The sequence below is a fragment of the Dryobates pubescens genome, chromosome 10 (genome assembly GCF_014839835.1).
Source record: "Dryobates pubescens isolate bDryPub1 chromosome 10, bDryPub1.pri, whole genome shotgun sequence".
NCBI classification, from domain to species: Eukaryota; Metazoa; Chordata; class Aves; order Piciformes; family Picidae; genus Dryobates; species Dryobates pubescens.
The window spans coordinates 24133123-24349126 of NC_071621.1; the positions used below are offsets into that span (position 1 = coordinate 24133123).

At 41.4% G+C, this 216004-nt stretch overlaps 1 protein-coding gene across 7 annotated transcripts; it reads left to right on the top strand.

Annotated features, from left to right (window-relative positions):
* The first annotated feature begins 58722 nt into the window (after positions 1–58722).
* Positions 58723–212513, top strand: SPATA13 (spermatogenesis associated 13). 7 transcript variants are annotated; one of them, XM_054164531.1, is made up of 13 exons: positions 58723–58974; positions 165897–167693; positions 180768–181127; positions 184108–184252; positions 196224–196360; positions 196888–197067; positions 198123–198308; positions 200881–201060; positions 202208–202440; positions 204738–204867; positions 205419–205791; positions 210044–210118; positions 211341–212513. In XM_054164531.1, exons 1-13 carry the CDS (start codon positions 58897–58899, stop codon positions 211520–211522), a joined length of 4056 nt encoding a protein of 1351 aa, XP_054020506.1. In that variant the 5' UTR covers positions 58723–58896; the 3' UTR covers positions 211523–212513. The 7 variants fall into 7 exon arrangements, with proteins under 7 accessions (XP_054020506.1, XP_054020508.1, XP_054020510.1 ...); XM_054164535.1 differs by lacking the exon at positions 58723–58974 and adding an exon at positions 151138–151159; XM_054164532.1 differs by lacking the exon at positions 58723–58974 and adding an exon at positions 164109–164160.
* The last annotated feature ends 3491 nt before the right edge of the window (positions 212514–216004 follow it).

Consider the following 216004-nt stretch of genomic DNA (forward strand, 5'->3'; position numbering starts at 1 on the left):
CTATAAAAATTACCAACACGGCCATGTAAAAGAGAAAAGGCTGTTCAAAAGCTGATGCCATCTTAAATCTAGTATTTAAGAAGGTTCATTAAAAAATAAAAAAGAAAAGACAAGTTAGGTCAGAGATGTGGAGGTTTTCATCCTGTATTTTTATAGGGTGTGTTTTACTACCCTTAATGTTGTAATCCCATAATACAAATTTTCATGGAACAAAACCCTCTAAAGGTAATGAGCACATGTATCTCCTTAGAGACAGGGAGAGAGGAGTAGACGAGATTAAAGCAGACAGACTGCAAATATCACCCAGTCACCAATTTCTCTTAGATACCTTGGCTCTGCACTTGACAACAGGTAGGCTAAATGATATTCCTGGGTTGTCTGTATTTAAAAACAAGCTTCAAATCACATTTTCTCAGTAGAGAGAGCTTTTATGTAACACATGATTTTTATCAGTAATTAAAATCGAGCTAATGCCTTCTTTATTCTACTCAGCCAGTGGGGCTAGAAAATAAAGTAATCTGTCTCCCTTTTAATTCGATTTTGACATGGGACTCATTGGTGCTACTTGGTAAAATCCCTGCATAGAATATATATATTGTTAAAAACAATGAAACAAATGCCCTGTATACTGATGATATCTCGATAATACATAAAATCCATCTATGTGCCAACTTTAAGTTCCTGATCAAATCAGAATATGTGACCATTACTTATAGAGATGTCTGTAAAAACATCAATAGAAACATTTTGAGGAAAAACCACTCAGTCTCTCATGACAGTATGAAAATATAATAATGATCTTTTTCTATGAATTCAATCAGAAAGTGATTTTCCTCACTATAGGTGGTTGTACTTCCACTAAGGCTCAAAACATAAAATGATTTAGCTACTGCGTTCAAAGTATGGCAGGTGTTCCCATATATTAAATTGATCCCAGCGCCCTCCAGAAAGAGTCCTTTATTCAGTACAAGCTGGAGTGTATTACAACAGCTTAAACCATTCTTATTTATACTTATTTTTATATATATGGCCCTATGGACAACAAAGGCTGGATGTCAGGAGGAAGTTCTATACAGAGAGAGTGATTACCCATTGGAATGGGGTGCCCGGGGGGGTGGTGGAGTCACCATTGTTGGAGATGTTCAGGAGGAGACTTGATGGGGTGCTTGGTGCTATGGTTTAGTTGATTAGGTGGGCTGGATTGGTTGAAGGGTTGGATGCGATGATCTTGAAGGTCTCTTCCAACCTGGTCTGGTCTATTCTATTCTATTCTATTCTATTCTATTCTATTCTATTCTATTCTATTCTTCAAAGGCAAATTGACTTCTGTGTATGTGCATTTGGTCTCTAACATCTTGATTCCTTCATCTTCCTTTGGGTGCTGAGCGTCTGTATCTTTGAGTGCTGCACTCAAGTCAGCATGTTCCTGGTCTTACCATGTGGTGGGACAGGATACGTGCAGGAGGCTTCTCTTTTAGTTTCCCCAGTTTCTTCTGTTTCCATAGGAGATGCCGCTGCTCACTCCCACAGTGATGCTACGCACGGAAACACCAGCAAACCTTCATGTGAGTGCAGGTCCAGGGAGGCAGGGGCTATGTTTGAGGCACAGTGGGATTTGGTCTCTCAGAGAAACAAAAACATTGTATGAGAAAAAAACTGTCAGGGAGCTGCTTAGGGAATCTAAACTTTGGATGTTCATTTCAAACTGAACTACTGACTATGGAAAAGAAATGGATTTGAGATTCTTGTCAATTTTCAGATAATTATCTCAAACTCTCAGTCACACCACTGGTTCTTTATTTCTATAAGCTTTGATAAAAATCTCTTTAGGACTGAGAGATACTATTGCAGGAACTTTATTGGCATTGCACACAAGGCAAGAACTTCACCACCCACAGTCAGAGCTGGAGAGCAGCCGATGACATATAATCAAGTATCTGTGGCAGGCGCTTGATCACAGAGTACAGTGCAGTGATTGCAAACCAAGACACCCCTAGATCAGAAATCTGAATTTGAACTTTTAAAGCTTCAAGAGTAGTTTAAAATATTAATCTGAGCCCATTTATCCATTGAGAATTTGGAAATAAACCACATTTCTCTCCGTATAGATAAAACTTCAGAGTGATGAGTATTTGGACACATAATCCTTACCTTGGTGCTTATGTTACTGTTAATAGTTAGACTTCTCCATAACACAGGGGAGAATATTATGGTTAGTGGTAATGCAGCCTCTACCTGCAAGGCCTGGAATATTGCATTTTCCACATTTGCGTTGACTGGTTGGTTGGAGTTGTGAAAATAGGATGTGACATCTGCCTGGGCTTGTGTGTGCACAATAGCAGCTGTGTGAGATGTGATAGGCAATAATTGGCTGCCTGCAGAGCAAGAAAACACCCATGTAAACGGCATCTCTCTCTCGTCTAAAACATTAGGTGAGGGAGCCTTTCAACAAGGGGCAGGCAGCCTCTCAGGAATTAGCTGTCAAATCTGCTTACATCGTTGTGTCTCATTAAATAGGGAGAAGCAACTCTTCTAATCATTGGTTCAGACAGTGCATCATCCTACCATTCATCAGGACAACATTATTCTAATGTATTATTTGTGTCAGTGCTCACTATAGTAGAGTTCTTGCAGGCTCCTGTAATGCAGCCTTTTATTTTCTATTGCAGAAAGGCAAGGAAACTATTTAAAATTAGTGATTCTTGAGGAAGAAATAGAAAATAACACCAAAAGCATTATTATGTTGCCAAATAAATCCATAATACCCCTATACTTTCAATGCTGTATGCTCTCCAAACCCCTTTGCCACAACAAGGATATGGAAGAGTCAGAAAAGGGAAGAAGAAGAGACCAAAGAAAGGACACCTCTATGAGTATATTATCCAAGTGTCTTCAAAGTAGAATCATAGAATCAATAAGGTTGGAAAAGACCTCAGAGATCAACAAGTCCAACCTATCACCCAACACCTCATGACTAACTAAACCATGGCTTCAAGTGCCACGTTCAATCCTTTTTTGGACACCTCCAGGGACAGTAGAAGAGAAACCACTTGGCAGGAGAGAGGTGGGTGTCATATTAGTCTTCTTGTCTCAGTGACAAGAAAAGATTAAGCATGGGCTGTTTTTCACCATTTCTCATAATTCAGAAATCACAGCTATGAAATGAACTTGCTATGTTCAACACATTTCAGTTTCAAACAGTCAAAAAGATGTACTTTCATAAAGCACATGGCCTAACAGTGGAATTCATGCCACAGAGTACTTTGGATGCTGAAGGATGAGTTCATTCAATGAGTTTGTAGTATACAAAGCCACTGACAACAAAAATAGCTACTATTACAACCTCTTGATGAGAAGCTGAAACTTGGAAGGTGCCACACACACCCTACTACTATTACACCCTTCCTTAATCACTGCTCCTATGAGCTAGCTGAAACTTTAATGTGAACCAATAGACTCATTTGTATATTCCAATGGTGTAAAGAAATGCTTACTGTTGCTATTATTAGCAACAATAGTGAAAGTGATAAAATAGTACCCTACACTAACAAAATAATTTATTTTAAAACCCACATAGTTTTCACAAAAGCAAAAGAACTCAATAGCCTCTTTTCCTGCAGCAAAGGAGTAATATGGAGCTAGGAAGAACTGATATTACAATTAAGGCCTTGGATCAGCAGCAAAGGCTGCAAGAAGTCAGTTTTTATGTGGCTCAGTTGCAACTGAGATATGGAAGTGACCTGACTGCCAACTTGTTAGTGGCAGCTCTTGCTTTAGTTGTAATGGCTTAAAATGAAATTATTTTTCTCCATATTTTTTAAATTCTTCCTGATTACATATATTTTTAAAAGATTTAAAACCTGTAGTATTTGCCTTTTTTTCCCTTTCTTTTCTTTTTTTTTTTCTTTTTTTTTTTTTTTTCTGTAGTTCTCAGCTGATTTAAATTGTTTTTATTCACAAATCTTAAAAACCAACTGGCTCAGACTCTAGGAGCATCTGAAAGATGTATTTAAGAAAACAGCTCATCACCACTCAGCTGTGATGCCAGAACAAGGTATGTCAATGGCTGTGATGTCTTAGGCTGCTCCTGTCTAGTGCCTTCATCCACTGTGGATGCTTTGGGACAGGGCCCTTCTACAGTCTGTGAGTGATACTACAGTAGAATCCCATGAAATGTAACACCTGAAAATTACCCTGAGCTTGCAAAAGCTCTGCTTCTTCTCAGTCATGTGAGGCATCCTCTGAGATCTGAGGTCATAAAAGAAAAAAAGAAAGAAAAGTGACTCAGTGTGACCTTCACAGCTGCAAATCTACTGGGAGCCAGAAGAAATTGTATCCCTATATAGGAAACACTGCACAGATAGAGACCACAGCAGCAGCTGGCCAGCCAAATCCATCTGTGGCGACTAAATGCCAGGTAACTGATAAAACAAAGCATTATATTTGCGCTCCATTTTGGCACCCTTCAGGCCTGCATGTCAATTTTGCCAACAGGCACTGTAAAGTGTCAGAATGTGCTCCCTTGTGCTGTGTGATGGTTGAGGAATCAAGATCAGCACCTGCCTTCCACATTCCCATTCCTACTGTGTGACTGTCTTCCCCAGGTAAGGAGGAGTTGTGAAAGGAGGGTACCAGGCTGGTGAGAAGTAATGTGCACAAAGTCTGTGTCTTTAACATTCTCCAAGACTACAGGAACAGAAAATTCTTTCTCTCCACTACTGTCTCTCTATTCTGGCTTTCCTTTCTGTAATGGGATAGCATTATGAGACAAGAACAGGTTTTGGCCTGATCTTGCAATTCGTCATTAGCCCAGCTTCACTCGTGTGACAGCAATGCTGGAGGGCAAGTAGGGACCGCTTACTGCTGAGGGAAGAGATGAGGCTTCTCACAGAAAGTGGTGTGAGATGGCATGAGGTTTGTCTGTGTGTGTGTGATAGGTGACTGTGTCTTGGCAAGTGGGAAGCAATGGGATATTGTACTTTTGGAAAATGGACAAATATAGGAAGGGAAAGGAAATATCAAGTAGTTATTTTCCTCTAGGACTTGAGCAGAAAAAATACCCTTTTGGCTGTACAGCTGAGGAACTCTGGACTGGCTCTTAGCTCTGCAGAAATAGAGGAGAAGTCATTCATACCCTTACACAGTAATCTTAACAGCAATCATAAACTAAACTGTTAATATAAAACTAATGACCTAATTTTTTATGTTGCTGAATATCACAAACTCCCACGGAGCTGTGGATCTTAGGAGGCACTTCAATGTGTCACAGCCCTGCAGTACTGTGGCGAGCGGTGAATCTGCTAGTGCAATGCAGCAGAAGACCTGGGAAAGTGCACTGGATGGGACCCAGGGGACCCAGATGCATGCCACCTGGTCACTGAATGACTGCATGTGGATGGGAAAATCCCTTCCCCTTCAAATGCTTCTTTTTGTCCACCCTTGTAATGGGCATAAAAGTACTCAACATCATAAAAGTCTTTGAGAATTATGACCACAAGGTAGAAGCAAGGCATTTCAATGAATGTTCTGGAGTTATCCATGCTAAATGCATTTTGTATTATTTCAAAGTCAGAGTCAACCATAAAGCTAATGTATTAAGAATACGGTCTGGGAGCTGTGACTGCTGAAGTCACTGTGTGGCACTGGGTACAGCCTCTTGGATGTCCTTCCTGTTAGAAAACTCTGGTGAAAAATATCTCAGTGCACAGCTGCAAGGTTTGATGTAAATGATTATACACTGTTTTGAAAGTTTGGGCATGCTATGAGAGTACTGATATGTGGGTCTGAGCCCATATGAAATTAAATTAGGCTTTTGGTCTCACTGCCAGTGGGGAACAGTGGCCACTGACAGTTTTTGAAGGAAAACTGTCACAAAAGCTGCCCTATTTGTTCAGCTACACAGGTCAGGGGCAGTCTGCTGGTGCTGTCTGGAAATATTTGTGTTAAATGTGGCTGCACTACCCACATTTAGCAAACACAGGGGTTTTTTTTCCACTCCCTCTCAGCACAAAGTTCGTTTGGAAAACAATAAAACATAGTCAAAGGAAAGTCCCTTCCCTGCAAGTGAATGTCCTTGTATTCCCAACATGCAGGTCACGTGCCTTAGCTCGCACAAGCAATGTAGGTCAGTCTAATTCAGGGATCATGCCAAATACCCCTTACCTGTTCTCCCAGATGGCCAGGCCATTTTTTTCCCAGTTGAACATGCTAGAGTAAAATCTGGCAAAAAGACCAAACAATCATACACAACGTGGTGTCCTGTAGTCTTGAATTATTAACAGCACAGCAAAATTCATTAACTTAACATGTCAAAGCACAACAGCCCAGAGTACACACAGGCCAGCATAAAGAATTAGGGCATGAAAGACAGCTTATGTGGAAAGTCACCAACAATGGGAAAAAAAGAATATTGAGCTTGGGGCAATACTTATTCATCAGAGTCTTGTCAGTATGGTTAGAGACTACAGAATAAATGTGTCTAACCACATTTTGTTTGGCCATACTAGAAAGCAAAGGTTATGAGTGTATCCTCCATTTTTTCCTACTCAGCAGTAGCAGATGTGTATAGGGCCCTCTTCTTTGTCTCATCAGCAACTTCCTTTCTGCTATATAGTGCATGATACCATACTATATAGTAAAAGATATAGCAATTAATCCATTTTCGGACTCTCTAGATTGAAGTATTTATTTTCTCAGGCAGCATAAATCACTGCTGTCTCCCTGAAGTCATCAGAGTAACGTACATTTAGAGTGTTAGGCCTCCAGACCAAAGCCACATGTGATCATGGTGCAATTTGCCAAGCTTTTCTGAGCTGGTGCAGTAGCTGTTCAGGTGATTTTAAGAATATTCTTTTGTTATAGATACTGGTGGTGGTAATTAACTGTATAGCAGTCTTTTATGGGTCACTGGTCTGTGAAGGGTCATTTCAGTGTAAAAGTGTGCTCAGGTGCTGTATATGATGCTTTGCTGGCAAGACATGAAACTGTGATTTGCATTTGCAATAACTGTTCCATGAGGAAGTGTCATGCTAATGAAGCCTGTCATCCTTCTTATATCCCAAAGTGGAAAATTGCTGCTCTGCCCGTTTGAAGATGTGTTCGTTTGCAGTGCACAGTTCCCTTTGAGCCCTATGCAGGAATAAGTTGTTGCTGTTTGTAGTCAGAAAACTGCTTTCTTTTTCCCCTAATGTGATGGCTGCCCAGTCTCCCACTGGGGGTTGAGAATAGGGTACATCCTCCTTTAAAACTCATTAAGTATCTCTGAAATCAGGTTGTATGGCTTTAGGAGCACTACTGTTTTTTTATCTGTGCGAGGTTACATGAAGTTAGAGGTTGTTTCACTGGCGTTTATGTTCAGTGGAACTGGAGCAGGCCAGTATGAAAAATGGATGTTAGTTAACTAGCAGGTGTTAGGTATGAGTAATGAAAGAAATGTGGGAGGCAAACTTTGCCCTCTCACTTTGTGTAATACTTGTATCCCTGCAAAGAATGGCCTCTTTGTGCAGGCACAAACCTTGCATTCATTTCCTGGTCTGATCTTATCTAGAGAATTTGAGTGACCATGATATGCCATTAAAGTTGGGTCCCTATACACTGAATTATTCCTTCCAACTTAATTCATGTCTTGGCATTATTTGGCATCCTATTTTTCTCCCCCACAGATAGATCAACACTCTGTAATATCCTTGGGCTAATTTTGTGTGTAAGTCAGAGTACAAACCAAATGTGATCTGGTAATAAGTCACAGCTTTTGAAATGGAGCATACTGTAATGTGATCACATGTGTAGTTAGATGTACACTGCTCTGCAGTATCCTCAGAGATTCATTATTTTAAAGATACAAAGACTGTCTGTCTGTAACCTACCTGCAGTCTGAATACCATCTATCTGTAGTCTACCGTGCAATATCTCTAATTTACCTCTGTGCTGTTTATTTCCCAATGAAGTGGAGACATGATTCTCAGCAATTTGAGCAGATATGCCAAGTAAGAGTCAGTTCAGACCTTTTTAGTGTCAATGGATGCTGTTAGATATAGCGTATTCTGAGACCAGAAATGATCATAGAATCATAGATTTGCTTAGGCTGGAAAAGACCTTTAAGATCATCAAGTCCAACCATTTAAACAAGAACAGAAATCATTTTACCCTGCCTAATTTGTTTTACCTTACCAGGAGAGGGGGAGGAATCTCAGTCTGTTACCACTTGGGCTTTTAGACTCTGGGTAAAGCTCAAACCAGCACACTTCACCAGGGCAGAGCAGAGAGGGAGGAGAACTTCTCTCGACCTACTGACCACACCCCTTCTAATACAACCCAGAATGGCATTAGCCTTCCTGGCCACAAAAGCACATTGCTGGCTCATGGTCAACCTTCCATCCACTAGGACCCCCAGGTCCTTTTCCCTTGCACTGCTCTCCAGCAGCTCAGTCCCCAACCTGTACTGGTACATGGGGTTGCTCTTTCCCAGGTGCAAGATTCTACACTCACCCTTGTTGAAAGCATTAAATTTCTCCCTGCCCAGCTCACCAGCCTGTCCAAGTCTCTCTGAATGACAGCACCACCCTCTGGAGTGTCAGCAGCTCCACCCGGCTTGGTGTCATCAGCAAACTTGCTGACAGTGTACTTGGTGCCCTCATCCAGGTAATTGATGAATATATTGAACAGCACTGGTCCCAGTACTGAGCCCTGTCCCATTGACCACAACTCTCTGACTTCTTCCCTTCAACCAGTTCTCAATCCACCTCACTACCTGATCATTCAGACCACACTGCCTCAGATAAGCCGCAAGGATGCTGTGGGAGACAGTGTCAAATACTTTACTGAAATCAAGATAAACCACATCCACTGCTCTACCAGCACTCTCCCAGGATGTAACTTATTCAAATGATAAGTCATTCTTCATGCTGATAAGTACATCTTCTTTCTAGCCTGGCTCTTTTGAGCCAACTACTCGGTCTTCCTTTTTAAAATGTTGTGTTATAATGCTCTTCATTACTGAAACACCCTGCTCTATAAACCTGTAGGACTGTGATCAGGCCATCTTGTCAGTCAACCAAGCAGAAGTTCTATGTTTGTTTTTTGTTGGTTTGTGTTGTTTTGGGTTTTTATTAGGTAACTACTCATGCCCAGAGTATTGAATATCTCCAAGAAAGGAAACTCCTCAGATTCTTGGGGCAACCAGTTCCAGTGTTTAACAACCCTCCAGTAAGAAAAGTACTTTCATGTGTTTAAATGAAATTCCTGTATTCCAATTTTCTCATTTCTTAGATGAGCTCTTTGTTCTTAGATGAAAGGCTTTCCCTTTTACTTAGATAAAATGCATTTCAGTGATCTTCTAAATATAATTAGAAGCCAAGATATGTCTTTGCTCCTGTCCTCAAGGAATCCGTGCTAAAACTAAATACACAGCAGGGTGGTTTACATGACACCAGGCCTGCTGGCAATAGACAGGGTACACCTGTCTCAAGGTGGGAAAAGCATCCTAGCACAGGAGCTAGCAGGGCTTACTGAAAGAGCTTTAAACTGCATTTGAGGGGGAAGGGCACAAAACAAGGCCTGCTAGAGATAAGCCCAAGGGCAGCACACCAATATTTGGAGGATGATATTCGAGTGAGGTCTTTCAGTCAGAAATGCGGTGCGATGTTTCACATGACTTGAGGGTGTTGATCAGCAGCCAGATGAACAGGAGACAGCGGTGTGCTCAGGTGGCCAAGAAAGCAGACAGCATCCTGGCCTGTATCTGGAATAGTGTAACAAGCAGGAGTAGTGAAATGATTGTCCTGCTGTATTCATCACTGGTGAGGCCACATCTTGAGTACTGTGTTCAGTTTTTGGTCTCTCACTACAACAGAAAACATTGAGTTGCTGGAAGATGTCCAGAGAAGGGCAACAAAGCTGGTGAATGGTCTGGAGAGCAGGTTTTATGAAGAGTGGCTGAGGGAAATGCAGTTTTTAGTCTGGAGAAAAGAAGGCTGAGGCGAGACTTTATTGCTCTCTACAACTACCTGAAATCAGTTTGTAGCAGAGTGGCTGTTGGTCTCTTCTCCCTAGTAATAAGTGATAGGACAAGAGGAAAGGGCCTTAAGTTGCATCAGGGGAGGATTAGATTGGATATTAGAAGAAACTTCTTCACTGAAAGAGTTATCAAATACTGGAAGAGGGTCTCCAGGGAGGTGGCTGAATCACCATCCTTGTAAATGTTTAAAAGATGAATAGATGTGGTGCTAAGAGACATGGTTTAGCATCAGACTTAGTAGAGTTAGATAATGGCTGGCTGGATGATCTTAAAGGTGTTTTCCAACAAAGATGGTCCTATCATTCTAATCTGCTGTACTGCAGCTAAAGAGGTTTTGATTAAATAGAGGGATCTGATAGTCATCATCTTGAAGTTCAGCAATATAAAACATTTGAACTATTTAGAACTTTGTGTTGTCTTGTTCAGTTTGCTTTTCTAGTTTATTCCCAGATGCTGTGATACTTTAACTTTAGCCATTGCCATTACTGTCTGCTTTGTCTGATTTAGATCAAAGCACTCACACCACACCATTCTCTCAATTTTCATTACATATGTGAGAATATATGAATGAAAACACAGGATAAGATGTTCTGTTTGCTTATAATTTTAATATTCATTGATGCTCCTTTTATTTATTTGCTGATTGTTCTAACTAGTTATTACCTTACATAGATTTAAAGCAGTGTTTGCATTCCAAAAGATGAGGCTCAAAATGGCTTATCAGACTGTATCTTTTAGACCACACTTTATATGAGCCATTACTCTAAAACACAGAAATGAAATATATATTCATACTTAATATTCTTATAGAGAATCATGAGAATGCTTCCCCAAAAAGTGTCTTTCATAAAATGTAGCTTTAAAGCTCTGCTAATAATGCCAAAAAAAAGAAAACTTCAAAGTACCTCACAGCTTCCACTGACAGAAACGAAAAACTGCTGGCTTCATTGACAGAAAAGAGAGACTTCAAAGTGGATAGTCATCTTCAAAAGCTCAGAACAAGCCAGATGCTCCCAGTGTACCTGGTATGTGAATTAAGCGAATAGGTATCTTTCCTTGGCTGTCAACCTCATTCTTTTATAACACTGAATTCTCTTAGAAGCAAAAATGCTGAAAGGACTACACAGATGTCAAAACAGCATAAACTGCAGTGGTTTTTTTTAATTCAACCACTTACAAAGCATTTTGTTTGTTTGTTTGTTTGTTTTCATTTACCAGATGCAAAATATCAACCTGCTCACATGGACTGTAAAGGCTTTCTCTATTAGTTAAAATAATAAGCCTATTCTATCAATACTAGTGATCACAGGCTCCCATTTTTCAGCAAAAGAGGTGGACTAAGATGCTGTTAGTTTTCTCTTAAGAGTTGCACACTTTGATACTTTTATGGACAGTGGCTGACCCACACTGCTGCAGTCTCACACATCCATGAGTTAGTTGGGCTGCACTCCACTGTTTAGCAGAGCCTTCTCTTTTCCAGTCAGAGACCTTCTGCTGTGATCAGCAGTAAGCAGTAAACCCCCTCATTGCTCTGGATTTACAGAAAGGCGTTAAGGGCCAAGAGTAGACATGAGTACTCTCTACAGTTCCTGTAGAAACACATTTCTGTTGATAAAGAATACCATCCAGAGAAAGACTTTAAGGCACGGGCTTCCACTAGATCCCAGAAGCTGCCTGATTAGTAAATTTCACAGTGCCTGGGAACTGGCTTTAACACTACCCTGTGATCATCTGTACCATTTAGCTGTCAGTTCTTGGCCTTCGTATTTGCTAGTAAACATCTGCTGACGGGGTGATACTTCAGCTTCACAGTTGTCATTCCCTCAGGGAAGCTGGAAGGTCTGTGGATGGAGTATGCTTCTGCGTAGTACATGTGCTAACGGTTTGTTTCCTCCTATAATCACAGATAGGAAAATATGATGGGATGGTCATTTAAATTTCTAATCTGCATTCACTGCTGGAGGAAGAACAGAAAAGAAAGGGAGTGAAGCAACTTTCTTCTGAATTGCAGCAAGATATAAATGCTTCCTGTAAACCTATAAAGAGGGGAGAGATACCTGAGCTAAGTGATAACGTTTGCAAAAGAGCAAGAGACTATTAACTGTAGGAAATTACAAAATGATTTTTAACAGGGCAATCTGACTTGAGAGAAGCCTTCTTCTACAGGTCACATGGACAACCCCCCCCCCAACTATACTATTCTGAAGACTAAACTTCATATACCATGAAAAAGACTTGTGATGTCATGGTTTCCTGTGACAGCTGACAACTGAACAGGGTGTCTCAGGAGTTCCCTTTTAATCTTGTGCTCTGTAGATACAGAATGAGTTTATGCAGTCATTACATGAACTCTGTTTCTTAACCAGGACTTCCGATATCCGTGACCTTCACCTTCATGCTCTCCACATGGCTGCAGTTGCCCTGTGCTGTTCCGTTCAGGAATAGCTTGCAGAGACACACTATGCTTTCTCTCAGAGAAAGTTTATAGATGTTCTTTTTACTTGTTAAATTCACAGTGAACAGTGGTATTTATAACTCAAACATGTGAAGCTTGTTCAGAGAGCTTTGATAGTTATTTTTGGAGCAAGGCTCCTAGATGAAAGCTCCCAGATCTTGCTTCTTTGCTGAGGTGGTAAAGTCAGATTTCATGGGAAATGCAAGACCATTTTTGAAAGTGGCAGTTTTATCACAATATAGGTCCATGGAGTTGCGAATTCCAGTCCCACCTTCAGAAAATGCATATGTTTCTGGCCCAGAGGGAATACACTGAGTCTCTGGCACACAAAGGCAGGTTTGGAAGGAGCAGTCAGTATCTGAAATGTGAGTAAGTGCCCATCATGGTGACCCATGCTCCTGGCTTTGTGTAGGTATGGAAATGCCTGTGGGAGGTTAGCAAAGGCTTTTGTGCCCCCTTCAAGAATCAAATGAAAACCTTACAGTTCTGGTGCTTCAGTGATGCCTGGCTTACTCTATGACACTGAGTGCCTTGTTTGGAAAGTCTTTCCTTCAAGAGTGCATATGCAGAAAGAGAAAAGAACTGCCACAGTACATACACTGACCAAAGCTTCTAGGACTCATCATGAGTGAATTTACTGAGCAGATGGATTTTTTTCTCCACCTACATATTTTTTTACAGTTCAGGAGCTATCATGCATATACATTTATGTATACAGTGCTCAATATTCTATTAGCATTGCATGATAGGGCAAAATATTTTTGAAACCTTCAGCTCTTCAAGAACTGCTCCAGAATGGGTCCTTTCCACAGGGTACTGTCCTTCCGTAACAGACTGCTCCAGCATGGGTCTCATGTAAGGCTACAGGTCCTGCCACGAGCCTGCTTCATCATGGGATTCTCCATGGGCTTCAGTTTGAATCTTCTCTCCACTGTCATCGTCCATGGGCTGCAGGGGGACAATCTACTTCAACCATGGTTCTCTCCACAGGCTGCAGGGTAATCTACTCCAGCATCTGGAACACATCCTCCTTTTTCACAGATCTGAGTGACTACATGGAGGTGACTGTCACATTTTTCTCACTCCTCTCTCAATGCTCCTGCTCAGCATTTATTACTCTTTCTTAAATATATTATCACAATATTGCTGATGAGCTTGGAGTAATGGGTCCATAATGGAGCCTGCTCCAATTGGCTTTGTACAGCACAGGGGCAACCTCTTTTCAGAGAAGCCACCCCTGCAGATCCCCTGCTAGTAAAACTTTGCCACATAAACCCCAACACAAACTGCATGGAAACATATTTCAAATGCACAAAATCTGAATATGATAAAGGTCATTCTCAAAGAAATGTGATGTTTTTACATCACTTACAGAAGGTTTATGAATATTAGAGCTGTCCAGGGCTGCAGAGGTGTGGAGGATCTGCAGATTCTTTGAGTCTGTCAGGAAGACAGTACCAAAGGAAAACTTAAGTCCCCAGTTTCAACAGTCCAGTGTGGCCTGTGCGAAAGGTGAATGAGTTTTGCTGATGACTTTCTGACTCTCCAACTGACGAATCAGATTCTGAATGGGCAACAAAGAGTCACGGTTGGTTCTGTATTGTCTGTGATGCACAGTCTGAGAAGCAACCGGCAATTTAATGTCCTGAATCTTGTGTTGTCCCACAACTGCAGATTCATCAGAAAGCTCAGGTCTAGCAGACAGCTTCAGCTTTTGTCCATCAATTTCTCCAGAGGCTACTCCAAAAGCCCATTTGTAACCTTTAGGGTCTTTGAAACGCCCTTCTCTCAGAAAATCAATTCCCAAAATACAAGGTGCATTCAGTCCGGTCACAACTGTATGCTTCTTCCACTGCTTACCAGTTAGACTTATATTAACCTCCACCTTACTTAACTCTTGAGATCCACCAGTGACTCCCAGAATAGTTATAGGCTCTGATCCCTGATAATTTGATGGCAATATGGTGCACTGAGCTCCTGTGTCAACCAAGGCCCTGTACTTCCGAAAGTGTGAAGTGCCAGGCCACTGGATGTACACATCCCAATAGATTCTGTTATCTCCATTATCCCTCTCCTCCCCCTGGCGGGAGGCAGGGCACCCCTAGTAATGGGGAACATGTCCACAGGTGCAACAAGCACACTGTGCAGTGTTAGAACTGGAGCCACTGTTGGAGCTATCATAGTTGTCCTGGGGAAATGTGGAAGTAACAGCTACCCTTCTGGTATTGCTACCTCGGGTTCTGCCACTTTGCAGTTCCCTCAGTCTCCTGAAAAGATTAGAAGTTGGTTGGCCATCCCACCTGTTCATGTTCTCACCAAACTGATCACGCAGAGTTTTCCAAATGGTCCTACGTGATTGCCTTGGTGGTCTGTTTTGGTTTGGTCTGTTTTGGAATGACCTCCTTGGAGGACGTCTATTCCTCACAGCTGAAACCTGCACCCACCTGGAGGAAGAATTGGAATTATCTCTTTGTGCCAATTGGGATATGGAATCTTTGATTTCATCCTTCAGCTCTCTCATGCAATCCTTCATCTCACTAGACAGAGCTTTAATGGCTGAAACCAAAGAAACACGTGTCATGCTATCATCCAATTGTCTCAGTTGATCAGTGAATTGGCCAACCATAGGAGGAGCTCCACCATAATTTCTTGCCACAATTCTGCTTGCCAAAATGTTTGTATAATTGGAAGGAGCAAGTTGGATGAGCTTTTTAGCAAGACCAGCTGCCACAGGAATATTGTCAGGATTCAGAGTATCATGGTCACCATAGAGCATCTCTCTAACAGCAAATTCTCTCAGACACCTAATTCCCTCATCTATGGTAGTCCAGGGCTTAGGATTCCATGGAAGGTCATCTCGGGAAGGGTATCTCAGGGAAACCACCATTAAAAGGCGTATCCACAGATTAACCTTACCGAGAATCCTGGCTAGATGTCTATCTATTCCATTATCCTTTGAGAGCGTTCCTAGCTGAGCTGCTGACTTGTCTCCAAGTATTAGACCTGGAGCACCTGTATCATAACACCTAGCAAGCCAAGATAGGATGGGTTCCTTATCTGCTCTGAGGTAATCCTTACGCACGTTACGAAGCTCCTCCCTAGGGGAGGAGCATTTGGTAATGTCATCTTGCTCTCCATCTATCACATCTTCCCTGTGTTTGTGGTGTTACATGTAATCTGCTTCCTATATGTGCTTGCAAATACAGTCTGGTTTTTTTTCTAGTTACTGAGTTAGCCACGGTTTCTTTCTCAGTGGGGGAGGGAAAGCGGAGCCTTTCCTTTCAACCCACCACACCCAGATTCAACAAGGTCTGAAAGGCAATGTTTGCTACCCCATGCCCTGGGATCTCGGCAGGATGTGATGCAGATGTGCTGTGCACCTCTAACATGCTAGACTGCTATTCCTGAGCAGTAGAGGCATCTGCATGCTTAGTGTTTAAGCTTCCTGAAGACAGCCTTGCAGAGCTCTTTTATAAAGGAAGAGGCTTCAGTCCTCTGTGGCTCAAATTGCCTTGTCTATATACTTATGACATGGAAAGTAGAGGAATTGTATGAATCTAAAAGACTGAGTTCTAGAGTGAAAGTTGCTAAACAGACAAAGGCTTAAGTTTAAATCCCTCGTGGCAGGCGTTACTGTTTATTTGTCAAATGGCACTCCTGTGAGCACTCCTCAGTGATAACAGCAATGACAATGGAAAACATACTTTAGGGTTCATCAGTCTTATAGTTTAGCTCACCTTGTGGCAGCAAATTTTCAATGTGAGCTGTGAACCTGCAAGGTGCTTTGCACAGATCTCTTTATCCACAGAATACTCCATGAGTGTAGGGCCAGGTATACTTGGAAATGTGGGAACAGGTTTGTAAAAAATTGGATTAAATGGATTATTTTTCATGGGTCTTGGCATGTACTTAAATAGTAAGTTGTACAGAAAGAGTACTGCTTGCTTGGAGAGATGTCATGGAGCAGTTTTTTTCCCATACATGAAAAGGAATCTTACAAAACAAATGCAACTTCCCCCCCGCCATAAGTTTTCAAAAGCACGTATTCCACTGAAAAGTGTAATTCTGTTAATGAAGGACAGCTAGAATGAAAACTCCTTGAAACTAAGACTTTGCCAGAATGGAGAAACTTTTTTCCCTTTCTATAAGTTTGCTCAGGATAGATCTAATCCTCAAAAGACTCTTGGTACTATTTCAAATTCCAAAGTAATCACTGAGTTCCCATCCCTAAGATATTAAAAGGGATGAAGCCTGGCTCCACCTTTCGATGCATTATATATCATCCCTGGAGGCAAAAAGATGGTGAAAGATCAAGCTTTCAACCAGCCTCTGAGTAGTCCTTGGAGTGTTACCTTGATTATGGGCATGCAGCAGTTGCTTATTGTGTGAACACCCTTTCTGTATGTCCACTCCTATGTGAAAGCAGCCAGAGTAGTCCAGGTCTGCTGCAGCTTGGAGTGGCACAGCTGTGGGGACAGTGCCTTCTTGATGCTGTCCTCTTGCCATGCAGACAAGGACTGGAAATTCAGCTGACCACAGGGACAACAACTATCTCATCTCCAAAGAGTTTTCTGCAGTCACGAAACTCTTTAATTGGTTTGGTTTTCTTGCTTGGGGTTATATTTTTAACTCTTTTTGTGGGGTGCCTTAACTGCTCCAAGGATCAGCCTTGCAGCCTGCATTGGTAATGCTGGGAAAGGTAGGGTGTTGTTTTCTTAAGCCAAATATTTCACCTGTGGAGGTGAAGGGGGGTTAGAAATAGGTAACTTTGTGCATGCAGTGGCAGAAGTTGTGGGGCACAGGTTTGGAGGAGCCCATCACACAGAGTTGGGATGGCAGGCAGAGGCAGAGGGAGCAGCTGCCCCTGCCTGTCCTGCAAAGCCCTTGCAAAAAGCTGCCTGGCCAGAAGCCCAGCCAAGGAGTGGGTGGCCATGGAGAGGGTGGCCATGGAAACAGAGGCTGTTAGCCAGAAACTCTATCACATCACTGGGGGCCTACCAGTGGGTTGCTGGGGTTACCGAGGGGGTGGCATATAAAGGAAGACCCCAAAGCCTGCTGAGAGTTCCAGGCCATCAAGAGTTGCCCTCTCCCTCTGCCCAGCTTGATCCTGCTGAGGAAAAGCCCCGAAGCAGCCGCGTGATTTTCTTGGTTACGTTTCCCTTGACCTTGTGTTTAAAATGACCCAGCTCCTTTCCAGGTTGCTAATTAGGAAATGCCAAAGGACTCACTGGGGGAGGAGGGGGGAGGGCTTTTTCTGGCAGGGTGTTACTCCAGTTCAGGCTGGATGTCCCACGGTAGGTGTTAATAGTTAACATACAGATCTCTAAACACCAAGGGACCCAGGGAAACATTGCTGTACTCCTCTGTGAAACCAGGCTGTTTCTTTTTTGCTTAAAAAGCCTTTGTTAAACTGCTTTGGACTAACTCAAACTTGACAAAGTGGAACTAATTGATCTTCATCTACCCAATCTCATACAAAACAACTTTGAAATCAGGATTTTTGAGTCCCTGATATGATATGGAGTAACGCATAAATATGGATTTTAAGAAGTTCAGTGTGGCATAAAATTCAAGTGATAACTTTGCACTCTGGGAGACGTCAAAACATCTGCTAGGAAAGCCAAGGATGTAGGCTACCTCTCTGTCAAGGGTGGAGGTCACCTCCAAGTGGTCAGCATGGCCCTTACAATAAGACACTGCCTTGTGGGTACAAACATTCTTTAAACCTCTTCAGCGTATTCCATGCATTCCCTATTGACCTCTGTCATTTTTACATGTTTATGTCATGGGTCTTAGAGAAATTTGAGCTATATTATTGTTTTCTTGTGCTCAAAGGCATGGCATGGAAGACAGTTTATAGTTGTTTCCTGATTCTAAGCGGCTACAGATCTCAGCAAGTAAAGTGTAGAAGATAAAACAGAGTGTTGAAATTAGATGATCCAGCAGATCAATAAAAAACCATCAGGTTTCATTATATACAGGTCTGTATTGTTCTTGGTACACAGTATCTATTCCAGTTCCTTAGTAGTAGTATGGCTTCAGCATACTTTGTGCCACAAACTGTTATGCCAGGACTGTTTGGTTTTTTACATAGAGGAACATATCTAATTCCATACCAAATCATCTTATTTTTATGTTTCCTATTGGGTGAGCTCTAGGGTCTAATTCTACTTCTACAGAAAAAAGCACAAACTTCTCCACTGATTGAAAAATATTTTTAATTACTGAACTAAAGGCAAATAACAGTGTGTCCTCAGTGTACATTTTGCAAAAAGGGAGAAAGTCACAGGCACACAGCATTAGATTCAGTCATCAATATTGAAGCTGCAGATTCACCTCAGCTTCTACCACCACGCACTGCATCGCTGACCCTTTGAACGCCATGAAAGTGAAAAGATGTCACCAAAACATCCCTCACGCTGCAAAGAAATGTGAAGGAACTTGTTCAACACCAGCTGAAGAGGGGCACTTATCTCAGATGAGCTTCCATTCTCACCATGAATGATTAAAGAAAGATCTTCACAGTTAGATCTCAGGGGGACAGAGCACTCAAGAGTGTCAACTGGAGTTACAAAAATGAAGGAGGGATTTGGGGTGGGGTTTTTAATGCTTTTTTAGACAGTAGCACAATGAATGACCATGGGCTGAGGCCAATGGTATGAGACTCAACAAGGCCAAGTGCAGGGTCCTGCACTTTGGCCACAATAACCTCATGCAGGCTACAGACTGGAGGATGAGTGGCTGGAGAGCAGCCTGGTTGAGAGGGACCTGGGAGTGCTGGTTGACAGCAGCTGAACACGAGCCAGTAGTGTGCCCAGGTGGCATGGAAGGCCAATGGCATCTTGGCCTGTATCAGGAATAGTGTGGCCAGCAGGACTAGGGATGGAATTCTGCCCTTGTACCCGGCACTGGTGAGGTCTCACCTCGAGTACTATGTGCAGGTCTGGGCCCCTCACTACAGGAAGGATGTTGAGGTACTGGAGAGGGTCCAGAGGAGAGTGATGAAACCGGTGAGGGGGCTGGAGGGGAAGTCTTATGAGAAAAGGCTGAGGGAGCTGGGGTTGTTCAGTCTGGAGAAGAGGAGGCTTAGAGGGGACCTTATTGCCCTCTGCAACTACTTAAAAGGGAGTTGTAGTCAGGTGGAGGTCAGGCTCTTCTCCCACGCAACTAGTGACAGGACAAGAGGGCATGGTATGAAGCTGCACTAGAAGAGGTTTAGGTCAGACATTAGGAAGCACTTCCTCACAGAAAGGCTGATAGGGCACTGGAATGGACTGCCCAGGAAGGTGGGAGAGTTGCCATCACAGGAGAAAAGAAAAGAAAAGATTGGATGTGGCACTTGGTGGCATAGTTTAGCTGATATCATGGTGTTAGGTCATGGGCTCAATAATTCTGTGATTCTGTGAAAACAACTGTCATATCTGTCACCATCTGGAGAGAAGCTACAGGGTCTCCCAGCCACTTACCTGGCTAACAACACTTTTGTATGTTTCTGAGGTGACTTTGGCAGCATTATCTATACCATGCTTGCAATTTATAGCAAGGTTTTAAAGAAAGGATTAATGATCAATTACTGTTTGTTAAAAATAAGTGTAAGGTGTTAATAAACCAAAGAGTGGAATCGTTTGCAGATTGCTTGGAAGCAGCATGCTGTTCTATTAGAATTTACATTAGACCAACTACTGGTTGGTTATTAATTTCTTGGGGAAGAGAACATTTAATGTCAAAGGTGATCAGAGTGGTGTTGTCCAGGAGAAAACCACAAGTTTGTTGTTTTGGTGTTTTTTTCTCTGATTAAAATGGCTTTCTGAGAAGGAATTAAACCTGGCAAGGAGGTTTGGAAGGAAAAGGTCCCCTGTGAATTAAAGCGTGACACTTTTCAGGAGTAACAAGTCCTTAATTAGTGTGGGATGGATGCCAGAGGCAGCTATTTTAAAAATAAACTTGAAAGGAGGTGCAGGAATTCCCTGAAACAAAGGTTTTTTGTTGCCATTTTCTGAGGGCATGTTGTCTTACTGGCCTGTTTGGTAGGCTATTGGGGCTGGCACCACAGAGGCATCATTCTAATTGTCATTTAATAAAACAGCTTTTGGTTTTGGTTTTTGTTTTAATCCTAAACCAATTTCATGAATCACCCATCACCTAAGCTTGGCATTAAAGAGAATTCAAAATCAAATAAGATACTCAAGAAATAATTGTTCTTTGACAGAACTGGGGCTCCCAGTGCATTTTAATTTTCCCATAGTCTGCATGAAATAGAAACAGGAGTTTCTATATCTTAATCTGTGAAAACTGGGTTCTTACCACATAATAAACAAAATACTTGATGTAAAGGTTGAGGGTAGATCTGTGTATTCAGCATATGGGGATGGATGGGTTTAGCATAAGGATAGGTGAATCTACATATGCAAATACTGCAGATGACAGAGACAGTGACAGACTATTATTGCCTTTGTAAAACTCGATTTTCAATGTACCACATATGACCAAATAACGAAACTGTTCTGGCTTTTCACAGTGGTCATGCTAGAGGAGAACAAAGAGACTGCCAAGAATTACATTTGCTTTTTGCTTACAAAAATCTCATGCACAGTTAATTACATATCATAAGTAAATTAGCCACTTTATTTTCCTTACTGTCTTGATTTTGCTGGGACAGAATTCCAGCCCAGCCATGGGTTGCAGGCCATTAACATTTTAGAGTCATCCAGGACAGGTGACTTGAGTTAGCTCACAGGTGTATCCCATGCCATGAGCATCATGCTTGGTATAAAAGGAAGTTGGGGGAAGGAAGCCTACTGCTTTGGTTGTGCTTACTGTTTTGGTTGATCCTTGTCCTTTCCCTGCTCTTGAGGGCTGCCTTTGTGGATATTGTGACTGCTGCACAGTTGCTGGGCTGAGTATATCTTCATATATCTTGTATTAATGTAGGTATTGATTTGACAACCTTATTAATTACAATTTTGTTTCAGCCTGTGGGTCTTCTCTCTCTTTCTCAATTTCCTTTCCTTTCTGGGGTGGGGTCATTGGGTGTTGGAGTAAATCCCAGAAGTGGGCTGCATATAGGTACTTTAACTACAAGAATTAATCCTGGATTTAATGAGGTGAAATATTGCTATTAGTGAATGAGAAATGCAGTGCTGCAATGGCATCCTGGCCTGCATCAGAAATAGTGTGGCCAGCAGGAGCAGGGAAGTTGTTGTGCCCCTGTATTCAGCACTGGTTAAGACACACCTTGAGTCCTGTGTCCAGTTCTGGGCTCCTCAGTTTAAGAAAGATGTTGAGTTGCTAGAACATGTCCAGAGAAGGGCAACAAAGCTGGTGAAGGGTTTGGAGGACAAGCCCTATGAGGAGAGGCTGAGGGAGCTGAGGTTGCTTAGCCTGGAGAAGAAGGGGCTCAAGGGAGACCTTATTGCTGTCTACAACTACCTGAAGGGAGCTTGTAGCCAGGTGGGGGGTTGGTCTCTTCTCCCAGGCACCCAGCACCAGGACAAGAGAACACAGTCTCAAGCTGTGCCAGGGGAAGCTTAGGCTTGAGGTGAAGAGAAAGTTCTTCACAGTACTCAAAGTACGTCACTGAGTAGAATGGGAGAATGACATCTTTATCCCTTTAATGTATCAGTACTGGTACATTATAATTTTAGTGTGAAGCAATTCAGTGGAGGCTAAATAAACTTTCAAGAAAAATTGAGTGAAAACCACTGTTTTCTACCCTCTGAGTTTGTTTTTTGAGCCAATTTCCTACCAAGCTCACAGATTGCTCATCCAGTCTGTACCTTGCTAGGTTGTTCAAGGGAAATCAATGGAAATCCAGTGGTGTGAAAGGCTGTCTGCCTGCTGCCTTTCAGCTAAAAGTGGTACTAGAGCTATTGGTAACTGTGCATGAAGGAAGAAGGGCTGTGTAGGGATTTCCCTTAAAAGTGGGCACAACTACTAACAAATGCAGTAGTGTTCATACTAGTCACATGTTCCTCTCAATATACTGCCTTTATGGTCATTGTTTGGTTACTTGTGAGCCACATAATTCTGCTTGCACAAGTACTTGGAGAAAGCTGATTGTAGTCATGCAAATAACTAGTGTTTCACAAACCCTAATTATGAATTTGCCCTTGGAGGAATGATTAAATTGCCATCCAATTAAGGGACAGAAATAACAAATGACTTATGTAATTAATTGCCTTAGGACATAATTCACATTTTCAGTATTCATGATCAATATGGGAAAATCAAAATTTTGCACCCATCAAGTTGGGATGATTACTGTATTTGAGGAAATTAATGTTTATATACTTCATGAATTGACAGGGCTACTTGATGTTCTCTTCTGATATATTTCCACCCCCCCTAAATATCTGGTTCATCATTCCATGCCATGTGAGAAAAGCAGCTTCATTTTTTCCTTTAGATGCCAAAGGCTATGTGTAGTGCTCACTTTATCAATGTTTATGGTGCAGACTAATGAGCTCTTAGCATTTTACTTGAGAACTTAATTTTCCAGCCTCGGAGTATATCAAGGTTTGTGACCTTCATTGTAAAAGTAGTGTTAAGAATGTATAGCTTGAATTCCCCAAATGATACAGGTTTGTTTTCATGAGTTTTATTGGAATGTATATCCCTAAACAACTCTGCAGAGAGCTGGCTTGAGTCCATGTGAAAATGTAATTAGTGTAAATTGCGTGTCTACTGGCACTTGGTTACTGATGAAGTTGCAATCATGAATCTGACAGATGAGGGATTAATTCCCCAGAAACAGGGTTTCTGCCTGCTCATGAATGTGTGTGGGGGAAACAGATCTGAATATGACACATGAATAAATTAAGAAGTCTAGGATGAAACGGAACAGCTGGAAATCTAACTGGTGATAATTGGAAGCTAATCAACTTCAATGAGCAATTTTCTGCCAGGTGTTCTATTAGCCATGTAGAGAGGGAAAGTAGAGAAATTGCATGGTGTGCATTTTCATTCAGAGATTTGATATGAAGTTCTACCTACACAGTAATTGGAAAATGGCTGTACTGTCTGTTATGGTCGTAAATATTCATGTGACTGGTTTGCAAAAATGCTTTCATTTCTTTTTAAGCACAGACCTGTCTTAACAGATGTGGGTCTTTCTTCCTTTGATAATCAAAATAAAGAGTCTAAATGAAGAATCTACTCCTAAGAATTTTCTTGAACAGTAAGGCTCTTGCTCAGATTTGAGCAAAATAAATAAAAATGGAAGATGTGATAATTTGCCTTCTGTTGGTACCTGCTTTTTTCTCCCTTAACTGAGGAGTCTCTAGGAAGTTGGTCAGTAACAGGCTCCCCAGGGAAGTGGCTGTGGCACAAAGCCTGATTACAGTTTAAGGAACATCTGGACAATGCTTTTAAGTCATATGTTTTAAGTAGTCCTGCAAGGAGCAGGGGTCTGAACTTGATGATTTTCATGGGCCCCTTCCAACTTGGACAGGTAAATCCCATTGTATGGTGTACAGGCAAACAGGGATATCATTCCATTTGAGAAGAACAGCCAGGAAAGGCATGAGGCAGAGGTATTGCTTTCTGGTCTCACCTTGGAAGCTTAGTTTTGGCTTTCATAAAATGCTGAAGTTTTATTTCTTACTGAGGTGGTCTTAAGTTTTTTACAAAATCACTCTATTGCAAAATGTTGTTGTGCTTATGGAAGGAGCTTAGAATTTACAGGATTGTCTTTCCTTTCTTTTGCTATAGCTCATGTCATAGATATCTTTTTCTTTTCTGTCCTTTTAAAAAAAGAAACTCTGCTTAAGAACCAACATCTAATGACTGTCGATCTAAACATCACTCTTCCCCTCTAGTAGCTGTTTGTACTTTGGGTTCAGGGATAGGAAAAGGAATATTTAAATTGCTATGGGAGATCATGATACTTATATGATCAAAGACCCCTTCATCTACAAGGCAAGTAAAAGGATCAATGTAATTCTTATTACTTGCCACAACAAAGGATTTTAAAAACAACTAAGAGTTGTCCTTTTTTGGAAAGCAAAAAATCTCCAAGCTCCTGTAATTGTCGGAGGTATGGTACTCTGATGTTTATTAATGAGACTTCTGGAGAATGAGTTCTTGTCAGAGTTGTTGTGAATCCTGAAGTTTTGATTAAATTTCATTTTTATTACAGAAAAAGATGAAAAACTGACTGTACCAATGAAAAGGTCACTTCTGTAACACTGTCAGTGTAGGGAGATATTTACTTTATTGCCTGTAAGAAAATTTCTTACAAGATTCAGGAACATAACATTTTAACTACTAATAAATATTGCTGTGGTAGGAACAGACATGCCAGAAGCAGAAGTATACAAAATTATTCTGTGTTCCTGAGAAACCTAGCTGTTTAAAAGGCTGTTTGATAGAAAGGATGGGGATCAAGAGCTGTCATTGGTCCAACAGAAAATGTATGCAATTCATTTTATATCATTCTTGATCAAAAAAGCACAGAAAGCTTGGTATTCCAAGTAGCCCAAACCCTAAATACTGAGGTTTTTTATGAGAATGCTTTAGCTTTGAAAACTGGGTAGGAGCCACCCAATTATGGTGAAACAATGTTGAAAATACCTCCACTGCTGAATGTTTAGTTAACAGCTAGCCAAGGATTTTTACTGTCTTTTGTGTTCATACTTTTGCTGATAAGGAAGTAGTGTCATCTGAGGGACAAAAGGAAAATGTAAAGTAACAGTAGGATAGGGTAAGGGTTTTACAAAGTAGGTTAAAAAAAAAAATGGCAAGGCATATTCCTATGGTGATCTTCTAGTGTCTTGGAGTCAGGGAGAGAAATAAGGGTTCCTACAAGAGATGTGCAAAATGTGCAGGTTTTGCTAAAGACTTGATTGTGCATTTGCATGCACAAGTGATCCCGAGGTGAAACCATTGATTGGTGTCTTGCACAAGTGATTGATGTGCATGGTAGTGTGGGGGTCTCTGTGAAAAGCCACAGGCATTTCTAGGACATATCTTTGGCTTCAGACTTCGGGGGACAAGGGCTCTCTCTGTGCATTTTGGTTTTCAATACTTTGACAGCTTTTGCTGTAATTTGTTGCCCAAAGTTTAGTTGAGAGTACAGCAAGCCTTAGGACCCCTTAGACAAAGGGGAAAGAATCTTAAAAGAACTTCGAGGAGTTTTTTTAGCTTCTGGTACCATTATTAGAGTGGCTGCCTATTGTGCTTACATCTCCAGCAGCTGAGTTGCCTCAATATGTGAGCTGTACAAACAGATAAAAAAAGGAGCTGGAAAATACCTAGTATATATTTTTTCTGTTCTTCAGAAATGCTTTTGGTCTCCCCCCCCCCCCCCCCCCCCCCCCAAATGACATGCAGGGTAAAAATCCATCCTTTTATAATGTTAGTGAAGCAAGAAGTCAGCTGGAGATTATTTTTTCCCAAAGAGTATAAATGTTTAATACTGAAAAAGTCTTTACAGACTGTTCCATGGTCAATCAGACTAATGAGGATATTTCATTCATATAAGAACTACTGGAATCTTGTTTATCACTTTTTTTTCCTCTGGAAGGCTTCACTTTCACACTGTGCAAAGAGCTGCACATTTGATTTTGAGACTCCAACTCCATTTGAAACTCTGTAATAGTCAAAATGCTTGTGATGTCAATAAAATCATTCTAAGGGGAATAACACCTGGAAAGTAGGGAGGCATTACAAATAGGTACACATAATGGTTGCATGTTCTCATATACCCAGAATTTTTTTATTTGGTCAACATCAAGAAATGAAAATTGAATGTTATTCCAACATTATAGTGGAAATCAAGTAACAATCGTAGTCATGATCAAAAATGAAACCAGCAATAATTAGCACTTTCTTTATTATAACCATAAAAAAATGCAGCTGCATGCTGCAGCTTAATCTCTAGAGAGCTTTTCCATATAAATCAGGAGTGAAATCCCTCTTTCTAAACATTCCTCGTCTCATTATTAGGACTTGAAGAGGTGGTGCTCTGATCAACAGTCTCTTTCTATTTTATCATAGCTTTTATCTTGCAAGGGAGGACTAAGCAAATTGTTTGGAGTAATTCCAGCAACTCAACATCTTTCCTAAACTGAGGGGCCCAGAACTGGACACGGTACTCACGGTGTGTCCTAACCAGCGCTGAGTACAGGGGCAAAATGACTTCCCTGCTCCTGCTGGCCATGCTGTTCCTGATGCAGGCCAGGATGCCGTTGGCCTTCTTGACTGCCTGGGCACACTGCTGGCTCATATTCAGCCTACTGTCAACCAGTACCCCCAGGTCCCTTTCTGCCTGGCTGCTCTCCAGCCACTCTGACTCCAGCCTGTAGTGCTGCATGGGGTTGTTGTGGCCAATGTGTAGAACCTGGCAGTTGGATGTGTTAAACCTCATGCCATTGGACTCTGCCCATCTGTCCAGCCTGTCAAGGTTCCTCTAATCTGCCAATATGTATGAAGTCTGCAGTTAGGAATAATTATGGAAACAATGTACATGTCTGTGGATGGAATGCCAGAAATCAAACAAGGTTAATCAGTGCCCACTTCTGTGTGCAGAAATCTTAACTTTGCAGCCTGTTGTGAATTAGCAAGGCAACCAAACTTCAAAAGGAAATGTATGGTCCCAAGGCTCAGTCACACATGTGCCCTGGGCTGGTAGTGTTTGAAAACAAAATGTACCATGTAGAAGCAAGAGCTGTCAGGAACATTTATGCCTTTAAATGCAGTATTGCATTCTTGCTTTGAATTACTATGAGCAAAGATATTGTTGCTTGAATCACAAAGGTACAAAGTGTCTGTGTATAATGAGTGTATGGAAACCAAGCCAAAAATCATGGAGCATAGAACACTGAGGCATGAAAAGCCATGGTTGTAATTAATCTTAAAAATGTTTTAAAATCTAGAAATTAGTGCTCTGGACACACCGTGGGATTTGTGGACTATTTGTAAGAGCTTCTATCAAGCTTAAATTAGGGTTAAAACTACTGAGCTTTTTCACATACATAGTTTGAATAGAGTATTCAGAGGAAAATCAACAACTGTCCCTATAATAATTCACTGATGTGCTTAATTGTAATGTTTCTAATGTGTTGGTAGCAAACAATAATATGGCAAAGCTTTATATGTCTATATACACAGCTACAAAATGTATCTATAAACAGATTGTCAGAGCTACTGTTACACTGGTAAGAGAATTAAGGTGCTGTGGTGGTGTGACTGTTATTTCTCTAGCCCATTTAAAAATTGTATGAAGAGAGGTGTTTTTTTAGCCAATTCAGTTTTAAAATTATCCTGTGTGCCTTTGCCACAAATCTTTGTCCCAGGAGAAGCAGGTAAATGAGCTATTTATGATTTTACTGGTATTGAGACAAAGTAGTCATAAGTTTGGTAGCAGCAGGCCCTGTGGTTTGGTCAGGAAGAAACCACAGCTCCATGTGAGAGAGAGGGCACAGTTCTGTGCAAGATGTAAGGGGCAAAAGAGAATCAGGCAAGAAAACAGAATGAACTGAGATGGAAAAATCCATAACCTATAGATTTATCAGTTTGGTATCAAGGAAGTTTTGGTTTTAAAAACCCTGTATGGGGGATATGATCTACATTTCAGATATCTTTCTTTTGGAGAAAATTGTGTAACTGCTCTGACTCTGCAGAAATAGCTTTTTTCCTTTTCCTCCCTGGTATCCAGCCGGGCCATTGAGGAAGCACAATCAGCCAGTATGGGATATATACCTGACTTGATTTTGGACAGTTTACATGTTGATAATTGGAACTAAGCTATCTGTCTGCATTGCCTTCGTAGTCAGTCATATATCACCATTCTCAGTTAAAATAGGTACTGATAATAAACTTCTAGAAATGTTGATCGTAAAGAGAGCCAGTGATAACTGACAGGGACAGAAATTGTAAGTGCACAGCATAATTCAGGTTCAAAGAGACCTTCTGTCAAACCTTCTGTTCACTGGGGCCAGGCCAGGTTTCTGTGTTGTGTCCAGTCAAGTCTTGATCACCTCCAAGGATGGAGATGGTACAACCTCCCTGGGCAGCCTAATTTTTCCATTTGACTGTCCTTGCAGAAAATTCTTTTTTGTATCCAGTTTTCTTCAGTTTGCACCTGAAGTCTCTTCTCATCCCACCATGCACTGCTGTAAAGAATGAAGCACCATCTCTGGGCTCACATCTTCACAGGCACTGGGAGCTGTTGTTAGGTATCCCTGAAACCATTGTTTCTTCTGGCTGAAGAAACTCTAGTCCTTATTACCTTCCTGAGGCCCAAATGTTTCAGCCCCAACTCCTCTTATGGCCTTCCACTGAACTCATCCCAACTGGGGAGTCTAACTGGATGCAGGATTTCTAGAATCATATAATGGTTTGGCTTGGAAGTAACCTTTAACGACTATCTGACCAATCCCTCTGCTGTGAGACAGGGAAAGTTGCTCAAAGCCTCAGCCAACCTAACCTGGAATGCTTCCAACAAAAGAGCATCCACAACTTTTTCTGTGCAGACTGTTCCCATCTCCTACCACCCATGTAAATTTCTTGTGTCCAATCTAAATCCACCCTCTTTCAGTTTAAAATCATTGCTCCTTGTCTCATCACAACTCATTTTTGGTAAAATGTCTTCCTCCATCTTTCCTGTAAACCTCCTTTAAATATTGAAAGGCTCCAATAAGGTCTCCTGGGAATCTTCTCTTCAGCCTGAACAGCCCTAACTCTCTCAGCCTTTCTTTACATGGGAGGTGTTCCAGCCTTTTGCCCATTTTTGTGGTCCTCAACTGGGCCTACTTGAGCAGGTCTGTCATTCTTTTACTTGGGACCTGAGAGTTGGGTGTGGTATGCCAGGTGGGGTCTCATGAAAGCAGAGTAGAGAAGGAGACTCGCTTCCCTTGACCTGCTGGTCATGCATCTTTTTATGCAGCTGAGGATGCAACAGGCTTTCTGGGTTACCAGTGTTCATGTCCAATTTTACACTTATTGATATTCCCAAACTTGTCTCTGCAGGGCTGCTCTCAATCCATTCATCACCCAGTCAATATTGATACTGGGGGGGTTGCCTTGACTGAGGTGCAGGACCTTACACTTGGCCTTGAACTTCAATAGGTTCTTATTAGCAACCATTTCTCAAGCCTGTCAAGGTCCCTCTGGATGGCATCTCTTTCCTCTAGCAAATCAACCATACTATTCAATGTGTCTGCAAACTTGTTTGATCCCACTGTTATCACTAAAGATACTGAACAATATATTTAAGTAGTGTCCCTCAGTTGTGTCTACCAATAAGGCCCCTGAGGGACATCACTTGTCACTGATCTCCACTTGGACATTGAGCTGTTGAGGGCAATGCTTTGGGTGTTGCCATCCAGCCAATTCCTTATCTGTCAAATAGTCCTTCCATTAAACCCATATCTCTCCAATTTAGTGGCAAGAATGTTGTGTGGGACTGTATCAAAAGCCTTACAGAAATCCAGATAGATGACACCAGTTGTTCTTCCCTTACCCATCAATGTAATCATTTTATCATGAAAGACTACCAGATGGGTCTGTCACAGGTTGCACTTTGAAGCCCTCTTGGCTGTTTCTTCTCACCCTCCTGTTGTCCTGGCATTCAGATGTGATCTAAAGTGTCAAGTGAAGCAAGAGGTAAATCAATTCCCTTGACCTACTGGGCTCCTGTTAATGTTACTCTGGATGCTGTTGGCTTTAGTATCAGGGTTCACTGCTGGCTTGAAATTACCTTGCTGTCCCCTAGGGATTTCTTCTCATAGCTTCTGCTCCCCAGACCACTAGTCCTCAGCCTGCATCACTGCCAGAGGGTCTTCCTTCCCAGAGACAAGATTTTGTTTGTTCTTGTTGAATTTAATGAAGTTAGTCCACTTCCCCCTGACTCCCCCCACCCTGCCATGAGTCTATCTAGGTCCTTCTGGTTTCCAATCGTCCACTGGTCCCTTCAATTTGGTATCATCTGCTAAATTTCTGAGTCTTATGTCTATGCTTTCATGACAAATTCAAAAGAGTTATTTCTGTCTTGTCATAGATTTTTATCAGTTTCTATCCTTGGGTTTTCACTTATTTCATTTATTGCTGCCTTCTAGATCAGCCTTCTTGACCTGTATGTTTCAACTCTAATAAAGCAATGGAATCAACTAGAATAGACTTTGATGTGGTCAGCTGTTTGCAAAACAGTTTACCAGAAGGAAAACTACACTCTTTTCCTGCTTCATGCAGTGTTGTTTCTCATGAGTTGGAAGTCTTATGAAACAGTTTCAGTAAGAATGTCAAAAATACAAGTGTTCAGATGTATTTTGCAGTATGAAAACATATTAAAAGGTGGTGTGGGTTGTGAGGAGACCATTAACTTGCAGTAAAACTTCTATAAATTAGTGAACCACTGTAAGGATAGTCCTGCTGCAGTTTTTCCAACTTCCATGTCTCAGGTAGGAATGTTTGCTGTTCAAGAAACAAATGCATCACATGTTTGTGGATATATCTGTGATTAGCAACTGAGATTCAAAGCCTGCTGCTGAATAAAGATCAACCCTACACTGTGTTCTGAATATTGTGTTTTGTTGCTCTTAGTCATTGGGCATGCAGCAATGTGTCTACACAGTGATATATACATAGGAATACAACCTCTGCTTTGTCCATGTGGCTGAGCCCCTAAAAGAAGGACAGCTCTCAGAAAACATGTGAATGCCATAGATTTGTTAAACTGAATGCTGTTTGCTTGTGGCTTTGATTTACCATCTCTTGACTGTGTGTGTTTTTCATGCAAAAGCTGGGAACAGCAGGGCAAGAAGTTGCATGTTTGAAATACATAGGCTCATATTATGTATCACTCGGTGTGGTTTCAGTGCTCCTGCCTGGATGGGATGCTTAGTTTTGAGAGACAGGTGGGGAGTAAATGGGATCAAAGAGACTTAGGAGTGTTTAATACATATCTACAGCTATTTGCTTGGCAAAGATGACGACGTTCTGTTGCATGCTAATTCTTTTTGCAAAGCCAATAAAAAGAGAAGGTTTTTCCTACAGAAACTGACTTAGAAGTCTAACAGTGTAGGCTGTTACTGTGGAGTTTGCTGTAGTGCTGTGACCTTATTCTTTTCCATGCTGATGTACAGGGGAGGCAAAACTTAAGGATAAGGGGTGAAGTACAATTCAGAAGGGTGCCAGTACAGTTACTTCTGTTTGAGAGTATGATTTGATGAAGAATAGAGTAAAGCAGAGGAAGATGAGCAGTGGTGAGTAATATTTTTCTGTACTGACAAAAGGGAGAATTTACTTGGTACAGTAAGAATGTCTTGAGAGAGGACGCCAGCTTTTAAAATAATTGCTGTCTTTAAGATTGAAATTTGTCTTCCACTGCAAAGGATTTAATAAAGGAATAACCCAAACCAGGTCATATTTAAATTTCACAGGGGATTTCTGACTTCTGTGAAATCATTGTATGACTCCTCCTGACTGTTGGAAATGAAGGTTTTTTATGGTTTGTTGAAGAAAACTGTGACATGCTTCCAGAATCTAGCAGAGAACAAAAGAAAGAAGGAATTGTGATGCAAAACCTGTTACTTCTGCAATGATAAACAGGACAGGTTAAATTACTCTTGGCTGTGGTTAAGCAATGTGATTAGGTATGTTGAAAGTCTGCTGCTCTGTTGAGGACAAGCTTTAAAAAGCCCACAAGGCAATAATAAAAATTTCAATTTGTAGCTATTACTGACAGGGATACACAGAATACAGTGCTCATAATGACAAGCCATAATGTTTCAGAAGTGACAGTAGGCAGTGGCTTTAACTTATGTCTCAATTAGCTTACATTTTGATTTTCTACTTAATCAAACTGAGTTTTATTTAACTTTGCTGCTGCTGACTGACCTGATTTTCCTCCTCCCATAAAAGCAGATGGCTTAATGCACAGATGCTCATGAACAGCAAAGCTGAATTTGCTTTCTCTGATTAAATATTTTCAGAGAATACCTGACTTGTCAGATACTGCTTTGGTTTTGATGTGCAAACAAATTATGTGCTTTCTAAATAAGGAATTCAACAATAACTTTGCAGCCCTCTCATATGATCTTATATAAGTCCATACTCTATAGCCAGCAACTATGATGTCAATAACTTCATTCTATTAAGAAAGAGGAGAGATGATCAGTGTTGGAACAACTGAGGTAGTTATCTACAGAGCATTGTCTAGCAAATAGCCATGTGTTTGCCTGTAAGTTCTTTGAGGCAAGGATTATCTCTTTGTTCTGTGTGCTGCATCTAGCACAAAGGAAATCTGTGGCACGACTAAAACTCATAACACTGCCGCCATAGAAATAATAATGACCCATATAGGGGAGGATTATATGTGGTTTGGAAAGAAAAACTAGTTGTTCACCTAAATGTATTTAAAGTTCCCTGCTCTCTTCTTTCTCTCTCTTCCCTCCTCCCCCTCCCCCCAATAATGTCAAAGTAACCTTGAGACTTTTTGTGGAACTAGCTTGTAACAGACTGCTGAGAGCAAGAGTGTTTCAATATGTCAAATGCAAGCAGTTATTTGATGTTGGGATTTGGCCTGCTAGTTAAATTCAATACAGTGATTCACACTGCAATATTCTCAGCAAGTATGTTACTTGTACAATCCAAAAACATTGAAATATTTCATTAATTAACTGTATTAGTGTTGGAGTTTTTTCATTTAATGGCACTAAATATTTGTTCAGCTACAGTTTAATAATTAGAACATATAATGAGTGCTAAATTAGCTTTTGCAGATTTTCATTCAGTAAACTGACATTTCACAGCTTGTCTGGCTGAAATCACTTTCAACTAATTGAAGATTCTGATTCCATTTAGCTGTTAAACCCTGGTGTATGAGCTTCTGACCAGTTCTGCTATTCAAACAGATCCTCAGAGAAAGCCAGCAGTGAAAATAATGTAAACAAACCCCTGGTTCAGGTAGTTAGGAAAACTTATTGCTCATGCAGACAATTCTGGAGCTGTCCTTCACTCCTCAGAAGAGGATTTGATGGCAGCAAGAAATGAGCTTCCTATACTACCTGGCTATCTGCTTAGGAGTATTTCTCAGAGGCAAAAAACAGCATAGCAACATAATGACTGCTAATTAAGTCTTGAGTAACAGCATCTCTGTAGCTGCTGAAGTACAGTTTGGTAGTATGCTGCTACTCAATAGTTGCTGATGTACTCCTCAGCAATTTGGCATGTGGTGCTTACAATCACCTAGAGTTTATTTGGGGAACTCTAGTTCGTGTGTGGTTGTGTGTTTTAATGTGTGTGGTGTGGGGTTTTTTGTTGGTTGGTTGGTTTGGTTTTTTATTTAAGAAAGGTTAAGGAGAATAAGATGAGTGTGGCTAGAAAGTTCTCATGTTTCAACTATGTTCTTTCTGAACAAAGGAAATCCTTGTACATCAAGTCTCTTAGCTACTTGGTGTTAACTAGGATGAAGCTTCTTCTGAAAAGAAATACCCTTCATATGTTAAAGTTTTTCTGTTAAGCAATATTACCAAACAGCACGGTCTGCTGTTGAAGAACTGAGAACTTCAAATATTGTAGTTCATCTAATGTAACTGGGAATTGTAAAAATGGACTGTAGCAGCAAAGGTAACTGAAACCTGAGCTGACCAGTTTATTCTTATTTTCTCCATTCTCTTTGTGCTGAAGTCAGGGATGACAGAACTGCTTTGAGTAGATACAGAGGCTGCCTAAAGTTTAGTGACCCTATTACTGAACTGAATTTGATTGACTTGTGTTGTGAATAATAAATAGAATGTATTTTCATGTGTTTGCTATCTTACAAGTGTGGCAGTTTTAGGCTATGCCTTTAAAATTAGCTGCAGGTTTTGAGCAGAAAAATATAAATAAATCACTGTTGGGTGTAAAAAGGAAAGCAAAAGATTATTCTAAACAAATTCATTGGATGAAATGTGGGATAGGAGCACCTGCACCATAACAATCTTTCACATTTCATTTCTATACCCAGTTCTCTTCTTTTTCTCTGGCTTGGCTGTTCTGCTTTGCTCAGGAGATGATAACACTTCTGGCTGGCCTTGAAGATAGGAATTAACATTCCTTCCTCTCAACTTCTCTTTGTACTCTGGTACAGTGGGGGAGAGGGTGGTGGTGGCGGGGTAGGGTAGAGGAGCACCTTCCCTGCTCTCTCTTTTGGGAGCCAGGGGGATTCCGTGTTATTTGCTAATTGTAAATATCTGTATAATATTGCAAATACTATATATATTTCATATATATTCATTGCATTCCATTGCAGAGTGTAGTTTTTGCTTGTAAATACAGCTTTCATTTGCTTCTGAGTTAGTCCATGGTGAACTAATGCTGGGGGGGAAACTTCAACCTACCACAAGAAAGTTTATATATTGGGGAAAACCTCAATTAACTTCAGTGAGAAGACTTTAAAAGAAGTTGCTGTAAAGCGATTGAAGTGCTATTGGTGACATAAATGTGTCCAATCCATCAATTTCCCACTCAAGACTAAGATTTATTCTAGGGTTTTTGATTGAAATAACATCTTAGAGTATTTAATAAAATATTTCCTGGTAATTCCAAGTACAGAGATCTGGAGTGTACTGTCTGCTATAGTTACTGTGCCAGTAGGGTGGGAGATAACATCAGAACTGAATTAGATTTAATGAATTTAGAGAAAAGGACACTTTTAAGATGACAGCTCCAATATAAGAAACAGGTATGAATAATAATGTTTTTTTTCCCCTCATAAAAGGCTGTTATCATTGTCTGAAAGGGTTATTTTCAGCAAGCTTGATAATACAAGTCTGTCTTCTGACAGTGTGGGATGTTTCCTATATTCTATAATAGTTTGTGATGGACCATTTAGAAATGAATATTCATAATGTTTTTGTTGCCTTCTGGCATAGTTTGGTGCACTGTCCATACAAATCCCAAAGCTGGGTTAATCGCCTGAAAAGGTTTAATTATCTGAAAGTTAATTAAGATCTCTCTAGTCATGCAAGTATTGAACCTTTTCACCGGACTTAATAGGCCTATTTCTATCAGTAAATTAGGATAATTATTATGAATCTGTAAGGAAAGCAGTTTAAAGGAACATTTTCATGTTGCAGAAGGCTCATTAAATTATCCTGCATTGGAGAGCTTCACAGCTCAGGTAACTGCTGTGCCTGGAGAGAAGGAGAAGCATATGGTGCATATCCAGCAGCAGATGTGTCAGTGACATTGAGACTTTACCAATGAAAATGTAGACAAGTAAGGAAATTAGGTACTTCAAAGGACACCAAGGAATGGAGAAAATCTGATATGAAATGGCTTTGAGGATTTGATTAATGTCCAAAATTTGAACTAATAACCTTAAATCCACAATAGAAAGATGAAAACCTCTTACAGAAAGTTCCCTGTGGTAAAGTACACTGGTAGAAGCCTTCAGTTTACGGAGAGAATTGAGAAGTCATCAGTTTTAATGTGGGGAAAATAAAAATGGAAGATCTGAGAAGAGGACCTGAGACATGTTTGGCTTGGTGTTCCTTTACCCTACATCAACAGTACAGCACAGGAGCCTGTTGTGCCAAAGCAAGGTTGCAGAGTCAAAGCTGTATCCCTCATTTCCAGTTTAGAAAAAAATCTCTTTGCTATAACCTTGGCCCTTCAAATAGGAACTCAGGTATGCAGAGGGAATGCATGAATATCTGGGTTTGGTTAATTTATCCTTTGGAGAGCTACTGATATTCTAATTGAATCACCACGGTGGTTTAACCTTTGATACTACCAACATTTTCAGCACAGAGATCCACTGCTAGAGCTTATGGAATAAATTATACCGGTAGTTGAATAGCTTTTTAGAACATGAGGGGTTTATTATGTGAAACAGTTTTCCCGCTGATAGGGAAATCTAGAATCATCTCTATGTCCTATAATTCAGAATTTTACTGTAGTTATAGATGCTTTCACCTTGAATTTCTCTCCTTTCTCTCTGTTCAGGGCATATAGGTGCTTTTCTTTGTCTGTTTGACTTCCTCTGCCACTGTCACTTGCTTTTATCCTGTTCCTGTAATTCTCCTTGCTTTTCTTATCACTCTGTGCTCAAATCCAGCTTTTTCCAGCTCGCCAATAAAGCAAGTTGTAAGAACACAGGAGAGAGCATCTTTGCTTCCAGTACAATAACAAAAGCCTATGCTTGGGGCCAGAAAATTCACTAAAACCAAATTTCAAGTCTGTGTCCCAAAGAAAGTGCTGCTAGAGGTTCTTAAAAAGAGTTCTTGAAAAGATTGTAACTTTCTGTAATCCCAGTTTGAGAAAACCATGAATTGTTTTGATTAAAACATCCAAAAAAAATCAGCCAGAGGCAGGCATCCTACACAGAAGATCTCTAACTCGGTGACTGACAGCTGGCAAACACTGAAGGCCTGGAAAAAAGGCTCCCAGGATAGGAATTATCACAATATCAGATCTAGCTGGCAGCTTCACTTCTCTTGCCTGTGTAATAAAAAGTATTGTTTCTGCTAGTTCTGCAGGTGCAGTCAAGTGGAGAGAACTCTTGTAGGGTAAAGGGCACTCGTATGAGAGCTCTTTTGGCCATTGCTACTTGTATTGATGTGCCTCAGAGCAGCCGGAGTGCTTAACTCCAAGCAGCACCAGAAAGTCTGCAGCCCTGCATAAACCAAAATCATTTTGCTGGTGGTTATTTTATTTCACAGAAAACTAAGACAAAGAGAGGCATTTTTAGGCACCTGATTTAGATAATTTTGAAATCAAATCTGTCTGAACTTGAACTCTCAGAACTATTAATTCAAGCCGAACTGTGCCATATAATTATGTTAACTACTCCCTATGGTGCAACATTGTCTGCAGAAGACGCTGATCACGTGAGCATAGCACTTTCAAGCAATTATGACCTGTATTGAAAATTGTTGAGGCTTAACTAATGATCTAGTGAAAACTAAAAAGGAGAAAGCTCCTCCTCCAACTCTACATTCCCTTCCTTCCTAGTGAAATGATGAATGATTGAATCAATGGGAGATTTGCTACTGATTTCTGCAAGTCCAGAGAACATTCATGAGTATTGCTTTATTCCTCTTTTCATTTTGGGTAATAAATTAATTTTGTCATAAATCCTGGATAAGGTAGTGAAAACTTCCTCTCCAAGTTCCATGGAAGTTTTCCTGTGTAAATATTACATATCACATGTGGGGCACTGATAATCATGTCTGTCTGTTGTTGGTTGGTTGGGGATTTTTGCATTTTAATGCAGATGACAGAACTTAAGAGTGGCTTTTTTGTTCTCCTGATTCCAGGTTCAGTGACAGTCAGATAGTATTTTGACTCGATATTTTCTCTGTGCGGGTGTGCATGGAAAAAAATGTGATTTCTAAATGATCAGCTGGACAAAATAAATTATATTGGAGACTTTGGGGATAACTTTCTTTGAATTCTTGTAGTTTATTAGGGGCAGGGACTGCTAAGTACAGTGATTATATATTTAATATTCTTCCTCTTGTTTCAGCAATAAATAAGGCTTCACATCTTTAAACAGCCAACATCAGTGTCTGAGAGATGAATGGAAGAATATTTTTTCCATAAGTACCTGAAGAGCAAAGTATCATTTTCATTTGTCTGGTCAAAACTGCTTTGCATTCAATTGTCTCTCCAGATATTACAGAAACATCCAGGTTGGAAAAGACCCTTAAGATTGCCAAGACCAACCCATAACCCTACTCTACGTGGTTCAACCCTAAACCATATACCCAAGCACCACATCCAAACAATCTTTAAATACATCTGGGGCAACTCAACCACCTCCCTGGGCACCACATTCCAATGCCTGACTCTTCTTTCAATCAAAAAGCTTTTCCTAATCTCCAGTTTAAACATGCCTAGTCACAGCTTGAGGCTGTTCCCTCTTGTTCTGTCACTAATTAGCTGCAGAAGAGACCAGCACCAGCCTCTCCACAATGTCCTTTCAGGTAGTTGTAGAGAGCAATGAGGTCTCTCCACAGCCTCCTCTTTTCCAAACTAAAGAGTCCCAGTTCCTTCAGTCACTCTTCATAAGATTTATTCTCCAAACCCTTCCACAGCTTTGTTGCCCTCCTCTGCACTCACTCCAGCACGTCTACATCCCTCCTGTATTGAGGTTCCCAAAACTGAGTGCAATGCTCAAGGTGTGGTCTCGCAAGAACTGAGTACCAGGGGACAATCACCTCCCTACTCCTGCTGGAAGATGAAGACTTAAACCTGTTGAGGAGGCTACTGACCATAATCAACTTTCAGATTGTGTTCAGCTGTAGTTTTTTACAACTTCAATCTGTGCTGAAGCATTAGGGAAAATATTCATACTGTTGTAGAGTTGAAGTTTGAATATCAAGAAGCTAAAATAAATAGTTTATCAGTTAACTTAAAATTCTGCTTCTGTATCACTCAGTTATAAGTAACTTTTAAAAATATTTTGTAGATGGCTTTAATGGACAGAAAGAAAATCAGGGAAATAAAGTTCATTTTTACCTCACTAAAATCTGATTTTTTTTTCCTTTCCTCAAAGGTATTAAACAGTGATGCGTGCTGAGAGAAACAATTATTCTGTTGTGGAAGGAAACAAAACCACATTCCCTACAGCTAGATACCCATGGGTATTAATCACCTCCAAAGCAGTCAACATTTAACCAATCTGTAATGCTGTTTGTTTAGTCCTGTGCTAGCCAGAAGGGTTTTCCGTGCCATGAGCCCCACGGAGTGATGCTGGTTCGTGCACACTGCTAAATGCTTTAATGGGATTTTTCTTAATTTAATTTTTGTATAAACCACTGGTGCTGCCCTCAATGGAGGCTTTATATCTTTAATACCTGCTGTATTGCCTGCTGTAGAGATATGCTGCAGCACTAGAGATTTCTAATCCTGTCCCTAGTGTCTTGGCTAAGTTGAAGTAGAAAATTGGCATGCATTAACAGACTTCAGTTGTAATAGAATTTACAATTACTTTGCTGAAATTAATTTAGATTAGAAGATACCTAGTCAGAGCTTTTAGCATTTAAAAAACTAACTGCAAACCAGTCTGTCACAGAGGTTTCTGCTCAATGCCAAGCTCTCCTCAGGCACAGGGATGAGCATGCAGGTGTCAAGCTCCCCTCTGGAGCCAACGCTGTCCAGTGCACAGGCAGGAGCCTAGCTTTTGTGAAGCTGGAAGCTGTGCTATCATCGTGCTGGCCTCAGGAGGGGATGTGGCAGGTTTCTGCACTGGGTGAATAGGGGCAGAAGGTAGCATATTTGTTTTCCTCCAGAAACAACCTGAGGCTCTCATGGCATCTGGGAAAACAGATGTTGTCTTGGGAAATATGCCTAGTGGAGCAAAGCATGTGATTTACTGCACCAGGAAAGTCCTGATCTTATTTAACATGTTTATCTGCTCTGGACTACTTGCTCGTCTTGTTACAGAAACATTTTCTTGCATGTAGAGCACCTCAAGGTCAATTTAGGTCATATAAGCAGTTTGATGTGATTAGACATGACTGGAGCTCATATGACATTTCTGCTGGACCCTTGCCTCTTGCCTGTCCACTCTGACTTGTGGCAGAATGGATATTGCTTTCAGAAGAAAAATCCACTGCAGTAATGGGAAGTTGCAGTGTCTCTGTCATATTACCTAGGCAGGCTGCACCTGATGTCCATAAAGAAACCTTTAGTGTTTTTTCCATCCTTAGAGTGGATGGTCTTGCCTCCAGGAATTTTGATTTTGGAAAAAAGAACATAAAATGAGGGATGGTGACAATCTTTCTGCAGCCTGTGCCTTGTACACCACAGACAAATCGTAGTATTGTTTAGGTTGGGAAAGGCCTTTAAGATCATCAAGTCCAACTATTAAATGTCAGTTGATAGAGACTGGATTGAAAGACATTGCAATTCACAGGCCTAATCTTGTTAGCATTTTAAATCAACCTGCTTGTTTTGTATGGAGAATGCACTTTTAATAGCTGCTTTTAAACTTATTAGCACTTTTCTATCTCCTTTTCTGTGGCTGAAGTACTTTTCTTATCAGGAACACTTGCAAGAGTATGAAGTTCAACTTCTTTAAAGGCTAATAAGGCAAATATATGCTTGGGTCTGGTGCCTGTCAGGTCAGCTGCTGCACTGGTGAGGGAATAGATTATCATTGCTACAGAGGTCATTGGTAGCTGATTAGTTATGGTGTCTATGAAGAAAAATTGTTTCCTTTTTTACTCCAATGAAAGATTGAATCTGAGATTGTTAGTATGTACAGACTTACTGTAGCTCAATCTCCTCTCACATTTTACTGATTGTACTTATGCTGGCATCCTGTCTTACTGTTAGCCAACACTCTCTGGCCTGATCATGCTCTGCAATATGGCTTCCTATCCCCTCTCTTCCTGGGTTTGGATGTGTTTATTCTTATGTCCCAGGGTGTGATGATATACTTTATCCAGAGTGCCTGATGAAGACTGTAAGAATGAAATGAAACAAGAGTTAAGCAGCAGATTCAATTCACACAGGTAATTGTGAAAAACCCCTGACACCTTCAGTGAAAAGTAAGGAAATGTATTTCAGAAAGCCAGAGCTTGATCTCTCACTTGTTGCTTCTTAAGTGAGTAATGAAAAATGCCTACGGAAATCAGCCTGGGAACTAAGAATCACACCTTCAGTAGATACTGAAAATCACAGATTCAATAGAAAAACTGCTAGGAAGTGTTTTCTCCATAATATATCTTCTATGAAGCTTTCACTCTTCTGTAGGCAGTAATTACTAATTTCTTGTCCCACCGTGCCTAAAATATTAACACTCCTGTTTCTGCTAATATTCTGTTATGCTCCCTTGGTATCAACTGCCCTCCTTCTTCAAATTAAATTAAAATCAGAGTAATGATTCATGCTTTTGGTGTAATTTAGCTATTTAGAACTGAAAAAGGCTTATGTGCCTGAGTGCTTTTGAATTTTTTCCATCTCCATCAAATTCACCTTTAGAAACATTTGTTTGTTTATATCCTTGGAACATCACAAGTTGCAACGATATTGTATTAGAATAGAACAGAATTAACCAGGTTGGAAAAGACCTCAAAGATCAAATCCAACCTATCATCCAACACTATCTAATCAACTAAACCATGATACTAAGTGCCTCATCCAGTCTCTTTTTAAACACCTCCAGTGATGGTGACTCCACCACCTCCCTGGGCAGCCCATTCCAATGGGCAATCTCTCTTTCTGTGAAGAACTTCTTCCTAACATCCAGCCTAAACCTCCCCTGGTGCAGCCTGAGACTGTGTCCTCTTGTTCTGGTGCTGGTTGCCTGGGAGAAGAGACCAACCCATACCTGGCTACAACCTCCCTTCAGGTAGTTGTAGACTGAAATAAGGTCTCCCCTGAGCTGCCTCTTCTCCAGGCTAAGCAGACCCAGCTCCCTCAGCCTCTTACAAACACAACACATAACTGGTGGTTTAAAAATATATTGTGTGCCATCTGAAATTACTGAAATCCCAGCTCTTGTGTGTGGACTTGATATGGCAGCTGAGAGGTTGCACGATGGATAGAGCATGTCTGACCTGTTGTGAATTAGCTTTAACTATGCAAACTCACAAGTGGCTTTACAAACACCAATCATCGCTTTCTCTCTTCCTCTTTCTGCCCTCCCTTGGTTTTGTTAGTTTCATTGTTTATTGATATCTGTTCATGTCAGCATCTGCCTGTGACTGGTACAGATAAGATGGGCTGACGGATCATGTGCAGGGAGCTATAGGTAGGGGGTGAAGAACAGCTCTGCCATTGTCTGTTGACCAGATTTAGGTCAGTAACCTATATGATTGTTTTAATCTAAAGAAAATTCATCAGTTACAATGAAATAGTAATTTCTGTTTGAGATCATCTATATTTGTAATTCTGAACCTTGTGTGAGGTTTGCCAAGTCTTTAGTGGTAAAGAATTATGTTGTTACTAGCTAAGATTCCACACTGTATTAACTGAGCCTTTTCCTGAGCTGCAGAAACTCCGTTTAGATGAATTTCATGCTTTCTCCATTAAAGTCCCAGGGCATATTCTATATTCTTAAGCTATTTTCTTAAATCATATTTTGTGGAGGGGAAAAAAGTGAATGTTAATTTGTTTAGTGCTGATTTAAAGCCAGGAGGTAAAAATCCTGCTATGGTTCATTAGAGATTATTTTACTTTGTACATGCATGACTGTAAAGCTGAGAGATGCATTTCATATTGGTCTAATGACAACATACATGATGATCTTGAAGGTCTCTTCCAACCTGGTTTATTCTATTCTATTTGTACTAGTGGATGAAACAAGGACAGGACTTGCTGACTGCAGGGTGAATAGTGTGATTCAGCTTGCATTCCTGCAATTAAGCTCTCTAGGCCCCTTTCCAAAACGGAATGCCTGCATTTACAATAGCAATTGGGCATTATTTGTCTCCACCCTGATGTGGCATATGAAAGTGGAAGCTGACTTAGGCCAAAATCATGCTACAAGGTGTGTAGATGGACAACCTGCTCACAGGACGGTCACAGCATGACCTCCAGCCTGTGCCTTGACCTTGTTTATCCCATGGATGCATTTTTCAATCTCTCTCTTTTATCGAGGAGTTTAAACCTGGACACAGTAGTTTAGACGTGGCCAAGAGCAATAAGCAGAAAGAACAGATCATGTCCCTTAACTTTTTAGTTATGTGCCTGCTAATGCAGTGCACTGTGTAATAACTGAAGGAAGAGGTTACACAGATTTTCAAAGTCATTTTAATCAGAGAGTTAAAATGTAAGCTTCCTACATAGAAGAGGTAGAAGAAGAAAATGGTAAATATAAAATTCTGAGTTGATTTTCTGTGTGGGGAAAACGCAGTCAAGCTAATGCATTCATATATTCAAATAACAGATGTCAGCATTTTAATTTATTATTAGATACAGCAAAGTGGATATCAGTGTGATGAGCAGCTACACAGCACTAAATGATATTCATTCAGACATTAATTCTTGATACCTCTCTGAGTTGGTTAAATAGCGGTTGAGGTCTTCTTTCCCCCTCCCACCTCCTCCCCAAAATCCATTTAAATAGGTCTTGTAACCTTTCTTTTCTGACTTCACATGTGAGCCAAAAAAAGCCCCTGTTAAGTCATCCAGTGTAAAGAGGTAGTCAAAAACAGTTCAATGAATGACTTGACTAAACTCGCACAACAAAGATAATTTAGTATCTTTATTTGTGAAGAACCTGGTTGTGGTGGTTTGAAAGGAAAGGCTCTGCTTTCCCTCCCCCACTGAGAAAGAGACCACGGCTAAACCCAGTCGGAGAAATGAGAGTATATTTTACAAGGAAACAGATTATATGTAACACAACAAATACAGGTATTTTACAGTATATACAGGAATATACAGCAAATAAATTCAACCAGAAACCAGACCCCCCACAGAGGGGGCTTCCCCCTGTGCCCCCTTCACCCCCCTACCTGCCTTCTCCCCCAAAAGAGGTAGAAGAAGAGACGAAAAGGGAGTTAGCACAGCAGACAGAGGCCTATGCACAGGGAGTTAGTTCTTATCTTAGTTGGCCAGAATCCCAGAAGCAGATCCAGCCGAAAGGGACAGCAAAGGAAGGAAGACTGAGAGAAAGTTCCCAGCTCCCCTGGGTCCAATCTCTCCTCCCACAATCTTACCAATGAAATTCGTTTAGAACACCAAAATATTTTACAAACATTTAGCCAGTGTGCCCCTTTCTTAAAGGCACAGCGTCAAACGGCCACACTGGTCTAGCACAAACTGTATTGCAAGCCCAGGAAAACTAGGGTGCAATTGGTGGAACTTGAAGTTTGTAACGTTTGTCCAATCCACTATGAAACTGTCAGAAACTGATCTCACCAATACTGTTTTACTCACTGTGGCCTGATTTCAGCATTCTGATATAAGACCTAGCGAAGCACTGATGTTTACAGATTGTATGTCATTATTTTTCAGATCTCCTGTTCTTCAGGAAAGTGTTCTCAAAATGAAAATAATCTTCCTGGGTACATCATGAATCATCTAATTTCTTGGATCTTCTAAAGCAAATATTGACCAAGAGAAATATCAGTCACTGGCAGCAGATGGGATGGGATGTTTAATATATCTCTTTCCCCCCAACCCCCCCTTTTTTTTTTGGTTTTCCTGTGATTAAGTTGTATCTAGACATCTCAACCATGCAGTTTTCCATTTAAAAAGCTACTTGTAAGGCTATGAAGAGATTTTCAGGGATTAGCAAGTGCTGTCTGGGACTTTCTGTATTACTTAATACGCTGTCTCTCTATTTGCATTGACTCGTTTCTTTTGTCTCTTTCCAGAGTTTCTCCATGAAAGCCATCAGTGCTCCTGACTTGGTAAGAATAGTCATTTTTTTCCCCATGTGATTATTCTCCTATTGATTTTAACAGAAACACAATTTTACTGCACTCACAGATATACAGAATGTGTCTCAAGAGCAGTGAATTTGCTCAGTCTTGGCATTTTCCTTCTTAAGAGCCTTTTCAAAATGTAAATTAGGGGCCAAGCCTACAGCATCAGAAATTTTAGAGCACATGCTAATTGCAGAAACCTGAGATGGTTGCTCTGAATGGTAGGTTGTCAGTCAGGCTTGCATTAATGTGAGCTCTGAGGATTTGTATCGCTAGCTTGGAGTACCTCAAAAGGAAAGATGAATCTCTTCTCTCACAGGGATGGCAAAGCTAACTCCCAACTCTATCCTCTTGTCCCTGAAGCTTTTTTAATTACTGTGATCTTGTTAGCATATTTCAACAACTTTAAAAATTAATTCAATGTATGTCAGTTAGGAGATGAAATAATTTTTCTTACACTTCAAAATTATAATGTTACATAGTGGTCTAAATCACCAGAAAGCTACAGGGCAAACCAAGTGGTTTTAGGCTCTTTCAGATCACAGTATTTCTTAATCAATAAATTAACATTAAACAGACTTCATAAACCAAACTAAGAACACCTCAAAAATCTGTAATCAGTGTTTGCTTCTTAAGCTCTAGGTTTACAACTACACGTACTTTTATATGGAGGTGTGGGTTCCTGGGCAAGCATTTACTCTTCAGTTAAAGTTCATCTTCTAGGTAGTTTAAGTATGTTCAGATAGCCACATTTGAAATGGTAATTTTTAGAGCTCGCTATAAACATGATCAGACAGAAGAGCAAATGAGTTGAGACACACGGTGCTCTGGTCATCACTTGCAACTAGCACAGAAGTGGTTGGGCTGAACTCATCGCTACCATTGTATTCCTATGCTACAACACGGCTAATGGAACCCAGGCTGTCATGTCTTCAAAGTGACAGGACTGACCAAAGGGTTGTTTGTCTGTCCTGGAGGTAGACGCAGCAGGAGCCCTGATGCTCCAGGGCTGACTCTTGTTGAGAGGCAGCTCTGCATTCTATCAGGCAACTTCACAAGGCAAGCTCACAGGCTTGCTTACACGTTTTCAGGGCTGACTTGTGGTCTTAACGATATTGCTTTGTTATCATGACAAGGAGGTTTCAAGAACTGTCTATTGACGTAAAGACAAACAAGCTATTCTTACGAGCTGATGGCAGGGCGAGAAGCTGTGCAGCTGCTTTGGCTTTACAAAGAAATAGAGGAGTGGAAATTTCTGGGAAAGCTAGAATAGTGGGCAACAGCAGGGGAAATTCCAAGCCTGATTCAGAGCAGACCACAGACTGCCAAAATGTTGTCAGCATCCTTGCCCTAGTCTTTTAGGAATTACATAACTAGAAACAAGATAAATCAGTCTAATTTAAGTCTTGCAGAGAAAGGCTCAAGATTTAGAAGCAGGTTTGGAGGTTCTGCTCTCTGGCTCTGTGGGACTATAATAAACCTTCCTATTAAATTTATTTCTTAAGCCTGCCTCCTGTAGAGAAGACAAAGAGCACAGCAGTTGGTAGTGTTTGGTAGCACAACAGACATTCTGTGTTTGGGATGATGACATAAACTCTAGGAAACAATGATACAAAATATCTACTGATGGAGGGAGGAAGGGGATGTCTCTTACATTCTGCAGCTGTACAAAATAGTTTCACTATCTTGTGCCAGAAGTAAATGTACAAAGAATGTCTTCACAGAGTTAGGTCCTGTGGAATTCTTTAGTTCACCAGCTCAGTAATTTTTGGTGTGTAAGGGTAAGCTACTCCAAAACTAATCTGCTTAAATAGTGAGCTGTATGAGTTGTCATTTCTGAGATCTCTGAGTACCAGCATGTGATTTGCCTCCATCATAGCAGTGGGACATGTGAGATTACATTCCCTGGAGTGAGAGCTGAGGGAACTACTGATGTGTGTGTAATTATGTAATCCTTTAGAGTCGTCTAGAAGAAACATTAGCCATGCAGAATAGGTGAGAGCAATCATACACAGCAGCGAAGAGTACCAGAGGATCTTAAATGTTAGTGCATTTGTGTTTCTGCCTTGTGAGACTGTTACTGACAGCTGAGCTGCACAGTGGGGATGGAAAAAGCACATGTATGTATGCATGGTGAGCTGTATTTGGGACATCACCTGTAAGTCAAAGTCTGTCTGCTGGCATCTAGTGAGAGTAGTTATGCAACCACTGCAGAGATGGCAAGAGGCACAAGACCGTAAATGCCTTCTGATGAGGATAAAAGGTGAACTGAACTGGCAGACAGGAGCTCTTCTGTCTCATAAGAACGGTGGAAGAGAAGATATTTTCAGCATCAGCATGAAGAATGTGTGAAGGAAAGTGAAACAAGAAGTTGGAAGAAACAGACAGCAGAACAAGAAGGATGAGATTTAAGGCAGATTAGCCAGGGATATAAATTAAGCCTGGAGAGACGGCACAGTTTATATTAGGGAAAGAAAAAGAAAAATAAAGGCACATGAAAGGTGAAGCAGGTTTGAAAAAAACTGCTTTGCATGGGGATGAGGAATGAGTAGGAAATTAGAAATAAAATATAGCATGGCTTGTATATTGCTCCATTTATGCAAACATTTGGGCAGTGAGCTGTTCCATGGTAGCCAGGATCTTACACACAGCAATAAATGCTATTACACCTACACGTTTCCTCTCTGTTAGCATAGAGAGGACTCAGTGCACACCCTTGACCAAAAGCAGCAGCAGCTCTTCCAGATAATTACCACAATTCCTGACATTGATTAGCTGGTGAGGGAAGTAAAGTTGAAACTACAATGACTGGGCTTTTCATTCCCAGTTTTTGTACTTTGGGGGACTGTGTTATCAAGGAGGATTCTGTGTAGTGTGCTTTGGTTTATCTTCTGAATTCTTTGCATTAGTAGTGGGTTAAGCAATGGAACTAGCAGCTACAGGATGTCTCACCAGGGACAGTGCTGTATCAGTGGAGGGTTTATTATAGATTTTTGTAATAAAATATTACTGTTTTGTGTGAAACAGGGCAAGACTAAAGAAATTGTCTCTTTGGGGTCTGTGATGCTCTTACACTTTCTGTGGATGTTTATCCTTCCATTCTTGGATCAAAACCTGAGAGCTGTATTTGCTACAAGTCTGGTTTTGTACAAAATTCCTTTGTATTAGAGGACTAAAGACATTGTTTATAGCTTCCATCCCTGTCTGAAAATCTGTAGTAGTTCAGGGATTGATGCAATGATTCAGGTTCTTTTATTCATTCTGCAAGTAACGAATATAATTCTCCTTTGTTGATCAACTTACTCACGGGGATGTCTAGACAACCATGAGACAGATTTCTTCTCTCTGTGTGTGGAGTTACTGCTGTGTAAATATTTAAGCAGTTCTTCATTTATCTGATCACATCTGTTTGTTGTCCATTTTAGCTAACATTTTATTTTATCCATGTGCTAACTGTGCACCCAAAGTGTAATCACTGTCAGCACCCTCTGAGTTCACATTCAGATGTTTCCTGGTCTGTTACCCTCATTGTACTGACACTTTAGTCGATGAGATAAGCCACACTAAAGGTTTCTTGTGTAAACTTCTGATAGTTCTTTGATGGTTTGCAGACACCTTGATCATTAATCCATTACTCATCTGCTTATCTCTTAACAATCTCGAGCCATTCAGTTGCACAGCTTTTATAATTCTAAATACAAGCTTCCTGTGCCTACTTTGCATTACTGTAACAGTTGTAAACCCCAGTCCTCATACTTGAGCTGGGACCAAGACAAAAAAATCTTAAGGATGAGAACAGACATCTAATCAGTGTTTGGGAAGTGAAAGAGTGAGAGTGAAGCACAGGTTCTGTCTGTTCGTGACAGAAACTTGGTCAAGGAGATAAACTGAATGTGCCCACTGGATTTCCAAAATGGATGCATGCATAAATCCTCTGATCTCGATGAATTCTGATGAAGACATGAGATACACAGAGAGTGTCATCACTTGTTGGGTTGAAAGAGAATTTTTATGGCTTGCTGGAGCAGTAGCAAGTGTAACTTGTGGTGCTGTTTTGAGAAAACCTGCACTAGCTGTGGTTAGCTGTGGATGCAGGAGTGCTCCGAGATGACACGCTGCAACAGCCAGCTGTGGATGCAAGTGCAGATTCCAACCAAAGAAAGTGTAACTATTTTTCATTATTTTTTGTTTCACACTTACCTGTGACAGCATCACTCACATCATTTCTTAATCTCATCTTCAGTATGAATATCTTGCTCTTCATCATCTAAACCAGACAGTGGGTCACGTGAGTGGCTCAAACACCGTGCTAATGGCCAGTAAATTGAAGAGGTAGTGTGCTAGGTTTTGTTTTTCAGTTTAGCGGCTAAGGAGTGATGCATTTGGAATGGCTTAATTTAGCTTAGTTTGTGCATGCAGAAGGAACACAACATTTATTTTTAGAACAAGGAATTGACTCTTTGATTCAGAGAATGTGCTTAAATCTCTCTTCTTCAAACCAGGAGAAGTACAGCTCACAATCCTACGTCAAGTAGACAAAGAAGTCCTTCAAGTTGTTTAGAACTTTTAATGAATGATTTCTGGAAATGTAGATTGTTGATTATCCAAAGATCCACATTTTCCTTAAGGTTTGATGGTTGAGAGTTCCCCCCCCCCCCCCCCCCCCATCTATAATTTCAATAAAGATGAATGATTCATTTTCTGGTGCATTATTTGGCTATAGGGTTTAGATACCTGTGACTAATTTTAATCACCCTGTAGAGTTTCTTAGATTGTAATTCATCAGCTGAAGTAAACATTAGAAATAGGCTTTTGTCAATCATTTAAACCTCCATGCTAGGCTGTCAAGTCAGCCAGTCCAAATCATAAGAAATTTTAGCCCTCATAATGCATTTAAAATGCTACCAGAGTTTAACAAACTATCTAAAAATTATTTGGTTTGTTTCTTAAAGGAATCTTTGTTTTCAGAGGCCTTTTTCTACCAGTAACAGCGGAAAAGAGCAAGCAAGATAAAAATCTTTCCCAAGAATTAATAGAAATTATTTGCTGAAGTAAAAGTTAAAATCCCTGGTGATTACAGTTCAGCTGATATGAAATAAATGTATTTTGACATACTAATTCTCCCCAGAGTCACAGCCATCCTTCTAACACATATACTGTCATTTACTTAAACTCACTTTAGCTGCTGTCAACATTGCTAACCTCTTATCTGTTTTTGGCTGGGATAGAGTTAATTTTATTCCTAGTATCTGGTAAAGTGGCTGTATTTTGGAATCATTGTGAGAGTAGTGTTGATAACTCACTGATGTTTTAGTTGTTGTTCAGCAGTGCTTATCCCATGTCGAGGACTTTTCAGTTTTCTATACCCTACCAATGAGGAGGCGCACAAAAAGTTGGAGGGGAGCATGGCCAGGACAGCTGACCTCAACTAGCCAAAGGATACCATACTACAGAATGTCTTGCTCAGTATATAAAGTGGAGGGAGTTAATTTGGGAGGAATGGATTGTTTTTTGGGGGTTGGTCAGTGGGTAGTGAGCAACTGCAGTGTGTGTCAAATGTCTTTTCTTGGGGTTTGTTTTTCTGTCTTTTTGTTCTGTTCCTTTTCATTGCTATTACAATTCTTACCATAGTTTTGTTAGTGTCATTATTGTTATATTTTAATAATTCACTATTCTCATCTCAACCTGTGAGTTTTACCTCTTTTTTATTTTGATCCTCCTGTTGGTGCTTACTTGCTGCCTGGGGTTAAACCATGACACTTTTTAAGACCATTGTGCCAGATGTCTGGTTTCAGACTAAAGGTGTTTTGACACACAGATTTCCTCTTGCACATTCTGTGGAGGGAAGTAATAAAGCCTTGCAGGTAAGGAACTGAACTGCAGAAAGTGTCTGGGTTCACCACCTATGCTGCTGCAGGCTTCCTTTACAGCTACAGGCAATCTATTCTGTCAAAAAGCACAAGTCTACAATCCCATTTTCCTCAGTAGGTTTCTCTGCCTTCAGTGACACAATGGCATAGCTCGTGGGTCTGCTTTTGGATGTGCACAATCAGGAGACTTGCTGCTGAAATTCATGGCCTTGAGTTAACCCTCCCAGCATCCCAGCAGTAAAGTATTGCACAAGAAACAAGCCTTACCTTTAAAGAAGTTTTACAAAGGAGTGGAAGAGAAGCAGAGAGTTGCAAAGTGGCTTGTTTTAGCTCATCTACCAGGTCAGCAATAAGGAGAAGAATGAAATTAGGTTGGACTTGATGATCTCAAAGGTCTTTTCCAACTTGGTTAATTCTGTATTCTGAAACTCTAGTCTGTGATGCCTGCTGTTACTGATCTCACTATAACACCCTTCCAGTTATTGAATGCCTTGTTCCCTCCCATTCGAATCATCATACATACAACTTGGTTTTTACCTAGATGACTGGTGTTACATGTTCTCCTTAAACAAAATTTTACTTTTTGCAGCTTCTCACTGGTGTGCCCTTAGTAGATGGGCAAATAGATATGGCACAGGGGAAAAGAGCTGTGATGGTTTTCTAGTGGAAAATCAAACTTCACAAATATAGCAGGGTACTGGAGTCAATGAGTGTGTGAAAAATAATTATTAGGTGAGCTCAGCATACTTTATTTCCAAAAGTCCTGTGATATATTCTTGCCCAGAAGCTCTTTAAGGAACAAAGCAGTTAAATCAAAGTACAAATAATGTATAAATGGTCAATTTTCATGATGGAGAGGTAACTGTAGTCTGATTTTATTACCTGCTGGCTCAGAGGATGATTGTATCAGTCATACCAATTACACATCTCTCAAAGACAAATCAAAAGGAGTAGGGCATCCCACTGAGCACAGTGAACCCATTGATCTCAGCTTTGGTCACTGCTCTTGGAATAGTTTGTGATAATTAGGAGAAACAAATGGACTCTCACCTCACCAAAGAAATGGTCTACTCAATGGTAGTTTAGAGCTGGACCTCTTGTTCATTAGGAACATAATGAGCTAGATAAATGTCTCTATGAGGAAAACTACTGCAGCTCAATTTTCTTTTCAGGCTAGAAATGAGAAAACGGAGTAAAGGTGTAACAGCTATCTATGGAGTTATGGGTGCCATGTGGAGGTGGCATAGAAAACCATGATTTAGTGTCCTTTAGTAAACTTACCAGGTATCAAGCCAGAAAAATAAGCAAGACAGAATTCTTTTTTACAGTCTCATAAATCACTCCTAGTGCTAATCATCATACAGCTACAAATGTAAATGGACTTAAAGAATATGTAGATGGCATCACAGGAAGAAGTTTCATTAATTTACTAAATACAAAGACGCTTCAATAACTTTGCTTTTGGAAGACCCTAAGCGAATACTGCTGAAAGCTGGAGTGATCTATTAAAAAAGCTGAGATAAACTCGTCCTCATCTTTGCTTTTTCCTAAGTCCCCAGCAGTGGCTACTCTAGGAGTCTGAAGACTGGCTAGGGAGACCCTCAGTTAGCTAATAGTGATTTGACGTCACAGAATAGAATCATAGAATTTGTTTTGGCTGGAGACTGCATCTAAGGTCATCAAGTTCAATTGCTGACCTAACACCACCACCATGGCCATTAAACCATGCCCCAAAATGCCATGTCTACACTTGTTGTTTAGCACCTCTGGGGATGGTGGACTTCACCACCTCCCTGGGCAGTCTATTACCATGCTTGACCACCCATTTAATAAATAGATTTTTCTTAATATCCAGTCTGAATCTCCATAATTTGAGGCTATGTCCTTGTGTTCTATCACTTGATACGAGGGAGATCAACAATCAGAGAGCAATGAGGCCACCCCCCAGCTTCCTCTTCTCCAGACTAAATAATCCCAGTTCCCTCAGCCACTCCTCACAGAACTTGTTTTCCAGATCGTTCATCCACTTCATTGCCCTTCTCAGGAAATGCTCCAGCACCTCAACCTCCTTCTTGTAGTGAGGGGCCCAAAATAGAACCCAGTATTCAAGGTGTGACCTCACCACTGCTGAGTACAGTGGCACAATTACTTCCCTGTTCTTGTTGGTCACACAGTAAACCCTAAACAATTTTTTACCCAATATTCTGAGTGGGCTCCTGACAAAATATTAGCATCAAGTTAAAAATGAATCACTATTTAATGTGTGAGATTAGGTTTCCTTTGGTACTTAAGTGTTGGTATCACCCAGGCCATATCCTTTCTTCATAGAAAGAGTGACTGGCCATTGGAATGGGCTGCCCAGGGAGGTGGTCAAGTCGCCATCACCCGAGGTGTTTAGGAAGAGACTGGATGGGGTGCTTGGTGCCATGGTTTAGTTGATTAGGTAGTGTTGGATGATAGATTGGACTCGATGATCTCAAAGGTCTTTTCCAACCTGGTCTATTCCATTCCATTCCAAAATTCACAGTGACATCAATGAGGGCTATTGACTAGAAAGACAAGCAGATTAGAAAAATTGAACACTTGTATTTTTAAATACTATTTCCCTTGTTGATGTCACTTGAAGCTCTATTTGCTGCTTTGTTTAAGCAGAATCTAAGACAATAGGGATCCAGCTGAGTGGAGTTATCACCCATGTCCTGCTGGAAGTAGGATGTGAAAGATCTCTGGAGACCTCTGACAGCAGCAGTACATGTCTTACCAGATAAGTCTTAAAAGGACCATCAGATAGGAAATACATTTGCAAAGCCCTAACAGTGAATTTTGTTAAAGACAATACACCATTCAGAAATAAGGCTGGGTACTGCTGATTATAACTCCCGAGGCAATGTTTTATTTAGGTAGCTGGGGAGGTCACTGAGAATGGCTCGGGAGCAATGCATTCCCTGTAAATGCTGTGTGATGGTCACCCTTTCAGAGGAGTCCCTAAAAGAGGATAGTATCTGTCTTACCACTGGACAATCTGAAGATAAAAAGGAAAAATAAAAGCTTTTGAGCATCTCGAAGTCTGTTGATCAGACACTTTGTAATGTATTCCTTCTAGAAAATGGTGTCCCTGAGCCAGACCAAAAGCACTTTCCCATCGGTCGCAGAGGTGACTGTCTTCTGCATGGTTTGGATCAAATCCTTCTCCTATAAGGTGACCATTCCTTCAAATTCAGGCCTTCTCCTAAATTTGGTGGGTCAGTAGTCCTGAATTGGTGACTCCTGCCACTTTTCATTTGGTCACATTTCTTTGTGTGTCCTTAGTCACCATATGGAATAGAATTCATCATGATATTGTGGTGAAGTGGGAGGAAAGGAGAATTTCCTGGAAACCCTGCCTCCTTTTATGAAAGTAATGTGGAATATAGTTGCCATGGTATATTTCTTCAATCATGAGTTTAATGTTTGTTTTACTCCTGGCATAACTTCTAACTGTTATTTATACTTAAGATTGCTGACTGTTTTGTGCATTAAGCCTGGATTACTTTGAGGTGACTGTAACCAAGCATTTTCTTTCAGACCACCAGAAGGAGCTATTGAATTCAAAAAGCTTTTCCTTCAAAGCAGGAATTCCCGATGCAGCAGGGCAAGCAATACAATAATGGAGCAGGCACACTGTCTTCCTTGGAAAGTCCAGCTTTGAGCCACAGAGCAAATTCTCATTTAGAGTCTTGCATATTTTTCTGATCCACTGTATTGCAGTAATCAAAGCTGACTTCACAAGGCTTCAAATGCTTCAAGGAGAGATTTTGGGCATCATCCCTTAAACATGTGCAAACAAATACTAACCAAATGCAAATTCACTGAGGCAGGTTTAACCATTTATTTTCAAAGCACAGGGAGTGAGGAAGCTGCCATTCTCCATTAGGTCAGGTGGGAGACGTTAGGCTAATAAACCTGCAAAACACTTCAGAGAGCTAAGGGCAATGTCCATAAGGATAAATGAAACTTAAAATTCTACTTACCCAAGCTGACTGGCAATCAGAATACACTAGTCACTTGCTATGTGTTTTCTGAGATGTGAAAATGTGCAGTTAGTTATTATTAGCCTAATACAGCTGTATCATGATTTGATTCATAGAAAATGAGGTATTTGGGTTTATAAGTAGCCTTTCCTCTATGAGATTTGTCCTTTATATTTGATCAAAAAAGTCACACCAACAGAAAGCACATTATATTGCTTCTGCCTGTTTTCCATTTACACTTTCTTTTATGTGACAGCAGCTTAAAAATTTGTGATGGTGGTTTGTGGGTGGCATGTTCTGTGTCTTTAAATCACTGTTGGGACTAAAACCTTAATCAAGTCTGTCCACTGCTATTCATAGCCTACTTTGCTATTATAGCCTTGTCTCTGGAGGAAGGTCACACTGCTTGTCTGTAAGACATTATCAAGAAGCAATCCTGCACATATTTCACAGAATAAAACTCACAGCTATCTATGGGAGAAGCAGGTACTAACACAAAATACCAGTGTCTCAGTTAACCTTTGTTGTATGCTGTAGCTGATAAGAGCTCTGGCTCTCTGGGTGGATCTCAAGAACTATGCCTTCAGCTGTTACTGTGTTGGGATGTGCTGCTTGATCTGCTAATTTCTTTGGGAAGGAAGAAAAGTATGGGGTGTCATGGAAAACCAAGATGCATAGGGACACGTGGGCTGTAGGCAAACAAAGGGAAGTAATGGTGGTTATTTCTATGCCATCAAACAGCATTTGTCTCTGAGCTCCCAGTTGTGATGTCCTATACAATTTGCTAAATCAATGTATCCAGCATGCTAAGAGAATAATTGTTTTAAATGTATGTATTACACATGTCTTTGGATTAATAAGAGGAGAAAAGGTGTCTGAGGAATAACTTTTCTAAATGCTTTTAGGCAGTAGATCAGGCTGAATGAAATCAGAACTGGCTTTTCTTAATGCTGAGTTTCATTTTAATGGATTTGCACTCAAGAGACCCTGCTAGTACTCAGGCATAATTTTGGGGCTGTACGTAGGATAAATCAAATATTGCCCTGAGGAAATTATGGTGCAAATGGTTAGAAGACATGAAAAATAGGTATAAATCATAATGCAGGAGTGGAGAAAGGAGCACAATGAAACTGAGTGATAGCATGGAGGGGAGAAGACGATATATAGTTGTTTTTCTTACCGTGACCCTTTCAGAGATTATGACCTTGTGCTAGATGCTTTGCTGTGAAAAGATGGAAATCAAAGGTGGTCTTTGTCTCAGATTTAATTTGTATGACTGAGATCCAAGATAATAAAGTCAGAAAATTATTATGAAGAATAGGTGCTACAGGCAATGAGTTATATGCCAAAACCACTTTCTAAATTTAGCAGTTCCAGAATAAAATGCATTTTCCATCTTATTACAGCTAAAATCCTATTTATTTATGCAGTGAGACTGTGTAACATATAAATATTTTTGCCTTTATTTTTTTCTTTGTAGCAGTATCTCACAGATATTTCTTCTCCCCCCAAACAATTTAGCAAGCCCTGATCTCTGTTTTTTGGGAAGCAGGAACTCATTACAAGCAGCTATGCATCTGCAATGTCTTTGAATCTTGATTATGGTAGTTTTCTGGAGTTATGGATTGTTGCTTTTATTAAAGACATAAACAATGACTGTTGTTAACTCTCAACAGCACAGTAGGCAGTAAGACTGTACCAGCCTAAAGCTCACTTGTCTTTATGGCATGGATTTTCATCCCCAAGGCTCTCCCAAGTTGTGCCAGGGGAGGTTTAGACTCGAGGTGAGGAAAAAGTTCTTCACTGAGCGAGTCATACGTCATTGGAATGGGCTGCCCAGGGAGGTGGTGGAGTCGCCGTCCCTGGAGGTGTTCAAGGGGAGATTGGATGTGGCACTTGGTGCCATGATCTAGTTGTGAGGTCTGTTGGAACAGGTTGGACTTGATGATCCTTGGGGTCTCTTCCAACCTTAGTTACTGTGATACTGTGATACTATCAGTGTGGAAGAGAGAACCAGAGAACTGGCCTCAACTTGAGCCTTTCTGTGACAATTGCATCTCGTACGAACAACAATTGTTGACACTTGGAAGACAGTTTACAGGGAAACCATCTTGGAAATACCTTTTCTCACAAGTGAAACTTTCTACTTCAGATTCCCAGTATGCCTGCACTTTACAGAAATGAAAGAATGTAGGCTTTTTAAAACTAAAGCATGAAGATAGTTCTTACATTTTTTTGCTTCTACTTCACTGACTGGTGCTTAAAGAGTCTTACAAGAATCTGAATAGACAAGTCAGTGAAAGCATATTGTAGGAAGCTGGTTATGAACAGGAAAGAAACACCTTCCAGAAATACGTCATTATGAATAGATTATTTACAGGAAACTGAATCTTATTCTATTTTTGTTATCTTGGCAAATAGATGATCTCTGTCTCTCCATTCAGTCCTGATGTGACATCACACATCATTCTGTCCTTTAATGGTGTGCATCAAAGCCTGTGTTCAGATGGGATTCCTACAAAGTTCTCTCTTTTTTTTTTCCCATCTTGAGCGTAATTGGACACTGACTAGTTGGTTTGTTGACCTTCTTGGGAGGGATCCTGGTACTGGGAGTTGAGTTATGGGGTTGCTTTGTTAGGATTTCAAGTAGTGGTTTTATAGCATGACTCTTGTGCTCTTTAAACACTGTGGGGTTTAGTTCTACCAGTGCAGGCACTAATGCATGGGAATCCAGCTATATGATGTCATCAGAAGGTTTGGGGCATTCCTTAGCTTTTACAGGGTACATGGCTGCTTCTGTGACATAAGAATTAGACTATTAGGATAAGTGAACTCTTACAGAATCAGACTGCCAATATTGTACTCCCTTTGGTTCCATGTCTCATCTGTCCAGTGCCAGTACAACTTTGTATGAGTAGATATTCACTGGCAAGAAAAAAGGGTTTTCAGTCTGGTTTCTTTCCAACATTGCAAATGTGTTACTCTAGTTACTGACTACTAGCATAAAATATACTCAGGAAATGTTGATGGTGTTCTCATTTGGTAGCAAGGATCTGTCTAGAGTCACAGACCCACAAGGAAGTAAAAGAAGGTCAATGCATCTTTGGACTTGGCTTTAACACTCATTAGAAGTTTTAAAGGGAGGTATTAATCTCAAGTCACATCAGCTTTCTGAAATGTCAATGCAAACTTAGCTAGAAACATGGTTTTTGAAAAATAAATATAGGTGAGAGACAAGCTACCTTGTCTCAAACTCAGTCTGTACCGTGTGTGCTGGTACTATTACATGATGGTATCAGTCAGAGCTAACTGTGTCCGCCGTGTTCATGAGGGAAGTGTCTCTCATGTACAGCATCTTTATGCATCCAGACAGCCACTGTTAATGTTGGCTATTGTGCTACTTGATTTCCCTTTTTTCTTTCTTCTTTTGAGTTTTAATTCTCAGGAGGCTAAATCTTCCTCAGCCAGTAATAGAGATGGAAGAAGTACTCTGAAGCAAACTGAGGATCATGAAGTAGTATCTTTCTTGTCCTGTCTTCTCTGGTTCTGTCCCTCTGACCCTTTTGCCCTAGTCTCCAGATTAGGCCATCTGTGAAACTTGTTATCTAGTACTATGCAGAGCAGATTGTGTGACTGATCTCTTGGCACAGCCAATGTGTTGCCTTGTTGGGTAGTGTGGGATGAAAAATGCACAATACATGCTTTTTCTCTCTGAGACTTGTTTATCTGTGCAACATCAAGGCCACTATAGGACAGCTCTCCTCTTGGTGATCACTGGCAACCAAAAACGAATCAAATCAAGGCAAAATTAGAGACATTTTCCTATACAAAGAGCTGCTCTAAAACAAAGCTGCATTTTTGTGGTGCATTGTCCTGGCTCTGTGAGAGTCCTGTAGAGAGACAAAGGCGAGCAGGAAGGAAATCTCAGCTGCTTAGTAAATGCCCTAATTTGATTTATTTACTCCTCCCTTCCCCCACCCAAACTGTTCTGCTAACCTGTTAGTCCCAACTCAGACAAGTAAAACCAGCTAATCTGATTAGTTCTGACACACAGGAGCCAGGCTGCTGGGAAAAGCTGGACCCTTACAGCTGTTTCAGGCTTCAGCTTAGATCATAATGTTATGGGTTTACTGAATGTATAGCGCAGTGTGACAGGAGCCTGGCAGCATGTACACAAGTGAGCAGTGTGACGGTCACTGAAGATTTCTACCCTGGGTCTGAGGCCACCGGAATACAAACCATGTTTCGTGTCACCTTCAATGTAGTGACAGAGAAAGTTACCTTCACCTTGGCAGCCTGCCCCTCCGTCACATGGAAGGTAAGCTCAGTTATGCACCATATATGAAGGTTGTTGGCACAGGAAAATGACTATCTAAACTGTTTTCCTAAACGCAGGCTATGCTTACAAAATTTTAAGGGGGAGTAATAATGTTTTAAGGGAACTGCACTTCAAAGTATCATATGCATGACTGGTTGGAGCTAGACTAAATGGATCTGGTTCTGGAGAGCAGCTTATTCATTGCCTTTTAAAGCTTTTGTCATCTGACTTTTAAAATAGTCAAATTCATGTTCACTTTCATCATTCTGGTCTGGAAATGCTACTGTACTGAGAGCAAATCCAGAGAGGCACAGGTTCCTTATTTCTGTAAGGAAGGGACATTGTTTGGGGAAAATTTAGGGATTGCAAAGATTTGTGAACTGTACCAAGGTAAAATAAATTAGAAAAACTTGCATTCCCATGGTAAGAGACTTGAAGCAAAAGAATCTTAGTTGTGTAATTTGCCTGACACGGCAGAAGTCAGAGATGCTTCGCACGTCAACTCCTTCTCCCATGCCGCAATTCAGTTCAGATCTTCATTTCCTTGAGACAAGTGTTAGATGAAGATTAGATGGGACCAGGTTCATTGAGTTTTCCTTCTAGTGAGAGTGTGCTTTCAGTGTAGTGCAGTTTGAGAAGACAGCTTCTCAAATGTTGCTTAAAAGCCTTCATTTTAGAACTGGTATCTTATACAGCAGTTACTGTAGGAACCTCACTTCTATCTGTTATTATGACTTTCAGATGTGAGACAATTATGAATAATGAGATACTGTTGCAGAGCAGGGTAACTGCTCTTAACTGTTCGTGATTCATTATGCTGCATAAGAAGTTGTCATATCTTTTCTGTATTGTTTTCTCATTCTTGGACACATCTTTTCTCTTGACTTTTGGGGTAGACACTGCTCAGAAGCTGTTATTGGAAAATCTTTAAAGAGCCTGGTACAGTGTGTCTGTAGCCCAGATTTATTCTATTTGTAGTATCAGACAGTAAATGAAAAACTGTAGTGGGGCAAAGAATGTTTGGAGTAAAATCCACACAAAATTAATTTTACTGGATACCCTCTCTTTCTGGAGAATTTTTAGTGATTTTGCTCTGGTTTCCCTACTTATTAGGAAGGCTTTCCTTCCCAGACCTGTATTCACTAAACAGTAATGAAAAGATAACTTCAACACAACACAGAATGGCCTTACCTGTGCTTGTTAATGATGTGCTTAGATTTTTTTTTTTCTGCCTTTGTATCAGAGCTGTAAGGACTTAGAACTCTCTGCCTTTAGTCTGCAAAGCACTTAGAAGAGGGAATTGAAATGGAAAAGGTAATACTGGATCTTACCATGCTGCAGTGTTCCCACCTGATCCTGACTCATAAGCTCTTGTTACAGCAAACATGGATGTGAATATAACCCAGCTGGGTGCTGCATTTCAGTGCTCATTTTTTTACATTGCTGAGGGCTGTTAGATGTAAGTGCATTGTAGTAAATCCTTCTGGAACAAACTGGCAAGTAATGAAAAGTGCACCCTGGCACAGTTTTCCAGTTTTCTCTCTCTTCTGTTATTTACATAACTTAAATGGTTTGGTATGTGCAATGTGCAAACATGGGGAAAATGGTTAAAAGTAAAGAGTTAAAAAGAAATGTGGTACAATAGAATTTCCTGAAATTTCCCGAAGAGCTAAGTAAAAAATGTCAGAAAGTGGGCACAATTATATGGAAACCCAAAATGGGATGCCAAGCCAGCAGGAGGTGTGGTGCTGCAATAAAGCTTACATAAGTAATGCTAATTTAATTTAAGCAAAGCTTTATGGAGGGAAGTAATATTTTTCCACTGACCAACTCTTACAGATGAAAAAATCTGACAGGCTTTCAGGCACACAAGCCTTCCATTTTGAGAGTAGGAGACTAGGGAAAGATACTGTTTCCCTACAACCTTATCTTGCTTATGTCCTTATACCAGCCATAACACCGTTGGCATTGCAAGTTAATTTAAAGCCTTTAAAGCTGAAAGAGGTCACATCACTGCTGGAGAAGGGAGAACAGAGACATCTGCTTTCAGACAGCAAAGTCTTTTTCTTCCAATCATTAAGTGTCCCAGACTGCAGATTTTCTACTTTTTTCCACATACTACAGGACAATCATGGTGTGGTGGGGCCAGGAGGATATGGCATCTGTGTAGCAGACGTCTTGAAACCAGGAGGACCAGTACAACTTCTGTCCCATATTGTTGTCTTTCTGCCCTACGCTATGCAGTTTTCATGTCTGTTAGAAATAGATTTCTCAGTAGAAGTATTGGTGAAAAGTATTCTGACTAAAGCCTATTCTAATTGCATATAAAATATTTGCATGATATTTTATTGTAAGAAAGATGGGACTCCTGTCCCAGACATTTCAGTCTGTAGGGGATAAAGCCCATTGCTTTTATCCAAACATTGTTTTGTAGAAACCAGCTTAATTAGAAGTGGGGGAGGGTATGAATATAGGACAATGAGAGGCAAGTGACAGACAAAAAGGCTGTTAACGTGCAGAGGACTCATTGTTGAACATGCCTTTTCACATAGGCACCAATGCTTGAAAACCAAAGCAAGAAGCAGATTTATTATAGTATATATAAAAATTATAATATATATATATAGAGTATATTATAAGCCAAGCCATAAGCATCTTTTCTATAAAACCTGGAGGAGGGGGACTGGGCTGCTTTTTCTCACTTCTGTGTGTCAGTATGCTTCTGCTCATCTCCCTGCTCCTTAATAGAACAAACTGCTGGTACTTCTTGATCTGTTGGCAGGCATGGAGCTGCTCAGCAGAGCAGAGGGCTGAGCACTCTGACAGTTACATGGTTTGCACAAATCAAACCTCAGCCAGTATCACTTTGGCCAGAGTCCCTCTTCAAAGGCCTTTTCAGGTGTCATGCTTGTGAATTGTTGTTGAATTTGCAATCAGTTGCTGCTAATATTTGGGGAATCTCATGAGTCCTATACCTCGACTTCAGAATAGACAGCAAGGTCAGGCAGTTACTGGTACACCAACAAATTCCTACCACTCATTTTCTTACCTGCAAATAGATGACCTGCTCTTTAGATGTCTGCAATTCAAATTTGCAGGGTACCAGCAGATTTAGTTACAGAATGTACTTGCTTATTGAGGACTAAGCTACACTCAAATCCTATTGATTTTATCTTATCATCGGTGGCTTGCTTTTGTAGAATTCTGTCTCAGCTGTGTGGGGAAAGCAGCAAAAACTACTGGCTTGTGGCTTTCTATTCCAGGCCAGGAAATTCACTTGATGGGAGTCAGCCTAACTCAGGGCTTTCTTGCCAACTGATGCTGTGCTTTATCTCCCTGATATCAATAGATAAACGAGCTGAGGGCAGCTTTGCAGGCAGTTGGAGGCCGACCCAAACACGTTGTTGCCAACGTTTGAAAGCTGCACAATGACTTGCTCTCTCTGGCAGTTACAGCCGTTGGGGCAGGGACCTGACATCTGAATGGCTGTTAAGAAATAATGATGTAAACTCCTCCCAAAGGATATGGGAACAATGCTTAAATCCTATGAAGGGAGCAACACCTGTGACAAGGAATCCAGAAAAATCAGGATCTTAGTGATAATTTTCTTTCTGTGGTGAGTTGAATGCAGTGCTTCTGCTTGTGAAGGGCCTGTGGGGAGGTAGGATGCGAGATGTGGGAAGTGGGCAGCAGCAAGCAGATTTCCTGGCTCAGAATAACCTTCCCTGCTGCTGTTTCAGAAATCTCAGTTAGGCTTACATAGAGCTATGGTCATATGCCCTGTTCAGCAAGGGGAGGTGTACATTAATGAGCAGTTTTAGTACTGTCTTGTGGTAGTGCCTGAAAACACTCCCACTGTCAAAACCCACAGCAGTAAATACGGTACAGAGACAGGCCAATCTATGGATTTAGTGCACCCTAGTAAAGGACCAGACCACGAGCAGAAAGAGTGTGGTAATGATGACTGTCATCCCCATGTGATGACACCTGGGAGAGAAGTGAGTGCAGGAGGAGAATAACATGAGTGTGGTACATGCTGTGATGGATTGCTCTAGGGCTGAATCCAGGAAGGTCTTGCATTAGTCCAAGGAGCTGCTTTGCTACCAAGATGATGTTAAAGCTGAGGAGGTGACACAAGTGAGGAGGCTTAGCACCTGTGGGGAAGAATCACAGCTTGTTCTTTACTTGAGCATTGTTTTCAGCTTATAGAAAGGTGCAGTTCCCATTGAACTTAATTTCTAACCCTTAAAAAAAGAGCTGCTAAATACTTCCAAGTGTAAGTTCCCTGAAAAAAACAACCCCAGAAACAGCTATTACACTCAATCTTAATTTGAAATACTTTTTTTCCCCACCTTGCTTTTAAAGAGTACCCCAGGATATATGTCAGACACTTGTACACTAGCTTCTATGAACTTTGTTCAAGCTCACAAGCACTTGAGACTGTTTTTTCCTGTTTGGTTGGTGGGGTTTTTTGCTTTCTTTTGTTTGGGGACATGTGTAGGGGTATTGTTTGTTTGTATCTGTGCTTGCGATACTTGTCTCAGCAACCCTGAACCCAACTGCACTTTGACACAGGCACCTTGAGAATTATGAGGTCTGATTTGGGAGCTACTGCAATAAAAGCAATACTTTTTGAGGTGATGACTTCTTATTATCATTTCTAGCTATATTTTCTTGGCCTATGATAAGGTTTTCTTCCAGATGCCAGTATGCATCTGGGAGTTCTGTAGGTCCCACAGGTCTTCTCAAGTGTCTCACTAGCAGAGATTTGCTCATCTTTAGAGGTCTGAAATCCCTTTCTCCATTTCTCCCTAATTTTTTCTTACAGTGTAACATGCCCACCTTTGCTGGCTTGTTACCACACAACAAAAATATCAGTATTTGCTTAGCCTCCTACTAAATCCTTAAATGAATGTGACTCAAACGGATTATCAGATTCTTGCTTAGGAGTCGGGTAGAGCAGAAAATGAAGTCTGATACTTGCTTGATCCCCAACTGCAGTTCACCAGTAGATGGTAGCAAACATCTCCTTCCCTGTGAGCCTCATGGCGATTCTGAATGAGAAAGGGCTGGAGTGCCTCATCGGAGTCTTTTGTTTCCAGCGAGAAGAAATAAGCTGTAAACAAAGTAATTGTGCAACTCGGAACTGGGAGAAGAACCACGGAAACCATGGAAATATTGCTGCAGTCAGGACAGAAGAATTAAGTAGAGGACGGAATAAAACCATAGCAGTGACTTGCACTGAATGGCATGAGAAGCATTTCGGTGGCATGATTATTGTTCTTGTGGTGACAGAAAGGGACCATTATTTGCAATGTAGCAAATCAACAAGATTCAGAACAGCATGATAAAATCGAAACTGCTCTGGGTCAGCTCTGCCAGCATATGTTGACCCTTTGTCTTTGCAGGGAAGAAGTGGAAAGTTCAGGATGGGTATTTGTACTGAGGCTGTTTCTGGTCATTTATTTGTTTTCCTTCTGAGCTGTATCAGCTCTAGTTCTTTTATATTTGAGATGGGCTGTTGATTACCACTTTCTCTCACTCTGTATGCTATGCATTCAAATGGCTTGTTGTGACAACACTTCTCAGATTCTTTTTCCTGATAGCAGCTAAACTAAGAGACAGGAGAAAGGGAGAGGATAAAGTGAAAACTGCTAAACTGTGGTGTAACTCCCAGAAGGAAATGTCTTTTCATACTGTTATAAGTGTACCACCTCTACTTTCAACTAATTTACTGGAGATTTGACTCCTTCATGCAAACATTGTTCAATTCTGTAAGTGGTTTCTGGGAAACATTCTCTTTGTGCTCATTTCTCCAGCAGTAAGTGGTTGGTGACCAAAATCCTAAGAGTTAGTTCTATTGTCTGACATTGAAACTGATTCCTATCTTAGTTTCTTGAAATTGAGGGAGGGGGAGAGGCAAGGGGGAGGAGGGGGGAAGAGGTGGGGGGAGAAGAAAAAAAAGTCATTTAAATCGAATTTATAACAAGGCTGGCTTTTTATGGCTATAAAAATTATGTACAAATGTACTACTTTTCCAGCACTTGCTGTATTCTGAGCCAGAATGTCTCTATTGGTTAAAGTTTAAGAATAGAAAGGAATAGAAAGCTGCCATATTTTCCTGCTCTTTTCACAGGGCAGCTTGCTCTGGAAAGCAGTGCAAAATGCAAGCAAGACTGCCTATGCCTCTGTCAGTGCTTATGCCATGTATCTGAGGATTTAATCTGAAGTTGTCAGGAGTCTTCTTTGAGCTTAAGTATTTCTATTTTTTGGCAATTATTAGCAATACCTAAATATCTTCCGTGCCCTTGTCAGATATAGCTGGCCTCGGTCCTTTCAGCTCCGTTGGCATCGGTCAGTAGTATTGGTGTTCATCCATGTTTGTGTTGAACTACATGGACAGGGAATTAAAGTCCTCCCTGTGCAACAGCTCTTGTCTCCTACAGCAGAGCTGTGTTCTTGGCACAGGTGATGATCAATCAGTTCCAGAAGCTTGGTATTTTTTGGTCCATATGCTTTGGAGAGGGGTGCACTGGGAAAGGTTTGGATATTAAGTCAATCTAACAACCTAATCTGACAGAGCTAGAACTGGAAAAGGGCATGTATCAGTGACTTGAACATAATGATTCAGCAGTTTGGTAAAGCTGCCTTCAGGGATCCTCATATTTCATCAGAAATGCCGTGGACATCTGGAGCCAAACTTTGATCCAACACTAACTCACTGCTGATTCATATTTGTTCAGAACCACCGATGGATCTGTTTTGTACTCTTTATGCCCAATCAGATGTATTTTCTGTATATATTTTTGTGCTAGGTCATGGGCCATCTGCCCTCCTGCAGCCGACATAAAGGGTGAAACCGTCACACAGCTTCAGCTCTCTCCTCTATACTGTGTTTAATTTGGCTGAACTGCAGTCACGTTCTCTGACCAGATCAATTTTATACTGTTGGCAGTGCTTAGATACACCATTATGGAACAACAGCCTAATGCAGAAATGCAGCCACCCAGGAAGCTGACATCAAATGCAAACTGAAGTCAAATGTTTGCTTAATCACATTTGATTGTACAAGTGATGAGTGCTTTGTTTTCCTTCAAATAGTTTAAAATACAAGCACATACGTGGGGATCTGTTAAGAGATGCAAACAATACAGTTGCAGTAATGTAGAGATGGGTGTGTGCTATTTCAAATACTAGACTTAAACTGTGTCCATTTACTGGTTAACATCAGGTCTCCCTTTCGTCACCTCTTACAGGCTTCATGACATATTAGAAAAGGAGGTTGTAGGTGATAGTCTTGTTAGGTGGGTAAGAATCTGTGTAAGAAACGGGAAGGAAAGAGCAAATATAGGGGAACTGAATGCTGTCATTGGAAAGAGTGCCTAGAAAGCCAGAAAATTGCCAGTGGAAATTGCAAGGTCCTTGCTGAAGATAAATAATTGTTGATTTGAGCAGTACCAAGGCTGGAAAATGTGATGACACAGCATCAAAACAAACAGATGTGTATGGGAGAAGTGTAGGAGTTGTCTTGTCGAAGTGAAGTCTTAGATTTTGACCAAAAAGAACAAACTTGCTCTATGTGAAACACTGTTTGGTGTGGTTTTTTAAATGACAATACATTATGAAACAATAGAGCAATTATATTTTGTCCATGGGAATCACTTTCTGTTCCAGGGCTTATGTTTAGTGCTTGGTAATTATAGTAATACTTGGATATTGTAGCTCATTTAAACACTTTATGCTGTATTTAATGACATTTGAAATTATTCTTACTATTAATCTAATAAAAAAAGCAGTTGCAAACTTAGGGCAGAGTGTAGAAATCTTTTCCCATGGCAGTGATAATTCATTCCTCACTATATAATATCCATTTTCTTGGTGCAATGAAAAGTAGCCTAGGTGCTTTACACACCATAAAAAGACATGGTCCCTGCTCCAAAGTGCTTTCTGCTTTAGCTCGGTCATGACAGGAGACATGATAAATGGGTGCAAGATGGTGCAGGGATGAGTGAGACCCAGAGTTCCTCTAAAGAAAGCACTCTGGTATGATGTTTATAGAACCTGGGCATCAAACCATGTCCAGATCTCCATTTCCTTTTTGAAGTCAGCCTAACTTTGTTACAGAAGCAAGGACTACATGACATTATCTGGCATTTAAAGAGTTCTGACTGATGGCAGTCTCGATTTTTACTTTTGATACAAGCTCTTGTGAATCACATTACAACCTGGAATATAAAAGAAATATGTGTACATTTATCTTAATATGCCATGCAGTAAATCACAAAGATTTTCTTGCAGCTTTAGAAGATTTTTGGCAACCTCTGCAGCTGGGATGGGGACCTCCAAGTTCTGAGGGTAGGACAGTTGAGAAAACAGATATTACATTCACAAATCAACTCTCAATGTGGTCACAAAACGTGGAAGAAATATTCCCTGAGATATACTCTATTCAAGCTTCATATAGGGCCAGCAACTTCTAATCAGGCTTGTAAATCCTGGTGAGTCTTTGTAAAACTCTTCTCAGCAGCAGGGAATATTTAGCAGTGTCTTTGCTGCATTGCTAACAGCCATTTCAATAAAAAAATGTTCCCTGGCAACATCTCCTCCCCAAGAGCCAGACAGAAAAGTATAGTTTAAAAATCTTTATATACAACCATAAAAAAAAAAAAAAGGAGCCTTTGCCTTGTTGAGCTTCTGAGCCTCCACAGTGCAAAATACTCACTTGTTTCCCGAGGAAACTATCTGGTTTACCCATGTGATCAGACTATGCTGGTTCCCCTGCTGTTGCTGATCCTAAGGGTTAGGAAATACAGGATACTAGATGGAGTTTCTTAGGTCTCACTACCTTCATACTGAGATGGAAATGTGTCCCTCCTATTGGCCATGGCGTCCTCTGTGGGCAGACAAGTCCTTCCTTGGGTAGGCAATTTTAGGTTCAGTGACAGAAGTGACAGGCGTTTAACTCTCTGGAAAGACCCTGCCATTTCTTTTGTGCCTTTAAGCATCCTTCTCTCTGTCCTCTATGGCTAGCTAGCCCTGTATGTCTCTCATTTAGATGTAATCTAATCAAGACTGTAACACATAACACTTCCCAAGGGAGGATTTCGGAGGACCGTTTTGATGATGGCAGTGGATATTTTCTTAATGTTCCTGAAGAAAGATTTACATCCTACAGTGATCAGCAAGTAGCTCTGTAAGGATATTATGCTGGGTCAGCCTGGTCACTGCATCTCATTTATCTCTGATTTTCAACACCTAAGCTGAATGAGGAATCTAACCCAAGCAGAAGCACAACATAATTCTCCAAACACACTCAGAGTTCCCTTATTTGACTCCATACAGACCTTCAAAAGCCTCTGAGCATCATCCAGCAACATGCTGGCCTCCACTGGCCAGCCCCAGACATGGCTTGTGCTAGCTTTGCAGGCTCTATTGCTCACGCACAGGTGGTGGCAAGAGGCTGTGGGCAGTGCTGAGCTTATGTACAAATTAGGAGGAATTTTTAGAAAGGGTTCTCCAATATAAACTTGTTCTCTCTTGTTTTCCTTATTTCCCATTGAGATGGGATATTTCACCTCTCTGTCATTATCTGCCTGCTCATTTCCAGGCTGGACAGAGCTAAGGCAGGCTGTACACTTTCAACTAGTGCTGCCTGGGCCCCGTAATAGGGAGGAGGAATGCTAGCTCTGCTCACATGCCACATATTTCAGTAAAATAATGCTAGGAAGAAAAAAAAAAAGGTGCTTAAAGGAGGGGAGTAAGAAAAAAGTTTGCCATTTTCAGTTCATGTATCATGAGATAAAATAAACAAAACGGTGAGCTGTGCATCGCCCAAGGTGTACAGTATGTGGTATGACAGACTTGTTATCTCATAGAATGGCCTGGGTTGGAAGTGACCTCCAAAGCTCATCTAGTCCAACCCCCTCTGCAGTCAGCAGGGGCATCCTCAACTAGCTCAGATTGCCCAAAGCCCTGTTGAGCCTCACCTTGAATATCTCCAGGGATGGGGCCTCAACCTCATCCCTGGGCAATCTGTTCCAGCGTTCCACTACCCTCATGGTAAAGAATTTGTTCCTAACATCCAAGCTAAATCTATTCTTCTCTAGATTGAAGTCATTGCCCCTCGTTCTATCACTGCAGGCCTTTGTAGACCGTCTCTCTCCATCTTTCTTGTTGGCCCCCTTAAGGTACTGGAAGGCTGCTTTTAGGTTTCCCTGGAACCTTCTCTTCTCCAGGCTGAACAAACCCAGCTCCCTCAGCCTGCCGTTGTAGCAGAGGAGCTCCAACTCCCTGATCATTTTCATGACCCTCCCCTGGACCTGCTCCATCAGGTCCATGTCCTTCCTATATTGAGGACTCTAGACCTGGACACAGTATTCCAGGTAAGGTATCACCAGAGCAGTGTAAAAACCCCTCTGGATGAACACTTTTAACTCCAAGTAAGCTCAAAGATAAGCTGAGAGGCTTTTGCCATTTAAACTTCTTTAAGATCCTAATGCATTAAGAGGAGATTTACATAGACCAAAAGTTACATAAACTGTCACTTGCAAAAATGTTCTTTTTCATTTGAGTGCCAAAATTTGACTTCTCTTTGAGAGCAAAGGTGTTGTATTGTCATTTAACACAATGATTGCCACCTCTTACCCTGCTGACAGCAGAGAGCTCCTGCAATTACAGAACCCTGAAGTTGTGTTTTGGGAGACCAGTTACATGTCTGTAATCTGTGGAGTTTGCTTTGTTAAAACTGGAGAAGAGGTTGAGGGGGACCTTTATTGCTCTCTACAGCTACCTGAAAGGAGGTTGTAGAAAAGTGGGTGCTGATCTCTTCTTCCAAGTAACATGCAGTGTTATAACAGCCTCGAGCTGTGTCGGGGAAGGTTTAGATTGAATCTTAGGAAAATTGTTTCCACTGAAATGGTTGTGAAGCATTGGAATGGGCTACCCAGGGAAGTGGTGGGGTCACCATCCCTAGAGGTGTTTAAAAGAGGTATAGATGTAGTGCTGAGGGAAATGGTTTACTGGTGACTTGTTAGTGTTGGGTTAACAGCTGCACTTAATGATCTGAAAGGTCTCTCCCAACCACAATGAAATACTTGTTTGATTCAACATTAAACCAGGCATTTCTTCACTTTAAAAACCTGTCTTTTGGCTCATCAGTATATTAAAGCAATGACAGACCCAGCTGTTTGCAGGAATTGTTTACCTTCCACAAGCTCAGATTAGCTATTCCAGTAACACACTATTATTGTACATACATATTATAACCATTAATTAGTGACTCCTCAACACAATGAATCCCTGTATTCCAAAGAAACTGGAGCACTGAGCGGGTCCAGTGCCCACCACTTCAAAGGATTCTGGACTAGGATTTATCCCTGAATTACAGAAAACATTAACCATCCTGAAGCATATGTATCATTCTCTTCAGTCACTGAGTCCTTGGAATATTTGCTGATATTTTGATAAAATATAGAATGTCTTTGCAATTTTCTCTCAATATTTTTCAGGTTAACAGCTCTGAACTGCTTGCTGATTTCAGACTTTATTAACTGAAGAGTCTCATTAAGGGAAATCTCTAAGGACCAAATTTCTAGGTTAGGAAGCACACAGTAGTTTCACTTCTGGAGCAAAGCTAGGAAGGCCTCTGTGTATGCTTAGCCCTCTCCTACTAGATAAAATAATTGCTGTTTCCAAACTATGGGCCTGGCTTGCTCTACAGGTATCCCAAAAGCCATAGTACCTTAGTTGTCTTTATAGGGAGGCATGTTGGACTGTGCAGGGGATCCCACCTACTCCTATTTTTTCTAGTGGAAGTTGTGTGGCAGTTCAGGGCCTGGACAAGCAGTGGTATACATTGAGTACATCCAATACTCAGCCAGAGAATGAACCTTGATGCGAGAGGTGGGAAACATTCCCAGATCCTAGGACAGATATTGTCAAATATTAGATTTGACTTTTCTACCTGGGAGCAAAGCACAGTTCCCTTGACCAGTAACTGAAGGACTGGTTGACTAAACTAATGAATAATCTGGGCCATTGCTTTTCAGAGCTCAAAAATGTTACTAATGAACATTAGTCATAACAGTGACTAATGTTCTTGTTTGTGCCAAGGTTTAGCCAGCGTGAAAAGATATAGGTTTAGTAAATGATCTCCAGACTTTGAGATTCTGCCCAGCTCTACACCCAAAGCTCAGTAGGAAAAGGGAATAATTTATACCACACCAAAGTGAAGAAACAACAAAGTAACCCTATTAAAGCAATAGGACAAAGACTGGCTTTAGCCAGGGCATAGAAAAGTATTCAGCTGCTTTTCAAAGCTGCCACTGCCTTGCCCTCTCAAACGCACTGCATGCATTGCAAAGTAACTCTTGCTTTAAATGGAGGGGGATGGTTTATGATTTACTGAATACATAATTTAGAAGAATTTTGACAAAGTATCATGTAACATACCCTTTATCATTTGGAATATTGTAATTGCCTCATTTCAGATGTAAAACTTTGAATCCGAGATTGCAGGCTGATCTCTCGGAGGAATGAATTTTCTCTGATTAGAGATCTTATTGCTGTCCCTGTGTTGTGAGCAGTTCAATTTGTTCCATTCACTGTTCTTTGAAGTTTTGTCAGCAGGACAATTTACTGCAGCCAGTCCATGTGTAGTGAATCCATAATGAATTATGGAAATTCGCTGTGAAAGCCTGACCTTTTCTGATGTTTATATTAGGATTTTCCCAGTACCTTTGTTCTTGTACATTTCAATGCTCTAAACAGAAAGTAATTTCAAATATTGCTGAAGAAATTAACTTTAAACTCCACCCAGACACAAGGAAACTCATCCTTACAAAAATTGTTTCTGAAAGCATAAATTAATGCCACTGTTATTAGCTGAGATAAACTTCTGGAGGACATAACTGGCTCCTCGTTAGGTTCCTACCAAGGCCAATAGAGTTATTACAAACACAAAAAAGGCTTCAAGCTGTCTGTTGGTCAGATATGCACTGCCCAGCATATGATCAGCTTTAATTGAGATTTCCAAAAGCATGGTTTTATTTACTCACGCATCCAAGATGGATATTCATATAAACAGTCATATTAATGCGATGAAGTATTGTAATTTCTTGTCCTAATCAGGGATAGTGCAAAGCTGGAGCAAGAATGGAACAATTTATCCAAGTTTCTAAATATTAACTGATATCCAGTATTGGTTGGTAGCTCTCACAGTATCTTGGCAGCTTTTCCATTCTCAAATCTATGTGCTTTATATAATGAAGAGCAGATTCCAAGAAATGAACCGAGCTCATCGCATCCATGGTTCACACATTTGATTCTGAACTGGCCAGTTAACTTGGGAAAGATACCCTCTGACAGCCATTAAATTATATGGCCCCTGATGGGTACAGGGTTGAATGTCTCAGCTGGTGAAAGGGGACAGCCCTCTGGACATGTGGGGTCTAATCTAAAGCCTTATAAATCCAGGCAGAAGCTTTCCAGGCTTTGTATAACTCTTTTTCAAGATCTACAATGTCAAGTCAGGCTGGCTCTGTTTCCCAAACAAGAACACAGATGCAGGCAGACAGCAAAGAGCTGCTGTATTCTTTTAGGTTAGCATAGAGGGAGAAGATTAATTTCAGAAGCCTCGAGATAATGCCTAGTTTGAAGAATCAGAATGGATGGGCAGATATATCCTCTGAAAATTGTTATGAGCACAGTATTTCTTAATTTACTGACATCGTGGTCAGACAAGCAGCACAGATCCAGCATGATAAGTTACATAGGAACTGCAATGCAATTTGAAATCCTTTCCACGGAAGCCTGTTTAAGCACACAGACTCACAAGGCTTCATAAAGGATTCAAAATGCATCCCTTGGACAATCTTTTCTTCTAGATAAAAGGAAGGCCTTCTTCAGCTTTAGGGTGTCTGTGTTGGACCATTTGTGCTTCTGACCCTGAGTGTCATAGGACATTTAAAATGCTGCTAATTAAAAACAAGCTGAAGTTACAGAGATAGTAAATGGAGCAGGAAGATGTAGAAACCTACAGCACCCTCTGCATTGAAGACCTTTGTAGCTTTTAATGTTGTTATGTCAGTGCAAACCCTTGAGGTTAATGAGCCATTCCCTGGTGCTCTTGTTACTCCAGTAATCTGTAAGACTTGTCCACAGCAACAAAAGTCTTCTTTTGTCCCTTGATGAAGTACTCTATGTAAGAGGCTTGTGTTAACGGTAGTAGGAACAGTAGGCAGGGATGATGCTGCTTTGTTATAGGGGGCTGGGTTATCTTCTACCCTAAAAATCCTTGGTGTAGAACACATTTGATGTTTTAAATGTACAACAGTTAACTGCTTTATGTGGGAGAAGAAAGCAAATGGAAACTCAGCTGCTCTACTTCCAGCATTACTTGCTGCAGCATTACTTGGTTGCAGTCTAAGGAAGATAAACCTTGAATATTGCAACATTGCAAGGAAATACACCCACCAAATAAGGGAAGATATCTACACTTGTATATGTAGAGGAAAGGATACACCCCCTGCTTGCTTAAGAGCTGCAGAATGAGTTCTGATGAATGACAGAAAAGCTAATAGCAGGGGCCAATAATGTTTGGTAGAACATGCTGACCTGGATAACATATGGTGCTTTCTGAAATATCTATGTGTGGAAATCTGTTTCACTATTTAGTTACCATTACTGTGTGGTTTCCATCCACAAAATATGTTCATAACTGAGCTGCATTCTGTTAGATGCTACCCACGTGGATGTGAAGAATTTCTACCCCAGAGGATTTACAAATCAGTAATTCTAGTTTGCCTTGAACAGAAATTATTTAGTAAGCAAAGCCTTTAGAAGTTTGTTTGCCGCTTATATTCTGTACAGACAACTGTATTTTTTTACATGCTGGGAAAGGAATGATATTTGAAAAGTCGTGGCAGTGAGGTGAAGACCCTGGTGACTGGAAGAAAGGAAACATCTCACCAATTTTTAAAAAGGGTAGAGAAGAGGACCCTGGGAACTACTGAGCTGTCAGCCTCACTTCTGTGCCTGGGAAGATCATGGAAGAGATCCTCTTGGATGCCATGCTAGGGCATATGGAGGACAGGGAGGTGGTTCAAGACAACCAGCATGGCTTTACTAGGGACAAATCCTTCCTGACCAACCTAGTGGATTTTATGATAAAGTGACTATGTCAGTAGATAAGGAATGACCTATGGATGTGATCTGGACTTCTGCAAGGCCTTTGACATGGTCCCCCACAACATCCTACTTGTCAAGTTGGAGAGAGATGGATTTGATGGGTAGGTTGTTCAGTGAATAAGGAATTGGCTAGATGGAGAGCAGTGACAAGTGGTGTCCATCAGGGGTCCATACTGGCACCTGTACTGTTTAATAACTTTATCAATGATATAGACAGTGGGATTGAGTGAACCATTAGTAAGTTTGCAGATGATACCAAGCTGAGTGGTGCTGTTGATATGCCAGAAGGATGAGATAGCATCCAGAGAGACCTGGACAAGCTGGAGAGGTGGGCCCAGGTGACCCTTGTGAGGTTCACCAAGAGCAAGTGAAGGATTCTGCTCCTGGGCTGGAACAATCCTCACTATCAATGCAGACTCGGGGAGGAGGGGATAGAAAGCAGACCTGCGGAAAAGGTCTTGGGGGTGCTGATGGATGAGAAGCTGGACAGGAGCGGGCAGTGTGCATTTGCAGCCCAGAAGACCAATTACATCCCGGGCTGCATCAAGATTCAATGCCAGCAGATCCAGAGAGCTGATTCTGCCACTTTGCTCTGCTCTGGTGAGACCTCACCTGGAGTGCTGTGTGCAGGTCTGGAGCCCTCATTATTGGAGAGACATGGACCTGATGGAGCGGGTCTGGAGGAGGGCCATGAAAATTATTAGGGGGGTTGGAGCACCTCTACTACAAAGACAGGCTGAGGGAACTGGGGTTGTTCAACCTGGAGAAGAGGAGGCTCCAGGGAGACTTAATAGCAGCCTTCCAGTACCTGAAGGTGTCCTACAAGAAGGATGGAGAGAGACTGTTTACAAAGACCTATAGTGACAGAGCGAGGGGCAATGGCTTCAAACTAGAGAAGAGCAGATTTAGATTGTATGTTAGGAACAGGTTCTTTACTATGAGGGTGGTGGAACACTGGAACAGGTTGCCTAGGGAGATGGGGCCCCATCCCTGGAGATATTCAAGTGAGGCTTGACAGGGCTCTGGGCAGCCTGATCTAGTTGAGGATGCCCCTGCTGACTGCAGTCCAGGTTGGACTTGCAGTGGTCCCTTCCAACCCAGGACCGTTCTATGATTCTATGAATTGCCTGAGCTAAATGATCTGAACAAGATTCTGACCTGCTTGTCTAAGAGTTGCTAGATGTACTTAGTTCCAAGTGACCAAGATTTGTTTCACTTGGAGCTGGAAGTCTAGGGGCTTTGCAAGGCTAGTGCCTCAGTTCCCGTTAGCAGAGTTCCACTAGATTACAGCTAGCTCTTGTGAAAGCCAGACCGTATCATCATGTTTCACCCTTCCTACACAAGCCACCGTCAATTTCATGTAGTTAGAGACAAGAAAGATCTCATCTAAGGTGAGGATTGGGAGATTGTTCTGTGAGTAGGCTTATTGATGGGGATTTAAAATTTTTTTTTTCTTTTAAGGAACTACCCCATGGTCATTGTTTTTAGGAAATTCCCTTCGTTATTTATCAGGGCAGGTTTTTTTTTCCCCCATTTACTGAACTTTATCATAAGGTCTGTGCCATTAACACCTGCATGTGAAATCATGGTAAAGCACCTTTTCTGCAGTTTATTTTCAGAGTACTTGAACATGAGATTTGGAAGCTACATGCAATCAGCAGATTTTATTATTGATGTCGTAGAACTGTTAAAATCTGTAGCAACACTCCATGCCTTGAATAGGTCCAGAATTTTATGTCTGTAAGGAAGACAGTAGTGTTGAGGTTTTTGTCCCTGTATCATCCTTAGAATTAGCTGACGCTCATATAATGCAATTGCAAAACACATTGTGTAGAGAAGTGTGGATAACATTTGCAAAGATCAAGGGACAGCTTATGTGAATTCTGGTAAGAAACATTTTGCTACCAGATGTGTTCACAATCTTTGTAAATGTACCTTCAGAGCTTGCTGGGTATTTCTTCCTTTAGAACAATCTAGCATTTTGCTTTATGAACTTCTGAGATGCAGATGTCCTTTAAGAAGGCTTACGGCCTATTTCAGGAGTGGTGCAGTTCTGTGCATTTGTGGCATGTGATCTTCCCACCAAAGTGGGACTAGCTCGTCTCCTGTGACAGAAATACAGACCTGGCAGCCAGTTCTGATTTCACATCCCCATAATACAGTGGGTATTTGTATTGCAGGTTCAATATTTGTGAACTAGACCACTGAGCTATCGCTACAGTGTGAGTGATTTGGACTCATTGGGTTGGGAATTGCTGCAGAGTAGCTGTGAAGCATAATCCTTAAACATTGTGACAGCATTGCCTCTACTGGTACAGTAAATAACATGACAGCAGTGAGAATATAACTACTAAAAGAAATATATCTCAAAATTTTTTGCTCTGGCTATGACTGTAGGATACGATGGCTTATCATAGCCTTTCTGGAATATTTCCTCTCGGCAACTGTTTTGGATGCTTTTCAGCCAGGAATTTTGATTCCAGTATTAAGAATAAATACACGTTTTATTTCTGAGGTGTTTTGATGTTTCTGAATTTGGTTTTGAATAAAGCCAGAAAATGAGGAGGAAAGTGGGAATTAAACAGACATGGTATGGAAACATTTTTTTCTCACCACCCTATAAAAGTAGCTGTTTCAAATCAAGTTAGAAATGGTCCTTTCAGACAAATTATTAATTGAAATGTGTTCTCTCAAGCCTATTAAGCTGTCATCTTCTCTGGAGTGAGGATAGGCACAAATGAAACGTGCAGATCAGAATGACCCTGGTCAATGTGTGGGAGTTCAAAACTCTTTTGATGGAGGGTTTGTGCATGACCTTTCGCTTTGTACCAGGCTGCATCAAACTCTCCAGTCAAATATCCACTCTGTTCTTAAGCGTCCTTAATCTAGTGCAGATGAAGTAGTTATTTACATGCAAAATGCTAAACATATGTGCAAACCTGAATTCTCAGGCTGCTGCTCATGCGCTCTGACAAAGCCTGAAGCTGCAATTAGCTGGTGCATCGCTAGAGGTCGCGGTGGGTGAAGCGCTTCGCAGCGCGTAGTGTGGGATCGCCAAAGAAAGGTTCCTTTTGTTTTCCTCCTGCTTCTGGCTCCTCAGTTAGATCTGTACGCGTTACATTGCTGGAAGCGAAACTTGGACTTGTTTCAGAACCTCTGAAATATTTTTTTTCCCCCCTGACATTAACAAATTCTTCATTAATTTTTCCCTCATGTTTAGCTTTTCAATGAGTCATACATTTCTGAAGCGCCTTGTTCCCGGCATTATGCTTCTCAGACATTAATTAGAAACCATCAGAACAATAGCAGCATTTCCCCTGCTGCTTCTGGAGGAAAATAAAATACGGATCCAATTAGTTTGAATAATTCTGGTTCTGGATAATTTTATTTGTCACAGGTTTTTTTTTATCTCCTTGGTGCAGCATTTTCTAAAGTCAGATTGAGTTGCAAAAATAGGAAGACTGGAAGGAAGAAAGCGGAACAACATCCTGTGAACACCATCGGTATTATTTTCTTCTCTTTGTCTTCAGAAATAAGCTAATGAAAAGGCTCCTTCAAAAGCTAAATACCTTGTTGAATCCTTTCTCTTCTTCGGAAGCTATTTACCAGCACAAAAGGCTTTAGCCTAAGAATCAGCACAAAACCCTGAAGATGAACAAAGATCAACGCAACAAATATTCTCCCAGTCTAGTGCATAACTGTTAATTGCTACATAGCCACTGGCTGAGGATTTTTGTCTTCCTAAAGGTCAGGATTTTGGCATTTTCTGAAGTTCTGAAGACCTGTTTCTTATCTCTCTATTTAGCATATACTAGGAAGCAATACATTTATAATGGCCTTTAGAAGTACTCGTACAATTTAAAGCACTCTGAAATCGCTGGGATCAGAGACAGGTCTTCAGAATTTAAGAAAACGCTACAAAAACAGGCTGAGAGAGTTGGGGTTGCTAAGCCTGGAGAAGAGAAGGCTCTGAGGAGACCTTACAGCGGCCTTCCAGTACCTGAAGGATGCCTGCAAGAGAGCTGGGGAGGGACTATTTGCAAAGGCACGTAGGACTAGGACAAGGGGCAGTGGTTTTAAACTAGAGAAGGGTAGATTTAGATTGGACATTAGGAAAAAGTTCTTTACTATGAGGCTGGTGGAACATTGGAACAGATTGCCCAGGGACATGGTGGAGGCCCAATTCCTGGAGACATTCAAGGTCAGGCTTGGTGGGGCTCTGAGCAACCTGATCTAGTTGGAGATGTCCCTGCTTACTGCAAGGGGTTGGGACTAGATGACATTTAAAGGTCCCATCCAACCTGATGCATTCTATGGTTCTACTCCTCTCTGTGAAATTGTTTCCTGCTGTTAAAGGTTTCTATTTATTTTATTGATTCCTCTAGAGTTTGTACTTTTCTTTTAGACAACCCCTTAAGACAACAGTAGCTTGAGCCTTATATTTTTCATCAAACCTATGACTACACTGTGAAAATACAAACTTCTACTAATGCCAACAGTAGGATCCATGTCCATTTTTTCAGGTGGCAATATTAACAGCTCCTGTAGAGGTGATGTTGTAAATTCAAAGCCAGAGTAACTACACTCTCTGCTTTATTTGTGCTTCTTTCACCCTAATTCACTGTGACGGTGAACAGACGCGATATGCTTATTGTGATCAGTGATTTCCTGTCCTCAAAGAGCCTTGTGAAATTGCCTCTCCTTCCCATTTCCAGATGCTCATTGAGAGCTTCAATTAGGTTCTGAAAATATTGTCTAAACGTTATCTTATTCTGTTCTCTGTGATTATGTTTTTCTTACCTTTATGAGAAGGGGCTGCTGAACCCTCTCTGATCAGAGCGTAGGCCATTTTTGCCCAGGACCATGATGGGATGGCACTTCATACTTCCTCATACTTTTGCAGCCAAATTGGTCATAAATGATCTAGAAGTTTATAATTTATGAGAGAATCTTAGACTCTTTTTGCTTAAGAGAACTCATCTTGCCACGTATCTCAGGATCTTTGGTTCCTGCTGTCAGAGTCTAATGCATCTGTGTGCTGAAGTGCTGGTGTTATCTCAGTAGCAGTAGATCTGCAGCATATGTTTGGGTTATCCAGTAGCTTCTTTTGCACAGTGACATGGAGAAAATGCAAGCAGAAGCACTCAATGGATTTTCATTGGTAAGAAAGAGCATCACCAGCTATGAGTTTTCTAAATTTCCTGTCCACATTTTTCCAGTTTTCCAGAGAAAGTTTGAGATGTGGGTCACATTAACTGTCTTCTTTGACAGGCCTCCTCTTGATGTTCTTCAAATGTGGAGAAGTATAGAGGCTTCTGTTTCTCAAAATATTTCCATGGATCATGTTCTAATTAAAAATTTATGCATCTTGTTATATGCATGAGCTATCTCCCCTGAGATGTGAAACTTGTGACCTGCTTTAAAAGCAGCACTAGTGAAAAGTTTCCCAACTTTTGCTGAACTTACTGTCTCATTATCTGCAGCAATTTCCTTCAGTATGTTGACTCTGCTTTGGAGATATGACCTGTTGGCCTATTGCTTCTTTATGGGTCTCTGGTTTTGGAAGAGAGTGAGGGAATGGGCTGTTTTCTCTATTTGCTCATTTAAACAAAACCAAACAAACCAGACCTTTCTTCTCCAGGTAAGGCTTATCAAAGAGTCTCTGGCTATGGCACAAATGTCACTTACTAAAGACTTTGCCCAAGTACCTGAGTTGACAGGTCAGTGAGTAAGGTGTTAGTAAAGAAAAGTGCTGTTGTGTTGAACCATTCAATATGAGTAACCAGACTTTTGCCAGGAAGTGCAGGACAAGTTTGTGAAGACACGCTGTATCTGACTGTCCTAGTTTTGCTGGCACAGAATCCCAGGCCAGCCATGGACTGCAGGCCACTAGTGGTTCAGTCAGCCAGGACATATGAGGTGGCTCATAGGTGTATCCCAGATCATGAGCATGACATTCAGTATAAAAGAGGTTTGCCAAGGAGAGGGGAGCCTTTGGCTTGAGCCTCCTGCTTGGCTTCCTTATCAACCTGTTTCTCTTTCCTCTTCTGCTCCTGAGGACTGTCTTCCTGCATATCATGACTGTTGCACTTTAGCTGGAATGAATATAACTTTGCATATCCTGTACTGATACTGGTATTAGTTTGGCCATCTCTTTACATCCATTTTTATTTCAACCTGTGGGTCTTTTCTCTTTTTCCTGATTCCCCTTCACTCAGTGGTAGAGTGCAGTTTAACCCCAGATAAGGGCTAAACGTGGACACTGACCACAGAGCAGTAGTACTAGAGAAGTATTTAATATTATAAACAAAAAAAATGTGATACATTTTTCCAGCACAGCACATAGTTGGATGGGACTATGGCCTTTCACCCTGACATTCTCAGCAAGAGTTGCACTTTGTGTAAGTGGCTTATAAAACATGCCAGCTTTGGTAGTTAGGAAACGTGTCTGTGCCCTCTGGCATTGTTAGAAACCAATATGCAGAGTGGTAAACAGAATACAAATTTTTGACATTTTGGGTAAAGTTGCTTTTAAAATGTTCCTCTGTGTTTGAAAGGAGGACATGACTCAGTTAGTCGAGTTGCACTATAAATGCTGTCTTGAAAGTGTCCCATAATAGCTCTTTTCATTGCAGGCTTTCTGCCTGCAGGGTCTAGGAAGAGTACACCCTGCCACTCAGACCTGTTGTCCTTTTTTCCCTTGTTAAAGCAATGCTTTGATGCTGGCATAGAGACAGCTGCAAACTTAGTGTGGCTGAACGCCAGTCTTCCCTGATCAGACTCTTTGCCGGACTCTTTGCACATCAGCTCTCAAAACACCCACAGGAAAACTTCTCTCGAACAATGTGAGTGTGACTGTGTGACTCTGCAATTTAGAGCACAGTCATAAATTTGTCAAGGATGAGAAAAGTAAATGATTAATTTTTTTTTTATTCAGTAATAATATGAAAATACAACTTAAAGCTGTAAACAATTGACAGGCTCAAAATGAAGGTCTTTAATAAGAACCTTATGGTGGCTGCTTTCTGAGCCAGTACAGTGGTTAGTTCCTATTTATGTACCTGTGATGCTGCAGACTGCTAACTTCTCTGGCTTTTTACTGCCCTACCAATATATTTAAAGGTTTAGATTTAGAGGAGCTGAGCACTTGAAGTGGGCAAGTGACAGTGAGTGGTCTTCACATTTGCATTTCCTGCTCTGAAAACCTATTGTTTTTAACTGTCTTTGAATTGCCAGACAACTTAATTGAATTTATCTCATGAGGAAAATTGTTCTGAAAATTGTGTTCAGTGACAGGGCTAGAGATTGTGGTGGAAATCAATGGGCAAAACAGCCACACAGGAGGATCAATATTGCTGTGCATTTGAGATGAAGATCGCTGGGATATGGAATTGAAAGTCATGCTATTTATTGCAAATCAATAGTTATACTAGAGGAACCACAAAGAGCAGAACTAAGACAACTTTCTGCATCTACAGCAAATCCAATGCAATTAGCAAAGTTAAATTTGCTTATTTAATGTCAATGTCCAATACTGAATAGGAGCAATGAATTATTTCAGAAAATGCACACAAATATGTATGTGTAATGTAACTGTAGAACCTAGAGAACTGAGCAAAAAGGCACTAATCATAAATGGTTAGCAATCTGGTAGCATTATTTTGCATTACATGAGCAAAATTTCTTATTGAATATCTCTGTTCTCAAAGAATGACAATTTCTAACCAGATGCACAATGCTGTTTATGATGATATAAAAAACTAGTAAAGCCTTTGAGGGGATATGAGAATAGTACAGTTAAGAACAAGGGAATGTTTTACGGTCTGCAAATATGAAATTTTGGAGGCTTTCTCTTCCACTCTGCTCTTAGGCCAGCTAGAAAGTTTGGTCAATGTTCAGTTGCCATCAAACTAATGTAACTGGTCCCACTGAGGTTCAACACAGAAGGGAAAGAATTAATGTAATTTCTGATCTTTCATTGCCTGTGTTCAGAACAGCTTTAATGATGATCACACGGTATTGCTGCTCATGATGTTGTAGCAGTAAGAATATCAGGAAAACATTTGGGATGCAAGTATTTTAGTAGCATGGCTCACCTTGTTATACCTGCCTTGGAGACAGGGATTATGGACATTTTTTGTTTAATCTGAGCAGGCATTCAGGCAAGGGATTGAAAAATTTTAGCACCAGAGACCACACTTGTGTGAATCGTTTGCTTGAAAAGCCACTTTATTTTAAAGGGAATATCATAGATGTATTGATATTTTCCGTTGGCTGTTCAGCTGCCAAATCAACTTTATTCCGTAGGTCCAGGTCAAATATAAATCAGGTCTACTGGTTTTTGAGACATACTGTAGGATAACTTAAGCAACAGTAGAGTATGGAACCTGGTTAAGGTCTGTAGAAACGCAGGATGCTTCAGAACGTGTCTGCAGGGACTTTTCTAAGAGTTTGAATGAACTTAGTTCTTCTGGTGTTATCTTCTGTTTCCTTTTCCTTTTGCCTGACGTAGTCCTAAGTAAAGATAAAACATTTAATTTTGAAGTGAATCTGTTTCTCTTTAAGCATCTAAGTGCTTGCTATACCGAGTTGTGCAAGGAATCTGTAGTATATTAAGAATGTGGATAAAGGTGACAAACTGGGCTTAAATATTATCTTTAGTGACTATCTACATGAAACTTTAAAAACCTCAAAGTCCCCAAATGTGTTTTTGGATGTTCAGCTAAACCTTGACATGAGAATGCTGTAAGCAATATCAGTGTTAGGCACAAACCCAAAATATTTCTAGGATATGTACAGAATCATTTTGCCTATGATTTACTGAAGGAAATATCTACTTATACTTTTGGTCTTTAGCATAGTGAATATGTACCCTTTAAAAATATCTGCAGCTGGATGTCCTGTTTAAATAAAAAATAAATAAATGGCATTATATATTTCACTCAACTCAATAATTCGATCTTTCACTCATATTAAGCTGAAACAGCATATACTTCTCTCTTCTAAAGATATGAATCCAACAAGTGAATTGCAAATATTGAGAAACAAAATATCTAGAATATTAAGGGAGGAAACCTTCTGTAAAGGAGACATTAAAAAGAGTATAATCAAATAATATAATGCTGTTGGAAGTTCCATTTTCTAGCATTAGAGTCTCTTTTGCCCTTGGATTTCTTGTGACATTTTAGTTATGAGGACTGAAATGCAGACTGATGGAAATCAAAACCTGAATTTACCCAAGATTCTTCAATGAAAATTGTATTGGTGAAATTCAGTGAGAACATGGTCTGTAAACAAGTAAGACTGGATAAAACCTCTTTCTTGTCCCTGGAGAAAGATTGCTCAATCAGGATATGTGTTGAGTAATAACAACTGTGTTATGGCAGCTCAGAAAAAGTCATCAGTTCCAGCTGATGTTCATTCTGTGCTTCTAGCTTCCTTTGAATGCTGATCACAAAGTGAAACTCCAAGTCTTCTTAACACTATGAAGCCAAAAAGCAAGTCTGTTTTGCTCACACATAGAGGAGCTGAAACCACCAGCTCTCATACAGCTGCTTCACCAATCAGTTAATGGTTTTGCTAACAAAGATGGGAACTGATTCTCTTTGAACATTGTCAAAGATGGGAACTGATTCTCTTTGGGCACCATCTGTTTTCTGCTTTGTACCCAAGAATTTCTCTCTACTGATTTGCTTATTTTTCTTGTGTTTTCACTTTGCAACATGTGCAGCGACTGGGTAGGGAAAAGGACACTGAATGGGGCAGGTTACTGGATCAGCTGGGAGCTGGCCAGTTGTTGAGTGACTAAGAACAGCATGCTGCCTGCTGGCACCGCTCCAACCTGGAGCTGGGACAGCTGAGGAAACTGGTGAAAGTCATTCCAGTTTGGCCCCAAACAAGCGGAAGATTTTGAAATTCAGTTTGTCGCCCACAAGACTTCTTGTTTTGCCAACAGCTGTTGAAAGGGAAACACAGATTGTCTAAACTCTGCAAAGGGAAAGATGTTTATGACTGCCTTTATTTGCAAGAGTAGTTAGCTAGGCATTCACACACTGCTCTTTTGGACATCAAAAAGCTCCATGGTGTTTCATTTAGCCTTGCTGTTTACATGTTCTGTTGTTCTATGTTTATGAGGCATAAACTCTGCCATGGGAACTTGTCCTTAAAGTCCAGGTAATATAGGGCAGAGAACATTGAAACTGGAGCTTTCTATTCTACTGGAAACTGACTGTAGCTTCAGTATGTATCAGCTCTCACCTTGCTGTTTCTTATTTTCAAAGTATGAGCATACCAGCTCTCTGTCAGGAAGATGCTGCAGCTTATGACAGGAATTAATGAAAAGGTGAAAACCATGCTGGAGGCATTGAGTATGATGTAGCTAACTCATTTGTCAGGGAAATCGTCTTCTGTTAACATCTAAAAGAGTTACATATGAAGTAGCAAACTCATTTCTCTGTATATTGAAAAATAATTTTATGACCAGGGAACTACATGAAAATCAAGTGAATGGCAACCTCTGTTTGTTAATGAACTTGCAGCACTTGAAATAAGAGGATTATTAGCTTTGATATAGGAAAATTCCAGCTTGTATGCCTACTTTACCTTTTAGGGAAATTATTAAATATGTTGCTAAAAACTGTCTACTGTTACTGAAAGTATGCCCTGTTTCACTCCCCCACATGATGCATTTCATTAGGACAATAATAATCTAATACATGCCTTCATTCATAGTTTTCATCTCAATAGTGCACATAGAGCTAAACTGATACAAGGACTGTAAGGGAGATCCATTCCCACAAGCACCTATATGCTTTTGAGGTTAATCTCCACAACAGCTAAGTAATTGACAACTGATTCTACATTAAGACATTACAAAAATTCATTGTGGTCTCCTGGAACTAATTTTCTAATTAGTATTCACATGATTGAAGGAAAATCCTCTTTTTTCCCATTTGATTTCTCTGATGGTGAAAAACATATGAAGCGGGAACACCTACCACCACCAAGACTAGACTCCCTGAGGAAAATACATAGAACAAACCAGGTTGGAAGAGACCCTCAAGATCATCGCGTCCAACCCACCAACCAATCCAACACCACTCAAACAACTAACCCACGGCACCAAGCACCCCGTCAAGTCTTCTAAAAACCTCCAGTGATGGCGACTCCACCACCTCCCCAGGCAGCCCATTCCAATGTGCAATCACTCTTTCTGTATAGAACTTTTTTCTAACATCCAGCCTGAACCTCCCCTGGCGCAGCCTGAGACTGTGTCCTCTTGTTCTGGTACTGCTTGCCTGGGAGAAGAGACCAACATCCGTCTGTCTACAACCTCCCTTCAGGTAGTTGTAGAGAGCAATAAGATCACCCCTGAGTCTCCTCTTCTCCAGGCTAAGCAACCCCAGCTCCCTCAGCCTCTCCTCGTAGGGCTTATGTTCCAAACCCCTCACCAACTTTGTTGCTCTTCTCTGGACTCGTTCCAGCAAGTCAACATCCTTCCTAAACTGAGTACTTGGCTTCCTCTGCCATCATGTTTCTGTAAGTAAAGGTCAGAACCAGCAGGATGTCTTTGAGATTACATGCTGAATTGAGCTATAAAAACATTTTGTGGTTGCTTAGCCATGAACTCTGTATTATAAACAGAGTTAGGTTGTCTCAACTCTTGGCATTAGCACTCAAGTGTGAGCTAGTGGCAACCATATCACTAGAAGATCTCTCGGTACTGGGTGAGCAGGGAGGCTGGTTTAGGCATATTCTGACTGCAGAGTTGCCTCACATGTGTCTGGTCTTCAAAACCCTTGTGAGTTCATGTCTGCAAGTATCCACCATGCTTCCTTGGTCGCCTAGCAGATTTCAGAAACTACTTCCAGCACACAGATAAGCTACTGGAGAAGGCAGTGAGAAACACCTCCCAACTGCCTATCAAGCCTTAAACAAAATCCCTTGGAATTGTCTGAGAAGGTCCTAGCATTGTTTGTATGTGCCTTTCTTGCTAACAGCCCAGGTGAATAATGAGCACTCAGTTTTGGTGGAGATTTTGATCCTTTATTTTTTTGATGAATGAGAACAATTTCTTCTTGAGTTTCTGGAGTCTCAAAATATCCAAGATAGCCACGCAACCTCTTCTTACTGTAACTGTATTTGCTTAGCTATTTTTACTTCAAGAATTTTGCAAAGAGGATATACACTGCTTTAAAATATAAATTATTTATTGGCCAGCCAGCCGTCAGTCAGGTGGAACTGACTGGTCCTTGCTGTTGCTGAGCTGCCATCTGACAGTGCTCTGCTTTCTTTCCTTAGGGTTTAATATCAGTTCATTAATTTTCCTCTCAAATGCTTGAGTTAATAATAGTAACTGTTGTCAATTATTATTCAACAATCACATCCCTGTGTTTTCCTCTTGCCTTTTCTTTTCTTCTTCTTTTAATCTTTGGCTCACGTACTTATACAAACTTCAACAATAATTTTGTGGATGAAACTAAACTGAGGTCATACAGCCTGGCTGCTTCAGGCTATACTTGGGATATTAGATGGCTTAATCCTGAGGCCAGAGGATTCAGCAGCAGTGAGCTCTTTGTGAGCTTTGCAGAGCTGCCTGCACAGCAATATGTGATGAAGAATTTTATAGTCTTCTCTATGATTTCATGCTTTATCTGAAGAAGATGCTTATTGGAATGTATCTATTTTTAGTCTGGATAGATCTACAGCAGTGAGTTGTCCTTTGGGTCTGGTATCCTCAGCAGTGATTATACACTTCCAGAATGAAGTTGTTATATAAATTTTAGCTCTACAGTGAACCACATTAAAATAAAAACAACCAAACAACAAAACAAATCAAAAAACACTAATAAGAAGTACTGGTGATTCTGCTGAAGATAACCTTTCATCTTCAGAAGCTGATCTTAGATAGACTTGAAAAGATGGAAAGTACTGTGCTCATGGCTATGTGCTAGTAACACTCATAGAATTAAAATGGACAAGGCAATGCTCTTGGGTTAAAGGAGATTGAAGTGCCAGAGAATGAAAGAAATTTTAATCCCTGAACACTCTTATGGTAACTGATGAAGCTTTCCTTGATTACATTCCCTTCCATAAGAGACCAGAAAGCTACACACTGGTGATACAAAGCATAGTGGTGGTAGCTATGAAGATGAAAGGCAGGTGGTGCTTGTGCTATGCAATTCTGGAAAACTGAAATGTAGATTGACATATTTGATACCTTAATAAAGTTGATACTACTGAGTTAGCAGTGGACCATTCCAGTGATGATGATTAAACACTTTCTGAAGCTCTAGCAACAGAACTATGGCCAGTAGACTGAAGCATGTAAACATTTTCTTCTAGTTAGTTCTCATGAGGATACTATATCATAGTATTATAGTATCAGTCAGGGTTGGAAGGGACCACAAGGATCATCTAGTTCCACCCTCCCTGCCTTGGGCAGGGACACCCCACACTAGATCAGGCTGGCCAGAGCCTCATCTAGCCTGGTCTTAAACACCCTTATATAACTCCTTACTTATATGGAGTATGGTATCTGATTTTTAGGGTCTTCAGTACAAATGAGATGTCAAGGAACTGTAGATACTTTGCAAAAGGACCATTCAGATGGTCAGAGAAGTGGTACATATGGCACAGAACAGGTTGCTGAATAAAATGGGAGTTTCCCAACGTGGAGGTGAGAATGGTAAGGGAGTTCTGGTTGCTGTCTCTGACTGCTTAGAGGGCGGGTATGGAGAAGGCAAAGACAGGCTTCTGTTACAGACACACAATGAATGGACAAGATGCCATGGCAGAAAGCTGTAGCAAGGTGGATTTTGCCTGAGTATACAGAAAGGTGTTCACTGAGAAAGATGTGAAGGACTGTAATAGGTTTTGAAGAGAGACTTTGGAATTTTCCTTTTTGAGCTTTTCACTATTTTTCTGGACAAGGCCTTGAGGAAACTAATTTCCTACTTGGTTTAGTTCAGCTTTGAGTAAGAAATTGGAAGAGAGATCTCCATAGATCATTCCAGCTTAAATTTTTGCTATGATTCTCTGATGGTAGATTTCATATCTTACATCAGTGTCTTTTCATTTCATGTCCCTGACTAAGCTGTTCAGCAAGAAGTTAAAAGTTAGTAGATAATCCAACCTTCTTCCCAAAATCGGAGTGGGCAAAACCCAATCTGAATTAAAAATCCTTCAGGCTGTCAGACTTCAAAGTGCTGGAATGATTCCAGGTCTTGAATCCCACAGTCTGATTCAAGCAACCCATGTATCAGTGACTATTAGAATTCTTATAAATTGAAACTGGGAATGTAGAACTAGATAGTCTAATTAAAGTTCGAATTCAGTCTGATGAATTGGCTTATTTTTAAAAGCCATTTGTGTTACAGAAGCACAGATGTTAAATTAACATCTTCCTCAACTAGCACAACTACCAGTCCCGTGGTAAAGCTGAGCACGCCTCAGAAGACTTTCAGTAGATGATTTGAAAATGTCCCTATGTGCATGTTGCCTGCTGTGTTTTGGGATATCTGTGTAGATGAAATTTGGGGTTTGCTCACTGCTAAACAGATGTGTTTGTGTCCAGATTTGACAGGCCCCTCAGTTCAAGGACAGGGAACTGATTGAAAGAGACCAGCACAGAGATACAAAGATGATTGAGGGAGTGGAACATCTCTCTTATGAGGAATGGCTGAGGGAGCTGGGGCTCTTCAGCTTGGAGTAGAGGAGACTGAGGGGTGACCTCATTAATGTCTATAAATATGTGAAGGGTGAATGTTCGGAGGTCAGAGCCAGGCTCTGCTCAGTGATGTCCAATGATAGGACAAGGGGCAATGGGTGCAAGCTGGAGCATAGGACGTTTCACATGAACATAAGGAAAAGCTTTTTCACAGTGAGGGTGACAGAACACTGGAACAGGCTGCCCAGAGAGGTTGTGGAGTCTCTTTCTCTGGAGGCATTCAAAACCCACCTGGATGCATTTCTGTGTGACTTACTCTAGGTGATCCTGTTCTGACAGGAGGTTTGGACTAGATGATGTTTTGAGGTCTCTTCCAATGGTGAACATTCTGAGATTCTGTGATTTGACTGACAGGAAATGTCTCCATCAGGAGTGAGGCAAATACACTAAGGTTCCAGAGCAGAGTGCTAACAAACACGGAGGGTTACTAAATGTGCCTGAACACCAGACCCCTGCCTGGATTTTCACTATCTTTAGAAGAGACCGGTGCTCTTGTCTAACCACTGCCTCACCTGTTGTTTAAACAATGATGACTATTTTTGTTTTGCCCTCTCAAAGCAAGCATAATTATGACAATACTAGTTTTTCCTATTTTATGTGAGCAACTTGAACATAAGAACTATTACAACAGTTTAAAATCATATAATCTTGATGTTGCAAATGATATTAATCTTTTAGTCTTCATCTCTTTTCACACCATGCTGATTTGTATTTAGGATATGATACTTATACTAAAACCACACTTGCAAATTATGAGAAAGGTACTAACTAGAATGAAGCAGGCTTTGTCACCTGAATATAGGGGTAATGTTACTGCAAAATATGTGTTTTGCACTAGTTATCAACTGTGAATTGTCCAGAAACCAGTGATAATTGTACATTGATTCTCTGAAAGTCCATCTTTTACAGGGGAGAATAAGGTTTTAGCTCTTATGATGGTTTCTATTTGATGTTCTAGGGCCCAGAGAAAATTAATATTGACTTTGGACTTTGTGTTATGCTCAGTGGGAAAGATCTCACCTAGATGTACAGCTCTGAAATGAATTAGACACATAGTATAAACTGATATTTTAGGTTCTCCTTCTAGTCAATATGAAATGAAATGCATCTCCAGAAGCAGATTCAGACACCTGGCTCATACCTGTTTTATGGCAAGAATTCACCACACTGGCTGAATCTTTTTTGCCATATGCATAATGAACTGTACATTTTATTACCTGAACAAAATGTACATTATCCTTTCATTTGGACATCTGTTGTGGCTTTTGGATATTGATCAGCATCACTCCAGAGAGAGAGAGGGAGGTAAGCTTCCATCACTATAAACTAATGATGAATTTTGTAGAAAATGTGATTTATTCATTTGTGGTAGTACAAACAGACTCCCTGCCCAATCCCTTCACTGCACCAAAGGGGAGACTCAGCTAGACATACTTTACTAACACACTTTACCTACTTACAGAAGAAACTGTGTTCTGCAAGTTTAAATCAATATAAGCATTTTCCCTCACTTTTGGGGGAATTTTTCTAGGAGGACATACACTGTACTCTAGTTCCTAGCTTCACATCCTTCCTGCAAGTCTCTACTGCTTTTTCATTTGATGTGGTCTCATGTCTGTCCCTGCCAGGAAGCATTTGCACTGTCTGCATTAACAACTTCTCCTTGTGTACAGAAGGCTTTGGATGTGTACAGTGACCCTGTATGCAGTCTGTGCTGGAGCCCTAACTACAGCCTCCTCTCTAGATCCAACTCCTGGCACTGTTGCAGTGTTCCTATATGTTTGCATATAAAGATACTAATATGGCAGACTTTGTACATTAAAAGGCTTATTCACAACTCTTGTGATCTGCCCCACTGCCTAACTGTGTAGAAAAGAGCAACCAAGCGCACACAGAGACTAACTAGAATTGGGAGTTCTAAGGCAGTAATCCCAAAGTTGGAAAACCAAGGGAGTAACCATTGGAAAGTAAACTCAGAGAAAGGGATTTGTTATGAGCAATGGAGTTGGTGTGGGTTGCTGATATGTTATCTTTGCTGGTCATCCTGACTCACCAGCATGCTGAGTTTGTCTAAATAGCTTCAGATATGTTCAACTTGCCTTATGGCCACAATCAGTCTCTCCAAAGGCATCTTCAGACAGCGTGAGAAAATTGTGACCTAACTCTTGTAGAGCATGGCTACTCCCAGGAAACCAGAGTGCTCCAAAATCCTACCCTAGCTGGGAGCACTGCTATTGTCTTGGCACTGAGGGGTGCCAGGAGGACCTGGAGCAATCTAGTGATGAGTTAATTAAAAGAAAACAAGTTACAGTTTCATCTCATTTGCTGAAGAAGATGGTTAACTCTGTTGCAGCTGGCTGCTAGTGATTTGCTGTGCTGGGATGAAAGCCTATCTTCTTCAATCATTCCCCAGCAGAACAAAATTACCCGTGTCAGGAAAACTCATTTTGTGGCATTAATCAGAATGGATTAAAACTGAATGATTTCTGAGCTGCCCTGTGAGAATAGCTGTGGGACATCAAAGAGAGCTTGTGATCCACAAACCCAGAAGACTGTGTCCTCTGATTTGAAATACTGTAGTCAGACAAACATTTATTGAAGTGACATGTTAACTGTATTGCATTTTAAAGCACTTTGGAGTTTAATCACTTGTGTCCTATCTTCTCCAATGTGGTGTGTTCAGGTGGTTTTGTTGGAGGAATTTGAAGATCCCTTTAAAATCTTGGACTGTTTTTTAATCTTAAAAGTTTGGTAATGAGCTACCACAGATTCCACTCAATCCATTAGGAGTAAATCCATTGCTATACATGTTAGAGCTACATGCAGTCATTTCAAACAAGAATGTTTCCCTGGCTGCCTTTGAAAGTAGTTTTCTTCTTCTAAGGAAATAGAAGATAAATTAAGAAAAAAAAACCCAGACTGGGTAGATCTGGGATATCTTATAATCCAAAAATCTGGTTTAGATAATGTATTTTAATTTGCTACATAGCAACATGCTTGTCAAGAGGATAAAGCCTTTCTTATAAAACCAGGAATCTGGATTGTCTGTGGAACTTGGAAAAGGTGCAGGAATTAGCTTTTAAAAATGTCTCATACTATTTTTGTTTTAAGAAGAACAGACTAGATACAAGTTGCCATATACAGTAGATATAAGTCATATGGTTTTCAAAGACAAACATGTGTCTGTTCAGATTCTTCTCCACTTCATCTAAGGTCCCAAATGTACTATAGTCGTGTACATGTCATTGCTGAGTGGAAAATATTAGTTTGGATTTGACAGACCCAGAGGAACCCTAGATCCTGCTGTGGTCCCTGCCACACAGTGGTTGTAAAACTGTCTCTTGCCCAAGTTCTTGGGACTGTAGTACATAGTTGTGTGAAAATGTCAACTTGATGCTCAGTACTAATTAAAACAAACAAACCCCCCCACAAACCAGCCCCAAACAAACCCCCTAAAAACCAAACCAAAACAAATAAAATGCTAAGACTTGTTAGGAAGGAATAAAATGGTTTGATGCCATTGAATAAACATATTCATGCTTCACTTGCAACTTAAAGACTGTGAAGAAACCTGCTCTCCCCACCTTAACAATATACAGCACCACTAAAAAGATCCAGTTACAAGAATGACAAATATTTTGTTGTGCTTTCTGTGCAAGGAGCAAAGGAGCTAGGATATGTCAGTCTGCAGAAACACAGACAAATGAAAGGAAACTACAATAGAAATCTATAAACTAATAAGCACCATGGATAGGAGACTCCTGTTTATATCATAGGTTTAGAATAAAGAAGAGGAGATGATTCATGACTCGATGGGAATTTAACCTGTGGAGAAATTGTGCCACAGGATGTTCTGGATGTTTCCAGTTTACCAAAATTCAAGAGAAATCCATGAAGAGCTATTACATATGAGGATACAACTTCTGGCTCATGAAGCCCCTGAAGGCTGGAACGTGTTCTGTTGAATTGCCACCATGTGCTTGCTGTGGTTCTTTCACATTATTTGCTAGACATTTGCCTTTGGCTAGAGACAGGATATTGAACTAAAGAAATCTTCTTGCCCCAGTACAGTCACAGTTTAAAACCACAGGAGCTTCCATATGAGACCATGTGGGGAAGGGGAAACAGGAGACCACAACTAGGTGGGTATGGCACGTGACTTAGAGTGTGCACACTGTTTCAGACAGTGCCATTGGGAAGGATGGAGCATCTTCACATCTTCTGGGTTCTTTGTTTTTCCATGACTTCTTTAGTTGTAGTGTTGCATGCAAGGACAGAATTGGACTCACATATTCCAGTTTCCAAGGAAATGTTTAGTCTGTTCGGTACTTAAGAGACACAAGAGATGTGGTTTCAGCCTTTCACTGCAGAGATACATGCCTGCAGTGTCATTACCACATTATCTGTGATAATGTTTCACAAAACTCAGGATAATACCGGAGATATATTTGATAACAAGATTTCCTGGTGGGCTTTTTCTTGTTTTATTGTTTCCATCCAAGTAGGATCTGCATGTGGTATGAAGGAATATATCATGTGAGAGGCAAGGAAAAGGATCTTAAACAACCTTACATAGAGTGATTACATAGAGTGATTTTCCTTTGAACCAGGCCTGGAGCTCTAGCTGCACAAGTTTTAGAGACAAATTGAAGCAACAGATTTCAGAAATGCCAATCTACACATGTCCACAACTGATTATTATATTTAAAAATAGCTTCTATATAACCCTTGACAGAGTCCCTGGAAGACTTTTATTTATAACAGAAGGTTCTGGTACATCAGAAGCTGTAGTCTTGCCACTTTAAATCACCTTGATCTGCACCTTTCCCTGTAAATAGATGATGCAAGCAAGTTGGCTGTAGACTTTGAGGTTTTTTTATTTATTCAAACTAACCCTCACTTGAGAGCTAGATGGTCTTACATCCTCATGTGAAGCAATAAGAATGTCTCTTTGGACCATTTCCTAAAAACTGGGCTGTGCTGCATCTCTAAATGTAAAAAAAAATACTTCCAAAGTGCCAAGCAGGGTGGGTGAGTCAGATCCCCCCTGGGACTGTTTCTCTGGAAAATTGTCACAGTGCTTGCAGATGCATTCATCTGAGGTATCCCATATGCATATGTTATGCCTTTCAAACAATTGCTGAAAATCAGCCTGTAATATCACTATTAACATGTCCTCTGTAATTGCCTGTGTCTTTATTGTGCATTTTTTCATCAGAACACAGAATCTGTGACCCAATATGTGCTGCTAGGAATTACATTAATATAACAGTAGAAGAGCTCCCAGCTTCATCTGGACCAGATATCTAATCAGATATCTAATCAAGTCATATTTAGCTGCAAGCTATCACTTGATTACTGAAACACCTTCTAGTGTGAAACACCTCAGTTTATACAGCAAAGCTGATTATTTTGGTTTCCAGGGAGTTCAGTGAGATTCTTCCTCTGAATATTTATCCATACTTCAAGTAGAAAAAGAATTGGTCTTTATGGGACTTGGCTCTCCAACTCATCCTCAGGAACAAAAATGCATTTTAGAGGATACATTTCACATTACCCCTGTTCTCAGTCTGAATCATCTGAGGACAGGATGAGTCAGAAAGCCAAAATGATTTTTGAAGAGAACTGTGTCTTGAGGGATGACTTGTTACCATAATCCTGAGGCTCAAAGGTGGTTCTCCATAGAGATGTGTGGAAGGGAAGAATACCACCCACTTACTTTGGACAGTGCCAACCCCTAAATATAGATGTGAATTGCAGTGATTGCTGTGCCTATAACTTGTATAAGTGGCCTTGACCCCAAAGTAACACAAAAGACTGAGCCTAGTTGCTGCTACTCTGGTTGATGTGCCAGTAGAAGTGCTCAGCAAGAAGCTGTCACCCTGTTTAGGGCTGACTTTGTAGCCAGCACTGGACTCTAAACCAGAATAGTCCCATGGCTGCCAGTCAAAGGTAGTCTGTTTTAGGTGTGCTCCTGCCAGCCTCTCTCAGTGAAGCAGGAGGGTGTTTTGTACAGAGCCAGTCTGTAAGGTCCTTTGGAATTAATGCTGTCCTGATACTGCTGCATGCTGTAGGTCCTCTTCTGTGTTACATTTGTTGAAAGTTATATATATATATCCCAGAGAAACCTAGGAAATTGTTCATAACATAAGAAGTTCTCCCACTGCAGGATAATTTCGACTGTACGAGGCATACAGGAACAAATTTGTTAGCAAAAGGGATCATTCACTGAAGCCTGAAGCACAGTCCTAAGCAAGGAAGGGTGCCCAAGTGGCTCTGGAGCTCCCTGAGACAAATAAAAGTAGATTTATTTCTCTGCTCTGTGGTAGAAATAATTTGGGCTGGGACTTCTGAAAGTACTGGCTGCCTAAGGACATAGAGTGCAGACTGCCACCCATGCAGAGTGCTTGATGGCTGGTAGAATAAAATTCGGTGCAAGCAGCTATGGCTGGCAGGAGAGGGGACAGGGAAGTGTAGGGGGACACAGGAGAAATCTCCTCACTTCTCACTCACATTCATGCACTGAAGGTCAACCATGGATTAGCAAAGATTTATCTAAACTAGCAGTTTTTTAATCCAAAGCAAATTGCAGGGAGGAGAGAAGAAAAAGAGAAAGGTAGCATGGATACTTCCCAGAACAGCCTTCCAACTAGCACTGATTCACAGCTTAGAGGTTGTCAGGAAGTTCAGTGCTTGGGGAAATGTCCAACACCCTGCTACAGCCTAAGGTTTGCACTAATCTCACCCATGCCCCTTATTATTTCAGTGCTGTCCACCACAATGACTGTGTTAAAGATTTCTCTTTTTCTTTGTAGAAACATGCAAAACAGATGTGCAGCATCCTGCCAGCCTGTGCCTGGGAAGCTGGTTAAAACCGAAGGAGCTTGTCATAGTCATACAATTATGTCCCAAGTAGCACTTATGAAAAGTGAGGACTTAACTGGGATGATTTCTATGGACAGGTACAGTAAAAACTTACTAGGGTTTATTGGTGGTGCTGAAAGGATGAAGTGCAGCTCAGTAAAGGAGCCTGATCAGTGCATGGCACTGGTAAATGACTGACCAGTGAAGACGTGGTGCCTTTTAATAAATAAACTGCTTGACTAGAAGAAAAATTATACTGAAACACCCTTAACTATGGCACTTTCAGGAATGTTGCATGCCTCCTTCATCCATGATTTATTGGTCTCTTGATTCTGTTATATATTCACACACACACAAAAAAAGAGCAGTAAATGATTTTGTCTTTTCCAATCTGAAGAGATTTCTGCATTTGCCATGTGCTAGCCCAGGCTTTTGCCACATGTCACTCATGCCTGTTGCAACAAGCTGAGAGGCTGAAGAGGGTATTTCTTGTTTACCTCCCTGGAAACAGAAATAGCATTTTAAAAAGCCCCAGTACTCGACTGTGTGGCTCCTATTTCTCCTAGTTTTAACCCACAAACAAAACACTCCACAGCTGCTTGGATGACAAACCATGAAGAAATGCAGCATGTGACAGCCTGGTACATCTCCCTCAACGAATGTTTTGTCTGCCTTAATGAAAACGATAGCCCCAATGGCAGGAAATAGGCGTATGAGCATCCCACAGCTCTTGGCATACAGGTAAACAGAGCTGAGGAACAGCATGACATCCCCTGCCTGGTGAGCAGGGTACAAGGTCTCTGACTTTACTCACCAGCAGGCATTTGGAACAGACTAATCTGCAACTGGACAAACTAGCTTCTTTGCATCACAACTGCTGCCCAAGACTTTAAAATCTTCTTGTTTGGTGCTTTAACTTAAGCAAATATGAGGACTTTCAGCTTCTTTGTAGAATGTATTTTTCAGGAGAAAAATTTGCTTGGCAATTTGCTCCTCTGTTCACATGGTGTTAGTGCAGGCAGGACTTCAGGCTTCGATCTGAAGAAGGCAGGAGCAATGATGGCTCCCTGAGGCAGTGGCTAGGATGCAGCTGATGTAGAGCACAGTGAGGAGGAGCCTGTGCTGCTGTAGATCCCCATTTTGGAAAAATATACAAAACTGAGACATAGCACTGTGTGTGTTTGTGCATGCATAAGTGTCCCTATCTATGTGGGAAAGCATCCTGTTTCTGCACTTCAGTGCGAATTTTGAACTGAAATTGTTCCTCTGACAGGAAGCATCCTCCCTTATAGCCTCAAAAGTATATAGAGCTTACTGTAATGATAGAAAATTAGGATTTCTCAAATTAAATGCAGATTAAGAGCATTTGCAGAGCCACTCTTAGAAAACACAAAGGCTGTGTGTTTGGTCTTTCTGAGCGATGCTAATTAGTAAATGCTGTTTGCAGAAGTGTCTGTATTCAATAATTGATGAGAAAAAAATATGAGAACCTTTCCCCCCCTTATTGTAGACTTGTCTCTGGGTTTACTGTACTTCTTCTCTAGTCAAATTCTATTTTCTTAGTGATTTCTAAAAGTAATCTTTGTTTTTATGCTTTTTTTGCTACAAAGAATTAATTGCATCAGTGATTTCCAGCACCTTCTCTGTGAGTCTTCTACCCACAGTCTCATCTTCTTCCCTGCCCCCTTCATTCTCAGCAGCACTGTAGGTCTGCAGATGAAAGAAGAGGGAGGTTTGTACCACAACCCATCTGGCAGCACTTCTTTTTGTTGTCTTCTCTCACACCCTTCTCCTCTGTGGTTACCTGGGATCCAGGAGGGAGTTTGACAGCAGTGCTGGGCCCTTGTGTTCCTTGTCCTCAGGTGCACAGCACCGTGGTGGAAAGCAGTGCATGGCTCAGGCTCCTAGCTTCACCCTCCCTAGACTCAGATCTCACCCAGTGCTTCAGTGCTGGGGACTCAGTGTTTCTGTGGTATGGAGGGCTTTGAGGGAACATGGAGTGTATTTTGGTCTGCAATGGTTTACAGTGCCCTATCTCCCATGCTGCATTTCACGGTGCAGCAGGCAGGTGAGATACGCTCTCTGCAGCGGAGCTATGGGCAGGGGAAGCACAGCTGATGGTTTGTGACCAGCATCGATGTGCCAGAGCTCAACTGTCGGGAGAAGTTGTACAGCACATGCATGATTTTTGTTGCACAGGGCTATTATACTCTCCTCCCTGGGGTATTATATTCTTTTCCCTAATTCCTGATAATAACTCTCAAAATCATGATTCCTATAAAGCATACTCTGAAATGTGCTTTCTGCACAAGTCCAGAATGTTCCTTTCAATATAATAACAGAATCACAGAAAATACCTGGTTGGAAGAGGTCTCAAAGACCATCCAGTCCAACCTTCAACCCAGCACAATACTAAACCATGTCCCTAAGCACCAGGTCCACATGCTGCTTAAATACCTTCAGGGATGGTGACTCCACCACTGCCCTGGGTAGACCATTCCAATGTTTGATAACCCTCTCTGCAAAGTAGTATTTCCTAGCATCCAGCCTTGACTTCCCCTGGTGCAGCTTGAAACCATTTCCTCTAGTTCTGTCACCAAGGAGAAGAGGCTGGACCCTCTGTGCTCCAACCTCCCTTCAGGTAGCTGTAGAGAGTGATTAGATGTCCCTTCAGCCTCTTCTCCAGAATGAACAACCCCTGCTCCCTCAGACACTCCTTTTTGGCCAAGTGCTCCAGGCCCTTCATGAGCCTCATTGCCCTTCTTTGAACACCCTTGAGAACCTCAATGTCCCTCTTGTAGTAAGGGGCCCAAAACTGAACACAGTACTTGAGGTGTGGCCTCACCAGTGCTGAGTACAGGGGGATGATGACCTCCCTGTTCCTGCTGGCCACAGTGTTTTTAATACAAGCCAGGATGCCACTGGCTTTCTTGGCCACCTGGGCACACTGCTGGTTCATATTTAATCAACTGTCAACCAGAACCCCCAGGTCCCTCTCCAAGATGCAGCTTTCCAACCACACATTCCCATGTCTGTAGCTTACCACAGGGTTATTATGACCCAGGTGGAGGACCTGGCACTTGGCCTTGTTAAACTTCATACAATTAGCCTTGGCCCATTGGTCTAATCTGTCCAGGTCCCACTGCAAAGCCTACCTACCCTCTAGCAGATTGACACAGCCCCCCAGCTTGGTGTCATCTGCAAATTTACTGAGGGTGCACTCAATCCCCTCATCCAGATCACTGATAAAGATATGAAAGAGGACAGGCACCAGTACTGAACCCTGGGGGATGCCACTAGTAACTGGGCACCAGCCAGACTTAACTCCATTCACCACAACTCTTTGGATCCAGCCATCCCAACAGTTTTTTATCCGGTACAGAGTGCACTTATCCAAGCCTTCTGCCATGAGTTTCTGAAGGAGAATGCTGTGGGAGACAGTGTCAAAGGCTTTACTAAAGTCCAGGTAGACAACGTCCATGGCACTTAGATTAGTCAGACAGGACCTGCTTTTCATAAACTCATGCTGATCATGGCTCCTTAAGTATCTAGGTCTGGGCCTAGATACTATTATTGGTTTTGTTTGTGACTGACAAGGGAGATGTATCTTGTTCTTTAAAATTATTAGTGTGCTTCTGTCCTTCTTCCCTTTGCCTGGCACATCCGAATGGCTTGTAAACTTTTTTGGTTTGGGGATAGTCACTTGCATTCCTTTTGTTTACTAACAAACTGGATAGGAATTTCAAAGTGCAACCATAACACAAGAATTAGAGTAATGGTCCCAGTATCTAATTTGTTACAAGAGCTGCAGAAACACAAGAACACACAGCTTTAACCTGTTTTCATGTGTAAAGTAAAAATGGTTGAACAGCTTTCTGTAGAGTTTGTGCAAGCTGAACTCAGATACAACATTTCAGCTACACTGTGCAGTGAATCAGATAATAGTTGGGGAGGGTACTGTCAGTGTACTAGTGAATTATGCTTTTAGGTGATTATATAGAAAGGAATTACCAGCCTCATGAATTTTATGCAAGTGATTGATTGCTTGACAATTTAATGTGGATTGAAGTCCCTGAATAGTCAGCCTCCCAGATGTTTTTTCTCTCCTTTTACATCTTTATTGAGATATCCTTTATCTCTTTCTTTTTATATGATTTTTCCCATTTATGTTTTCTTCAGCAAAGAATCCTTTTAATTCGTTCTCAATTTAAATGACAAGTAAAAAATCCTCGATTTCAAAACTCTGTCAAGCTGCAAGAGGACTGGCAAAATCCAAAGAGCATGTCTTCCATGCATTGAGGCACTGGAAGCTAGCTACTTATAATCTATCATCAGTTTATTGGACACACGTAGGCCATAATCCAAACAACTTTAATGCCTCTATATGAGTTTATTTGCCTGGGCAATTCCAGTGAAGTAAATAGAAGTATACACTGAAGTAAAGTACCTCAGAGTAAACTTACAGACTACGACTGCGTAAGACTTAAGAAGGGAAAGGTCATGGACTCATGCACAGGGTTACAGCTGTTTTTATTGCCAGCTCGTTCCCAGTATAGGTCAGCTGCAGATGAGCTGGCACTTGCTCTCATCTAGGCAGTGTGGATGAAGTCCCTTTTGGGATGCTAAGAAAGCTCAACAATGTCTATGCCACTGTTTATTGAACTAGAACAAATGTATCCATAGAAGCCACTACTGGAAGCTGCAAGGAGCACAAGTTGTGTACCAATGGCTGGGTTGGATGTTTGCAACAGTTTTTGTAAGTCTGCCTCTCTTGAGCATTTGAAAATGAACCTCTACATAGTTACACACAAACCCCTTGTCTCTAAATTGGAGAGAGATGGATTTGATAGACGGACCAGGATAAGGAATTGGCTGGATTGGTACACCCAGAGAGTTGTGGTCAGTGGCTTGATGTCCAAATGGAAACCAGTGATGAGTGATGTTCCTCAGGGGTCAGTATTGGGACCAATCTTTGTTGGTGACATGGAGATTGGGACTAAGTGTACCTTTAGCAAGTCTATCAACAGCACCTAGTGGTGTGGTCCAGAGGGACCTTGAAAGGATGAGAGTTAGGCCTGTGAGAACCCTATGAAGTTCAACAAGGCCAAGTGCAAGGGGAAATTTGAAGCATACATACAGGTTGGGCAATGAGTAGATTTGAGAGCAGCCCTGCAGAGGAGGACTTGGGACTGTTGGTGGATGAAAACCAAGTATAAACTCACAGAGTCACAGGATTTATTAATTGCCTTCCTGTAATGATTACCAGTTCCAAAAATGCAGCACTCGCATCAAATGCTGCAAAAATACCATTATAGGGCACTTCTATAAAGTACATGCAAAATAAACTTGCAGAAGTAGAGCCTAGAATTGCTCATCTGAATTAATAAAGAAGAAAAATCAGTTTCTTGAGAGGAGTGAAAGACCTGGCTCAATATCTGCAGCATCTCAGTTGCTTAGTGTTTGAAAAATATTTGTCTGCGATACCAGTTCTGTTTATTGCCAAACAGTTTCAAAATCCAGTTTGATGCTGATACATGCTTTGGAATGAGGTTGTAACCCCTGAGGAAGTAAGGTTATTTCCAGGTACTTTGGAAGATCTGTAACAGCTGCTCTGCCTGTATAAACTGAGGAAGAGTCTGAAAGATTTTTAATTACTTCTCTGAGGAGGAAGAGAGCCATCAGCCTTGCTTTATTCCTCTTCATTAGCAAATGAGCTTATTGCTCTAAGTCCAATACCAGCAGAAGTATTATGAGGAGGTCATATGTCCTTTCAACTATTAACGTGATGAGCTAGAAAATGAGCTGGGACACTAAGGAAGATGTTCTGTGCTGTTCTGAAGAGAATTTAAATCCCAGTCCATGAAGAGTCAATGTTCGGGGCTAAGGTAGCTTTTACTGAGGTTGTTTGCTTTTATTACTTGGTACTTTCCTGATGTTCATTGCTATTTGATTTTGTTTATTTCTTTTCTCAGAGTAACGTCAGATCATGTGGATAAAGTGATGAAGTAGATTTACTTGTAATGCAATATTCTGAGAGTAGTCTGTCAGCTTTGCTGCGGTACATTTCTGGCAGTGCATAAAAAATACAAACAAAAAGGTGATAGTAAACTAAAATAATACAGGGAATTTTGAAAGGAGCTAGCAAAACTTCCTGTCTTAACATTGTTCTCTTTTGATATCAACTGGAGTATGGGAGTCTTCCTAGTATAAAGGTTATGTAACTATGGCTGCTTGGATATCTATGAAGGAAATTAAAATAAAGGAGAAATGGATGCTAGAATTGGCAAGGTTATTTCTAGGAATTGGTAATAGAGAGGAAGAGGTGGTAATTTGGCATAGTGTATCACAGGATTAAAAAAAAGAGAACAGTTATTTGAAATACATTATTTTGAGCTAAGAAGTATGTCTTAACCATAGTTTTGTTCTATTTTATATGATCTGCAGTACTTCCTACAGAAAGGATAGCATTTGCATATTTCTCACAGGTGCCTGTGATGTGACTGACATATTTGATACAATTCCCTCCTCCCCTTTAATTCTCCTCCCTTATAATCAGTCAATGATGGCAAAGACACTGACTGTTCTTTTAATGGAATTGTCACATAAAATACCATGGAGGAAATCTAACCTGATGCAGGAAAGTCCATATTCTTTGAAAGCTCAGAATTTCCCTTTTTTTTCTCTCACAGAAGACAAGCTCTGTAATACTTGGGCTATTAGCACAGACCTAGTTCACAAAGCATTAATTTACTGACGTACATCGTGTATGGTTTCCTGCCATGGTACACACCAAGAACCAAACAGGTAAATTTGACACTAAAGAACAGTGTTTGTTTCCTCTAAATTTAATCTAGACTTCAGAAATGCTTTTATAATGCACTGAAAACAACAGTGAAATCACAGTATCACTAAGGTTGGAAGAGACCTCAAAGATCATCGAGGCCAACCTGTCACCACAGACCTCATGACTAGACCATGGAATGCAAGGAGCATATTCAAGAAGAGAACATACTGATCTTAGCCCCAGGAAAACACAATTCCAGATTACCAAACTTGAATGACACCTCATTTTCATCCAAAAAATTACTTACTGATCTCATTCTTATGAAACCTTCAAAGAACAAAAACTGGGAAGCATAACTTGCAAGAAATTGCATCTATTTTTAATGTATGTTCAAAGCCAAAAGACTAGGTGGCAGTGGCTGTGTAGCTTGAAACTTTCTTTCTCTTCTAAAGCCAACAACAAAAAACCTGGCAACTGGTATCTTAGCGGTACAGAAAAAAAAGTTGATAAACTCACATGTTTTTTTTCCCAGGCTGTGAAAGGTAGCTAAAATTTCATTGCCCACAAAGAAGTGGATAAACTCTGTTCACCTTCAACTGCACAATTGTTTTTGGCAGGAACTCTGGAAAGATTTCAAGGAAAAAGGCTAGCCAACCTGCAAGATCTGTTCTTTCTGCAGGTAACTGCAAACATGTCCCCAGGATGACAGACTTGTCTTGAGTATTGTTGTGATAGCTCACTTAAGTGGAAAAGTAAAATAATGGCTGATAACATACAGTTTTTATATATTGTATGGAAGAAGACTCTACGGTTTTGTCTCCCAACCTCTTCAAAATCAGCATTCCACAAATGTGAGACAGGAAGCAGGGAGTGAAGATTTTAAGGCACAGTTAATCTTTCTTAAAAAATAAGTTTCCATGGAAAAGCATAGATTTTGAAAATGTTTAAAAAAAAAAAGAAAAGAAAAGAAAACAACATTACAGGGAGTAAACTACATGGAAGAAAGTAAGTTTTCACATAGTTAGTCAATTTAATTAGTTTTAATGACTCATGAAATCAGAGGTTTCTTTTCAATTTAGAAACAAGGATGAAAGGCTATTTAAGGACTTACAGGTGCCAATATTTCTCTCACCTGCTATTAAGCTTGTAAACAACCTTTTCACAGTTCCAGCTGGAGCACTAAAATATGATTAGGCTAAAGATTAGAATTTCTTTTGGCACATTAGAGCAGCAGTGCAGATAAAACACAAATACCTCACCAGCTCAAAAAGTGCCATAATATCTGAGCTCGAGGAGTATTGTTTTGAGCTACTTCATTTTGCAGTGGTTTCATCCAGCAGGGAGCTATTGTTCAGTCATTAATCATTTGCATTTTAATCATTGTAATTTGTTTGAGTTTGCATATATGGCGAGTAATTAGTGACAGAAAAAAACATCAGGAATGCAAAAGAGGTTTTGAAACTATATTTTCAGAGATTAAGCTATGGTACTTCTCAAGCAGTTGTATTTTGGAGAGGTCAACCAACCCTTTTGAGCCCTGTCTGTTGCTAATATACATCCTGGTGGAGTATTTTGCTCTCAAGGCTGAGAACTGCTTTTTTTCTCAGTGCTTTTATGCCATTAAAGTTCTCGCCCTTGACAGTCCTTGAGTGAGCATAATCCAAGACACATCACATTTTTTGACAGTCTCTTTTAACAGGCATTCCTTTGCATTTTTTGTACTTCATCCTTCATGCAGCCTTAATCATCTCCCCTTGAAAGAGAAATGATACTGCTCACCTACAGTGTTTCTAAGTATACACTTCTTTGTTTAAATCCTCACTTTTTTAAGATTGACAGTGAATTTCAAAGCAGGTAATTGAGTTTATGTCAATTTTCTGCTATTTTTTAGGAGGTTTGGGTTTTTTTAAGGATTTTTGCAGTCACATAACTTTAAAAAATAATTTTAGGAGGTTTGCTTTTACTTTTGTGGAGTTTTGCAGGCTATCTACTAGTTCTGCTTGCAATTATGATGTAGTGCTAGTAAACATACCCTAATAACACGTTAGAAAGTTGCATAGAATCAACCAATTCTGCTTATTAATTGAGTCAATGCAATGTTCCACAACGAATCAGTATCAAGAAATTATTTTATGAAGATTTGCCTGGTATCAGATAAGGTTTAGTTTTATTGTTGTGTTAGATGGGATGGTACTCAGATGCATAGCATTTGAGTGTGGTGTTGTTCTTACGGCATTAGCATCATGAAGGAATTTAAATGTACGTCTTCTTTACATGCTGACAGCTTCTCTGGGCTCTGTGTACTTAGAAATGTCAAAACCTGTCACTCTCTGATGAAAGAAATGGTCCCTTTCTGCCTCCATGGCTGCTCATTTCTGCTAACCTTATGGTGGAACTGAACGAGTGAAGCACTCCAGGTAAAATTAACCTGTCTGAAAGGCTGTCTGGGAGCAGCTCTGGTGAATTAGGTGAATTAAGTGAATAATCTCATTTGACTCACCCTGTTAAGCGCAGAAGATAGCTGTTTCTGGAGGAACTCTTGTATCTTCGATAATTGAATCTTAACATTATGGAAGGGCTAATGCATAAGCACAGGCCCTGTTGGCTCTTGTTACGGCTGTTCACCAGAGGCATAGCGGGATGGAAAGGGACCAGGGGAGCTATCTGCTGAGCAAGCACCCCTGGATACGCCATTCATAGATGCAGAGACACTCAGGATGCTGATACCTGCACGATGCCACCAGCATGCTCAATGAATGGCATTTGCTGCACTGGTTCCACAAGGGTAACTTCCCTCATTTTTATTCAATGCTGTTAAGCTGCACAGGAGGAAGGAGGAGCTGGGCTTTGGCTTTTGTCCATTTCAGCATAATCACTTGGGAGTCTTGCAACAGTGTTCTGAGGTGTGGCAAGCCTGCTGCTTTCCACCCTGCCAGTGCACTGATGCCATTGTACTACCAGGACTGGTTCTGCCAGGACAGAGAAGTGGCTTGGTTCACACATGCTTCCTCAGGCATGTTTGTTGTGATGGCATAATGCATTCCCCCAGGGGTTCTGTCAACGCCAGATAGAACCATGGTACAGGGAGTAGGCAATAAGTACAGTTTAAAATGCTTCTACTTATTTCCTGAGAGTTGAGCTTCCAACAGTGTTCCCTACTAGAAGAGGTGCCAGCTAAAATTGCAGATGTCTTCCTTATGGATAAAAGGGTAAAAGAAATGACTGTGTCTCAATATTGTCTTTCTGTTCTGAGAAATTTTTGGAGCTGGCTGACCACTAAGGGTAAGTCTTCAGATATCGCAGCACATGCGCCTGCATAAACCAAATCTTCCAGTTAGATTTTAGTCTGTGTGTGCTTGTATTTAGCCTGTAAACCTGCCTGCTCCCGCACCCATACTATTTGGAGGAAAACTCACTTTTTTTGTCAGAGTGCACTGGTTTTGGATGATGCAGTCCTTTTGCTTGGTCACAGGCTGGACTCATGCCCCAGACAACTCTTGTTGGGCAGCTTCCTGTGGACAGCCACGGCTCTGTCTGTGGTGTGGAAAGGAATGGTAGCCATTCCCATCACAGCCACAAAGGTAGGAATGAGCACCCAGCTCTAAGACCAGAGGATCCCTCTCCAGTGTTTATAGCTGTGTCTCCTGGCAAAGCAGGGCTTAGACAGATTCATCACACCCACTGAGTTCAGAGGTAGTGACTAAAATTTTACTTCATATTGAATAATTATTTATCTCCACCAGGTTTATAACTTGCTGCTACTGTGAATTTCAGAAATCTTACTTTACTCCCCCAGAATAAATAATAAACCCAATCACTCTCCATTAGCATGCAAACATTCAATATCCTGACATTTATGAGCTCCCAGTAGGAGTTTAAGTAATTAAGGATGATTCTGCATTCTTCACAGGGAAGATTGGCTTTTTTGTTTACATTGTCATAAACAGTCTCGTATGTTGGAACACTTTAGAAAGTACTAAGGATATATGCTTCCCTCCCACTTTGAAAACATTCTGCCTCAGCATTTTTGTGTGCTGTTTTTATTATCTTTGCCTCCAGTAAAAACCCTAAGATAGGCATGATTTTCAAGGAGAAGGCTTCTGTATAAACAGCTTTTAGTGCATGTTAACAGATTTAACAAAAGATTAAAGGGAAGAATGAAATTAATAGGAAGTATGAAAACTAAAAGTAAGGCTAAATCACTCCTGCCAATATTCTTGGGTCCAAGTTTTCATTTCCCTCCCATCAGAAGTTTATCTCCCAGTGTGTTGCATCCTTTGGTTTTAAAAAGTATTCCAATGTATTTAAAAAGCTAACACCCTGTTTGTTATAAAACATTGCTACCTTTGAGATTCTGTTTTAAAAACAGAGAGTGACAATGAGATATATTACAGCTAAGATCAGCTCTGTAGGAGTATAAGTAGGTCAACAATCTCTGGTGAGAAGAGAGAAAAAACAGGGTAACAGCAAAAATTCAGATCCCAGGATCGAAGATTTGCGCCCAGGAGTCCTCTGATCCTGTTAGCATCATAGCATTGGAGTGGATCAGAGGCTTCTTCATGGAGCCCAAAGAGCCTTTCCAGATCCAGCCTGATGAACAAAGAGACCTTTCTTTCTGCTCAGTATAGAAGTGGAAAACTCTCCCACCAAACACAGTGAAGCTGCAGAGCCCTGTTGGGTGGCATTTTTCATCTACTGCCTTTGTTTGTAACACCTGTAACTCTTGCATGCAGTGCCTAATTAACCTAGTGTTTGAGGGAAAGTGATGGGGCAGTGAAGTGCAGAATGTTATTCATGTCAAAGAGATTTAGATGAAAGAAAGAACCATAAAAACTGGATGTGTATCCTACACTGTTTTAGCAGACTCACAGCTTCATCCATATTTTTATACAGAGATCAGAAAAATAAGAAGCTCACCTTCTGCCCACTGTGTCTCTGTCTGTTCTCATAATAGAAATTATGAGCTTGACAGTTAGAAAGATGCAAGGCTGATACAGAGGAGGCTTGGAGGAACATCTGCCGTGTTCAAGGATCACATCTCAGAAGCATGACAGAGAGTGTTTCTCAGCAAGATAAATGAGCATGCCCTGAGCACAGTGTTGGCAGGAGGGTTGCTGCCAGTACCTGTGCGAGCACATTTTAAGCTGACTTGGACATGTTCAAGTATCTTTATAGTCAGTGGAACTGCACTGCTACTGATATTAAGCTGAGGCATGCAGCCCTTTAGTTTTACAGGCCTGAAATTTCATTCCGATAGGAAATGCAGATACTACAGTCTTTGTGTGCACCTGAGACCCAAGGCCAGAAGGAGAGAGAGTGACTAGGAGGGTGACTTAGCCCAGTAGCTACAGCCCTTATCTCAGGAGAGGATTTGGGGTTTTCTTCTCTACCCCCAATATTATTTATCATTTTATACCTTGAGTGTCCAAAGTCATAGCCAATTCCAAGTAAGGGACATAAACTTCTAGTATCTGACAATGAGACCCCATCAAACCTGATTCCCTCCAGATCACAAGGCTCCTGAAGTCCTGATACAGAAGCCCAGCTGTAGATGCAAAGAAGGATCCTTCTCCTTGCCTCTTTTGTAGCCTCATGGCTATGATGTTTGTAAAGGAGATACAGAATATGAATGTGAATGATATTTGGCCGGGGGATCTATCCAATTAGCCTTCTTGGACAGTTAAGGTAAAAATGGTTTCAGGAGACAGGTTACCTGATCTAACAGATGAACACCACTGTGAGGCAGAAGATCAATTGCTTCTACTACCAACTTTTATGCCAAACCCAGCAGTCATTGGGCAGCCTGTGAATCCATAAACTCAGCAAGCCATGAGATGAGACACCCTAAACAACTCCCTGCTGTATAAACAGATTAAACTGTCTGGCAGACAGGTCTGAGAAACTGAAAGGGTAGAAAGGACCACAATGTGTCTGGAAAGAGGGTGAAAACCTTCCCCTTCAGCAACAGTGAGACATTGGATTAGCCCCACAGCTAAGTCTCACGTTTCTGAGGCATCCAGCAAGCATAGATGACCCACCACTGCCATTTGGAAAACCTTCAGGCTGAGCAGGAAGCTTAGTGTGGAAATACTAAAGAAGATGCAGAAGCTGCTGCTTCTCCTTTTTCTTCTTTTTTTAAAATTTATTTTGGCCTTACCCAATTAAACTTTCCCTACATCTCATTCTAGACATCAAAATAGGCCTTATTTCTGCATTTACCAATCTCAGCTCTGAGACATTGATTCTTATTCTTCTGCTGCTAAGATGCCACTAAATTAAGATGCCTCTAGTTCCTGAGGAACTGCTTCTTGATACATGAAGTAATTTTTCCCCTTTAAGTCTTTTACTGCAAGGCATTTTCTCTAAATCTTTTGAGTCTTTTTGTTCTGTGGATTTTTCAACTTAATGTAATTTTCATCCTACATCTGCCTGGGACAATTGTAAATTACTATACTGTTCATTAAAAATTCAGCAACCCCCCCAGTGCATCCCGGGAGCAACCTGTTATTCTGTGACTGACAAGGCACCAAGTCTGAATCAACAATGTTTTCCTACTAAACATATGCAAAGCCTTCCTGTCTCCATACCCCAGTACATTATGAGTAACCCAGAAGTAAAATAGCAGTCTGGAAAAACCTTTGCTCCGCAGAAGGGATCTGAGAGAAGAAGGCACAACTGCATATGCACTTCATATGCATAATGATTTTCCAGGTGTTACCTGGAAGCTGCTTTTATTTTTGAGAGAGATACTTGACCATGGAAAATTTGTATAGTCATACAAAATGATACATAGACCTACAGGATTAATAGCTGTGTAGAAATTAGCATTTTACATTTCATTGCTTATTAGAACAGAATAGAACAGAACAGAATTAACCAGGTTGGAAAAGACCTTCGAGATCATCAAGTCCAACCTTTCACCCAATACCATCTAATCAACTAAACCACGGCACCAAGTGCCTCATCCAAGCTCTTCCTAAACACCTCCAGTGATGGTGACTCCATCACCACCCTGGGCAGCACATTCCAATGGCCAATCTCTCTTTCTGGGAAGAATTTCTTCCTCACCTCCAGCCTGAACCTCCCCTAGCACAGCTTGAGACTGTGTCCTCTTGTTCTGGTGCTGGCTGCCTGGGAGAAGAGACCAACCCCCACCTGGCTACAACCTCCCTTCAGGTAGTTGTAGAGAGCAAGAAGGTCTCCCCTGAGCCTCCTCTTCTCCAGGTTAAGCAACCCCAGATCCCTCAGCCTCTCCTCACAGGGATGTGCTCCAGACCCCTCCCCAGCCTCATTGTCCTTCGCTAAAGGTTAAATGGTTGAAATTAATTCCCAAGTCTTCCTTGATAATCCTTGATAAGACCAAATTATTTTTCACAAAGTCTAATAAAAAGATTGCTGTTAAAGGAAATGAAAAATTACACCATCATGGCAGTATACAGCTATCTGTTCAAGCTAGTGACTCACATACTTACATGCAAATGCCTGTATTCAGATGAAAACTTAAAGCATAAAACAAAGCCATGCAGCACAGACAGGATCCCATTTCCAGAAGATGCTGACAATGTTTTGGCATTCCAGGAGCAAACCCCATAAAACAGAATTCTTTGTTCTCATCCTTACAGATTAACAAGATGGACAGACTGCTTTTACTTTCATCTTCACTGCTCCTTGGTATTTTCTTCCATTAAAGGCATTACACAATATGGTCAAGCAATTTCTCAGTCTTTCTCACTATCTAAACAATGTTGAGATTTTATCATGCCCTCTTTATATTTTGTATTTCAAGATGATATGCTGGGGCTTATAAAAGTCTCCAGATACATCGCATGGCTATTAGTAGAGCTGGAGATAGCCTTTCAGCTGCAACAGCATTTCCCAACTGCCCTGTGCTGGAGATGGCAACAGGAGAGCTTAGCTTCTGCAAACAAACTCCAGGAGATTGAAACTGCAGGATGACTTACAGATTGTGGTTGCATATCTGTAATGAAATCTAACTGGGTCTGCTTATACTTTCCTGCCTGCCAGCAGTGCCTCTGTTCTTGTTCTGCTTAGCTTTAACTTACCATCAGGTGTGACTTGAATGGTGTACAAGTAACCTACATAACCTCCAAGACAAAAAAAAGCCAGAGATAAGTGCCCTCTATCTAGCCTGCATGAAACAGGCTGCAGCAGTGCCTGCTAAGGCACTTCTCTAATGTTAAAAACCGCACATACATTTAAACTCACATCAAGTCCTGCTCAGTTGTTTCCATGCTAAATCTTAGCTATTTTTTTTTTTTTTTGCCAGGTGGGAGGGAATTTCATACTGGAATCTCTTTAACTTGATTGGTTTTGGTATGGTGTGAGACCTGATTTAGATTTGTGCCTCTTACAGTGGCTACTAAACCAAGGCACTTTATGCTGGAGTGTTCTAATTGACAAGCAGCTGAATATGAGTAAGCAGTGTGCCCAGGTGTCCAAGAAAGCCAATGGCATCCTGGCTTGTATTAGAAATGCTGTGCCCAGCAGGAGCAGGGAGGTGATGGACCCCTTGTACTCAGCTCTGCTGAGGCCACACCTTAAGTACTGTGTACAGTTTTGGGCACCTCAATACAGGAGAGATGTGGAGGTGCTGGAGCAAGTGCAGAAGAGGGCAATGAAGCTGGGGAAGGGCCTGGAGAATAAATCTTATGAAGGGGCTGGAGCTGCTGTTTGAAAAAGAGAAGGGGCTGAAGGAAGACCTCATTGCTGTCTACAACTACCTGAAAAGACATTGTGAAGATGCTGGTGGTAATTAGTGACAGAACAAGAGCGAACAGCCTCAATCTGTGACTGGGTAGGTTTAGACTGGACATTAGGAAGAAGTTTTTCACAAAAAGAGTGGTCAGGCATTGGAATGTGCTGCCCAGGGAGGTGGTTGAGTCACCAGCCCTGGATGTGTCTAAGGGTCATTTGGATGTGGTGCTTGGGGATACAGTTGGCAATCCTGAGGATCTTTTCCAACCTGAATGTTTCTGTGATTCTGTTTACGTTCTGAAAGGCCAAACCAGACACTGTTAGATTGAAGACTTACTAACTGGCTTAACTTAAACCAGGCTGATCCTATCACCTGCTTGTGCGTTCATTATAGGTTTTTCTTTAGACCTAGCTGCATCTCGTTTGAGGACACATCTGGTTGCACACTGCATGACCCTTATTTGCATTACTTACAGCTAGCCCAATAAATGAGAATTTCTGTCTCTGAGATATTCATCTAACCAGAAAGCCTCTAAAACAAGTTCTGCAATCCAGCCAGCCATCTGGAACAAGCAAAGTTCATTTCCAAAGCATACCCACAGAGCAGCCTCCACACATCATCTCTGGAGCGCTGGCTCGCAGCCAGCAATAACTTATCTATATAATGTATTGTGAAATATTTGCAGTTGTGTACTGACATATCCTTTTGTTTGGTGGGTGTTTTATTTTCCCTTTAAAGTTTTAGTCAACTATTTCCTTGGTTGATGGAGATTTAGCCCACCTCTGCAGAACATTAGTTGTATGCCATAGAATGCTGATCTTGTTCTCTTATCTGATACTGCGTGTGTTTTTACATGGTGAGTCCACTAGTGATCTGTATCAACAAATTCCCTGTCTGCAACAAATGTACAGAATTGAGTAATTAAAATATTGAATTACTCTATTCTTTAGCACTATCAGAATGAGCAAAATTGCAGCCAAGATTAATTTTGTTCATACTTCATTTGATGCATTTGCTATCTTTTCTGAAGAGACTTGAAATATCAGTCCCAAATTGTCTGAAGCATTTATCTCTTGCCAATTCCGCTATCTGTTCAGACCTGGTAGAACATGTTCAAACTTTTCAAACATAAGTACTAGCTACTTTATGAAGGCTAAATTAGGTTATTTCTGAAATCAGCATTGGTTGTATAACCACCATGCAGTTTCATTAAATATGGATTATTATCAAGAACATTCTTTTTTGGAGAAGTTTGCAGGCTCCTTTCCAAGGATAGCAGAGAAAATATTTCAGTCTGACACAATGGAAGGAAGGAAATAATTGCTGGTTTATTTTTTTTTCATATTTAAATGCGGTGCATTTCTAATTGAGTCATGTTTCATTGCAATCTCTCTGCCTTCAGAAGATGTTAAAGAGCATACCTTGGGATAAGTTCATCTGGATATTCCATAGATACATTTCTGGTCTTTTTCAAACACGAGAACTGCCCAATGCATTTGATTATTTCACAGCTCTTTCTGTGTTTAAATTTCTGGGTAACATTTGCATAATGTGCTCTAGGCCTGTTCATTGCAGTCCCAAAGCTGTTGAGCTTCAAGATCACATGTAAGCTCTGCATACAAAACCAACTTTTCCTAATAAATAATACAGAAAGATTTTTTTTTTACTCCACTCCCCAAAATTTTGTAGGTTGACAGTGCACACCCCTAACCCCTAGCCTGGAGAAGAGGAGACTCAGGGGTGACCTTATTACTCTCTACAACTACCTGAAGGGAGGTTGTAGAGAGATGGATTTTGGTCTCTTCTCCCAGGCGGCCAGTACCAGAACAAGAGGACACAGTCTCAGGCTGCACCAGGGGAGGTTTAGGTTGGATGTTAGGAAAAAGTTCTATGCAAAGACAGTGATTGCCCATTGGAATGGGCTGCCTGGGGAGGTGGTGGAGTCGCTGTCATTGGAGGTTTTCAGGAGAAGACTTGATGGGGTGCTTGGTGCCATGGGTTAGTTGTTTAGGTGGTGCTGGATAGGTTGATGGGTTGGACGCGATGATCTTGAAGGTCTCTTCCAGCCTGGTTTATTCTATGTATTCTATGTAACACAGTGGCTTGTCTTCCCATTCTTTTCAAGCTTGTGCTTCTTGGGTTTAGATTTTAATTTATTTTATTCTCTATGGCTAGATCCTTTATGCCTTTTTCCTGAGGCAGCTGATACTGCTTTTATGATGCACTGGAGCAGCAAAGCCTCTCACCCATCCTACTCTCCACCTTTCTGTCACTGTGCAGCAAAGAAGTATTCACCTGGCTCCGGTTCCTGGGGGCTGGATGGATTTAGTTGCTAGAAAACTGTATAAATTAATGTAGAAAAGTTTGTTAGATATATAGCTGACAGGAAACTGGAATATACTGGAAAAAAATGGGCCATTTTCTCCTCCTCCCATTCAGACCAACTCAGTATGTGATATTTTTTCTGGAAATTAAAATTTAAAAGCTTTTTTATTTTAAATATAAGATATAAAAAAGGATGATCAGCAAATAATTTCTGAAAGTAAAAAATATGATACTTCAGTATTAGACTCCCTGCCACTGCTTTGAAATGCATTTGAAAACAATAGTCCTCGAATATTTATGGCCTCTATAAAAAGATATTTATGGAGGATAGAGGGAGCTGAGGTATTGGGCTGCTTGACATATAAGATGTGCATCGCCAAGATATTTTGCTTTTTCCACTAAGAGACTTTCCAGATGATGGAGGATGTAATTTTGGTTAGGACTTTCACTTCTGCCAAGGTCCAGAATCACAGAAATCACAAGTTTTTATTAATGACTTTCACATCCTTAAGAGCTGTCTTCTGCACAGCAGCGTGATGGTAGGAGTGTTGCCACAGGCTGTTCAAAGGATTCCCAGCAGGCTTGGCTTTATATATCAGGACATGGCTATCATAAATCTAGGTATGTCACAACAAGGATGAGAGATAACAGGGGTAGCAATGGTTTGCATCATTATGACAGTATAATGTCACTGAAGCGCTCACTGAGCTCAGTTCAGCATAGAGGAGGAAGGGAGAAGAGAGAGGGAAGACATTCAAGGAATTATAAAAGGTCACAGATTGTCCACTGGCACAAAATAATTTTGTAATTAGAGTTTCAGAAGGACTGGATTTAATAGTTGTTCACTATGTATACTTTCTTTTCATGAGTAACTGACTTTTTATGAACAAAGTAACACTCAGGTAAAAGTACTCAATCTGAAAACAGTTCAGGTGCCATTTCACAGCAAACAGCTAAAACTGTGTTGATTGTGTCGTACTAATCCTATAGCACTCACAGCAGCAGGGTGTCAGTTCCAAAAATATATAAGGCCTACTCACATAAATCATACCAAAGTTTCAGCATATACCAGCACCTCTGGCATATTTATACATCTTTGAGTAGTACTTTTCAGAATGTAAGCTTCTAGCTGGAACAAGACGAGGACAGAGTAACAATCATTTTTAAAGCATCTCAAATAAATTGGTATAATCCCATGTAGGACAACCACACTGCCCCTCAGGAACATTTTAGCTCTACAGAGCTTTGTCCAGAGACAGTCCTAAAAGGTCAGATTTTTTAAAAAGCAAGGCATCAAGGCTTAACAAAAAAAGTGCTTACCTACAGGTGTAAGTTTGTTAAAACAAGTTGTAAGAAATAGAAAAAGTAAATAAAATATTATTACAACTGCTGGATCATCACTGTGGCACAAATAGTTCGAAGCCAAGAAAAAAATCCTATATATGCCCTGTATCACAGTGTGGTTTGGGTTGGAAGGGACCTCTAAAGATCGATCATGTAGTCCAATTCCCCTGCAGTGAGCAGGGACATCCTGTCATAGATCAGGTTGCTCAGAGCCCTGTTGAGCCTGACTTTGAATATCTCCAGGGATGGGTCCTCACTTACCTCCTGGGCAACCTCCTGGGCAACCTGCTCCAGTGTTCTACCACTCTCATGATAAAGGACTTTTTCCTAAAATCATATATGTACATGTGTGTGTGTGTGCATGTGTAGAGTCTCTTGCTATGTAATGTAGTCACTCCAAGATATGCTATCCCAAAGCCCGGCTACTGTGTAACAGCTTGTGGTCTGCCAGGCAGAGGGAGATCTGCTGTGGACTGAGTATAACATGTGACCGTATCCTTACAATGAGAACACAGCCCAGTCTCCTTCAGAAAGTCAGTTTGCAAGAGATGTCATTTAGAGATGGGTGGAGAGCCAGCAAGGAAACCGTGGAGCTCATAACTCTTTATAGAAAAGACTTTTTAGTTGAGCTCAAGTAAAAAGTCTTTTCTATAATGACTTCATATCTTAGCAGGCAGTGTGGAAGATGAAATGAGTTATGACGCAAGAAACTCTTTCTGTATATGACAATTAAGACCTGTGTATGTTCAAGTGTTGAGTAAGCAGTTCCATGGTTCCCATGGGGTATGACACTGCCATACTGTATAACAAGAACATTCTTTGAAATGAAAGAACAAATGAAAATTTTAGAGATGAGGGAGCCCCCCTAAAAGGAACATGTTAAAAGGCAAAAAGTGGAGGGGTCAGCCAGTGTTCAGAGAACAAAGTGAGAGATTTGTCACTTGTAGGAGGAAAAGAGAGGGACACTGACCTTCTCATCAGTGCATTTGCACTGTAACCCTGACTTTCCCATGTTTGATCCTTTCTCTCTGTACATATTTAAATCTGTGGCAAAGTCGGTAACAAACACAGCTCTTATTCAGCCACGCAGAACATTTCTGTCATATAGCATTACAGTGACTCAAATTCAGCATAAACCAGAGAAATCAAAGGACAATCATCTCAATTTTTAACCTCTTTGTCTGCTTTGTCTACATGAAACCTGCCTCAATGTCATCCTGGCCTGGAGGTCACTCGAGGGGCAAACTCCCCCAAAATTCTCTGAGTACATGGGTGAGCACCCATCTCTCTGATGCCTCTGCACAAATGCCCAAGATTTAAAAGTACAGAAGGGAAAGTTTGCTCTCATTCTTTGAGACTTCAGTGGCATTTGAGACTCCCATTTGAGGCATTCACAATTTTCTCTGTGTTAGGACAAGTGGTCTTTCAGACGTTTCATGATGAAAGAAAACTTTGTCACTTTATCTATCCAGTATGCCTTTGGATGCAGACTTCTAATACTTACACCAAGGTCTTGCAAAGTCTTAGAACTGGTTTATTTCCTTTTAGTCTATGCACCCTCTTTGAATGATTATAATAAATTTTGTGAAGGGTGGGGAGGTTACGTTTGGGCCTGTGACATCATCTCGTGTTCTTTGATAGGTACACAATATGTGCTGTTTGCTGATCTGGGATAAGACTTACCTGGCAGAACAATTGCTCCTTCAGGCTGCTCTGTGCTTTCAGTTTCTGCAGTGCTAGATTACTTTGGAGGATATTGCTGCTGAGACTTGAGATTATGATCTTGCAAAGCAAAGGTAGACCACCATGGAGATGCTGAGACCTAATGACTTTTGTGACAGGCTAAGGCATATCTTACAGTTTTGTAGTTCCGTAGTGAAATTACTACAGTAGTAACATATTAGTTATGCTAGTTCCCTGCTTTAAAAAAAACACCCTTATTTTAATAAATAATTTGAAAACAGACTTTGAAAACAGAGAAGGCTCAGTATAGAGAGGTTTCAAGCTTTTTTTGTCTTGGGAGACCTCAATGCATCCACTGAGTGCAGAGCCTTCTGTAGGGAATGTATATGATTATAGACAGTAGCATGGGGGCAATATCACATTAATTACATCTAACCTAGGGTAACTACAGACTTTGTCAGAACAGTCTAACCTCTTCCCACCTTTCTTTTTCTATTTCTACCCTTTTTTTTTAAGGGAAGAAACTTTTTTTAAGTTGGATGCAGGAGTTGTTTTTATTGGAAAGTGAATTTTCTTTCAAATTGGGAAAGCGAACTGAACACTGCCCCACAGCTCCTCAATTGCTTGTCTGGTTCTGGTGTCATAAAGACAGCAGAGATGTTCAGGCAGCCTATTGTGGTGACTGAACTGGAATTGCTCTGGTTTGGTGTTATATGAGACCATCCCACAGCTGTCCTTTCCCAATTCTTTAGAAGCAGTTCCCTGATCCTCAGGGATCTGTAAACTACAGAGGAAAACCACTGCTTAACTAATCGGATTATCAGCTAGCTCGCTTGCATGTAATACATATCTAAACACTGCTTAATTTGGGACAGTAATTACAGCCTGCACTGAAAGAATATGCATAAGTCTTTAATTACATGGAAAGATGGTAGATCTTCAAATTTGTGGCTAGGACTCTCATTCCAAGGGTTTAAGCAGATAGCAATTGCTTGTGATAACCATTTTATTCTGCAAATTGGTTTTGGCCATGCACTGGCAACGTACTGGCTCCTTTGAGGTGTTACCAAATGCCACCCAGACAGAAAGGGAAACAGGTTTGAATTTTGCAGATCTGATATTTTCTCATAAAGCTTCAACATTGTCCAGTTGTTTGTTGTCTTATGTATGTGACTGACTGTGAGTGGACTCAGGATTAAAAGCTTTCTTTTCACTCTAAATTGGTGTTGTTATAAATTCACGTTGTACAGCCTAAAATGTGAATCCCTTTGTATTCTGGGCTTAATCATCAAAGGTCTGTGCACAGGAAATACAGTGTATTTTGTGCATGGAAAAGAAATACTCTATGGCCCATGACTGTCGTCTTATCAAAACAGCACTGATGCATTTGCTAATCCCATTTGGAAGCCCATTTTCTGTGAATGGCTGTTAATACAATTCTGATGCCTGGAAGTGAATTATTTTCTGAGCAAATAGTGGACAGGTTTTGGAGAACCTCCAAAATTATTCCTTTCCTAGTTCCTGAACTAATCTGCCACATGGAGAGCTTGCACCTTTAACAAAGCTGAAAATAAGGGTAAGGATGGAGATAGATTTTTGGGGGGGGGTTGTGTGTGTATGTGCAGGATTGATCTCACTGTAAAGATCCTTAGATAAATCCTTAGAATTTATGCAAAGAATATAGTTTGGAGGATGAGAAACTGTGAAAATTTCTCTTGGCATAAAATAATTCAAAGAAGATTAAATCTTGCCTCTCAGCCTTCCTGTAGACCTTTTTTGTTTTGGCAGTTTGTTTTTGGCAGCTACAAGGAATTCCATGCAAACTTCATTGCTGCCCTCTCCAAATTTTACTTTACTATTTGGCAGCAAAGAAATTCAAGTACTGTTAGGACTGGAAAGTGGTCATAACTGCCTGCTTGACACCTGACAGCAATATACTCCTCCTAGAAGCAGTGAACTCCTGTGATTTTCAGGTAGCCTTCCATGAGGCTAGAGATGGCAATCTTGGCAGAATAAAATGGGTTTCTAGGAATGATCATAGAAAATTTCCAGCCAATTCAAAATATACAGAGAACTGATGTTTTCTCTGAAGCAAGAAATGATTAGTTTCAGCCTTGTCATAAATACAGCACCTTTTCAAACAGCAGGAGTACTCAAACTGACAAGCCTATGAGTTCTACATTTGCCACCAAGCCTTTTATCAGTAATATGTGGTCATTTTCAAGTAGCTGACTTCACACTGCAAACCACCCTGTACTGGTCTAGTTTGTATTTGTGTCAGAAGGGAAACAGAGAGGCCTGAGCTGCACCACAGGAAGCAATGCAAATTAACCCACAATACAGTACCATAATTAAGTGGTTTCCAGTATCTGGTGTGGCTTTTGCCTAATGCAGATACTAACACAGCCCCTGGAACTTCTCTTTGAGAGTCTTCTGGGAAGCTTTTCTCCTGCAGGGATTATTTGAGCAGGAGTATTTCTATAGAATCAGGTGGACTGGTAGTAAAGTCTGGGACATCTGGAAGTCTCTAGCCCAATCTCCTGCTCAAAGCACTTCCCATAAGAGCAGATTGCCCAGGGCCTTGTCCTGTCAGCTTTTGAATCTCCCTGAAAGATGGAGGCTCTGCCACTTTCTGGTGCATCATGGTTGAAAACTTCCCGTGTTACACTTTATATCCATTACTTCTTGTCCTTCTGCTGTGCACTTTTGAGAAGAATCTGGCTCTGCCTTCTCTGCAGTCTTCCATTAGGTAGTTGAAAACAAGACTAAGTATTTGTCTTAGCTATACCACACAAAATAGAAACAGAATCTTCAGTTTCGGACCTCTGGACCTTTAAAATGCCAACCCAAGGTTGCAGGAGTCATCAAGCAATGAAGGCCCAGGTCACTGTCAATGTATTCAAATCCACAGCTTAACATTCTAAGACATGGTCTGAGATCAGACAGGAATGGGAATTACTCTTCAGAATTTCTGCCCAGTGTTGAAGCCATTGTGTAGTAAAAGTCTGAGAACTTCAGAAACCCAAAGAAAGGGAATAAACAGTGGGAAGCCTGGCTCTGTGACTCTTTCCCATTCTTCTTTTGCAGCACGAACAGATTATGCATTTTGCATGGAAGAATCAATGTGTAAAATCTATTAGTGGTACTGTGAGCAGAAATTTGTAAGATGTAGGGTCCTTAAGATGTACAGTCAGGCTCCTTTTGCTCTGTCTCTGTGGCTCCATGAGTCTTTATATCACTCCATCTCTGTGAAATGGCCCCACAAAGGACAAAGGTAGCTAACCACTGTAAGGATTAGTTTGTCAAAGTGTTTGCAAAAATGCTTTGAAAAAATAGGAGGTCTAGTTAATGTTCTACATACTGCTGTGTAACAGAAATGTGTTATTGTTCATGTTTATCATGAGTGTAAAGAAACAGCAAACTTGAAAGATGGTTGTGCTGGCTGTTTTACAAACGTAATGGTAGACAGCCGCATGGGTTCAGAAAAGGCTCATTTGGCCAAAGGCAAGTGAAAGTCTGCTAGACATGAAAATAAATACCCTCACAATTGATATCAGAAATGAAGTTCAAGAGCTGAGAAAGAGAGGAAATACTAAAAAGGCAGACCAGTAAAAAACATCCATGTTGCCTTATTTGTGGGGAGATGAAACAGCTAAGGAGGTAAGTGAAAGAAAGTATCACATGAAGGGGACCAGTACAGAGGAAAGAGCTCTAGGAGGTGTAAAGAGAGTGAGGTTGTGATGGTGGGATGAGAAAGGAGAGGCAGAAAGGGACTAGCTGGTCAATGAAAGTTGTACAAGGCTATCTGGATGTCTGAAGATTCCCTTTTGGGATCTTTAGAGACTGTCCCTCCTGCATTTGGGCTTTGAAGGTAAAGCCTTCCAGCAGAATGTAAGCTTGACTGGCAGCTATCACCCCAGTGCCCCTCACTGAGACCCTGTCCCTGCATAGTTCTTGGCTATAGAATCATAGAATGGTTTGGATTGGAAAGGACCTCCAAAGTTTATTTAGCCCAACCTCCCTGCAGTGTGCTCAGGTTGCTCAACTACCTCCCTGGGTAACCTGTTCCAGTGTTCTACTACCCTCATGGTAAAGAATTTCCTCCTAACATCCAACCTAAAAATTTACTGTTCTCTAATTTAAAACCTTTGCCCCTCATCCTATCACTACAGGCCTTTGTAAACAGTCCTTTTCCAGCCTTCTTGCAGGCCCCCTTTAGGTACCAGAAGGATGCTATTAGATCTCCCCCGAGCCTTCTCTTCTCCAGGCTGAACAACCTCAGCTCCCTCAGCCTGTCCTCTTAGCAAAGGCATTCTAGTTCCCTGATCATTTTCATGGCCCTCTTCTGGACCTGCTCCAGCAGGTCCATGTCCTTCTTTTGTTGAGGGCATCAGAGCTGGATGCAGTACTGCAGGTGATGTCTTACCAGAGCAGAGCAACGTGGCAGAATCCCCTCTCTGGATCTGCTGGCAACACATCTTTTGATGCAGCCCAGGATGTGATTTGCCTTCTGGGCTGGAAGTGCACACTGTCTGCTCATACCCAGCTTCTCATCCACCAGAACTCCCAAGTCCTTTTCTGCAGGGCTTCTTTCTATCACCTTATTCTCCAGTCTGTATTGATAGCGAGGATTGTTACGGCCCAAGTGCAGGACCCTGCACTTGCTCTTGTTGAACCTCATGAAGTTCACCTGGGCCCACCTCTCCAGCTTGTCCAGGTCCTTCTGGATGACATCCCATTCCTTTAGCATATTGATATCACCACTCAACTTGGTGTCATCTTGTAGCAGTATCTTTGGCCAGGTCCAGTCCTTTTCCCTGTTGCCTGGGCTGGTCCTATAGCTGCCAATTCCAACTGCTATATTACTCTCCTGTTTAGCACCTGTGACTCCACCAGGTAGCTTGTATCAGGTTTTTTCCTTCCACTGTGTTTTGATAACAGCCTGCCTTCTGTGTGAAAAGGACAGGGAGATGTCTCTTTAGGTTTAGATGTTGCTCCCCACATTTAGGTGTGTATAGTGCCAGGTAGACTTCAGACAGGGATATCTAGTTCACCCAGTACTGACATATCATTAAATTAGTCCTTGTTCTATGCATATATGGCTTAAGGTGATGGGGTGTTCTGCTCAAGACAAAATAGCAATTGCATTGAGTTGCCTGGAGGTACATACCATTTCCAAATAAACATTTAAATCTTACCTGAGGAGGAAATCTAAAAACACATGTCAGTGCAGTGCCTTTTAAATAAACCCCTGGGAAAGAAACTCTTGAAACACAGACCTTAGCCCCTGATATGTCAGACTCACAACACCTCAATAAACGCCTTATGTTCTAAAGACAGAAGGAAAGATGCCGATAGTTGATCCTGAATAAATGCAGATGGTAGGCAAGGAGTACAAGAATAGATGGCTGTGCTCTGGGTGTAATGGGACACCACTGTCCAGCCTTCCATCACTGCAGGTGATGGAGAACTGAGGTTCACTAGCACTAAAACAGCCCCTGGTCAGCCCTGGATCGGGAGAGCATCATGTCTGCTTTAGAGCTCCTTGGCCCTCTTCAAATATCCTGAGGGTAAAGCTACCACTGTGCATTATGCAGAGTCCATATCATTTAGATTCCTAGAGTCCCAAAGATATCTGGGATGCTTGTTCTGCACTGTCTAATCCTTAGGGAATCTCTCCAGGGCCTCAAAAAGATTGTAAGTACACAGAGTTTAGCCTGGAGAATTCAAGCTGGAAAACTGAATGCATCTATAGTCTTAAAACAACAAATTGTATTCTTCCTATTGCCAGATGTACACTTAGTATATCTGGATTTGACAATGCCAGACTTGTGGGTTTATTCCAAGATTTTGATAGTCTGCTTCATATAACCACAAGATGGCTCAATATATGTCATCTTATTTCAGAACAAGAGATTCTCAAGAGCCAGAGTTTAGCATGAAAGTTTGCAGTTCATCAGAGACCCTTCACAGCAAGACTTTTAAAACTTTTTCCTCTACTTTTGTACTATGTCTTCTGTTATTTTACAGACAGCCAGACTGAATTTTGACTTTGCATTGGTGTACAGGGAGGTGGGTTTCCCTTCCACATCTGTATTACCCTGCTTTTCAAGTGTGAGGCTTTCACAGCTGTAGTCCCAGTCTCTTGGCATGTTCTTCATCAGCCAGTTTCTATAGCACATTTTACCATCACTTTTTTTCTATTTTACCTTTTATTGTGAACTTACAATACTCTAAACCACCTCAGAGAATTTGTTGAATATAATGTGCTAAATGTGAGGTTCGCATAGCTGTCTCTGGTTTCCTACTTTGCTGCATCCATATATTTGCAGCTCCACCACAAAGTGTCTTGTTCTGTGGTCCTGCATGCCAAATGCAGATGATCTATGATCCAGCAATAAGCTTCCTCTTCACTAAGAAGCACCAAGCATCAGAGAGACTGCTGAGCTCTAACACACTTTGGAGACACATTCTGCAGACAGCTTGGAAACAAGAGTTTTCAGGCTCCCTGCTGCTATGTGACCAGCCTCCCATGTTCTTACCTTCACAATGCTACCAGGGACATGATGTTGATGTGTTGTGGCTCTCTTAGTTCATCTTTTTTTTTTCTTCCCATTACTTGAGAAACAGAAAAACATAAATGACATAGGTGAGGGTGAGAAAGAGTAAGCTATAAGTTTTATAGAATGTATGTGCCACTTTGTTTTCCTTTGTCATTCTAGTAATTACACTGTCTATGTCATGCTGCAATCTCAGAGAAAGTTCAGAAGATCTGAACTGCAGAGCTGTCTACATTTGAAATACTGCTGCATGTGGAATAGTCTGTCTCCTGGAATGAACTTCCAACCACATTGTTATTTATGCAGGGTCCACAAAGAGAAGATGTCTGCAGGATGCTGATCTCACCTTCCTCCCAGCTTGTTCTGAGCAGGGCTAGAGCACAGGGGTGCAAAGCGTTTATTATTGCTGATTACATAATGCTGAGCACACATGTGGGGAATTTGTTCCTCTGTAATCAAGACCAGATGAAAAGCTGTCTGACCTGCAGATGTCTGAAAAAATGGTTTGTTCTCATTCCACACTGTTACCTTGCAGGCAGTTATAATGATTTGCCCAGAAGTCTACCCCTATGCTGTGTATAATCAGGTAACTTCACTGAACTTGAAATTAGACATTCAGAAGTTCATCCAGCCTGAGCAGAGACAAGAAGATCTTTATTACTTTTAATAGCTGGGTTACTGTGTCTAACAACAACAACAACAATCTTTAATTGATTACTTCATTTAAGTAATTTTCAATTTAGGCTAAGAAAGCCAGCTCTCCATATGTTTGCTTTCTACAATCCCTGTAGAACTTTGATGTTGTGTTTCTTCTCGGTTGCTTTCCCTCCAGAAATGTGGCATGCAAAGTAGAAAATCTGAAGAGATAGAAGGTATATTTGTGTTTTTTCATATACCTCCACAGCTGTGGCAGTTCTGGACTGAAGTGGTTATGGTGAGCTGAAGTGGTTATGGAGGGTCAGAAATAGCTGTGGTACATCATTAGGTATCAGTATTATTTGCAAGTAGATGTGAGAAATGCAAGTACTGTTGGCTCTTGGCTACTGAGAAGAGGAGATTGGGGACTGGTATCTACCCAGGCCCTGGAAGGGCTGTTCCTCATGTGATTGCTTTCTGCGTGGTTTGACATGACTCTGGCGTGTTCAGCTCTCAGTCCCTCCGGCATCTTCCAGTTCACTTCTAGGGCCAGAAAGCAGCTTGCTTTGCCTGAGATGTTGCAGGTGTTGCCTAGGATTTGCAGCTCCAGGGGCTAAGAATCAGACAGACTGTATTATAGAGAGTCTACATGCACTTTCCTCAGGATTTCCTACATCAGTGGGAGTAAAAAGCCTGTAAAATCTAAACCAATCCACAGAGAACTGGATAATAAAAATAATGGAGTGCTGCAGGACTTGCTGGCTCAAGCAGTGGCTCTGAGTAAAGCCAGCACTCTAAGTGACAATGCTTTTTATACCTTTGTCTGGCTCTAGGGCAAAGGAAAAGGCAAGGGAATGCCTTCCAGTCCTTCCTTTATTTTTTTTTTTTCAGTTGTTGCTGAATTTTGCATGAGTTTTTTTGGGCATTTTGGGCTTGAGATAACACAAGATAAGCATCACAACTCTGTACTGTGCAATGAACAATTGCACTTCAGCAAATGAAATGTGATGCCGGTCACTGCAGAAAGATGTCCACTTGTCAGAGTGACAGACCAGTGACTGTATTGGTATGTCATCTCAGCATCACTGAGGTTAGAGGTGGCCTTGCCAGGCTGGGCCATCTCTCCTGGGCAGCAGGAGTGTGCTTGAGCTGCCACTGCTGGTATTATCTTTTCTTTCTAGAAAAGGTAATAGATTACATTTAAGTCTGATATTTCTCACAAGTGCTAAATTCATTCATTATTTATTATTGTTGCTTATTATTTGTGAAAAGTTGTCTTAGTGCTCAGCATTTTAATGAATTCTTTCACAATATGACAAAATTGAAAGGAAGTTTCTATTGTTAGTGAGGATTAAAAGGCGATGTGAAGAGAAGATGAAAAGACCATTGTCACCCACCCTTTCCATTTAAAACATGCAGTGTTTTGATTTACAATGTGATACCAAAGAAGCATTTCCATTAGTATGCATAATTATTTGGCACAGTAGTGACTATGCCAGCTGCTCAGAGGACCCAGTGAAGGAGCCAGAGGTGCTTTGGAAATTTCTGATCACCTGATTTTCTCAGGGCAAACAGACAAATTCTGAGGGGAAAATATCATGCAAGCCATTTCTCTAGTCATCAGTAGGAGTCTGTTGTCCATTGATCCTACCCTCTGATTTCCATTTCTTGATTATTAGAGGTGAGTGTTCTGAAAATAGAGGTCAATGAGGAGTGAAGGCTCTAGAGCCATTAGATCACCTGACTCTGCAAGGTGGTTGCCTGTGATATTGCTTGTGGCTTTCTAACTAATCTGTTAGTGACAAAATGTGTTCCTTTGAATGTGCATCAGTTACATCAATATCACTTTTCACAGCAGTCATATTGCCTCTTCTTCTTTCTTGGCTTGTTGCATCTCTCTCTGCCATTTTCTGAAAGCATGACAGTTTTGCCCAACTAAGTAACATAACGATGCAAAGAGAGAAGATATTCATGTCTTGTGGAAGAGAAAATTAAAAAGAAATAGTTGTTGCTCTCTGTAAGAATAATTAGGCAGGCCTGGGTTTACCAGAAGGGCTGAAGAAATATTAATGCTCACCCATTTGCCCCTGCCCTTTCTGATTCCCATCCCAGAACCCTGCTCCAAGGGCATGAGTGACACCCAGTTGGGAGTGGGTGGTATCTGAGAGGGTGTTAGGAATCCCAAAGCCTCCTTTCATGACCAAGGCAGTCTTGATCATCTCTTATATCTCCAGGATCATAGCACAAACTAGAAAACATAAAGACAAGTGAGGCCTATGGTTTGGGATTTTGCTGGATAGAAAATGAATACTGGGATTCAGCTAATTGAGTCCCTGTTGTGTCTGGGTCTTGAACATGCTTTGAACCCATCATAGTATCTAGTAGATTCGGGGCTGCATCTGACGCTCCTCATTGACCTGGCTCCTTTTCTTTTGTCTTCAGTAGATTTTTAGGTTCTGCCTCATTACACATTAAAAGACCTATATCCTCCTTTCACTGACCCAGGCTTGCCCTCATCTGTCCAGGGGCCCTTTCCCAGAGTCTGTGGAAGGAAATCTGTGTTTGGTAGTTGAGATCTCCCTGTGGCTGAGGACAGCTTTGGCACACATATCTGTTTGTGGTAAGCCTTATTTGTCTTCCATATTGTTTTCTTTCACTACAGCTTAGTTCAGTATGTGTCCATGAAGAATTTGAGGATACTTTTCGCCTAAATGGCTCATTATGCATGCATATGTAATGAAGGCAAAGAGAGCAAACACAGCTGTCCTCTGGCCCCCCAACTGCTTCCTTTACTCACTGTGCAAAAGCTGCCTGCAGCACTGATGGAGCTTGGGGAAGAGTCTGTGACTTCTGCTACTTGCAAGTGTCCCTTCATCTGTTTGCACCACTGCAGAGGGAATACACCACAGAAAACATGGAGAAGGTTATAGTAGGAAGAAAGACCAATGTTTCAGTGTGCTTTTCCTATTATTTCTTAGGAAACTGCTACTGCAGCTCAAGTTCCAGAGAGGTAGCTGTTCTTGCAAAAGTGTATTCCAATGTATGTCACTGTGCTGCTGTCATTTGGCTGACTGTATTTGTTGGTGTACATAACCAGAATTGAAACATATATCTAGGCACTGATGTAAAAAAGTGGGCAAGACTCTCCTGCTAAATTATTTGCAAAAGGAAACAACTTCATGACTGTCCTTCCTTTGAGTCACTATACATCCCCTGTTTTAACCAAGTACACTGCCCTGTAGATAAGGGCAGGTGGGGAAGGAACTCATTTCAAGAATAAGTTATCCTGTGCCTGAGAAATGTTTTGTGCGGGTCTGAAAGAGAGGCATTGTCAGAAATTCTTCATCTCATGGAAGGGTTTGGAGGTCCAGTCCAGCTCAGAGGTTTGGGTCTTGTACAAACAGGAAAGGTTAGTTGGCAAATCCCACACCCTTTCCTTTTCTAGGTAGAACCAAGTGTCATGTTTTCTGAAGCCAGAAAATACCAGCAAGAAATTCAGGCTATTTATGGACAAAGTAATAACATCTTATTTTGAAAGATGCCCTTTGGACTAGTTCAAAAGAGGCAGAAGTATTTATATTTTCAAAATCAATACATTAACTTTACTGAAGTTGCTTAAGTTAGAACCTATGAAGTCTCAGGGAGTGATAATTTAGTACATTTAAACTTGCCTTTTTAAAGTCTCAGAGGAATCCTAAGCAAAGTGATGTTTACTATATGTAACAGATCTGTGTACTTTTACCTGAGTCATCATCCTTCTGCTTGCATTGCTATATTTTAACCTAAGACACAACATAAATCTCTGGGGAAACTGTTGCTGTAAGCAAACTATTCTTGCTTTGATTTACATAGTGGTGGCTTCTCTGAGGGGCCTAAGCAGTGTAAATTCTCATCCCTGCTGGTAAACACTGCAGGGTGTACCAAGAAAGCCAAAGTAAATGGCACTTAGTCTAGAGTCTTAAAAAAATAATAATATTCTTTCAGAACAAAGATGCTTTTTCTCCCCCTGTCAATGACATGACTCCCTAAAATCCCTCTGTTTTCTGTACAGTTTCCTGTGACTTTATAAAAAGCATGTGCTGAGCTGAGCTCTTTGTCGGAAAGAAAAATACTCTTCTACAAACTCCACTTTTAGGAGGCTGAAGTTCTGTGTCAATGCACATTTGGCTTCTGGTTGTAGCACTGGCTTGACTGTAATCCAACAGACACCATGCTTGACTCACCGGCAACTGAGCGTGTGGCCCAAGGTGACTGACTGTAGGAACTGTGACTTGCTGCTTGGCAAAACAGGCTGAAAATGCCAGTGGGGCCCCTGGGGCTCAGAGAAAGATTCCTGCAAAAATCGGGAGTGAGCTTTGTGAAGGCTGAGCTGAGCCATGTTTTTGTGAGCAGGGATAAACAGGCAGTGTCAGTTGCTCACAGAGGGGTAGAGATAAAGCCCTGACAGGATATGCTCCACAGAGCACAAGTGGGAGTATGTGCTGTCTTTGCTGACCTTACAGAGCTGTGGAGAGTTTCCAAAGGACCAGCAGGACAGCAGCACTGTCCTCACGTTCGTGATGCTACTGAACTCGGCAGGGGTCACTTTTATGATCTCTAAGTGGTTCTGCTTCGCTTTTCTTAATAGACTAACATTTCCACAGCACTCATCAACAAACTAATCAAGTGCCACCACGTAGGAGTAAATGTCTTGTAAATAACACTGTCGATTTAATTTGATTTTGGACTTTGTGCACTCACACAGCAGGATGTCAGTACAGGTATGAATGGTAAATACAGCACCTGCAGTGTGTCACTAGTGTCATAGTTAACAGGCTTCCGTTCTAAACATGAGGCCACTTTGTTCTCCACACGTGCTCCTGCCCTCAAGTGCCAGTGAACGAGTTCTGGCCCTGCTCTGGGTTGCCTGGCCACTGAAGTTGTCTTGATGAGCTCCAAAGGCAGAAAACTTGGGAGGCCAGCTCCTCCTCCACCACTGACAGCCTAGGGTGAAAAGAAAACGTGACAAAACCTGTGCAATAAACTCCAAAGTAGACTTCAGTAGGCAAGATATGCTCACAATGACATGGTTCAGGTAATCCAGAAAAAAATATATTCTGACTTTTTTGGCATCCTAGCAATGTTGTGAATGGATAGCTGCAGTACATTGCTGTTGTTCTGAAGTTTTCCTGCAGTCCTGAGTTTCAAAGACTTCTCAGGGGAGGTCCAAACTGCTCTTCTCCTTTAGTGCTAATAGGCCTTCAACCATGTGGGCTGCAGATCAGCATATGAAGGATCATGCAAAAAGCTCTGTGTTTCTTGCCCTACTGAACAGATAAGAACAAAGTTCAACAAACTTGGATTCAGCTGAAGCAAGAAAGGGTGAATTCCAGCACCAAGGGCTCTCCACACACTGTTCTAGCTCCAGCTCCCAGGCATTTCAACTCACTGGCTGTGACCAAGAAACAGCATGTAAAATCTGAGAAGTGGCCAAATTTATTTGATACGTTGGCTTTTCCACTCCTCCTAGCACTGTTATCAGAACATTTAATTTAATTGCATGGAACAATGTGGAAAACCACTGGTAAGTATGAAAAAAACAGTTACTTCCATGTAGTTTCCAGATTCACTATTAGTCCCTTTGCATTGCTGGAAATCTAATAAGGCACTGATTATGTATAGGACTGATGTATTTTAAAAGATGATCACCTTCAAATTCAATGGCAGGAAAATATGAAGGCATCTTTTCAGGATCTCAGTGCTGATACCATGAGGTCTTTTGAGCTGGCTGCTCAAAGGCTTTCTCTCCATTCCCTCATGGCAGCTGAGAAATGGCCAATTCTGTGCGCTTGTGAGTAATTTTTCTCATTCATTCTTTTGAGATGGGACCACTGTAGCTGGAAGATGAGCTAATCAACTCTCCAGTAGGCAATAACCCAGATAATGGGAAATCCCAAATAAGGCAGGTCATGTGGAAAGCCCTGGGGAGTGTGACAGCAGCCACTAGCTGGGGCCTGTGGAGCTCACCAGAGCTGTAGAGACTGTGAGGGTTTGCCCTCCTGATTGGTGTTCCCAAGGTCCAGGGAAGGCAGATTTGCCCATGGAGCAAAGCTTGCCATATAGAGGAGAGGGCTTATTTAATGGGAACTTAAATGGATAAATTACATATGCTTCCCACAGTCACATGCCACTTTTTTCTCCTGTGGCTACTTGAACAGCCAATGCAACATGACTTTGGGTTCATGCCAAAACTGCCTAGAATGTGAAAGTGAGCAACAGCCAACTCTTTGCTCCTGTGCTGGCATTATACCTGCATACAACCAGGATGGGAAATCAGCTACTCACAGGGACTGTCTCAGATTACAGCATGCTGTACAGACACAGATATTGCATGATTTGCAATCTTTATCTGTAGCTTTTAGACCCTTTGTGCCCTGCCCTGCATTCTGGGTCTCTATTAGGTTGCATTTTTGCATTTGTGTTTGAACACTGCCAAAGGAGTGAAATACAGCTCCTTCACCCATTATTCCTTCCACTTTTCCTTGCGATGTATCCTTGCTGCCTGCCTTTTTGCCAGCTCTGGCACTGTTCCAGTTACAGAATAAGCTGATTCAACTCACTAGAACAGCAGAGAATTAAGTCAGGAAAACAAGCGAATAGAGAGAGGAAGGAATGTGCCTCTGAAAATGGGAGTGGGAGGGAAGGGCAATTGGAAAGGAGGATAGCAAAAATCTTTCTGTGACAGATTTTAGCATGGTTCAGTGGATATGTGCAACCACAGCTTCCTCCTGAGCAGCAGCAGTCATGGGGGGACTCTCCAGTGTGAGTAAACCTAGCAGGTTCTGGCAAAATCCTTTACAGAGGCTGCTAGTGAAGTTGATATTACATCTTAGACTACATACAGACATATCACATGCTTAAAGAACAATGTTTCAGTTCTGATTGATCATTTGACTGATGTGGCACAAGAAGGCTGAGATTGGGAACGCATCCATTTTACAAGCCCTGCGTCTCCAAATACTTTTTATCCAGAAGATTCATGGCTGGAGAAGGAGATTCATAACTGTCAGACAACGCAGGATGCAAACAGGTCTTTCAACTTGCTGGGCCAGCTGAGCAAGAGACTTGAGGACTAATACTGGGAGACCTTTGAAAGAGTTTTCCTTTTTAGAAAGCAAACCACTTCCTTAAAAGCTTATGACTCCCTGACGTTTAGAAAGTAATTTGAAATCATTCCCACAAGTGTTCAGCCCTCTTTGAAGCATGGCCAGCCACAGCAACCTGTGCAGTGAAAGCCAGCAAGGGAAGGAAGATGTCAGCCTGAAAGTATTTGCTACAAAATACAGCACAAAAAGAACTGACGTTACCCAAATCCTTCTGAAGCAAAGCCAGAGGTGACTGCACCAGCCTGCTATGGTAAGCTGGCACCTAGACTAATGTTTAACACTCCCTGAGTTTCTTTCCTCCTCTATGTAAGTATATTTCATCAGTGGGTGAATACTAATGTGAAGGGAGAAGATGATGTCAGCATACCGGAGCTGGTGCAGACCTGCTAACAAATCAGTCAAGACTCACAAAGTGATTTGGTAAATCAGAATGTAGGGATTCAAAGGAGTGTGGAAAGAGAGAATTTAATGTCCACTCTTTTTCTCCTCATTTTTCTCCTACCAGCGTCCTCTGACAGTGTGTTGAAGTACAAGTATTGCATCATCTCAATAGACTGGTGGCTTAAAGGTCTCAAGGCTCTGAAGTACAAGGGAGCTGCATAGAAACCTTAAACAAACTAACACTTCCATGAGAGTTGTTCTTGTCTATGTCAAGAAAGAGCTTTTCCTTGAGATGAGATGAAAGATCTCCAGTGTTGTGCAAACCATCCATCTATACTCACCATAGCTTGTAAAATATCTGCTGGGACAGACTCCTAGTCATGAGGTCTGTGGAGACAGGTTGGACTCGATGATCCTTGGGGTCTCTTCCAACCTTAGTTATACTGTGATACTGTGATACCAGGCTCAGCTAGGAAATGGCAATAATGGCTATTGTTAAAGAGAGGCTGCAACTGACCCATGTTAAGATGTTAGTGTACACTGAGCACTTCTTCTCCTTTCCCATCAGGATGCACCCTAACCCACCCATGCTCCTGGTTCATGACCGCATGTTGTGAATGCTCTTTCATTCCTGTGTGAGCTGGTTCATCTCACAAGCTGTAGAAAACAACAACAAGAAACATTTTCTGTCACTTGAGTCATCTCATCAGACGGACAGAGGAACAGCAGACTTGGAATTAAGCGGAGGTGAAGATCACTGCCCAAAAGGGAGAGAAGAGATTTACTGCCCTGTTTCAGTGGTAGCAAGTCATTAACTGAGGCATGCATGCACCTTGTGAAACCTTACCCTCTGGTGCAGTGGTATAAATGCTCATTTTGTCACACACAGCTCTGTGAAAATTATCTGTACTGGCCTTGGTGATTTTCATAGGAGATTTTTTCCAGATCACTTTAAGACTGAGAGGAGGGTGGACAAAACATGCCACCCTGTTGGAGATCTGAGGAGACAGAAATCTTCAGGGAAGTATGAGAGGGATAAAGAAACAACCTCTTGACCCTGTTCATCTGAAGCCTGGACAACATCTCTGGCTGTGGCCTAAGAGTACAGGCAGGAAGTATATTTAAACTGGACTAAAATGGAACTACTGCCAAAAAGTGCCAGGCATCCCTTCTCCCCTTCCCACTTGGGTGCACTCCTGCTGTTTCCCTCAGAGAAGCACTGATGCTTGTCTTGACTCTGTGGAGAGCAGGTCAAAGAGTTATTAGATGGTAAAGCAATCCAACAGGAATGAAATGAAGATTTTTCTGCTCACTGAGTAAGATAAAGCAGCTAATGGTGGAGTCATGACAAATAGCAGTTCCAGCATAAAGTGATGGGTAGTGGGCAGCCCTTTTAATGGCAGCTGCTCTTAAGTGTAACACAGCTTCATCATCAAGAGCTGTAGGCTGCAAAGACTTGTACTTGTACTTCAGTTTGAATACAGAGTGCCTGCCTCTTTGGGCATGGTGCATTTGCTATAGCTGCTATATCCAGCTCTGTGGTATTTAGTTCAATAAGGTGATGCCAAGGTACTTTCCAGAACACCATATCTAACAGGGGTACATGTACAAAGTTTAAAAAGCTTAAGCGAGTGAAACAGCCATGGAATGAGCTCAGGTCATTGATCTGATTTGGATAAAGGGCATCCCTTCCAAGTGAACAGGAATTTCAGCCTTTGCCTTTATGAGAGTGGGCCACAAACCTTGTTCTGTTTGCTGTGTGATTTGTATTCTGAGTTTTGCCTTTTAAGTTTGCCTAAGAATTTTGTGTCCTTTTATGGAGAAGGCCTTGTGGACTAAATCCTGTGAGACTGAGCAGGATCCTTAGGAAATGATACTGTAAATCCCAATTTACAGTCAGAGCACAGAGGAGGTTCACCTTGAAATGGAAAGGAGTTCTCAGCCCCATCTCTGACAATCTGCTTATTCCCTTCAGACGCTTTTGGAATGACATTTGAGAATCTCATTGCTGGACTTCAGTATTACATCCTAGAGACTAATTCACAAATGCTTGTAGAAGGTTTGTGATTGGCATTACAGGCTCTGTATTTTCCTGTCTTTTACCTGCTTTCTTTTGTACCCTATGGCTAAAGTAGTAACCAAAATTTTCATCCCACTGTGTGGCCCCCACCAAATAGGTCCTTGGTGCACACAGCAATGTAAATAGATGCCGAGTACGTGGCCTGAATAATTAAGCTTTAAAAATCCAGCTGAAATCCATTGTCATACAAAACGGACCATAGAGATAAGAAGCAGGTAATTGAGAACAGTGTTTTACTGTCTGCACATAACCATAAATGCTGGCCAGAATTCAGGAAGGATTAGGTGTTTCTACAGGAACCAGAGCATTTGCAAACATAGCACTAATCATCTGCTAATGCTTTGTTCTTGCGGCTCTGGGCTAGAGCTCATTCGTGCTTTGCTTTTCAAAATACCATTACAAAGGGAGTCAGGACTTTTCTGTCATCTCATCAGAATAGTGGCTCATCTTCAACAGCAGTCCTGGTCAGTATACTCGTGCAACTTTCTGTTACCTCCTGAAATCTAGTGGATGATGTCGCCCAGTTGCTGAAATTGCAAGGTATCGATGTATGGTAAACCAGCACGATTATGATATCGTTTCTGAGGAAAGCAGGATTTCATTGCTGTTTGGTCCAAAGCATATTCAGAAAAAAACAAACTAACCAGTCTTAGCACAAACCACATTGTGTATGTTCACCAGGAAAGGTATTTCTACAGTCCTGCTAAAAAAAGGGGCTGATGCCACTGTTGTTGATTTGTTTCCTTGTATTCCCCAAATAATAGCTTATTTAATGGAAACCGGGCTCAATTTCCTATTAGTAGAGAGACTTTAGTACTTGCTGGCAGTATTTGTTTGGTAGGCACAGCAGACAGCAATAAACCTGATTTACTTCTTGATTATTTTATCACTATTTACCGAGTGACAGTATATTATTTGAAGTTGAGCTTTTGAGTTTGTGATGACTAATTTTACATACTAGGTACAGTGGATCACAGGTACTGTATCTCAGTCACCTTCTGAAGCAAACTTTCTGAGTTCAGCCTACTGATATGCCTCCTGCACCTGTGTGGCTGCAATGCAGTATCTTTCAGTTACTTACAGTGTGTAGAGTTAGAGAAAAAAATATTATCCCTTCTGACTGAGAGAGCACAGATACAAAAAGGCTTAGAAGGAAATTTAATATTACACACAGTCTAGTGTAAGTGGGGGCTGCTGTTCCACAGTCCCAATGCACTTCCTGCTCATCAGCCTGCACTGCCTAACTGCATCCAGCACTTGTGCAACTGTAGCTAGGTCAGCATAAAGAGCTGGTGAAATGAAAACTTACGGCTTTTGGTGGGCTGGTTTTCAGCTTGCTGAAATGGCTGCCCCAGGGGCCCCAGCAGAGGCACAGTGCAAGGCAAATAGAGAATGTGGCAGAGAAGCAAGGAATAGGTGGGGATGATGGTCATATGAAGCTGGTAGCTCACAGTTACCTGCTGATCACATGCAGTGTCAAACTGAGCTCAATACTAAGTCCGAAGAAGACCTGGCCCGTGCACCATTTTGGTGCTACCAGAGCTACAAACACCTTTTATTTGTTCCAGGGAATTCACTGAATTATTCCTGGAGGCAGGGCAGGCTGGTAGCAGTCCACCCTTATGGAATTGCTTTAAAAACTTATTTAAAAAACTTAACCAACCCAACCTTGCCTACCGAAAGTATTTTTTCTTCACATATCCAGTAAGAGTAATTTGCATAGCACCATCATTTTGTGTACCATAGCTTTACAAGCTTCACAATATCTACTGATTTCAGCAAACATTTATAACATTTAAAATACCTCTTACACATTTGTGACAGGTCAGGGTATTATCAGCTGGTCATAACTTGAGAGATATGTATTGATTCTGGAGCTGTATTTTCAGAGCCTGCCCTTTGAAGAGTGTAATCAAAACTCCCCAAAGAGTAAGACTTCAAAAATCATGAGTTGTGAATGTACATTTAGACCCTTTTTTTTCCCTTTTCTCTCTCGTTTTGCCAACAATTTTCCCATTTAAATGACAGGTCAGCCAATAAGTAATGATTGTCAGGAAAAATATGTGGATGGATAACTTATCTGTTTTGTTTTGGTGGTGGTTTTTTGTTTGTTTGTTTTTTGTTCTGGTTTTTGGTTGCTTGGTGGGTTTTTTTGTTTGGTTTATTTTTAGGGGAGGGGAGGAGGAAATGGAGAGCAGGGAGCATGGTATGAGGAAGATGAGGATGCCTGAGTGTTGGAAGGAAGGTTATGGTCACTTGTCGTGAATCTCGGGGTTGGAGGAAAAGAGGTTATTGCTTCCAGACTGCTAGATCCCTCACTCTTTGTGTCACTCTGCTGTTTCCAAGCTTAAGCACACATATAACCTTCATCAAAAACCAAGTTTTCAATAGTAAATAGTATACAATTACCCTTAAAGAGGTTTGTAAATTAAACAGTTTTTATAAGACAACATTGAGTTAAAACACTGAAACGTTGCTTGTAAAGCTTTTTTCAACTGCAAGTACCAAGGGTCGGGTTTTGCTACTTTACCCCCCACTCCTCCTCTCTTGCAAGATCGAGAAAGCCCCGCAGGGCAGCAGGGTTTTGCTCATGCTGCCAGTCTGCTGCTGTAGCCGAAAGTACCAGTAAAAGGGCTAGAAATCTGAATGCAGATCTGCTCGGTGGCAGTAGTTTGGATGAGGGGCTCCATTAAAACCCATTAAAACCCGCATGACCCCTGCAGCACAATTCTCTTTTATCTCTCTCTCCTTCACTGCCCGGAGACTAAAGAGCTCATCTCCATAGGGCTCATCTCCATAGGACTGGGAGAGTAAAGTCTTCCACAGGCTTTTTCTGACCCTCTGCTATTCTCCCACTGTCTGTTGTGCTTTTATAAATTTTACTGGGAACTTTTAAGAGGCTTCACGCATCTTTGAAGACATTTGATAAATATATGTGAATGAGTTAGAGAAAAATACATTTTGGTACCTCCTTAAAAGTTCCTAAGTTTTACTGCACTTACGCATTAGAAATGGGCTGTTTATGTGCGTAATGGATTTTCCCCTTTTACTTGGAAATTCACTTCCTTCAAAGAACTGTGGAAGTCCTTAACATTAACTGCTGTAAGGAAACAATCCCTTGGTCTGGGGGGTCTGTGAAGTCTCTGGTTTTTAAACAATCACTTTCTTTATTTCTTCCTTAGACAAATGAAACCGCATAAAGCAGCCTGCTGCAGGCTGGACAAATCTTCCTCGTAAAGAATTGTTTTATGCAAATGGCTTCTGAGGGAGGCAAAAACTTAAGCGTGGTTACTATGTCAACAAACGACAAGATTTAGGCATTTTTCTCAAGGACTTACGTCTGCAGAAGGCTGAGGGAAAATTTATGGAGCGTGTTGTGCTGACTCTTCCAGCTGTTCCTCCCCCTGAGCGCAGGGGAAGCTCAAGAACAGCTCCGGGGTGCGGCGTCTCCTTCGGAGACCCCCAAGAGCTCGGAGGAGCCGCGGAAAGCTGGAGTTCCTCACGGAGGGTAACCTGGGCTGTTCAGAGAGGGGGTGGGGCATTTCAAGGAAGAATGAGAACACTCCTACTGTTCTTCGTGCTGAGCTGAGATCCTTATCCGTTTTCTGAAGTAAAGATTTATATATGCAAGCGATTGCTGCGCTGAGGAGTCGGCAGAGAGGTAAGACAGCAATTTTCTCTGAGAAGTTTCCTTTCCTGCTCTTTCCTCCTTTGCCTCTCCTTTGCCCTCACCAGCATCCTGGTGCTGTTACATCCAGAAGCCTCCAAGCACGTCTGTGTGACGGTTGCTGCTGTGTCCAAGGGGTGGCTGCATTTCTGTGGCTTGTGAGGGCACCCTTGCCAGAGAGGTGGCCTTATGAGCAGGCACACTCACCCCTCCAAATCTGAACCTTGACTACAGCCACAGGGGTGTTAATCTCTGGAGTCTCGTGTGCCTAAAGCCCTCGGAAAACTCTGAAACATAATCCACAACTGGGTGATGCTATCCCAAGTTTGGGGTTATTTTGGGGTTGTGAGCACTTGTAATTTTTGCTGTCGCATGAGACACATCTTCTATCTACATGAGATCATTCTTGCTCATGTCTGATCCAGTAAAATTAGTTCAGCTGGATGAGGAATAGTAGAAGTTGCTGAGAATTCAGTGATTCAGTGCTGCCTTGTACATGAGATGTGCTGGGAGATGCCTGTGTGTAGCTGGAGTTGTTCTGTGTGGATGCTCCATCGCTTTTCTCCTGTCTAGCTGCCCACTTCTCATCCCTCTTTTTTCTAGCACAAGTCTCTTGCAGTTCCTCCACTCTGTCCTATTGTATCACAGCTAGTCTTGTTTGGGCTAGTTTAATCATGGGATTTTGGAATTCATCACACAAGCACATTTTTTTACAGTGAAAGTGAAGCCAGTGTGTAGCATTTTCTGCTTCCTTTTCACCACAAACTCTGAATCTTAAAAAGTTGCAGCCTTCTGAGATCAATAAGCCCACTTTAACAGAGACACATGGGGCCTCATGTATTAGGCCACCAAAAAAACATCTCAGTGCTCCTACAAGAAAAAAAACAGCTGTGTGGAAAGATCAATAAACATGACCAGTTGTTCCAAGAGTCATAAAATGGAAGGACTTCACAAAATAAAATGTGTGGCATGGGATTCTGGCTCCAGACACTGCAGGAGAAGTCCTGGGAAACTCAGTAATTAATGAGAAGCTTCAGACTTGTTTTCTTTCAGTGGTTCCACACATAAAAATAGTTGACTTAGGAGAGGAAATCACAGGGGTAGGAACAAATACTTACCTATGCAAAAGGAAAGTGTGTTTACACTTAATGCATTGGAGAAATTGTTCATGAAAGGTTTAACATGAGTGAAAATAAAGCACTCACAGTGTTGCCAAGGCCAGAGACCTCAGGTGAGCTGGATATTTGCTGGCTCACCCTGTGAGCTTTAAGTGCCTTGGGCTGCTTTTGTTTCATTCAAGCTTAAACAAATCCTGTGAAAAACTGTGTGAAAACTGTTTCAGTTAAATTGCCTTCTTTCTGCCTGCCTTTCCCACATTACTGTAGCTCTTTGCTCCTTTGTTTAAGCTATTTCCTTAAGTTTTCCTACAGTACCAAGGTGAGAGGAATCTCTTGGGAATGCACAGTTTCCCCTTGCTGACTCACTTCTCCATCACCATCCACAGGCCTCACTGGACCCCTTATAGCTTTCTCTTCCCACCCCCTTGCTTCTTGCTCTTCCCAACCTCTTCTGATGTGATGGTCTTTCCCCATAACTTTTCACATCTCCCCCAGCCTGGTCCACTCTTGCTCTCCTACCCCATATCCCACTTCTGCTTTAGTGTGTGTTCACAATCACTGGACAACTCCTGCTTCTTGCTCTGCCACCACTTTGGGTCTGCTGTTTTCCTCAAGCCACCCCTGTGAGCACTCTGTCATCACAGTATCACAGTATATTGGAGGTTGGAAAGGACCTCAAGAGATCAAGTCCAATCCCCCTGCCAAAGCAGGATCACTTAGGGTAGTCTGCACAGGAATGCATCCAGGTGGGTTTTGAAAGTCTTCGGAGAAGGAGACTCCACCAACTCCCTGGGCAGCCTGTTCCAGTGCTCCGTCATCCTCACTGTAAAGAAGTTTCTCCTCATGTTGAGGTGAAATCTTCTACATTCAAGCTTGAACCTATTGTTCCTTGTCTTACTACTGGGCACCACTGAAAAGAGTTTGGCCTCCTCCACTTGACACCCACCCCTCAGATATTTATACACATTCATGAGATCTCCTCTCAGTCTTCTCAAGACTAAACAGCCCCAGGGATCTCAGTCTCTCTTCATAGGGGAGATGCTCAAGTCCCCTAATCATTCTTGTGGCTCTCCATTGGATTCTCTCCAGCAGTTCTCTGTCTCTCTTGAACTGGGAAGCCCAAAACTGAACACATTATTCCAGGTATGGTCTCACCAGGGCAGAGTAGAGAGGTAAAAGAACTTCCCTAGACCTGCTGGACCCATGACAGATTCCCAAGGAATGCCTCAGGCTCCACAGTGATATTAATCAACAAAAGAGCTTCTTGGATTTACATCTTTCCAGGGTTCATGCAGAGTTCCAAGCACATTTCCTCCACACAAGCAGCTGTCAAAGCAACCAGTGGGTCCTCTTACCCTACAAAGTTTAACGTGAGGAGGGTTGCTTTTTTCCCTTTAACATTTTTTCTCAGAAGTTTTTTGACAGCTGTGTGTCCAACAGCTCAGATCTTGAGATGTGATTGATGGACACATTAAGATCTATAAATGGCTATAAAGAGGAATCCTCAAATGAGGATAAATTGTGTTGTGTCACAGTTTGTGTATGTGAAAATATATCAGTAAAACTATGGTAGTAATTTATATATCTTCAGCTCAGAGGTTTGCAAGGGGGTCAGAGGAAGTGGGTGAAAGCCTACAGCCCCTCTTGGTGCAGTGCACACTCTGTCCCACGTGCTAGGGCCATCAGTCCCTTGTGACATTTCCTTCCCTGACTGTCTGTCACATGAAAGCCTTCAGCCCAGCAAAGACATCCACGTAAGCATGTCCTGTCACTACCACTGTATTAGTAGTAGAATGATCCTGGCTAGCCTTCCTGAACAGGCAAAGGTTAGTGGTCTGGTTGAGTCTCACTTCTGCAGACTTTTTCCCATCTTGGTGGGCTTTCACTCTGTCTCACTGCAGCTAATCTCACAGATAAGAGCTCCAGGTTCAAGTTTCTTTCTTCTGCCTCACATGAGTATTAAATTCTCCTAAGATAAACCTTATTGCTAGGCAGTATCTTTGTTGGACGTGGCACTAGGTGCCATGGTCTAGTGAATAGAATAGAATAGAATAAACCAGGTTGGAAGAGACCTTCAAGATCATCACGTCCAACCCATCAACCAATCCAACCCACCTAAACAACTAACCCATGGCACCAAGCACCCCATCAAGTCTCCTCCTGAACACCTCCGATGCCGGCGACTCCACCACCTCCCCAGGCAGCCCATTCCAATGGGCAATCACTCTCTCTGTATAGAACTTCTTCCTAACATCCAACCTAAACCTCCTTTGGTGCAGCCTGAGACTCTGTCCTCTTGTGGTCATGAGTGGATGACAGGTTGGACTTGATGATCTTTGAGGTCTTTTCCAACCTTGTTGATTCTATGATTCTATGATTTGTTGCTGGATTTGATTTGGAACTTGGCTGATCTTGGACACGTGCCTTCATGATTAGATTCTTCCCCTTCCACAATCAGATGGCTCACATCACAACATAGGTGTTGCAGTGACACACTGTGGGTAAGGTACCATATCATTGTATGGGCTTGACTGCATCAAAATGGAAAATTACAGACCTGTCAGTCTGACCTTGGTGCTGGGGAAGATCATGGAGCAGATCATCTTGAGAGCCATTATGCAGTGTGTGCAGGGCAAACAGGTGATGAGGCCCAGTTGCCATGGGGTCATGAAGGGCAGGTCCTGCCTGACAAACCTGATCTCCTTCTATGAGAAGGTGACCCGCTTGGTGGATGAAGGAAAGGCAGTGGATGTTGTTTACCTGGACTTCAGAAAAGCATTTGACAGTCTCCCACTGTCTCCCACAGCATCCTCCTGGAGAAACCGATTGCTCATGGCTTGGATGGGTGGACACTGCTGGGTGAAAAACCAGCTGGATGGCCAGGCCCAAAGAGTGGCAGTGAATGGAGTTAAATCCAATTGGCAGAGAACACAAGTGGTGTTCCCTGGGGCTCAGTGTTTGGGCCAGTTCTGCTTAGTATCTTTATCAATATCTGGTTGAGGGGGGTTGAGTGCACCATCAGTAAGTTTGCAGATGACACTTATGTGGGAGGGAGTGTTGGTCAGCTTGGGCTTAGAAAGGCTCTACAGAGGCACTTGGTCTGGCTGGATCAGTGGGCTGAGTTCAATTATACGATGTGTATTTGAGCAGGTAAGGCTAATAAGGGACCTTAAACCCAAGCTAGTTTCCCCTCCCCCTCCTCTTCCATGTCTTTAGATGAAGTAAATTGCTATGCTTAATATCTGAAGACACAGTCCATTTGTTAGATGCATTTCTCAAGGAGAGATGGAAATTAAGATTTCCTTGTATACTTTGTAAATCCTTTCCAAACCCTTTTGCCTTTGTGTGGATTAGTACAATCAGCAAGCAAGTCTCAAAAGAAGTGAAACATGCCAAAGTTGTGACTGACTAATTTGGTACTTATCACCTTTCTTCCAAATTGCAGTATCATTCCTGATATTGGCATTAAGAGTCATCTCTTCTCAGAGGTGTCACAAACCTTGTTGGAGAATTTCATATTTAATTATACGATTTTGTTTATCTTCTTGTAAGAATCCTAACATGTTGTCCTATGAGATTTGAAAAGAACATCAACAATGCTCTGCATCTGCTTAGCAGTCCCTGTCTCTTGTGTAGTTTTTGTCATCTAAACACAACAGTCCTTTAGATTCCATCACTCAGGGAATGCTGTGTTTTGCCAGTCCTTGATGCCTTTCTCTCTGCATATTCCATCTCCAGAGCCGTAGAAGGACAAAAGCAGAACTCATTTCCAAGAGTTTATGAGGCAGCTCTGATAAGCTAAGTCTGTTATTCAGATAAAAAGTTGTTGACTCTTAATGAGTTGGATGAGCATTCTTTGGATGAAATTCTTAAAGGGAAAGGAATAAGGGGAAATTATTTATGCTTATTAGAACCATTTAATGTGACTGTATCAGAAATATTTCTATTTTTGGAGTCTTTAAAAAATGTTATTGTAAGAAAATGAGGTTGAATTGTTTTTTAGCTGTTACCTGTTCAGTTAATGATTCCAAATCTTTCATTGTAGTCCATTCAAAGCAAACAAATGTCAAAACCCTAAGTATTTGTGGGAAGATGAAGTCTCTAGGAGATGGCCACTAATGCTCTTCCTGTCCTCTGTGATACAGAAGATTACCACACCTATATGTGTCTCAGATGAAAGTGTCAAGGGCTGCAAGATGGGCTTGATGATCTCAAAGGTCTTTTCCAACCTGGTTAATTCTATTCTATTCTAAATAAGGCCACACAGGTTTTTAATTAGAGGATTTTAACAAGCTTCCCAACTAGATGAGAATTACAGCTGTGGGTGAACTGCCATGGCAGTATAGTGCAGGAGCAATCTTCATATGCACCGTGAGGTGTGGACAGCTTTCGAATGGCAGTGGTGTAATGGATTGATTCAGCAGGGGAATTCTTAAGACCCTTTTCTACAACTTGCAAAAGCAACCCCATGTCAAAGGAAATTAGTGTGCTTTGCACTGTTGAGGCAGCATACAGATAGTCTGCTCAGAGAGACATTTCCAGTTTCACAAGGCAATATACTCGAAGCTTAATTTTACACCATGTAAACCAAGTATCCCAAATTGCACAACCTGAAACACTGAAATGTTATTTTATGACTTGGTCTGATCTAGTTTTAAACAAAACACCTGGCACAACTGACCAATTAGCAAGTGAAGCAAAAAGGAAAGTCACATGAGTACAAATCTGCTGATTCAGATATTTTATTCGTAAATGTGAAATGTTTATCACTCTCTGTAGAGCTTTAATAGCTGGCATCGCTTCTTAAAACAATATAGTTGTGTGTTTTTCCTGCAGAACACAGAGAGACAGCTCTCCCCTAGAGTATCATAACACTGCAAAATACTGAGACAAGCATGTCTTCAAGGTGTGAACCTGATTCATGCATGTTTAGGTCTCGCACGGTAATAATCCAAGAATGCTGTGATGGATAATTATACACACACAAGTGCAAACACATATATATATGATTTTAATGATGAACAGCAGGTGGATGTACTGGTAGGTAATGAGAATGCAAAGGCTGTTATGATACATTGGTTGTAAGTCTTCCTTATATGAATTCCCCAAAGGCAGAGTTTTAATAGCTCCTATGTGTTATGTCCTGTATGTGTCAGGAGAGCTGTGTGACTATAGGTCTTGGGGCATTGAGAGGCTCACCTTGCTGAGCAAGGTAAAGGCTGGAACAGCAGATTTTTTTTTTGGGGGGGTGGGGGGAGGGGCTTTGCAACCTTTTCCCATGGGCTTTGAGTCATCAGCTGATCCATGCTGACTATTCAATAACAAAACCCCAGACCCACACAATTTTAGCTCTCTCCACCATCAAAGCAAAAACCTAGAAAACAAACAACACCCACACCCCTGAATTAGAGAGAAATCCATTAGCTTTGGGGAATCTCATCTCAAATACAAATGCCAGGCTATGAAGCTATACTACAGAAAACAATTCAAAGTCTTTCTCTGGAGAAGAGATAGCCAGTGGTGATGAATAGTAATTCAGAGATAAAACCAGGGAAACATTCTGAGTTCCCTCCCCCACCCCCATCATTCAGAAGTGATCCTCATCAGGAGGAAGCAAAGAGGTAAACTGTCTGGGACTCAGAATTCATTCTCTCTCCAATACTTTTTTATATATACTTTTTTGGTTGGGTTTTTTTGCTGTTGGATTTTTTTCCCCCTGCAATAACTATATCTTCTGCCACTGTCTTGTGGTCTGTAGCTCCTTACAGAATGGAGCTCTAAAACCACAAGACAGGAAGAAGGAAGGGGTCACCATCACTGGGTATGGCAGACCAGTGTTCTGCGGAGGCAAAGGGCTGCATAATTACATGTACAGTGAGAGATCTCCTCAGGCCTCAGTGGTGTTTGCCCTGCCTGCAACATTCATAAGCATCACATCACTGTTTTTTTCCATATCCTGGATTCCTGTTTGATCCCTGAAATTGTATTACCCTCATCTTCTGACTGCCATTCCTGTCTCACATCACCTACTCCTTTATGGTACACATTTTTTGTTGTCTTGGAGCAAAGCTCCTTAACTTTCTCTCAGCAGTCTTGCCTTTGGATTTGACTGTGAAATATTATTGAGGTCAGAGCCATAAACTAAAGTCAGTTAATTTCCCAGACAACCCTCTGCCTGTTTCTTAAATATATAAGCACCACATTTTCTATTCTTCAGTCACATGGTATCAGTCTGTATTTGCAACATTCTTTAATCATTCTTTCTAATGTTCATGAAATGTCTCATTTTGGCTAATATTGTGTTCAAGGAGAGGACAATCCTTTCTATTATTTGGTCTTCAGAGAATTAGGTTTTGCTGTTGTTCTCTAAGTGTTAGTACTGTATGTGGAACTGGCTGAAGGGCTGAGCCCAGAGAGTGGTGGTGAATGGTGCCACATCCAGCTGGCAACCAGTCACTAGTGGTGTCCCCCAGGAATCAGTGCTGGGCCCCATCCTGTTTAATATCTTTATTGATGATCTGGACGAGGGGATTGCGTGCATTGCCAGTAAGTTTGCAGATGACACCAAGTCAGGAGCAGGCGTCAATCTGTTGGAGGATAGGAGGGCCCTGCAGAATGACCTTGACAGTCTGGATGGGTGAGCAGAGGCCAATGGGATGAGATTTCATAGGGCTAATAAGTGGCAGAAGATATAGTTATTGTAGGGGAAAAAAAAATCCAACACCAAAAAACCCAACCAAATGAATATCTATGTATAAAAGTATTGCAGAGAGAATGAATTCTGAGTCCCAGACAGTTTACCTCATTTATTCTGCATCCAACCAGGAGCAACTTCAGACCCTGCTAATATATACAGCTTCCTCCAATCTACCTATTAGCCCTTCACGGGAGAGGTGAGAAAGATTAACACTTAGACAGTATCACTTATGTCTGAAATGTCTCTCTTCGTGCCACATCTTTCATCCGTATCTGAGAGTCAGCTAGAAAGTATCTGGCCTGTGGTTGTACTGGAGTCTGTGGAACCATTGCTGCTGCCTTCAAGGCAAGACTCTGATTTCATCCTGGATTTTTCCTACACAGTAAGAATGTCATACTTGCCATTTCTGTTCTTTTTCTTTCTTGTTTTCTTATTTCGTTGTGTTATGCAAATGCTTTCTGCTCCCTGAAAATCTACTGAATTTGATTATGTTAAAGGAGTTAAGTTGAAGAACAGTTTAATGACACTGTAACCTGGCTTTGCCTCTGCACAGGGCTAACCTTACATATGCTCCTTTCAAACAGCATTGCTTTTTGGAGTCTGTCTTTACTACTGCTGTGTGCACAGGTAGCATCAAGTAAGAGTTAATGGGGTGCACAAGAACCAGCTCTCTCATGTAAACCCAACTCATTCCTTTTATTCAGCCAAACTATCCTATTGGACTAGGCCACTGAACTCTAGCTAAAGGTGACCTTCATTTGCCCACTAGTCATCGTCTGCAACCTGTTAGATTTAATAAGTAATTCATTTATTCTTTATCTTGGTCAGCTTTCTTACTTTGTTTTCCTCATTAAGTTAAGGAGCAGAGGTTTTAATAAATTAATCATCCCAGTGGTTTCTACTTGATTTGTATTCTACGATTCTGGTTTAAACTTCCCAGCGCTGTTTACATACTCTCTTTCACATGTCCTCCATTTCCTAGGATGGAAAACAAAGAAGACTTTTATGTGCATGGGACAGTAGAAAGTAACAGTCTGTTGTGATGCTCAAAGTTCAGACGTTCAACAGTTCACCCAGCTACCCAGCAAAGACAAGAAGAAAACCCAATAATAATAGTGATGCCAATGATGATGATTGATGATACATTAGGTTGCACCAGCTAGGAAAGTAAAATCAATGCAAAAGTTTTAAAGACAAATCTTGTATAGAAACCTTGTTTAAAATTAATTTTCTCACTGATAGCATCAGTTTGGGAAATGGATGACTAATGGGAAGTTTGACTGGGTTTTCACAGTACAAAATTAATGCTTGAAAGTTGGTTTGAAAGTGTCTTGCATATCTGCCTATAAGTCCTCTTGCCATGTCTTCTCCCCTTTCTCATTCTCTCCTGGAAACCCATCCTTCCTGTTTGTTACTTCACCTCTTTCAACACCCATGTCTGTGGGGCTGGAGGAACCCAGCTCTTAGCACCCTCCAGCAGGACTAGGTTTTCAAATAGACACAGCATCACCTGGGCAGGAGATTAAAATCAAATCACAGGGAATTCTGGGATTGTTTAGCCTGGAGAAGAGAAGGATCAGAGGTGACCTCATTGCCTTCTACAACTACCTGAAAGGTGGTTGTAGACAGGAGGGGGTTGGTCTCTTCTCCCAGGCAACCAGCACCAGAACAAGGGGACACAGTCTCAAGCTGTGCCAAGGGAGGTTCAGACTCGAGGTGAGGAGAAAGTTCTTCACTGGGCGAGTCATTCGTCATTGGAATGGGCTGCCCAGGGAGGTGGTGGAGTCGCCGTCTCTGGAGGTGTTCAAGGGGAGATTGGACGTGGCACTTGGTGCCATGGTCTAGTCGTGAGATCTGTTGGAACAGGTTGGACTTGATGATCCTTGGGGTCTCTTCCAACCTTAGTTACTGTGATACTGTGAATACATTTCACCCAGGATACCAATTAATTATGGGAATTCAGTGAAATGTGAGGATGAGAAAGATAGAAAAGAACCAGAAAAATCCATGCAAGAATATCCCAGCAGAACTAGAAAATAGTGTATTCTGCATTCAGGCTCCGATTTAGGTAGGAAGACTCTAAACTTTAGACTGCCAGAAGATGGAAAAGTAAAATAGAGAAAATTTTTTTTCTGTATTCATCTTGTTTCTTGTTCCTCCCTAAGCCATTTGGAGATGAGAGTTGGATAGATGACTTTTGTTCCATTCTAATGCAGCAAGTCCCACCCAGCAGCTTTCTCCTGAGAATGAGATTCAGAAATGTTTTCCTGAATCTTTCACTGTTTATTTCCAGTGTACCTGGTTCTATTTTAAATATTGTCATCTCATATGGTATCTTTAAAATAAATAGTATTTTATCACTTGCACTGTAATGTTAGTGTAAGAAACTCCCTTATTCACCACTGGTTGTACTGAATAGATAATGTCCTTGATGACTGTTTTACACTCTTCATTATGAAGATCCTTATTATTGGAGAACACACATAAACAGGTTTTGCTTTCATGGACGCAATCTGTTGCATGTTTTCTATGTAATGCCATCAAAGAGAAAGAAGGAGAGAAAATTACAGGAACCTGTTGCAAAGAAATCAGACTTTTGGGGCAAAGGACAGTGGTGTTTTTTCTGTGCTGACAATAGCCATGTCAAAGCCATATCACTCCCAAGTCCCACAGAGAATATTCCTGTGCTGAGGACTCAATTAGTACATCAGTTTATCTTAGAGCAGCAAGGTACTCAGCTCTTCAGTGGAAGAATTAATCTTCTCAAGGGCTTTAATATATTGTTAAAAATAAACCAAGATCACTTAAAACATCTTTTCAGGTAGTGGTGGTTAATCTTCTCACCTCTGCATCCAGTGTTCAGGCCTAATTGCCTTGTATGACCTGGTGATGAATTGGTCTTATGGACGGTGCTGAATGTTTGCACAGAGTGTTGACCTTCTTACAGGACCTGCTTTGTACTGTGTGGAGCTTTTAAGATTGAGATTCCTTAATGTAATATGTAATTGATATAGCAACATAGAGACGTGTCTGCTTCCCACCACCCCACTCCCCTCCAATTTCTTTCTTCGCTGTTTTCCTGTGTTCTGACTATGGTGAAAGCTTTGGCATAAACTGAGGGTAAGGGAATAGCAGGTACTCAGACCTAAAATGTAAGTCCACTACACTTCACCCACTTGGACATTTGCTCAGTTTTGGTACTTAGATCTCAATAAGCCAGGTATTTATATTTCCTTTGGTAGTGATTTGAAATTGTCACAATTTCAAACAGTAAAAATCATTTTGGTACAAGGAAGTTACTTTCCACTGAGATAAATTTTCCCTGTTTCTGCTTTGACTTGTGCAGTTAATATAAGCCCCTAAATCCCACTAATTTTGGAAATGTGCTTTTGTAGTTTATAGTACAAACTTGGATAAAAAAGGTTAGGATGGAAGTAGTACACAGCAGTATTGCATTTCTAAAAATGAGGTCATTAGCCTGGCTAGTTCTGATTTCCTGGTAATTTTTAACTAGGTTATTCTGACTGGTCAGTTACTGGCTTTCTGTAGGTCCCTCTTGCTGTTTTGGTTGCTTTAACTCTTGAGATTTTCCTTAAGTAATTTTTTTTTATACACATTTCCTCTGCTGATTATTCTTTGTTCTAGAGATTATTCTCCATAATATTCTTCACCAAAATCTCAACACTGCTTTTGTATTTTGACTAGTTCACATTTGGGATGTCAGCATCTCAAATAATCAGATTAAAATCTGAAATGTTTAAATTGTGAAGGAAACTTCTGGGAGAGGAGAGGTTCAGAGAGGAGAGGAGAGGTTCAGAGAGGAGAGGAGAGGTTCAGAGAGGAGAGGAGAGGTTCAGAGAGGAGAGGTTCGGAGAGGAGAGAAGAGGAAAAAAATAGAAAAGAGAAAAGAAAAGAAAAAATGTAACAAGCTTCATACACACAAAAGATTCAACTTACTTAAACTTGTAATGTACTTGAAGATTTTGAGATTGCAGATGCAATTCTGGTATAGATATTACTATCCACTGTCCTCTAAGCAGGAACCCCATCAAGCTATTATAGTTAGAATTGCCACAACTGGATTGTATTTTGGTGCTGGTCTCACCAGAAAGTTAAGCATCATACAGCTCTCTAAACATAAGTCTGTCTTCTATAACAGCATTTGATATCCTAAGCATAAGCAAGGTTTTGTGGGCTGGAATTACAAGAAAAGGTATTTATCACATATGTGTCTGTTATTCCTTATTTTTAGTTTTCATGTGTGACCAAATCCCAATACTTCTATTTACACTTGTAAAGTACCTGGAGATCCCCTTGTGCCATGTAGTACTATTTGCATTTCAATTTCTCATAAAAGCTCAAACCACAAAGCAAGATGTGGTATCTTCTTCCCTCCCCCTCAGTGCACACCCAGACCATGATCAAAATCAACATTCAGGAGGCAGCGTTGTAGATGAACACCCTGGAGAGTGATTTGAGACTATGAAACTTACTTGGACTTAGCCTTGATGATAATTTTTATAGTTATAAAGCAGAGGAAAGTCCCCTTGACATTAATGGGCATTGTATCTGGCTCAGAAGGCTTAAAATGGTAAAAGCCCAGCCTTGCAAGAGAAGAGATCAGCAGTGAGAAGATTGCTTCATTCTTTTTACAGAAGGTTTTGAGTCAAACATTATGGAATTGTAGTTCTGTGTTTACACTCCCACATAGTTAGTTTCCTTGGTATTGAGATTCCAGTAGATCTTTCAGCTAAAATTCATGTGATTCATTAATGGGAATTCAATAATATCTGAATTCCAAATTATTGCATGAGACATATGTGAAACCTCATATTTCAGTATAAATTATTAACTGAGTATTGAAAATTGTCTTGGATAGGTAAATCTATCATTAAGGGAATCTGTTGGCATTTCTACTTTGAGAGATTAATATAATATTGCCATTAAAAATTCTCCTGGTGATTATTCACAGAGTAATTCCAAGAAATGTAAGGCTGAAATTAATTTCTCTTGGAACTAAGTGTTCTTTTGCATTCACAATGCAGTTATTCTTCATATTTTACTACTCCAATTCAGGAAAAATAGTGGTTGGAAGCTACTATTTCTTCTCCTGAGGCAATAAGAAGATTTAATCACATTCTAACAGAACTTGTGTTATATATTGCTTCATTTTCTGTATAAGGATATAGAGGAGGGAGCTGCACAGTTCCTTGTGACTGGAGAGCACAAAGCCAGGGGCGTTCTACAATTCTGTATGTGATGACAGGCTCTTGGGATCAATGTGGGTCTCCAGGAGAATGTAGCTGCTCCTTCAGTACACCAGCCAGCAAAAGCAGGGAAGCACAGGTCTCATCTTTAAAGCAGGGTGTAACTGGTTTTCTGCACGGAGTTGTTCTGTCACTGGGATAACTGTGCCCCCCACCTGCCTTCTGCACACCCAGTTACTTTCTTGCGGTGCTTTGCAGAGCTCAAACACATAATTATACCCTTGGTTTCTACCTCTTTAATTTGTTACAGTAAATGTCCAGGTATGATTTTGGCATTTTGTGCTGCTGCTGCCACCTGAAAATACTAGATCTGAGTGGTAAAATGTTGAGGTTTGTTGTTGTTTTCATTTTTGCAGGTGTATATTTAGCACGGGCCATTTTGGGTCATCCATTTTGTCCACACTGTCAGGTGCATTTCCTTAGGGTAGATGCCAGCTGATAATAACCAGCTCACAGTTTGCACAATATTTAACTAGGAGTTTTTGGTTGCACGTTTAGGATATTTCTGCCTTAGATGTTTAGTTTTAATTTCACTAGAACACTCCCCAAACCTTTGCTTTCATATGGTAAATACGTAGGAATGCTGCATAGGAGACTATTCAGCACAAAGATTCTAATTAAATGCTCCTGTAAATATGCTTGCTTCTCTCTTGTTACACTTATTTTAAGTGTATGTTTAACTTGCTCATTTCACACACGGCTGTGCAGCCATTTGTTATATATTAACTTGAGACTCGATCCCACAAGGGACTGACGGCTTCTGGCTCATGCTGAGTCCCTTTCCCTCCCAGGGGCGTTTAAAGGCTTACAAGGTACTCAGTACCTCACAGGACTGAGCCCTGAATCCAGGCAACATTAAGCTTTTTCAAAAACCAAACAGATTTTCTGGAACAAGGGTCATACTGTAACTGGGCAATATTTTGTGTGATGGATTTTCAGACATTTAGATTAAATCTTATCCAGAAAACCAGATTTCATAGCCGCTGGAAGACATAAACATTTGGGTATGTATGGTGGTAATTAATTATATTTTACAATTATGGTTTTATTAGTTGTTCCAATTAAGTACAAAGCCATGGTGACTGAGACTAATGTTTAATCCTTTGTGTGTTGGCTGTGGTGTGCTTTGCCCCGCTGACAAGCTGTATGTGGTTTTTTAGAGCTGCAGATGATCTCTGCAGTTCATCTAGCAAAAACATTTGGGCTTTATACATTGCTGCGCTTATGTGCTGTACAACAGGATGCTTTGTGCACTGCAGCTTCAAGGGGATCCCACTAGCAGTGGCAGATTCCCTGGCATTACCTCAGCTTTCTGGAACCACTGTGGGCAGAAGCCCACCCAGCCAGAGACGCTGGCAGTGCCTGCATTGATGCATTGCCACCGATGGCATTGGGCTGTACTACTGTCCTCTGCTGTGAGTTGGGCATTTTGCAATGTAGGATTCCCCAAAGGATACTAAGCTGGTTTGTTGCTTAAATTTTGGGAAGCCAGGATTATTAGTTATTAGTCAAATGCATCTTAATAAAACCAAGATATGGTATAGCCTGTGCAAACTAGAGTATTAATTATTACTCTTTCTCTGAAACTTGTTTTGGGAGAATTGTGTGTGCATGGTAAAATCAGACAAATATGGCACAGAGAAAGTGCTGTAACATTGTTTCTAAAAAGTTATTCTTCCTGGTTTATATGCAGGTGAAGACCATAGTCTTCCATTGCTTGCCAGAAAAAAACCCCAAACAACCACACACCAAAAAAAAACCCTGTGGCCTGAAGCCTTTAAGCAACTGGGTTTAACTTCATCTACCTGCAAGGAAAATTAATTACCAAAAAAGACAATCCCTGCCTCCCCTATTCAACACCCTACCATGCTAGGCAAGCGAGGAGGTGCTCTTTGATTTTGGTCTTAGTATCACCTGTAAATAGTGGTAATTAGGAACTGAAAAAACAAACCTGAATTTTGCATTCGGACTTGTACTTAGGGTTGGCCAAAAAGCAAGGCACAGCTCTGCTATGGGAATGTTGGAGGAATCTCACCGTAATTCAGTCACCTCTGTCTGTTAATAACCATCTCTCTTCAAAAAGAGTAATCACAATGCTGGCCTTTGCCCTCATTCCCACAAGTTAACTGTCAGTTGCATTTATGTGTGGATTATCTCTTGAGCTTGGTGTGATTTTAAGCATGCAATAAAAAAGAATCATATGTAAAACCCTTACAAGACCCCAGCTCTGGTGATGTACTAAAGCTGAAATCAGATTTTTAAGCATGTAATAGAAAAGAATCATATGTAAAACCCTTACAAGACCCCAGCTCTGGTGATGTACTATAGCTGAAATCAGAGTATGAAATCAGCATGCAAGTAGACTGAAAATTAAGCAACTCAATGACGTACGATTTTCTTGGAGCAATGTGATGTCGGCTGCTGTGCTTTATCTGGGGGATAAGCAAAAAACCCAAACAAAACAGAGCTTTTAGGAGTCTTCAGTAGATTAGAGTGGTTTCTGTGGAACTGTAAGCACAGTTAGCTAATCTAGCAACACTGAGTTGTTTGCCCACTAAAAAGAAAGTGGGGAAATAGGTGGAAGTTTATGGGAACAAGAGTTGAACTGTGATGCCAGTGTTTTCCAAAACCTTCAGCACTGGATGGAGGCACCACATGATCCCATATAAGAATATTGCAGCAGAAAGTAGTCACAAGTACTCAATATCCTCCCTGGGAAAACAGCTCCTGGTTTAGGGGAAATGAGCCTGGGGTTGGTTGTATGCTAATTCCTTTTCTTTACTATGTGTTAGCAAATCTGTTAAATACTTGCTGTAAAGCCTGGATTTCAATCTCCTCTCATTTAATATCGGGTTAAATCTGGACTAATAAGCTCTCAAAAGCTTAGAGGTTCCAGTAAAATGAGATTTGGCTAAAAATTACGTGCTAGTTTTCACTAGTAACAGTGTTGTAGCAGTGAAAGAAGCAAGACTGGTGAGTAAAGAGAGTATGTTTCATTAGGATATTAAATGGGTTAGTAGAAGTTGCTATGTTTTATTGCAAACCTTAGGAAGAGTTTGTTTCTCTGGAGAGCCTAAACTCCCTTTGTTCCCTTTTTCATAGAATTGGCTGTTACATGTTTCATTGCCCATTCTGTAAATGGACAATGAAAAAGGTAATAGTCAATTCTGAATTATTACTAAGTGTTCATAGGGTGTATTTTACCAAAGTGTTGGCAAATCAAGATATGGAACTTTGTGCATGGGGCAGGATGGCTGTTCTTTCAGTGTTTCTCAGGCAGCAATATCTGTGACTCTGGGGGCTGAACACTGAACAGGAGCTGTTTATCAGCTGAAGGATAGCAGGATTTCTGGTAAATTCAGCATCTTCTCTTGGTAAAGTATAAGACTGACACTACAGAGAGCTGAAATTGGCTTGTTGTAAAGGTGCACCTCTGACTCTTTGGTTAAAACAATTATTCTGGAATGCATTTGTCTGTGGCTTTTCTCGGAGTTAAAGCTTTCATGTGCATCTTGTCCCTGCTAGGAAAATTACCAGATGCTGACAGGGGGTGTCACCAGTGGCTCAGCTGAACATATGCTGCATTTGGCTTGGCTGCAGGCGCCGGACAGGGAGGCCCTGTTCCCTGCTGCTGCAGAGACTGATGAAAACAGGTTTTAGACCAACTAATTTCAGCACAGTAATAAATGTTAGGCTCTATGCAGTGTTCATCCTACCACTGAGACTGAATTGAGGCCAGCATAGAGTGGCCTGCCAATTTTTTTGCATCAAAAAAGAGTTAGACGGCATCTTTACTGAGGCATTTTACAAATGGCACTTTTTGTGAGGTATAGAGCAATTCCAGTGTCCTTGCACTGGGACTACATTATTTTTGTGGTTAAGCTGGAATTGAAACTGAGATGGAATGTACAGCAGATTTAAATCTCTGTTTACCTTAATGATTGATTTTAATCTACTATTTTTATACAACGGCACTTCATAGGAAATACATTTAACCATTTGCTGGAGAAAGTAGTTTTCTGCTTTTTCAGAGAGTGTGCATGCTGCCACAGAATTTGCATTTGTGTCTCTTTTGTAAACCTGCTACAGACACCCATCCATACACCCACCTCACACCCACATCTCCTGGCACCCTACATCCTTGGAACAACATACAGGGAATAAGCTGAAGGTACTTCCCTGTTCTGCCTCTCCAGTTCACAGCACTTCTGGTCGGTTCCTGAGACAAATTTTGAGTCTGGAGTAATTTCAGGAGCCCTGTTGCTTGCAAAAGGAGGAGTTTCCACTCACCTTCCTGTGCTTTCCTCCTTGCTCTTGTATGTTTGCTTCTACCTCCTGTCCTGCAACAGCTTGGGTGCAGCCAGGGGAGCTGCTTCAACTCACAGCTTGGCAGGAAAAAGCAGAAGGCACTCCAGCATCTCTCCCTTTATGTGGCAGCATTCTCTCAGATTGGCTCAAGCCATGACTTTTACCTTCATCCACAGAGATCACAGGCGGTCTGTGGGGACTGACAGCATCTCTGGGTTAGCATGTGGTAACGGGAGAGCAAAGCAGCCATCCCACTCCTCACAGAAACAGACAGTTTGCTGAATTATGTCATGAAAAAAGAGAGATGGGAAGAGTCCTGACTTAGGCATTTAATATTGCTTAGACAAAAGACAATCCTAAGAATTGGTGCAAGTGGTCTCTCTTTCACACTGGAGCTGGAAACATGGCTCACATCTCCAGTTTAATATTTCAATTATGTACCTCAGCATGTTAAGGGAATGGCTGTTTTGCTGTTTGCAATGTTTAGGCAAACACAGCTCACTAATGTTAACTTTTGTAGTAAGGAAGTGTGTAATCTGAAAGGTTCAGAGTTACACTGTACTCTTACAGGACATAAATTATTAGTCAGATCTGCAAACTCCAGTTTAGAAGATAAATGGGCCATCATCAAAATAGGCAATTTAGTCTTGAAACAGGCACTTTAGTCTTGAAATAGGCACTTTAGTCTGAACTCCTTCCAAAAAGCTAGACTTGAGGGTTTGTCTTCTTCATGGCTAGATAATGGATTATGCTCTTGTGCATACACTTTTTTAGCTCTCATCAAAATGCCAGAAAGGCATTGATGGATTTGTCCTTTCAGGCCCACAGGTTATAAGCTACTACTCTTATCATCACTTATTTTACACATATGACAATTAAGATGAGAAAAGTGTTCTGAACTGCCAAGGTCAGAGAGAAACCAAATGGAGAATCCCTTTTCCCCAGCCTCAACAATAAAGAGATCTTTCCTTCCTCAGATGGAGTTCCACTGTTTTCAGATGATACTGGTAAAATCCAGAACAGTACAACCTCTACTCACAGGAATATGGTCTTATGAGCCATGAAGGTCTCATGGGGCACTGGTTCTGGTCCACTTATTTCAGACAATTATGACATTTGGAATCTTAGATATACATAACTAACTCCATTTCAGACTAATTAACTTGGGTTTTCTTCCAGTTTTCTAACAGGAAGACAACCACATGATTCCAATGTTCTGATCTTAAACAAACTTCTGATTTCCCACCAAAATCTTCCTAACTTGTGCAGCAGCAATATCCTACAGAGACAGTCAGTATGTATTATTTGTATTACCTCTTAGAAACAATTTTAATATTACAAAAACCCCAAGCCTTCAAGAGGAGATTTCCTTGAGTAACTTGCTGCTAGAAGATCTAACTTAGTTTGTGTGTCTGTTTTCAACAGGATGAGTAGGAGACCCTCACATTTATATATTTTCATGGGGCTCATTTTGTGTCTAGACAAACAATTTTCAAGTGAGCAGCATTGTGTTTTCTGCATCTTTAAAATCAGGCACCTTATTTTCCTGCCAAAATAGACAGACAATTTGCTTAATTTTATCATCCACACTAAAAAATTACTCTTGATCGTAGTATTAATAAAGAAGAAATTAGTTAGTTAGTACAGCACCAGAGAAGGAGAGGAATGACCATTAGTTAAAGGCTTATCTTTGCTTTGGAGTTTTCAGGCAGGCTACATTCAGAGCATGAATCTTATTGAAAGGGCCCAGCACATAAATGTTGTTGTAGCACTTCATTGGTATCTACTTTGCTTAAATTGGGTCTGTGATAGGGTAAATTAAAAAAGTAGAAATTGTTGACATACTAGAGGCAGAATTAGCAAGATTATTTTTTTTTTTCCCCCTGAAAAAAGAAAGAGAAAAATGGTGGAGATGGTAATTCAATCATCTGGCACAAGAAATGTATCCATAAATGTTAATTTAACTCAGACTGTAACAAAGACAGCAAGTTTGTCATTGTAAAAAGAGACTAAACAAAGAAAAGTACAGATAACAATTAAAAAAAAAAAAAAGCCCCAGCTGTCTGGTTCTTGAAGCACCCCCAGTGCTTCCTCCCAAATGCTGCCTGTTTGTCCTTTTCTTTATCTTACTGAGATGTCCACTGTTCAAAAGCTGTAATTTTTCAGGGCCTTTTGTCCTGGCCACCACGGAGTTAACTAAGGTGTGCAGCTGCATTATCACCAGTTGGGTATTTCTGTTGCATCATGCTGGGCCAATTATTCCACTGAGACATGTTATTTTATTATAATAAGCAAAAAAAGCAAGGTGATCTTATATAATTTCACATAATTTCTACTGATGTGGCATAATTCCTTATCAAGTCCAGTAACTGCTTTACTTTTAAAGCATTTCCATCTTTTCTGCTATCTGATGGATTCCATATTTCTGTGGCATGGCTGTATCCCTGCTCCCTTCAGGACAGCTGGATGATTTAAGTGAGGGTTAGATGCTGCTTGTGCTTCCTACCCAGGCAGAAGCACCACCACTCAGAAATCAAATACACAGCTCATGAAAAAAATGTACAACATGTGCCAGCTCCTCACTGTCACTCCAGCCCCTGGCCTGAGCAGTGTAAACACCCGCTGCAGGTGATCCTCAGTCCTCAAACTCCTCAAGATCCTTTCCCTATGTATTTATTCTTCCACTGATTTATTCTGGCCTCCTGGTTGCATAACAAGGCACCTTCATATCATCAGGTAATTTTGGAAGGACAGTTTTGAATAAAGAGGACTGGATGGCTGGGTAATTAAGGTGGGTGGGGAAGAAGGTTGATAAAGAGCTCTTAATAGTCACTTTTACATGCTATTATTTTGAGCAAGGAAAATAAATACAGAATGGCTGTAGGGCCACCACACTCCCCAGAGAGGGTGTGACATAGGAAAGGATGACAGGCAGAGCAGAGAAGGAAGAGAAAGAAAATGGTTGCAGAGTGGGGCAATTCCAACTACCTTTCTGAGATTGCATTGCTTCCTCCCAACCAGTCCATCCATTTACCAGAAAGTCTAATGTAACTATTTTTTTCCCCAAACAAAAAGAAAAAGAAAAAATATACACTGCATAGAAAGCAAGGGAGAAAAAAAGAAAGATAAGTTTTTGACTAGTCTCTTTTGCTTCCTATTTGTCTACTTTACATCTCCGCAGTCCTTTTCCTTCCTGCATCTTGCACTTTGTGAGATACAAAATAAAGGTGGAATTCAGCCTTCCTAATTGGTAACTGGACATCTTCTTTATGTTCAAACACAATGATCTGTTTATTGGAAACTGCTCTTCTGTAGTACCAGCCATCCCTTCATGTCATGCTGCCTGAATAATGCCTCTTGAGGGTGGGGAGAAAGAATAGTATCGCAGTCAGACCCTGTGGGGTTATAAATAGCATTCTGGCAGCCTGAAAGGCTGAAGCCATCATTAAGTTGCATGCAGCTGTAGTGGTGTAGGTGGGTGAGTAAGAGCAACTCGGAGATGGGATAATGGTAACCTGGTACACAAGGGTCATTTTTCATTGATGGCGTCACTCCATTGGGCTATTGTGTTCTCCCTAAATTAGGACTCTGTGTTTAACAGAGCTGAGCAAGCTCAGCGAAACAACCTCTGCAAAGCACATTTAAAAAGATTAGAGGGGGAAACAGTTTGTTACCTGTTGTGATTTAGACCAAATTGTGATAAACTTTTCTCGCTTTGGGCAGTAATTGCCTTTATCGGCAGCAAAGTAAATGCAACAGGATCTGGCCTTTTGGAAGTAGCACACCAGCCTCCTGCATGAGGGCAACCATGACTTTCACTGAGCAAATCAAGAAGTTAATACAGCAACTTAATCCAAGCTGTCCTTTCAGTGTTTTCCTTAGCAACATGATTCATTTTCTGGAATGGATTATTTCAGTGCCAAGATGACAAAGGTCCTGAATTTGGAAAATCCCTTTCAATTTATTAGTAGTATGTTAGTAGCAGATATACATGAATGGAAAAATCCTGTATAAATTTCACACAGCTCACATATGAAACAAAGTAAAATAATTAGCAGCCAATGTTAGTTTGAGCTTGCATACACAAACATGTTACTCTTCCCTCATTTCTCAACAGCACAAATTGAGATCTTGATCCTGTGGTCAATGAAGTCGGTGGGGAAGTTTCCTTTAACTTTAATAGATGCGTGACTCAGCTCAGTCGCCCCCGTGGGACCTGCAATGTGTAAAGATTCCTTGGAGGTTAATTGCCTGCAGTAGAATCTGCCTGGGATGTAAAAGGAAGGTGCAAATTGCAAAACTGGAGCATTAGCCATGTACTGCAATCTGGAAAAGACACTGTCATTTAAAGCAAAGAGCTCTCTTATTTCTCTGATCCTGCATCTTAATAATGAAATTTGGACACTTATTAATTTAGAATATGTCTTAGAGACTTACTTCTTTTGCCATCTTGCCCGAGAGCTATTGAAGTAGGACAAATGCTTTTATGTTTTCCTGAACTTACTCTTTTTTGCTCTTTCTTTTTAGTACTCTCATTTAAGAGTACCTATCTGAAATAAATAAATAAATAATGGACTGCTCTAAAATACCTTTTTCGAAAGCATTCATAAAAGAACCATGAAAGAAATAACAGAGTTGTGGGAGTGGAAAAAAGGATTTCTAAACTAGGTAGAAGGAATCATTCTCACTTCAGATTTTGAGATTTGATTGACTTTATTACTTTAATGCATCCTTATCTATTCTTAAAAAACAACCTAAGAGATGTATCACTGCCTAGCAAAAGTTGGGTTGTGGGTGTTGCTACTTCACCATTAAGACTCTATATTCTTTCTCCCATGTCACATTTTTTGTAATCCTTTCCCACCTGTATTACACTCAGAATAATCCTTCTCATTCCTTGTCACATGCACATTAAACCTCTTTTTAAATTACAGACTTAAGAGCTTCTAAAGCAAGCATTTCATTTTTGTTTTGGTAAGTGCGATGACCATTGTCAAATCACTCTTTAAAATCTCATGCACATACCACTCTGGAATTTACTCTTGGAGTTCTTCAGAAATTACTGTACTTGGTCAACCGTAACACATAATGCTGGCATTGCCTCTCAGTTCACTGCAGCCTTTGTTACTCATCTAGAGCCAAAGCACTAGTCTGCAAGTAACACAGTATATAGCTCAGGTGTTCCAAAATACCTGTGAAATTTGTTCTTATTTACACCTTTTTAAGCATTCTCATCGGCAAACAGTATTAACCTTTTCAAGAAACAAACAATCAAACAACCTGAAAAACCTGCCAGGAATGCCACTTGAAAAGCACTATTTTTGATCAGAACTTTGGATGGCATCTTGGGGTTTTTTTTTTAGGATTGTAGAAAAAACTTTATACAGAAAGGATGAATCTACTGAAACTTTGCTTTGTAACTTGGAGTAAACACTGTGGCTTGTTTTTCTTCAAATATTGTAAGGTGGTGTTGGGTGATAGGTTGGACTCGATGATCTTGAAGGTCTTTTCCAGCCTGGTTAATTCCATTCTATTCTAAGATGGAAAGTGTTTAAGTTTATACTAAGATTTGCCTTCTGATGGCAGCAGAAAAACTTTGCTTTGCATCATTTTACTAAACATTGATGTGAAGGTACCCAAACACTATGTACATTTCCCAGCCTTACAAAACAAAACAAAACCCACAAAAAAAACCTAACAACAAACCAAACTACAAAAACAACAACAACAAAGGGTAAAAAACCAAATAAAAATATTTCAGATTAAGAAAATCTTTGAGTAATTATTGGTCTCCAGTCCAGAATGCTAATCTTTCTCTCGGATATACTCTTTAGTGTGCTGCATCCATGCTCTGCTAAATAGTATGAATGTGTGGAAGGAAAGACTGTGGCTCACTGAAGCTGCAAGAGTTAGAAGAAGGTTTAAGCGTGCTACCATGTCATGGATGTTCTATGGGAAGCAAGTCTGGAACATTAAAACTGCAGCAATTATTTTCAGGGACTTGACAAATACCTGATGGACTAAGTACTGCTATCTTTGTAATGGCAATTTTCTAGGTATTTCCTTTATTAAATATAGTAACATTTAAAGAACATAGCATAGACTTTATTATTATCTAATTATCTGAAGTGAGCTTTTTAGCATGGCTTTTCCCACAAATTTCTTGTGAGCATGTTGTTTACATCTTCCTATATCACTTCTGTCTCCTCAACCTGCTGATGAGTTTCAAGTATATTTGACAGGAGTGTTCAGATCTCACAGTTACCAGAATTTCTGATGTTTTAGAAATATTGCTGGCTGGATAAAGGAGGAATCCAAATTAGTGTCTCAGTTCCACTCAGTATTTTTTTAATGCTTTGGTTTTTTTGTCCAGCTGGTAGACAGAGGACACAGGAGGAAATGGGAGTTCCTTTCTCTGAGGGGGCTGGTGGATTAAAAACGATGTTAAAAATTAATGTAATGGATGTCATTGGGATACTTATGGAAAGGAATGTGCAGGAATATAGGAACATAAATGCATTACAATTCAGGTTCAAATAGTTAGGAGATTTTAAGCAACCAGCACAAATGCCTCAGAGATACTACGGAAACTGTGAGATAAGTTTACAAGACCTGCTGAAGGTGTGTTCAGAGTTAATTTCTGATACAGCTCTTGTCTCATGTAAATTAAAAAAAGGATTTTCCTTAATAATGCTGCTGACATCATTCTCTTGGCCATTTCAGTGCTGTCACTGAGTCCCCCTTCAGTAACTTCCTTTTCCCACAGTCTGAAGCAGGTAATTCTTGTCTGCACTGACTCGAGAGCTTCCTCCAGCTAGCCCTATGCTAACACACCAGCCATGGTCCATATGGACCCTCTCCACTGCAGTCAGTGTTTCCAGTCCCAATCTCCCTTTGCTTCCCATGCTCAACACTGCAGAGCAACCACTTCAGTACCTCATTTGAGTCATTCTTCAAAACTTTCTCCGTGCATGGAGTGCACCATAAAGCTGAGGCTAGTAAGACCTGAGCAGGTAGGTTGCTGCTGACTGCTAGACAATCCTGTGGTCACTCCCAGAGTTATTTGCTGCCTCATTTGACCTACATCCCTTAAGCCCATTTGTTTGCCTCACTCCCTAACTACACCTTGCCTTTGAGAATATGTCTATACTGCTCTCCAGAGGAGTAATTACAGTGTGTACAGTCATACCAGTCTCGGAATAGAGGCAGTGGGGCCGATGGCCTTTGTTAATTCTTTAGGGAGTTTGCTCTGCCATCCACCCTGTGTTGTCCCATTTCCTTTGTACCTGAGTTAGAATCATAGAATTCATTAAAACAGTTCATAGAGTTCATTAAAGCAGTTTTAGTTATGTCTACTGCTCCAGTGCAAATGCAGAAATACTTTTGGACAACAAATTATTTGAGCAAGCACTACCAGTTGTTACGTGCTTTTGCCAGGAGTCATGACACGGGGCTGTAAGACACTGTATCACAAAATTTTCCTTACAGTGCATGAAAGCTGTTTGGGTTGTGCATAAAATGTTGTTATTGCTGATAAATCTAGAGGAGCAGGGGCAAACCAAAAAGTTTTCCAGTCTGGGGACAGCAAGGCAGCCTTAAGAGCCAAGAATGAGTATCTGAAAGAACCTGCAGATTGGCAAGTGCTTATTTTCCAACATTCATCTCTTTAAGTGTAATAAAGCAAACCACATTTAGAGAAATAGGATGATTTGTTCACCAGTGAGAAATCCGTCTTTGGCACCACAAACACAATGGGGCCCCAGACCAACTTAAATACTAAACAAAAATGTATTTCCATGTTACAGATTGTTTTGCTATAAAATAATCAACTAGCTGCTAAATATATTTTGCTAAGGTGAAACAGAGTGGTAGATGATCTGAGGCTTTTTCCAAATGCTTTTGGTTTACTGGGAGGATCAGTTACACTGTGTAATGAAGTGGACTATTTAATGCACAGATTTTAACTGGGAAAATAAACTTGTGTTTGAGAAGGGGTGAGAACTGGTACACGTGTTGGGCAATGACTGGACTGTGCCTACAACAAAAGCAGGGGGGAGTGGAGCACACGTACTTAGAAATGCACCTTGAGTGGTGAGGTGAGCTGGGACAACACAGATTCACAGATTGCATTGAATGGGAAGGGACCATCAAAGGTCATCTTGCCCAGTGCCCCTGCAGACACTTCTGACTAGATCAGGTTGCCCAGGGCCACATCAAGTCTGATCTTAAATGTTGCCAAGGACAGGGCATCAACCACATCCCTGGGCAGCTAGTTCTAGTATTTTATCACTGTCATTATAAAGAACTTCTAACCTAAATCTACCCTGCTCCAGTTTAAAACCCCTCATCTTATCACTGCAAGCCTTTCTAAACAGTCCTTCCCCAGCCTTTCTGTAGGTTCCCTCCAGGTACTGAAGTGTAGCTATAAGGTGTTCCCAGAGCCTTCTCTCCTCCAGGCTGAACAGCCCAAATTATTCTGTCCTGTCTTTGTATGAAAGGTGCTCCAGCTCACTGACCATCTTTCTGGACCTGCTCCAGCAGGGCTATGTCTCTCTTGTTTTGGGGGTCCCATAGCTGGACACAGCACTTCAAATAATGTCTCACCAGAGCAGTGTGGCAGAATCACCTCTCTTGATCTGCTGGCCACATTTCTTTTGATGCAGCCCAGGATGCGACTGGCTTTCTGGTCTGCAAGTGCACATTGCTGGCTCATGTCCAGCTCTTCATTGACCAGTACTCCCAAGTTTTTTTCTGCAGGGCTGCTCTCAATTTCATCATTCCCCAGCCTTTATTGATATTGTCCTGACCTAGGTGCAGGACCTTGCACTTTGCCTTATTGAATGAACCTCATGAGCTTGTCTTCCACCCAGGTCTCCAGCCTGTCCAGGTCCCTCTGGGTGGCACCCTGTCCTTCAGTCTTATCAACTGCACCACTCGGCTTGGTATCATCTGCAAATTTGCTGAGGGTGCACTCAATCTCACAGTCTGTATCACTGATAAAGATACTGAACATTATTGGTCCCAATATAGATCCTTGAGGGACACCACTTGTCACTCATCTCCATTAGGACATTGAGCTGTCAACCACTAGCCTTTGTATGTGATCATCCAACCAATTCCTTATCCACTGAACAGTGCACCCATCAAATCCGTATCTCTCCAGTTTAGAGAGAAGGATGAAGGATGTTGGCAGGGCGGGGGGAAGGGGGCGGTGCTGTGTAAAACGTTTAGAAAAAGTCCAGATAGATGACATATGTCTTCCCTTGTCCATGGATGCACACGCATGATGTCTTGAATATACTAAACATGATCATCCTTGTGTGGCCAGGTACTTTCTACTGAGGCATCACTGCAAATCAGGGCAGGTGGTGGGGAGTCTCCTTCAAACAAGCTGCAGCTTTGGAGACCCGGTGGGTGTCACTTCTGGCCGGGCGGATGGGGGCGGAGAGAGGCAGACCCTTGTCCGGGAGGGAAGGCTCGGCGCCGGGGTGGCCGGAGTAGCTGGGGGGTTCCCGGGTCGCTCCGCTCCGCCCTCCTGGGCCACCGCCCCCGGCCGGCGCTGCCCGTGTGCGCGGAGCTCTCCGCCCCTGCTCGCCGCCCTCTCTCCGCCCCGCCGCGGCGGCCGCTGCCATAGCGATGCGGGAGCGGGCTGCGCTGGGGACGGGTTGTGCTGGCGGGGTTCTCCCGCTCCCCCCAGGTAAGGCGCTGCTCCGCGAGTTGCCTCCCGACAGCGGCAGCATCACGGGGCTCCACGCTGTGACCCGGTTCTTTCGTTCCGTTGCACTTGCTCTCCCGCTGCCTTTCTGCATTCTCAGGTGCAGTTTCTCCCAAAGCTGCTTTCTCAGGGAACTCTGCCGAGAGTAGTGTCTTGTTCCTGTTAGACATATTTTCGTTAGCGTGGAAATTCGCAAGCGGTACAAGAGCACAAGGGCAGGCCGAAGTTTCGGTGCCCGGCTGGCTTTTGTCCGGCCCCCGGTGCTGCGACGGTATGGGCAGGCTCGGCTCTGCTCTGCCTTGCAGCTCGGCAGTCTCCCGCTGGGACCCTCTGAATGAGGAGGATTAAAAGCTGCGGCGAGGGAGATTTCGGGCGTCTCGCTGAAGCGCTAGAAAATCCTTTTAACCTCATGGGAACAGAGGCTTGCAAAACTTTTAAAGTGCACTCGGGAGGAAGCAGCCTTGAAAACAGTGGACACGGGCTCCAACCCTCCCGCGTTTGGTGTGGTAGTCGGGGTTTTCCTGCGGGGCATCTGCTGCTCGCTGCAGCCTTGCCGCGATGAAAAATGCAGACAAGCGTTTGCAGATCCTGCAACGGCTCTGCCGCCGGTTCCTTGCCTGGCCCGACCCCCTCCGCTTGCCAGGAGCCACCCCTTATCCCCGCTGGCCCCGCGGCCACTTGGGTGGGAAGGAGACAAAAGAGGGGCTGGGGCTACCTCTCTCTCTCAAACACTGCTATACGTTTTCTGTCCTTTAGGGCGATGGGGGAATTAGCTCCCAAGCAGCGACAGTTGTGTGAAAATCCCTTGCAGAAAGAACCGTGTCATTACTTTAGTTTTTAAGTGCCAGCTTTGGAGTGGGCATCCCAGATGTTTCTCGGTATTGTATAGCACGGTGATCCAAGCATCTGCCTGCCCAGCAGAGACCCTTTCGTAGAGCAGGGCATGGCCAGTGGTCCCCTCGCAGCTCTCTCCCCAGCACGAGAGTGTGGTGTGGGCTGCTGGGTCTGCCATGCTCAGCTCATGGAGATAGCACATCCCAGTCACAGACACTGGTCGCTTCCAAATACACGTTTTCATCATGCCATCACAACAGCATAGGAGGGCGTCTGGCTTTGTGTACTTTTGGATCTTGTTTTCTTTGGCTAGGGAAAAATGCTTTGCTCTGCACTTGATGTCACTCTTACATTTACCTGTTGGGGGACAGACAAGACAGTTGAGTGTCCTGCAAGCTTTCTGTCAGCAAATGTAGGAAGAAGTATGTTTGTCTGCCTTTTTTGCCTGCTGTTTGAAGATTAGGTGGCACTTGATGAATATGCTCAATTTTTTTGGATGAAAAATACTTGTGTGTCTTGGCTTGGTGCTGAGTTCTGTGAGGAAGAAGACTGGATTGCTGGGTTTGGGGGTTTCTATTTAAGAGTATATGTGGATTATATTTGGTGTTGGAAGGTAGGTGTGGTAGTCATACTGAATTTATTAGCTGATTAAGCATTAGAGCAGCAAGTACATATTGAAATTACTCTGGTCTCTTAAATTGCTAATGAATGCACTTATACTTTGAGAGAGTTATGAATGTCTTCCCACCTCTGCAATATGGAGTTGTTTGGTGAAAAAGGACTTCTTTTCATGCATGTCTTTATTTCCTACAATAAGGTTTGAAGTTCTCTTCATTGGGGATTTGTTAAGATTTCTCTAACTGTTAGTTGTTTTCTTGATGCAGGCAGTGCAGCCTGAGGAGCTCAGCCTACCCAGTCGATGTGAAAGCAAGACAAACCCAGGTGCAGCAAATGAAGGGGAGGCAGCGAGCTCAGCTGTTGGGGATAGTGGTGTTGCTTTGAGCTACCCCAGCCTCCATCTCCATGCATGCAGCATCGAGAACATGACAACGTTTCCAAATGGCTGTGGAAACGGCACCACTGTTACTTGCATAGTTATGGATAATAAAGAGCCCCGAACCCAGACTACTTATGTCAGTCATAATGGTGGATACAGTACTAGTGACACTCATGAGGAGGAAATTCATGAGGATAAACTCAGCCCTTCCAAAATCATGCGCTTTTTCACCACCCCTCGGAAACGGGCTAATTCCAGCTCTGACAGGCCTCGTTCTCTGGTTTTGATGGGCAACTCATCCACGTGGAATGCTTTGTCTTCCATCCGAAAAATGGGATCTTTCAAGAAGCTGAAATCTTCAGTTCTCCAAGGAATTCAAACAAGGGAATGCTCAGACATCTTAAATGAGAATGGTGTAGGCAAACCTGGTTCAAATGGGGCCATGATGCGAGTAGAGTCTAACCGGTATTCCTATTCGGGGCCTCTACACGATTTCCAGAATGCAGTGGATGGCTTAGCTTCTGACTGCTCCGACGCAGAGGATAGTGATGAGTCTTTCCTGAGGAATACTCATCGCTCACGCAGCATCAGGCGGGCTTATGGTGCTGGCCGCATAAACTTGGTAGACACGGATAAAGCTCAGAGTCATCACAACTGTACCAGGCCAACATCACCTGTCATCGCCGAGGCAAAGATCTGTGAAATTTTGGTGAAAGACTCTGAAAACAACAGGATCATTTACCGGAGGAGCAAAAGTTCAGATAATTTGAACTTCCTGAAAAAAAGCTCCTTCAAACGGAAGTCCACCTCAAACCTCACTGACCTCAAGGTTGCAAATGATAAACAAATACCGACACGAACTGTGAGTGTTACTTCAGCTGACTCAGCCAAAACCAGTGGGAATCCTGAGAGGAGATCCAAGCGATGGAAGAGCCCTATCAGGGCAAAGGATTTCGACCGAGTTTTGAAACTTGTCGGTAATGTTGCAGATGCTGCATGGAAGAAGGATAGCCCTAAGGCCACAGCTCCTGCTCCCAGTGATCAGTCCCAGAGAACAAGGTCAAACAGCAGACTGCATGATGACTACTCCCGCAGGGTTTCCAGCAGCACGGATCATGACAGAAAGAGATGCACCTCCCCGGTATCTAGTCCAGACTCTTCCTTGCCAGGAACACCTTGTCTGCAGAGCTCCTCAGTTGCTCAGGATAAAGAGGCTGAAATGAATGTAGCCGTTGCTGAAGACAAAAGCCTCAGGACGTCATCAGGTATCCCAGACTCTGATAGCTTATCACCCACGCTGAATGACATTAGTCCGTTTCCCAATGAAGTGTTTTATTCGGACTCAGATGAACCAAAATCTACTCAGCAGTTTCCATATGAAGCTGAACACCCTCATGTTCCTGTCAGACCAACTACTCCAAAGCCTCAAAGTCCCACTGCAGAGAAGGTAAAGTGCAATATGAATTTCCAGTGTCCAAACCATCACAGCACATTGTCACTGAGCTCATCAGAGAGCGACGAGAGAGTTGAAGTACTGGGGATGAAGCTGGGCAGGAATCCTGTTTGCTTCCAGGACTCAGTGCAAACTGTGTATTATGATGATGGAAATGAAGACAGTGGCATAAGCAGCCACTCTCAACTGAGCCTCAATTTAGCCTCTGGTGCTGAAGAGAAAAAGGAAGAGGTAAGAGGAAAGCAAAATCCTTTAGAAGCTGGAATATGTATCTATTAGGCTTTGTCTTTATTAATGTAAAACAATGCAAACAATGCAAACTAACCTGAATGCTAATGGCTGTTGCAGCTTATTATTGCTAAAATATGCTGACAGCAATTATTTCCTTTAATATATTCTCTTTGGATAATAACATCAAATTAGTTTTTTCTTGTACATTAATATCAAAGAAAGTTTTGGCAGCAAAGCTATTCCTGTCTGTTTTCAAGGGCAGCTTATTGCACCCTGCAGATACACCACCTTGTCATGTGGTCTTGTCAGATTTTACCAGCCTGAGCAAGGTCTGGCTGTATTTCCTTCCAAGCTGAAAGGTCTCTAAAGAGTCTGTGTATTTTGAAGTAGTGTTGATTTAATGTAAAACACTTGGCCTGTGGAAGCCTTGCAGAACATGGTGATACTTGTAGAGCAGTGTGGTGTGAAAGATGTAGAGTTTTAAGCATTCAGTCATATCAAATGTTTTCGGTGTGCAGTGATGGTCATGCTGAGGGTAAACTGGTTGTTTAGTTGCTTTCAAATCTCAAACAGCAGTACTTTAGATGTTGAGCTGAGTGTGTTGTTACTAATGTTTTCGTGAAGACTAGCATTTTACTGCACCTAATGCATAGTTTTGTACTCTCAGCATGCTGTATTGCAGCATCTTTGAAGTTCACATAATAACCCTGTGCTGTGCCCTTACCTAAAGCACTGGGGCACATTGCAACTGCCCCAGTGCCAATGTGCCAATGATTTGGCAGTGTTGGTGAAGAGCTGTCAGACGTATCCTGCACCTGTCTCAAAACGCTGTGGCTCACCTCAGCCCCTGCTGCACACCAGTGGGATTTTGAGCTAGATGAGGTGAGGTGGCAGAGAAAGGTTTGCTACTCATTGGGAAAAATACATATGGGCAAAAATCCCTCTTGGTCTGTATGAATATGGAAGCCATTTACAAAACAAAGCTGACCTAGCTTTTAAGCCACCTTGGTTTGACTAAAAGTATCTTACACCTTAGGTATGAGATAGACAAAGGCAGTTGTGGCTGCACAAACTTCAACCTTTCATGCTGTAAACACTTACAGTATCTGTGGAGCTCTCTTAAAAGCCTGGCATGGTTTTGTCAAATTAACTGTAAATGGTTACAGAGCTTGTCAATATTGTTCTTCTGCTGGAGAAAAGCAAGTTTGTCTACTGTAGTGCTTGCTGCTGTACAAGACTGGAGAAGCTCTGAGGTTATTGCTCCCTCAGAGTTCCAGAATTGCCTTAACACTGCATTTTTTCCAAAACTCTCACTTAAGAGCGTTTGCAAGGAGATGCTTTCACACTGCCAGAAGAAGCAAGAGCCCTAGCTTGGATGTGTGTCTGTTGTATTTCTCAGGAATAAAGAGGGAGGTAGAATGAATGCTACTCATCTACCATCTAGTGGTGATCTGCGATCATGACCTCAGAGAAATTCAGCTGGTCCCTTCCCCTTGGCTCCAAACAAGCCAGCACAGATTTTTAAATGAGTGTGTACCTTGGGTGGATAAAAGTTACTGCAGTTTTAGTTTTGCTACCACATTCTGTTATTATCTAGCATGGAATGACAACTTTCTCCTTATACTATAACGAATTTTATGTTAATTGTGAGTGCCTGTTAGTGCTCACTTCAGGTGTGTGAAATATGGAGTGTGCACTGGTGGCAGCGCTGGGCTTGGGCTGCCTTCTCATCCCATATACAAGCTGAAAGCTGTGGCACTTAGAGTGACTACAAAACAGAGTGGTACGGTTGCATTGCTCATTTCCTCCATCTTTACAGCATGCTGCCCTCAGCATGAAGGTACCAGAGATACCTCTGACAAGTTATTTTTCAGTTGGAGTTTATTCAGCCCACAGGCACTTTTATTAATGCTGCATACTCACACAATGAGGTCACTGAGGTTTGAACTTTTGATTACAATTAATTTTCAAACTCTACCTTACACCTCTGTATTACAGAACTGTACCTACCCAGCAAGTTGTTCCTGTGACAGTCAAGCACTTGGTTCGTTCTCAGCAGTCACATGAGACACAGTGCTGAGCCACGCAAATTCCAGATTGCTAAGACTCTGTCTGAACCTTAAACACACTGTGTGCATGGACAGATCTGCACTGTTTCCACGTCTTGTACATCCTCTTTTCTGTATGGATTTAATGTAAAAGCCAGTATGTATTCCAGTACAGCCACTAAAAACCCTGTGGCTAGGAGACGTATTTCAGTACAAGGATGCTAAGCAGTCAGGTTGAAACAAGTTCCCCTTTAAGGACTAAACGGTGGCAGCCTGTGGCAGTTTTAGGACCACAGCTGGAAGCAAGTCTAATTTATTCCCTTACTAACTCATCTAGTAGATTAGTTAACCAATGAAGTCTGTGGAGGTTGGTCCATCTCTGTATTATTAAAAATGTGGAAATTAAACATTTCTACCTTGTGCTTCCCTATGCTGTAAAGCAGGTTTTCCAGTATTCACACAAGTGTGTCTATCCAGTGATCTGAATTTGATGTTTTGGGGATTTTTTTTCCCCTGTATGGTTCAGTCATAAGATCCTGTAACTTCTGTCACCTCTATGGTTTCACCAAAGTGTAAAACTTAGACTGAAGCAGGGAAGGTGTTTGGCCTTCTTTGTTGTTGGTCCTGCCAGAGGTTGCTTCCAGAGGAAGAACTAATTAAGTGCAGCCTGAATCCATGCCTCAGCACTTCTTAAGCTACAGAGGTGTGAGTCACCAAAGCTTGTCTGTGACAGCCTGTGCTTTCCAAGTCTCTGCTTTATGCCATTGCCACTTATATCCAATACATTGCTTTTCAACACCGTCAAGAGGTGATTAACTACAGGTTTGTAATTAGACTAGTTTGCATTGTCTTTCCTGAAGAAGAATCCCATGTCACTGTAGATAATGGAAACCTAAATGCTGTGCTTTGAACTGGCATGTCTCAGCAAAATGCTCTCTAAACAAAATGTTGTTCTGAATTTGTTGCAAAAAAGACCAATTGAGTTATTTGACATTTTACCCAGCCTTTCACAAACCCTTAGAACACCTGTTATTTAAGTTGCCTTGCTGGCATCTGGTTTCACAGTACACAAGACTTTTTATTACTTAAATATATTGTTTGCAACACTAAAAGTGAATGATAAATTCCAGTGAAGAGGTGTGTTTGTTCTGTGTGAAAATTGCTGGTCTCAGCTAATCCACATTGTGCAGTTCCCCTGAACACAGCTGTTGGCAGAGCTGAGCTAGTCTGTCCCAAACAGGTCTCTGGACTCTGAATATTGAGCACTGATGGCTTAACTTGGGGGACAGCTTATGGAGAAGAGGAAGAAGCTCTTTATGGGTGGCAATATGGAGAGGATTTAGACCTGTCCTCACAGTTCATCCTCCCTATTTCTTAGCCAGGTAGGGGTTGGTCTCTTCTCCCAGACAACCAGCATCAGAACAAGAGAACACAGTCTCAAGCTGTGCCAGGGGAGGTTTAGGCTGGATGTTAGGAAGAAATTCTTCATAGAGAGAGTGATTGGCCATTGGAATGGGCTGCCCAGGGAGGTGGTGGAGTCACCATCACTGGAGGTGTTTAGGAAGAGACTGGATGGGGCACTTGGTGCCATGGTTTAGCTGATTAGATAGTGTTGGATGATAGGTTGGACTTAATGATCTCGAGGGTCTTTTCCAACCTGGTTAATTCTGCTCTGCTGTACTCTACTCTATTTCAGGAAGGGTCCTCACAGTAAAGCACCTCCGTACCCCAGGCACTGCTCACTCTGGGATCAAGAGTAATAGTACCTCAAGGAGCGGAATAGCACTTCTGGCCATGTAATTTGGTCTTACTTAAAGTGCAGTGTTGAACGTCAGAACTGAAAATCCACCTTGATGCAGAAGTAGCTGCAGATTTTCCTCCTACTCACTTACATTCCCCTCACTGACATCTGGAGGCTGCTGTGCTACTTGTGGTAGCTTCCAATGTGCTGTGCTGCTCAGTTCAGGATGCTGAGGCAGGCTGGGAAACTGACCAGGTACTGGAGGAGCCAGCACAGCAGCCTGGACTCTTTGTACTCCAAGCTCAACTACAGCAACCTTGTCTTTACTCCATGCTCCCGGAAGTAATAGCATGCAGACCTAAGATTGCACAAGGCAGCTCCACCCCAAGGAAGCTGGAGTTTATAACTGCTGTTGGGAGCTGCTGGTGTCTGGGTGCTGGCTTGGGCAGGGACGATGGGGCTTTGCTCTGGGAGGGTGGAAAGCACAGGGACCAGAAGGCCTCTACCTGGAGTGACACTGAAGAGATGCAAAAGCCTATGGCTTTTATGTTTTGCTTTGTTCCACTTTCAACCTGTGGTTATAATTTGGTTCTTGAGGCTCACCAGAAGATATTACAAAGACAGCCTGGAAAAAAGTTGGTTATTTTGCTAAATAAAAGGAAAATAGATTTTTTTTAAAAAGTGGGTTTTTTAGACCTGGTACTTGATTTGATGTGTTCTGAGTTGACAAAGAGATTGGGTTATTAATGCCTATACATCTAAAAGGAGGTGGAGGATATGAATACTCCTTTGCTATATGTAATTGCTTGCTGTCCCAGTTCAGATAGGGTAGGGTAGAGTAGAGTAGAGTAGAGTAGAATAGAATAGTATAGAGTAGAAGTAAAGAATGGACATCATTAGAGCATTACCCAGCTGCCCTCAGGTATCACTCACTGGAAAAATGGTGGGAACACTTTTCTGGTTTTAGCACACTTGCATTTTTATATGACTGAGGAGATTATTTCTGCAAAGCAAATACATTTCCCTGCAAACTTCCCTATGCCTGTTGGAAATATGCTAGCTGATTTTGTTTAGGAAATGAGTTAGAGAAGAGCATGAAGGAAATCCTTGAGGCTGAAGAAAAGATTTGAGAGTCATGAGATCCGCTTGTCATTTCCAGTTTGGCCTTATGCTTCCTCTGTGACTTATATGACTTGACTACTTTTTGTCTGCTCCTTATCTGTGGAATAAGGATATTATGAAGGTGAATCCTCTAATCTTGGTAGAGCATGTTCCTGAGAGGGAAAGCGGTTTGCTTGATTACAGTAAGCAGGCTTTCAAAGATCAGGTGAAATGAAGCAAACCTGCTTTAAAAAAATGCCTTCGAAATATATTTCTATGGCTCAATGTCATCCTTTAATGTGATTTTATGGGTGTATTTGTTAGTTTGAACACCACAATTACTGTGGTGTTGACAAATCCCAGAGGTAGAATTATACATATTTTTTCCAACTTTTGAAACTTCCAAACTGAATGTTTTTACCACAGTAGTTTTTGTTGCTAGTGGGAATTGATTTTACCACATTGCAAGGTACAGTTTATGTAATTTTACTTTATTTCAATGCACAATATTTCCTGCCTCTATTTTAGGAGCTCATACTAGTATAGTTCAGTGGTATTCCTTTAGGGAGTCCCTCTATGAAGCAGTGCTCTGTAAATTTTTACACTGCGAGTCTTGTGTCCAGTTCTGGGCCCCTCAGTTTAGGAAAGATGTTGACTTGCTGGAACTTGTCCAGAGGAGGGCAACAAAGCTGGTGAGGGGTCTGGAGCACAAGCCCTGTGAGGAGAGCTGGGGTTGCTTAGCCTGGAGAAGAGGAGGCTCAGAGGAGACCTTATTGCTCTCTACAGCTACCTGAAGGGAGGTTGTAGCCAGGCGGGTGTTGATCTCTTCTCCTGGGCAGCCAGCACTAGAACAAGAGGACACAGTCTCAAGCTGTGCCAGAGGACATCTCGGCTGGATGTTAGGAAGAAGTTCTGCACGGAAAGAGTGATTGTCCATTGGAATGGGCTGCTCAGGGAGGTGGTGGAATCACCGTCACTGAAGGTGTTTAGGAAGAGACTTGATGGGGTGTTTGGTGCCATGGTTTAGTTGATTAGGTGGTGTTGGATCATAGGTTGGACTTGGTGATCTCAAGGGTCTTTTCCAACCTGGTTAATTCTATTCTATTCCACTCAAGTTTAGGGGGTGGAAGAAAAGGCAGATTTTCTTGCTGTAATGTGTACAACATCCGAGCAGCTAAAGCTTAGGTTAATTTTTTAAATAAGATTATAGTACTTTGATTTCTTCTGCTTTTCATGTTTGTGTAGGTGTAAATACACATGTTCTTAAATAAATATTTGGGTTTTTTGCAGTTGCTGCATAGGTTTTATTCTCCTGTCCAACAGACTGCTGCTTGAATAGCACTCTGTTTTCTAGGGTGAGATAATCAATTAGTTTATTTTGTGTCTTCTCAAAAGCTAGTTGAAAAGAAAATATGCTAGTGGCAAAGGAGGCAGAAGGATGTAAAGAAATAGAATATACTGCAATTTGCAATTAATTAGGAATAGATGGAAGTTTTCTTCCTGTAGGTGAGTTGGATTAGTTTAATGACTCTGGTTAGTTTGTGACAGAAGCTGCAAACACTGCCTGAATGTGTGCTTCCTTCTACAGTAAAAGCAGTTAGCGGTATCAGTGTTGGAAATTGTTAGCCTACTGGATCAACAAGGAATCACTGGTCTCTCATAACTCTTTTGGGTCTTTTTATAACATCTGGAAAGAAAGCAAATATATATGTATATTTTTCTATATGAGGCTTCACTGTATCTGGAATCTCATAACCTCTGTGCCCTGTCACAGCAGTTTGCACATAAAAATATTGATCATATCCAAGAAACGTAAAACAAGCTTTTGACCTCAGTTTGTTGTAATGATAAATGAACTTCCACTAATGCTTCCCAACTGCTATTAACAAGATAAGAAAGTGCAAAGGTTGCCTTTTATCATGTACCTGGATGGAGACACGATGTCCGGACTTTCACTCTGTTAATTGAAGGTGATAATTTATGGGCACTATGTCATGGTCACTTGGTCCTTTGTGTATTTGGTGGCTTATATGAACTGAGAAATTAGTTCTAATGTTGCTGCTGACTTGTAGCATTTGGCAATTAGTGTGTTAGACAGAAATGTAAGCTATTTAATAGACCCAGTTATAATCTTGGCATGTAGCTGTCACTACTTGCATAAGAAGTTTGTACATTTTTGTATAGAGACCCTTAAATGTACACAGAAATGTGTACTCATGCCATCAAAATACAGAGATACCTATATAATGTAACAGAAATACTGTGAGGCTTTTCATTCTTGTTATTTACAGGAGAGGATGACGGATTATCTATCACAAGTTTCCACTGAGAATGTGTAGTAATTGTGTTCTGAAACTTCTCAGCCTGCTCAGGTTATCCTTGTATCTTATTCTCAGTCAGAATTATAATCTGTTTAATTTATCACACCTTTTAGAAATTTCATTTGGAAATTAATTTGCATTACTAGATTCTGATTTTCTGCTTTCTTTAGATTACAAAAAAGGAGCCATGGCTAGCAAGGCTGCATTTCAGCCAGGCAGCTCAAAAATAGATACCGAAACAAGAAGCATTGCAGCTTATTGTGGAGCTAAGGAGAAAAAAAACAAGCTTTCAGAAGACTTCAGTGTCCCCTTATACTGCCATGCTTGTCTATATGTATACATTATGAGGCAGTAGAATAGAATAGAATAGACCAGGTTGGAAGAGACCTTCAAGATCATCACGTCCAACCCCTCAATCAATCCAACGCACCTAAACAACTAACCCATGGCACCAAGCACCCCATCAAGTCTCCTCTTGAACACCTCCAATGATGGTGACTCCACCACCTCCCCGGGCAGCCCATTCCAATGGGCAATCACTCTCTCTGTATAGAACTTCTTCCTAACATCCAGCCTAAACCTCCCTTGGTGCAGCCTGAGACTGTGTCCTCTTGTTCTGGTGCTGGTTGCCTGGGAGAAGAGACCAACCCCTGGCTGTCTACAACCTCCCTTCAGGTAGTTGTAGAGAGCAAGTAGATCTCCTCTGAGCCTCCTCTTCTCCAGGCTAAGCAACCCCAGCTCCCTCAGCCTCTCCTCATGGGGCTTGTGTTCCAAACCCCTCACCAACTTTGTTGCCCTTCTCTGGCCACGCTCCAGCAAGTCAGCATCCTTCCTAAACTGAGGGGCCCAGAACTGGACACAGGACTCAAGGTGTGGCCTAACCAGTGCAGCGTACAGGGTAATTGTATTTAGAATTTAGAACAGAAAAATACAAATAAAAAAAGTCCAGCTAGGTAATGGTAGGAGTTGAAATGCAGATTAGTTAAGGGTGAACCTCAGGAATGTATGCTGGCATGAACTATTTTCCTTAGAGAGTTTATTGGCATAAACACATTAGCAAAAAGTCACACAGAGATTCTTTTTTCTTTGCCATCATATCAGTGTGTCAGCCCTCACAAGCATACCAGCAGCAGCAAGATGACCAGCAGCAGGCTGTGTTGGGTTAGACTTAAGAGGTTGGGCTTTTTCTGCAGTGGAGAATGTGGTCAGATATAGACTGAAGCGTTTGTCATGATTGGTGTAACTGTGCCAGCAAAAGTCCTGCCATGCAATTTCAGGTGCTGGCAGGGTTTTTTACCATTTCACTGATAAAAATTGCATCCACATAAGCAACATTTTATCAGTACTGTACAGATCTCATGCTTCTTGGGCAGCACTCCCTCTGAGGACAATTTTGGGTGCTGAATTTATCAACTATACACTGTAATCTGAGTGGTAGTTGCAGAACCTGGCTTCCATCTGGCTCTAAAGGCTAGGCTAAGATTTCAGTAGGTAAACACCTGATGCTGATGTTGCTTACATTGGTATTAATGAGTAACAGGTAATGCCAACAGCGGTCATGTGCCATTAAATGCAGCAGGATTGTACCAGTGCCAGGTCAAACTGAGTGAGATCATGATCAAGTCCTTGAAGCTGCTGTGCCTGGATTGGGAAATCAGGCTGGGCCCAGGCAATAAAGAGATTTGATCTGGCTGGGCTTAGTCTCTGTAATGTAATTCTCTTACCTGGGAGCAACCTGGGAAAGCTCCCCAACCTGGTTGGTGAGGGTCAGGGGACACTGAGGAGCACACCCTAAACAGCATACTTGAAAGTGGCACCTAGAGCTGACCTACCTAAACAGAGCTGCCAAATGCAGTGAGGGGCAGGTATCCAAGGCAGCTGGAAAGCACCCTGTGAGGAAGCTGTGCCTTGCTGGAGCAGGAGGTGGGGACCAAGCAGGCTTCTCCACAGCTCTGGGAAACAATCTACATCTACTTGCAATCAGGTTTGGCACCTGATTCCTGTCCATAGTGCTCTGTAGTCTTGGCTGATGCTCATGTTTTGGTGCTCAACTTGATTGCTAGAACATAAGCATCCAGTGCTGCTGGAGGTGCTCTGACTGGTTTCCCCCCCCGCCATGGGCTGCTTCTGAATGTCCCAAGCCTTGTGTAGGTCCTATGTCATACTTGTGTGATGCATCATACTTGCATGATGCATGATGTGTGGAGATATTTTGGATTGGACCACTTAAGACATTTGAAATGGTCCTGAGTGCCTATGTTCAGGCAACAACATTTCACCCTAGATTTCTACAGGCTAAAATGACGGCTTTAACATCTAGCTAGCATACAGACACCTCCACTGCAGACATCAAAACTTAGATGTGGCAATCTGGAGCTGAATCCCCACTCTAAGGGAGAGACAGTAAATGGGAACAATAGCAAATAAAAGTGTAACTTGGATCAAAATGAGTGCTCATTTGACATAGCTGTATTTGTAGATACACTACTGTCAGGAAACAGGAAAGTGATTGAAATGCAGCTATTTAACTAATACTCTGCCACAGGGATTTAGCTGTCAGATGCAATGAATCCATTTGCATCAGTATAAATAAGTAGAGCTGTTTGTGTTTGCAGTCTTAAAAAAAAAGGAAAATTTAACTGATAATGCAGCCTGAAGGACAAGATAAATAATCTTGATTTCTAGCATTGGTGATCCTGTGCTGTCACTAGACTAGCAGGTGTGAAATTCAGAAAACCAAATGTGGATGCTGCTTAGATCTTTACTTTTCAGAAGTCATAGAATCAATAAGGTTGGAAGAGACCTCAGGGATCATCAAGTCCAACCTGGCACCCAAGACCTCATGACTACTTGGCATACGTTGAAATTTTGGACCAATGCTTATAATGCATGAGTCAGTGCATGCTGTTTTGATTTTCATCCTATGTGAAGTGTTATGTATATCCCTACTCATGTCTGTAGATCTTAGCAATAATAATTGTGTGACATTAGCCTGTTTTCACTTGTACAGAGGATTAATCAAGAGAAGGTAATTGGAGGTCAGTGGCACTGCACCAGCACAAAGCCTGTGACAAGTGGAACAGAATTATTTCCTAAGAATTATTTGATTGATGTCAGGAATCACAGTTATGCTTAAGTGACTGCAGTACTGGAGCCTGTGAGTTGTGTGCTGGGTATTTTATTCTTACTAGTAAGTGGCTACTTGATAAAGTCCTGCTTGAATAGGCTACTTAGAGGAATGTGAGGTCATTAGTCTGTTTTTCCCTGATTTTTGCTATGAGAGGGTTTTGTTTTCTGTTTTATTATTATTCTTCAGTGCAGCTTATAGATCCAAGCCTAAAAGCATATGTCCTTCAGCACTGCTTATTGCACAGCAGCAATTAATCTGGCTGTCATTTGGATCACTACTGTAGGTGGAGTGCTGCAGAAGGAAAGCAGTCCTCTCTTTGCAAATGTTATTGCTTAAGATAAGGGTGTAAAAAGCAGATTAGGAGATGACATATGACGTGTCCTTCCTTCAGTCTAAAAGTACGGGATCATGGGATGAACTTTGCCTGACTGGTTACACAGAGAGCGTTGTCACTTTTGTAGCTCTTGCGGAGAAGTCTTTGCAAAACAAAAACATGAAATGGCTCTCATGAACTCCTTTCTCAGTCACTGCATATGTGGAGACCCCTTACCTGTGTCTGATTCTGAGGTAAGAACCTTATTTGACTGGTAATTGTGCTGCTCTGACCTCGCAGGGGCTGTGCTTAAGAGACAGCTTTGTTGAAGTTACGTCAGTGTACCAGCCAGAGAGTTACTTTGTGCAGAACTGTTTGTGCTGTTGAAACTGGCCTTGAGCTAAGATCTGCAGAGAAAATCAAGCATGCTTGAGTGACAGATGTGATGCCATAGAAATCAGAATTTCTGCAAGTGGTCTATTTAGAAGAAGTCTCATGCTGTAAGTGAAATAATTTGCTGTAGAGCAGTGTGTGACATTGATAATTTAGAATACCTTAATTGCAGTAATCACATCGACATGCTGACTGTTTAAGAACTCTGCCTACTAGCTGAAGTGCTATCATATAGTGAAATTTGTCTTAACCAGTCTTTCAAACAAAAAGCAATATCTGTCCACTGTATCAGGTGATTTGGTTGTACTAACCTGTTTGAAAATGGTAGGTGGAGAAGAAGGTAGCAACAGAAGATTAGTTCTCTTTCACAGGCATCATTGTAAAAAGCTGATTCCTGGCTGCATGTTTACTTTGAATATACAATACCTGAAATGCCTTCATCTGCTCTGAAACAGATGAACAAAATGTAGCCAGAGACAGACAAAAGAATGCCTCTCATTTTTGGAGTACTGATTTTTTTTCACATAGTCAGGAATGCACTTGTGCAGTCTAAAGAAGTAGGCTGATTTATTTGACAAAGAAAGTCAGAATTGGTTCATAATTTGTATGAGAACTTGGGTCGTGGTTCACTTGTTCAGCAGTGCTTTGGAGTTTATCATTCACTCCATCAGACCTTCATCCAAGCTGCCACCCAGCCCAGAATCAGCCATCTTACTTTCTCTGCTTCTTTTCTGCTCATCATAAAGGAGTCAGGAAAACAATGAGAATTTTGAAAATTGAGGGAAAAGTTAAAAGAAAATTTTATGGGTTTAAAAAAAAAATATATTATTCCCCCCCCCCCCCCCCCCCCCCCCAAAAAAAAAGTCCTGCAGGGGTTTTGCTTGAAAAGTTTGCAGCAGTATTGTTCCAAATATATTGAAATCCCTAATAATTGATATGATTTTATTTTCAAACTTTTAGTAGCAGTGCAATGATGATATCTGTAGGCATTAACCTCTGTGAGCCAGATGTGCAGTTAAATAGGAGCAACATGCTGATTTTCCAAGCTTCCTCTATAAAACCATCAGTTTTTCCTGTGTTTGTGTTATAACGTGTCTCTGGTCGTAGTCTGTAGACTAGGTCCAGACTATGTAGACTAACAAATCCTAGGCTCTAACCTCCTTGGGCATATTGAAAATTAGCTTCTCTGTTCTAAACTGGATGAGCTTGCTCGCCCAATTCTCACGTGGCTGCACAATCTCTAGATCTGACCCAAGTGAGAGTGTGGGTGTGAGTGGTAGGGGGGGTGTGCAACTGCCCATACTGGTATCGACTTACAGTTACCTGGGATCGGCAATCAGTCAAACCGCAGCCTTCCTGTTTATTTTCATTACTGAATAAAGGTAAATCTGAGGGATATCATAGAATGGTTTGGGTTGGAAGGGACCTTTGAAGATCTTCTCCTTCCAAGGGCAGGAAATACTTTCCTAGATAAGGTTATCCAAAGCTCCATCCATTCTTGAACACTTCCAGGGAGGGGGCATCCACTGGATCTGTTGCAGTATCTCACCACAGAAAATTTTCTTCCCAATGTCCAATCTAAACCTACCCTCTATCGGTTTAAAGTCATTGCTCATTGTCCTCTCACTACAGGCTTTGGTAAAAAGTCCAGAAACACAGCATGCTGGTTGTATTATTTTTAGTGGTCTTGCATGTAGCAGCCTACTTGTGCAAAGGAATAACTCCTGTGAGTACCAGAGATGTCTTTCCAAGACATCGTTCAATGAATTCAGTGTTTATCATAGGGTCTGTCTGTACTGCTGAGTTTTTAGTGTTCTTAGTCATGTTTGTTTAGAGATGTTCATGGTTACTCAGCACAAACATCACACCCTTTGCAGAGTTACTCTCTTCCTGAATTGTCATTTGCATTTGTTGCATTTCTGGGCACTTTTTCATTTTAGCAATGTTAAGTAGATCTGCCATGTGAAAAACTGACAAATGATTAACTGTCAGAAAATTCTGTGGCTTATTTGTTCACATTTAAAAAGGTTGTTTCTGATGACCACTGGAAGAGGTCCCCATCCCAGGATGAAGAAAAGGCAGACACACAAAAGATCATACCCAGGAGATGGGGCTCTGGAAGAAGATCTCGTCCCAGACCTCTCTCAGACTACGGTCAAATGTCAGTTAGAAGTTTATCTATACCAGAAGATTCTGTTGCGGTGGAGTCTCCGACAGACTGCATGGATGGAGAAAATCAGCCAGGACTGGCTTCCTTTGAGCCTGTGACACAAAGCAACACAGTAGGCTACCACAGAGGGAGAAAAAGAAGACCCATCTCTGTAATAGGTGGGGTAAATTTCTATGGAAGCGGTCCGGCAGAAGAGATAGAAGGTCTGCTGACACAAGTAAGATACGAGATGTGCTCTCTGCAAACTGCAAAAGACCCTTTCACTTCCTTGTCTCTATCTTCAGCCTAGAAAATAGAACGATTGCTTCCTTCTCTTCCTTCCCTTTTGTCAAGCTGACATCCGTGTACTTACAATTCTGCTTTCCTGGTGACTAATTACTTTGTCTTCTTGTTAAAAAACAAAACAGCATGGAATAAAACTGATGCTGACTTTGGGATAATCTTATTTGTACTGTAAATTAACTATCTCTTTTCCTTGGAATGGTCATTATGTCTTACATTGGAGCTTGTTTGTGTGTAATACTGCTGTGTGTTTAGTTTCCTTGCAGGGTACAGAGTCTGAGGAACAGAGGAAAACAAACAGATATGATAATCATAACACATTATTTAGAGAACATTTCAATTTTCCCCAAAACAGGCCTGTTCAGAATTGCTGTGGTGTTCAAAATCTTGGTATTGGCATAGCAAGGATACTTAAAGATAATAAAGACCCTGCTTAAGAAAAGCAGTAATAAATTGAGAAATTAATGAAATAAAGAATCTAGAGAAAACTGACAGTATTAAACATCTGCACTAAATTGACCTGAATTTAGGAAGACTGTAAGAAAATACCATGTGGTTGGTTTAGTACATGAGCACTGCCTAGACTCTTACTTTCCATCTCTGTTGGCTTAGGTGAGAAAGTGAGAAATGAAAAACTTCTGAAAGATAACAATAGCTCCTTTTTCACTGGAGTGCGTGCAATGTGTAGAGGAACTTAGATGTTGGTAGCGGTGACTCTTGCTTGCAGTTGGTTACAGAGCTTTAGTCTTACAGGCTTTTGCAGCACTGCGCTGATCAGGAGTTTCCCACTTTCCACTTCTACTTAAAGCAATTGTCAAGCTGATAAAGCAACAGAAAAGAAGTAATATTATTTACATCCTCCAAAAAAAAAAGTGATTCTAATGGTTATTAATGGATTTTGAATGCTCTCAATCTTTCTCATGCCACTTAATCTCCTGCTGGGAAGTTTAGTGGTACTCCCCTGCCTGAAATTCAGTGCTGGAACAGTGGCAGAATTTTCAGTCTCCTGTGAAAAGCAATTTTTAACGTGAACATTTTTCTTGTATATTGCTTTTGGTTTGTTCTTTATAATTGCCTGATGAAAAAATGCATCTTGAGGCAAAACTCCCAACAGAAACCAATGAACCAGCAACGGCTGTAGTTTCAAACCCTATGTAACTGGAACATTGTAAAATTAATTTTATCACTGCTTAGCTTGGAGGAAAAAAAAAAAAAGAATAAAATGATTATTATAAATTTTAGGCTCAAGAATAGTAGATGGATTTCAAAAGTTAGTAAGTATTGACAACACAAATGATCCTTGCTGTACCATGTAAGTGACTTAACGCTCTCCAAGCCCTTCATTTACTGCTGAAAACAAGTTGATCTCTCTTCAAACCCTGCTTGCATCAGTTTATTAATGGAGGAGCATGCATCAAAGAAGCTATTTGAGTTGACTGATGCTACTGTGAGGGCTGGCTGAGGTTAAATGAGTGTATTGCTGGTCACTGGGGACAACAGCAAACCTGTGGAACATTCCCAGTCCCAGGCCTGCCACTGAGTAACAGCACATCCTTGTCTGTCCTGGGACGGGATCTGGACCAAAGCTTTACAAGAAAATGTTAGTTGCCCAGAAATAAATAGCTTTGTTGCTTAATCAGGCAGGTGTTTGAATATAGTAGCAGCCATCACTTCTGTTAGCTATTTGATCCAATCTACTGGACTTAGTCTTTGTGGAGTTATTCAGTGATGGGATCCTGGTATATTGCTAAAGCATTAAGGAAATGAGATTTGAAGATGAGGTGGTAGTTAAATCATATTCAATATCCAGTGAGGTATTTTGGCAATCACATCAGAAAGTAAACTTGTAGCTGGAATGTAAGAAGGACTCGTGAGGCAGGAATACATGTGCTAGAAGCATTTTATGTGAGGCCTTCAAAGACTGATTTTCACATTGACGATTTATTTTCTTAGAAGATTTGAAATCCTGCAGAAACACTGCATATTCCTTCTAGGTTGTATTTTGGTTTGGTCTGACAGCTTAGGTGTGAGAAAATGTTTTCAAACAGTGCTAAATCAATGGTTTTGTAACAGTGTCAAGAGAGAGCTCATTTAAAAACCATCCCTGATGTTTCAAGAGTACTTGGTGGAAGGGCTTGTGAACAGTAACAACTGAACAACTGAAAGATAAGAGAAGATCTAAGATAAGTTTCTCTGAAGCTCCTGTGCTGAGGTCTGGCTGGTTTATGTTGCATGTTCATGCAAGGTCATTCAGCCTGGCTAATGTGGAGTAGTTCAGGGACAACATAAAGTTAGACTCAGTTTGCAAATAAAACAAGGGTATGTTCTCTAGTCATGATTAAGCAAATGAATGATTTAAGTAATGAAAATGTCTTCTAGGTAAAGTGAGAGTCAACTTAGTATTACCTGTTTTAACGAGACTCCTGGGAACTTCAGAACAGAGGAACATTTAGACAATTATTTTTGTCTTGTAAAATATGTTTATTTTACTTAAAAGCAATACATTTATTTGAAGACAGCAAGTGTCCCAGGAAATGAACCCAACTTGCAGCTGTAGCATTTCTGGTCATTCTTTTTGTCTTGGCTTTCCCTTCAGATGTGTGTTTACAACACCAACCAGTATTGCACAGGCTGTTCCCAAAGCAGTTATGTCCTAGAGCATTTGGGCATGCAGTATTGCAAGATCAAAATTATAGACTGTTTCTGATCTCAGCAGAAGGCTCAGGAGTTTTTAATATAACAGAGAACTGTAACACAATAAAATCTTTTCTGTGGTGCTGATGGACATGGTATGCAGTGGCTTAAGCAATGGGGGGTTTTACTGCCCCTGTAATTAGGTTGACTATCTGAAGAAACTACTCAGTTGGACTTGCTGGTAGCTCTACTAATACTGGATTTTCCTGTTTTCCCTGTAGCCTGCAACACGGCCACCTGTTCCAGCACACCAGGTACCCCCTTACAAAGCTGTGTCCGCCAGGTTCCGGCCGCTCACCTTTTCACAAAGTACCCCCATTGGCCTGGACCGGGTTGGACGAAGGCGGCAGATGAGAACATCGAATGGTAAGACGGACAAGGCTTTTTTAACTTGCTGGATCTCAATTTCATAATCCATCTTGGTCAGGAAGTAGATTCTAGTGTGGAACACGAAAGGTTGCAGACTTGCCCAGTGGCTAAGTAGACCCCAACTAAGTTCCTTTGTTTGTGAGTTTCCCATGAGTAGCTGTTGCGTTCACGTTAACACTTGTTTTTCGCATCTACTGTTTGGCACTGCTATGGTTTATTCTTTTGTGCTACTTATGCTTCTACTGTTTATACACATGCCTGAAGACAACAATATGAAGAAAGTAAGATACAATTTCATTTTCTGTTTGCCATGCATACAGCTTAGCAGACTTGACAGGCAAGCCTTAAATAATTAAGCAACTTGTTTCAGAGAACTGTGTGCAGTTGCATACCCAGTGGTGAGGGTAGCCCAACCAGGGTTCTGGCACATGATGGATAGGTTCTTGGAAAGATTGTCTTTTTGGAACCATTACCCTATATCACTCTCTGATGTCCTCCATGTATTTTTTTTTGCTGTAATTGTTCACTATTAGCATGCATCACTCTCTTGTGTTAATAGAAAGTACTATCTAGTATTAGTGGAACATTTCCTGGCAAGTGGGACCAGAAGAACCTGGGTTAATATTGTTTGTGTTCTTTCACACCTCTGTGAACATAATCTGAACAGCTGTTCACGTTTCAGTGGCCAGGGATCAAAAATAAAAGCACAATTTTCACTTCATATCCTTCACTGTTGATAGTGAGCAAAACACTACTGGGAACCTTCACTCTGCCTCTGTGTGGAAAGAGTAAGGGTGTCTGGATCAGGGCTTGTTGTGACCAAAGCAGGAAACTAACAAATAGCATTTTTGGTGTTTCTTTATTAAAATTAAACATAGATTTCCTAGACATTACTTGGTTTTTTTATGGTTCTAAACTGAGTTTTAGCTGCAATGGTGTCCAAATTCTGCTCAAAAAATCCCTCAGCTCCCTCAGTTTATGTAAGAAGCTGGTAAAATTTTCTGCTCTTCAGTAGAGCATGATAATTCTTTGCAGAAAGTGCTCTCCAAGGAACAGACTTGAGAATTTCTTACTGCAGCAATGAGACACATTTTATACACTGTGTTTGGATTTTCCTTTTAATTTATATTGTAGTAAAATATTGGGAACTACTTTAATACCCATGCCTGGAGGGTGTCCTTGCTATATGTATCTCAGTATACTTTATGATTCAGATTACACATGGAGGTAAATTAGCTATCTAATGCTGTGACCCGTGTTGAGGTGACGTGGTATCTCAGTCCCTGATTCCAGAAACACCACTCACAGAAAAACAAGTTTACCATGAGCTACTTTTGAAAACAAGGAGGTGCTTTAAGTAGTGTGGATTGGGAATTATTTTCCTCTTTTTCAGTTATCCCTTCCATTTCGTGTTTGGAAACCACATGAAACAATATTAGTTACCTAGACAACTGCCCCGAGAATATTATCTTTTCAGCTATTTAGCTTTTGAATAACTGGTCTCCTAAACATAAACATCAGTATGACAAATACACAAAGCAAGATATCTGCCACTTTTCATGACCATGAAGCTGAAGCAGTATTGATTATGGTAGATATGACTTTTATGCCCCATTACAATAAACATAGAAGTTGAGCAGGAAAAGCTGAAATCAAAGCTTTAAGGCAAGTTGGGAATATTGTGGACTTTGCACAGCAATTGCAGAGATTTGTTAAGTAGCTCCCCCAGAAAATAGTAAAGTGACTGGTGTCACATATTCTGATCTTTTCCCTTTTTCTCTTATATTCACAAGGCATTTCCTTGTCTTTGAACATGTGAGAGGTTTTTGTTTGCCTGTGTACAGTGAAATTTGAAAGCACAAAAGCCCTTTATTATAGAAAGAAATTCTAAACCCAAGCCCTGAAAACCAGAGGTATCTTATTTTAGTTACCTGCTGAAGCCAAATACACAGTATGTCTGCTTCTACAACAATGAGAGGTAGAACTGGAGGTGTAAAATTTTAGAAAAACAGCTGGCACAAGACAAAAAAAAAAATCATCCTACTGTAGGAGAAAGATCAACAACCAGGGCAACATGCAAGGGAAACTTCCCTGAATACTTAATGTTACTTTTGTGCTTAAAGGGTTACAAGTTTTTAATTCTATTAAAGAGATTACCTGTTTATCACAGCAGAGCAATTTTTAAAAGTGTCTTAAAAACCTAACCCATCCATTTTGCACATTGTGGTGTGGGACTTGATTTTGGCCAAATTAATTGGCAAACTCCTTTAGATAGTCTCAGCTTTGAGCAGGTAGGACGGGATTCAGCTCATGTTTAAGTCACCTAAATTTAGTTTAAATGTAGGTACCTACATAAGAGTTACCCATTAGAACACCTGTTACAGATAGTGAAGGCATGATTCAGTTACCCACCCCAGGGTCCAGTGCTGTGTAGGGTACCTGAGCATCTGCCTGCAGCTGGCAGATATGACTCGTTTAGACTCGAGGTGAGGAGAAAGTTCTTCACCAAGTGAGTCGTTCGTCATTGGAATGGGCTGCCCAGGGAGGTGGTGGAGTCACCATCCCTGGAGGTGTTCAAGAGGAGATTGGATGTGGCATTTGGTGTCATGGTCTAGTCATGAGGTCTGTGGAGACAGGTTGGACTCGATGATCCTCGAGGTCTCTTCCAACCTTAGTGATACTGTGACAGAGGACCTATGATAGACTTGTTCCTTTCTCCAGTGGCAGCTGGAGGCCAGCAGGATATCCAGAGTGCTAAAACAATAGTACTGATTGTGCTCAGTGAAGGTTAGAGTAGGAACTGCTTTTGGATGAGGTAGATTGCTCTCTCAGCTGTTTTAATTGTCACAAATATCTGCTGGTTCACTCAAATGAGGATTCTGACATTTAGATTAATCAATTCAGATGTCTTTTATTCAAGTGGTATCCTGTTCTGGATGTTTGCCTGCAACGTTAAACTTGATCAAGTTTATCCCATCAAAACTGGGTAACTGTGTGGAGCACAGCCCAAGAACTGAGGTGCAAACCAACTGCCTCCTGGGGAGAGTAGATTTTCAGGTTCTCCATTCCTATCAACAATCAGATAAACAAACTCCACCTTGGATAGGTTATTAGCCATGGAACTGAACAAAGAGAAGTTACTGATCACTTCCTCTAGGCTACCATTTCCTTGCTGCCCTGTCCCTGCTCCTCCACCCCAAAAAGTGAGGATGTTGTGCAGGAAATAAATTACCAGGCTCCTACACTGAGTGCTGTATTTGTGATTACCAGGAGGTGGATAGAATATGTATGACGTTGCAAGCAGCTCCATGGCGAATACTGTATTTTGTGGACAGAGTGCCTGAAAAGCTCAAGGAAGAAGAAACACTCATTGAGAAGACCTGAAGGGGCATGTTGAAATTCACTACCACAGGCTAAGCAGTCCCAGTGTTGCTGGGGACAAGAAAAGGTCTGGACTGGAATGTGATGGTTATGTGATACTTTGAAGGATGGGACTTGCAGCTGATGGGAAAAGATGAAAGCTGTGCTGGTGGGTAATGGGATTTAGTTGCATAGATAGCTGGGCTTCGTGATGCAGACAGGATGTAGCAGTGTGCTGAAAGCTGCTGGTGCATTAGATGAAGCATCTGGGCTGTCCTGAGGACTCCAGAGTGGAGGTGATAGTTGTAGGTGGGTGGGTACCAGGGAGAGTCTGATGGACAGGAGGCAGGCACTGGAGGGAGGTAAAATTGAAGCTGTCAGGTAGAAGAAGCTAAAAGACCAGAAGCCCAATGGTAAAGTTGTCCAAAGTGCTGCCAATAGCACATTCAGCATCAGACTGAGAGACCTTTTTACCTCTAGACACATTCATGCAGAAAGTTGTATTAAAAAGAGGATGATTGAGACTATTTATGAACTGAGGAATGTTTGAAATAAAAAGATGTTTTGTTTTCTAAACCAAAACAGGAGTAGGCTACTAACATGCAAATCAAGGATTACGGAGCAGTGTCTAAACAAAGAATTAGGAGAAAGCTAGCAAGGTGAAATAATACACAGTATAGGACAGTGCACCCTTTACGGCTGATGTCAATGATCACTGTATTCTGAAATGAAGGATGAGGCAGAAGCTGACAGAACTTAAGCAAGAAATATTCAGGAACTCTTGGACAAATGTTTAAATGGGATTTAGAAAAAGAGGCAACCCTATCAGTAGTAGTGAAAGCTTAAAAAGTAAGATGGAGAAGTAAACATATCTTAAAAGAAGCTAGATGGCACACATCAGAAATTTGGTTGAAGGAAGATCATCAGTGGGGCATAACCAGCATATCTTATCATCATTGTGCAAGCTGTACAGGAATTACAGAAAAGATTGTACCAGTGAAAGAGGTTCTTGAATGTATTAAAGACAGACTAAGAGCCAAATCAGATAAAAAAAAATTGACTGGATCTTCAAGTGCCACAGGATATGGCGACTAGAATGCCATGTCTAAACAGGAAAAAAGTATCATGACAGGATTAAATTTTGAAGCACTTAAAATCACCAGGATGGTGATAGTAACTGTGACAAATCAAAGACACCAGAGAAGTTTCAAGGGCAGCTAGCACAGTCATTATAAGGAGACTTAAATTGCCATTGTGTGGGTTAAGCACTCTTAGGGGGAACAATGCTATGGGTTTTAGGTGTACCATAAATTAATCCTTGGTGCAGCTAATCAGGAGATCTACAGAAAGGGAAACAACTCTTGAACCATTCCTGGGGTGTGTGCAGGATCACACATAATAGCTGTTTTGTAAGGATGGGATGTGTCTCACCTGACTCTACAGCCTTCTAAGCTTAACTAGGTGACCTTGACTGGAAGACACGGATAACTTAGGATGCTGTTCATTGACCAAATACAGAAAGACAGTGAATCTTGCCCTCTGTGTCCATAATGCTTTCTGAGCAAATATCCTTGTAGGGGTGAGAAGACTGAAAAAATCCAGTAGAGTAGTAAAACTTAGAAGAGGGAAAGTAAATAAAAGCAAAGTCCTTTATGTAACAAAGAAATTGAAAGGAGCAGAAAGTTGTGTTGAATGCTTGCAGGCAGCACAAAGGGTGCTCAAGGTCAACATGTTAGATGTTTAGAGCAAATTCGTGTCACCTGTCAAAACAGAATTTGGAAACACTAGAAAAGGGTTCTGTCATTAAACATAGGGGAAAAAGAATCTATTGGGGGGGAAATGAAAAAGAAAAAGGCGTCCTTCAGATTGCTGAACTGTATCCAAACAGAAAAAACCCAACAAACCCTCTGGCAATTTTGATGAAAAGCTACAGGGTATCTAAAACCAATGTCCTTTTTAAAAAAGATGAGTGCCTGGTAGACTGCCAGACAGTTTGTAGGCATTGTAAGTGACTGAGAAATGAAACCTGAGCTCAAATTAGATAAGGATCTGTGTCAAAATGTCAGTAAAAGTTTTGGTGTAACCAAATGAATAGTAACAAATTGCAGGAACCAAGACTTCTAACACAGGTTCCTGGAATGCGTTGATGATAATTTCCTTCTCTGGCTGGTTCAGAAGCCAGTGAAGAAAGGCACTAATACTGGACCTTGTTCTCACTAACAAGGAATGGCTGGTGGGGAATGTGAAACCCAAAGGCAGACACAGAATGGGTGAATTCAGGCTTTTTAGGGCAACAAGGAGGGTGAGCAGCAAGCTCACTACCCTGGACTTCAGAAGAGCAGGTTCTGGCCTTTTAGAATAGAATAGAATAGAATTAACCAGGTTGGAAAAGATCTCTGAGATCATTGAGTCCAACCTATCATCCAACACCACCTAATCAACTAAACCATGGCACCAAGTGCCCCATCCAGTCTCTTCCTAAACACCTCCAGTGATGGTGACTCCACCACCTCCCTGGGCAGCACATTCCAATGGGCAATCAATCTCTCTGTGTAGAATTTCTTCCTAACATCCAGTCTAAACCTCCCCTGGTGCAGCTTGAGACTGTGTCCTCTTGTTCTGGTGCTGGTTGCCTGGGAGAAGAGACCAACCCCTGCCTGTCTACAACCTCCCTTCAGGTAGTTGTAGAGAGCAAGTAGATCTCCTCTGAGCCTCCTCTTTTCCAGGCTAAGCAACCCCAGCTCCCTCAGACGCTCCTCATGGGGCTTGTGTTCCAAACCCTTCACCAACTTTGTTGCCCTTGTCTGGACATGTTCCAGCAAGTCAACATCTTTCCTAAACTGTGGTGCCCAGAACTGGACACAGTACTCGAGGTGTGGCCTAACCAGTGCAGTGTACAGCGGCAGAATGACCTCCCTGCTCCTGTTGGCCACACTGTTCCTGATACAGGCCAGGATGCCATTGTCCCTCTTGGCTGCCTGGGCACACTGCAGATCACAGATCTCTTAGAAATATTTCTTAATAGGGGGCTGGGATAAGAGGGAAGATCCTCCCATGCTTAAACAAGTGAGTAAGCGCTGAGTAAGAGGAGGAAGCGGTCGGTTTTCTTAAGGAGAGAGCTCCTGAGTGGAATCGGATGTTCAATGTTTTCACAAATAATGTGGGTAGGGAGGTACAGCTTGAAATTCTTGTTTGTGTGCTGAATTGTTCATGGTAGTAAGTGCATAAGCTGCTAGGAAGGAGTTGCAGAAGGAGTTCGTGGTACCAAGACACAATGCATTGCACTGGCAGCAGGTGCATTTGGTGCTGGTAAATGCAAGGTAGTGCATGCATGGAGGAGCAGGAGCTGGTATGCTTGCAGAAGGATGGACTTTGAGCTGCCATATTGCCAGTCAGGAAGAGACCTCGCAATCCAAAAATGCCAGCTCAGTGCATAGTAACAGTCAAAACAGTAAATAAAAGGAATTCGTAGGAATAGAATAGAGAACAAAACAGAAAGCCCCATTGTTCCACTGGTGTAGCATGTGGGGGGGCATCTCCCTTTTCCTTTCCACCTCAAAAAGCATTTTTCACAGGGGACGATACAGAGAAAGACAAAAGGACAAGGAAACTTATTCAGTGCCTGTGTGAGGAATGATTAACATGGTTAGGGCTCTGCAACTTGAAAAAAGGCACAGTAGGGGAATAAAAGTCTGATTGGCATAGGAAAAATGAACAGATTAATAGTTATTGTTTCCAATAGTGTAAGAACTGAAGGTCACCAAATGAAGTCATCAGAAGGCAAGTTCAAAATAAAAGATAGTTTCCACAGTCTATAAAGTTAAATAATGAAGCTAATTGCTGTATATGACATTTCACATCTCAAAAGTTTACAGAAATTCAGAAGGTGGTTTGAAAAATTCAGTTCATTAAGCTCGGATGTATCACTGCTGCCCCACGAGAGGTCTGACTCTGATTGCAGATAGCTGGAATTTAGGAAACTGCATCAGAATAAAGCCATTACATGCCTCCTCTGTTTTTATGTTCTTCTCTGGGCATTTGCTGCTTGGATGCTGTCAGAACAGTGGGTGGGAGGGACCTTTGGTCTACCCCAGGGTATCTACCCAGAGGGATGTCTAGAACTAGATTGTCTCGAAGCGAGTAAACTCTCTGTATTTTTACTATTTTAGTATGTGCTACCCACAGCCTTTTCAGAGTGCCCTGTGTAGTGGGTAAGCCAGCTCAGTATGCATTTGGGCAGGGTCACTGTGGACTGCCACTACAAAGGACAGCTGGTGCCTCCTCCTGTCCCTGGCCCATCCTGCAAGGAAACAAACCCACCACCAGCTCACCCTAAACGAGTACTTTTGTGGTGGTTCAGTTTGTGGCTGCACAGTTGCTAGAAATGCCTGTGCAGAGGAGAGAGAATAGATCCACCCTCCCTCCCCAGGCAGCATCCCGGGGTGGCACTGTGTTAGTCATCAGGCAAAAGCACAGCAGTCCATTCCGTTCTGCAAGAATCAAACCAAATGACATTTTAAGAGATAGCTTTTAATGTATCTTTTAGAAGAACTGTGTGGGGTTTGATCTCGTCGTCCTTTGGCAGTTCAGCAGGTTTTGCCATGCAGATAGGGGTTTAACACAGAGAGCTTGTGCTCTGCCCTGGCTGATTAAAGCATGAAGCCTTCACTTGTGGGTTCCAGGGCCACCAGCAGTTTAGCATGACTTCTCATTGCCGGTTTGTTTGTTTTCAAAGACTTGTGTCTAGCAAAATGTGTGGGGCTGTGTATAAACATCTCATAAAACATAGGGAATTCCACCCCCCACCCCCCCCCCCAGAAAGAGTGGTCAGGCATTGGAATTGGCTGCCCAAGGAGGTGGCTGAGTCACCAACCCTGGATGTTGTTAAAGGTCATTTGGATGTGGTGCTTGGGAATATGGTTTAGGGGTGAACTTTATAGAGTGGTGTTAGTGGTTGGACTTGGTGATCCTGAGGGTCTTTTCCCACATGAATGTTTCTGTGATTCAGTAGCCTGTTTTTATTGTATTCTACAACAAGTGTCCATGCAGCAAGAAATCTTAGGTATGTTTGGGGATGCAGAAGAGAATTCCTATCAGTCTCCTGTGCAGTGCAGCACAATCTGGAGTTTTGTAGGAAGATGCCATTAATATTGCAGGGCAATGTTTGGCCTTTTCTTCTCTTGTCTGACGCAGTGCTATGGAAAACCACGTGATTTGCGTGGGTGTTGAGAGGTTGCTGTGTGCAGAAATCCCTCCAGGGCTTTGTGAACACATCTCTGGAGGTTGCAGTCCCCAGTTAAAGGACAGATTCAGCTGAGCAACAGGGTTTGGAGGTAAAGAATGAGCTATAAAGGTTATAGAGGTTTCCAAATCCTAAATGTAGTGCTTTGTACAAGAGCAGCTTGTAGCAGGCTTTGCACTGTGCTGACGGGAGCAGCTCCTGCCTTTCCTTTCAGTGCAGGAACTGATCCAGCTTCACTGTAGAACCACAAAGATGTATAGGTGGTAAATACTGACCCATGGTGAATGAATGAGGTTGTATTGGGTCATTCCCAGTCAAAGCTGGACTATTGGCATGCTTTCTTGCTTCATTCCCTATTTTCTGGAGCAACTGAATTGAGTTGCTACTTCGAGAAACTGTTTCCATCCTCCCCTCTTTTTCTGGGAGACTAAACACTCCGGCTGCTTGTGCCCTAAATAATGATACAGCATTTGCCTGTGAAGCAAGAGAAGTCTTAATAGCTGTGCAAAAAATACCCTCATTGTTTGCTTCTACTAGGATTTGAATCAGTATAGTATAACACAGACACACCGATACTCTGAACAGTGTTGTAATACAAGGAACTCCCAGCTCCCATCCAAATAGTCTTTCCCTTTGAATTGCAGTCATTTGAATATAGATTGAAATCACATTAAGCAGCTTTAATGAAAAACAAATGTACTGCTTGGCTTGCTGTGTTCGAGACACTCAGGCACTTTGGGAGCGGTCTGGGCGGCTGCAGGCACAGCGTGGCCAGGGCCAGGCAGCCAGGTTTTTGTTTCTTTTCTGGAACTTCCTCCCTAAGGGCACCCCATGATGTCAGCAAGCCAGGAGCTGGCGGTGGCCAGGCTGAGCGCACGCTGCTGGCAGTTCCCAGCCAGGCTCAGCCTCCGAGGCAAAGCCGGGAGCTGAAGGCAGCAAACAGGCTGGTTCTTCACGCTGTGGGTAGCTCAGAGCCTTTTGTGATCCTCCGCCAGCCCTTCAGGACCGAGCATCACCTGTTAGGGGTCAAACCCTTGCCCCGGAGACGAGTCTGACGGCAGCATGGTAGCCAGGGGGGGAGTGGCACGATTTTGGAGTCTGGAGAGCCTTCAGATGGGTGCGTGTGAGTAGAACATACTCTCTCTTTTGCAGTGTTTTTAGATTGAACTGGCAGTCAAGGGGGCTGATTCTGATCACACCTATACAGCATCATCCACGGTAGCCTGCTGTCTCTCACTAGTGACCAAACCGCTACGAGATGAGAACCCCATGCTGGCTCCTAAGCTTTTGCATCCCGTTGGTGCGATCGGGAAAGTCCCCCCAACCCCCCCCCACCTCTGATATTTCTGTCTATAAACAATAGAGGAATAGATGCAGAATACAAGTGACTGGCTTTGCTTAACTATGAAGACAATGTAAGCTTGTTGATTTGGTACAGAATAATGAACAGTTATCGGTCCCTAGATCAGTCATTTTTCATCTGGAGCCAAAATGAATTAGGTTATTTTGATGTGTTACTGTAACTGAAACAAACCAGTACTGGCACTACAGTGAAGATGTATAAAGGAGTAATATATATATATATATATATATATATATATATGTATATATATGTATATGTATAGTGTTGCTTTATAATCTAAAAATTGACATAGTGTATTATTTATTTGCAGATTTAAAAATAAATACATAAATAAAGCAGTCTCAGTGAGTTTCACCAGGTCTGTTTTCAAAGTTTACCAGTGCTCAGATTTATGATTCTATAAGGGGAAAAAAAATCCTTAAAGAAAAGGGATTCTACATCCTCCCTGGTTAGGCAGATGATACCATTAATGTGCTTACGTATCTAAAATGCTGGGGAGTAGATCTTGTGCAAATTATCACCCAAATGACAAAAGATGCTAGTGATGGTATGAACACCCATAACAAGAGAGTGAATTCCTATAAGGTGAATAATGGGTAGGCAATGGCATGCCTCTTAGTTGTGTAGGTTTGTGGAGTAAAGCCAGAAGTCATCTCTTTGTGACTCAGCCATGTGGAGCCCAGAGCTCGTCAGGCAGGTGATACCCAGGCTTGAAGCAGAGCAGCGAAGAGGCAGGGTCAGAGACCTGCTGCTCAGCCTTGCTTCTAGGTAGAAGGGAAAGGTTAAATAAGTCCACTTATACATCCAGGCTCTCTGGAGTGAGAGAGATGCTCTGTAGACTGCATGCAAGTTATGTGGGACACAGAAACCATTAGAAAAAGAGTTCAACGCTAGCAGCCCATTCAGAGATTTGTAAAAATTATTCTTATTTTTAATTTTTGATCACTGTATGATCTTCAGAATCCCTGGGTTAGGCCTGCCATAGGAATAAATCTTTAAGGATAAACTAACATGGTCACAATGCTTCTTTATCATTTGCTCATCTCCTGATCTGGTTAAACTGGCTTTCAAAAGCAAACCTCCTCTGGAAAGCTCTGTCACTGAGCAGTGTCAATGTGAGTCAGTGAGTATTGCTTGGTACTGATACCAGTCCCTAGTCCTATTTATCTGACAGAACAGAGATGATCACCAAAAGGATTGACTACCCTGTGACATATCCCAAACAAGCTTTACAGTCCTACACAGTAACTGCAGGTTTACATGTGCGTAGTGGCAGTCATGTACATGACAGTTCTCTTGGTTTGTGTGGCTGTGTAGTAAGATAAAGTCCAAACCAAGTTTTTCTTTGTGATTTGGGGCATTCAGAACAAGTTTTAACTCAGGCAGTTTCACTGCTCAGTTTAGACTCCCTGTCCCCTAAGGCCTCCCCTGAATATCTCAGTCCTGATGGAGCCTCCCCTGGCACATGGGAGAGGTGGCAGCAGCTCACTCAGAGCAGGGCTGCATTCTGTGGGCTGTGCACCCCTCACTAGGAACAGAGGTGTTGGGTAGTTACACCCCTGCAAAGGATGTGATATGTGAGGATGTGATTGCACCCAGCCTGGGGCTGACAGCAGCCCCCTTCCAGTGGTCCATTGGAGCTGTCTCATCTGCCATGTGGGAAACAGCATGGATTCAGGGCATCTGAGATTTTTTTCTGGGTAAAAAATTATATACCGGTTGTAATCCTAGTTTTCATGGGAAAAAAAAAAAAAAAGAAGACAGAATTTCTAATTTTTATCAGCTGCTACAAGAGAAGATTCCAAAGAAGAACAAAAAGTGTTTAATGGTGGAAAAGTGATTTTCCTGAGAGCTCTGCTGCCCTCCTCTTCTGCTGTTATTGTTATATTAGTGACAACAAAGGCAACTTCTTAGCGATTCCTCTTGCATTGTTTGTTGGTTTTGGTTTTGTCTTCTCAATCATAAAAAAGATGAAGCAAACAGCTGTTGCACCTTTGTTTTAGTTGCTGCAGATGGTGGGACTGAATCTTCAGCCTTAGTGGATGATAATGGCAGTGAGGAAGATTACAGTTACGAGGAGCTCTGCCAAGCCACTCCCAGGTACCTGCAGCCTGGAGGGGAACAGCTAGCAATTAATGAGGTAATGTCCTGGGCCTTGCGTTGCTGTAACAACAGGGGGGGTGGGTGTCTGTTTTCCACAGGTCTGAGGTTTCATGTTAATAAAAAGTGCAATAGCAGTAGGCAGCATAGCAAAGAACCCAGCAGTCCTGGTGTCTTGTCTCTGGCAGGGCCCATGAGCAGATGTCAAGGGAAGAGCACAAGGACTAGTACCTCACTGGGAGTGTAAATCATTAGCCTATGTAACTGCTCTGGAGTAAGACTCTTATTGTTCTCAATAATAAATATACACACAAAATTGTGGCTCTGAGCAACCTGATGTAGTGTGAGGTGTCCCTGCCCCATGGCAGGGGGGTTGGAACTGGGTGATCCTTGAGGTCCTTTCCAACCCTAGCAATTCTATGAAAATTCTGAAAATCCAGCATTTTAATTTTATCCTGTAGTAGGAGTAATCATGGGCACTCTGGTGAGGTATTTTGATCTTTTAGTAACTCATAAGCAGTTTGTTATCTGTCTGTCCTTCACAACCTCATTTTCTTCCCATCTCAGCTGATCAGCGATGGCAGCATTGTCTATGCAGAAGCTCTCTGGGACCATGTGACTATGGATGATCAAGAGCTGGGCTTCAAAGCTGGAGATGTCATTAGAGTTCTAGAAGCTTCCAACAAAGACTGGTGGTGGGGAAGAAATGAAGACAAGGAAGCCTGGTTTCCAGCTAGCTTTGTCAGGGTGAGTAGCTAACTTGCTTTTGAACCATTCACATAAGATTCCCAGCAGAGGACCACAGCATTGGCCATGGCAGTACATTTAAGTGAAGGTTGTGATTCTTAGCATCTTTGTATCTGAACATCAGTAACATAACTCCTAATGGCTTCTCAAGGGAAAAAGCAATAGAGTTGCACCCCAAAATCTCTTAACTTTTTTAATGCCTTTTACTCTGGCTTCTTCTTTTATGTGGTCCTTTTGTAACTAAAGGAATTTCTCAAGCAGAAATGAAGGTGGCAGGAAGCTCAACAAGGATCAATCAGTGTATACAGAGACAAGATGCAGCAGTTTTCATGATGGAAGTGGAGAAATCTATGCTGCAGGGATTTCTTGGTAAAATAGGGCTTCATTTATTATCACAAAATTGTATAGGAATCTGGTTCACAGTTTGAAGTCCCCATTCAGAACTCAGCCAGATTAATGGCAGAGTAACTCTTGAATATTGTAAAATTGAACTATGTTTGAGAAATGAAAGTACTTTTTGAGAGCCTGTGGTGAAGCTTGGGCTACACTGTATGAAGTACTACATGCAAGAGAGGTTCCTGCCTTTCCTTTTCTAGATCTCCAGCCAAGAATGGGAAAGCAGACAAAAGGTGGAAAAGGAGATGCTGTTATCCACATCATATAGATGGGGCAGTGGGGCAGAGGGAAACTGATGAAAAGTGAGTTTTCTGTGCTTGTAACTTTTGCCTGCGTGCTGGGCTGGCAAAAATAGCACATAAACTGTTAGTGAGGGTAAGAAGTAAGCTTAAGTCTGAAAAATGCACAGGCAACACAATATGGTATCTCTCAGATACTGTGAGTAGACAGCCATGTATTTAACCAGACAGAAATGTCAACACTTTATTTGAATATGCAGTGGGTAGAATGAGATAAATCCGGTTGTGGACTCCTCTCTGTAAGGTAAGAATGGCAACATTCCTGTAGCAAGTTCTCTGTAAGAAGTTTGTAACTGTTTTATCACATTTTGTGAAAGTTTGCTATTCTACTCTAACTTGCTTTGTTTGTTCTGGCTGCAGCTGCGAGTTAATCAGGAAGAAGTGCCAGAAAATTGTAATAGTATCCAGGATGAAGAACAAGATGCAGATATTAGCAAGCATCGTCAGAAAATAGCTGAAAACAAGGACCAGATGAGAACCAATGTTATACAGGAAATTATGAACACAGAACGAGTCTATATCAAGCACCTCAAGGACATCTGTGAGGTACATGCTTTAACCTGAGGACATTCTGATGACCTCATATGAACAAAACATCCCATATAAGCTCAGAGCTGAAGTGGTTTCTCATATCACACTATTCCAAATTGCACTTCTGAGGCTGTCAGTCAGATCCTTCTTGTGTCCTCTTAAAGCTTTCCTCTCTGCAGACTGCCACAAGGAAACAGTTCCTTTAAAAACAAACAAACAAAAACTAAACACCCTTCCACTTTTGACATGGAAATGTGCTTTGCTTATCTGGCTGCTATTTCCATAATAATGAGAGAAGGAAGTCCAGTTTATGTAGAACTTTTTGCCTCTGGGTTCAGATAGGAAACTTAGAGTAACTTTAATAAAATGAATTAAAGTTCAGGGAAAAAACTTTTTAAAAGTAACTTGCAGAGAGTGTTTGCTGGGTAAGATTTTTTTTTTCTCCCCTCCAACAATGATTTTTGCTGGAAGCTACAAAGAAGTCTTTCATGGGGTTTTAAAACTACCTTCCTTGTTTGAACCATGAAATGGAGGGGGTTTTCTGCTTTTTTTTGTTCAAGTTTTGCTGAAGGCCTACACTTGGGCAAGAAGCTTCTCAGTACATTTCACCGAAGTTTGCTTCTGCTGACGTGGACTGTGACACACTTGACCTGTATTTGACTTGTATTTGTTGTTAGCATCTGGAAGGGTGCTAAGCAACCTACCAAAATATTCTTTGTACCCTTAGTTTGCTATTTGTTATGTCCACCGCTCATCATGGCATTCTTCATGGGCAGTAACATGGGGTGGTTTTTGTTTGGTTGCCTTTTTTTTTTAGATCAGCCTTTTTTTATGCACTTTAAAGAAAAGGGAAAATACAATAAAAAGGTAAAAATGGGTTTCTAATTGGGCAATTTCAAAACATGAAATGTAAGTTTTGTCATTTAGATTCAGTGTTTATTTAAACTAGTAAGCTTGTCTGCGTGCCTAAAAGATCAGAATGGAATTTGAACACAAAGCTGTGTTGCTGCCATGATTAGCCAAGTTCCAGGGCATGACTTCCATATTTTACTTACCTATTAGTTCTTAAACTGATGTAAGTAACTAATAGATACAGTCCATACCTCCTTTTTAAAAAAGCAAACATAACTCTGAGTTTAGTACAAGAGTGTAAACACACGTTTTCCAAGGAGAGAAGTGATGGTCCATGTTCAACATATGAGGTAGAGATGGTCTGCTTTCCTCAGAGGGAATCTGTGGGGTGGTTCAAGCAGGACGTATGACTGAAATATATTCAGTCGAAGCCAGAACAGCCAGAACAACTACAGATAGTAATCCAAAAATGCATTCAAGAAACGTCTGCAGTCCAGATTTCAAGAGCTGCACAGAAATTAGTTTTCCTTGTCACAGTCATCCTCCTAACATTAGTAAATGTGGTGGCTGGCTTGCGGCATTGCCACTGCACATCTCCCAGAGCACATGGCTGTGGAGGAGACAGGAATATTCATAACAATAAGCAATATTCAGAGTTGCTTCCTGGTAAACCTCACTGTAGCAATTGCAAGGCTTTATACAAACTGATTTGGGGAAAACCCACCTGAGAGCACTGGAGCAAAAGGTAACCAGGTAACCAGATCATACCAGTTAACCTTTGCACTCATCTGTACCCCAGCAGGTAACTGGTACGAGAACATGAGCACAGCTGCTCCTGCATATTCAGCCTCTGCACTCCTCCTTGCCACGCTCAGGTTTGAGGAACAGTTAGCTACCTGAGGATGTGCTGGCTGTGTCTGGCAGCTACTGCTGCATGTTTCAGCCTTAAGAGGTCCTGGATTGTACCCTTGCTTCTTAGCTGTGTGAATGCTGATGCGACCTAATGCTGGTTACTGATGGCAGAGCAGCATTTGCTCTGAGGGCATTTTGAAACTGGAGGGCTCAGTTGTGTTTCTCCTTAACAGTGGATATGATAAAGTGAATGGGACCCTGTGATGTTCTTACAAGAGAAGTAGTATGGAAAAGTGTTTGTATTTTAGTATGCAGTCTTGGTAATACTATTACTTCCTGCCAATACTGTATGGATTGTACCAAGCAGCAACATTCTGAATGCATTGTAATATGTTCTTTTTCTGCTTCCCTTGCTTAGGCTGTGCCATATTTGACTACTGGTTAAGGAACCAGTACTTTAGTCCTAGTATAAATTGGGTTTATGTTAAAAGGTTTAGGGTTTGTTCTTATGTGCAAAGGGAAGAACTGTTATGGCATGGATAAATTGCTGTGAGAAAGCTCAGCAGCTGAAGTAGTATCATGGATAGGGTCTTAGACTGGGCACATCTCCAGCTTGGCAGGGAGTCACAACAAGGAGAGGCAAATGGGCTTTACACACACTGCAGGGCTCTGGTTCCCTGACTCATTTGCGGACTGCAAGAATCAACATGTAAATGTTTCAGATGCAAATCTGACATTGCATGTCCATGTGTATGTGCATGGCTGGGAAACCACTCACCTGCCCATAGATCACAGGGGTTTTGCCAGCTCAGATGTGCTTGGTCAGGACTGAACCTGTTTTCACCTCTTCAGACTAAAGAGGGTTTTGAAATTTCATTTCCAGGGTTATATTCGTCAGTGTCGCAAACACACAGGAATGTTCACCACAGCTCAGCTAAGCACCATCTTTGGAAATATTGAAGATATTTACAAGTTCCAAAGGAAGTTTCTGAAGGATCTTGAGAAACAGTACAACAAAGAGGAACCTCACCTAAGTGAAATAGGGTCATGTTTTCTTCAACATGTACGTAGCAAAGATCAGTTTTATTTGTGAAGTTAACAAAATGTGCTAGGAAAATGCTGAGTTGCCATGGTAGGAGGGGATTTTGGTAAAAAATGCTTATCAAATGCTCAATTATGTATAGATAGCACTTCAGAATGTGAAATTATATAATTAACTTTTTTTTGTTGTTTTGTTTACATTTCTCCTCATCTTTAGCAGTCATGCAACTTTGTACACAATAATTCTAAATTTCCTTTTCAAAACTGTAATAACCACAGATGAGCAGGACTATTTTGCAGTGATCTCATATTGGGCATGCAAAAACTTTCTAAAGAAAGTAAGGGAAGAAGGTGGTGAGCAAGGAGGCTGTGAGTTCATGATAAACACTTGCTAAGCCTATAGCTGTCCTCCCTGAAGAAAAGTTCTTCTTAAAGTGGGTTTGGTTATCTTGACTCCATAGAGGCCCGTATTTCTGTGTGCTTTCCACAGAAGGTATGCAGTTTTGACAGTTACAAAGTAGAGTTCTGCGTATTTTCAAAGTTGATCAGCCTGCAAACAACATAGAAAATCAACTGTGTCCAGTTCTGGGCCCTCAGTTTAGGAAAGATGTTGAGTTGCTGATACATGTCCAGAGAAGGGCAACAAAGCTGCTGAGGACTTTAGAGCACAAGCCCTATGAGGAGAGGCTGAGGGAGCTGGGGTTGCTTAGCCTGGAGAAGAGGAGGCTCAGGGGAGACCTTATTGCTGTCTACAACTACCTGAAGGGAGGTTGTAGACAGCCAGGGGTTGGTCTCTTCTCCCAGGCAACCACCAACAGAACAAGAGGACACAGTCTCAATCTGCACCAGGGGCTGGATGTTAGGAAAGAAGTTCTTCATAGAAAGAGTGATTGGCCCTTGGAATGGATTGCCCAGGGAGGTGGTGGAGTCACCATCACTGGAAGTGTTTAGGAAGACTGGATGAGGCACTTGGTGCCATGGTTTAGTTGATTAGATAGTGTTGGATGATAGGTTGGACTCGATGATCTCAAAGGTCTTTTCCAACCTGGTTAATTCTATTCTATTCTACTCTATTCTAATCAGAAACGACAGATGTTACAAAAATATCTTTCTTCCTTTATAGGCAAATACTTTGGCTAAAACTTTGGTGTGTTTTATTTTTTTAATAGCAAGAAGGCTTTGCTATTTATTCAGAGTACTGCAACAATCATCCCAGTGCCTGCATTGAGCTTTCCAGACTAATGAAGCAGGGCAAATACCGTCACTTCTTTGAGGCCTGTCGCCTGCTTCAGCAGATGATTGACATTGCCATTGATGGTTTTCTTCTCACGCCCGTTCAGAAAATCTGCAAGTACCCTCTGCAGCTTGCAGAATTGCTCAAATACACCACTCAGGAGCACAGGTGAGAGAATGAATAAACCCAAATCTTATAATATTAGTAACACCTAAACTTTCTGGGTGACACAGCACTGAGGCTTTTGAGATCAGAAACAAAACTCCCATTGATCATTATAGATTGGAGCTCCTAACTAGAAAGGCATCTTTAAACCATCAGAAACAGAAACAGGATCTGAAAATGCAGTACAGAGGGCTGGCAGGATTCAAGATAGAATGAGGAATAAGTGAAAGAGGGAGGAGGAAAGGAAGAAGGTACTGAAATAGAATTCAGAGAGGGATGTAAAACAGAGAAGAAGCCAGTGTGCCAAAGAGACAAAGGAGAAGGAAATCCACAGAAGAAAGTGAGAAGCTGCTTAAATGTGGATACAAGAAAAGATAAAGAGTGCCTTAGGGAAAAACAGAGTCTGAGCAACTTTGGGAGTAATGCTTTTTAGAAAGTTATTAATAAATACTGCCTTTGTTTGCAGTAAAATCTAGATATTAGATTTTCAGATGGGATAAATGAAATTGCAGGCTATTAGCATTTCTGGTATACCACATGGCTGATTAAATCTGACCAAGTTAAGATTTTATCTTTAAATGTCTACCTTTTCACCATGTGCAACTGCAAGAAAAATGTTCCACTGTGACCCCTGTGCCTGAAGTCCAAACACAGCCTGAGGCGATTCTTCCCTGGTCACAGTCTGCACTTTTTTAACCTTGAGAAACTCTTCTTGGAGACTGGGATTTTTGCCAGGGGCAAAATATAGGGGATGTGAAGTGCTGACATGCAGGTGTGAAATGCCTCCATCTAGTTCTGTGGCTACCTGGGAAGTCCTGAAAGAACAATTGCTACTGCAAATACCTCTTTCACTGCTGCTAATTTTAGAGAATTATTCTGTGAGCTATTAAACCTGCAGATGAAGTGACAGCAAGGTTTTACCACCTTTCACCCATAGTACCCGTTTTCCTTTTCTGTAATACAGCATCCAGAAATGCCTGCAAGTACAGACAGGCACCCAGCGTACAGAGATGCTCACAAACAGCCAGACCTATACCCACATAGAGCCTTGCTAATGCTCCAGCCAGCTGAGTTTTTTTTGGTGGCTTTTTGTTTTGTATTCATAAACATTTGAAGATCTGACATGCACAGCCTGCTAGTCCAGCAAGTGTGGAATAATGTACACACTAACAGAGAAAGAAGGAACTGAGATAAGGAAGTGCAAGAGCAGCAGCATGGATGTCACCTTGTATGATATCTCCCTGATGCTAGTGGGATCCTGTTATTGTTAATCTCACTTTTTGTATGTAGTGTGACAGAAAAGAGTTTTCACAGATACAGACAGGAGAGCAAGACATAGATTTAGAAGGGGAGAAGCAGCAGCTGATGAAAATAGGAACTGAGACAGAAGCAGATAAAAAGGACAGCGAGGCTGACCCCTTTGCAGGGTTTATTTCTGGCTTGTGCTGTTTTCTGCAAGAGGTGTTCTGATAAAGGAGAGAAAGCAGCTGCTCTGCTGGGATGCTTAAGGCAAGAAATACGTCTCCTTCCTTCTCTCTTCTCAGAGACTCCATTTGAGGGGGGTGAAGGAGTGATGGATGCTCTTCAAAGGGGAACAAAAACCTGCCTAGAGATTGCAGAGATTCATAAGTATGTGGAGAAGGTCAGGGAAAGAAGGAGGGGAGCAGACCAATGGAAGAAGGGCAGGAAGCTTGCATTTGACCTGGAGCAGGCAGGGGAAAGTGACTGTCTTGGCTCTTGCACATTAGTTGCATGAAAGCAGGCCACTTTGTCAGCATTTTCTCCTTTAATTTCTCTCTGGTGCTGCATTCTTGGTTCTTTGCTCACCCTGTTTGAGGTTGCTTTGGATACCTTTTTCTGTCCATATAGCATTATTTGTTTGCATTCACTGACACAGCCATTGGAAACAGGACATTAAAGACACAGTTGTTAAAACTGATTACATTAATGCCCTTCCCAATGGAATCCTACAAAAATCTCACTTTAAAACAACTTTTTTGGGGTGAACTGTAAGTATCACCGAAGTCAATGGGAATTTTACCATTGTTTTCAGCAGAGACAGCATTGCAGTTAATCTGCCTCCTCTTCCTTCTTCTAGCAGTTATTTTCAAAGCCTAGCAGTGCAGACTCTGTGAAAGGGTCAGGATAGATGAGAATCAGGTTTCTCTTACTTAAGTACCCTGAATAGATGGATAAGTGGGCAGCGCAGGCTGATAATTCAAGTACTGTGTCACAGTTTATGATTGCATCACATCCATTGCATAAGTGATCTTTGAAAAGTGCCTGCATTTATTTCACAGTGATTACAACAATATAAAAGCTGCATATGAGGCTATGAAGAATGTAGCATGCCTGATCAATGAGCGAAAACGAAGACTAGAAAGCATAGACAAGATTGCACGTTGGCAAGTCTCTATCGTGGACTGGGAGGTAAGAGCCTGCCCCTTTCCTGGGCAAAGGTACTGTGTACAGTACTTCATGTCCTGTCTGTGGCTTCCAGGCTGTGTCTTTCTGCATAGTAAGTAGTTTATGGTGTCTACTTTCCAACTGGACATTGCTAAGTTAAAAGTCCATTTGCTTTATTTGCAGTGATTCTGTTACTGATTACCTTGTTTGTAAATGAGGAAGAGCAGTATCTATGAACATGGACACTTTTCTTTGAGATGACAAAAAGAGGGATGTTTTTAAAATGCTAGACCTATAGAATCTCCTTTGGATTTTTGGTAGCTGTGTCAGAACTCGAACCTATTTCACTGATTTTACTGAGCTTCCCTCAGATTTATGCAGAAACAAAGGAGAGCAGAATCACATTCCTTGAGTTTGCATGGAGGTTATCTGCATTCTGTGACAATTTCAAATCTAATAACAAAAATACACAAAAAACCCAGGTGAACATAAGACTTGATTATAAAACTGGTTAGGCATACAGAAAGATCTTAAAATATTATTTCCTTACTACCTATCTATGTGTGTCTTCTTAGGGGCCAGATGTGTTAGCCCGAAGCTCAGAACTGATCCATTCAGGAGAACTGACCAAAATATCAAAGCAAGGCAAAAGCCAGCAGAGGACTTTCTTCCTTTTTGACCATCAGCTTGTGTTCTGCAAGAAGGACTTACTGAGGAGGGACATCTTGTATTATAAAGATCGTATTGACATGGATGAGATGGAAATTGTGGACACTGAAGATGGCAGAGACAAGGACTTTAACATTAATATCAAGAATGCTTTTAAGATAATAAACAGAGCAACAGAAGAGATTCATTTATTCTGTGCAAAAAAGCAGGAGGATAAAAAGAGATGGATGGAGGCATGTGAAAGTGAAAGAAGAAGAGTTCAGGAAGATAAGGAGATGGGTGAGTAGGAGGATTTCCTCTCTAAAAAGTGGTAAAAACAAAGGTGAATGTGTTTGCTTTTACACTTCTTTATGCTTTGGGCAGATGTGCACTCAGCCTTCTGGGTTTGGTGTATTTTTCTTACCCAACATGACCTTTAGCTGTGTAAGTGAAGCCTATTCAGGTGTGTTTACCATGTCATTGTGGGACAAAGGTCCAGGGCAGTTAGCTGTGACATCCGTGTCACAGTGTAGCCCATGTAATTCTGGTGTTTTATGGAGCAGAATGAGATATGAGATATGAGAAGATGCAATTCATAAAGACCAATCAATAATAAAAAGAGAAATGTAGCCTAACCTTGAGTGAGCAGGGTGAAAAGGAAGCAAATGCTAGGATCAGCTTTAGACCCATACTCTGTGGGACACTCTAAGGTCTTCTGTGTGAATGTACATTTAGGATTGCTGTTTTTTTCATCATCTTTTCACACTTCCCTTAAGATCAGTGACAAAAACCCCAGCAAAATTCCATTGGTAAAACATGCACAAAGAAGACAACAACACTTCCATATTCCCAAATAAGTAATGAAAATATTAGTGCATCTGTGTGTATTGACTGCATGAGAACTCCTTTGTATAACACTTGCCAGGCTCAGGCTTTGGATGACAGCAGGTTAAAATTGGAAGTGCAGCTCAGTGGAAAAACTCAGAAATTCTTAACATTTAAACAAGATTCCAAATCTCATATTCCTTGTTCATTTAAAACACCAAGTCAGAAGAACAGCAAGGCAGGAAAAACCCCAAGATTACAAATATAAACCTTTTGAGCTTAGCAGCCTTCTCTTGTTTGATATTGTTAATACAACAAAAGTAAGGTTTCCTCCATATGTGTCGTAGATAGTTCATAAGCTGAAGGATTCTAAAAGCAAATTTAACTCTTCTCTATTGCACCACCTCTTGCAGTTAACCCAAATCACCTCCAGTCTTGAGTAAGCAAAGAAGCAACCTTGTCAAGCTTTCCAAACTTTTCAAACCAAACTCTTCTTCTGTGCTGAACATCAGTGTGACATTATGATCCTGTCGTGCTCCACACTGATGGCTTTCACAAGTTGCTCTGTTCAGTCTTCTTGTGCTCATGGGGATGAGTGGTGGCTGCCTTTCCTAACTGACCTAAACAGAACTCTAAAATAAAGTGGATATTGCAAAAGGGTGAAGGTGGCAAGTAGGTAATCAATTAATGCAGATGATCTGATGAGGAATGTCCAAAAAATCCCTCCTACAATAAGGTTATAGAAAGCCTCCCCTTCAAGCATACAGTGAGAACAGTTGTAGTCCTGTGGAAGGATAATATGGAATAAGTAACAGCTCCTACACTTTTCTGATCAGGACTGAGTAAAAGAAGTTAAAATGTGAACAATTTCCATTCCTGTCCTTCCTGAGCAGCATTCCTGCACTCTTCAAATCTGCATCTACACCTCTTTGTGCAGTGGTTGCTTTATGGAGTACGTTGTGAGGGTTAAATGCTGTAAGTCAGGTTACTTGTGAGGCTCACGCTAGTGCATGCCCTGGGCAGGAGCAGGTCTGTCTTGTGCAGGCAGTGGGGCATTACCATTCCTTTTAAGTGACACTGCTGCAGAAATTCACAAGAATGAGGAAACTGCAAACTGAAACAGCTACAGCCCTAATGTCATTACTTATTCTACCGGGACCTCATAAACATCGGTGCATTATATTCAAAAGTGCAACAGTGTAGCAGTGGTGGCAGTGGCAGTGATAGCAGTGAGATTTGTTGTAACAGCACTAACTCGTATTCAGGGCTGTGTCACAAATTCCCATGGTGCCGAGTGCAAGGATTGCAAGGGAGGATCCATTGTGCTAGCTGCTCTTCAGGGACTGTGCAATATAATGAAGACAATTCAGTATAATGAGAAACTGTATTTTTTATAATGGCACATGAGCATGTGCAGTCTTTTCTGCCCATGTCACATCCAGCCTTCTGGAAACTTGCTTTTTGAATGTCACAACTCATTATTCCACTGTACTTGCTTTGGCACAGGTATCATGAACTAGAGGAAAGATAGTTGAGTTCTAACAGCTAATGTCCATCCGGCCTTATGAGTCACAGTGGCTTGGATGTTTCCTCCATTACCCAGAAGACTGCTTCTTTTCTAAAATTTCATTTTTGGGTCATAATTGAACATTTCCTCTAGCCAAAACCAATGGAAAGGCACCAGTATTCTCAACCTCAGGTTTAAATTTATCTTGTTGATTTCGTAAGCTATCTTGCTGGACTTCACACAAAGCCTCTAATCTAACCACTCAGGAAGCAAATACATACTCTTCCAATTCAGAACTGCAAATGGCATTTTACTTCTATTTTCAAAGGCACTTTGGTGCGAGTCACTGTTCCTCAAACCATATCTAGCTTTTCTTAGCTTTTATGAATATATGGGAGAAAAGGCCACAGCCAGAAAATCCTTCTCCAAACCACTAATAGTAACCCTAACAAAGTGGTCTGATCTCTGTTGATGAAATGGCCTTCTTTTATGTTTCATGTTTCTATAAAGGAAAAAAAAGGCCTGAAGAATAATCTAAACTTCTGCTGCCCCCACATCATAGCTATTGTGTTGTAAGTTAATAGGCTGATTTGTACTAACTTCTTAAGTTCAAGGTAAAGAAGTAAAGAGGATTTTGAAAGTATAGGGGATTGCAGGAAAATGCAAAATGGAACCAAAGTGGACACTGGTCTCAATCACAACTTCTGTGCTTTTCATGGGCATGTGAGTGAAATGAGTGGCATCACATGCACCCTATTGCCTCCTTCTGCAATGTAACATATCCAAGTATCTTAACTGTCTTGCACACAGAGAGGGGAAACTGGAGTCCCTGTACTGGTGTCAACCTTCAGAGCAGATATCTGGCATCTCTGTACTCAGCACACATGAATCATACACCTGTGGCATGATAGTAAATAGCACAGGGTTGACCACTTGCACCACGTAAATCATACAAGTGTGCAAGTAATTACACCAGAAAGTGGAGTGATGGATCCAGCCACAGTCTGACGCAGCCAGCTGCAGTCTTATGCAACCACAGCCACATCACAGCCAGCTTTGGTGCCTGGCAGATTATGTCTCATCTAAGTGGAGGGAAAGGTACCACAATTTGTACTACTGCAATGCCAGTGACTTTAATTTATTATCCCAGGTTAGCTCAGAGTGAGTGAAACAAAGAAAGAGATCTGCATTTGTGATCTGTTACTTTCAGAAGTGGCTTGTAGCTTTCAGAAGTGTTAATCTGGTGAATAGTGCCACATCCAGCTGGAAGCCAGTCACTAGTGGTGTCCCCCAAGGATTAGTGCTGGGCCCCGTGCTCTTTAATATCTTCATTGATGATCTGGATGAAGGGATTGAGTCCATCATCAGTCCATTTGCAGATGACACCAAGCTGGGGGCAGGTATTGATCTGCGGGAGAGTAGAGGGGCTTTGCAGAGGGACCTTGACAGGCTGGACAGACGGGCAGAATACAACAGCATGAGATTTAACACATCCAAGTGCCGGGTTCTGCACATTGGCCACAACAACCCCATGCAGAGCTACAGGCTGGGGTCAGAGTGGCTGGAGAGCAGCCAGGCAGAGAGGGACCTGGGGGTGCTGGTTGACAGTAGGCTGAACATGAGCCAGCAGTGTGCCTGCACCAGGGGAGGTTTAGGCTGGATGTTAGGAAGAAATTCTTCATAGAGAGAGTGATTGCCCATTGGAATGGGCTGCGCGGGGAGGTGGTGGAGTCACCATCATTGGAGGTGTTTAGGAGGAGACTTGATGGGGTGCATGGTTGCATGGTTTAGTTGATTAGATGGTGTTGGATGACAGGTTGGACATGATGATCTTGAAGGTCTCTTCCAACCTGGTTTATTCTATTCTATGCTATTCTATTCTATTTACACTTTTAAAAAGATCTCTTGTAATCTGGATTTATCTATAAAAAGAACTTTCTCTGTGGTTAGTTCCCCAGTGACTGCCATTTACAGGAAGTGGAAAGCCACTTTCCCCAGTAATCTACAGTCAAATTGATGTTCCTATTGTTATCCTAGTGAAAAACTATCTTTAAATTCATATGACAAAGTGAAACATAGTTGTAAAAGCTTCAGACATATTAAGATTTACAAAATTGTTTAAAATACAGTTTACTAATGTTTTGTTTAATTTAATTTAATGTAATCAGGTATTAGATACAGTATTTTTATATCAGTGCCCTACTTTACACTTTGACATAGGAATGGAAATCTCAGAAAGCCAGAAGAAACAAGCCATGCAGAATGCCCGTAAGTCAAGGCATGGAAAAATGAAAGGTGAGTGTTCAGAGTTGCTTTACATTCTTACTGTGTTTGAGTGTTGTTTGTGTTAGGAGGTAGCACAGTCTGGTTATGGTTGAGTTCTTCAGTATAGAACAAAAATGTTCACAGCTTACATGGAGTTAAAATAATTTCCATTAGCCAGCATTTTTTAGATCAAATCCCATTGCCTGTGTAAAGTCTATGTTAAATCAGCTCCCCAGTCTCCTTCAGATGGGCAAGTCAGTATTCTTTTCATTAGAGAAGAAACTCAAGAGGAAAGGGAAGTGGTTTATTTAAGGATGTAAAAAAGTGCATCCAGAGATTAGAGCAGAAATGAGGGTTACAAACTCCTTCCTTTGCTTTTACTCAAACAGCTCATTCTTCTTTAGCAGTTTTGTGCTTTGGTTAAAATATCCTAAAGTTCTCTTTGAAAGCCACCTGTTGCTGTATTTCTGATGACAAACTTAAAATAGCTTCCTTCTGCCCTAGACTATAAGGAAGGATGGACTAGAAACATGAACAGCTCTTTTTATTCCTGTTCTCTCAAAAAAGTGTTGTGATTTTGTCCTTTTCCCTCTTCAAGGCAAACGTGGGTAAATCTCTAGTGTGGCAAGAACATAAATTAAGTCTGAGTTTAGGAGTAAAGGAGTTGATGTTAGGTAGTCCTCTGCTCCATGGGATTAATACAATGAAATACTTTTTATGACAATTAGGTACCTATAAAACCTATCTAGATTTTCAGGGGAGTGGCTGAAAATTGTGATCAGGAGATTCTCTTCAGAATCCACCAAGGTCAAAGTCTGAGAACACCAGCCTGGAAAACTGTTTTCCATATTGAAGAAATAATGTTTTTGTTGGTAGCAGTATTTTACTTGGCCTTATTCAGAGGACTGACTGAAACATGAGTATCTACTGTGTTAAGTCATACCTTTGAAACACCAGAATTTACTTATGCAAACAACATAGCTAGGCTATATGAAACTGCTGCCTAATTTTGGTGATTCTGTGAAGTTATTTTTACTGGTATTATTCTCTTAAACCAAATCAGTGCAGCAATTAAAAAGCCCAACACCAGAAAAGGTAACCTTTAAGTTGTGCTTCTGTTCAAGGTCATAGCAAAATTCATACTGGCATTATTGGCAATTGAATTTGTCTCATGGTCCTGTCCTTAACTTTTCCCAGTGTTGATTGCTCTGCTAGCTGACTCATACACGTTCTTATATGTTTTCTTTTGCAGGTGTCAGCTATAATGGGTGCCCCGTGCCTCCTCCACACCAAAGCCTCCATCCTATTCATCAGCGCCACATCACTGTGCCTACCAGCATCCCGCAGCAGCAGGTTTTTGCCTTGGCAGAACCCAAGAGGAAGCCATCCCTCTTCTGGCATACCTTCAACAAACTCACCCCCTTTAAAAAGTGAGAGGCCAAGGACCTGGAAAGGACATTGTCATGGAGGGATACTTGCTCCAGGGGAAGACCTTGGAGATATGGTTAAGCTTATTCGAGCTCAGTGAATCTCCAGTTTTGGAGGGAAAACCTTGGGCTCCCTTGAGCCAGAAATAGCACCTTTGTCCAGAAGAATGAATTTCCTTAAGACTGCTCTGAAGTCAATGTTGTCAGCATTGCTGATGAAGAGCAGTCTTCCTTCTGACAAAGACAGCTTGCTGTTACTCTGAAGCAGCAGTGTTTCTTCTCTGTTTCTTAGTTATGTTGAAGTAGTGATGGAGTCATGCAGGTCATTGTAACATTTCATTTTTCTTAACCTTATATTGATGGCCAAATTTAAGGTAGGGAGGAATTTTTCCTAAGGGGGTGTATGAGCAAGGAATCTTAGGAGACTTTTCTCCTTCCTTTCGGAGCACTGAGCAGAGATCATCCATTCCATTAAAACCAGGTGGAGACATGTGATTAACCAGGTGCTGCGGAATGTAGTGGACCCTAATCCTTCCTGTTGTCTTCTATTGAATTGCCAAATGGCAGAACATCCCACAAGGCCTTATCATATTCCAGATTGGAACAGGGAAGTTTTATTCTGTCATGTAGAAACATGAACAGAGTGTGAAATGGACTGTAAAGATCTGTGCATTTATTGCACACAGGTGGAAATGAAGAGCCCAGGGCATCTCAGATTGATTACTCTGTCACAGCAATATACCGCATGCATGTATGCTCTTCTGTATAGAGCTTTTATATCACCTTTTGCGCACTTCTTTGCCTGAGAGATGCTTCTTTATATTTCCAGTATGCTTATTGCTCTTGTGTAAAATGTACTTTATTCCCCTTTTTTTTATTATCTGACAGAGATAATGTGAATGTACAAAGTCAGAGTTGAGGCAGTACATGCTGACTGCTGGCTATGTTACATAGTTCTCACACTTGTATTCATGTAGTTTGGCGTAGGAAATGGATGAATGGTAATGTACATACAGTTACGCAGTTTGGATCCATGCTTCTTATGCACAGTCAATTGACAATGGGTTGTGACCAATTATTTCTTTACAAAGAAAATCTTACTGGAAGGGACAGAGAAATTGTGTGGATTTTTTGTTTCAGAGTTGTCAGACTGTATTGGAATGGGAAGGCCCTGATAGGTCAGCTCTGGCCAGCATATGCAATGCATGATTTGCATTGCAATGATTTGCCTAGTGACGTGAAGTTGATTTGGGAGAATAACCTTTTAAAAGCCACCAGGAAGAAAAAAGATCTTGATACTTGCAGCACTGATCCTTTCTGCTTGATAGGTCTCATTAAGGATGACAAGACTGCCAGTAATATGGAAGGAAAGAAAGATTCCATATGTTGCAGAACTGATTTGCTATGAATGTCTTCACAATACTTTATCCTATGCTGCTGACTAGGGGCATTATCTGATAAGAACAGATCCAAGGGTATTCTTTTACAATGGACACAATCAGCTTTGTCATGAATCTGTAATATATGAAGAACAAACAAGGGGTTAGAGGCCAGGCATCTTAACAACAATGTAAAATGCCTTATTTCAAACATGTATTTGTTCCTACTACTATGATTACCTCTATATTTTTATTTATCATCAGTGTTGTGAAGTCCACTAGTCACTAGATTTTGTGATCTGATACCTTTGTGGCAACTTCTGCAAAGCCCAGGTTTGTGGGTTTGATTTTAAATGACATACTTTTGACAACTGTACATTTCAAATGCCTTGTGTATATAGCTCAGCAATAATGCAAAGTCTGGTGATGCTCAGCCAAATTGTTCACTGCATTGTGAACTTCATTGCTTGTGCTTTCCATAGCATTGGAAGAAGACCCGAAACAGTTAAGAACTGGAAATATGCACTGACATCTTCAATGGTCCAGCTTAAAGAAAATGCATGGGAAAGTTAGTGGGAGAAGCTGGCTGGGTTGTATTTTTCTTTTGATGTTTAAAACAAGCCATCTCTGTGCAGATTTTTTTTTTCAGAGATAATTCTAAATGCTCAATTTAAACACAAGGAGCAGACTTCCAAATGCAGGCGTGGATACATGCCCTTCCTCTAAAATGAGTAACCCTTTTGTGTTTTTCACATGCCCATTTTTGTGGGCACTTGCCACATTCAGGCCTGCAAACCAAAGCGGTGCATGTACTGTGTAAGTGGAGATGAAGTTTTTTATAATCACATTTTGAAAGGTTTATTGTAGATGCAAAAAAAAAAAAAAAAAGTCTGAAGCTGGATTGCAGCACTCCCCCAGATAGTTTCCCAGCTGGACCTGAAGACATTATGAGATCCACACTTACATATGTGTCTTTGCTAAAACCTACTTCCTTCCAGGGCTCAGTTCTATGGAGTACTGGGGGGGAAGAGAGTTTTGGAATGTATCATCTGACATGTCACTGCTAACAAAGTCTGTTCCCTTGTAGTAATGCTGGTGCCTTAGCCCTAAAAATGAACAGAAATGTTTGCACATGGTTTTGGATGCAGCAGTTTTTTCCTCAAGAAGTGAATTTCAGAGACATAAAAAGCAAGTGTTTCATGGTGCAAATAACTCAGGACAGTTTTACCTATGGTATTCTACACGTAGACACAGCTGGTTTGTAATATTCTTTGTATTCTTCTTTGAAATCAGACTTTGCAGCAGATTGAGATAAAATAAACCAAAATGGGCCAAATTTACACTACATCATAATCTTTAAGACACGTTATCGCTGCATGAAAAATGAAAACACAACAAACACAGGCAAATACTTAGGGTTCAGCCTGATACTATAGTCTCCTGGAAGACAGAGTTGTAACTAAAATATAAAAGTTTGTATTCTAGCAAGTCTTGCCCTGATCCTCCTTCTGATGACAAAACTTCCACTGGACAGGTGTGATGGCAACATCTGTTCTTTTGCTCTTGCTTTTGAATGCTTTAAGTTACTGTATAAAAATCTAGGGCAACTACTACGCACATTTGTGCCTCATTGAGATAAAGCACAGCCAGAGCCTTTCCGACGGCCTGCTGAGCAGATAACCTCAGACTTCATGCATGAGACGCAGTAAAATATAATTGTCCTCAAATGTGTTCCCACTGAGTTAGGAAAACGCCAACCCATAATTGCACCTAACTCAAGAGCATTTGATGTATAAAATAATAAGATTGTTTTACAAGTGGCTCTTGCCATGCTAAATTTCATGTTGAGTTTTAGTGGTCAGCGTAATAACGGAGTTCAAAGAGAGACTGCTCAAATGTTCCACTTTTTAGTTGTCTTTGGAAAATAATTATAACAGAGATTCAGAGCCAAAGGTCTTTAGCCATAATTAACGCAGTACCTTTCTTTGACTGCCTTTCTGCCTTTCCCCCCCCCCCCCCCCCGTATGTGTGGCATTTGTATGTAGGAGATGCCTTCTGACCGATCTCTAATTTAAAACTGTTTGTTGTAAATACTAGGGATGACTTGCATATAAATATTTTATTTGGACAAGTGTTTTGTAACCTTTTCTCTTCCGTGCATTGCTTTGTGTGTCTTTCCATCTGTGCGCTGTTACACGTGTTGTAATTGAAGTACCCTGGCTACAGAGCAGATGAATTAAGTGGCTGTTGACAGCTGAAGTCCAGCGCATAGGACTGCAGTAGCTTGATGTGCATTCGTTCTGAAGTAATTGCATTACAAGGTTTATTTACTCTTGGAACATTGTTTGTCAAAGGAGTCTATTTTCTGGAAAGAAGTACAAACTGACATTCCCATTATTTTCCTGTTGCTGTACATGTTTGAATTAAATAATGTCCAATGCTGAAGTCCCTCAGCTGTGTCTTTTAAAAGTTTATTGTGCAGTTTTAACTTTTTATGTGGTGTTTTTTTTTTATTGCCCACAAAATATCCTCTGTGATGCAAAAATGCATCAACTGTCTTTTTGTACAAAAAATTAATTATTTTAAAGGAAACAAGTCATCACCTCCTCTCTTGGTTTTCCAGTAACAGCTATACTATTTCCCACTACAAGTTCATTTTAAACAGCTGCTAAACCTGGTTCCGGGTCAAAGTCTTGCGCAAAACCCATCCTGGTTACTATCCAGCCATATGCATCCGCAATCACTGTGCTGGCAAACAGCTCCTACAGTCCTCCTTGAAGGTAAATGCAAATGCAGCTTCTGCATTAATAAAGCTCCAGCTATCAGAGAATTGTGACTTTGTTAAAGTACTGTGGCTTAGCGAAAGAGGACTAAATATTGTTTTCTTTGGAACAAAAGCAAAACCTTTTGAAAGGTTCATCCAAAAGGTGTGTTCTCCAACCCTGGAGGGTTTTAAGGCCAGGCTGGATGGGGCTCTGAGCAACCTGATCTAGCATGAGGTGTCCCTGCCCGGCAGGGGGGTCAGAACTAGATGATTCTTGAGGTCCCTTCCAACCCTGACAATTCTATAATTTAAATTTGAGTGAAAAGACTTAACCTGCTGGAGCAAT

Bases quoted from the DNA above. Each gene is read 5' to 3' on its own strand.
- SPATA13 (XM_054164531.1), top strand. From the start codon at position 58,897: ATGTTTCGTGTCACCTTCAATGTAGTGACAGAGAAAGTTACCTTCACC. The intron at 167,694-180,767 runs GTAAGAGGAAAG...ACATTTAAAAAG, and splicing joins CTGAAGAGAAAAAGGAAGAG to GTTGTTTCTGATGACCACTG. The intron at 204,868-205,418 runs GTAAGAGCCTGC...GTGTCTTCTTAG, and splicing joins TCTCTATCGTGGACTGGGAG to GGGCCAGATGTGTTAGCCCG.